Raw genomic sequence first — 288,358 nt, 5'->3', positions numbered from 1 at the left:
CGCTACACATAGCCGCCGATCAAGCCCTGACGCTCCGGTAGTAAACTTGGAAGGAGCCGCCCGGACCATTTATCAGTAATCCATGCTTCTACCAGCACTGCAACCTTATTAATATGTGAACATCTTGTGCGTCCTAGTCTTCCAGCCTGGGTCTATTGTTTTGCGCCGGTCTGCCTCCTCTAGGAGGTAGGGGTATAGAAGTTTCAATGTACTAAGCAGCCTCCGCTGGAGTCTTGAAGAAGTGCGCACTTCCCGCATGTTGTATCCTCATCTTGGCCGGGAACAACAAAGCATACGAAACTTGGCGGTCCATTAGGAGTCTTTTAACTGGTTCGTAGGATCTTCTACTGGCCTGAACCCCTGCAGAAAAATCAGGGTATATATGGATTCGGTTCCCGTCATGATGTAGTGTTCCAGCCTCTCTTGCCATCCTTAGGATTGTATCCCTATCCCTGTAGTTAAGTAGCCTCGCAATTACTGTACATGGTGGTGCACCAGGTTTAGGGGCCGGGGCCAGGGTGCGATGCGCCCTCTCCACTAGGAAATGATTAGAAAATGACTCCGGGCTGAACAAGGATTTGAGGAGCGCTTCCAGCTGTTTCTCCATCTGGCCTTTGCCGAATGATTCTGCCACTCCCACCACACGGATGTTATTACGCCTAGATCGCGATTCTAGGTCCTCGCACTTGTTTTGTATTCTTGACATGGCTTCCTTAAGTTGGTTAATATCTCGGCCGTGGTGTGCTAGGGTATCCTCGTTAGTGCTTATTCTGCTTTCCGCTTCCGTGACCCGTGCGCTCTCCTTTTCGAGGCTTGCTTTAAGAGAGCCTATAGTGGATAATATATCATCTAGCTTAATGTTCACATCACGGAACCCATTTTGAACTATAGTTGTTAGTCTGTCCTCTTGTTCCGCACCCTCGATGCATAGAGTTTCCTTAGTGTTGGGGCACACCTCAGCAGCTGCAGTCTGGGTCTGTCCACCCGCGTAGGCGTCCATCAGACCCTTCTTCTTGTGACCGGGGGTCTTGCTTCCTTTTAAGGATTTCTGTGGTTCGCTCATTTTGTATCTGGGTGTGTGCTGCGTAATGATTTTACCCTTCACCCCTTTCTTTTCCTACCCCTGGCTAATGCCGTGTGTGGAAGCAGACACAGTTAGAAGGAGCACAGCGAAAGAGGCAGGGAGGCTCCAGGGGGGAAGAGGGTGTTGACTGCCAATGGACTGTGTCCTCCCACGTAGGTCCGCCAAAAAGCACAAGTATGCAGCACCCACACGTTGTCTTCGTGTAGAGGTCACTGGGGCGTCTCTTGTGTCCTGCCCCACAAAGGAGGGCCAACCCAGCCTCCCGTTGGCTGAGTCCAAGGTGTGTGCGCTTTCAGCTGCCCTTCAGGCATGTATGCACCTCAAACAACTCTGGACGGGAGTCCCAACACGGCAACCACCGGGGCAGCAGGCAGAGCGAGGCCCCTTCCGCAGTTGCCAGTAAACCCAAATGGGCTTGTACCCCTTCAGTCCTCCCGAAACAGAGCTCGATGGATTAGAGGACCCAGTGTATAGAATGTTCGAGTGCGTGGGTTAAAAGGGGCACAATACGCTGCCCAGAGCCCTTCAGTATATGGAGACGTACCGCTAAAAGTGCCACAGCAAGACCGCTCAGCCACGACACGTCGTCCGGCCTCCGAGGGGGCGGGTGGATCAAAGTAGCACCCAACGTGTGAGATTGGGTGGATGTACTCCTTCCCCCCCAACCGCCCTCTCACTTGTGCTCCTCCGAGCCGTCGTGGCTCCAAACGTCTGCAGTGGCGGGACACCCGCACAGCCAGGTCCAGGCGTCGATGGCCGCGGGCGGGTGCCCAGTGCAGCACCGATGCTCCACTCTCCTACAGCCCGCAGTGCAGTCTTCAATCGCACTTGTAGGATCAATGCGCTCACAAGCGCAAGCCACGCCCACCACGGCCTCGCATCTCCTCACATCCGTGGCCACAAGTTGTCTCATCGCGGACCCCTCCGTTGGATCGCATCAAAGGCAGGGTCAGGCATAGGATCAAGCAGGCACAGCTCTGGCCAGTTCCAACGCCGTTGCCTGAAATTTCCACACGCTGTGCACAGATGTCTTGGGAGCTCGTGCCTAAATTTGCAGCTCTCCGGGCGGCCTCCAACAGGATAATTATAGCCAGGATCTTTCAACAGGAGCGGGAGCTCGGGATCAAGCGGCCATCTTCGCAGTGCGCAACAGCGCCCCCTGTCGCAGATACCCCATTGTGGGTGTAAATCCCGAATGTGGCATGCCAGGGGTTCCAAAACTAGGGCAAATAGGATAGGGAAGAAGGGGCAGCCCTGCCTGGTTCCCCGTGTGGGGTAGATGTATTCTGAGACTATTACGTTGGTGTATATTGCAGCCCTAGGGGCCGTATATAGCAGTCTAATCCAGCTGATGTATGTGAGGCCGAAACCAGATCACCTAAGCATCTCAAAGAGGAAGGGCCACTTGACATAGTCAAAGGCCTTCTCAGCATCAAGGGCCACTATTGCTATTGGGATCTCGGGATTCACATTAGGCATTAGGGTGAATAAATGTCTCAGGTTATCCTGGGTAGATCGGCTCGGGATGAATCCTGCCTGGCCAGGGAGGACCAATGCCGGCATATGCCGTATTAGTCGTTCAGTTAGTATTTTTGCCAGGATTTTATTATCTGTGTTGATTAACGATATTGGTCTGTACAATGCTAGTTGTCGGGGATCTTTACCTGGTTTAGGAAGCACTGTCACCAGGGCTGACCTGGTAGTTTCCGGGAAAGTGCCTCCCACCAAGGCTTGCTCGTACATATGTAAAAGATGGGGGAGTAGTAAGTATGCATATGCTTTGTAAAAATCTGCGGTTATCCCATCTAGTGTGTGTGCCTTCCCGTTGGGGAGTGATTTAATCGCTTTGTGGATCTCTTCCTCGGAGATTGGGGCATTTAAGGCATCTCCCTGTTCCCGGTCCACCCAGCCCAGAGCTATTTCATCTAGGTATTGTGTTAGGACGTCATGCCCAGAGGTATGGCATGACGCATATAGGTGGGTGTAATACTCACAGAATTCTTTATTTATCCCCTGTAGGTCCTCGGTGATACTTCCATTCTGACCTATGATCTCCATTATTGGGGTGTTTTGTTGTTCCCATCTTATGGCCCAGGCCAGGGTTTTGTCGGGATGATCTCCCTCCTATATCTCACTGCTACTATTGGGTCCCCAGGAATTTTTCCTCGCTTGCCGCTAGCTGTTTGTGCTCATCCCTGCGGTCTTTCAACTCTTGTTGGGCCTCTGGAGTGGCTGAGTTACTCTGTTTGTTCTCCAGCTCTCAAATGGTGTCTTCTAGTCTATACATGTATCTGCAAATTGCTTTCAGAACCCCACCTTCTTTGGAAATGCAGCACCCCCGAATGTACAATTCAAAAGCCTACCATATTGTATCGTGTTTGGGTACCGAGCCGTCATTAGTTTGGAAGTAGGTTTTTATGTCTTGACCTATTTCAGCTTGGAACGCAAAGTCCTCTAGGGACGTGGCTCTGAACCACCATCTTAGTTGCCTGGGGGGGGCTTGTGAAGTCCGAGATACGGGCCAGTATCGTTGACTGATTGGAGAGGGTACGGGGAAGTATACTAGTTCCTGTGACCTCCCTAGCAATGGAACTGGTCGCCATGATGTAATCAATCCTAGATGAACTGAGGTGTACTCTGGAGAAAAAGGTGTACTCTCTAGTAGTAGGGTGATTTCCTCACCATAGGTCGTACAGGTTTTAGTATGCAGAGATTGAGGACCATGCTTTAGCTGCCTGGCAACCTGCTCACCCCCCCAAACCATTTCCCTTCTTTAACCATAACACAACAGCGCTGCATTGGCTACGGCAGTTGGGGCCCTGAGGGCAGCCATAGCGCTCCATGTGGCAATGTGGGAACTTTGTTGTTGCCAGTGCTGCAGTCAGTCAGTTTCCCTATGGGCTCTTCTTCGCTCGGATCAGGTTTACTCAATGTCTCTGGATATGCAACAGAAAACAGGACTGCAGATTGTGGATGCCAATTTACATGACAGAACCCAGTGGGGAAGGCAAAGCACACTACAGTAATGAATCAATACTTGGCTTGCACATCAGCAGAACCTGTCGGAGGGGCCATCACACGGCTCAGCTGTGCCCATGTAAGTGTAGGGACCAAAACAGTCTCTGTTGTTTCTTGGCTTTTGTGTATGATTTCAAGGGAAACCTCTCATTGTCTTGTATGAAACAATTGACAGCCATTAAAATAAGCCAGCCAGGATTTAAGGAAAATAGTGTCAAAACCCCAGTGACCAAGTTAAAAAACAGCAGAGTAGACACAACATCATTTCAGATGATAATGAATTTATGTACACTGCAAGACAGCAAACAAGTGAGATATGGGTGCATGTTTAGGTGCCAGTTACACTGAGAGCAATAGATGGGGTGGATTGAAATCTATGATGCAATTGACTATTTGTTAATGGGGACCTTAAGTTTGATAGTTTGAAGCCCTCACATAATATGGCTTTCCCAAACATAAGGGCCACTCCTAGTAACATGTTAACGCCTCTCCAATAAATGAGGGTCACACCCTCACACATCTTTCCATCTCTACTTCATAAGTATGCCTTCAAAGTTCTTCAGTCTTCTTCTGGGATGAAGAGTTACTCCAATGCATTGGATGGTTCCCCCACAGAGCAGACACCACCCTCATAAATGTTTTCGGCTCCCACACAGAGGAGAGCCACATCCACAACATGTTTTATTTCTTCGACACAAGGCATTCTCTCACTAGCAACTTATAACATATTGAGCTGATGGCCAACTAGATGTTCCTTAAAGCACCTTGCCTCCCTCCTTCCTTCAGTATCCCCTGGCTGATCATTTCTGCACACTCTACTAAGAACAGGTTTACCAGATAAAAGCTATTATCAGATGTGCCCATATGGATAAGCCACTGAAAAAGATGTATTGGGAATCAACACGGGCTAGAGTGATATTCCTCCAACTAGCTCTTTTTAAGGAGAGGGTTTGAGTTGTGCTGTTTTGTGCCAGCAGAGCAGCTCCTTCAGAATTTTCCCGGTCATTCCTTGGAATTGATGCCGGATGCATCTTTCACATAGCTGGAAGCTGTACCACAATAGGCAGGTAGTTTCGGAGCATGTTGCAACATGTTGGAATGAACATAGACAGCAAGCCAAGGCCCTCCTGTCTGAAAACAAGTAATACAAGTGTGAGGATATATTAGGCAACTCTCCATATTCCTTGGGCATACCTGGGATGAGACACATCGGTAACACTGGACATGCCAGACGTGGAGGAATGCAGCAATAGTGCATCAGGGACAAGGGCTTCAAACTCAGATTGCAAGCAAATACAGTGAATGTAAAAGGTGGACACTGTGATGTGCACGGTAGGATGTCCACCAAGTTAAATTAAGAGGGCCACCAACTATGCTGTTCTGCTCTTACGTCACACAAATCAATGCAACGTGGTAGCAGCAATCCCAATGATGGCCTCACCAATAAATGCCCAGAAATGTCCTCAAAGCAATACATTAATTACAAGGAGAGGTAAAGAGATTGCACACTGATGAGGGCCGTTCAGAGGGAGAGGAACCAAATGCACATCTCACACCTCACAATTAGCTCCCTGCTTTTGGCAGCTGGCAACAATCGTGCAAGCCCAGTCATACCCTTGCTGAAACTTTAGAATGGCAGGAAGAAACGAGCGCATAGGTTGTCCTGTAGTATGCTGTTGAGGAGGTCAACACATCTGTTTTCCAATCCTCTTCCTGACCTACCTATTGTCAGGCAATGAATTCCAGGAGTGGGGAGTAGGTGTGCAAGGAGCTGGCATGTTCATGTCCCCAGTAAAGACCATGCGGTGAGAAAGAAAATATCCCACTTCGACCTGTGTTTCTCTGAGCCCATGACACAAAATGACATACTCCTTTTTCTGTCATTCATCCCATCCAAACCGAGGAAAAAACAAATCTGGTATATGTTTATATAACAAGAGGGATGCACTGGACCCATAACATGGTATTCCATCTGTTTGCCCTACAGGATAAGCAGGCAGGACCTTCTTATACTAATTTAATCAATCTGCTCTGACAATCAGGAGAAGAAATGAAAGGTACTTAAGCTTTTAAAATGCTGAATAATTGTATCAGTAAATTCCATCTTTATATTGAATGGACAATTAAATAACTTGATCATTTCTATTTATATGTGCATGGACCATAATGTTTTGCATTAACATGACACTTGTAGGAAGGCTTTCACCATTGAGTTATAACCATCATGTTTGCATTTTGTGCTCGTATGAATTAAAGTAATTGTTATCCCACATCCTAGGAGCATCACAAACGAAATGTTAAGGTTATGGAGGAGATGGAAAACACAAGTTCCATAAGGTTCCTGGTACTGCTGTGCATATTGTTGTGCTTCTGTTCCTGCTTTATTAACTGTCTGTGTAAAGCAGGAACCTGAGTCATTAGTAAGAGGTGAGAAGTGTAAGATGCAACAGAAATGGCCATGTTGGATATTTAAAAAAAAACAGCATCATGTGGTCAGAACATTATTAGTCCTATTTCAGAAGTGCATGGGCCATCCATTGCTGCTTTTTGTCTGTTTTCTGTTAGTCATTGTTATTCTTTTTTTATATGTGAAGCTGGGATTGGAAAGTCAGAACTAGGTAGTATGGGACAGGCATTGTATCAAGAGAGACACAGACTTAAAGATGTTAGGTTCAAAACCTTTATTTACTAGAGTTCCTGGGTTGGGGTAATGCTTAACTGGCCTTAACACTAAAGGGACGGTTCCCTTAACTGATGTTGTTGAAGTCTTAAGGTCCAAAGTAAAAAAAAAACAGTCTATGTCTAAACCTATGCTTGCCCTCACTCTTTGACAACATGTGTTAGGAAGTCTCTTTAAAGAAAAAGATTGTGATTCAACAGAAAATCGGAAACCAAGTTTGGTTATAGGTGGTCTTGTCACCAGGTGTAGTTTGGTCAGTTTCTCAAACATTAGTTCAATAAAAACAGGGTTGTTCATAAAACCTTCTCCACAAAGCCCTTGCAATACTCTCCAATACCTTCAATGTCTTTGGGTTCCCTGAGGGTCCTTTACCCAAGTTTCAACATGTTCAAGTTCCAAACACCACAAAAGAAATATAGCACTGTTCCTTTTGAAGCTCCCAAGGCTTCCCTTCACCAAGATTCAATCTTTTCAATGCTACAAAACAATACATCTCCAAATAGGTTAAGCCTCTCAGGGTTCCCTTCTCCAAGTTCAGGACCCTTTCAGTTTCCAACACAAATTCGGTTTTGTCAGGATGTACTTTGCTTTCTTTGTTAGGCCTCTCGGGGTTCCCTTGCCCATGCGTAGGCCCCTTTTCAGTTTCAAATACAAGTTCAACTTGTAGGGACATACTTTGCTTTCTTCATTAGGCATCTCAGGGTTCACTTCCCCAAGCTTGTTCAACTTATCAGGATGTACTGTTCCTTTTAAACACAGTTCTTTCATACACACTTCACTTGTGGGGCACAATTAGAGACTTTCAGAACTGCTGGTTATTTACTCCTCCTAGGGCTGACCAAACCGATCAGTAACCCCAATCTTTATTCTTTGCTCCTCCTTGTTAAGCCTTTCACCTACAGGTGCTTCCTGCACACCTTCACACTTTCTTATTCTCCTTTGTGTCTTTTGCTTTCTTTCTTGTGCACACTTGACCTTCCTTACTTTCTTGTACACAGCTATACCCTTCTTGCTTTCTCGTGCACACTTACACTGCCTCTCACTTGCTTTCACCTTTTCCTTGCCCCTGGCACTTTTCTTCACCATCCTGTGCCTCTTGCACAATTCTCTTTTCTTTTCGGTGCTCACTTGAACCCTCCTTTTCATTGCGGGTTACTTGCACCCTTTCTGCACACCTTTCTGTCCTCCTGGTGCTCATTTGCACCTTTCCTTTTCTTTCTGCTATCTCAGAGCTTCTGTATACACTTTCCGCTTTTCACTTTATTATCTTTCACCCTCTTTTCCAATCGCTTTCAGGTTAAAAACTTTTTGACCCTCTGTTGCTTGTTTTTTGCTCTATGCCGCTTTATATTTTGTGCCTTTCTTCTGCTCCGATACAGTCACATGCACACTCCCGAGTTTCTTTCTCACTGCTTTCACGAAACTCACCGGGCAGCGTCATTTTGTCCGGCAGTCCCTTCAGGATAGATAGGCTTCAAGTCAAGGTCTCACCACCTGCTCCTCAGGCATATTTGGTGCTAGGAAATGTCCTAAGAGAACACCACTTTACTGGATGCCACCAGCAGGATGCAGGAAGCCTCACTCCATCCTCTTGGAGACACGGCTCCCTGGCAGGCAGCGCCTGACAGACACTGGGACAGCATATCGACATGCTGTATCCTCCAGCCATGAGCTCCTGTCAGTCTCTGCTCCTTGGCTCCTCTGATTCAGACAGGATCCCCAGCTCACTCACTCTCTTGAAAAATACCACACCTCTTATAATTGTGAAAACAAAGTGGAGTCAGGTGTGAGTTATAAGTAGTAAATGCCTGACTCTGTCTGACTCTATCAGTGGGACAGTTTAAGTTCTTTCTATAGTCGGTTTCCCTTACTTTCCCCATGTTTCTATGGGTAATTTTAGCTGCTCTTTGTTGCCTCCTCCTTGTCTCAGTATTTGTTGGAAATGGGCAGGGGGAGATGGGGTGGGATTGGAAATACCACATGAAAGCTGATGGAGAGGGTAGTAAAGTGAAATGGGATTGGAGATTAGATTGAGCTCCTTTTATTTCTTTAGGGAGTGGACATTGAATGTGGGAACATCTTTTAACTGTATCCTTACTTAAGGGAATGGTTAATCCCTTCTTTATGTCTGCAGATTGAGCATACAAACAGTGGTCTTGATGGTATCCCCTGAAACCTGGACAGGTAGAGAATGAAGAGGCCTCCAAACAAGAATTGTGTCTGTGTTTCATTAGAGTCTCCTTTCTTCTCTCTCTTGGATAACTGACTGCGCTCTTTCTCCCTCTTGGGTTATAATTGATGGAACGGGAATCAAAGGCCCTGACTTCTGGATACGAGTGGCAGGAGCCAACATATACAAGGACTTTATTTTCCTCACTCACTCACTCCCAATCTCCAATGACTCTCCACCCAGGTTATCCTCCCTTAATTGTCCACCCCCAGGTGTTGTATCCAACAGCGATGGCCATCCATTGGCCACCTGAGAAGATGATACAGGGGGAATAGGAGTGAGAATACCCTTGTGGCAACACTTGTTTGACACAGGACATGGTAAAAACAATGCTGCACCACAAATGGTGGACATGGATAGGTATCTATGTACATCTCTATGGGACTATGCTTTTTACCTGACAGTCATTCATTCCATATCACAGGCGGACATGCAGAGGCAGCAAAGGTTGTGCTAAAGTGAGTGGGGACTCTGGGTAAGGGCTGATGACTGTGGGTAAGGGCCAAGGGTGGATAACGTCATAGGGAGAATGCAAGTGAGCATCATGAGTTAATGGCTTCGCAAAGGTGCAATGATTAGTATCATCTGCTCTGTATTATGGCTTAGTCTACAGCCAAGGATATTCACTGTGTTGTGCCTCCTAAATATTTGCCTTGTTGTGCTGTATCATTATCATGTTTCAATGTTTGAGCAATTTTTCCACTTTTGAAGTACTTTCTCCCTTGAATGTATGACCTCAAAATAATGTGGGTACAATCTACGGCACCCACAAGTGTGATCTACAAGTCTGCGTTGGTTGCATTGATGGTTTTCTGTCAACAAGTGAGAATATGGGTTAGTAATGTGTCTCTCAAGTGGAGCGCAGAGAAGAGGTTGACAATAGGGTTTCTTTTCTTCCATATTGACACTACTGTGCCTCTAGCACAGTGTTACAGGGCCGTGAGTCCCACATGAGTGCAATATGGGAATGTTTCACCTTACAAACTCAGGACCTTCCCCCTCCTGTTACTATGTATCATCTTCTTCCCTTCTGTCTTCATCTACAGGTTCCTGGCCTGTCAAGTATTAATCATAGATTGGCTTCCTCTTAGGATAGCAATAGGACTGCTGCTACAGACACTGCAAACTATGGTTTTCTTTTTTTTTTATCATGATTCTTTCTTTTGTATTCTCTCCTGATAACCTTTCCTGTGTGTTTGTATTTTCTGCATCATTCCCTCCATTATCCTTCTGATCTGATTGTGGTATATATTTTGTCAATGCTTTTACCATTATATTATGCGGATTTGCAACAATCTGTCACACGGTAAATGATGGTCTTGTTCTCTGATTTGGAGACATATTTGCTCAAGTGTTAGCTTATCTCAGAGTCATATTAACCATCAAATATTAAGATCAACAAAACAAACTTCAAACACTCTGCATTCCAGCATGACATTATTATTGGATGGACATTTTCCAGTATCATGTCAGCCCTCAGTTAAGTAGGTGGGGTGGCCACTGCCATTAACTGCCTTTTCCCCACAAAAGCAACAATTGAAACACATACCAATCCACAGCCAATGTAAACAGTGCATTGTATTTTTCAACAGGAATCATTGGTTTGTTCCCTTACTGATATATGTTCAGAAAGATATTAATGACAATGCATGTATGTAAAATTATATGATGATAATACAATGATTTGCATGTGCAATATTTTAAAATGGGGAATATTACTTTGGAAACGTATGAGACGTTGTTGTTTTTCTAACATGACTTTGGCCATGTGTGTTTCATGTCTTCTTGATGAACTAATCAAAAGTAAAAACTTCATGTCTGCCGTGCCTATAGATTTCAATGGTATGGCTTATGTTGACAGGAGATTCAGCCTGGGCCTCTAGGAGCGGAAAGAAGTATGGGATGTTGTCAAGAGAACCCATTAAGCCCACAAGGAACAAAGGGACCATCTGACCAAGTCATTCTCACTGCAGTCTAGTTTATTAAATATTCAGAAATACATCCGTTAACATCCCCTAAAATTACAATTCGTGATGTGTTTAGTGATAGCCACCAGGCCTTTGTTTCTGAGCCTTGCATCAAGAAGACTTAATTGCTATTCTTTATTGAAGGCAATGATGCAGACCTGATACAGCCAAATAGAAACACTAAAGAAAGGAGGCCCGTCATTTCATACAAAGCAATTGTCTGACTCAATTACAAAGACATGCCTCCATCATTTAATACAAACCAATTATTGTCAAGCGAAAACATTATGACTAGAATGCTTATTGCTATTCAGAATTAAACATACATAAAGTTGAGAATATAAATTAATCCAGGTGTGTGAGAAATAGTTAGATTTATGCATGCAGGTTAGTTTAGTTTTGTAGGTAAATAAACACAAGACAAAGGTACTGCTACCAGGAGTTGACAGCAAAAGGGTTATCTTATTCAAAGCCTAATTGGATCAACCAGTTATTTCAAAAACAGCTTTTAGTCAGAAGTACCTGTATTAGGTGCCAGAGATGAGCACACAGACCAGAGAGTGATGCTTTTTTTGTATTACATTAGTACGATGGCAAACATAGAATAACAGGATTGGGTGCAAATCACAAGATACTAGCACCTCTCAAGTTTCAAATGTCTGGCAAATCATATACACCCAAATATTTTTTGGTAAAAGATATGTATTTCAATCATAAACTGTAGAGAGGAAACAGACAGAAGCTTAATAAGGAGAATGCAGTAAAATGTTTGTTATAAACGTATAGAAACCCCAGTGACTAGAATGACTGTGAAGACCCAACAGTGATCACAAAAGGCAGTAAAGACAGAAGAAAACACATGGTATTCAATTGGAAAAAAAATATTTCACATACACAATAGATTAGTTTTGTAGACAAGCTGTCTGTGATTGTGTAATCGTTTAGTGGCTTCTCCTGCAAAAAGCTTGGGGACCACCATTGCATTGATTTAATTTTAATAAAATAAAATATTGATTCTGAACTTAGTCTGTTTCTTGTCCCAGTATTATAGGTTGTGATTGTATGCCATGGGGAAATAAATCAGGGGTGACCATTTAGTGAACAGAATAACTTAAATGAATATATCCTGCAAGATCAGACCACAATCTGTCTTCGTGGGGGGTTTCAAAGCATCCTCTGATCTAGCAATATCTTGCTGTGTAAATACTGATATCTGCTGCAATTTCCACTGTCATCAAATCATATTGCAGGATCATTTGACAACCAAAATCACTACCAATTGCACTGGAGCAACCCTTGCCACTGGCACAATCATGATGATTTGTGCTGCTGCAGTTTTACCCCCGATGCAAATCCCCTTTTGGACCTCACTGTGCTCTCAGGCCAAGTCGGTGTGCTAGTCTGCACTTGTGCTCACCACAAAAGAATAGCTGCATTTCAGCCAGGTTTTCCTTCGGGCTCTAAACTAGCATACATTTTGCTCTGGTAACCTGTACTTAATTTCTCAATCAGCAAAGGGAGTGTGATAGGTGATAAGAAGGAGGGAGACCAGATTCTGGCATTCTTAAAAGAAAATGTAGTTAGAGATAACTGAGTTTTAAAATTCATCAATCAGTTTTAGTTCCATTAAAAATGTTCCCACTCCAATTAGCAGTGAGGTTGGCTGACCTCTTAAAAATTGATACCAAAATGACATTCAAACAAATACATTACATCATGAACATATTTCCCAACAAATTGCACACACTTGTCCGCTAACACAGGACAGAGAATAAATATGTGCACAAGTGATTCTGTCTCCCCCGAAGTATCTCCTTAGTATGAATAACATCAAATCTTATCCAAGGAAAGACCTCAATATTTTCCTATCTGGACAGCATATCAGGTAACCATGCATAGTACCTCTTTTTGTATTCTTCATACATAAATCCAATTTATAGGTACTTCTCTTCTCACAAGTTTCAATCCAATCTGAATTAAAAAATATCTCTTGGTTGTATCCTAATTAGCAAAAAGATTGTCTACCATTACATCATTTTTCTTAAAAACTCCAAGAAATTTTCTTTTAAAATTAGATAGACAACCCACATCCAAATTCATCAACTGTTTATACATTACATGATACAGTGACTGGGGAGCAGCTTCCACAAGTTTCTTATATAGGCAAAGTGTTTTCTATTGCACCATGCTCGTCAAAAAGACAAGGCCCATCTCATATCGCACAATGGCTATCGGGACACAGTTTGGGAGATTTGGTACTTTCCACCAGAGAGTACCCTCCAATGTTCCAAAATCTAATTTTTCTGAAAAAGATGAAACTTCCAGTCCATATAACATGGCTGGGATTACCTTTTGATTATAAAATGCTATCAAGAGACTTTTGGTAAAATGACAATATTTTTTATAAATGAATCTCATCTGCACTCCCAATTGTATTCCTTTTTCATATTTCGGATCTCCCCATCCATACTGGTTTAGTATTCTCTTATGTGAGTATCCCAAATGTTGCACAGAGTGTTCTACCAATTTGTTTTTCCACTCCTATTGTCCAGGAACAATTGGGAGTTTTCTTTTTCAAGCCCCTGAAACACATGACATTGGTCTTTGCCGGGTTGGTCCTGAGGCTTTTTGGTGGAGTGTATTCTAAGAACCTTTTAATCAGCTGCTGTAAATCCATTGTAGTTTTAACCAACAATAAAATATTGTCGGCATAGCTTAGCCAGAAACATTTTTTTGAGTACATTAGTGGTGGCACAAAAGAGGCAGATGCTTCAATTCAGCTAACCCTGAGATATAAAGGTTAAAAAGACAAGGGGCAAGTATGCACCCTTGTCTAAGTCCTGTAGGGAAAATGTACTCTGAATATCAGCAGGGGCAGACTATGACAGTAAGAGGTGTGAAACTCTGATGTGAATCTGGTGTGAGTCAGCTCTGTTTACAAAGCAAAAAGAAAAATATGAACCTAGCTGTGCATGGTGGTCATACCATAACATAGTGCCACACCTTGGAATAGCATGGGCGGAGGTGTAAGGAAGCATAAGACTAATTAATGGGTATTACCCAAATTGACCTTTTACAATTGACCTTTTACACAATTGACCTAATTATAGTGGTTATAATTCACCTTCTGCACAATTGACCTTTATATTATTTTAGTTATTTTATATATGTATTGGGTTGGTTTTGGATTATAAATAATATAAGGGGATTGGGTGGGGGTTGCAGGGTTTTTTGGATTGGGTGAAGGGGTTGTGGAGGGTTTCCCCCCGCATATATGTCCTAATTGACCTTCTAAATTAGGTCAATTCTCCCAAGGTCAATTCTCTCGAGGTCAATTGTGAAAAGGTCAATTAGTAAACAATCTAATAATGTACTGATGTAGGAGTGTTTAGCGTGTTTTGGGAGCACAGAGTACAGCACCACTCCACAGGATCAATGTATAGCATGTTTTATTTTTGAAGTGCAGCGCCACTGCATGGGTTTGGTGCATTGGTATGATGCAGTTGTTTCAAGCTATGTGTTGCCAGTGTAACATGGATATATAAGTAAGGGCAGGTTATTCAGTCAAAAACGATTTTTACATATAAAATGCAAATACATTTTTCACAGTGAAAAGCACACATCTGTACCTTCAAAATGCACACCATTTCTCACCTGAAATGCCTATGTTGCAAGAGACACATTTGGTAATTAACAAACTAATATCACTAACAAGACTAATAATTATAACTCATTAATAAAAGAATGTGTCTTCACTGCAAAAAGAGGCAGACTCTGAAAATCAGTTTTAAACACACATTCAAGTTTTTTTTTTTCCTTCTTTTTCTTTGCGTTCCTGTGCTCTGTCCACAGTAACTGCAGGAAGCAAAGACTTCGAATAAGCAGGAAATCAGCTTGTTACAGTTGCAACTGTACAAGAAGAACCATTGTTAAAAGTAGGAGGATAGAACATGATTGATTCTGATTGGAGCACGTCACATCAAGCATCATGTTGGAGGCTGTGACTAGTGCTTTGCTGCAGAATCTGGGGGAAGAAAGGCAGAGACATCTTTACAGAGCTCGAAGAAGGACGGGGTTGACAGCTGGGGAGGCCTGATTCCTAAAGCAGATTCAAATTGGTTGCAGAGACTGGCTTTTCCAGTCAACAAGTCCCAGTTCGAGTGACGGCAGATGCTTATCCTTGCTGGGTGAACCCCTCTAGAAGGCGAACAGCCAAAGAAGTTACATGCTGAATAAGCCTGGTAATTATCTCGCTGAGGTGTGGGGGCTGAGTGTGTATGAGAATATTCAGTCAGTGTAGGAAAGGAGATTCCTGTGCTTTACTCACGTGTTTAATGTTGCAACTTGAGCTCTTGTCGCCGCCACTCCCTTTTCAGTGTATCACAGATAATGCTTTTACTGTGCTATTTTATTTATTTCTGTAAAGAGTGAGATCGTGTTTAAATGCAACTTTTATAATACACAAAAATATCTGAAAGCAGACGGGTGGTGTGTTTTATATTTACCAATACAGTGCTGATGATGTGGGGAGAAGTTTAGACAGTGCAATTGTCATTTTCAAGGTAGCTAAAAATAAGATTTGGCTGCAGCCGTGTGCACAATGTAATTCAGTATGAGCAATTATAAATAACTGTGTGTGTTGTAGTCTGCCGGAGGTCTATGAGTCGGCAAAAAGGGAGGCCCGGGACATAGTTCACTACCGTATATGATAGCTCGCTGCCGTAGATAAGACAGAGAGAGATTGCCCATGGTGGCACACTAAAAATGAAAATGTGGTGTTCCTGAAATGCAAGCCTGAGGTCTCTCTAGTGATTACACGAAAAAACTAAACAAAAATAAGGGGTTCTGGATATTGGGGCCACAAATAAAACAAGGGAATTATGCTCACCAAAATACCACCAACCACGCATACCAACCACGCATGTCTGTGTGCTGAAATAATGCATGTCCACTGTATTATTGTTGTACATGGCCCAATCTGAATACAAGGAGTGATTGTTGCTAAATTATTTTTCGGCGGTAAGAAAATACCGTCAGGCCCCAAATCTCCACAAAAATACCCAACATATTTATGGTGCGTTGCAGGCCGGGAAAGTGATCATAGAGTACCTACTGGGCGTGGCAAGCGTGTCTCACACTGCCATTTGCACATTAAAGGTAACCCATTTTATAATAGGAGTGTGCCACTAAAAACGAATTTCAGAATGCCACAAAGGGAAACCACATTTTCAGACCTAGTGCAATATTTAGAAGCAAAGTTGTTTGCACATGGGACGTGGTCGTCGAACAGTACCTTAGAATGGCGTGACCGCATTCAGGGTGAGGTGCAGAAACAAAAACTAGACAATATTTTTGCAGAAGGCAGCATAATTCAGGTCTGCCTTACAAGATTATTGTATGCAGCCGATAAAAGTGCAGAGAAATACTGTTTAATACGGCTATGCGGCAAAATATGGTTTATTTTGAATAGGTCCCTGCGAATGCAGGAAAATGATACCCAGCCAAATTACAGGTTAAAGAATGAATTAGATGGGCTACAGAAAGACATCATATCCCAATTGGTCCGTGAATTTGACCGTGAAAAGTCCCTTGAATGGATTGTACATCAAAGCACAAAACTATATGAGGTACTCTATTGTCAGGGTAGAGAAAGTGATAAAATGAAAGATACTAGACCTAAATCTAAAGAACCCTCAGCCACAGTAATGGAAATCAGGTTACCCAAAATGTCCCTTGAGTCTGCTCAAAGCCAAGGTAAAAATAATGTGACACCTGAACAAACAGGTAATCAACAAAGATCGCCCTTTCCTGTACCAATGTTCCAATCACATGATCCTAGTAATAGGGAGAGCTACATCAGCCCTAGGTATTTAGGGGACAGACCCCGGGTAGGATATCGGCATGATATGGCAGGTGTAAACAATAACCAGAGACAAAATCAAGATCAAAGAAATGATGGTCCCTACCAATCATTGGGGACACAGAGCAGATTTGATCCCAACACCATGATATATGGTAATCAGGATAGACCCCGATATGTGGATCGATTTACTGATAATGGAAATCAACATAGGGGCCAGTACCCACAATCTGAGAGACAGGACATGAGGCAAAACATGAACTACAATCCACGTCAGTACAATGATTCCCCACCGGGGACTATAATCAAAGGATGGGTGCACCCCGCTCCCCTCCACAAATGAATCAAGAGTTCAGAAACCATCCCAACAGACATCAATCACCTGAGAGGTATCAGAATAGATCCAATCAGGGGGAAAACAACCAATATCGACCTAGGTCACAGAAAGAGGATTCTAGAGAGATGGAAAGGTTCCAGTGCCTTGAGGCCCAAGTGAAAATGTTAGCTGAGCAAATAGGAAAGCTCTATACAGCACAAACACAACCATCTAAAGAGGGGGCTGATGGCCCTAGGAATGACCGGGGGCTTCTGAGAAGTGACTAAGTACTTATGACACCTGCAGTGCCAAAAAGACAGATTGCCCTGATGTAATTTTGCATAATGACTCTGTGATGCCTAATGATTTAAAAGTGGAAGCACCAATAAGTGAACATGTAACAGAAAATGCAAATACTTCTAAAAAAGAGGTACGGTTTAACTTAGAACTAAATCAAACATTGAAGATTTGTGCAAATAAAAAAGAAACACCTGGAATTCCAAAAGAACAAAGAGACAGATTTAAGAAAAATGACTCATGCATGAGGAATACCAGTGAACAGGGAGTAAGTGGGGATGCTATAGCTCCTTCCCTGGGCAAGCAAAACAATGACCAAACACAGGTAGAAAAAGGAAATACTCAAAAGGAGGGTACGGGTCAATCACCTGAAGAAGTCATTGAGCCACATATTTTTGAAGAGGCTGAAAGAGCTGGTATCACACTAAATGATCACAAATGCACAGAATTAAACAATGACAAATTGCTGAATGATGTTGTTACACATGTTCAGTTGGAAGGTTGCAATGTGGTCTCTGATGTTACCCAGATGGATGGGCAAACAGTGTCTACACTCCAAAAAACCTCTGATCATGGAGAAATGAATAAATTCTCTCGCGCAAAAATGGGTAAAAAGGAGGGAAAAATGTCTTTCCACTTACCAATGTGCTTAGCCAAAAGTGAAAAAGGCCTGAGAAAGGTGAGCCCTGAAATCAGTAAGAATTCACACTTCTTATGTGTATTAGAGGATGTTGAGGACAGATATTATGCACCCATCACTGTAGAAGAAAAATGCCACACCTTTGCTATGATTGACACTGGCGCACAGGCCACAATTATGTGCAAGGAGCTGGTAAAGAGTATCAATGAAGGGAGACCCCCACAGAGTCAGATCACAGTGAAGGAAAATCAAGGTCCAGTGCATAACTTTAATGGGGAGGAGGTGCCCATCATAGGTGTAACTGAGGTTGACATAAAAATAGGAAAGCACAGAATGAAACAAGAGGTATTGATCACATCTATTTGTGAAATTCCATTTCTGATGGGGACAGATTGCCTGAAAAGATTGTCTCCTCTCATAGATGGGGTGAATGGAGTGCTGTGGTCCTTATCCAAAAAACAATTGAGACCTAAGAAACTAAAATCACAAAACAGCAACATAAATGAATGTCACACCGTTGCCAAAACAAATGATGCTGTGGAGGTATATCTCCAGAATAGTTGCATACCTAGTGTCACTGTTATATTAATGTGTCAAGACAAAATGCAGAGCGACAATGAAGGACTACCTGTACAAATCTACTTGGACCCAAGGAAAAATTGGCAGACTGCCATAGATGAGCACACATTACGTTTTTATTTAAAAGAGAAAACAATCAAACAGAATATTGCTTCTAAAACAGATTCAGAAAAACACATTACCACTCTTGCTGAAATACACACAGAAGATGAGCAACCATGGGTTCATGTTGGTATAAATGACTGTTTTAAAACAATAAAAGCCACTTTAGCGCTTAAACAGGAGAGGAGCTTCATTAATGAGAAATTGTTGCAAAAAATAATGGAGAGGGAGGAAATCCCGAAATTTAGTTTTAAAAACCAATATGTTTCTGGGTTGGATAGTCCAGACTTTGAAAACTGAATTGCAGGCAGATGCATGCTTAAAATTTGCATTGGGCAGAAAACAATGTACCATAATGTATGGATAGTGAGTGGAGCACAACATTAATTTTACATGGACAATGACATCATGCACAGAATGTGCATGGTGTTAGATTTCCTTAATCAAAAAATATGGTCACGCCTAGGTGGCCCGGCACCTGAATTTGAAGACAAAAGAAGGGCTTATCATTGTGCACAACTGGTTCCTTATGCAATCGAATTACAAATGAGGAAAGATACTATTATTCCTGCATTTACAAAACAGTTTGCAATAACACTGAAATGCAAAAATGGACAGCAAATGAAAGACTCTGATGCATTTGTATGCCTGAATCAATCCATAAAACAGCAAGGACTGGATTATCAATACATTCCATTGGTAAATATTAGTGTAGGATCTGTAAAAATGATGGTAAATAATAAAGGTTGTCAGGATATTCATTTAGAGGAAAACTTCCCATTAGGAATGGCCATACAAAAATCACATTATACGGCAGATTTAAATAACATGGTGATTGGAAATATCCCTGAAAAGTATGTAGATGCCAAGGGTGAGTTGCCAGAACACCTGGTCTCTCAGCCCAAACGAATATTTAAAATTAATTCTGTGTATCGTTATGATTCAAATGAGACAGTGTGCTGCCATCACGAGGATTGCATAATATTTAATTTAAATAAAAATGAAACAGAAAATCAGCCCATTGAAGTGGAAGCTGATATGCCAAAATATTTTAAAGTGGCAGCTTTACAAAAAGACACAGCCACACAGTTAGAGGAAAGCGCCGAGATTACCTTACCAAAAGATTTTCCAGAATTTTCCAAAATGGTAGAAGAGCAGATCTCCTTAGCAGATCCGTGTGACAGCAATGAGGATAGAAACAATCTAAGGGAGATATTTATGGAGTTTAAGGATGTATTTGCAAAATATGCTTATGATTGTGGTTTAACTGATTTAAATGTGGCCACACTACCAGAAGGGTGTAGCAGAAGTCCAGTGTTTGTACGCAAGTATAGACTACCGCTGGCATGTTTAGAATCATTGGCAGAGATTATAAAAAATTTGGAATCGCGGGGAATCATCAGGCCCATTCATAGCACATCCAATACACCTATTTTAGGTGTGTTAAAGCCAAATGGTCAATGGCGGCTATGTGCAGACTTGAGAGAGTTAAATAAAAGAGTACCAGTGTCCAGATGGCCATTGCCATTCATTGATCAGGGCTTAGCTCAGATACATGGTTCAAAAGTGTTTACCACCTTAGATCTCACCTCTGGATATTGGTGTGTGCCATTGGCAGAGGAGATACAGAATTTATTTTCCTTTACATTTGACAGGACTCAATACGCCTGGCTTAGAACGCCGTTCGGGTACATCAATAGTGGGAGTGAATTTGGCATATTTTTGAGAAAGGCCATGCCTGATGCAGCGGAAAGAGGGACCATAGTTTACGTGGATGATGTCTTGATAAAAAATGAAGGCCTGAAAAGCCATTTTGATGAAATAAGACATGTGCTTGGCCAATTGCAGAAAGCAGGCGCCAAAGTATCTTTGCAAAAAGCACAATGGTGCAAGAAAAAAGTGAACTTTCTAGGCCATGAAGTGACTGAACATGGGCTAAATCCATAAAAGAAGAAGATAGAGGCCATACAAAGATTAAAGGATACTAAGAATGTGAAGGGAGTAAAAAGTGTGTTAGGAATGACAGGGTATAACAGAAAATTCATTGAAAATTATGCTGAAATCACTCAACCATTGACTAAACTGCTTAAACTGAATACTCCCTGGAAATGGGAAAAAGAGCAGTCTGAGGCAGTGGCTAAACTGAAGGAATGTCTGGTAAAGGCACCATGTTTAGCATATCACATAAAAGGTAGGGATGGCTTTATAGAAATAGGTTTTTCTGAACATTGTATGTTAGCAGTGTTATCACAAAAACATGATTTGAATCACAAAACAATTGCCTATGCAAGTAAGGCATTTTCCCAAGTTGAAATGCAATTTAATGAATGTGAAAAGGACCTATTAACCACTGGGTGGGCGCTACAACTTTTCCGCCCCATTGTTCAGGGAGAAAAGGTGATTATTGAAACAAATGATCAACCTTTGCAGTTTTTAGAGAGTAAAAGAATTAGGCCAGGTAATCTAGCGCAGTCCAGAATCACTTCATGGACGCTGGCATTACATGGTTTTCCTGTAGAACTGAAATATGGACAAAATAAAAAGAGCCCAATTGCTCAAGGGTTAGCTGACTTACATGACTGTGCAGCTGAACAAATATCAAATGAAATGGAAGTGGAACCTAATTGGCAGGAATTTGAACAATCACCACACAAAGCTTTTGATGAAAAAACATGCAAAGATTTGCCAACTGTATATGTGGATGATTGTGCTTTTCACATTGAAAATGACAGTAATAAACAATTAGTGTCAGGAATAGGAAATGTCTGGTTGAAATGTGAAGGAGTCCCCAGTATAGGGATGATGATTGGAGCTAGGAGCAGTCAAGTGGCGGAATTGGCCATTTATAAAGCAATTACTACTGCAGTTGATAGAAAGTTCAGTGTAATTGTCCTGGTGACTGATTCTGACTATGTATGGAATAATTTTGTGGAATATGTACCTGGCTGGAAAGCAAGAGGAATGATTACATACAACAAAAAGCCACTTAAACATGGAAAAATGATACAAGCCATAGAAAAATTGGTGTCAGAGAATGATCTAACAATATACTGGAGAGAAATTTGTGGGCATTGAAAAACACCAGGAGAGGATAAGGAGGGAAATGATAAGGCAGACCACCTGTCTAAAATTGGGGCTGTGATGGGAGTATTGCTACCTATTGATGATTTACTGGGTGAAATAAAGATTGATGCAGTAACACGTTCTAAAGCACCAAAGGAGGTAGATCAGCCAGTGGTGCAATGGGGACATGACACGCCAGACCAAGATTTGATTGAGGCACAAAAGAATGATCGAATTTTGGGAATCTATTATAATCATTTGATAGATCCTGAACAAAACCCTTTAACAGAAAATGATTGTATGGGAAAAGAAGAGTTGAGGGTACTATTGAAGAATAAAAAACGAATTAGATTACAAGATGGACTCATGATTAGAGAGTCCATAACAGGACAGATACAGTGGGTCGTACCCCTTTCATTCAGAGGACTAATGCTACAACATGTACATGATGCAATAACTGCAGGCCACAGAGGTTCACAAACAACATTGGAAATACTGAAAGATTATGCTTACTGGCCAAATATGTCCCAAGATGTGGAATTATATACTAGAGGATGTCTAGTATGCGCCCAATTTGAACCTGCTTCACCAATGCATAGAGCACCGTTGATGAAAAGAGGTCAGATTTGCAAATAGACTATGTAGGCCCTTTAAAAAGGTAGAGCAGAGGGCACTGTTACATTTTAAGTGTGATATGTTTGATGTCGAAGTGGATTGAATGTATTCCTGCACCAGATTGTAGTGCGCAAACAGCAGCCACATTGCTGGTGAACCATGTGTTCTCAAGGTTTGGGTTGCCACAAAGAATTGAGTCAGACAGAGGAAGTCATTTCACAAGTACCCTAATGATTAAGGTATGGCAAATAATGGGTGTGAAAAGGAAACTACATATCGCATATCGGGCAGCCTCTTCAGGTGAAGTTGAACGGAGCAATAGGTCTGTTGTGGATATTTTAAAGAAATTTGTGGCAGAAGCAGGTTCCAGCTGAGATTTACGTTTACCGTTGGTTTTGATGGCAATCAGATCAACTCCTGCCAAAGCAACAGGTATTAGCCCCTATGAGGTCTTGACGGGTAGGAAAATGGTGTTACCATAACACCTACTATACAGAACACATGAGCAGACACTTGTGAGTGCATCCACAGTTCATGAGTACATTGATGAACTGAGGAAGCATTTGCAACATGCATTTGCTTTTGTGCAGAGAAATCTGGAAAGGGCTGCTGACAGTGCTAAAACATACTATGATAAAAGAACATCAGTGAGAGAATACAGTGTTGGGGGTCAGGTGTACAAGTTTCATTTTGGAAAAAGTAAACAGAAAAATTGTAAATTTCTAGCAGCCTGGCCGGGGCCATTTCGAATTATAGATAAGGTCTCTCCTGTGGTTTATAAAATTTTGAAAAATGAAGGTTAAAACGGCGATAGAGCAGTTTGTCCACGTAAATCAGATCAAGCCATGCCATCCCAGACACGAGATCAGGCGGCTTGAGCATGTAGATACAGAAAGCCCTGGGGCTGCTGCCCACTGATACAACAGAAAGTCCCTTGAACACAAAAAGATAAGATAAATGGGTACAATCAGGAGGCAGTGACAGAGAAGTTAAAAAGTTGATTATTATAATGGGACATAAACACTGTAATATATGTAAATAAATAAATAAATAATATAAAAAATATATAATGGAAGCTCATGGTCGGTGTGCAGAATGAAAATGCATTGATTTTAAAATATTGTTTCATGTATGCTTATTTTCTTTTTAACCTGTATTTAATTTCAGAAAAAAAATGTTTTATTTTTGGCAAAAGGGAGGTTAGTATTGTGCTATATACTTAATCTGTTTCTTTTCTATTTTGAATTAGAAAATTAACATTATTTGATCGGACGTTCCGGGATCAGAGGCCACGGGAGATGATGGAGTCCTGGAGCCCACGTGGACGGATTCCGGGAAAGCCACGAAGGGGGGTGAAGACCAAGGCTGCAAAGCGATCATCATTAAAGATAACACCAACAATATGTTTAATGGTGATGATATTGGGAGGGATCTTCAAGAATTCAGTAGTACAAGTGGTCATTGAACCTGGACCAGCATCTGGTATCGCGGTGGAAGAGGCACCAGGATTCATCATGAGTGATAGAAGGATGATTTTCCAAAATATCTACATACCATTGAATCCTGAGATTTTTATTGAAAAACATTTGAACAATACTGGAATTAAATTTGAACAGACTAAAGAGTGGCTGGAAATAAGAAAAGAGGACGCTAAGCAGTCGATAAGAGATATATTGATGCAATTGGAGAAAACATTTGTGAATTCAGCAGACATTAAGAAGAGGAGAGGAAAGAGAGGGGCGGTGATGCTCGCGATATCATTGGTAATGTCTATAGTTGGAGCCATAATAGGTCCCACAATATCAATATCCAATGCTATTTCGGTAGGAACACTGAGTACTAAAGCGCATCAACTGAGTATTGACCTAGAAATAATACAAAAAACATTAGATGGGATTAGAGGGGGACTGGATGAACAAGTAAGATTCATAAATGAAACTGCAATCATTCTAAATGAACAAGCAGATGTGATCAACGGTCAACGAAGCTAATTATTAAGCATGACAGAACTTTAAATGAAATATTGAACATAATGAGTCCTATTGATAGACTATTAACGAATTATATGAGAGAAGTTCAAACTGCAGTTTCACAATTGATTCAAGGACATATCCCCTTGTGTTTTGTTTCGCAAGATATTATTCGTCAAATGATAGAAAGATTGACCAGGAGGGAAATTGATGTGGTACAGATAAAAATTGCATTTGAAATGGGTAATGCAATGCCATTATATGTGGACTTGGAAAGACTAGAAATTGGATTTTTGCTATGCATCCCATATGTAGCTCCTGAACTTATTTATCAAACAAAGTGGGTACACAACGTGGGATTTTGGCAAGAGGACACATTTATTAAGATTAAGACTCCAGAAGTGGTGGCATTTCAGTGATGGGAACATGAAGTTTACTTAATACCAAACCTGGAAACATGTGTCAAATTTAAAGAACAAAATTTTATGTGTACATGTTAACAGTTTGATCCTGATGCCACAGATGCTATTTGTGGTTTGAAATCTGACCCACGTATATCAGAAGGATGTGAAGTGATTATTAGCAATATGGGGAGTGAAGAACTGGCACAGGCTAAGATGGTCAGAGGTAAATGGTTGGTCAGCACCTGCTTAAAGAACATGACAGTAGTACATTTGAACCATGGAACATACGTGGCTAAACAGGTGAAATATAATGTTTTTTATTTACAGGTTCCAAAGGATACAATTGTGTCAATTGAAGGGTTAACATTGTTTCATGTAACAAACGATATTTGGGAAAGCCAAGTGGAAAATATCGATTTTTTTCAAAGGGACACTTTTCCAATAGATCCGGATGTGGAATATTTATTGAATCACAAAGAAAGACATGTTATAAAAATTAATTTGAGAAAAAACAATATTACAGTTAGGAATTTGGGGATAATAGAAGTGGAAAGATTTAATTGAGGAACCTGGGGGGAATGCTCAATAGTGGGTTTGGCTGTCCTGGTGCTAATAATGGGTGGATGGTTGATTGTGCTATCAGTAAAAATAAAAATGTTGCTGATTGTGGTAGCTACGCAGGAAGAGAAAGATATCCCAATACACATGCATTTTAAAAGAAGGATGGGGGGCAAACTTCTTTTTAGAAATTGGCTTGGATCGTAGCCAAGTTCTGAAAAAAAAGGAGGGTATATGCAGGAGTGTTAAGCGTGTTTTGGGAGCACAGAGTACAGCACCACTCCACAGGATCAATGTATAGCATGTTTTTTTTTTAAGTGCAGCGCCACTGCATGGGTTTGGTGCATTGGTATGATGCAGTTGTTTCAAGCTATGTGTTGCCAGTGTAACATGGACATATAAGTAGGGGCAGGTTATTCAGTCAAAAACGATTTTTACATATAAAATGCAAATACATTTTTCACAGTGAAAAGCACACATCTGTACCTTCAAAATGCACACCATTTCTCACCTGAAATGCCTATGTTGCAAGAGACACATTTGGTAATTAACAAACTAATATCACTAACAAGACTAATAATTATAACTCATTAATAAAAGAATGTGTCTTCACTGCAAAAAGAGGCAGACTCTGAAAATCAGTTTTAAACACACATTCAAGTTTTTTTTTCTTCTTTTTCTTTGCCTTCCTGTGCTCTGTCCACAGTAACTGCAGGAAGCAAAGACTTTGAATAAGCAGGAAATCAGCTTGTTACAGTTGCAACTGTACAAGAAGAACCATTGTTAAAAGTAGGAGGATAGAACATGATTGATTCTGATTGGAGCACGTCACATCAAGCATCATGTTGGAGGCTGTGACTAGTGCTTTGCTGCAGAATCTGGGGGAAGAAAGGCAGATTCAAGTTGGTTGCAGAGACTGGCTTTTCCAGTCAACAAGCCCCAGTTCGAGTGACGGCAGATGCTTGTCCTTGCTGGGTGAACCCCTCCAGAAGGCGAACAGCCAAAGAAGTTACATGCTGAATAAGCCTGGTAATTATCTCGCTGAGGTGTGGGGCCTGAGTGTGTACGAGAATATTCAGTCAGTGTAGGAAAGGAGATTCCTGTGCTTTACTCATGTGTTTAATGTTGCAAATTGAGTTCTTGTCTCCGCCACTCTCTTTTCAGTGTATCACAGATAATGCTGTTACTGTGCTATTTTATTTATTTCTGTAAAGAGTGAGATCGTGTTTAAATGCAACTTTTATAATACACAAAAATATCTGAAAGCAGACGGGTGGTGTGTTTTATATTTACCAATACAGTGCTGATGATGTGGGGAGATGTTTAGACAGTGCAATTGTCATTTTCAAGGTAGCTAAACATAAGATTTGGCTGCAGCCGTGTGCACAATGTAATTCAGTATGAGCAATTATAACTAACTGTGTGTGTTGTAGTCTGCCGGAGGTCTATGAGTCGACAAAAAGGGAGGCCCGGGACATAGTTCACTACCGTATATGATAGCTCGCTGCCGTAGATAAGACAGAGAGAGATTGCCCATGGTGGCACACTAAAAATGAAAATGTGGTGTTCCTGAAATGCAAGCCTGAGGTCTCTCTAGTGATTACACGAAAAAACTAAACAAAAATAAGGGGTTCTGGATATTGGGGCCACAAATAAAACAAGGGAATTATGCTCACCAAAATACCACCAACCGCGCATACCAACCACCATGTCTGTGTGCTGAAATAATGCATGTCCACTGTATTATTGTTGTACATGGCCCAATCTGAATACAAGGAGTGATTGTTGCTAAATTATTTTTCGGCGGTAAGAAAATACTGTCAGGCCCCAAATCTCCACAAAAATACCCAACATATTTATGGTGCGTTGCAGGCCGGGAAAGTGATCATAGAGTACCTACTGGGCGTGGCAAGCGTGTCTCACACTGCCATTTGCACATTAAAGGTAACCCATTTTATAATAGCAGTGTGCCACTAAAAACGAATTTCAGAATGTCACAAAGGGAAACCACATTTTCAGACCTAGTGCAATATTTAGAAGCAAAGTTGTTTGCACATGGGACGTGGTCGTCGAACAGTACCTTAGAATGGCGTGACCGCATTCAGGGTGAGGTGCAGAAACAAAAACTAGACAATATTTTTGCAGAAGGCAGCATAATTCAGGTCTGCCTTACAAGATTATTGTATGCAGCCGATAAAAGTGCAGAGAAAGACTGTTTAATACGGCTATGCAGCAAAATATGGTTTATTTTGAATAGGTCCCTGCGAATGCAGGAAAATGATACCCAGCTAGTTAACAGGTTAAAGAATGAATTAGATGGGGCAAGTAAAAATCAGGAAATGTTAAGTGCAGAATTGGATGTATGCCAAAAAGACATGCAATTAAAATGCAGAGACTTCGATGCTCAGTTATCCAAAAGCAAGAAACAATTTGAGGATAGTGAGCAAGAATTGGTACTCTTAAAAGCCTTAGTGGACCACATTAGACAGGATAAAGATGAGGTTGTTTCAGAAATGCAGATTTTACAAAAAGAACATTGTGAAAAAGAATGTGATCTCCAGAGTGCAGAACAAGAAATGATTAAAATGACTCAAGAAAGAGACAAGAGAAATAAAGAGTTCAATGAATGCCAAATGCAAATGTGCGACATGCAGGAGGTGATTAATAAGATGAGTGATGAAAACAACTATTTGCAAAATGAAACAAACAGACTCCTTAAAAAGTGTAAGGACTTAGAACAGCAAATGTGCATTCCCAGGTCCCAGTAGAGGCGGCAGGGTACCACATTCAATGGAGTGGAGGTGAATTCTAGTTCTGCCCAAAGAGCTAGTGCTCCAGTGACTGGGCCGGTGCCACCAATCTCATACACCTGAAAACAGGATTGAATCACAAAGTAGTGCAATTCCATGCATTGCAACAAGTAGCCCCATAAAAATAATGAAATCCATTAAAGCCCTGATCAAACCACTTAAAAAGGGAGGTGAATGCTGCATTGAGGATCACTTAGAAGTGGTGCATGACATTTTTAAAGCACTCCAGAGACCTAAGGAACAGTACAGACAATATTTTCATTTAACTTTAGATGCCCCGACGGCCAGCATCATAAGGGGATTCAATGAACAGCAGAATATGACCTGGGTGGAGTTTGAAAAATAAATTAGGTGTCATTTTTCTCCTTTTCAGTCATTGCAGGAGGAAAAGAAAGTCGCTTACACAATCACTGCTGGGCCTAATACATCCCCTTGCCAATTTTTACAAGACTTAAAAAGAACATTTTCTCTCTTTGATGTATCTTTTGACCCAAATTCCAATGAGTTTAAAACTGCATACTTCTATGGGCTACAGAAAGACATCATATCCCAATTGGTCCGTGAATTTGACCGTGACAAGTCCCTTGAATGGATTGTACATCAAAGCACAAAACTATATGAGGTACTCTATTGTCAGGGTAGAGAAAGTGATAAAATGAAAGATACTAGACCTAAATCTAAAGAACCCTCAGCCACAGTAATGGAAATCAGGTTAGCCAAAATGTCCCTTGAGTCTGCTCAAAGCCAAGGTAAAAATAATGTGACACCTGAACAAACGGGTAATCAACAAAGATCGCCCTTTCCTGTACCAATGTTCCAATCACATGATCCTAGTAATAGGGAGAGCTACATCAGCCCTAGGTATTTAGGGGACAGACCCCGGGTAGGATATCGGCATGATATGGCAGGTATAAACAATAACCAGAGACAAAATCAAGATCAAAGAAATGATGGTCCCTACAAATCATTGGGGACACAGAGCAGATTTGATCCCAACACCATGATATATGGTAATCAGGATAGACCCCGATATGTGGATTGATTTACTGATAATGGAAATCAACTTAGGGGCCAGTACCCACAATCTGAGACACAGGACATGAGGCAAAACATGAACTACAATCCACGTCAATACAATGATTCCCCACCGGGGACTATAATCAAAGGATGGGTGCACCCCGCTCCCCTCCACAAATGAATCAAGAGTTCAGAAACCATCCCAACAGACATCAATCACCTGAGAGGTATCAGAATAGATCCAATCAGGGGGAAAACAACCAATATCGACCTAGGTCACAGAAAGAGGATTCTAGAGAGATGGAAAGGTTCCAGTGCCTTGAGGTCCAAGTGAAAATGTTAGCTGAGCAAATAGGAAAGCTCTATACAGCACAAAAACAACCATCTAAAGAGGGGGCTGATGGCCCTAGCAATGACCGGGGGCGTCTGAGAAGTGACTAAGTACTTATGACACCTGCAGTGCCAAAAAGACAGATTGCCCTGATGTAATTTTGCATAATGACTCTGTGATGCCTAATGATTTAAAAGTGAAAGCACCAATAAGTGAACATGTAACAGCAAATGCAAATACTTCTAAAAAAGAGGTACGGTTTAACTTAGAACTAAATCAAACATTGAAGATTTGTGCAAATAAAAAAGAAACACCTGGAATTCCAAAAGAACAAAGAGACAGATTTAAGAAAAATGACTCATGCATGAGGAATACCAGTGAACAGGGAGTAAGTGGGGATGCTATAGCTCCTTCCCTGGGCAAGCAAAACAATGACCAAACACAGGTAGAAAAAGGAAATACTCAAAAGGAGGGTACGGGTCAATCACCTGAAGAATTCTTTGAGCCACATATTTTTGAAGAGGCTGAAAGAGCTGGTATCACACTAAATGATCACAAATGCACAGAATTAAACAATGACAAATTGCTGAATGATGTTGTTACACATGTTCAGTTGGAAGGTTGTAATGTGGTCTCTGATGTTACCCAGATGGATGGGCAAACAGTGTCTACACTCCAAAAAACCTCTGATCATGGAGAAATGAATAAATTCTCTCGCGCAAAAATGGGTAAAAAGGAGGGAAAAATGTCTTTCCATTTACCAATGTGCTTAGCCAAAAGTGAAAAAGGCCTGAGAAAGGTGAGCCCTGAAATCAGTAAGAATTCACACTTCTTATGTGTATTAGAGGAAGTTGAGGACATATATTATGCACCCATCACTGTAGAAGAAAAATGCCACACCTTTGCTATGATTGACACTGGCGCACAGGCCACAATTATGTGCAAGGAGCTGGTAAAGAGTATCAATGAAGGGAGACCCCCACAGAGTCAGATCACAGTGAAGGAAAATCAAGGTCCAGTGCATAACTTTAATGGGGAGGAGGTGCCCATCATAGGTGTAACTGAGGTTGACATAAAAATAGGAAAGCACAGAATGAAACAAGAGGTATTGATCACATCTATTTGTGAAATTCCATTTCTGATGGGGACAGATTGCCTGAAAAGATTGTCTCCTCTCATAGATGGGGTGAATGGAGTGCTGTGGTCCTTATCCAAAAAACAATTGAGACCTAAGAAACTAAAATCACAAAACAGCAACATAAATGAATGTCACACCGTTGCCAAAACAAATGATGCTGTGGAGGTATATCTCCAAAATAGTTGCATACCTAGTGTCACTGTTATATTATTGTGTCAAGACAAAATGCAGAGCGACAATGAAGGACTACCTGTACAAATCTACTTGGACCCAAGGAAAAATTGGCAGACTGCCATAGATGAGCACACATTATGTTTTTATTTAAAAGAGAAAACAATCAAACAGAATATTGCTTCTAAAACAGATCAGGAAAACACATTACCACTCTTGCTGAAATACACACGGAAGATGAGCAACCATGGGTTCATGTTGGTATAAATGACTGTTTTAAAACAATAAAAGCCACTTTAGCGCTTAAACAGGAGAGGAGCTTCATTAATGAGAAATTGTTGCAAAAAATAATGGAGAGGGAGGAAATCCCAAAATTTAGGATTAAAAACCAATATGTTTCTGGGTTGGATAGTCCAGACTTTGAAAACTGAATTGCAGGCAGATGCATGCTTAAAATTAGCATTGGGCAGAAAACAATGTACCATAATGTATGGATAGTGAGTGGAGCACAACATTAATTTTACATGGGCAATGACATCATGCACAGAATGTGCATGGTGTTAGATTTCCTTAATCAAAAAATATGGTCACGCCTAGGTGGCCCGGCACCTGAATTTGAAGACAAAAGAAGGGCTTATAATTGTGCACAACTGGTTCCTTATGCAATCGAATTACAAATGAGGAAAGATACTATTATTCCTGCATTTACAAAACAGTTTGCAATAACACTGAAATGCAAAAAGGGACAGCAAATGAAAGACTCTGATGCATTTGTATGCCTGAATCAATCCATAAAACAGCAAGGACTGGATTATCAATACATTCCATTGGTAAATATTGGTGTAGGATCTGTGATGGTAAATAATAAAGGTTGTCAGGATATTCATTTAGAGGAAAACTCCCCATTAGGAATGGCCATACAAAAATCACATTATACGGCAGATTTAAATAACATGGTGATTGGAAATATCCCTGAAAAGTATGTAGATGCCAAGGGTGAGTTGCCAGAACACCTGGTCTCTCAGCCCAAAGGAATATTTAAAATTAATTCTGTGTATCGTTATGATTCAAATGAGACAGTGTGCTGCCATCACGAGGATTGCATAATATTTAATTTAAATAAAAATGAAACAGAAAATCAGCCCATTGGAGTGGAAGCTGATATGCCAAAATATTTTAAAGTGGCAGCTTTACAAAAAGACACAGCCACACAGCCACACAGTTAGAGGAAAGCGCTGAGATTACCTTACCAAAGATTTTCCAGAATTTTCCAAAATGGTAGAAGAGCAGATCTCCTTAGCAGATGCGTGTGACAGCAATGAGGATAGAAACAATCTAAGGGAGATATTTATGGAGTTTAAGGATGTATTTGCAAAATATGCTTATGATTGTGGTTTAACTGATTTAAATGTGGCCACACTACCAGAAGGGTGTAGCAGAAGTCCAGTGTTTGTACGCCAGTATAGACTACGCTGGCATGTTTAGAATCATTGGCAGAGATTATAAAAAATTTGGAATCGCGGGGAATCATCAGGCCCATTCATAGCACATCCAATACACCTATTTTAGGTGTGTTAAAGCCAAATGGTCAATGGCGGCTATGTGCAGACTTGAGAGAGTTAAATAAAAGAGTACCAGTGTCCAGATGGCCATTGCCATTCATTGATCAGGGCTTAGCTCAGATACATGGTTCAAAAGTGTTTACCATCTTAGATCTCACCTCTGGATATTGGTGTGTGCCATTGGCAGAGTAGATACAGAATTTATTTTCCTTTACATTTGACAGGACTCAATACGCCTGGCTTAGAATGCCGTTCGGTTACATCAATATTAGGAGTGAATTTGGCATATTTTTGAGAAAGGCCATGCCTGATGCAGCGGAAAGAGGAACCATAGTTTACGTGAATGATGTATTGATAAAAAATGAAGGCCTGAAAAGCCATTTTGATGAAATAAGACATGTGCTTGGCCAATTGCAGAAAGCAGGCGCCAAAGTATCTTTGCAAAAAGCACAATGGTGCAAGAAAAAAGTGAACTTTCTAGGCCATGAAGTGACTGAACATGGGCTAAATCCATAAAAGAAGAAGATAGAGGCCATACAAAGATTAAAGGATCCTAAGAATGTGAATTGAGTAAAAAGTGTGTTAGGAATGACAGGGTATAACAGAAAATTCATTGAAAATTATGCTGAAATCACTCAACCATTGACTAAACTGCTTAAACTGAATACTCCCTGGAAATGGGAAAAAGAGCAGTCTGAGGCAGTGGCTAAACTGAAGGAATGTCTGGTAAAGGCACCATGTTTAGCATATCCCATAAAAGGTAGGGATTTCTCTATAGAAATAGGTTTTTCTGAACATTGTATGTCAGCAGTGTTATCACAAAAACATGATTTGAATCACAAAACAATTGCCTATGCAAGTAAGGCATTTTCCCAAGTTGAAATGCAATTTAATGAATGTGAAAAGGACCTATTAACCACTGTGTGGGCGCTACAACATTTCCGCCCCAATGTTCAGGGAGAAAAGGTGATTATTGAAACAAATGATCAACCTTTGCAGTTTTTAGAGAGTAAAAGAATTAGGCCAGGTAATCTAGCGCAGTCCAGAATCACTTCATGGACGCTGGCATTACATGGTTTTCCTGTAGAACTGAAATATGGACAAAATAAAAAGAGCCCAATTGCTCAAGGGTTAGCTGACTTACTTGACTGTGCAGCTGAACAAATATCAAATGAAATGGAAGTGGAACCTAATTGGCAGGAATTTGAACAATCACCACACAAAGCTTTTGATGAAAAAACATGCAAAGATTTGCCAACTGTATATGTGGATGTAGTTTGCAAAGGTAGCGGGCGCCCCTCTCTCGACAGAACAAGGCCTGATAACCTGTTCAGTGGTTATTAACCACTTGAGAGTTCGCAGCCACTGCTTTTACTCACTGTGCCTTTCACAGATGGGAAATATCCATTTGCATATCGATCTTTGTCCTGCCCAGGGGCAGTCCAGCACCGAAATGCAATGGCAATTCCAACCTGAACGAGAGTACCACCAGCAACCCCATACACGTGTTTCACCCTTGTTGGGGATCATCAGTGAGGTGAAGCTGATGCCTCTCTAAGCACAGTGAGAGGGAGACCACGTCTGGTTGCCCCCAGGAAACCTAGGGTTACCAATCCCAGGTTCCTTGAAATTTAGTTTGCAAAGGTAGCGGGCGCCCCTCTCTCGACAGAACAAGGCCTGATAACCTGTTCAGTGGTTATTAACCACTTGAGAGTTCGCAGCCACTGCTTTTACTCACTGTGCCTTTCACAGATGGGAAATATCCATTTGCATATCAATCTTTGTCCTGCCCAGGGGCAGTCCAGCACCGAAATGCAATGGCAATTCCAACCTGAACGAGAGTACCACCAGCAACCCCATACACGTGTTTCACCCTTGTTGGGGATCATCAGTGAGGTGAAGCTGATGCCTCTCTAAGCACAGTGAGAGGGAGACCAAGTCTGGTTGCCCCCAGGACCTAGGGTTACCAATCCCAGGTTCCTTGAAATTTAGTTTGCAAAGGTAGCGGGCGCCCCTCTCTCGACAGAAAAAGGCCTGATAACCTGTTCAGTGGTTATTAACCACTTCAGAGTTCGCAGCCACTGCTTTTACTCACTGTGCCTTTCACAGATGGGAAATATCCATTTGCATATCAATCTTTGTCCTGCCCAGGGGCAGTCCAGCACCGAAATGCAATGGCAATTCCAACCTGAACGAGAGTACCACCAGCAACCCCATACACGTGTTTCACCCTTGTTGGGGATCATCAGTGAGGTGAAGCTGATGCCTCTCTAAGCACAGTGAGAGGGAGACCACGTCTGGTTGCCCCCAGGAAACCTAGGGTTACCAATCCCAGGTTCCTTGAAATTTAGTTTGCAAAGGTAGCGGGTGCCCCTCTCTCGACAGAACAAGGCCTGATAACCTGTTCAGTGGTTATTAACCACTTGAGAGTTCGCAGCCACTGCTTTTACTCACTGTGCCTTTCACAGATGGGAAATAGCCATTTGCATATCAATCTTTGTCCTGCCCAGGGGCAGTCCAGCACCGAAATGCAATGGCAATTCCAACCTGAACGAGAGTACCACCAGCAACCCCATACACGTGTTTCACCCTTGTTGGGGATCATCAGTGAGGTGAAGCTGATGCCTCTCTAAGCACAGTGAGAGGGAGACCACGTCTGGTTGCCCCCAGGAAACCTAGGGTTACCAATCCCAGGTTCCTTGAAATTTAGTTTGCAAAGGTAGCGGGCGCCCCTCTCTCGACAGAACAAAGCCTGATAACCTGTTCAGTGGTTATTAACCACTTGAGAGTTCGCAGCCACTGCTTTTACTCACTGTGCCTTTCACAGATGGGAAATATCCATTTGCATATCAATCTTTGTCCTGCCCAGGGGCAGTCCAGCACCGAAATGCAATGGCAATTCCAACCTGAACGAGAGTACCACCAGCAACCCCATACACGTGTTTCACCCTTGTTGGAGATCATCAGTGAGGTGTAGCTGATGCCTCTCTAAGCACAGTGAGAGGGAGACCACGTCTGGTTGCCCCCAGGAAACCTAGGGTTACCAATCCCAGGTTCCTTGAAATTTAGTTTGCAAAGGTAGCGGGCGCCCCTCTCTCGACAGAACAAGGCCTGATAACCTGTTCAGTGGTTATTAACCACTTGAGAGTTTGCAGCCACTGCTTTTACTCACTGTGCCTTTCACAGATGGGAAATATCCATTTGCATATCAATCTTTGTCCTGCCCAGGGGCAGTCCAGCACCGAAATGCAATGGCAATTCCAACCTGAATGAGAGTACCACCAGCAACCCCATACACGTGTTTCACCCTTGTTGGGGATCATCAGTGAGGTGAAGCTGATGCCTCTCTAAGCACAGTGAGAGGGAGACCACGTCTGGTTGCCCCCAGGAAACCTAGGGTTACCAATCCCAGGTTCCTTGAAATTTAGTTTGCAAAGGTAGCGGGCGCCCCTCTCTCGACAGAACAAGGCCTGATAACCTGTTCAGTGGTTATTAACCACTTGAGAGTTCGCAGCCACTGCTTTTACTCACTGTGCCTTTCACAGATGGGAAATATCCATTTGCATATCAATCTTTGTCCTGCCCAGGGGCAGTCCAGCACTGAAATGCAATGGCAATTCCAACCTGAACGAGAGTACCACCAGCAACCCCATACACGTGTTTCACCCTTGTTGGGGATCATCAGTGAGGTGAAGCTGATGCCTCTCTAAGCACAGTGAGAGGGAGACCAAGTCTGGTTGCCCCCAGGAAACCTAGGGTTACCAATCCCAGGTTCCTTGAAATTTAGTTTGCAAAGGTAGCGGGTGCCCCTCTCTCGACAGAACAAGGCCTGATAACCTGTTCAGTGGTTATTAACCACTTGAGAGTTCGCAGCCACCGCTTTTACTCACTGTGCCTTTCACAGATGGGAAATATCCATTTGCATATCAATCTTTGTCCTGCCCAGGGGCAGTCCAGCACCGAAATGCAATGGCAATTCCAACCTGAACGAGAGTACCACCAGCAACCCCATACACGTGTTTCACCCTTGTTGGGGATCATCAGTGAGGTGAAGCTGATGCCTCTCTAAGCACAGTGAGAGGGAGACCACGTCTGGTTGCCCCCAGGAAACCTAGGGTTACCAATCCCAGGTTCCTTGAAATTTAGTTTGCAAAGGTAGCGGGCGCCCCTCTCTCGACAGAACAAGGCCTGATAACCTGTTCAGTGGTTATTAACCACTTGAGAGTTCGCAGCCACTGCTTTTACTCACTGTGCCTTTCACAGATGGGAAATATCCATTTGCATATCAATCTTTGTCCTGCCCAGGGGCAGTCCAGCACCGAAATGCAATGGCAATTCCAACCTGAACGAGAGTACCACCAGCAACCCCATACACGTGTTTCACCCTTGTTGGGGATCATCAGTGAGGTGAAGCTGATGCCTCTCTAAGCACAGTGAGAGGGAGACCAAGTCTGGTTGCCCCCAGGAAACCTAGGGTTACCAATCCCAGGTTCCTTGAAATTTAGTTTGCAAAGGTAGCGGGTGCCCCTCTCTCGACAGAACAAGGCCTGATAACCTGTTCAGTGGTTATTAACCACTTGAGAGTTCGCAGCCACCGCTTTTACTCACTGTGCCTTTCACAGATGGGAAATATCCATTTGCATATCAATCTTTGTCCTGCCCAGGGGCAGTCCAGCACCGAAATGCAATGGCAATTCCAACCTGAACGAGAGTACCACCAGCAACCCCATACACGTGTTTCACCCTTGTTGGGGATCATCAGTGAGGTGAAGCTGATGCCTCTCTAAGCACAGTGAGAGGGAGACCACGTCTGGTTGCCCCCAGGAAACCTAGGGTTACCAATCCCAGGTTCCTTGAAATTTAGTTTGCAAAGGTAGCGGGCGCCCCTCTCTCGACAGAACAAGGCCTGATAACCTGTTCAGTGGTTATTAACCACTTGAGAGTTCGCAGCCACTGCTTTTACTCACTGTGCCTTTCACAGATGGGAAATAACCATTTGCATATCAATCTTTGTCCTGCCCAGGGGCAGTCCAGCACCGAAATGCAATGGCAATTCCAACCTGAACGAGAGTACCACCAGCAACCCCATACACGTGTTTCACCCTTGTTGGGGATCATCAGTGAGGTGTAGCTGATGCCTCTCTAAGCACAGTGAGAGGGAGACCACGTCTGGTTGCCCCCAGGAAACCTAGGGTTACCAATCCCAGGTTCCTTGAAATTTAGTTTGCAAAGGTAGCGGGCGCCCCTCTCTCGACAGAACAAGGCCTGATAACCTGTTCAGTGGTTATTAACCACTTGAGAGTTTGCAGCCACTGCTTTTACTCACTGTGCCTTTCACAGATGGGAAATATCCATTTGCATATCAATCTTTGTCCTTCCCAGGGGCAGTCCAGCACCGAAATGCAATGGCAATTCCAACCTGAATGAGAGTACCACCAGCAACCCCATACACGTGTTTCACCCTTGTTGGGGATCATCAGTGAGGTGAAGCTGATGCCTCTCTAAGCACAGTGAGAGGGAGACCACGTCTGGTTGCCCCCAGGAAACCTAGGGTTACCAATCCCAGGTTCCTTGCAATTTAGTTTGCAAAGGTAGCGGGCGCCCCTCTCTCGACAGAACAAGGCCTGATAACCTGTTCAGTGGTTATTAACCACTTGAGAGTTCGCAGCCACTGCTTTTACTCACTGTGCCTTTCACAGATGGGAAATATCCATTTGCATATCAATCTTTGTCCTGCCCAGGGGCAGTCCAGCACCGAAATGCAATGGCAATTCCAACCTGAACGAGAGTACCACCAGCAACCCCATTCACGTGTTTCACCTCACTGATGATCCCCAACAAGGGTGAAACACGTGTATGGGGTTGCTGGTGGTACTCTCGTTCAGATTGGAATTGCCATTGTATTTCGGTGCTGGACTGCCCCTGGGCAGGACAAAGACTGATATGCAAATGAATATTACCCATCTGTGAAAGGCACAGTGAGTAAAAGCAGTGGCTGCGAACTCTCAAGTGGTTAATAACCACTGAACAGGTTATCATGTCTGTTCTTGCGAGAGAGGGGCGCCCGCTACCTTTGTAAAACTATTTTTTAAGGAACCTGGGATTGGTAACCCTAGGTCTCCTGGGGGCAACCAGATGTGGTCTCCCTCTCACTGTGCTTAGAGAGGCATCAGCTTCACCTCACTGATGATCCCCAACAAGGGTGAAACACGTGTATGGGGTTGCTGTTGGTACTCTCGTTCAGATTGGAATTGCCATTGTATTTCGGTGCTGGACTGCCCCTGGGCAGGACAAAGACTGATATGCAAATGGATAATTCCCATCTGTGAAAGGCACAGTGAGTAAAAGCAGTGGCTGCGAACTCTCAAGTGGTTAATAACCACTGAACAGGTTATCATGTCTGTTCTTGCGAGAGAGGGGCGCCCGCTACCTTTGTAAAACTGTATATGTGGATGGTTGTGCTTTTCACATTGAAAATGACAGTAATAAACGATTAGTGTCAGGAATAGGAAATGTCTGGTTGAAATGTGAAGGAGTTCCCAGTATAGGGATGAGGATTGGAGCTAGGAGCAGTCAAGTGGCGGAATTGGCAGCCATTTATAAAGCAATTACTACTGCAGTTGATAGAAAGTTCAGTGTAATTGTCCTGGTGACTGATTCTGACAATGCATGGAATAATTTTGTGGAATATTTACCTGGCTGGAAAGCAATAGGAATGATTACATACAACAAAAAGCCACTTAAACATGGAAAAATGATACAAGCCATAGAAAAATTGGTGTCAGAGAATGATCTAACAGTATACTGGAGAAAAATTCGTGGGCATTGAAAAACACCAGGAGAGGATAAGGAGGGAAATGATAAGGCAGACCACCTGTCTAAAATTGGGGCTGTGATGGGAGTATTGCTACCTATTGATGATTTACTGGGTGAAATAAAGATTGATGCAGTAACACGTTCTAAAGCACCAAAGGAGGTAGATCAGCCAGTGGTGCAATGGGGCCATGACACGCCAGACCAAGATTTGATTGAGGCACAAAAGAATGATCGAATTTTGGGAATCTATTATAATCATTTGATAGATCCTGAACAAAACCCTTTAACAGAAAATGATTGTATGGGAAAAGAAGAGTTGAGGGTACTATTAAAGAATAAAAAACGAATTAGATTACAAGATGGACTCATGATTAGAGAGTCCATAACAGGACAGATACAGTGGGTGGTACCCCTTTCATTCAGATGGCTAGTGCTACAACATGTACATGATGCAATAACTGCAGGCCACAGAGGTTCACAAAAAACATTGGAAATACTGAAAGATTATGCTTACTGGCCAAATATGTCCCAAGATGTGGAATTATATACTAGAGGATGTCTAGTATGCGCCCAATTTAAACCTGCTTCACCAATGCATAGAGCACCGTTGATGAAAAGAGGCCTAACTCTCCCATGGTCAGATTTGCAAATAGACTATGTAGGCCCTTTAAAAAGGTAGAGCAGAGGGCACTGTTACATTTTAAGTGTGATATGTTTGATGTCGAAGTGGATTGAATGTATTCCTGCACCAGATTGTAGTGCGCAAACAGCAGCCACATTGCTGGTGAACCATGTGTTCTCAAGGTTTGGGTTGCCACAAAGAATTGAGTCAGACAGAGGAAGTCATTTCACAAGTACCCTAATGATTAAGGTATGGCAAATACTGGGTGTGAAAAGGAAACTACATATCGCATATCGGGCAGCCTCTTCAGGTGGAGTTGAACGGAGCAATAGGTCTGTTGTGGATATTTTAAAGAAATTTGTGGCAGAAGCAGGTTCCAGCTGTGATTTACGTTTACTGTTGGTTTTGATGGCAATCAGATCACCTCCTGCCAAAGCAACAGGTATTAGCCCCTTTGAGGTCTTGACGGGTAGGAAAATGGTGTTACCACAACACCTGCTATACAGAACACATGAGCAGACACTTGTGAGTGCATCCACAGTTCATGAGTGCATTGATGAACTGAGGAAGCATTTGCAACATGCATTTGCTTTTGTGCAGAGAAATCTGGAAAGGGCTGCTGACAGTGCTAAAACATACTATGATAAAAGAACATCAGTGAGAGAATACAGTGTTGGGGATCAGGTGTACAAGTTTCATTTTGGAAAAAGTAAACAGAAAAATTGTAAATTTCTAGCAGCCTGGCAGGGGCCATTTCGAATTATAGATAAGGTCTCTCCTGTGGTTTATAAAATTTTGAAAAATGAAGGTTAAAAAGGCGATAGAGCAGTTTGTCCACGTAAATCAGATCAAGCCATGCCATCCCAGACACGAGATCAGGCGGCTTGAGCATGTAGATACAGAAAGCCCTGGGGCTGCTGCCCACTGATACAACAGAAAGTCCCTTGAACACAAAAAGATAAGATAAATGGGTACAATCAGGAGGCAGTGACAGAGAAGTTAAAAAGTTGATTATTATAATGGGACATAAACACTGTAATATATGTAAATAAATAAATAATATAAAAAATATATAATGGAAGCTCATGGTCGGTGTGCAGAATGAAAATGCATTGATTTTAAAATATTGTTTCATGTATGCTTATTTTCTTTTTAACCTGTATTTAATTTCAGAAAAAAAAATGTTTTATTTTTGGCAAAAGGGAGGTTAGTATTGTGCTATATACTTAATCTGTTTCTTTTCTATTTTGAATTAGAAAATTAACATTATTTGATCGGAGGTTCCGGGATCAGAGACCACGGGAGGTGATGGAGTCCTGGAGCCCACGTGGACGGATTCCTGGAAAGCCACGAAGGGGGGTGAAGACCAAGGCTGCAAAGCGATCAGCATTAAAGATGACACCAACAATATGTTTAATGGTGATGATATTGGGAGGGATCTTCAAGAATTCAGTAGTACAAGTGGTCATTGAACCTGGACCAGCATCTGGTATCGCGGTGGAAGAGGCACCAGGATTCATCATGAGTGATAGAAGGATGATTTTCCAAAATATCTACATACCATTGAATCCTGAGATTTTGATTGAAAAACATTTGAACAATACTGGAATGAAATTTGAACAGACTAAAGAGTGGCTGGAAATAAGAAAAGAGGACGCTAAGCAGTCGATAAGAGATATATTGATGCAATTGGAGAAAACATTTGTGAATTCAGCAGACATTAAGAAGAGGAGAGGAAAGAGAGGGGCGGTGATGCTCGCGATATCATTGGTAATGTCTATAGCTGGAGCCATAATAGGTACCACAATATCAATATCCAATGCTATTTCGGTAGGAACACTGAGTACTAAAGCGCATCAACTGAGTATTGACCTAGAAATAATACAAAAAACATTAGATGGGATTAGAGGGGGACTGGATGAACAAGTAAGATTCATAAATGAAACTGCAATCATTCTAAATGAACAAGCAGATGTGATGCAACGGGCAACGAAGCTAATTATTAAGCATGACAGAACTTTAAATGAAATATTGAACATAATGAGTCCTGTTGATAGACTATTAACGAATTATATGAGAGAAGTTCAAACTGCAGTTTCACAATTGATTCAAGGACATATCCCCTTGTATTTTGTTTTCCAAGATATTATTCGTCAAATGATAGAAAGATTGACCAAGAGGGAAATTGATGTGGTACAGATAAAAATTGCATTTGAAATGGGTAATGCAATGCCATTATATGTGGACTTGGAAAGACTATAAATTGGATTTTTGCTATGCATCCCATATGTAGCTCCTGAACCTATTTATCAAACAAAGTGGGTACACAACGTGGGATTTTGGCAAGAGGACAAATTTATTAAGATTAAGACTCCAGAAGTGGTGACATTTCAGTGATGGGAACATGAAGTTTACTTAATACCAAACCTGGAAACATGTGTCAAATTTAAAGAACAAAATTTTATGTGTCCAGGTTAACAGTTTGATCCTGATGCCACAGATGCTATTTGTGGTTTGAAATCTGACCCACGTATATCAGAAGGATGTGAAGTGATTATTAGCAATATGGGGAGTGAAGAACTGGCACAGGTTAAGATGGTCAGAGGTAAATGGTTGGTCAGCACCTGCTTAAAGAACATGACAATAGTACATTTGAACCATGGAACATACGTGGTTAAACAGGTGAAATATAATGTTTTTTATTTACAGGTTCCAAAGGATACAATTGTGTCAATTGAAGGGTTAACATTGTTTCATGTAACAAACGATATTTGGGAAAGCTAAGTGGAAAATATCGATTTTTTTCAAAGGGACACTTTTCCAATAGATCCGGATGTGGAATATTTATTGAATCACAAAGGAAGACATGTTATAAAAATTAATTTGAGAAAAAACAATATTACAGTTAGGAATTTGGGGATAATAGAAGTGGAAAGATTTAATTGGGGAACCTGGGGGGAATGCTCAATAGTGGGTTTGGCTGTCCTGGTGCTAATAATGGGTGGATGGTTGATTGTGCTATCAGTAAAAATAAAAATGTTGCTGATTGTGGTAGCTACGCAGGAAGAGAAACATATCCCAATACACATGCATTTTAAAAGAAGGATGGGGGGCAAACTTCTTTTTAGAAATTGGCTTGGATCGTAGCCAAGTTCTAAAAAAAAAGGAGGGTATATGTAGGAGTGTTTAGCGTGTTTTGGGAGCACAGAGTACAGCACCACTCCACAGGATCAATGTATAGCATGTTTTTTTTTTTGAAGTGCAGCGCCACTGCATGGGTTTGGTGCATTGGTATGATGCAGTTATTTCAAGCTATGTGTTGCCAGTGTAACATGGACATATAAGTAAGGGCAGGTTATTCAGTCAAAAACGATTTTTACATATAAAATGCAAATACATTTTTCACAGTGAAAAGCACACATCTGTACCTTCAAAATGCACACCATTTCTCACCTGAAATGCCTATGTTGCAAGAGACACATTTGGTAATTAACAAACTAATATCACTAACAAGACTAATAATTATAACTCATTAATAAAAGAATGTGTCTTCACTGCAAAAAGAGGCAGACTCTGAAAATCAGTTTTAAACACACATTCAAGTTTTTTTTTTCCTTCTTTTTCTTTGCCTTCCTGTGCTCTGTCCACAGTAACTGCAGGAAGCAAAGACTTTGAATAAGCAGGAAATCAGCTTGTTACAGTTGCAACTGTACAAGAAGAACCATTGTTAAAAGTAGGAGGATAGAACATGATTGATTCTGATTGGAGCACGTCACATCAAGCATCATGTTGGAGGCTGTGACTAGTGCTTTGCTGCAGAATCTGGGGGAAGAAAGGGAGAGACATCTTGACACAGCTCGAAGAAGGACGGGGTTGACAGCTGGGGAGGCCTGATTCCTAAAGCAGATTCAAGTTGGTTGCAGAGACTGGCTTTTCCAGTCAACAAGGCCCAGTTCGAGTGACGGAAGATGATTGTCCTTGCTGGGTGAACCCCTCCAGAAGGTGAACAGCCAAAGAAGTTACATGCTGAATAAGCCTGGTAATTATCTCGCTGAGGTGTGGGGCCTGAGTGTGTACGAGAATATTCAGTCAGTGTAGGAAAGGAGATTCCTGTGCTTTACTCATGTGTTTAATTTTGCAAATTGAGTTCTTGTCTCGGCCACTCTCTTTTCAGTGTATCACAGATAATGCTGTTACTGTGCTATTTTATTTATTTCTGTAAAGAGTGAGATTGTGTTTAAATGCAACTTTTATAATACACAAAAATATCTGAAAGCAGACGGGTGGTGTGTTTTATATTTACCAATACAGTGCTGATGATGTGGGGAGATGTTTAGACAGTGCAATTGTCATTTTCAAGGTAGCTAAACATAAGATTTGGCTGCAGCCGTGTGCACAATGTAATTCAGTATGAGCAATTATAACTAACTGTGTGTGTTGTAGTCTGCCGGAGGTCTATGAGTCGGCAAAAAGGGAGGCCCGGGACATAGTTCACTACCGTATATGATAGCTCGCTGCCGTAGATAAGACAGAGAGAGATTGCCCATGGTGGCACACTAAAAATGAAAATGTGGTGTTCCTGAAATGCAACCCTGAGGTCTCTCTAGTGATTACACGAAAAATCTAAACAAAAATAAGGGGTTCTGGATATTGGGGCCACAAATAAAACAAGGGAATTATGCTCACCAAAATACCACCAACCACGCATACCAACCACGCATGTCTGTGTGCTGAAATAATGCATGTCCACTGTATTATTGTTGTACATGGCCCAATCTGAATACAAGGAGTGATTGTTGCTAAATTATTTTTCGGCGGTAAGAAAATACCATCAGGCCCCAAATCTCCACAAAAATAACCAATACTGACCATTAATACCTTTACCTACTAATCCCTTATTTATATTGAAGAGCGCTCAGCCCATAGCTTTTTGGAGCAAAACATTGGTGCAGAGTATGTATACAAATTGGCCAAATTCATCAGTTCTCGAAGACAGGCTGTGCGCTGATGCCTGAAAAATGCAAGAAGCAAAACGGCTTCTGCAATGAAGATGTGGAATGTGAAAAGCCACATTGCTCAATGCACCAAAATGTTTCATGTTCTGCTGCAGAAATCCAGCATTGAGAAATGGACATTTTTGGCATCCGTTTGCTGTCCCGATTCTCTGTGGAAAGGTGACAGGCAAAACACATGTTCTCTGGAAGATTCTAGCGGTTTGGTCAGAGGAGGTGGTGTCTGATTAGCATGTGACATCACAGTCAGGGGCAAGCAATTCTTACACTTTCTGTAGGTTAGGAACACACCAAGGGGCATATCACAGAGAGAGGCCTTAAAAAGGGAAGTTCACAGAGAGACGGCGGAATGTCTCTTGGAGGACCATGCTGCCTTGACTGACTGAGGATCTGGCAAGTGTTTTGCTGGGTTTGTCCTGCTGCAAAGAAAAGGAGGGCACGCCAGATTGAGGACAAATTGAAATTTGTCATCGCTGAGTGTGCTGGTGTGAATATTTCAAGCATTCTGCGGGTGAGCATAAAAAGAACAAGTGAGGTGTGTTTAGCTTTTTACAATTACAGACGTAAATAGCTATTTTCATGGGTTTTTCTTCACCGTCCAAGAAACAGATTTGAAACATAACCGAAGGCTTTAAGATGCAAAGACAAATGCTAAGTTTCAAGGCCAAAGACAGCTGAGTTTGAGCCAACTATCGCTAAAAGCGTATTGACGTTCACTGTGTGGAAAAGCTCTTTATCGCGGTGCAGGCAGTTACCGGGAAGTGTGCCCACAGCTCTGTTTGGCCTGAATTGTGGAATCTTTTATTACTGAATAAGGGAAAATTTGATATTATGATGTGCGCGTAATTTCTGTATTGCAGAACATGTCATAATGAACTCATGTTGTTATCATTGCACATACACTCATAATGCCTAATTGCTTATAATGTACCTGGAAATTATTGGATCAGCTTTGGTCTATTTATTGCATTTTCTAGTTAATCAGGATGGTATGTAGACAGGTACAAAGAAAATTAGGTATTTTTACTACTGCCATTGCTAATAAAGCAAGGTGACCCAAACAATATGAACTGGGGGAGTCATAAAGAACTGATTCCCCATGCTACAGTTTCCAGGTGACCTGGTAGGTCTATTCTGAGGCCCTACTACCAATGAAATACCACCAATAAAATACAACCAATGCAGTACAACTAAGGTCAATAGATTGTGCCCTAGTCCGCACCAGGTCCAGTTATTCGCTGGCTGCTCATTATCCCAATATAAAAATAACAGCAGGTAGCCCTGTGCCTCTGGTCATCATAAAATACCCCAACATATATATGGTGCATTTGCCGGGAAGCAGCAAAGCTATTACTTGGAGGGGCTTTGCATAGTATCGCATAGTAATATTGTATTCTCTTTACCTGGCCTGTGGCAGTGATTGTGCCGTGTGAGCACTGAGTTTCTTTTTATTGTGTTGTTGGCATTGGATTCTGGTATTTTGAGAAATAGAAGCTGAGTTTTCTATCTGTTTCATTACCTTCAGATAAAACATTTTGCTTCATCTGAAAATGTGTTATCTTGGAGAGACAGGATTAGCACAAAGCGTAGAAAGAAACCCCCAAAGAGATTTTTGAAAGTGAAGTATTGTACAAACGTGCCTTCTTTGATTATTTCAAGCAAAGGAAAGCAAACAAGAGGTTGGGTGTATTATGAGCATATGTGCTAAATTGTTGTTTTCGCTGCATAAGCTTATTGTGCTGCGAGGAAAAGATTCTGATATCATTGCTAAATTACAGTGTAGTTTGGATGCAGAACGTGAACGATTGATACATATGGAATCAGGTTTGAAACATAGAGAGTTGGAAATGCAGCTTCAAACTAAATGTAACAATCTCATGCACAGCTGAATCAGAAGGACAAACAGGTTTCAGAAAGTGAGGAAGAAGTAATTGATTTCAAAACCATGTCAGACAGTATTCTAAAATATAGAGTTGTGGCAATATCAGAAATTCAAACATGTAGAGAGGATGGTATTGAAAAAGTCAAGGAATTGTGAGCAATGGAAAATTAAACATTTAAGCTGTTGGACTATAATGATGGAAAAATTAAAACAGTGGGTCATTACCAGACACACATTGATGAATTGCAAGGGGTAATTACTAAAGTGAGGGGTGAGAATTCTACCCCTTGTCATCAAACACAGCAGCTTCATGCTCAGTGCAGAGAAATGAAGTGACACATCGCAGATTTTGAATCCCAAGAATAACGACAGTGCGCCACTTTCACTGAAGCTGAATTAAATAACAACTCTAGTCAGGAAAACTTGCCAGCATCTGTCCACTCGACAAGACCTATGATCCAGTGTTCGCGGCTGAATCACCCACATGCTCTCCCACAAGAGAACAGGTGCAAATAACACATCCCACAATGCACTGTGTTTTCCATTAAAGATGATGCGGTCTATCAAGGCTTTGATCAAACCATTCAAAAATGGATCAGATCGCTGTATCAGAGATCATCTCGAAGTTGTGACTGAGATGCTCCAAATTACCAGGGCCCAATATGGCTGCTATTTTCACCTTACATTAGACTCTGTCTTTGCCAGTGTTAAATTGAGGACTAAATGAGCAACAGAACTTGTCGTGGGAGGATTTTAAGAAAGAAATTAGATGCCAATGTTCTCTGTATGCCAAGAAGACTACTTATAGCATGACCACATAGCCAAATGATTTTCCTCCAATTTATTCATTTTTTAAAACATTTTTATTTGCATATAAATTGAAACAATTTTTTTATCAAAAAGGAAAATACACAAGAAAACATCATATAACATGTAAACAACTACAAACACTATAGACAAACATGAAGACAAACAAGATAAATGCAAACAATCCAATATGATAGACAGAGAAAAAAAAACACTCTCCACACAAGGATCCAGGCAGTGGAGGACCACTGCTTTCATTGTCCACTGTTCTATTAAGTGCTCTAAGCATTTTTCACGATACAATCCCTAAAAAGGATGACTTGTGCTCCTTTACGCATCAGCAAACAAGGGCTCTAGAAATGTTATCATTGCAATCATGTGACTTGTTTTGTTCCCAGCGATCAATGTTGACTAGCATGCATCCATGTCCTGTTTTTTAAAGTCTGTGAATAGATGATAGAAAAAGGTGGTTGCCTCTCAGTGAGGGCTGGACAAGATATAACCCAATTCTTCAGGCTTTCTGTCTCAGATGAATTTTTGCTAAAGCGACAACTATTGCTCATGCAAAGGCCACATACGTATGTTACTTTGTTCATCAGTTAGAGATTGAGACGGATTCGCAAAAATTGTTCTCTTAGTGTCTTATCAGGAAATTGCTTCAGATATTCACAGGTGGTGTCCAGTCTACGGAACCCCTGTTTTTGAGGTAAAAACCACTTTTTTTACCTATACGAAAACCTCAAAAAAAATATATAATTTTTTTTAAAAAATGGATCCTTTTGTTTTCGGCCCTATTGCGTCGACCCTATTACATTCGATCCTTTTGTAGTCGACCCTTTGACCGGACACCGCACAAGAGTTGTTTAATTGAGTAATTTGGTATTGATATTGATGATATTGATATTTTATTTCTATTGCGCTTGTGCACAAGTGTTCATAGTGCGAAAAGGCAAGGAAGGGGAACAGGGGAGAACAAAACAGCGATCTTACTAGGCCCAGTAATATTGAGAATGCGCAAGAGTATGGGAGAGGGGGAAGGGAAAAGTGCATGGAAGGGGGGAGAATTGGAAAGTGCGAAGCAGAGGAGAAACAGATAAATAACAATAAATAAATAAAAAAGGCAACAAACAGTGGTAGTGCAGCCAGCAATTTTCAAGTGCTAGGTTTAAGGCAGCAGACAGGGTAGGTCTGATAAGTGCAGGAAGAAAAAGGGGGGGCTGTATGGGTACAGATACAATACCCCAGTGCAAGGGGTTGCCCGGAGGCAGTGCGGGAGGGTGACAGGGTGAGTAGGTACCCGGGCCCGGAGGACAGAGGGTGGCCAGGTGCATGGTACCAAGAGAGAACAGATCAGCAGGGGAGAGGGGGAGCGAAGGCAGAAGAAAAGAGGAAGGTCTTCAGGTGCTTCCGGAACCAGAGATGGTTCTCCTCAAGTTTTAGAGTGGCAGGGTGGCTGTTCCAGAGAGAGGCCCCAGCTGAAGACGGAGATCTACCCCCAGCTCATTTCTTTGAAAAACGACTGGCCCTGAGGGAGTTGGAGGTAGAGGAGCGAAGAGCTCGAGAGGGGAGGTATTTGCAGAAGGATAGCTGAAGGTATTTTGGACCCAGGCCCCAGGATGCCTTGTGGACAATGCAGAGGGTTTTGAATTTAATCCTTGCATCCACTGGGAGCCAATGGAGAGATTTCAGAGTTGGAGAGATACGATCCCAGGGCCTGAAGCCAAGGACAAATCTTGCAGTTCTGTTCTGGATTAGTTGCAGAGGGCGGAGAGTAGAAGCAGGTAGATTTAGAAAGAGGCTGATACAATAGTCCAAGCTAGAGAGAACCAGAGATTGGGATACCATGAGCTTCTGGCAGAAGGAGAGGAAAGGCAGAGTACCCCCGAGGAGAAGTAGGAAATTTGACTTTTTAGAGACCTCAGAGATGTGGGCGGAGAAAGAGGTGGGGGTAGGAGGAGGGCCAAGTGAGGCTGACCAGAGAGTGAGGGGAAAGAATGTTGAAGGTGTGCCGATGAGGTGGATCTCCATCTTGCTGGCATTCAGACAAAGATCTTTGGCGGCACACCAATCTTGAATGGCAGTTAGGCAATCAGAGATAAGAGAGGGAGAGCAAGTGGCAGAGGGCAGCCTTAAAATGAGTTGAGTGTCATCAGCATAGCACTGGAAATTGGAACAGAAAGTGGCAATGCAGTTGGCGAGAGTTGCCAGGTATTGATTGAAAAGCCAGGGATAGAGGTTTGGCCCCTGTGGAACATCACAGGCAGAGAGGAAATAGATGAAATGTAGGACCCAAGTTGGCCCTGGGAGGGTCGATCTGAGAGGAAAGAGGTCAGCCAGGCCAGAGCCTGATCAGTTTTCACAGATACGGTTGAGCAAGATGGTATGGTTGACTGTGTGGAAGGCAGAGAGAGATACGATCCCAGGGCCTGAAGCCAAGGACAAATCTTGCAGTTCTGTTCTGGATTAGTTGCAGAGGGCGGAGAGTAGAAGCAGGTAGATTTAGAAAGAGGCTGTTACAATAGTCCAAGCTAGAGAGAACCAGAGATTGGGATACCATGAGCTTCTGGCAGAAGGAGAGGAAAGGCAGAGTACCCCCGAGGAGAAGTAGGAAATTTGACTTCTTAGAGACCTCAGAGATGTGGGCGGAGAAAGAGGTGGGGGTAGGAGGAGGGCCAAGTGAGGCTGACCAGAGAGTGAGGGGAAAGAATGGTGAAGGTGTGCCGATGAGGTGGATCTCCATCTTGCTGGCATTCAGACAAAGATCTTTGGCGGCACACCAATCTTGAATGGCAGTTAGGCAATCAGAGATAAGAGAGGGAGAGCAAGTGGCAGAGGGCAGCCTTAAAATGAGTTGAGTGTCATCAGCATAGCACTGGAAATTGGAACAGAAAGTGGCAATGCAGTTGGCGAGAGTTGCCAGGTATTGATTGAAAAGCCAGGGATAGAGGTTTGGCCCCTGTGGAACATCACAGGCAGAGAGGAAATAGATGAAATGTAGGACCCAAGTTTGCCCTGGGAGGGTCGATCTGAGAGGAAAGAGGTCAGCCAGGCCAGAGCCTGATCAGTTTTCACAGATACGGTTGAGCAAGATGGTATGGTTGACTGTGTGGAAGGCAGAGAGAGATCGAGGAGGATGAGGCCAGAGGGAATGTTAGAGTCAAGGTTGGAGAGCAGATCTTCACGGATGTTCAGGAGAGCAGTTTCCATGCTTCTGCCAGCTCTGAAGCCAGACTGGTGGTTGGTCATGGGGACAGCCAACAGAATTGGAATGAAGGTTAAGCTGAGAGTTGGCCAACTTTTCCAGGAGTTTGCCCAGAAAGCGAGTAATGGAAATTGGGAGATAGTTAGCTGGACAGGAAGGATCAGCTGTGGGTTTCTTGAGAAGAGCATGCACAAAGGAGTGCTTCAGAGTGGTGGGGAAGGATCCCGAGGCAAAGGAGTGGTTGAAAAAATCAGCAAGGGCTGGAGCGAGGTTGTCAATGTGGTCCTTGATGGTTTTAGAGGAACAGGGATTAACCTGTTTTGAAGAGCCTTTCATAGATCAGACTTGTCTAGCGACCTCGTCAGGGGAGAAAAGAGGAAAGGATGAGAAGGTTGGTGGGGAGGTGGCTAAAGGCCGGTCAACAAGCACAGATGGGGAGGAGGGGTGTGGGTGGAGAGGGTGGATGGGATGTCTTGGGTTTTTGAAATGAAGTGAGAGGCAAGGGCATTGCACAGAGCCTGGGAGGCAACAGGAGGGGTAGAGACTGCAGCAGGGTTGGCCAGCTCCTTGAAGATTTTAAAGAGCTTGGCCGATTTGTTAGATTCCGCAGAGACACAAGCTTGAATGTGGACTCTCTTCTTGGTGAGGACAGAGAGTCGGTATTGCCTTTGTAGAAGGAGACAGGCCAGTTTGTCAGAGGACGGATAGAAAGTCCTCAATTTCCTCTCCGCGGCCCTACACACACTTACGTTTAAGTGTAGCTAGGGTAGAGTCATACCAGGAATTGCACTTGGCTTTGAACTTCAAACAGATCCTCATGACAGGGGCAAGAGCATCAAGCATATCAGAAATTGAAGAGTAGAGAAGAGACAGGGCTGTATCAGGATGTGAGACAGCCAAAGGTGGAGGGGGGGAGAGAAAGTGGAGGCAAAAGTCTCAACTGACACACACTTCATGGGCCGGATGTCCGAGAAGGTAGGTGGCAGTGTTGGGGTAGGCTTGGCTTGGAGGGAAGAGAGAGAAGATGAGAGGAGAGGAGGAAGTGATCACTCCAGGAGAGAGGAGTGGTCAGAGGGATGGAGACGGGGAGGTCAGAGGAGATGAAGACATCGAGTGTGTGCCCTGCAGAATGAATCGGGCCAGAGGGGAGGATGGACAGGGAGAGGGAGTCACAGAGGTCACAGAAGAGTACAGAGGTGGAGCAAGGAGAGTCTAAATGTATATTGATTTCAGCGAGGAGGAGGAGTTGAGTGGTCGAGGCCTCGAGGGAGGAAGAGAGGTCTGCCCACTCAGAGAGAAATGAGGTGATTTGACCAGGAGGCTGGTAGATGGTAACCACAGTAAGAGAATGGGTAGGGGAGAGAGAAAGCCTACAGACAAGGCATTCAAAAGATGAGTAGGTCTGAGTGGGAATGATAGAGGCAGGAATCCACTCAGGAAAGATCAGGGCTACCCCCTCCACCAAACCGGGAGGATCTGGGTGCTGAGAGGATCTTGTAGCCATCAGGGAGGAGAGTGTCAAAGCTTGTGACAGAGCTGGCCGTGAAGCATGTCTCAGTAGGACCAAGGACATCAAGGTCAAGTTCTTCAAGGAGGTGGCAGATGTCAGAAGAGTGTTTGACAGCAGAGCGAGAGTTGAGAGTGGCAATATGAAGAAGTTTGCCAGCCTTAAAGACCTTCCGGAGAGGGGTACAGATCAGAGGTACGCCCTGCGGAGGAGAAAGAGCCTTAAGAGGGGCAGAGGAGGAGGAGGAGAGAAAGAGCAAGGGAGCCAAGGGGGGAGAGGAGGGGACAGCAGGAGATGAGAGGAAATTGATGAGGCGAGGGAAGCACCTATCAAAGAGGAGGAGATTGGCCTGAGGGCATTGGACCATGACAATGCCATTTATGTCATCACAACTTGGCGGAGAAACCCATAGCTCCAGACCTTCTGTCTTTTCAGCTGTTGTGCTGGTTGGGTGAGATGCTGTATATAATGTTTCAAAGTGCTGCATCGAACTAGCTTGCCCAATCGGGTTTGATTGTTCATCCGTTGGTTGTACTCTGACAGTTTTTATTGAAGCCCAAAAATTCTTCGTATTCTTACTTACCAAGTTCTTGAGCATGGCTTCTGCATCAGATTGGTATAGCAAACATTTCATGGAATATAGCCAATTCCTGAAGTTCCTCTTTGCCGGTTGGAAGTTTTCGTGCTCAACTGGAAGCTTAGTTTTCTTGGCCACTCTTCCTAGTTTTCGCACCTTTTTCCTTCGATTTACTAGCTCCTGGTTGTAAACGTGGAGATGATGCTTAGGCGACCGTCGTCTATTGGATGGATTACAGCAATGTGGTTCTAAGAATGGAATATAGTCAATCATCAAGCTCTCATCCTCTATGACTCTAGCCAGTCTTACGATTTTCCAGTCGGTCAACTTCAGTCTGAGTCCGTCGTTGCTCACAAGTATGTCAGCTGGCATATTATTTTTGTGTGCTTTGTTCATGGTTTCCAACCATTCCATGCATAGCAAGTGGTGGTAGCTTTCTATTGTTTTTATTACCTTAAATGATGTTACAAGCGGTAAAAGGAGTTTTGAAACAAAAACATAGTTTATGATGTAAGAGGAACCCATGCCTTCCCATGTTGTTTGTGGTGGTTTGTCTTGCTTTGTATTCCGTTTAAAATATGCATGTCTTTACTAGCCATCAAGTTGTTCCACATGGTGGCTCGGGATTCCATAGGGAGATTGTGGACTGTGCTTTGCAATTCTGTGAGATTGGATATACATGAAGTGTTCAGATCTCCACAGACAATCACATAGCCTGTTTCATTAATTATATATGCCTCTTCAATTAGATCTGCTATGTGGTCAATGAACTCTTCATTTGATGTCTACATTGGGTTCCAATATTTGTTGATCACTACGACTTTTAATGGAGCTTCAGGAGTTTGTAGGTTTGTGTTCACTTCCCATTTTTTGACCGTTTCCTGGGACAAAGCACTCTTCGACGCACATTGCAATAAGGTTAACAGACTTCCAGGGTTTATTGCCGTCAACAGATCTGATGACGTTGTCCTTTGTGGTCCTTGGTCACAGCACTCAATGAAATCTCAAAGGCATCCAACAACGGTTTAGTACAGAGCCATGTCTCCTTTAAGCAAAGGACGTCAAAGGCACCCAAGTTGATGTCACTTTCTTTAGTGAGATGGGCATGGCCACAAGTATTCCATGAGGCTAATTTTATTAGGTATGGTTCTTCATTTGGTATACAAGTAAATCAGGTTTTGGCCGCTGGTGAGTTGTTGAATTGCTAAAGTATGTTCTGAGGTGTTAATGCTCTTGATAGCCAAGACCAATCATGCTGTTTTTCGGTGAGAGTGTTCTTGCAGATGGTTGTTTATTAGCAATAATAATGTCACGAGTGGATGGTGCCAAGTTGTTATCTTTAACCCATTTTCATTTCCAGCCAATTAGCAAAGAACATGTAATAATGGTATGGTTTCCATGCTTAACCCATGTGTTTATCCTCAGCTAGCTATGAAATAAAACATACTGCTACCTTTTTTGTATTTATGTAAATCTATGTTTAATGCACATGTTATTTTCAGGTTGTTGTAAACGGATCAGAATTGTAAATGTTACGCTGCTTAATCCATAGTTTTGTTTCAGGTAAAGGAAAGGGAAAATTAATGGGTTTGGCATCCTTGATTCTTAATCTGTCTTTTTCTCTTTTGATTTAGAGACTAACTTATTGCCCCTCTGATGCTTCTAGAGCTGGCCGCTAGGACCTTGGAGTCCGCCGGATGAAAGGGAGTCCCCTAGATGGATGGAAAACACCTTGACCGAAGAAGGGGGAAAAGATGTATGACTAGCGGGGCTGAAGGAAGCCCCACTTGCAGAGGATGGAAACTTGCTTCACATTAAGGAAAGTTGTGGCAGGGATATAGGCCTGTTTGAAAACTCAGCATTTGGCTTTGTGATGGCCACCAGCAATTTAAGAGAACTGTTATCTCGCACTTGGTATTATGCATTCTATCTTATTCTTTGTTTGATGCATCCACATTTCACAAATAATTAAATGTGGAAAACTGATTTTGGGAGTAAGTTGTTTTCAACAGAAACATTGATTTCAATGGCTGCATTTCCAGGGTTGGACTGATGCAGTTATCCAGTCATAGAATAGGCACTATGGACAATATGGACAACATCATCATTACAAAAATATATATTTTTCATTTTCTTTGTAGAAAAAGGTCTTGTTATTTCTAGTGTGTTGATAATTAATTGGTAAAAAAAAATCCAAAAAAGGTTTACAAAAAGACATTTAAAAAAACACACAGATCACTAATAAAAAAATCTAGAAGAAAGTAATCAAAAGAAAAAAAAACAGAAGACATAGAATCTAAAAAAAGTCTAAAAAATCACCCCCAAAAAAATCCAAAAGCATATGCTATTTGGAGATTTTGGGTACAAATCGCATCGTATTTGATAACATGAAAACTTGTGAATCATTTTGCGTAAAATATTCTGAAGTCACAATATTAGAATGCCTTATTTTCTTACAATATGCACACGTTTTCACATGTTGATGTGCCACACTATGGTATAGCATGTGCTTAGTTGCAATGAAGCTTAAGACTAATAATGTGCTGACCATTAATACCCTAACCTACCAATCCCTTACTAATATTGTAGGCAGCTCAGTCCATAGCTTATTGGTGCTAAACGTTGGTGCAGAGTATGGGTACAAATAGACCCAATTCATGACTTTGCATACACCGGTTGTGCAGCGATGCTTGAAAAATGCAAGAAGTAAAGCTTCTTCTGCAATGAAGATGTGGAATGTGAAAAGCCACAGTGCTCAAAGTAGCTCCATTGTTCATGTTCTACTGCAGGAAGCCAGCATAGAGAAATTTAACTTTTTGGCATCCATTTGCTGCCCTGAATCTCTGTGAAAAGATGGCAAAACTCGTGCTCTCTGGAAGATTTTAGAGGTTTGGTCAGAAGAGGTGGTGTCTGATTGTGTAGCTTTTAACAATTACACATGTAGATAGCTATTTTCATGTGTTTTTTTCACTGTCGAAGAAGCAGATTTCAAAAATAACTGAAGGCTTTGAGCTGCCAAGACAAATGTTAAGTTTCAAGGCCAAAGATGGCTGAGTTTGGGCCAACTATCGCTAAAAGGGTGATTGAAGTTCATTGTGGGTAAAAACTCTTTATCGCCAGGGAGGTCGTTACCATGAAGTGTCCCCACAGCTTTCTTTGGCCTGAAGTGTGGAGTCTGCTATCACTGAAAAAGGGAAAATTTGAAATAACCATGTGTGTTTTCATTTCTGTATTCCAGAAAATGTCATAATGAACTAATTACATTGTATTGTACATGTGCTCATAATCCCTAATTGCTTTTAAATTACCTGAAAAGAATTGGATCAGCTTTTTAATGTTTTGCATTTGTAAAGCACACTCAACCCTCAGGTATCTAGGTGCTGTTGCATACATGTTACATACATTGCTTGAGGTTACGGTTATGGTTGCAGTATATCAAATATCTTATTTATTGTGTGTTCCAGTAGCTGGTGATGGCATATAGACAGGTACAAAGCTAAGGCAGTATGTTTACTACCATCAATGGTAAAAAAGCAAGGTACACCAAAACACTGTGAACTGGGGCAACTCATAAAAGCTGATTCCCCATATTACAGATTCCAGGTAAGTCTATGCTGATCCCCTACAACCAATGAAATACCACCAATGAAATACCACCAATGCAATGTCGAGAAATTGTGCCCTAGTGCGAACCAAATCCGTTTTTTGGCTCGGTACTCATGATCCCTATATAAGAATAATACCAAGTAGTCTTGTGTCTCTGGGGCTCATAAAATACCCCAACAGTCTTCTGGCACTAGGAATCGATTCTTTTATCAAGCCCTGTATATTTAGTCAATCTCAAATCTCTGCATTAGCATCGATTTGAACCAGATATCTAAAAGGGAGTCCAGGAAGTTCCATATACAGAGCTCTGTCCACAAGAGAGTTCTATCTATTGTATCAAAAGCAAGGCTTAAATCCACTGAGGCAACATAAAGTGGGTCCCTATTACCCACATTTTCTATCAGGGTCTTAATAAGAAAGCCCTTTGCATCCATTCCAACACCCCTTCTAAACCCTGTTTGGAATTTTGGGTGCCTATTAGTTGGGAGAATCACCTTCTTAATTTCCCCCAAAATACAGACAGAAACTTTACTTTCAACATCCAGGAGAGCTATCGGTTGGTAGCTAAGAGGGTTCAAGCTCTCCCCTTTTTTATGCATGGGGACTATAAGAAAAGTACTTCATGTGGAGGGTAATATATTACTGTTCAGTATATCTTTGAAGAGAAGCACTGAAGTGGGAGAATCTCCCTTGAGTGCCCTGTTAGAAAGACCTGAAAAGTGCATTTGAAAAGGTGCAGAGGCTTTTGGGCCAGAAAGTTAATTGGGTTAAACCAGGGTTTTTCCTCTCTGAGCAACTTGTAGAAGAGAAGACTTTGCAGAATTAAACTGTAAATGGTCGGAATCTCATGTAAAATATTTAGGGATTTTTTGATCAGGGATTTGAAGAAAATTGTAAAATTGAATTTGAATAGTTTGGCAGAGACGTTAAAAAGAGATGTACGGAAATGGGAAGGTTTAGCCTTGGGTATCTGGGCAACGATCAACGATATTAAGATGACTCTATTACCAAAAGTACTTTATATTATGCAGTCAATATGTCTGAGAGTCTCAAAAAAATTACAAAATGTAATTGATCTTGGTTATCAGGTTTTCTGTGGGGTGAGAAGAAGAAACCAAAAATTCCTACATGTATTTTATTATGTATTATTCAGGAGGGGGGTTTTGGTTACGCAGATCTTGACAAGTTTTATAGAGAATTTCTATTGAAGAAAGCAGCTCATTATGTAGTATCTGAGAATCTGTATGAGCTGATTTGGTTGTCAATTGAAAGAGATATATTTTGTCCATTTAAATTGAATAACATCTACTCAATGGGGAAAATGCTGGATGTAATAGAAAAGTTGCCCAACACTAATGCGACTGCAGAAGTACTTACCTGGTGGTTGTCTAACTTTGATAGGAACTTGTATTTTCATTACAAAGCTTCTCTCTGGCACAATCCTGGACTTCAGATTGCAAATAAGACATTAAATTGGCTAAGTTGGATTTTGAAAAGAGTTCTGGAAATAGGTGATGTACTGCGGGATGGGCAAATGATACCTTCTGAGGAATTACAAAGTTTATATAGTTTTAGTAACAGAGAGAGAAAGGTAGATGTAGGGAACTTAAAACCCTTTTATCACATGGATTGGGCATGTTATGTATAGCAAAATAGAATGAGCTGGCAGGATGTGTTATATTTGCTTCATTGCCATGCGTGGTATCCACATAACGTAACTTAATGCCTATGTACCCTTTTGTTATACAATCTTGTGGAAAATTGAGGGGGGCATGGAAAAAAGATTTGAGATGTGAAATTAAATATTGGGAGTGGGAGCAGATAAGGTGGGTAGGTTTTATAAATAAATTGGATCTGAAGTTGAGACTCACACATCAGAGAGTTTTGGGGCGCTTCTACTGGACTCTGATGCGTATGCATGGTTTGGGTTTGATTGACAGTGACATTTGTTGGGGATGTGGAAAGGAGAGGGGCACCCTTATAAATATGTTGTGGGATTGTTCTAGGTCAAAGGAATGTTGGGTGAATGTATTGGACAGAATGGACACAATACAATCAGTGAACTTTCTGAATTCCTTTGCAAAACCTTTTATTGTCTATTAGAGGAAGGTGTAGAATTGCTAAACTGTATAGTCAATGGATTGACAAAGTGCTGGTAGTTGTGGCCAAACAAATTCTGAAGTTGTTGGAAATAAAGGAAAAAAACGGAAATGGAGAGCTTGGTGAGTGATGTGCAGATATTGTCAGACTTTGAGAAGGTTTTATTTTCGATAACGAAATCAAGAAGATGATTATTTAGAACTCTGGACAAACTTTAATATTTTATGTGGTGGATGAGAGTTTGATTACATTACTTGTGACTTAAGTTGGTGAAAGGAATGATGGGTAATGAGAAAGACTGTTTATTCATTGTATAAGTGTAAAGTGTTTGTGTGGGTGATGTACGTTTTTTGAAAATGTTTTACTATTTTAATGTTGTGTTACCGTTTTGTGTATCCTGTTGAATTTATATCTAGGACAAACATGTTTTGATGATGATTTTATTATGTTATGTTTATTGTGCTATATATTTAATTATTTAGGACTTATTAGATGCATTTGTGTATTCATTAATTAGTCCTGGGAGGAATTGTAATCACAGTAATGCATTATTGAATGTATTCATTGTTTGAATTGGTTGTATTGTAAAACTTATATAGTGTTTAAAAAAAGAGAAAGACCATTACCTCTTGGAACAGAGGAGCTGGAAACAGACACAAAAACCTTATGAATTGATTCTACTGTAAGATCAACCATCCATGCACCCTCATTCGTATAATCAAACATAGTATTAGTTGGACAACTGTACAGTTCTTGAAAATGGACTGCTCATAATTGCTCCGAAATTTAATTTACGAGAAGTTCTCGAATAGAAACTCCTTGGTTTCATACCAAGGACCACAATTGTTTTCCATAATTCTCTGACACAGACTTCAACATTTCTTCCCCCTCTTTCTGTGCAATCAAAAATCTATGCACTTTCAGCCAGTTTTTATATTTTTGCATTTCATGTTTTTAATCTTGATCATTTTGAATTCCTGATCAGATGGCTTTACCTGAATCATTCTTATGGCTGATCAGATAGATTTTTTATTTTTTTCTAAGTTGTACCTGTGCATTATAAATGGGTGCATGCATGGTATAAGGGTGTGATCGAGCTTTTCCACATGAATCAACAACTCTTTGAAGAATACATTGGGGGAAAACCTTTGCGGAACCTTGAAATTTAAGGTAGTTGAATGCCAAAAGGTATGAATTGCTGCACTAATTGAATCAATCACTCTCTGATTCCAGACAATTTGATTCCCCTGTGCATTAAAAGAGATATCCCTACAGGTAGACTTATACTGTAGCTTTAAGTATATAGTCACCTGCGGACTTGAGTATTGCATTGTCACTGATATCGTTGAGGTGCACCGCAAACATGGTAAACCAATAAAACAGGTTACTAGAGAGTGCCATGTAATCAGTTCAATACTCCATGTCTCTCTGTGCCATGTGGGATTACACAGAATATCTCCCACAACCTGTCCATTTAATAGATGTATTCCCCAATCATCTCATAAGTCCCTCCATCACATAAGTCCCTCCACAGCCTACCCTACTCTTTTTGATTTGCAAGGTAGCTAGATTCTTGCACAGTATCCACCACTAATGACAGGCAATTAGAATTCCAATCTCTGTCCATAATAATTTCCCCAGTCCGAGCCCTGATCTGGAAAGCTATCAAAAATCAGCTTACAGTCTCAAAAAAATCCTTTAAAGGTGAGAAGGCAGGATGCCAATAGATATTAATAATCAAGACAGCTTTCAAGGTTGCACACATTATTAAGTTAAGTACTACCACCAAGATTCCCCTGATCTCATTTGATACATAAGTCCCCTTCAAACCAGAACTATTCCCAATAGTCAACAAACGACCGCCAGAAGGTATTCCACTCATCAAGCCCACAGCAGGTTGAGAAAACATTTGGTACCCATCCCAGAGTAAGGTGTCCATAGCACAGGTTTCTTGAAGCATAACAATGGAATATATGCTGTGGTCCCATGCAATCCCCACATCCTTCAGACGTTTCCCAACACCTTGAATGTTCCAAGCGAGTATTGATAAAGTTGGGCCTTGAGGAGCTGTAGTGTCAAAAATGTTAAAGGCCTTTCCTACTCGTACCTGTTGGACGTCTGCTAAAGTACCGGCTAACACATTTGCAACTTGATTTAAGTACAGCTGTTTGAGTATTTACGAGGGCTATTATCCTCTCAGCACAATCACAGGGCTGGGAACTTCCTGAATTCCCATGCGTGGCCTTACTATCCATCTTATTAGGAAAGTTCTTTCCCCAGATTTGATCGTGCTTAAAGAGGAGTCATATCCTAATGATATTAATGACTCAACTTCCTGCAACAGCAGAGAATATACAGCACAAGAAGGAATAGTAATTGCCATGATGTTGTTTCTATTTGCATCTAAGAATTCAATAGAGGCTATGGGCCTCATTACGACCCAGGCGGTAAGTTACCGCCTGGGCCGTGACTTTACCACCATGGCGTAAACTACGTTCATGCCATGGTGGTTGGCGGACTTACCGCCCCATTCCGACCTTGGCGGGGCGGTAAGTCCCCAATCCCCATTTACCCTTCCCCATTCCCATTTTTGCCCCATAGGGCATAATGGGAGTGGGGAAGGAGTTAATTACGCCACCGTAAATTACGGTGGCGTAATTAACTCCATGGTCCCTTAGCGCCATGGATTTTAACACCTGCTAAAAGCAGGTGTTAAAAGCTCCATGGCGCTAAGGGACCTCGTACTCAGGCGGTAAGGGTCGGCGCTGTTTACGCTGCCGTAAACCCCTTACCGCCTGGGTCGTAATGAGGCCCCATGTTTTTAGTTGAAATTAGATGTAGCCTCAGGATTCATTAAATACGGCAAGGATTTTTGACTGATTCATTGTAATACCCATATTGTAATTAGGGTTCAAAACATGTTCCAAATCCACAGACAAGGTAAACAATTATTTTCATTAAAATATTATGAAAAAGGCCTATCTGTCCCTCTCACAAAGGGTGTTCCTACCTAACGTACAACTAACTATCAGCCACATCGTCAGTATGGCAGTCTAAAGTAATCAGACATTCTCCATCTAAAGCAATCCTATTCTACCATATCACTAATTAAATACCAAAGGAAAAGATAAGGGTGCAGAAGAATTGCTCGCTTCTCCTTGGTAACCATGTGACTCAAATCCTCTTATTCTTCTCTGGGATTCTTCCACCTTTTCTGCTTCATCCTTAATTCATTCAATAGAGTTCATTGGTCTCTCACAATAGGGTTTTGACCCTTATCCTGTTTGTATTCTTGTAGTTTTTTGGATTCTTGTAGTGTCTCTAGATGGCTTTCTATCTTTGGATTATACTTCAATCACTGCATGGATTTAATGAATTGTCCTTCACCCTCTTTAAAGTATTTACTACTGGGATGAATATGATGAGTCCCTTTGTACTCTGCACTTTCTTTTAGATATTCACAAACGCTGGGATGAGTATGATGAGTCCTTGTGTTTCTTTACTTTCTTTGAGGTATTCAGAACCACTGGGATTAGAAGGATGCGTCCATGTATATTCTTGACATTCATTAAGGTATGCACAACCACTGGGACGAGACTGATGCGTCCCATTATATTCTTCACTTTACTTAAGGTATTCAAAACCACTGGTATGAATATGATGAGTCCCTCTGCATTCTTCAATTTCTTTAAAGTCATTACAACCACTGGGATGAGTATGATTAGGTCCCTGAGGCTCCTACTGCCGTGTTCCCCTCCCGGGTGTCCTACCTCCCCTGTTACCTCAATTCTGCTGGATTGGCATCTGCGGTTCTTTCCAGTGGGGTCAGGTTGCCTCTTTTTCTCTTCTGGGCATCCAGCAGGCCTTCTGTCTCCCAGTATCAATGCGCAGCTCTATTGAGCCTTTCCATTTGCGTTCTCCCCGTTGTTTCAGGACCAGCCAGTCTACCTCTCCATGGTCACGCCAACCCTGGCTGCCAACCACTGGGTGATCTGTATTTCTGTTATTCTCTTATTCTCAGTATGGTTGCTTGTCTGCTGGTGAGTTGGTGTGACATTAGAATAACAACCATTTACTTGTGGGGGATGTTTCTCCTGAAGGCTTGACAGTTTTATTAGTTCTTCATAGAGGGAGTTAGGGAGTTCCTTGACAGAATGGGAGTCCTTGTCCCCAAGAGGAGATCTCTCCCTGGGCGGTCCCACTTACTGCCACCCTTAGGGGGAATGTTGTGTAGTGAGCACACCTCCCTACCCTCAGGGAAAAGAGCTCCCCTCTGGGGAGAAGTGACGAGATCCTTTGAATGTTAACAGTAACTGTGGATAATTAATCATTCTCTGCTGTAGACATGTCTAAACACCGCAAAGCATGCAGCAGGCATTTCGCCCTTGTCTGATGATATTTTCTGTTTTTGTGCTTCACATTATTGCCAAAGCTCTTTGGTATGTGTTTCAGCAGGCAAGCACATATATAGAAATTATCTGGTGCATGCATCTGTTGTTACTTAATGTTAATCATTGGAAAAAGAACCAAGACTGATCAGTTGCCAAATGAGAACCGAATATACATCTTCTGGTATGCAAACAAAACAGTGCATATCCTGATGCTGCTACTAGTACAGCGGTGGTACAGCAAAATATACTGCCAGTAGTAAATACTAGTATGAACTAATATGATATTGCACACATTGTAGTTGCAGCATGAATATATGAAATTCTACACAGCAAACTCAAACAGCTCTGATGCACATGTGAAGCTTAATGTGTCTCAGGTCCACGCCTGATTGAAAACGCGAGCAAACAGCATAAACAATGTATATGTCGGTGCCTTTTAAGCAGTAGCAAATTTCAAAGATTTGCCAGCAGTGAAGGCATCATGAAGTAAGACACAGACAACAGATTCAAAATTCACAATAAAATTGTTTATTAAATCAAATGTGAGGATGCTAGAAAGCCTAACTTGCCCTGTGCTTAGGTGGAATATCCCTATCTGAAGAAAACTAAGGAAAGTCAGAGTCAAAGAGTTCAATTTAAAAGTCTGTCTATGTCCAAAACCTATACGTGCTCTCACAACTATAGCTAAACTATGTGTAGGGTTGTCCATTGTAAAAGAATGATGATCAATACGAAGTTCTGAGCTTCTTCATCTCCCCTTACCCAAAAAGTTCCACAAAAAAACTCATGATTTACCTTGTTCAAGTTCATACAGTTCCACAAACTCGTCACGGTTCCCTTCCCCAAGTTCAAAATAACACAGTTCAAACAAAAAAGGACCTTTTGGCCCTGTCCCCAAGAAGGTATTTGTAGTTCATCAGGTTTCAGGGTTCCCTTTGTAAGGATATTTGGCGTGTTACAGCACAGAGTACAGCACTACTGCACAGGTAGCAATTTATTTTTTGCAGCACCACCACAAGGGTGCGGTGCATTGCTATATGTGTTACCAGATTAACAAGGAAAGACAGGCTATTCAGTCAAAAACGATTTTAACATATAAGATGTAAATCTATTTTTACAGTTAAAAGCACACGTGCACATTCAAAAATGCACACTATTTTTCACCTGAAATGCCTATGGTGCGAGAGACACATTTGAAAATAATAACTAACATTACTTATAACTAACCTGACTAATGAAACATAATCCACTAATAAAAATGTGTCTCCACTGCAGAATTAGGCCTATTCTGAAAGTGAACTTTTAAACGCACATCCATTTTTTTTTCTCCTCTCTGCTGCCCTGTCCACATAATTACAGGAAGCAAAAGAGCTCGAAAGAACAGGAAATCAGTTGGTTACAAAGTATTACTATAAAAATGAGCAATTGTGTAGAGAAGGAGGAGATGGCATGATTGATTCTGATTGGAGCAGCGTCATAGCAAGTATCATGCTAGAGGGAATGATCAGAGTTTTGCTGGGGGGAGTTTGAGGAGAGAGAAGGGGAGTCAAGATTTGGCAGAGCTGGGGGAAGGACCTATTTTTTCCTGGTTGGAGCATTCCTATCTGCAAAAGCTGAGAATTCCAGGCAATGACCCCGGTTTGAGAAGGAAAGGCGATCCTTTTTACTGGGGTTAATCTTCAAGGGAGCCACACTCAGAAAGAGAACAGCTAAAGAAAACTTCACTGAACAGATAAGGTAATTACATAAGTGTGGGAGCTAAGTGTGTACGAGACGAGAATGTTCAGTCAGAGTAGGAAAAGAGATTCCGGTGCCTTATTCACACGTTAATGTTGCAAATTATGTTCTGTTCTCTGCCAGTTTTTTTTTTCAGTGTATTTCAGACAATGCTGTTAATGTGCTGTTTTAGTTATTTCTGTAAAGAGTGAGATTGTGTTTAAATGCAACTTTTATAATACAGAAAAATATTTGAAAGCAGACGGGTGGTGTGTCTTCTATTTACCAATACAGTGCTGATGAGGGGAGATTTTTAAACAGTGCAATTGTCATTTTGCATGATCAGATTCAGTATGAACAGTTGTGAGTGATTGTAGCATAGCTCGTTGGAGGTACATGAGCCAACGGGAAGAGAGACTCTCTGGACATAGTTCCCTACCGTATATAAGGTAGTGGAAATTACCACATATAGCTCTCTGTCGTAAATAAGTCAGTGAGATTGCCCATGGTGGCACACTAACACTAACACTGAAAACGTGGTATTCCTGAAATGTAGGCCTGAGGTCTCTCTAGTGATTACACGAAAAATCTAAGCAAAGATAAGGGATTCTGGACATTGGGGCCACCAATAAAACAAGGGAATAATGCTCACCAAAATACCACCAAATACGCATACCAACCACGCACACCAAATATGCATGTCTGGGTGCTGAAATAATGCATGTCCACTGTATTATTGTTGTACAGGGCCCAATCTGAATACGAGGAGTGATTATTGCTAAGTTATTTTTCGGCGGTAATAAAATACCGTCAGGCCCCAAATCTCCACAAAATACCCTACATATTTATGGTGCGTTGCAGGCCGGGAAAGTGATCATAGAGTACCTACTGGGCGTGGCAAGCGTGTATCACACTGCCATTTGCACATTAAAGGGAACCCATTTTATAATAGCAGTGTGCCACTAAAAACGAATTTCAGAATGTCACAAAGGGAAACCACATTCTCAGATCTAGTGCAATATTTAGAGGCAAAGTTGTTTGCACATGGGAATTGGTCATCGAATAGCACGTTAGAATGGAGTAACCGCATTCAGGGTGAGGTGCAGAAAGAAAAACTAGACAATATTTTTGCAGAAGGCAGCATAATTCAGGTCTGCCTTACAAGATTATTGAATGCAGCCGATAAAAGTGCAGAGAAAGACTGTTTAATACGACTATGCGGCAAAATATGGTTTATTTTAAACAAGTCCCTGCGAATGCAAGAGAATGATACTCAGCTAATTAACAGGTTAAAGACTGAATTAGATGGGGCAAGTAAAAATCAGGAAATGTTGAGAGCAGAATTGGATGTATGCCAAAAAGACATGCAATTAAAATGCAGAGACTTTGATACTCAGTTATCCAAAAGCAAGAAACAATTTGAAGATAGTGAGCAAGAATTGGCACACTTAAAAGCCTTAGTGGATCACATTAGACGGGATAAAGATGAGGTTGTTTCAGAGATGCAGATTTTACAAAAAGAACATTGTGAAAAAGAAGGTGATCTCCAGAGTGCAGAACAAGAAATGATTAAAATGATTCAAGAAAGAGACAAGAGAAATAAAGAGTTCAATGAATGCCAAATGCAAATGTGCGACATGCAGGAGGTGATTAATAAGATGAGTGATGAAAATAATTATTTGCAAAATGAAGCAACCAGACTCCTTAAAAAGTGTAAGGACTTAGAACAGCAAATGTGCATTCCCAGGTCCCAGGAGAGGCGGCAGGGTACAACATTCAATGGAGTGGAGGTGAATTCTAGCTCTGCCCAAAGAGCTAGTGCTCCAGTGACTGGGCCGGTGACTGAACTTGGTTGCAGCGCCCTTGGGGGATTTGATTCTCCCATTGGGGGCAGCCACCAGTCTCATACACCTGAAAACAGGATTGAATCACAAAATAGTGCAATTCCATGCATTGCAACAAGTAGCCCCATAAAAATAATGAAATCCATTAAAGCCCTGATCAAACCATTTAAAAAGGGAGGTGAATGCTGCATTGAGGATCACTTAGAAGGGGTGCATGACATTTTTAAAGCACTCCAGATACCTAAGGAACAGTACAGACAATATTTTCATTTAACTTTAGATGCCCCGACGGCCAGCATCATAAGGGGATTAAATGAACAGCAGAATATGACATGGCTGGAGTTTGAAAAAGAAATTAGGCGTCATTTTTCTCCTTTTCAGTCATTGCAGGAGGCAAAGAAAGTCGCGTACACAATTACTGCTGGGCCTAATATATCCCCTCGCCAATTTTTACAAGACTTAAAAAGAGCATTTTCTCGCTTTGATGTATCTTTTGACTCAAATTCCAATGAGTTTAAAACTGCATACTTCTATGGGCTACAGAAAGACATCATATCCCAATTGGTCCGTGAATTTGACCGTGACAAGTCCCTTGAATGGATTGTACATCAAAGCACAAAACTATATGAGGTACTCTATTGTCAGGGTAGAGAAAGTGATAAAATGAAAGATACTAGACTTAAATCTAAAGAACCCTCAGCCACAGTAATGGAAATCAGGTCAGCCAAAATGTCCCTTGAGTCTGCTCAAAGCCAAGGTAAAAATAATGTGACACCTGAACAAAGGGGTAATCAACAAAGATCGCCATTTCCTGTACCAATGTTCCAATCACATGATCCTAGTAATAGAGAGAGCTACATCAGCCCTAGGTATTTAGGGGACAGACCCCGGGTAGGATATCGGCCTGATATGGCAGGTATGAACAATAACCAGAGACAAAATCAAGATCAAAGAAATGATGGTCCCTACCAGTCATTGGGGACACAGAGCAGATTTGATCCCAGCACCATGATATATGGTAATCAGGATAGGCCCCGATATGTGGATCGATTTACTGATAATGGAAATCAACATAGGGGCCAGTACCCACAATCTGAGAGACAGGACATGAGGCAAAACGTGAACTACAGTCCACGCCAGTACAATGATTCCCCACCAGGGGACTATAATCAAAGGATGGGTGCAACCCGCTCCCCTCCACAAATGAATCAAGAGTTCAGAAACCATCCCAACCGACATCAATCACCTGAGAGGTATCAGAATAGATCCAATCAGGGGGAAAACAAGCAATATCGACCTAGGCCACAGAAAGAGGATCCTAGAGAGATGGAAAGGTTCCAGTGCCTTGAGGCCCAAGTGAAAATGTTAGCTGAGCAAATAGGAAAGCTCTATACAGCGCAAAAACAACCTTCCAAAGAGGGGGCTGATGGCCATAGCAATGACCGGGGGGCTTCCGAAAAGTGACTAAGTACTCATGATAACTGCAGTGCCAAAATGACAGATTGCTCTAATATAATTTTGCATAACGACTCTGAGATGCCTAATGGATTAAAAATGAAAGTACCAGTAAATGAAATTGTGACAGAAAGTGCAAATACTTCTAAAAAAGAGGTACGGTTTAACTTAGAGCTAAATGAAACAGTAAATATTGGCACAAATGAAAAAGAAACATTAGGAATTCCAAAAGAACAAAGGAACAGATTTAAGAAAAATGTCTCATGCATGGGGAATACCAGTGAACAGGGAGTAAGTGGGGATGCTATAGCTCCTTCCCTGGGCAAGCTAAACAATGACCAAACACAGACAGAAAAAGGAAATACTCACAAGGAGGGTACAAGTCAATCACCTGAAGAATTCTTTGAGCCACATATTTTTGAAGAGGCTGAAAGGGCTGGTATCACACTAAATGATCGCAAATGCACAGAATTAAAAATGACAAATTGCTGAATGATGTTGTTACACATGTTCAGTTGGAGGATTGTTATGTGGTCTCTGATGTTACCCAGATGGATGGGCGAACAGTGGCCACACTCCAAAAAACCTCTGAACATGGAGAAATGAATAAAACCTCTCGCGCAGAAATGGGTAAAAAGGAGGGAAAAATGTCTTTCCATTTACCAATGTGCTTAGCCAAAAGTGAAAAAGACCTGAGAAAGGTGAGCCCTGAAATCAGTAAGAATTCACATTTCTTATGTGTATTAGAGGAAGTTAAGGACAGATATTATGCACCCATCACTGTAGAAGAAAAATGCCACATCTTTGCTATGATTGACACTGGCGCACAGGCCACAATTATGTCCAAGGAACTGGTAAAGAGTATCAATGAAGAGAGACCTCCACAGAGTCAGATCACAGTGAAGGAAAATCAAGGCCCAGTGCATAACTTTAATGGGGAGGAGGTGCCCATCATAGGTGTAACTGAGGTTGACATAAAAATAGGAAAGCACAGAATGAAACAAGAGGTATTGATCACATCTATTTGTGAAATTCCATTTCTGATGGGGACAGATTGCCTGAAAAGATTGTCTCCTCTCATAGATGGGGTGAATGGAGTGCTGTGGTCCTTAACCAAAAAACCATTGAGGTCTAAGAAACTAAAATCACAAAACAGCAATATAAATGAATGTCACACCGTTGCCAAAACAAATGATGCTGTGGAGGTATATCTCCAGAATAGCTGCATACCTAGTGTCACTGTCATATTAATGTGTCAAGACAAAATGCAGAGCGACAATGAAAAACTACTTGTACAAATATACTTGGACCCAAGGAAAGATTGGCAGACTGCCATAGATGAGCACACATTATGTTTTTATCTAAAAGAGAAAACGTGCAAACAGAATATTGCTCCTAAAACAGATTCAGAAAAACACATTACCACTCTGGCAGAAATACACATGGAAGATGAGCAACCATGGGTTCATGTTGGTATAAATGATTATTTTAAAACAATAAAAGCCACTTTAGCGCTTGAACATGAAAGGAGTTTCATTAATGAGAAATTGTTGCAAAAATAATGGAAAGGGAAGAAATCCCGAGATTTAGGATTAAAAACCAATATGTTTCTGGCTTGGACAGTCCAGACTTTGAAAACCGAATTGCAGGCAGATGCATGCTTAAAATTAGCATTGGGCAGAAAACAATTTACCATAATGTATGGATAGTGAGTGGAGCACAAAATGATTTTTACATGGGAAATGACATCATGCACAGAATGTGTATGGTGTTAGATTTCCTTAATCAAAAAATATGGTCACGCCTAGGTGGTCCGGCACCTGAATTTGAAGACAAAAGAAGGGCTTATCATTGTGCACAACTGGTTCCTTATGCAATCGAATTACAAATGAGGAAAAATACTATTATTCCTGCATTTACAAAACAGTTTGCAATAACACTGAAATGCGAAAATGGACAGCAGATGAAAGGCTCTGATGCATTTGTATGCCTGAATGAATCCATAAAACAGCAAGGCCTGGATTATGAATACATTCCATTGGTAGACATTGGTGAGGGATCTGTAAAAATCATGGTAAATAATAAAGGTTGTCAGGATATTCATTTAGAGGAAAACTCCCCATTAGGAATGGCCATACAAAAATCACATTATACGGCAGATTTAAATAACATGGTGATTGGGAATATTCCTGAAAAATATGTAGATGCCAAGGGCGAGTTGCCAGAACACCTGGACTAACAGCCCAAAGGAATATTTAAAATTCATTCTGTGTATCCTTATGATTCAAATGAGACAGTGTGCTGCCATCAGGAGGATTGCATAATATTTAATTTAAATGAAAATGAAACACAAAATCAGCCCATTGAAGTGGAAGCTGATATGCCAAAATATTTAAAAGTGGCAGCTTTACAAAAAGACACAGCCACACAGTTAGAAGAAAGCGCCGAGATTCCCTTACCAGAAGATTTTCCAGAATTTTCCAAAATGGTAGAAGAGCAGATCTCCTTAGCGGATGCATGTGAAAGCAATGAAGAGGGGGACAATCTGAGGGAGATATTTATGGAGTTTAAGGATGTATTTGCAAAAGATGCTTATGATTGTGGTTTAACTGATTTACATGTGGCCACACTACCAGAAGGGTGTAGCAGAAATCCAGTGTTTGTGCGCCAGTATAGACTACCGCTGGCATGTTTAGAATCATTGGCAGAGATTATTAAAAATTTGGAATCGCGGGGAATCATCAGGCCCATTCATAGCACATCCAATACACCTATTTTAGGTGTGTTAAAGCCAAATGGTCAATGGCGGCTGTGTGCAGACTTGAGAGAGTTAAATAAAAGAGTACCAATATCTAGATGGCCACTGCCATTCATTGATCAGGGCCTAGCTCAGATACATGGTTCAAATGTATTTACCACATTAGATCTCACCTCTGGATATTGGTGCGTGCCATTGGCAGAGGAGATACAGAATTTATTTTCCTTTACATTTGACAGGACTCAATATGCCTGGCTTAGAGCTCCGTTCGGGTACATCAATAGTGGGAGTGAATTTGGCATATTTTTGAGAAAGGCCATGCCGGATGCAGCGGAAAGAGGAACAATAGTTTATGTGGATGATGTCCTGATAAAAAATGAAAGTTTGAAAAGCCATCCTAAAAATGTGAAAGGAGTAAAAAGTTTATTAGGGATGACAGGCTATAACAGAAAGTTCATTGAAAATTATGCAGAAATCACTCAACCATTGACTAAACTGCTTAAACTGAATACTCCCTGGAAATGGGAAAAAGGGCAGTCTGATGCAGTGGCTAAATTAAAGGAATGTCTTGTAAAGGCGCCATGTTTAGCATACCCCATAAAGGACAGGGATTTCTTTATAGAAATAGGTTTTTCTGAACATTGTATGTCAGCAGTGTTATCACAAAAACACGATTTGAATCTCAAAACCATTGCATATGCAAGTAAGGCATTTTCCCAAGTTGAAATGAAATTTAATGAATGTGAAAAGGCCCTATTAACCACTGTGTGGGCGCTACAACATTTCCGCCCCATTGTTCAGGGAGAAAAGGTGATTATTGAAACAAATCATCAACCTTTGCAATTTTTAGAGAGTAAAAGAATTAGATCAGGCAATCTAGCGCAATCCAGAATCACTTCACGGACGCTGGCATTACAAGGTTTTCCCGTAGAAGTGAGATATGGACAAAATAAAAAGAGCCCAATTGCTCAAGGGTTAGCTGACTTACATGACTGTCCAGCTGAACAAATACCAAATGAAATGGAAGTGGAAACTAGTTTGCAGGAATTTGAACAATCACCACACAAAGCTTTTGATGAAAAAACATGCAAGGATTTGCCAACTGTATATGTGGATGGTTGTGCTTTTCACATTGAAAATGACAATAATAAACAATTAGTGGCAGGAATAGGAAATGTCTGGTTGAAATGTGAAGGCGTTCCCAGTATAGGGATGAGGATTGGAGATAGGAGCAGTCAGGTGGCGGAATTGGCAGCCATTTATAAAGCAATTGCTACTGCAGTTGATAAAAAGTTCAGTGAAATTGTCCTGGTGACTGATTCTGACTATGCACGGAAAAGCTTTGTGGAGTATTTGCCTGGTTGGAAAGCAAGAGGCATGGTTACATACAACAAAAAGCCACTTAAACATGGAAAAATGATACAAGCCATAGACAAATTGGTGTCAGAAAATAATTTAACAATATACTGGAGAAGAATTCGTGGGCATTTAAAAACACCAGGAGAGGATAAGGAGGGAAATGATAAGGCAGACCACCTGGCTAAGATTGGGGCTGTGATGGGAGAATTGCTACCTATTGATTATTTAATGGGTGAAATACAAATTGATGCAGTCACACGTTCTAAAGCACCAAAGGAGGTAGATCAACCGGTGGTGCAGTGGAGTCATGACACGCCAGACCAAGATTTGATTGAGGCACAAAAGAATGATCAAATTTTGGGAATCTATTATAATCATTTGATAGATCCTGAACAAAATCCTTTAACAGAAAATGATTGTATGGGAAAAGAAGAGTTGAGGGTGCTATTAAAGAACAAAACACGAATTAGATTACAGGATGGACTCATGATTAGAGAGTCCATAACAGGGCAAATACAGTGGGTAGTACCCCTTTCATTCAGAGGACTAATGCTACACCATGCACATGATGCCACAACTGCAGGTCATAGAGGTTCACAAAAAACATTAGAAATACTAAAAGATTATGCTTACTGGCCACATATGTCCCAAGATGTGGAATTATATACTAGAGGATGTCTAGTATGCGCCCAATTTAAACCTGCTTCACCAATGCATAGAGCACCATTGATGAAAAGAGGCCTAACTCTCCCATGGTCAGATTTGAAAATAGACTATGTAGGTCCTTTAAAAAGGTCGAGCAGGGGACACCGTTATATTTTGAGTGTGGTATGTTTGATGTCGAAGTGGATTGAATGCATTCCTGCACCAGATTGTAGTGCGCAAACAGCAGCCACATTGCTGGTGAACCATGTGTTCTCAATGTTTGGGTTGCCACAAAGAATTGAGTCAGACAGAGGAAGTCATTTCACAAGTACTCTAATGAGTAAGGTATGGCAAATACTAGGTGTGAAAAGGAAACTACATATCGCTTATCGGGCGGCGTCTTCAGGTACAGTTGAAAGAAGCAATAGGTCTGTTGTGGATATTTTAAAGAAATTTGTGGCAGAAGCAGGTTCGAGCTGGGATTTACGTTTACCATTGGTTTTGATGGCAATCAGGTCGACTCCTGCCAAAGCAACAGGTGTTAGCCCCCATGAGGTCTTAACAGGTAGGAAAATGGTGTTACCACAACACCTACTATACAGAACACATGAGCAAACCCTTGTGAGTGCATCCACAGTTCATGAATATATTGATGAACTGAGGAGGCATTTGCAACATGCATTTGCTTTTGTGCAGAGAAATCTGGAAAGAGCTGCTGACAGTGCAAAATCGTATTATGATAAAAAGACACCAGTAAAGGAATACAGTGTAGGGGATCAGGTATACAAGTTTCATTTTGGAAAAAGTAAACAGAAAAATTCTAAATTTGTAGCAGCCTGGCAGGGGCCATTTCGAATTATAGATAAGGTCTCTCCTGTAGTGTATAAAATTTGAAAAATGAAGGTGAAACAGCAATAGAGCAGTTTGTCCATGTAAATCAAATCAAACCATGCCATCCCAGACATGAGATCAGGCAGCTTGAGCATGTAGAAACAGATAAAGTCCCTTGAACACAAAAAGAGAAAATAAATGGGTGTAATCAGGAGGCAGTGACAAAGAAGTTAAAAAGTTGATTGTTATGATGGCACATAAACACTGTAGTATATGGTGGACTTGGAAAGACTAGAGATCGGATTTTTGCTATGCATCCCATATGTGGCCCCTGAACTTATTTATCAAACGGAGTGGGTACACAATGTGGGATTTTGGCAAGAGGACAAATTCATTAAGATTAAGACTCCAGAAGTGGTGGCATTTCAGTCATGGGAACCTGAAGTTTATTTAATACCAAACCTGGAAACATGTGTAACATTTAAAGAACAAAATTATATGTGTCCAGGTAAACCGTTTGTTCCTGACGCCACAGATGCTATTTGTGGTTTGAAATCTGACCCAAGTATATCAGAGGGATGTGAAGTGATTATTAGTAATATGGGGAGTGAAGAAATGGCACAGGCTAAGATGGTCAGAGGTAAATGGTTGGTCAGCACCTGCTTAAAGAACATGACGGTAGTACATTTAAACCATGGAACATACGTGGTTAAACAGGTAAAATATAATGTTTTTTATTTACAGGTTCCAAAGGATGCAATTGTGTCAATTGGGGGATTAACATTGTTTCATGTAACAAATGATGTTTGGGAAAGCCAAGTGGAAAATATCGATTTTTTTCAAAGGGATACTTTTCCAATAGATCCGGATGTGGAATATTTATTGAATCGCAAAGAAAGACATGTTATAAAAATGAATTTGAGAAAAAACAATATTACAATTAGTAATCTGGGCATAATAGAAGTGGAAAGATTTAATTGGGGAACCTGGGGGGAACGCTCAATAGTAGGTTTGGCTATCCTGGTGCTAATCATGGGTGGATGGTTGATTGTGCTATCAGTAAAAATGAAAATGTTACTGATTTTACTAGCTACGTCAGGAAGAGAAAGATATCCCAATGCACATGCATTTTAAAAGAAAAAGAAAGAACAAGTTGTTTTTAGGAATTGGCTTGGATCGTAGCCAGATTCTAAAAACAAAAGGAGGGTATGTAAGGATATTTGGCGTGTTACAGCACAGAGTACAGCACTACTGCACAGGTAGCAATTTTTTTTTTGCAGCACCACCACAAGGGTGCGGTGCATTGCTATATGTGTTACCAGATTAACAAGGAAAGACAGGCTATTCAGTCAAAAACGATTTTAACATATAAGATGCAAATCTATTTTTACAGTTAAAAGCACACGTGCACATTCAAAAATGCACACTATTTTTCACCTGAAATGCCTATGGTGCGAGAGACACATTTGAAAATAATAACTAACATTACTTATAACTAACCTGACTAATGAAACATAATCCACTAATAAAAATGTGTCTCCACTGCAGAATTAGGCCTATTCTGAAAGTGAACTTTTAAACGCACATCCATTTTTTTTTCTCCTCTCTGCTGCCCTGTCCACATAATTACAGGAAGCAAAAGAGCTCGAAAGAACAGGAAATCAGTTGGTTACAAAATATTACTATAAAAATGAGCCATTGTGTAGAGAAGGAGGAGATGGCATGATTGATTCTGATTGGAGCAGCGTCATAGCAAGTATCATGCTAGAGGGAGTGATCAGAGTTTTGCTGGGGGGAGTTTGAGGAGAGAGAAGGGGAGTCAAGATTTGGCAGAGCTGGGGGAAGGACCTATTTTTTCCTGGTTGGAGCATTCCTATCTGCAAAAGCTGAGAATTCCAGGCAATGACCCCGGTTTGAGAAGGAAAGGCGATCCTTTTTACTGGGGTTAATCTTCAAGGGAGCCACACTCAGAAAGAGAACAGCTTTTATGTTCTGTTCTCTGCCAGTTTTATTTTCAGTGTATTTCAGACAATGCTGTTAATGTGCTGTTTCAGTTATTTCTGTAAAGAGTGAGATCGTGTTTAAATGCAACTTTTATAATACAGAAAAATATTTGAAAGCAGACGGGTGGTGTGTCTTCTATTTACCAATACAGTGCTGATGAGGGGAGATTTTTAAACAGTGCAATTGTCATTTTGCATGATCAGATTCAGTATGAACAGTTGTGAGTGATTGTAGCATAGCTCGTTGGAGGTACATGAGCCAACGGGAAGAGAGACTCTCTGGACATAGTTCCCTACCGTATATAAGGTAGTGGAAATTACCACATATAGCTCTCTGTCGTAAATAAGTCAGTGAGATTGCCCATGGTGGCACACTAACACTAACACTGAAAATGTGGTATTCCTGAAATGTAGGCCTGAGGTCTCTCTAGTGATTACACGAAAAATCTAAGCAAAGATAAGGGATTCTGGACATTGGGGCCACCAATAAAACAAGGGAATAATGCTCACCAAAATACCACCAAATACGCATACCAACCACGCACACCAAATATGCATGTCTGGGTGCTGAAATAATGCATGTCCACTGTATAATTGTTGTACAGGGCCCAATCTGAATACGAGGAGTGATTATTGCTAAGTTATTTTTCGGCGGTAATAAAATACCGTCAGGCCCCAAATCTCCACAAAATACCCTACACCTTCCCCAAGACTTCAACCTAGCAACCCATGTGGGTTTCAGTCTTTTAAAATTCAGCTTAACTCTTGGTCAACCTGACCCTCCTTCTGGTTTGCACCACGAGCTCACTTGCAGTGCGTCTCCTTGTTGTTTTCACAATGTCTTTGGCTTTTATAGTCAGGGCTCACTAGTCTACGTGCAGTTTTCAGACCACACAGTCCATCCATCACAGGTCGTGCAACCAGACCCAGAGGATCTTTATATCACCCATGTTCCTCTGCATTTGCCCCTGTGTACACATTTCTGTTCATTTAGTTCCTCTTTATCGGCCTCTTGACTTTATACTCTTCTTGCTTTTCCTAGTTAGCCTCCTGACTTCGCCATAACGTATTACACATCTCTTCTCAGTCACTGGCCTTGATACATTGCATATGTTCATAAGATTCACTTTGTGGTGGTTTTGTTCATGCTGCACCTTTGGTTGCACTCCTTCACACTAACTTGTTTCCCCATAGGTTGATTTTATATGTGCACTTTCCTTTTGAGCTTTTATTAGTTGCTTCCATTGCCTGTAAAGTTGTATTTCAGCTCAGTATTCAACATGTTTTAATCTTAGGTTTTCAGTCAATTTGGTATTCAAAAAGCATAGTTAAGCACTGTTTTAAACTTCAATTCAGTTCGGTATTCAACATGCATAGTTTAATGCTGCTTTAAACTTCCATTCAGTTTGGTATCCATATATATATATATATATATATATATATATATATATATATATATATATATATATATATATATATATAAAACAATGTTGTGTTGTTTGAGGGTTTGTATATGGCATTGATTTGGGGACATAGCTCCTCATGAAAGGTGAGGTCTGGCATCATGAATTTTGCTTGGCATATTCTTTATTTTATTGCTTAATTAATGCAACTATGTCTAGCTCAGTAGGTCAGCCTGTTCCCGAGATAATTCTTTTTTGTTTTTTCTGCATTATGTTTTGTTGTGTACCACGCGCCATCTACAGGTCATTTGTAGAAAGTGCTCATCATCTCGCTGTCTGTGCTAAACTGGTCTTGCTGGTCTAACTGGAGAATTAGTGTGTCTTTATTTTCATTGATTTGTTTTGCAATTAACTCGATACATGTTAATTTCACTAATTAATTGAACACCAATGTTTTATTTACCTTCAATTTAAATTCTCACATCAATATCATATGTGTATGCTTACTCTGATTATTTTCAGTGTGTGTCTAGCACCGAAAATGGCCACCACTGCTAACAACACTGCAAATAATCAGAGTAAGCAAACAAATATGATGTTTATGTGAGAATTTAAATTGGACATAAATGAACATTTGGTGTGCAATTAATTAGTGAAATGAACATGTATTGCGTTTTTCCATTTTGTCAAACAACAATATTTGTGCATCTTTTTCGGCGGAATATGAAAATAAACCTGAGAATGAACATCCCAGGCAAAGACGGGTACTTAAACTAGTTCAATATGTATATAACTCATCTTGGTTTGAAGCTTTAATTCATATGGCGCTTCATTATTCATGCGCAGCCTGTCCGTTACGCCCCGGCTTCTGAGTGGACTTCTTCATATGCCACAACTTTTTGCTTCTGGGTAGACACGGATGGCATACTTTCCCTCTCTTGCTTGTTCGCAGTCCCAGCTGCTCAATCTCTGTCACAGAGGCTCCCACACCTCAGGGATGTTGGCCAGTGTCCTGGCTCCTCTTCAGGTCCCACCACAGCTGCCTCCTCACAGAGAGTGTCCCCTGGTCTCTCCTACACAGGCCTCCCTGTTGCTCTCCTCTCTGCTCCACTTGTCTCCCTATGTACACCTGCAGCCCCTTGACAGGTTGCAGGTGTGAAAGGCCAAATTATAATTGCCTGACCACAGTTAAAGGGACATTCCTGACCCTCAAAGTACTCTGCAGGCATCTTCCTCGTCCCAATACTAAAGTGGTGAAATGTAGTGTATTGTTCATTACTCCTAGTCACCTCTTCTTCGTCCCTGTACTCTTGATTTCAAATATGGGAAAATGAGGGGAACAGGTGAATTGGCTTTCCATTCGCAATAGTGACATGGTTTCAATAAGACGCACAGGATATGTCACTTGATTATTTACTCACCTAAGACCCAATGAACAGATGGATGTTTATCAAACAAGAGGTATTTTTTCAGCTTTATTTCAGATGACATTCTGGCTGCTTGTTTCCAGATAATTTCAAGTTGCTGCCTAGTTCACCTGTGTAAACAATGTTATAGTAATCCAGCGTAGGCCACACAATTTCATCTCTGTTTCGATGCCTTCATTAGAAATGCTTGCTGAGAATCATGTCATGAATGAGTATGCTTTTGGCAATGGCAATCACCTGTAGGATGAAGAGGAGATTCCGGTTAACACACTAAAAAGGTCTTCACTTTCTGTAAAGATGGTGAGCTTTACACCCCAAACAGCGCAACCATTGAAGGCGTCATTGTGATATTTTTAGATTTTTACTTCGTGGGGGGGTGGGGGGGGCAGCACATCTGCTATTGAAGTCGCCTCTCAGGATGATCTCTTTGTTTGACATATGTTTGCCTTGGTGGACTCTCGGCTGCATGAAGTGGCTACTCCAGGAGTCCAAACAATGTGGAATGGCCAGTGTGAGCGGGCCATGAAATAAGCAATGTCCTGCATGTTGGGCAAGGTGAGACTGGGATGGTGCAGAGCTGTTACAGTCTAAGTGATTGAGTCATAATCAAGCTGACTACCTCTGGGAAACCTGCGCCAGGCCGGGCTAATCAGCAATGTGCAGAATATGAGGTTGGGCTCAGCTTTACCTTTCTTGATGGTAAATTCATGTTTCTGCCTGTGGTGCCTTACGTAGCACCTACATAAATAAATAAAATAATAAGTGCACGAATAAAGAGTTCATAACGGATATTTTTGGTTTACCAGAAAGGGCATTCTTAAAACGTTATTCTTATATTTCATAGAGGTTATTCGTTATGGCATTGTTCAATTTTTGTAAAACAGAAAGAACTGGCAGTCTATTAATTCGACTTGTATTTTTACAGGCGAAAATAGGCAAAATATACGGGTTACACACACTACCAGTATACCAACACTTACAGCTTTTCATTTGACTGGTAAAACATGAGCAGCGGAATGATATCGCTCGGCTGGCACTTTTTGTTTTTCACTTTCATTGCAGTGAGTTTCTCTTACTATCGTCAGCCAATATGCTTTTGTTTATAATACAATAGCAAACAGCTTGGGCAGCGATATCATCATAAGACAGTGGTGTACACAGAATGATTAGCAAAACAAACGATGACACATGAAAAGAGATCGATATCACACAAATAATGTTAGCATCTCCTTTACAAAAGTACAATGCACAGAGAATAATGAAAACTGTATAGAGGCAGGAAAAGCAAGACAAAGAAAGATGGCACGTTAGATACTCCCAAACAAACGAATTATCATTTCAGTGTTCATTTTCAATTGAGGAAATGAGTTGGAAACAGAGTTACTTGTCAGCTCTCCATTATTATATTTTCCAAATGTTTCCGTAGCCAGAGAGAAGAGTGCGATGGGAAATTAACTAAGCACAAATGACAAGTTAAGCATAATCAAGACTATTTAAAATGAAATCATGTATTAGACAAATGTTCCTCTTTATAATCAACTGTTCCATTATTATGCCTAAAGCTAGTCTGGTTTTAGCTCATCAAAGATAGAATCTAATTGTAGAGCTGAAGCAATGAAGAGTGTATTTAATATAATGATTACATTTTTCACTCTGATGAATTGGATATTAAAGAGTCCAACTAATGTACTGTTCTTGTTTGAGAAAAATTTTAAATAGTACCAACCCACCCAACATACTAACAGGGTAATTCATAGAATTCAGCGCACAAGTGGCGCATGCGGCTGGCGCACAGTCTGCGCGTGCGACTTTCTGCGCCAGCCGCATGCACTAAAATCCATTTCCGCGCACAGTGTATTCATGGATCTTAACATCCAAAGCCAGCCGTGGCGCAGAGTGGCGCATCGACCCTGCAGCAGCGGCAGTTACGCCCCCAACCCCCTCTGTGCATCATGTTACAGCGCACAAATCCTGCACATGGGGCACAGGCTCACAACCTCGAAAACGCCTGTAAAACTCCCCGCGCACCCCTCCGAATACACGTACCGCGCTGCACGGGTAGTCTCACATGCGATTGGCCCTGTGCGAGCCGGGTACGTGTATTACTGGGGTTCGTGGGAAGTTTCACACGCAATTGGCCCTGTGCGAGTGGGGTACGTGTATTACTGGGGTTCGCGGGAAGTTTCACACGTGATTGGACCTGTGCGAGCGGGGTACGTGTATTACTGGGGTTCGTGGGAAGTTTCACACGCAATTGGCCCTGTGCGAGTGGGGTACGTGTATTACTGGGGTTCGCGGGAAGTTTCACACGTGATTGGACCTGTGCGAGCAGGGTACATGTATTACTGGGGTTTGCGGAAAGTTTCACACGTGATTGGCCCTGTGCGAGTGGGGTACGTGTATTACTGGGGTTCGCAGGAATTTTCACATGCGATTGGCCCTGTGCGAGCGGGGTATGTGTATTTCGGGGGTGCGCGTGGAGTTTCACACACGATTTTGCTGTCAGAGCAGGGTACGTGTATTTCGGGGGTGCGCGTGAAGTTTCACATGCGATTTTGCTGTCAGAGCGGGATACGTGTATCCAGTGTGGTGCGCGGGGAGTCCTACACGTGAATTGGCAGTGTGGATCCTTCCAGGTGTCCCCTCTACACCCTCCACGGCCCCTGCAGGCAGCCCACACCACAGGGGACTACCCTGCACCTCTGGTCATGTCCCCCAGCCAAGCCACATGTCACCTTGCAATATGATCACCAACTCATGTCCCCCTGCACCCCCACCCCCCAGCAGTGAGGGGCACCTGCCAGCAGGCCCCCACTCATGTCCCCCTGCACCCCCAACCTCCAGCAGTGAGGGGCACCTGCCAGCAGGCCCCCACTCATGTCTCACTCATGTCCCCCTGCACCCCCACCCCCCAGCAGTGAGGGGCACCTGCCAGCAGGCCCCCACTCATGTCCCCCTGTACCCCCACCCCCAGGAGTGAGGGGCACCTGCAAGCAGGCCCCCACTCATGTCCCACTCATGTCCCCCTGCACCCCCACCCCCCAGCAGTGAGGGGCACCTGCCAGCAGGCCCCCACTCATGTCCCCCTGTACCCCCACCCCCAGGAGTGAGGGGCACCTGCCAGCAGGCCCCCACTCATGTCCCACTCATGTCCCCCTGCACCCCCACCCCCCAGCAGTGAGGGGTACCTGCCATCAGGCCCTCACTCATGTCCCCCTGCACCCCCACCCCCCAGCAGTGAGGGGCACCTGCCAGCAGGCCCCACTCATGTCCCCCTGCAACCCCACCCCCCAGCAGTGAGGGGCACCTGCCAGCAGGCCCCCACTCATGTCCCCCTGTACCCCCACCCCCAGGAGTGAGGGGCACCTGCCAGCAGGCCCCCACTCATGTCCCACTCATGTCCCCCTGCACCCCCACCCCCCAGCAGTGAGGGGTACCTGCCATCAGGCCCTCACTCATGTCCCCCTGCACCCCCACCCCCCAGCAGTGAGGGGCACCTGCCAGCAGGCCCCCATTAATGTCCCCCTGCTCCTCCACCCCCCAGCAGTGAGGGGCACCTGCCAGCAAGCCCCCACTCATGTCCCACTCATGTCCCCTGCACCCCCACCCCCCAGCAGTGAGGGGCACCTGCCAGCAGGCCCCCACTCATGTCCCCCTGCACCCCAACCCCCAGAAGTGAGGGGCACCTGCCAGCAGGCCCCCACCCATGTTCCACTCATGTCCCCCTGCACCCCCACCCCCCAGCAGTGAGGGGCACCTGCCAGCAGGCCCCCACTCATGTCCCCCTGCACCCCCACCCCCCAGCAGTGAGGGGCACCTGCCAGCAGGCCCCCACCCATGTCCCACTCATGTCCCCCTGCACCCCCACCCCCCAGCAGTGAGGGGCACCTGCCAGCAGGCCCACACTCATGTCCCCCTGCACCCCCACCCCCCAGCAGTGAGGGGCACCTGCCAGCAGGCCCCCACTCATGTCCCACTCATGTCCCTTTGCACCCCCACCCCCCAGCAGTGAGGGGCACCTGCCAGCAGGCCCCCACTCATGTCCCCCTGCACCCCCACCCCCCAGCAGTGAGGGGCACCTGCCAGCAGGCCCCAACTCATGTCCCACTCATGACCCCCTGCACCCCCACCCCCCAGCAGTGAGGGGCACCTGCCAGCAGGCCCCCACTCATGTCCCCCTGCACCCCCGCACCCCAGCAGTGGGGGGCACCTGCCAGCAGGCCCCCACCCATGTCCCCCTGAACGCCATCCTCCCAGCAGTGAAGGACACCTGCCAGCAGGCCCCCACTCATGTCCCCCTGCACCCCCACCCCCCAGCAGTGACTTGCCCATCTCATGACACAAACCAAAAGTCAACTATGTACATCAACACATGTCCGTCACACACACACACAGGTTGCCATTGATTGAGTAAACCCACATGTCAACATGCATGAACCCAATGAGTGAATCCCACACATTGAAGTAAAAGATCAAAATGTATTAACATGAAAACCAATTGAAAGTACTTAAAGCATAAAATAATGGCAAACATGAAATGAAATGCATGTCCAAATAAAAAAATAAAAAATCCTCAAAAAAACCCAAGTAATCCAATAGAAAAATGGCCAAAACTCTCTGTCCACCAAACCAAATCCAAATGAAACGCAAAAAGGTAAATACATTGATCGCTGCTGAAATGAAATTAAAATGTCCAAATAAATCCAACGTCCAACTATGTACAATACAATTTTCAAGGGTCCATGAGCCCAACAAAACAAATGAAACCTATCTAATAACCTTCCTAACAAAAAAAAACTATTTACAAAAGTGTGGGGCATAGTCCAAAAGCCCCAAAATAAAAAAAAATAAAAGGAAACCTAACACTATGAACTATTTACAATGGCGACGGGCAAGTCCTGCGGATCACGCAGTGATTTTTTTCGGCCAGGGCATCATCGAACTCCATGTCTATTTACTGGAGGCGGGCCTCTGTCCTGGCCCCTAGGTCTCGCAGGGAGGCACTCATGGCCTGTTCCAACTCCCTGCGAATCGCCTCGAGGCACTCTCCTCGCCTCAGCGCCCGATGCATGGAGAACTCCACCCTGACCATGGTGAGCCGCGCCTCTTCCGCCCGCCGCCGCTCCGCACTTATACGCTGGCCCAACCACAGCCACACGGAAGACACATCCATTCCAGGGTTCTCCTGCCCTCTGGCCGATGCCTGCCCCCCTGATGTCGATGGCCCCGAGCCATCATTGCTCCCACCTAGAGCCTGCTCCTGCTGCTGCTGTCCATGTGCCCTGTCCGATGATGCCTGCATATCCTCCATCAGCTGGTCTCCAGTTGTGGTGTCCACCCCGGCTGGACCGCCGACTCCTGACTGTGGCAGGGATGGGATCTCCACCAAGCTGGCTGTGTTGGGCAGGCCAGGTCCACAGGGGGCCCTAGTGGAATCTGGGCCGGAAGACGGCAGGGAGAACGACTGGCGCATAATCTCCACAGAGGAGCAGAGATCCGCCAGAGTGCGCGTCACATGTAGGAACCCACGAACCAGGGCCCCTTCCAACAGTGCCACGTTGCGACGCTGCTGTTCGTGATGGCATGCGTTCTCCTCCCAGGAAGAACGCACGTCATCATGAATGTCATGTGTGCGCAACGCGACACCAATCAGGACGGAGCCCATACATTCATTGGACCCCTCGTCCGCAGGTAGTGGAGAGGCAGATGACATGGCACTCTCCCCTACCTGCGGACGGGCCTGGGACGGGGCATCCCTGCTGGTTCATGTTGGTGCAGTCACAGGGTCAAGGACATGGACATGCACAGGCCCCTACGTGGTGACCTGTGCTGCCTCCTGAACTTGGCCCTGGACTGCACCACTTGCACCAGTGCTACTACCCCCACCAGGCCCCATGTGCAGCTCAGTAGCGGGCTCCTCCTCCTCTGTGGAGACCACCAACCTGGATGTCTCTATACCGTCTTCCGCCATTGCAAGCCCCTGTAGGGGCTCACACGGCCCTTCCGCCACAGCCGTAGTGGCAGACGCGGCACCAGCCCCCTCGCTCCCGGATGATGTCAAGTCCTGGGAGGGTGGCTGGGCCTTGCGTCGCCGCCCAGTGGAGGCATCCCCACCACTTGGCTCCACAGCGCCGTCTCCGCCCTCTTCTTCACTTGACGCTACGTAGAGGGAGACATAGAACACAAGCATCAGGGTACAGTACAATATTCCCCTAGACAGGAAGCAATAACACATGAGTGGCAGTGTCTAACATCACTTCCATCCTGTCCCTCCACAACACATGGGTGAATGCACGCATCAGCACCCATGTACAAGGGCCTCTATTAATCAAAATGATGCCTTCAAACTCACATGCATCATGGCTCACACTGATTCCATGCACACACATCACCAGAGGGTCATGTATCATGCCTTGTACACCACAGACACAGTGGATAGACACAGTGCATACAACGGTGACCGCATTGCATGAGTGAATGTACACATCATCACAGACATGTGTCATGAATCCATGGCGTATCGAAGTCACAGACACACTTCTCAGACACACACACATGTGCACCATACATGTACATGACAGCAGCACCCATCCCTCACACCCCCACCATGTGCAAGAACAGACACTGGCATGCTTTCATGTGTGCATTTGCCATACAGCTACCCATGTTGCATTGGAACTCATGCACCAACCATGTGGTTCGCACATTACTGGTCTCACATGCATGACCATGATGTCGCTGCACACATACATCCGTACATGGCCCATGTCACACATACAGGCAAGTATCAGACTACAAGCACACTGCAAAATGCCCTGTCTCACACACCAATGCTTGGCCACTTACCGCTCAACTCCAGACGGGTCTTCCTCCTAAGGATCTGGGCGTGGAGCGATGGGCACACATGTTCCAGGACCCTCATCTAGATGTCACTCATGCTGACCCGGCCCCCCTCCGCGAGGCGCCGGGCCTTGTGGAGGGTCCTGGACCTGAAGTCCTCCGAGTGCTTCTTGACGTGCTTGATGTCGCGGGTTGCCACCCCCTCGACATTGATGGCAACCACTACGTCCTCCTAGATCCTCTCCCGTCCTTCCTTGTTGGCGCGTGATGTTCCGAAGAGGGCATCATAATGCCCCAGGACATGCTCCACAAGGACACCAACTTCCTTCACACTGAAGCTGGTGGCCCTCTGTCTCTCTGGCTGGGGGTCGCCAGTGGTCTCAGATGGTGTTTGGCCCGACATGGCAACCCCCGAGGCAGGCGTGGGTGGGCAACTGGGTCCTGGGCCTGGGCTGTGGAGCGATGGTATCCCAGTCGGGAGTCTTCCGTTCTAGCAGGGGGGGACACAGCAACTGGAACCCTGGCTGACGTGCAGGCACCAAATAGCAGGGCATGTGGGCAGCAGGCAGGCAGGCAGCAGCAGATGGCAGGTGGGAGCGTGCTCGGGGATCTGGGGGGCAGTAATTCGGCCTTCTGGGCAGGAGCGTGGTCTTCCGTGTGTTGTTGCGTGGCCAGCTTGATACGGAGTGATTTGGCACGTGAAAATCTTGCACGTCTGCGTGTAATTCGAGGAAAGGCCCTTAGCACATAAGAGCGTCTGTGACGTTACGCGCGCGGTTGTTTCCATCGTGACGTGGGCATAGTGGCTCATGGCACGTGAAAAAACTGCACGTCTGCATGTGAATGCATGTAATCCGAGGAAAAGGCCTACGCGTATGTGACGTGACATCCGCGGGCGTTTCCCTCAACACGGGTGCATGTTCATCGTACACGTCCAAAAACTGCACGTCTGAATGTCAGCTCATGTAACTGAAGGAAAGGGCCTTAGCGCGTACACGCGTAAGTGACGTTGTACGTGTGGGCCGCTTTAAAAGGTACATGTAGGACCCCATTTCCTTGTACATGCTTTTCATGGAGAGTAAGTGGGTGAATTCTGTACTTCTTGTTGGTTCACATGCGATTACTTCACAGCGTTTCAAGTTCATACTGCCTGTTACCTCTGACAGTGTTCATTTTTTTTGTTGGGCCTGTTTCCTCAAACAGCGTTCACTTCTTCTTTTGTCCTGTCTCCACAGACAGCGTACAATTCTTTTGGCAGGGGTGTTGCCAACGTGCACACGCGCGTCTTTTTCACATTCTTTTTCCAGGCAGACGGTGAGTCGCGCACGTATTTACCAACTGTGCTTTCCCTGTGTGTCACGTACCCCTTCAGAGGTCATTGTAGGCTGCGTGTAACACGTGTACGCTTATTTTTGTCTTCCTGGGTGCCACAGCGTAGTGCGGGTTCATTTTTCCACGCACGTGGTCTACGAGGGGTTGTATGCATGTTATTTTTTGTTTTCGGGGTGCCTGTGCGGTGCATGACCCGTCATCTTCCCCCAGAGGTCACAGACAGCCTTGCTAGAGCAGTAGGGTACGAATTCCATCTAGTACCCTACCCCTTTAACTCCCAATTGCCCAGGACAATCGTTTACTACTACTCCCATACGCACAACAACATCAGTGCCATGGTTGGGAGGCAACCAAGCGGTAACTGCGGTATCTGCTCACCTGAAAGGGTGAGAGGGCTGGAGCCCTCCCCTGTCCCCTCGAGCATACCGAAGCACCAAGCCACGGACTCCACTCGGGCTGCCTGACCCCCTGATGCAGCAACTACGGAATCCCCAACACTGGTGAGCTGTTTGTTTGCTTAAACAGCCCACTCCCACTACTATTTGGGCCACCATCCGAGCCTTGCTGGCCTCCAGAGCCCCACCGGGGCACCTGCGCTCATCTGCGGTGGAGATCCACCATCTTGTCCTGACCACGCGGCCTGACCCTAAAATGGCGGGCGCAGCACGGCCCGAAAACGAGGCTGCATATTGTTCCTAAGCAACCTCGTCTCTCTTTGGCCAATCCCCGGCACCGATAGGCGGGAGCCGGCATTTCGGGAGAAGGCCTGAGGGAAAAGGCCCTGTTCCTCCCCTGTTCGCCCCGGGTCGCAGCGGTTAGGCGTCGCCATTATACTCGACTTCTGCGCCCTCACGCACCAACATTAATACAACTGGCCCGGCCTTGCCCCAGCCAGCTTGCACCTCCCTGCGGCACACCTCAGGTACTATTCTATGAGTTATATGCCACCCTGGCTACTGACACTCCGTACATATCGTCATGAACAGCATTACTTATCTTGGCGCCCGGAGACTTGCCTGGTCAATTCACTCGTAATGTCTGTCACTCACGCTTGTCTTAAATGGTGTTGTGCCCTATGATCGCCCTCAGACCACATTTGAATTGTGTTGTGCCCTATGGTCCCCCTCAGACCACATTTGAATTGTGTTGTGCCCTATGGTCACCCTCAGACCACATCTCAATTGTGTTGTGCCCTATGGTCGCTCACAGACCACATTTGAATCGTGTTGTGCCCTATGGTCGCTCACAGACCACATATGAATTGTGTTGTGCCCTATGGTCGCCCTCAGACCACATCTCAATTGTGTTGTGCCCTATGGTCGCTCACAGACCACATTTGAATCGTGTTGTGCCCTATGGTCGCTCACAGACCACATATGAATTGTGTTGTGCCCTATGGTCGCCCTCAGACCACATTTGAATTGTGTTGTGCCCTATGGTCGCTCACAGACCACATTTGAATTGTGTTGTGCCCTATGGTCGCCCTCAGACCACATTTGAATTGTGTTGTGCCCTATGGTCGCTCACAGACCACATTGGAATTGTGTTGTGCCCTATGGTTGCCCTCAGACCACATCTCAAATGTGTTGTGCCCTATGGTCGCCCTCAGACCACATTTGAATTGTGTTGTGCCCTATGGTCGCCCTCAGACCACATTTGAATTGTGTTGTGCCCTATGGTCGCCCTCAGACCACATCTCAATTGTGTTGTGCCCTATGGTCGCTCACAGACCACATTTGAATTGTGTTGTGCCCTATGGTCGCTCACAGACCACATATGAATTGTGTTGTGCCCTATGGTCGCCCTCAGACCACATTTGAATTGTGTTGTGCCCTATAGTCGCTCACAGACCACATTTGAATTGTGTTGTGCCCTATGGTCGCCCTCAGACCACATCTCAATTGTGTTGTGCCCTATGGTCGCCCTCAGACCACTTTTGAATTGTGTTGTGCCCTATGGTCGCCCTCAGACCGCATTTGAATTGTGTTGTGCCCTATGGTCACTCACAGACCACACTCAAATTGTGTTGTGCCCTATGGTCGCCTTCAAACCACATTTGAATTGTGTTGTGCTCTATGGTCGCCTTCGGACCACATCTCAATTGTGTTGTGCCCTATGGTCGCCTTCAGACCACATCTGAACTGTGTTGTACCCTATGGTCGCCTTCAAACCACACCTCAATTGTGTTGTGCCCTATGGTCGCTCTCAGACCACATCTGAATTGTGTTGTGCCGTATAGTCGCTCATCTACGATCCAGCCAGTGCCTCTTGCTGCGCCTAGCCACACTGATACCTCCTAGTACCTAGGATGCTTTTCAACCCACTCTGAACCTATCCACTCCTGCCTACCTCAGGCTAGGTCCACCCTATCTGACTGTGCCCTCCTCCACACACAGCCCCGCCCAGCGCACTATCATGCCCATAGCGTCCTGCAAGCTCAACGTGGCCACCACCACGCTGTTCACTCTCCTCGCAACATTCACTGCTCTCAAACTCTATACTCCCATCCATCCCCTCATACCCACACCACCAAGCCCACTCCCCTACCACAAGCATCTCGCTACCCCGGATACCACACCAACCATGCCACATCGCACACCATGTGTCGTAATTATGCATAGACTAGAAAGACTTAGAGCTCGCACACAGACCACAGAACTTAGCACACTACCCCTTCCCACAGAATACAGAAACTATAGACTGAGTTCGCGCACCACTTCCAAATGCTGCCCCCGCACGGGATACCCACTCTCCCACAGTCCACCACCCACTAACCCCGCCACACCCCACAATACCACCTCACATAACATATCAGATACGACCACCACTCGCACTTCCACAATCAAACCTCTTACACATCACATCAAGTGTGCCCTCCTCAATGTCAGATCTCTCCCAGCTCATGCACCTGATATTCATGACCTCATAACCAACAATAACATTGACCTATTAGCCATCACTGAAACATGGTTACATGAAGCATCAGGCCCCGCCGTTGCACTTGCACTACCACCTGGCTTCACCATACTCAGACAAGACAGGCCAGATCGAATAGGAGGCGGAGTAGCCCTCATCTACAAGGAGAACCTCCAGCTCCGACATGTCAGTCACGCCTCGACGAATAACTCTGACCTCCTTTCGGCCAAACTCACACTGTCACCCAACAGCACCATCAACATTCACCTACTATACCGTCCCCCAGGCATCACCACAGACTCCCAGGAAAACATCATTCACATCCTCAGCAATAATATCAAAAGCTCCACCAAAACCCTTCTACTAGGAGACCTCAATCTTGGATTCAACGACTCAAAGGACAAATTTGCAGCCACTCTCACCAAGGAACTCAATGACCTGGGCTTCACCCAAAAAGTAGAAAGTCCTACTCACATCAAAGGCCGCATTCTTGACTGAATTGCAGACCATAACTGCCTCACCACTATCACCTCTAACTCCTCACTGCCCTGGACTGACCACAACTGCATCGAGTTCTCTATTCCCATCACCAAAAACCACAAAACTCTGACCCCCGCCAGCGCTGCACAAGTCAGAAGCTCTAAAAAACTCATAGAGGAGAACCTGCGCCCATACCTCAATACCCCTGCGTTAGCTCCCCCATTCGCTAATGACCCCAATATCCTAGCAGACATCTACAAAGATGTCATCACCAAAGCTATCAATGAAATAGCACCACTCGATTTGAAAAAAGAGAAGAAATCCTTACACACCAACTCATGGTTTACTGAAGAACTGCACTCAATGCGATCCCACAAAAGAGCAGCACTAAAAAACTGGCAATCTGACCCCTGCACCAATACCAAAAACAAATTCAATTTAATCTCCCACCAATACAAGATAGCTATCACTGATGCCAAAGCCAACACTTTCAACACACGTATCTCCAATGCCAAATCACACTCCAAAGAGATCTTCGCCATTTTTAATGAGCTCATCTCCCCCCCTAATACACCGGACGAAATAATCAAAGATGAAGCCTGGTGTACCAGCATTCAAGCTGCCATGCTACACAAAATTGACCTTCTCCAAAAGAAAATCAAAGACCACTGCAAAGCACTTCCGCAACAGACAGAAACTAAACCTACCAGCACCCCACCCACCTTGCCCAAGCCCACCATACCTGACTTCTCCTTCAGAGACGTCACTGAATCAGAAGTTATCAACCTACTAAAAAATCTCAAACCCTCCCGCTGTAAAGGCGACATCTGCCCACCAAAACTCGTCAAAGACTGCGCAGACTGCTTTGCGCCGCTCTTCACGGCATTCATCAACACGTCTTTTAAAACAGGCATCATCCCAGCTAACCTCAAAGAGGCCTGGGTCCGGCCTCTCTTAAAAAAACCTACTCTCGACCCCCTACAACCAAACAACTACAGACCAATAACCACGGTGCCATTTCTGCTGAAATTACTGGACAAAGCTGCTCACTGCCAAATCCAACACTTTCTGGAAACCCACTCCATCCTCGGGACCAGGCAATCAGGCTTCCGGAAAGGACATGGCACAGAAACAGCCTTGGTAGATCTGAAGAATCAGATCACCCAAATCATGGACAAAGGCAAGCCTGCTCTTCTGCTCCTTTTAGATCTCTCAGCCGCTTTTGATCTGGTTGATCACAAGACTCTCACTTCACACCTCACACACTCAGCCAACTTATCCAAAGAAGCAGCCCTCTGGATCACTTCCTTCCTAGAGGGAAGAGCCATGAAAGTCTTCTCGGACATTGCCAACGCCACTCCCACGACAATCCACTGCGGGGTCCCTCAAGGATCTTGCACTGCACCCACACTCTATAACTTGTTCACCAAGCCCCTCTTTGACAAACTTGACTCATACGGCATCACATACACAAATTACGCGGACGACACACAAGTACTTCTACCCCTCTCAGGATCATACAACGAAGACGCCAGGGCACTCCACACAATCTACTCCGTCATCAAGGCATGGATGGCAGTTAATGGCCTCTGCCTCAATGGTGACAAGACGGAAATCATGATATTAGGTCAACAGAACACCCTAGACAAACTTGACAAACTGTACGCCAACTTCTCCATTGACAACTCCATCATCCCCGTATCCACAGCCGTAAAGACACTGGGAGTATACCTTGACTCTTCACTATCTATGACTAGACAAGTCAGCGCAATCACTTCCGCATCCGCACACACCACCAAACTCATAAACGCCATTAAGCCCTACCTCTCTAAACCCAACTGCCTCTCTATAGCAAGGGCAACCATTGGAGCCAAATTGGACTACTGCAATGCTCTCCTAGCAGGCACATCAGCCAAAAACATAAACAGACTACAAGTCACGCAGAACAATGCTCTCCGGGCCGCTCTTAGTATGTATCCCAAGAAGAGAGCATATCACCCAGGCCAGGCACTCAGCCCAATGGCTCCCGGTCAAAGAACGGATCAATCTCAAAATCCTCACCCTCACTCACAAATGCCTCTCTCTCTCCGCCCCATCCTATCTATCAGAAACCATCCTCAAACCTTCCTCCTCCCGTCCCACCAGGACGCAATACTCCAACCTAATCTGCATCCCACGCATCAAAAAAGCCAAAGCCGGAGGTGTAAGTTTCCCCTACATTGCAGCCAAGACCTGGAACGCTCTCCCTGCAGATATTAGAGCTGAAAACGCACTCCCCATTTTTCGCAGGAAACTGAAAACCTCATTCCTTGCAAAATAATTGGGAAACTCTCAGGAATCCATGTAAATATACTGCATTGCGAATGTATGCATGTCCACTGTAAATTCTGTATTGTATGTAATTACTGTATCCTATGTAACTAAGATATTGTCTGTAACAAGCGCCACGATGCCCACGGGCTGATGTGCGCGCTACAAATCTGAATAAATAAATAAATAAATAAATAAGGGAGGCAAAGGTGGCCGACCTCCAAAAGGTGGGCGTGGTGGGCACGATAGGGGACATGGCCAGGATTTGCAGGGTACCCCTAGACCCCCATGTGTGGAGGACCAATCAGGGACACCCATGTTCCCCCCCATGGTTGTGGGAAACGTAGCTGACACTATCCCTGCTCAGCCCTTGTTGGACCAGCCCATTGTGGCACCTGACCCGGCACAGGATGACTCCCAGGCTGACTTCCAGGTCAGCAAGTCTAAGCCACTTGTGGTGGTGCAAGTTGGTGTCACCAGGCCACGTGGATCTGGGGCATCAATGTCATCTGCTGCCCCAAGTAGGCAGGGTGGGGAGGCTGCAGGGGCAGCTGCAGCTCTATCCACTCCAGCTCTGAGTCTCCCAGCCGAGACAGTGTCGGTCCAGGTCCGTCAAACCGACATTGCCGCTACCAACATCACACCTCAGCCAATGCCTGCACCAAGACCTATGGTCATTGTGCCTTCGCACACTCCTAGTACCCAGTCCACCAGCGCCTCTGCCCCTACTGACCAGAGCGGCGTAAGCCACTCAGGCTCCGCTCCACCTTTGAAAAAGAGGAAGAAGGGTGCTCTGGCACTACAGGCTGAGATCCCAGACACAGCTACACACTCCTGCACATCAAGGAAGCCTAGCTTTAATGACGCCGAACTTGATGCACTTGTGACCTATGTGTCGGCGCATAGCCGCAAAATGGTGGTGACTGCAGGGTGCAAGACCACACCTCTTCAACGTAAGGCACACTGGCAGACCATCGTGGACCGCATAAGTGCCCTTGTATTTGAGAGGCGCACAGCTGATGATTGCTACAAGCGGTGGAATGACCTGAAACGCAGAGCAAAGAACAAGCTGGCATCAAATCATGCCGCTACTCTGGTGACTGGTGGTGGGTCTCCACCAGAGGACAACAAACTCACTGAACATGAGTTTGTTGCTGGGACCTTCGTCACAGAGGAACAGATCCAAGGCGTGGGAGACCTACCTGATTACGACGCATTGTCCGGTGAGTGCCCATGCATGTGTGTGTAATCCATGTGTATGTTGTTTGGGTGACGGGTTCTGATTGAGTGCCAGGTGAGGGTGTGTACTCCTGAGTGTTATGGGCCACCCATGTGCTTCCTCCAATACATTCACGTGCCTTTGATTTGGGCATGACAGTATCCCTTCTGCCCACAAAAACCAATTAGCCCCACATTACTGCTGTTGCCCTTGAACTATCATCTTGCAACAACATTGTTCTGATTTTTTCTGTATTCATTCAGGCTGATTGTTTAGATCATCCCATTTTTCATATGCTTTTTTCATCCCTAATGCCACGTATGTGACATGCTTCTGTGTCATGTCACGCGGGAGACTGGGGTCTGCCGCTCCCATTTCCTCCTGGCGAGTCTACCCGCGCGTTCGCCTCTGGGGACTCGCCGGGAGGGGAGCGACGGGTTACGGGGCCGGCGGCCTTCGGCGCATGCGCGGAGGCCCTCACTCTCGGTTCCGCGCATGCGCCGTAGGGGCTTGCCTCCCAAGCCTCGCTCTGGGTTCGCCGGCACCCGGAAACGGAACGGTTTGCGTTCCAGGCCTCTCGGGCGCCGGCGGCCCATAAAAGAGGCCGCGAGTCAAAGCGGGCCGCGTCTCAACGCGGTTCGCTTTGCTCACCTCGTTGTTCCTGCCCAGCCTTACCTGTGGCCTGTCCTGGGCCTGCCTGCCTCCAGCCTTACCTGTGGCCTGTCCTGGGCCTGCCTGCCTTCAGCCTTACCTGTGGCCTGTCCTAGGCCTGCCTGCCTTCAGCCTTACCTGTGGCCTGTCCTGGGCCTGCCTGCCTCCAGCCTTACCTGTGGCCTGTCCTGGGCCTACCTACCTCCAGCCTTACCTGTGGCCTGTCCTGGGCCTGCCTACCTCCAGCCTTACCTGTGGCCTGTCCTGGGCCTACCTACCTCCAGCCTTACCTGTGGCCTGTCCTGGGCCTGCCTACCTCCAGCCTTACCTGTGGCCTGTCCTGGGCCTGCCTACCTCCAGCCTTACCTGTGGCCTGTCCTGGGCCTGCCTGCCTCCAGTCCTTACCTGTGGCCTGTCCTGGGCCTGCCTGCCTCCAGTCCTACCTGTGGCCTGCCCTGGGCCAGCCTGACTCCAGTCCTTACCCGGGTCCTGTCCTGGACCTGCCTGCCTCCAATCATCACCTGGGTCCGGCCCTGGGCCAGCCAGCCTCCAGCTACTACCTGGGTTCTGCCCTGGGTCAATCTTCCCTCAGCCCATTCCGGAGTTCTGTCCTCACTCTTTCCTGTCTTGCCTGTCTCCGAATCTCATCCTGTGTACCATTGGAACCATCTGCACCAGCCAAGCTCCTTTTGCCTACTGCGAATACCTTTCTGCTACACTGGTCTATCTATCAACTGTCGCTGCACTGAGGTTCTCGGAAGATTCATGGTCTTGACTACAAGCTCTACCTGGACTATGGTTCCATCCATCTGAGCCTACATCCTCTTGTCACGCTTACCTGGGAGAGTGCCTTCGTGACATTGGGGGTTGGTCCATCCTTCACCCAGTTCCTCTTTTGGGTGGTGGAGGGGCTGATTCCTCGTGCCGCTATCTCATCGGTTCCTGGACTCCAGACTGGCGACCTCTGCGAGACCAACCACCAAGACTACAGGTACGCGGTCCTCTCGGGCCAATCAGCTTGACATTCTGTCATTGTTTACACCCCACATTGTGCCACTTTAGTTACCTATGTGAATGATTAGACCATTCAGGGCGAGGGAGTATTGGCCTGTTGAAATTTATTTTTAGGGCCTGTGTGCATGTGGAACATGATAGTTGTCTCCTGTCATGTTGAAGTGACCAACCATTGATGTGTACATCTGCCTACAATCACTGTCTTATTGTGCACTGGATGTGTTGCAGTGTGTGGCACATGTATATTTTGCAACACTATTCTGCATTAATCTTCTCATCATGTCCATGTGACATGGATGTGTGACAGTACTCATTCACTGACATATCGCTGTAGTAGTTGTCTAATTTACCATGGCTATGCTACATGACATCTGTGTGCTGGCATGTGTCATGTATGTGTATTGGACATTCCACTCACAGGCTAATGTGTGATGCCAGTGATACACAACATGCTGTGAATGTGTTGCTTTTTCATCTTGGTGTCCTCATTGTCTGCCTTTTTGACTCCCCTTCAAATTCATTTACAGTGCATGCATGCCAGGGTTATAGTCATGTGGGACATGTGTAAACCATGTACAGGATCTCTGTCTTGTGAGGCCTATGTGTGTGCTATGGTGCTCATGCCTGTTTCCATTTCTTGTATTTCATGTTTTTGCAGGTGACGACGCACTTGATGCTGGTGAGGTTCAGTGCAGACCCAGGAGGATTCTCAGCCACGACCAAGGACCAGTGGGGGACGTGGTGTGGTGGTGGGACTGCAGACCATACTGTCGAGGGTTGTCTCTGGGTGCAGCTCCCCAGACCTCTATTCAGGTGCTGAGTCGGATGATGAGACTTATGTGCTGTCGCAGGTCAGTGCTTCTGGCAGGGATTCTGTTCTGTCCAACCCACCTGCACCTGGGGTAGAACCATCTATGGGGATGTCAGTGTTGGTAGGTCCGCCTTTGGCGGTTACGGATGCAGGTTCACACTCCACAGCATCTGATCCTGTTCCTGGGCCAGCAGATCAGAGGAGGAATGCAGTCCTGCAGCCTCAGGCAGTGCCAGCAAAGCAAGGTGCAGATCGCCTTGCCCCGAACAGGTGTGGTGCCCGCCGATGCGGTGTCCGTGCGCCACCAGGCAATACTGTATGGGAAAACTCCATGTACGGTATGGCAACCAAACAGGCAGCATCAGTAGAAATGATGGCTCAGGCAATGGAGAAGGTGGCAACTTCCATTATCCCCCCTGAAAGGCAGATGGAGCAACAACAGCAGGCAACAGACTCCATTTGCCAATCACACAGGAAGACATGTTGGCGTCCAACAGGGACTGACGGGTGGCACTGGAGACTCTGCGCAAATCCATATCAATAGAGTCACAGGCCCACAGGGAAGCCCTGAGGGTAGAACTCCATAACCTCAGGCAGAGTCTGCTTCAACTTGAGGCTTCCCAAAATGTTAGGGCAGCACAGTAGCTGGAGCAGCTCACACGTTCGCTCTCAGCTGAGCTGCAGGCAACACGTGAGGAGATCCGGGCATCACGCGAGTCCATGCGTGCAGAAGTACAGGCAACCAGTGAGGTGCTGCATGGGGATCTCTGCACTTTAATCCTCCAGAATCAGACCTTCCAGACCCGCATGCTTGCTGCAATGGAGGACCATACCAGGGCTTTGCGTGGGCTGCCTCCCATAGTGCCACCACCTCCTGATGCAGCGGCAGAGGGTGGATAGAGCGACAGCAGTTCTCCCACAATGGCATAGCTGTGCAGGCCATGAGCCCATGGAGGTATTTCTTTTTTTGCAACATCCACACAGGTGGGTGTTGGTGTGCACCCTGTCCTCAAACCTCCTGGGTGGCCTCCCCCTGACCCCCACATGGCCATTTTTGATTTTTTTTTATTACAGTCTGTTGCCTTCTGTGGCTCCCGTGGGCATCCACTGTATTCCGGCTGGGCACATGCAGGCTTGTCCTGAGTTTGGGTTAGATGTTTGGGTTCGTGACACACCCACCCCTCCTGCTTCCTGTTTCCATGGGCTTGCAAAGGGTGTGACCAAGTGACAGTGATTTACACAGTGACATTGGGCTCCCATGAGATGTGTGGGCAGTCTGTAGTCAATACTGTGTGGACATCCCTAGTGGATATTGTTGTTGTATTGTACACTGCATGGTGTATTGATATGTGCTTGTACATCCATGTCTTCCTCCTAATTTGCAGGTTCCTTCCTCACGTCTTCACAAGGCCGTCTCCTTAGCAGATGGAGTTCATGTTGTATGCAGTACACTGACACATTTGCGTGGCAGCAACACTCTACAGTTGGAAGGGGTCGATGTGCTGGCTTATTCAGGTTGTAAGACTACCACTACTTTGACTTAGTACTGTCATGTTTTTGCAATGTTTCATGGTGTGTTGCTGTATTGTGTTGGTGGTAAGTATTTGTTCATGTGTGCTGTTTGTTATTGATTAATGGGAGCATATTGTCTGTGGGCAGTTCCCATTTGGGACAGTGCACTTTGTGACACTTGTGTCAGGTCTTGTGCATTGCTTTGTTTGCTTTCACATTGCATGACATGCCATTGTGTGTTGAGTGGCGGAGCTGAGGAGGGGTTGGGTGACAAGGCACTGTTTTCATGTAGTATTTTGCAAGGAGGTAAACAATTTAGCAGCATAGATGTATGTCTTATAATAACACAGCATTGGTGGTGTTTCGATAGGTAGGGATGCACACAATGCAACACTTCCAGGTGACCAATCTCAGGCTGGTATGGTTGTGACAGTTGACTGTCCCTTATGTCATCATCATTGATTATCAGCTGGTATGTGCCAGGGCTGTGTGCACTCCGCAGGGGTGTGATTTTAGGTGAAGGAATTAGCCACCAGCTGTGTACGGGCTGCCTCACCATGTGCCCTTTCCCCTCCCATGTGCAGCGGCCGTGCATGTGGTTGGGGATGTGGGGGCACCACCATGTCCACCGGCAGGCCCCGGCGTGTTGCAACGTTGTGCAGGACACATGCTTCCACTATGATCCTGCACACTACTGGGGGAGCGTATAGCAGCTGCCCACCTGAGCGGTCAAGGGAGCGAAAGCGTGACTTGAGCACTCCGAATGTGCGGTCCACTTTGCCCCGGGTTGCATTATGTGCTGTGTTGTATCTTACCTCGGGTGGTGTGGTGGGGTTCCGAATTGGCGTCATCATGTGGGTGCCCAGAGGGTAGGCACTGTCCCCTGGGGAGGTGGTGATGGGTATCATTAGTGGGTTTGTGACATTACTCAGTATCTGACATGCATGCATGTGCAATGGCATTTATACTCACCAAGCAGCCATGTATCGCCATGCCGCCCAGCTTCTAGGTCCCGGTTTAGGGTTGACATGCTGTAAATGAAACTGTCATGGGTGGACCCTAGATAGTTGGCATATACTGAGGTGATGTTTCCCTTGGCATCACATACTACCTGCATGTTGATGGAATGCCAGTGCTTATGGTTTCTATAGATGTGCTCCGTTGCCGTGGGGGGATGTAGAGCCACATGGGTGCAATCAATGGCACCTAGCACTTTAGGGAATTGTGCCACCCCGAAGAAATCCTAGATGACAACCTGCCTTTCTGCAGGTGTTCTGGGCAGGTATATGTGCCTGCAGACTGATGGGCGTGCAGTCATGATGGCCAACACCTGGTGTAGGCAGAGTGACTGCGTGTTCCTGTGACACCTCCCGCCCCCACTATAGCACTTATTCACTGAAATGATCCAGTGGCCAAGAAGTGCAGTACATTAAGCACCTTTTCAAGGGGGCTCAGTGCTTGGGAGCACAGGGTGGGTGATGTGAGGTCATCCTCCCACACACTCACCAGGTCGAGTATTATGTGAGGTGGAAACCTGTACCTCCCATACACCTGGTCATCAGGCATCCCAAAAAGGCTGGTTCTGGGTGTAGAAATTCTGGGCCTGACTATCCTCCTCCTCCTCCTGTGGTATCCCACGACCACTGCTGCAAGGAACGGTATAGTCATTTTAGCGTCTGAGCTTGTTTGTTGTTTGCGTGCACTTTTATGCTGCGCGGGTCCACGTTTGCCTACTTACTGCTGGCGTACGTGTTTCCGGAATAGCGCGTCTTTTTTGGCGCACGCATTAGCCCCTTTCGATTCCACAAATATGTGTTGTAGGCGCGCGTGTGGGCGTTCCGCGCATTTGCCTCCTGTACATTCCACGTGACGCCCACATTTTGACGCGTTGTTCCCCATTCCGCGTGTTACGCCCCGTGTTACCCCTACTTTAGTTGTTTGCACTGCGCTATGTGCGCTTTCGCTGTGCGCGTAGCGCACGCTGTTTAAAGACGTGTGCGCCACGCAGGATTTTGGCACACATCCATGGATTTACACGCGCACGGACTTCCATGAATCGCTGTGCGCGGGTTTCACTGCAATTTTCGCACTTGCGCTGTGATTCGCACGCTTGCGCTGAAATTTTCAGCGCACATTAATTCCATGAATCAGCCTGTAAATCACCAACAAAAACAATAGCAGTGTTGGGAGGTTTATAGAATACGTGTCTCTTTGGTGTAAATGTACCTCTGTAAACTTGATAAACTGATTAGCATTTGTAATTCCTCAAATCCACGCTATAAAATAATTTTGCGGGTATGAAGTGGGAGGTTAGATGGAGTTTACAAGTAAGTAGTGATTGGTGAATTTTTAAAAAGTGTCGAATATATGGTTTCTCCAAATGAGTCCAAGTAAGCAATTGCAACAACAAATGCCAGAGCCTCATCCAGCTCCGAGGGACTTGACGGGAGGGGGTGGATGGGGAGGGGGGTTCTCCAAATGAGACTTTATTAGGAAACAATGTGTGGTAATAATGCATGATAGAGCACAAATGTTATGTTATTGGGATTTGTAATGAGGACTGATGCCATTAGCAGACTTGGAAGAGAGTGGGAATTGCTTTGTGTAGATCATACAGAGTGTAAGTACCCTGAGCTCTGTGTGTGTGAACGTTTTCTAGGTGTGATGTGTTACGGGCATCCAGGGCTTTATGCCCAGGAGGAGAATCTTGTGTGCGCATTGCAGGCATTAATTCATCAGAGGCTTTGTGTGTCAGTTGGTGTTAGTGGTATAGAGCTGTGTTGTTTATATTCCGGGGAGATGGTATTTACAGTAGCTTGTGCAGGTGGGTAGTATGTGTTTGTATGTACTAAATAGGGTGAGGACGATTAGTGTTAGTCAATAAAGAAAACCAAACCTGCATTATCAACCTTTGGCCTAGTTGGGTGCAAGAGGATTATGCCATGGTTTATCATGGTGTGGCGAGGTGTTGCGCTTCTTCCTGGTTGTTGTAGGTTGATGTCCTGTGTTGTGTTTTTAATATTAATTAATAAGGGAATGTATCCTCTTTGAGTTGTATTTATGCCCAGCAGTGTTGTCATATCCTAGTCATGAGTTGTTCTGAAACTGGGCCGTCAGGAGCATGCAAAGGGTGGTCCCATAGGGTAGGCTGTGTATAGGAATTGGTTGAGAGGTGTCTTTTGGTTTGTTGAGTGTAGTTAATTTCTGTATATCATGTGCTGAATATTCATATGTGTAGACATATCCTGAATTTCAAGTGGTGCTATATTGGGCAGATGTCACTTGGTACACTGTTCCATGTTTTGGCCACCATAGTGATGCGGGCAGAATCTCTTTGTCAATTTCTGCAGAATCTCCTGGTGTTTATTGGTATGTGATTTATGGATTTTAGATCTCTAGTTGGTTGTTAATGTGAAGTTTTCCTGTGGATGAATTGTGCTCCTTGACCTTGGAGAGCTTTGTGCGCTATGCAGAGGCTGTAAAGCATTTTTATCTCTAGGCCCCTTTTACCATGGACAAGAGCATACAACAATGTGTCTCTCTGGTTTTCGTTTTCATTTACTATAGCATGAGATATAACTCACTGTTATATGCTTGGCTAGGACAATGCCAGACTTAGTGCTAAACCAGGAACACTAATTTTGACACTGACAGTACCAGATGCACCAGATTCCATTCTCTATGTATCACGAGATAAACAGGCCACAAAAAAACAGACCACACACGGCTCTCTAATGTTTCATCTTCATTTAGCAAAACAGAATAAAATGTATGCAGAGAAAAACAATCAGCGTTGCAGCTCATAACACATGCCAGAATAAGGCAGAATACAGTTTAGCAACAATGCAGTTTTAATAATCTGTCAGCCCGTTTGTATTTGTAATGCAACACTTTCTTAACTCCCCCCCCCCAAGACAATGAATTTTCCTTCAGTCACTCTGCACCCAAACTCGTCACATTTTCTTTTTCTCCTCTCTTCCTTCTTCCTTTGACCAATTGTTCTCATGCCACCCCCTTTCTTTCTTCCTTCTCTGGGTTCTCTTCCGTCCCCCTGCCTATATTTTCCTACTCAATCTATATCATTTTACCACCTACTTACTTGCCTCCTGTTGTGAGGTCATGAATCAATCATCACCTCTGTTAGGCAAAGTTTGTATGCAGTAACCTCTGAGACCACTACCCACAACTAGGACTACAGGTGTAAGCAAAACCAACCTTTGGTATTAGTCTGAACCACACAGTTTTTGTGAGTGAGCTGAGCAGCCAGGCCCAACTAAAGAGGGGATGTGAGCTTGTAAGGATGTTACAGAGAGGTCTATAATTACAAGTATTCAGATAGGCACTTATACTCAAGGTTTCTTTGTTAAACACTTCTTAATTTATTTACACAATCAGTTAGACAACATTCACTAAAAGGAGGCAATCAATATCACACAAAAAAATACTACAATACTTCACACTAACCAGTTCTGAAACATTTACACTACTTTGAAGGAGGAGCAAAATGGCATTCAGAGCAGTTGAAGTAGGAGCAAATAGGCATACGTTAATAAAAAAAGAATATTAGAATTACTCTTAAACAGTACAAATAGTTTGAGTTCACCAGAGGAGTTGATTCAATGCAATAGGTAGGCCAAAGTCAATGGACTAGTGTCTTGTATAGGCAAAACGGTTCTGGCATTTAAACAGAAAAATCTTTGCCCAGGTTCTCGGAAGTAGTTCACGGAAGAAATGTTCATATGTCGGGTCACAAACTGACTAGGCCTGCAAGTTGCCGAAGTTCCACAAACCTTTTGCGGTGAGAGGTAAGTTCTCTTGGTCGTGTTTTCACAGTACCTTATATTGAAGAAAAAGATGCAGCTGAAGACTTCTGTTCCTGGCAGTTCTTGCAGATCGCACTGTTCCTGAGCCTCAGTCATGGGGACAAGAGGGAGGATGTCGGGGGACTCCTGCACTGCACAGGGACTGGTCACAAAGCTGGCAAACCGGCAAATCTTCGATTTCCAGTAGCTGTCTTAAAGCACACAAGCTGCTGTCCTTCTCCCTGGTTATTCGGTTTCCTGCAGCACTCTGGGGAAAATACAACCAGCTCCGAGAATGGTGTCCAGGTGGCTTACGAGTTGATTGGTCCTACCAACTCAAAGGAAGAAGTCGTCCTTGAAGGGCTTCTCTGTCGAGGTGAACTTGGCGATTCAGACCTGCAGCAGGGCTCCACCGGGCAAACCAATGGTCAAGTAATTGCAGTAGCCGTCGTCTTACACCTCGCCTTTGGTTCTTTCGATCCAGTGGTTGACTCTGCCTTTCAGTCCAAGAGACTCGCCCTTTAAACAGTTTTCTCACATTCATTCCAGCCTAGCTGCAACTCAACCAGCAGGGTGGCTGTCCTTGCCGGACAGTCAGCCAGCCAATCATGCCAGAGTGCATATGGGTCTCCTAGGAGACTAAGCACAGGGACTTTCAGGCCACTTCCTGCCCACCCCAGACACTCAAGCGTCAGAGGCAGTCTTCAGTCCTGAAGCCCTTAAATCTCATAGAAACAAAGGGACCAAACCTAGTTTGGCATGCAGAGACAAACTCTAGAAGGACCTTTCCAAAAAGAAATGGCGATAAAAGAAGACCGGGACCTGTTTAAACAAAGGGGGCTCAGAAGCCATCTCGAAAAACATGGCCCCGGCGATTTTTAGCTATCAATGTTCGCGGTTGGGAAAAATCATGGTAGTTCATTGTAAAACCACTGCCATCAGCCATTTCGATAGGCAAGGGTAGCATTTGACTGCTACATGAGTTTCTAGACATAGGGGATAGTAGGCAACCCCTCCAGTAGTCTATTGTAAAATAGTGTGTAAGATATTGTGTGCTGGGTCTAGGAATTTAAAAAGACTAGTAAAGTCAATTTAACTTTACATTCTCTGGGAAATAGTAGTTTATCCCAGAGAAGGTATTTAAACCTTGGGACAGCCTAAAAAGCTTCCCTGTGTCACTGCACTGACGGTGCTGTGTGACACACGTGAAAAGATGATGCCTATGAAGTTATCTAAAACCCCATAAACAAAGAACACAAGAGTAAAACACACATCAAAATACATGAAGAATGGGAAAAAGGCTCACACTCTTTCCAGGTAATAAAATCAAGTCCTCAAAATCCAGCAAAGTTTCTGGGGATCTCTAAGGTGAAGGGAATTAGCACATTTATGACAATACTCCCTAACAACCTCCCCTTCTGATTCAAGTTTCAAGTGAGCAACTCCTCAATTTGTGAACATAGATAGCCAGTGCTTCCATGGTGAGGATTTCTTTGTAGATATCCAAGAAAAAGTATCCATCAGAGAGCTTTGTTGCTCAATTCCACCATTGTATTGAAATCTGGTTCAGATAGGGGTTAAATCTATTCATTGTAGGGGTTTTGGGGTGGTTGTTGTTACTGCTGGGTATTACATGTTTGCTTTTGTTTCTTACTGCTGTGTTGCTGGACTGTTTTATGTTTGAAACTATTATTGAAGTGGTTGGTGATCTTTGCATAGTTTTTGTGTTGGAGTCTGAGTTGTGTTGCGAGGTTCAGAGTTTCTCATCTCATTAATGATTCAGTAATTTTACTTCTCGGGGGATGGGCCCTAATGGTGCATTTGTAGTTGTAAAGTTTCTTTGCTTTCAGTATTTCCACTTTGTATTTATAGATCTGCCTTTGGTATGCTGTGTTGTCCCGTTGGTTATAATGTTTCATGTATGTGTTTTCCATTATTCAATTTATTTGATCTGGTTTTTAAACTAGGGTGGGAACCATCTTTCTGCTGTATTTCTTTCCAAAAAGGTGATATTATTTTATAGTGGCAGGATATCTGGTGACTCAGTTATTCAGCTCTATTGTAATATTCTAAACATTCTTCTGGTAATAAAATATTCTATTCATGCAGGTTTGGTTTTATCTCTTCCATTAGATTTATGAGTGGTTCAAGTTTTAGTGATTCCAGCTTCTTCTGGTTCTGGTTACATGACTTGCGTGTCTCAGTCATGTACATGCTGGTGAATTGATAGTAAAAGCATTAATGGTAAATGGTGGCTCCATTGTACCAGAGTGGGGGGGTGTTTAGCAGGCATTCTTGACAGATAATTGCATCAAGAGTGTGGCCTGCATTATGACCACATTTTTGCAGTGGAAGACGGGATGCTGGAGCTCAGACTTCTCAGTGCTCATTCCATTTTCCCTCAAACCAGATGGTGAAATATCCAAAGCTAGTCAGGTGTTTGTGCTCCATCACAAGGTTAGCAATTACGTCTTAGAAATGTTCTGCTAAGACTGGGTTGTATGAGGGTGATTTGCAAATAAGAAAGAAAGAAAGGTTGATTTGGTGATTGAATGTGGACGGATCAGGAGTCCTTCACAGTCTGGACAGTCTGTGTAATCTCAAGTTGAGATTTTGCAGTATTGTGTGTGTGTCACAGCAATACCTCCTCCTCTTTTGCCAGTCCAGTTGGCTTGAATGAGTTATTGGTAATGTGTTTGCCGGATACTACCTTATAGTTGTCTGATAAATATATCCTTCAAGAAGAATTTCATGAGTCTTATTTCAGTGCTTAGAGATGGAGCAAGCGTTCACCTGGCTGCAGTGTATTTTGTCCTTGCCTCTGGGTCCCATGTTTGTGTAATTGGTTGCTCTGTATTGATCCTGTCCATGACGTGGTTGTGAGTCTGAGCAGCAGCACTGAGGCTGTTGCTTCTTAAAGAAATAGGTCCAGTATGTTGCAACTTTGGTCATATATTTTGCCATTGTTCTCACAGATTCTGCCCCAAAAACATCCTTTGGTGATAAAGGGTGTGTTTAGGTCGAGGGTTATCCTTACTCTCAGTAGTCTTGCATTGTAAGACACTTGTACCTTAGGACATGTAAGAAAAAGTAGTTTATCTCTTCCTCTTTTCTAATCCTATCTAATATAATTTTACTGCTGTATTCTGGGCCTTCAGCTATGCACCAGCAGATTTAGTACTGTAATGTATGATTGCAGTTTATTCACTTGCAGAGGCAAATAAAGACTGCCAAACACTTTCGCAATTATGCATTTTATATAATCAGTCTTAGCAGATTTCATCAGTCAATTGTGTTACAAAACTTGTGCACAGGCACCAACACACAGGAAACAGCTATTTTAAAGTACACATGCAGCATTTATTTTGGCATGGCATAACATATGCGATTTGTTAGATTTATGCATTCATTGTTTACTGTAACCATATATTTAACAATATTTGGCTTTCAATCTTCTGTGACATTCTCTTGAGCATTTATCATCTGAAACCTCTCCAAATGCTTACATGCAGAGAAGGCCCGGTATGTGAGCAGGGCTGGCAACAGATGGCCCGCCAGCCTTGCAAGCAGAGAAGAAGCTGTGGGGCCATCGGAAGGAGACGCAAAGAGCCAGTGAGTGTCAAGGAGAGCACTTGGGCAGCGGGATGCTCCTAGCAGACTTAAATAAGTAACGGTCCTTGAAAGCAAGTTCATCAAATGCATATTGAATACCAAATTAAACAGAAACTTAAAATTAAGCATAACGAATACATCTTAAATCCAGATTTGAACGGATACTTGAAATTAAGCGTAACAAATGCATTGTAAATCCAAACTGATTGGAAACTTAACATTAAGCATGACAAATGCATCTTAAATACCAAACTGAAAGGAAATGTGAAATTAAGCTTAACAGAGGCATATTGAATAATGAACTGAATGAAACCTTGAAGTTAGACATATTGAATGCTGCAAGAGACTGGCCAATCCTGCTGTAGTCTCCACCTCTCTCCCAGGCCCCCTGTACAGCTCTGGCCTCTCATTTCACCACTAAAACTCAGGGCATCCTGACCTCTATCTCCTCTTCCTCTCCCTCTTCCTCTCTTGACCCCCTTTGGCAAACTCTCCCCCTATTCTTCCTTTCTCCTCTTTCTCTCTGACAACAACTGACAAGGTTTCTAGACAGGTCCGATCTATCAAAGTGTTGTCCAAACAGGTGCTCCCCTGCTCCTCCAGAACTATCAAGGACGATGTTGACACCCTCGCTCCAACCTTGGCTGATTTCTGTAGTCACTCTTTTGCCACTGGAACGTTCCCCTCTCTCCTCAAGCACACCCTTGTGCACCCCCTCCTTAAGAAGCTGCCTGTCGATCCTACATTCCGGCAAACTATCGTCTGATCTCTACCACATCTTTCCTGGGCAAACTCCTGGAAAATCTGGCCATCTCCCAGCTTACTCTCTACACTGGATATGTTGGTTGTCTCCATGACCATCAGTCTGGCGTTAGAGCTGCCCGAGGCAATGAAACTGCTCTCCTGCACACCTGTGAAGATCTGATCTCTAACCTTGATTCCAGCATTTCTTTTGTCCTCATCCTTCTTGACCTTTCCTCTGCTTTTGACACAGTCAACCACACCATCCTGATTAGTGGACTTCATGAGTACCTGGACATCATGAATCAGGCACTAGAGTGGTTGACCTCCTTCTTCCTGGAATGTCCCTCCCAGGTCCATCTGGGTGTCTTTCTCTCTGCCACCTCTTTCTCCACCTGTGGTGTTCCCCAGGACTATATCCTCTCACCCTGGTTCTTTAATCACTACTTGGCCCCTTTGGCCCACCTGATCTCAACCATCTCCTCTAATTTTCAGTGTTATGTGGATGACACTCAGCTCTCCTTCAGGCTTCCCTCAGCCTCCTCTGCTCTCTCACTCATCCCTGAATGTCTATCTGCATTTCAGGATTGGTGTGCCTCCAATGATATCTGCCTTTATGGAGTAAGCAGAGATCCTTCTCATTAGGACTGATGCTCCAGCTTTGCTTCTCTCACTCTAATCACCATCCTTGGGCCCTCTTTCTTTGCCTTTCCTATGGGGTTTAAAACCTTTTTGTCATCTTTGACTCCACTCTCTCCTTCTCTCCTCACATCTCCGACCTCGCTAAGAAGTTCCACTGCCAGCTGCAACTCCTCAAAGGTACTCTTCCCTTTCTCGCCTTACCCCAGAAGCTCACTGTCTCCAGATCCCTGGTTCTCTCTAGGCTAGACTACTGCAAAAGCCTTTTTTCTAAATCTTCTATCCATTACCCTGCACCCTTTGCAACTGATCCAGAACAGAACTGCAAGACTTATCCTTGGCATCAAGCCCAGGGACTGTATTTCTCCAGCCCTGAAATCTCTCAACTGGCTCCCGGTGGGTACAAGGATCAAGTTCAAGACCCTTTTCATTGTCCACAAGGCTTTCTGTGGCCCGGTCCTGCACTACATCCAAGTCTCTTCCAAAATGCCTTCTTTCTCGAGCCCTTCACTCAGCTACCTCCAACTCTCAAAGGGTCAGACACTTTTCCAGGCAGAAAGTAAGGGGTCGATCTAACTCCTCTGCAGGTGCCTCACTCTGGAATGGCCTCTCCGACCTTCTCAAACTTGAGCCGGACCACCTGAAGTTCTGGAAGTAGCTCAAAGCATTCCTCTTCTCCTCTGCTTTCTCTCTCTCCCTCCCCTGCTGACCTACCTGAGCTAACTGTCTGCTGTACCAACTGGTTGCTTGGCTACACTCAGAGTCTCATTGGGTACCAGGCTCTTTCTTGATCAGTCACCCCTGCACTGCTTCCGGGCCTACCACCCACTTAGGAGCTATAACTGTAACTGCTACAGTGCTGTGCCTCCTTGCACTAATCCAAAGTCATGTGCCCTGGCTGCACCTATTAAGAGCAATGCTGCCTAGTTCCCCTTTCTGTTTCCCTGGCACTTCCCCCACACTCCCCTTCCCCTTGCACTTCTCGTTGTTGCACTTGCACGATCTGAATGACAACAGGCCTAGTAAGATCATTTGTTTTTGTCCTAACTCTGTCTTCCCTCCCTTGTCTTGTCGTGCCTAGAAACCCTTGTGCATAGGCGCCTTATCAATGACTTATCATATCATTTAATATACTGAATGTTATGGACAAAGCAAATATCGAAGGACAGCCGAAGTGCCCATTCAAAAACAAACTACGGAAAAAGGCTCAAGTGTGAAAGAGTGCTATAGAATGTGGGCTATGAATACAATCTCATCAAAAGTGATATTTTATGAGTAAATGCAATAGGGCAAGGCAAAATACTGTCAAGAGGTGCATGACACGGGATGGAAAAACCAAGAGATTGACAAGGAGAAGCCATAGAAGTGTAAACTTGCACATAAAGCCAAGAGGCCAACAAAGAGGAATTAAGTAAAGGTGACTTGGTACACAGGGACAGTAGTTGAGGAAACTGTGTGGCCTCAGAACCTAGGGATCCTGTTTGGGTACCTGTGATGGGTGGACCGTGTGGTCTGACAACTCCACCAAGACCAGTCACCCTGAAAGAGGAGAAATCAAATACATTGTGAAACAAACTTAGGAGAAGCAATTGTTAGTGAACTAATGAGGCAAATCAAAAGGAGGGTCAGGATGACCTCAAGTTATGCTATACTTTTAAAAAAGACTGAAATAAACTTGACAGAGTTACAGTCTTGGGGAAGGGAACCCTAAGACTTGAGGAATTATACGTGTTGTCTTCAGGATGAAGCCTCAAGACCCTTTCTGCTTTTGAGCTTTGTTGCCTGGAACTTGGGGAAGACAACCCTAAGGATTGTTTGGAACTATATTACCGCAAATGTGAGAAAGGTAATCTTGAGACTTTTGTGGAACTTCTGTGCTTTTGAGGAAGAGGAGCTGAAATAATGCTGGGAGCTAGAAGAAGCTCAGAACTTTGAGTTTAGCACTGTTTATTTTGTTAGCAACATCCCTACATATTGGTTAGCTTTAGTTGTGAGGGCAAGAATAGTATTTGGACAAGACAGACTTTTAAGTTGAACTCTTTGCCTCTACTTAGTTTTGTACAGGGCAAGTTAGGCCTTCTACGATCCTAACATTTAAGTTAATACATATTTTTTGTTTTACTTTAAGCGTGTTGCCTTTCTCTTACTTCATGATGCCTTCACACTTCATTGGATGAAACACATTATTCCCCCCTCTCCGATGATGACGACCCTTTGAAACCCAAGACCTTAATAGCATATTGTCAGCTAACAGTTCCTCCCTGTAGAAGAGGTAAAGAATGCAAATAACAAGGGGAGTCCTGGGAGTCTCTCTGCCAGAAATTAGTCCTGGTTATGAGAGCCTTACCCAGAGTCTTTAGCTCACTATCTTTCACAGAGGAGAAATATCCAAACCATATCAGTCTTTGCCCTGCCCTGGGGCAGTCCAGCACCAAATTGCTAGGCAATTCTCCTCTGAACAAGAGTACCAACAGCAACCCCAGACACATGTTTCGGTCTGGTAGTACCTCATAAGTAGGGTGGAGCTGTCCCTCTCTAAGAATAGTGAGCAAGGTGTCGACGTCTGGATTCCCCTATTAACTTAGGGTGAGACCTAAAGTTACTTAAAATATGCAAATAACAAGGCGATCCAGGGAGTCTCTCTGCCAGACATCAGTCCTGGTTATGAGAGCCTTACCCAGAGTCTTTAGCTCACTTTCTTTCACAGAGGAGAAATATCCAAAACATATCAGTCTTTGTCCTGCCCAGGGAAAAGTCCAGCACTGAAATGTAAACGGATATTACCCATCTGTGAAAGGTACAGTGAGCAAAAAGTGATGGCAGCAAACTCTCATCTCAAAGTGGGAAAAAACCACAGATGTGATATGATATGATAGTTTATTTATATAGCGCCTATACACAATGTGTTTCAAAAAGCTTCAAGGCAAGGGAGGGAACAAGGGAAAATACAATGACTTTTTTACAGGCCATGAACAGTAAGGATGTGAAATTAACTATCATACTCAGCCTGACAACATTTCAGATAGTGCAAGAGCTAAGACATAAATAAGGAAGGGAGGGGGAGAGTGGGAAGGAAATGGAAACAGACAGGCGACTACCGTACTAGGCCCGACGACATTTCTGGTAGAGCTGGAGAAAAACAAAAAGGTGAGGGAGAAGGGTGCAAAAAGGGAGGGAAGGAACAAAACAAGTGACTACCGTACTAGTCCTGACAACGTTTCAGATACTGATGGAGGGAGGGGGGGACAGTTAGGGAACGAGGGAGCGACAGACGAGGTTGCCATCATACTAGGTCCAGGGACAATTCTGCTAGAGTAAGAACAGGTTATCATGCCATGTTCTTTCTGGAGAGGAGCGCCTGCTACCTTTTTTTGAATTATTTGCAAGGAACTTGTGGTGGTCACCCAGAGTTACCTGGGGGAAACCAGACATGGACTCCCTGCTCACTGTGCTCAGAGAGGTACAGCTCCACCTCACTGATGAGGCACAACAAGGCTGAAACACGTGTATGGGGTTGCTGTTGGTACTCTTGTTCAGACGGGAATTGCCATAGCATTTTGGTGCTGGACTGCCCATGTGGGCAGGACAAAGACTGATATGCAAAGGGATATTACACACTGGTGAAAGGTTCAGTGAGCAAAAAGCGATGGCAGCAAACTCTCATCTCAAAGTGGGAAAAAACCACAGACAATGTTATCATGCCATGTTCTTTCTGGAGAGGAGTGCCTGCTACATTTTATTGGAAGAAGTAAAGAAACCTTTTCTCTACATTACTTGGTGGAGCGGCAAAACCTTGTCAGCGCCAGCAACTAACAAGGTTTTGCCGCTCCACCAAGTACTTTCAAACCTCCCGGGGACCTTGGAGTTTGGCTCCCTGACAAAACCATGTGCAAAGCTGCAGGTCAAACATTCACCAAAGACAACTGGGTTGCGCAGGGGACCTGCTCGTCCTGACACCAAACTCCCTTTTCACTACATTACCCTGGTCAAGCCCCCACCTTTGACCCAAAAATCCAAAACTCACACATAACACATTTTGTTTCTGATGTGCCTTTATGTGAAGACTCTGAGAAAAAACATCTAAGACTTAAACGTCCAATGACATCCATGGACTCTGACTCCTATAACCACCGAGGTACTGAGATGAGGAGAAGGATGAGGGAGATGGTGTAAAGTGACAGGAGCCCAAAGTACAACATGAAGGCTAGTTGTTTTTCCAAGTCTTCAGTCTGCGTAACATTTATAGATGGCAACCGCACTATTGGATGAAGCAGTGCAGGAGAAGACATTGAATCCCTGGCTCAGGCTCATGAATCTGAGGCACAGAGACAGCTGTGGTGGAACAGAGAAGGCTGCCGACACAGTAGCAGAAATGAAGTGTGTGAGCAAGAAGGGCTGTGGAGACACTAGGAGCTGAACAGAAGCTCCTGGAGGTTGGGCGGCTCGATAAGACAGCATTCTCCGGTACAGGCTGAAAAGTAAAGCCGGCCGAGCACAGAGCCATGCTAGATGCTATAACGACGTCTGCACAATACAAAGCAGAAAGCGAGTGAAGGAAATACACTGCAAAGGCACAAGCATAATCTGAGATGCCGGAAAGAACCAGTAAGTGTGCCCAAAGCAGCTGCGGACCCCGGGTTGTTACTGACTGGTAAAGCCAAAAAACTGTGAAATGCATAAGAAGTCCTGGCAAGCAAGTACACCAGGCAGCTGAAATTGTATAAAGATTGGCAGGGGAGTACACAGAGTAATCTGAAAGACTCTAACAGAATTCCTGGCAGGCGACTACACCACACAGCTGAAATTGGATAAAGATTCCTGCCAGGGAAGTAAATCAGGTAATGTGAAAGTCTATAAGAGAAATCCTGGCAGGTGAATACACCAGGAAGCGGAAATTGTGTAAGGATTCCTTGTTACAGAAATTAATTGCTTAAACAAGAACTTTGTGAGTCCAATGAAGACACAAAGGAACTGTTAGCTAAAGATACACAATTGCCATCCTATTTAAGAATCCAGGGGAAGGGAAACTACCTCTGGGTCCAAGGGTCTTTACATTGGAGAGCCTTTTTTGTTGGAGTCATACTCATATTTTTGGTTTTGCACACTTTTTGCAAACATCAAGTTAAAGACATTTCCTTGCACCCTTTGTTGTTTTGTTTATAGTGAGAGGGTTGGGATAGGATGTTTTGGACTCAAGGACAGCTTTTCAGTTACTGACATCCTGACACCGACAGATCCTTAGTTTTTGATTTGTAGGTAGGGAAGTTCCTCTTTAGAATAGGGCTAGCGAGGCATTTTTCCAACCCATTTTTATTTAATAAATGTCTTTTATTGAAAACATAACAACTTTGTGTCTGGCTTTCATTTCTGACACCTCAAACCAGACAGTTTTTTTAATTTAAAATCCTGTAACCAGACAGGGTGACCCCTATTCAAGCTAACCCTTGAACTTAATTGGTAAGCTTGCTACTGTGCTTACCAACAATGTGTCAGCACCTATATCTTTTATTATGTTTGAAACACGTTGTGACAGATGAATTTGGAATATTGGGTGAAATATGGCATATTCAATTAAATGATATTTGTAACAGTATTCTCCAAAAAACAATTGCCTGGCAGCACAATTTTGGGTGACTCACAATCGAAATGTATATATATGTATGTATTCAGTGGAAACAACTTAGTTAAAGGGACGTTATGGTTAAGTTGCATTAATAAAAACCTATCAAATTCAGTGAAAAAGTTTCAGGCCACTTCCTGCCCACCCCAGACACTCAAGCGTCAGAGGCGGTCTTCAGTCCTGAAGCCCTCAAAAGTCGTAGAAACAAAGGGACCAAACCTAGTTTGGCATGCATAGACAAACTCTAGAAGGACCTTTCCATAAAGAAATGGCGATAAAAGAAGACCAGGACCTGTTTAAACAAAGGGGGCTCAGATGCCATCTTGAAAAACATGGCCCTGGCGATTTTTAGCTATCAATGTTCGCGGTTGGGAAAAATCATGGTAGTTCATTGTAAAACCACTGCCATCAGTCATTTCGATAGGCAAGGGTAGCATTTGACTGCTACATGAGTTTCTAGACATAGGGGATACTAGGCAATCCCTCCAGTACTCTATTGTAAGATAGTGTGTAAGATAGTGTGTGCTGGGTCTAGGAATTTAAAAAGACTAGTAAAGTCAATTTAACTTTACATTCTCTGGGAAATAGTAGTTTATCCCAGAGAAGGTATTTAAACCTTGGGACAGCCTAAAAAGCTTCCCTGTGTCACTGCACTGACGGTGCTGTGTGACACACGTGAAAAGATGATGCCTATGAAGTTATCTAAAACCCCATAAACAAAGAACACAAGAGTAAAACACACATCAAAATACATGTAGAATGGGAAAAAAGGCTCACACTCTTTCCAGGTAATAAAATCAAGTCCTCAAAATCCAGCAAAGTTGCTGGGGATCTCTAAGGTGAAGGGAATTAGCACATTTATGACAATACTCCCTAACAACCTCCCTTTCTGTTTATGTTTCAAGTGAGCAACTCCTCAATTTGTGAAAATAGATAGCCAGTGCTTCCATGGCGAGGATTTCTTTGTAGATATCCAAGAAAAAGTATCCATCAGAGAGCTTTGTTGCTCAATTCCACCATTGTATTGAAATCTGGTTCAGATAGGGGTTAGATCTATTCATTGTAGGGGTTTTGGGGTGGTTGTTGTTACTGCTGGGTATTAAATGGTTGCCTTTGTTTCTTACTGCTGTGTTGCTTGCCTGTTTTATGTTTGAAACTATTTTTGAAGTGGTTGGTGATCTTTGCATAGTTTTTGTGTTGGAGTCTGAGTTGTGTTGCGAGGTTCAGAGTTTCTCATCTCATGAATGATTCAGTAATTTTACTTCTCTGGGGGATGGGCCCTAATGGTGCATTTGTAGTTGTAAAGTTTCTTTGCTTTCAGTATTTCCACTTTGTATTTATAGATCTGTCTTTGGTATGCCGTGTTGTCCCGTTGGTTATAATGTTTCATGTATGTGTTTTCCATTATTCAATTTATTTGATCTGGTTTTTAAACTGTGGTGGGAACCATCTTTCTGCTGTATTTCTTTCCAAAAAGGTGATATTATTTTATAGTGGCAGGATGTCCGGTGACTCAGTTATTCAGCACTATTGTAATATTCTAAACATTCTTCTGGTAATAAAATATTCTATTCATGCAGGTTTGGTTTTATCTCTTCCATTAGATTTCTGAGTGGTTCAAGTTTTAGTGATTCTAGCTTCTTCTGGTTCTGGTTACATGACTTGTGTGTCTCAGTCATGTACATGCTGGTGAATTGATAGTAAAAGCATTAATGGTAAATGGTGGCTCCATTGTACCAGAGTGGGGGGGTGTTTAGCAGGCATTCTTGACAGATAATTGCATCAAGAGTGCGGCCTGCATTATGACCACATTTTTCAGTGGAAGACGGGATGCTGGAGCTCAGACTTCTCAGTGTTCATTCCATGTTCCCTCAAACCAGATGGTGAAATATCCAAGGCTAGTCAGGTGTTTGTGCTCCATCACAACGTTAGCAATTACGTCTTAGAAATGTTCTGCTAAGACTGGGTTGTATGAGGGTGATTTGCAAATAAGAAAGAAAGAAAGAAAGAAAGGTTGATTTGGTGATTGAATGTGGACGGATCAGGAGTCCTTCACAGTCTGGACAGTCTGTGTAATCTCAAGTTGAGATTTTGTAGTATTGTGTGTGTGTCACAGCAATACCTCCTCCTCTTTTGCCAGTCCAGTTGGCTTGAATGAGTTATTGGTAATGCGTTTGCCGGATACTACCTTATAGTTGTCTGATAAATATATCCTTCAAGAAGGATTTCATGAGTCTTATTTTAGTGCTTAGAGATGGAGCAAGCGTTCACCTGGCTGCAGTGTATTTTGTCCTTGCCTCTGGGTCCCATGTTTGTGTAATTGGTTGCTCTGTATTGATCCTGTCCATGACGTGGTTGTGAGTGTGAGCAGCAGCACTGAGGCTGTTGCTTCTTAAATAAATAGGTCCAGTATGTTGCAACTTTGGTCATATATTTTGCCATTGTTCTCACAGATTCTGCCCCAAAAACATCCTTTGGTGATAAAGGGTGTGTTTAAGTCGAGGGTTATCCTTACTCTCAGTAGTCTTGCATTGCAAGACACTTGTACCTTACGACATGTAAGAAAAAGTAGCTTATCTCTTCCTCTTTTCTAATCCTATCTAATCTAATCTTACTGCTGTATTCTGGGCCTTCAGCTATGCACCAGCAGATTTAGTACTGTAATGTATGACCGCAGTTTATTCACTTGCAGAGGCAAATAAAGACTGCCAAACACTTTCGCAATTATGCATTTTATATAATCAGTCTTAGCAGCTTTCATCAGTCAATTGTGTTACAAAACTTGTGCACAGGCACCAACACACAGGAAACAGCTATTTTAAAGTACACATGCAGCATTTATTTTGGCATGGCATAACATATGCAATTTGTTGGATTTATGCATTCATTGGTTACTGTAACCATATATTTAACAATATTTGGCTTTCAATCTTCTGTGACATTCTCTTGAGCATTTATCATCTGAAACCTCTCCAAATGCTTACATGCAGAGAAGGCCCGGCAGGTGAGCAGGGATGGCAACAGATGGCCCGCCAGCATTGCAAGCAGAGAAGAAGCTGCGGGGCCATCGGAAGGAGACGCAAAGAGCCAGTGAGTGTCAAGGAGAGCACTTGGGCAGCGGGATGCTCCTAGCAGACTTAAATAAGTAACGGTCCTTGAAAGCAAGTTCATCAAATGCATATTGAATACCAAATTAAACAGAAACTTGAAATTAAGCATAACGAATACATCTTAAATCCTGATTTGAACGGATACTTGAAATTAAGCGTAACAAATGCATTGTAAATCCAAACTGATTGGAAACTTAACATTAAGCATGACAAATGCATCTTAAATACCGAACTGAAAGGAAATGTGAAATTAAGCTTAACAGAGGCATATTGAATAATGGACTGAATGAAACCTTGAAGTTAGACATATTGAATGCTGCAATATACTGGCCAATCCTCCTGTAGTCTCCACCTCTCTCCCAGGCCCCCTGTACAGCTTTGGCCTCTCATTTCACCACTAAAACTCAGGGCATCCTGTCCTCTATCTCCTCTTCCTCTCCCTCTTCCTCTCTCGACCCCCTTTGGCAAACTCACCCCCTATTCTTCCTTTCTCCTCTTTCTCTCTGACAACAACTGACAAGGTTTCTAGACAGGTCCGATCTATGAAAGTGTTGTCCAAACAGGTGCTCCCCTGCACCTCCAGAACTATCAAGGACGATGTTGACACCCTCGCTCCAGCCCTGGCTGATTTCTCTAGTCACTCTTTTGCCACTGGAACGTTCCCCTCTCTCCTCAAGCACACCCTTGTGCACCCCCTCCTTAAGAATCTGCCTGTCGATCCTACATTCCGACAAACTATCGTCTGATCTCTACCACCTCTTTCCTGGGCAAACTCCTGGAAAAGCTGGCCATCTCCCAGTTTACTCTCTACACTGAATATGTTGGTTGTCTCCATGACCATCAGTCTGGCGTTAGAGCTGCCCGAGGCAATGAAACTGCTCTCCTGCACACCTGTGAAGATCTGCTCTCTAACCTGATTCCAGCATTTCTTTTGTCCTCATCCTTCTTGACCTTTCCTCTGCTTTTGACGCAGTCAACCACACCATCCTGATTAGTTGACTTCATGAGTACCTGGACATCATGAATCAGGCCCTAGAGTGGTTGACCTCCTTCCTCCTTGAATGTCCCTCCCAGGTCCATCTGGGTGTCTTTCTCTCTGCCACCTCTCTCTCCACCTGTTGTGTTCCCCAGGACTATACCCTCTCACCCTGGTTCTTTAATCACTACTTGGCCCCTTTGGCCCACCTGATCTCAACCATCTCCTCTAATTTTCAGTGTTATGTGGATGACACTCAGCTCTCCTTCAGGCTTCCCTCAGCCTCCTCTGCTCTCTCACTCATCCCTGAATGTCTATCTGCATTTCAGGATTGGTGTGCCTCCAATGATCTCTGCCTTTACGGAGTAAGCAGAGATCCTTCTCATTAGGACTGATGCTCCAGCGTTGCTTCTCTCACTCTGGTCACCATCCTTGAGCCCTCTTTCTTTGCCTTTCCTATGAGGTTTGAAACCTTTTTGTCATCTTTGACTCCACTCTCTCCTTCTCTCCTCACATCTCAGACCTCGCTAAGAAGTTCCACTGCCAGCTGCAACTCCTCAACGGTACTCTTCTCTTTCTCACCTTACCCCAGAAGCTCACTGTCTCCAGATCCCTGGTTCTCTCTAGGCTAGACTACTGCAAAAGCCTTTTTTTCTAAATCTTCTATCCATTACCCTGCACCCTTTGCAACTGATCCAGAACAGGACTGCAAGACTTATGCTTGGCATCAAGCCCAGGGACTGTATTTCCCCAGCCCTGAAATCTCTCCACTGGCTCCTGGTGGCTACAAGAATCAAGTTCAAGACCCTTTTCATTGTCCACAAGGCTTTCTGTGGCCCGGTCCCGCACTACATCCAAGTCTCTTCCAAAATGCCTTCTTTCTCGAGCCCTTCACTCAGCTACCTCCAACTCTCAAAGGGTCAGACGCTTCTCCAGGCAGAAAGTGAGTGGTAGATCTCACTCCTCTGCAGGTGCCTCACTCTGGAATGGCCTCCCTGACCTTCTCAAACTTCAGCCGGACCACCTGAAGTTCTGGAAGTAGCTCAAAGCATTCCTCTTCTCCTCTGCTTTCTCTCTCTCCCTCCCCTGCTGACCTACCTGAGCTAACTGTCTGCTGTACCAACTGGTTGCTTGGCTACACTCAGAGTCTCATTGGGTACCAGGCTCTTTCTTGATCAGTCACCCCTGCACTGCTTCCGGGCCTACCACCCACTTAGGAGCTATAACTGTAACTGCTACAGTGCTGTGCCTCCTTGCACTAATCCAAAGTCATGTGCCCTGGCTGCACCTATTCAGAGCAATGCTGCCTAGTTCCCCTTTCTGTTTCCCTGGCACTTCCCCCACACTCCCCTTCCCCTTGCATTTCTCGTTGTTGCACTTGCACGATCTGAATGACACCAGGCCTAGTAAGATCATTCGTTTCTGTCCTAACTCTGTCTTCCCTCCCTTGTCTTGTCGTGCCTAGAAACACTTGTGCATAAGCGCCTTATCAATGACTCATCATATCATATAATATACTGAATGTTATGGACAAAGCAAATATCGAAGGACAGCCGAAGAACCCATTTAAAAACAAACTACGGAAAAAGGCTCAAGTGTGAAAGAGTGCTATAGAAGGTGGGCTATGAATACAATCTCAACAAAATTGATATTTTATGAGTAAATGCAATAGGGCAAGGCCAAATACTGTCAAGAGGTGCATGACACGGGATGGCAAAACCAAGAGATTGACCAGGAGAAGCCATAGAAGTGTAAACTTGCACATAAAGCCAAGAGGCCAACAAAGAGGAATTAAGTAAAGGTGACTTGGTACACAGGGACAGTAGTTGAGGAACCTGTGTGGCCTCAGAAACTAGGGATCCTGTTTGGGTACCTGTGATGAGTGGACCGTGTGGTCTGACAACTCCACCAAGACCAGTCACCCTGAAAGAGGAGAAATCAAATACATTGTGAAACAAACTTAGGAGAAGCAATTGTTAGTGAACTAATGAGGCAAATCAGAAGGAGGGTCAGGATGACATCAAGTTATGCTACACTTTTAAAAAGACTGAAATAAACTTGACAGAGTTACAGTCTTGGGGAAGGGAACCCTAAGACTTGAGGAATTGTACGTGTTGTCTTCAGGATGAAGCCTCAAGACCCTTTCTGCTTTTGAGCTTTGTTGCCTGGAACTTGGGGAAGACAACCCTAAGGATTGTTTGGAACTATATTACCGCAAACATGAGAAAGGTAATCTTGAGACTTTTATGGAACTTCTGTGCTTTTGAGGAAGAGGAGTTGAAATATTGCTGGGAGCTAGAAGAAGCTCAGAACTTTGAGTTTAGCACTGTTTATTTTGTTAGCAACATCCTTACATATTGGTTAGTTTTAGTCGTGAGGGCAAGAATAGCATTTGGACAAGACAGACTTTTAAGTTGAACTCTTTGCCTCTACTTAGTTTTGTACAGGGCAAGTTAGGCCTTCTACGATCCTAACATTTAAGTTAATACATATTTTTTGTTTTACTTTAAGCGTGTTGCCTTTCTCTTACTTCATGATGCCTTCACATTTCATTGGATGAAACACATTATCCCCCCTCTCCGATGAGGACGACCCTTTGAAACCCAAGACCTTAATAGCATATTGTCAGCTAACAGTTCCTCCCTGTAGAAGAAGTAAAGAATGCAAATAACAAGGGGAGTCCTGGGAGTCTCTCTGCCAGACATTAGTCCTGGTTATGAGAGCCTTACCTAGAATCCTTAGCTCACTATCTTTCACAGAGGAGAAATATCCAAACCATATCAGTCTTTGCCCTGCCCTGGGGCAGTCCAGCACCAAAATGCTAGGTAATTCTCCTCTGAACAAGAGTACCAACAGCAACCACAGACACATGTTTCGGTCTGGTAGTACCTCATCAGTAGGGTGGAGCTGTCCCTCTCTAAGAATAGTGAGCAAGGTGACCATGTCTGGATTCCCCTATTAACTTGGGGTGAGACCTATAAAGTTACTTAAAATATGCAAATAACAAGGCGATCCCGGGAGTCTCTCTGCCAGACATCAGTCCTGGTTATGAGAGCCTTACCCAGAGTCTTTAGCTCACTTTCTTTCACAGAGGAAAAATATCCAAAACATATCAGTCTTTGTCCTGCCCTGGGAAAAGTCCAGCACTGAAATGCAAATGGATATTGCCCATCTGTGAAAGGTACAGTGAGCAAAAAGTGATGATAGCAAACTCTCATATCAAAGTGTGAAAAAACCACAGATATGATATGATATGATATGATAGTTTATTTATATAGCACCTATACACAATGTGTTTCAAAGCGCTTTGAGGCAACGGAGGGAACAAGGGAAAATACAATGACTTTTTTACAGGCCATAAACAGTAAGGATGTGAAATTAACTATCATACTCAGCCTGACAACATTTCAGATAGTGCAAGAGCTAAGACATAGATAAGGAAGGGAGGGGGAGAGTGGGAAGGAAATGGAAACAGACAGGCGACTACCGTACTAGGCCTGACGACATTTCTGGTAGAGCTGGAGAAAAACAAAAGGTGAGGGAGAAGGGTGCAAAAAAGGAGGGGAGGAACAAAACAAGCGACTATCGTACTAGTCCTGACAACGATTCAGATAGTGCTGGAGGGAGGGGGGGGACAGTTAGGGAACGAGGGAGCGACAGACGAGGTTGCCATCATACTAGGTCCAGGGACAATTCTACTAGAGTAAGAACAGGTTATCATGCCATGTTCTTTCTGGAGAGGAGCACCTGCTACCTTTTTTTGAATTATTTGCAAGGAACTTGTGGTTGGTCACCCAGAGTTACCTGGGGGAAACCAGACATGGACTCCCTGCTCACTGTGCTCAGAGAGGTACAGCTCCACCTCACTGATGAGGCCCAACAAGGCTGTATGGGGTTGCTGTTGGTACTCTTGTTCAGACGGGAATTGCCATAGCATTTTGGTGCTGGACTGCCCATGTGGGCAGGACAAAGACTGATATGCAAAGGGATATTACCCACTGGTGAAAGGTTCAGTGAGCAAAAAGCGATGGCAGCAAACTCTCATCTCAAAGTGGGAAAAAACCACAGAAAAGGTTATCATGCCATGTTCTTTCTGGAGAGGAGTGCCTGCTACATTTTATTGGAAGAAGTAAAGAAACCTTTTCTCTACATTACTTGGTGGAGCGGCAAAACCTTGTCAGCGCCAGCAACTAACAAGGTTTTCCCGCTCCTCCAAGTACTTTCAAACCTCCCGGTAACCTTGGAGTTTGGCTCCCTGACAAAACCATGTGCTAAGCTGCAGGTCAAACATTCACCAAAGACAACTGGGTTGCGCAGGGGACCTGTTCATCCTGACACCAAACTCCCTTTTCTCTACATTACCCCGGTCTAGCCCCCACCTTTGACCCAAAAATCCAAAACTCACACATAACACATTTTGTTTCTGATGTGCCTTTATGTGAAGACTCTGAGAAAAAACATCTAAGACTTAAAACGTCCAATGACATCCATGGACTCTGACTCCCATAACCACCGAGGTACTGAGATGAGGAGAAGGATGAGGGAGATGGTGTAAAGTGACAGGAGCCCAAAGTACAGCATGCAGACTAGTTGTTTTTCCAAGTCTTCAGTCTGCGTAACATTTATAGATGGCAACCGCACTATTGGATGAAGCAGTGCAGGAGAAGACATTGAATCCCTGGCTCAGGCTCATGAATCTGAGGCACGGAGACAGCTGTGGTGGAACAGAGAAGGCTGCCGACACAGTAGCAGAAATGGTGTGTGTGAGCAAGAAGGGCTGTGGAGACGCTGGGAGCTGAACAGAAGCTCCTGGAGGTTGGGCGGCTCGATGAGACAGCATTCTGCGGTACGGGCTGAAAAGTAAATCCGGCCGAGCACAGAACCATGCTAGATGCTAGAAGGATATCTGCACAATACAAAGCAGAAAGCGAGTGAAGGAAATATACTGCAAAGGCACAAGCATAATCTGAGATGCTGGAAAGAACCAGTAAGTGTGCCCAAAGCAGCTGCGGACCCCGGGTTGTTACTGACTGGTAAAGCAAAAACTGTGAATTGCATAAGAAGTCCTAGCAAGCGAGTACACCAGGCAGCTGAAATTGTATAAAGATTGGCAGGGGAGTACACAGAGTAATCTGAATGACTATAACAGAATTCCTGGCAGGCGAGTACACCACACAGCTGAAATTGGATACAGATTCCTGCCAGGGAAGTACACCAGGTAATGTGAAAGTCTATAAGAGAAATCCTGGCAGGTGAATACACCAGGAAGCGGAAATTGTGTAAGGATTCCTTGTAACAGAATTACAGGCCGATTCATGGAATAATTAGCGCGGCGCAAGTGGGCAAAAACGTGCGAATCGCAGTGGAATAGCGAAAATCGCAGTGCAAGTGCGAAAATCGCACGAAAAGCAGCGCACGTCGATTCATGGAAGTCCGTGCGCGAGAAAACCAGCGGATGTGCGATAAAAAAGTGCGCGGCGCACGTTGGCGCACAGGCCATCTAACAGCGTGCGCCAGGTCACAGCGAAAATCGCACAGGCCACAGCGAAATTCGCACATAGCGCGGCGCACGCAACAAAAGTAGGTGGAACACGGGCGTAACACTCGGAATGGGGAACAACTTGCCAAAACGTGGGCGTCACGGGGGAAGTACAGGGCACAAGTGCGCGGAACGCCCACACGCTCGCCTACAACACGTATTCATGGAATAGAATAGGGCAAAAAAGCGCACGCTCAAACCAGCGCACAGGCACAAACACGACCGCCACAAGAAAGCAGGCGGTAGCGTCTCTGCGGCTGTAAGAAATGTGCGCCAAAAGGTGCGCCAACAAATAGCACCTATATACTGCCATGATGAATGTCCTATACTGTGGCCCTCCAGGACAAATGACCTGCAAAGGGGTACCCACAAACACGGACACCCGCTGACAAAAAATACATGTGCGTGTATACCGGGGTGCGCGGGAAGTTTCACACGTGATTTGGCCGGGTACGTGGATTTCAGGGGTGCGCGGGAAGTTCCACACGCGATTTCAGCAGGGTACGTGTATTTCAGGGGTGCGCGGGAAGTTCCACACGCGATTGGCCCAGTGCGAGCAGGGTACGTGTATTTCAGGGGTGCGCTGGAATTTCCACACATGATTTCAGCAGGGTACGTGTATTTCAGGGGTGCGCGGGAAGTTCCACACGCGATTTCAGCAGGGTACGTGTATTTCCGGGGTGCGCGGGAAGTTCCACACGCGATTTCAGCAGGGTACGTGTATTTCAGGGGTGCGCGGGAAGTTCCACACGCGATTGGCCCAGTGCGAGCAGTGTACGTGTATTTCAGGGGTGCGCGGGAATTTCCACACGCGATTTCAGCAGGGTACGTGTATTTCAGGGGTGCGCGGGAAGTTCCACACGCGATTGGCCCAGTGCGAGCAGGGTACGTGTATTTCAGGGGTGCGCGGGAATTTCCACACGCGATTTCAGCAGGGTACGTGTATTTCAGGGGTGCGCGGGAAGTTCCACACGCGATTTCATCAGGGTACGTGTATTTCAGGGGTGCGCGGGAAGTTCCACACGCGATTGGCCCAGTGCGAGCAGGGTACGTGTATTTCAGGGGTGCGCGGGAATTTCCACACGCGATTTCAGCAGGTTACGTGTATTTCAGGGGTGCGTGGGAAGTTCCACACGCGATTTCATCAGGGTACGTGTATTTCAGGGGTTCTGGGGAGTACCACACGTGAATTGGCCGTGTGGGCCCTCCCAGGTGTACGCTCCACAACCTCCACGGACCCTGCAGGCAGCCCACACCACGGGGGACTACCCTGCACCCATGCTCATGTCCCGCAGGCAGCCCATCCACCATGGGCATGCCCCCCAGCCAACCCACATGTCACCTTGCACTACTGATCAACAATGCATGTCTCCCACCACCCGCACCCCCCTGCCACCATGGGCAGCCTCCACCAGGCCCCGACTCATGTCTACCATCACCCCCACCCCCCAGCATCCAGGGTCACCCTCCACCAGGCCCCCACTCATGTCTCCCACCACCCCCACCCCCCAGCATCCAGGGTCACCCTCCACCAGGCCCCCACTCATGTCTCCCACCACCCCCACCACCTGCCACCATGGGCAGCCTCCACCAGGCCCCCACTCATGTCTCCCACCACCCCCACCCCCCAGCAGTGCAGGGGCAGCCTCCACCAGGCCCCCACTCATGTCTCCCACCACCCCCACCCCCCAGCAGTGCAGGGGCAGCCCCCACCAGGCCCCCACTCATGTCCCCCACCACCCCACCCCCCCAGCCACCAGGGGCACCCTCCACCAGGCCCCCACTCATGTCTCCCACCACCCGCACCCCCCTGCCACCATGGGCAGCCTCCACCAGGCCCCCACTCATGTCTACCACCACCCCCACCCCCCAGCATCCAGGGTCACCCTCCCCCAGGCCCCCACTCATGTCTCCCACCACCCCCACCCCCCAGCATCCAGGGTCACCCTCCACCAGGCCCCCACTCATGTCTCCCACCACCCCCACCCCCCTGCCACCATGGGCAGCCTCCACCAGGCCCCCACTCATGTCTCCCACCACCCCCACCCCCCAGCCACCAGGGGCAGCCTCCACCAGGCCCCCACTCATGTCTCCCACCACCCCCACCCCCCAGCAGTGCAGGGGCAACCTCCACCAGGCCCCCACTCATGTCTACCACCACCCCCACCCCCCAGCAGTGCAGGGGCACCCTCCACCAGGCCCCCACTCATGTCTCCCACCACCCCCACCCCCAGCCACCAGGGGCACCCTCCACCAGGCCCCCACCCATGTCTCCCACCAACCCCACCCCCCAGCAGTGCAGGGGCAGCCTCCACCAGGCCCCCACTCATGTCCCCTATCACCCCCACCCCCCCACCACCAGGGGCACCCTCCACCAGGCCCCCACCCATGTCTCCCACCACCCCCACCCCCCAGCCACCAGGGGCACCCTCCACCAGGCCCCCACCCATGTCTCCCACCACCCCCACCCCCCAGCAGTGCAGGGGCAGCCTCCACCAGGCCCCCACTCATGTCCCCTATCACCCCCACCCCCCCGCCACCAGGGGCACCCTCCACCAGGCCCCCACCCATGTCTCCCACCACCCCCACCCCCCAGCCACCATGGGCACCCTCCACCAGGCCCCCACCCATGTCTCCCACCACCCCCACCCCCCAGCAGTGCAGGGGCAGCCTCCACCAGGCCCCCACTCATGTCCCCTATCACCCCCACCCCCCCGCCACCAGGGGCACCCTCCACCAAGCCCCCACCCATGTCTCCCACCACCCCCACCCCCCAGCCACCATGGGCACCCTCCACCAGGCCCCCACCCATGTCTCCCACCACCCCCACCCCCCAGCAGTGCAGGGGCAGCCTCCACCAGGCCCACACTCATGTCCCCTATCACCCCCACCCCCCCGCCACCAGGGGCAGCCTCCACCAGGCCCCCACCCATGTCTCCCACCACCCCCAGCCACCAGGGGCACCCTCCACCAGGCCCCCACCCATGTCTCCCACCACCCCCACCCCCCAGCCACCAGGGGCACCCTCCACCAGGCCCCCACCCATGTCTCCCACCACCCCCACCCCCCAGCCACCAGGGGCACCCTCCACCAGGCCCCCACTCATGTCTCCCACCACCCCCACCCCCCAGCCACCAGGGGCAGCCTCCAACAGGCCCCCACTCATGTCTCCCACCACCCCCACCCCCCAGCAGTGCAGGGGCAGCCTCCACCAGGCCCCCACTCATGTCTACCACCACCCCCCAGAAGTGCAGGGGCACCCTCCACCAGGCCCCCACTCATGTCTCCCACCACCCCCACCCCCCAGCCACCAGGGGCACCCTCCACCAGGCCCCCACCCATGTCTCCCACAACCCCTACCCCCCAGCAGTGCAGGGGAAGCCTCCACCAGGCCCCAACTCATGTCCCCTATCACCCCCACCCCTCCGCCACCAGGGGCACCCTCCACCAGGCCCCCACCCATGTCTCCCACCACCCCCACCCCCCAGCCACCATGGGCACCCTCCACCAGGCCCCCACCCATGTCTCCCACCACCCCCACCCCCCAGCAGTGCAGGGGCACCCTCCACCAGGCCCACACTCATGTCCCCTATCACCCCCACCCCCCGCCACCATGGGCAGCCTCCACCAGGCCCCCACCCATGTCTGCCACCACCCCCAGCCACCAGGGGCAGCCTCCACCAGGCCCCCACTCATGTCTCCCACCACCCCCACCCCCCAGCCACCAGGGGCAGCCTCCACCAGGCCCCCACTCATGTCTCCCACCACCCCCACCCCCCAGCCACCAGGGGCAGCCTCCACCAGGCCCCCACTCATGCCTACCACCACCCCCACCCCCCAGCAGTGCAGGGGCACCCTCCACCAGGCCCCCACTCATGTCTCCCACCACCCCCACCCCCCAGCCACCAGGGGCACCCTCCACCAGGCCCCCACCCATGTCTCCCACCACCCCCACCCCCCAGCAGTGCAGGGGCAGCCTCCACCAGGCCCCCACTCATGTCCCCTATCACCCCCACCCCCCCGCCACCAGGGGCACCCTCCACCAGGCCCCCACCCATGTCTCCCACCACCCCACCCCCCAGCCACCATGGGCACCCCCCACCAGGCCCCCACCCATGTCTCCCACCACCCCCACCCCCCAGCAGTGCAGGGGCAGCCTCCACCAGGCCCACACTCATGTCCCCTATCACCCCCACCCCCCCGCCACCACGGGCAGCCTCCACCAGGGCCCCACCCATGTCTCCCACCACCCCCAGCCACCAGGGGCACCCTCCACCAGGCCCCCACCCATGTCTCCCACCACCCCCACCCCCCAGCCACCAGGGGCACCCTCCACCAGGCCCCCACCCATGTCTCCCACCACCCCCACCCCCCAGCCACCAGGGGCACCCTCCACCAGGCCCCCACTCATGTCTCCCACCACCCCCACCTCCCAGCCACCAGGGGCAGCCTCCACCAGGCCCCCACTCATGTCTCCCACCACCCCCACCCCCCAGCAGTGCAGGGGCAGCCTCCACCAGGCCCCCACTCATGTCTCCCACCACCCCCACCCCCCAGCAGAGCAGGGGCAGCCCCCACCAGGCCCCCACTCATGTCTCCCACCACCCCCACCCCCCAGCCACCATGGGCACCCTCCACCAGGCCCCCACTCATGTCTCCCACCACCCCCACCCCCCAGCAGTGCAGGGGCAGCCTCCACCAGGCCCCCACTCATGTCTACCACCGCCCCCACCCCCCAGCAGTGCAGTGGCACCCTCCACCAGGCCCCCACTCATGTCTCCCACCACCCCCACCCCCCAGCCACCAGGGGCACCCTCCACCAGGCCCCCACCCATGTCTCCCACCACCCCCACCCCCCAGCAGTGCAGGGGCAGCCTCCACCAGGCCCCCACTCATGCCCCCTATCACCCCCACCCCCCCGCCACCAGGGGCACCCTCCACCTGGCCCCCACCCATGTCTCCCACCACCCCCACCCCCCAGCCACCATGGGCACCCTCCACCAGGCCCCCACCCATGTCTCACACCACCCCCACCCCCCAGCAGTGCAGGGGCACCCTCCACCAGTCCCACACTCATGTCCCCTATCACCCCCACCCCCCGCCACCATGGGCAGCCTCCACCAGGCCCCCACCCATGTCTCCCACCACCCCCACCCCCCAGCAGTGCAGGGGCAGCCTCCACCAGGCCCACACTCATGTCCCCTATCACCCCCACCCCCCCCGCCACCATGGGCAGCCTCCACCAGGGCCCCACCCATGTCTCCCACCACCCCCAGCCACCAGGGGCACCCTCCACCAGGCCCCCACCCATGTCTCCCACCACCCCCACCCCCCAGCCACCAGGGGCACCCTCCACCAGGCCCCCACACATGTCTCCCACCACCCCCACCCCCCAGCCACCAGGGGCACCCTCCACCAGGCCCCCACTCATGTCTCCCACCACCCCCACCCCCCAGCCACCAGGGGCAGCCTCCACCAGGCCCCCACTCATGTCTCCCACCACCCCCACCCCCCAGCAGTGCAGGGGCAGCCTCCACCAGGCCCCCACTCATGTCTCCCACCACCCCCACCCCCCAGCAGTGCAGGGGCAGCCCCCACCAGGCCCCCACTCATGTCTCCCACCACCCCCACCCCCCAGCCACCATGGGCACCCTCCACCAGGCCCCCACTCATGTCTCCCACCACCCCCACCCCCCAGCAGTGCAGGGGCAGCCTCCACCAGGCCCCCACTCATGTCTACCACCACCCCCACCCCCCAGCAGTGCAGTGGCATCCTCCACCAGGCCCCCACTCATGTCTCCCACCACCCCCACCCCCCAGCCACCAGGGGCACCCTCCACCAGGCCCCCACCCATGTCTCCCACCACCCCCACCCCCCAGCATTGCAGGGGCAGCCTCCACCAGGCCCCCACTCATGCCCCCTATCACCCCCACCCCCCCGCCACCAGGGGCACCCTCCACCTGGCCCCCACCCATGTCTCCCACCACCCCCACCCCCCAGCCACCATGGGCACCCTCCACCAGGCCCCCACCCATGTCTCCCACCACCCCCACCCCCCAGCAGTGCAGGGGCACCCTCCACCAGGCCCACACTCATGTCCCCTATCACCCCCACCCCCCGCCACCATGGGCAGCCTCCACCAGGCCCCCACCCATGTCTCCCACCACCCCCAGCCACCAGGGGCACCCTCCACCAGGCCCCCACTCATGTCTCCCACCACCCCCACCCCCCAGCCACCAGGGGCAGCCTCCACCAGGCCCCCACTCATGTCTCCCACCACCCCCACCCCCCAGCCACCAGGGGCAGCCTCCACCAGGCCCCCACTCATGTCTACCACCACCCCCACCCCCCAGCAGTGCAGGGGCACCCTCCACCAGGCCCCCACTCATGTCTCCCACCACCCCCACCCCCCAGCCACCAGGGGCACCCTCCACCAGGCCCCCACACATGTCTCCCACCACCCCCACCCCCCAGCAGTGCAGGGGCAGCCTCCACCAGGCCCCCACTTATGTCTCCCACCACCCCCACCCCCCTGCCGCCATGGGCAGCCTCCACCAGGCCCCCACTCATGTCTCCCACCACCCCCACCCCCCTGCCACCATGGGCAGCCTCCACCAGGCCCCCACTCATGTCTCCCACCACCCCCACCCCCCAGCCACCAGGGGCAGCCTCCACCAGGCCCCCACTCATGTCTACCACCACCCCCACCCCCCAGCCACCATGGGCAGCCCCCACCAGGTCCTCACAATCCCCAATCATGTGCGTAAAGGACAGCCTCCACAGCCAAAAAGCCCTACCAAGTAACCCATTCACCCACATGGAAATGGAAATCACATGTTACACCCCCAATGTTCATTAAGCTAATGAACCCATGTCCGTCACACACAATGGTTGCAATTGAATGGGAAAACACACAACATGACATGCATGAAACCCATGAGATGATACCACACAGTGAAGTATGGAAACAAAATTGTATTGAAAAAAATAAAGAATGCTAAAGAAAGAAAACAAACTACAATGTGAATGAGAAAAAAAAAGCTGCATGTCCGTATAAAAACACAAAACTGCAAATCAGAATCCAAAAAATATTTGCCCAAAGTCAAAAGTTAAAAAATCTCCATGCAATAAAGAACTATGTAAAAAACTACCAAGGGTCCATGAGCCCAACTGAACAAAGGAAACCTACTAAAAAACCTACCTAAAAATAAACTATATACAAAAAGTGGAGCAGTGTCCGTCGACTCCAAATCATAATAAGAAAGAAAGAAAACCTAAAACTAAAGAACTATATACAAAGGCGGCGGGCAAGTCCAGCGGCTCACTCCGTGGTGTCCCGGGCCAGGGCATCATCGAACTCCTGTTCGATGTCCCGGAGGCGGTCCAGTTCCATGGCCCCGAGGGTCTGCAGGGACGACGCAGTGTCCTCCTCAAACCCCCTGCGGATTGCCTCGAGGCACTCGGCCCGCCTCAGGGCCCTCCGCATGGAGTTCTCCGCCCTGACCATTGTGAGCCGCGCCTCTTCCGCCCGCCACCGCTCCGCACCTAAGGCGTGGCCCAACCGCTGCCACACGGAAGACACTCTCTGTCCTGGGTCCCCCTGCCCTCCGGCCGATGCCTGCCTCTCCAATGTCGAAAGCCCCGAGCCTTCATGTCTCCCACCATGTTGCTGCTGCTGCTGCTCTGCCTCTGCCCGTGCACTGCCTCCTGCTGCCTGCACATTCTCCGCCGGCTGGGGTGCAGTTGTTGATGTGGCCACCCCTGCTGGACCTCCGACTCCCGACTGTGGCAGGGATGCCTCCTCCACCAGCCTGGCCGCACCGTCAGAGGCAGCTCCACAGGGCACCCAGGTGACTGATGGGTGGGAAGATGGCACAGAGGACGACTGGCGCGTAGGGGGTCCAGTTGAGGAGGGGGTCGGAGAAAGCCCCATCAGATGGAGGAATCCGGCCTGGGTGACCTGTCCCAGCAGGCTGACGTGGTCAACGAGCCATTCGAGATGACGTGCAGTCTCTCCATGAAAAGACTGCAGGTCACCTCGCATGGCCCGTTGACGCAACGCCACACCAGCCAGGACAGGCTCAACCCGGACCTGGATGGCCACGTCCGCAGGCAGAGGAAGGCCAGTTGACGTCAGCTCATCCCCTGCCTGAAAACGGGTCTGGACGTAGGCATCCCTGCTGGTGCAAGATGATGCAGGGACAGGATCGGGGACAGGATTGCACACAGGCACCTCCGCGGCCGCCTGTGCTGCCTCCTGTCCCTGGTCCTGCACTGCACCACTAGCACCAGTGGGATCCCCACCTCCAGACCCCGTCTCTGGTGCTTGCACGGCCCCCTCCTCCACCAAACCCCCCACCAACCTGGATGACTCCGTGCCATCTTCCCCTGTTGGGCCCTGTGGGGTCCCAGCTGCCCCTTCTGCTGCCGAGGAGTCCAACTGCAACCTCCGCCTCTTGGACCTCCTCCCGGCAGCTGCGGCCTGGGACACGGCACCGGACTCCTCACTCCCCGACGAGATGACAACACGGGAAGGGAGCCGGGCCTTGCGTCTCCGGCTGGCGGTCGGATCCCCGGCGCTGTGCTCCACAGCACCTTCTCCGCCCTCTTCGTCAGTTGACGCTGCAGACAGGGAGAAACAAAACACAGGCATCAGGGCACTGTACAATGGACACATACACGCATGACAGTTGCACATGATTGGCATTGGCAAACCTCAGACATGTCATCACAATCCCCAACACACATGTCATTGCAACTCACACACATGAGCCATACCACAGCCATATCGCAACTGCCACCACCATCCCTACACATACAACAGCATCAGCAGCCAAAGGGGAGCCAGACATCACATGCAACACAGGAAGTGCACCACACATGTACACACAGCACCACACTTGCATGCATGTCTACACCTCTGCCAAGTGTTGCACTGTTCAGACGGGCATCCATGTCACATCTGCCAATCAGGCTTCCACATACCGCTGTCACATGCATCCATGTTGCATCACTGTTGCACCCTTGACAAATACACACACATGCACATGTACACAGTGCTCATACATGCAGCCGAAAACAACATACATGCCTGACATCACGGACATGTCTACTTACATACACATTCATCCAAACATGTGTGCACGCACAACTGCATTTGCCATGCAAGCCCACACACACAAGCACCATCCATGTCTCACACATTACAGTCCTCGCATGTGTCAGACCCACGGCCCTGTACACCCCCACCCATACTCGACCCCATACAAACAGATGTGCAACCGGCACAATGCCGAATAATCACCACACGCACTGCTCACAATCAGGATGCATGTACACTCACCGCTCGACTCCAGACGGGTCTGCTTCTCTAGGACCTGGACGTGGAGCGCTGGGGATATGCGTTCCAGGACCCCCATCTGTTCTTCCGACAAGTGGCCCCGATGCCCCTTGGCATCCGCTGCCTTCAAGAGGCGCCGGGCCTTGTTCAGGGTCCTGGACCTGAAGTCCTCCCAGCGCTTCCTGACATGTTGTAAGTCCCGGACTGCCACCCCCTCCACGTTGATGGCAGTCACGATGTCAGTCCAGATCCGAGTCCGTCCTTCCTTGTCGCCGCGGGAACTTCCAAAGAGGGCATCATACTGCCCCAGGACTTGCTCCACCAGGACACCAACTTCGGTGGCACTGAAGCTGGTGCCCCTCTGCCTCTCTGGCCGGGGGTTGTCAGTGGTCACAGATTGTGTTTGCCCTGACATGACAACCCCAGAGGCAGGAGTGGGTGGGCAACTGGGTCCTGGGGCTGGGCTGTGGAGCGATGGAATTCCAGTCGGGAGTCTACGGTTCCAGCAGGGGTGGTCACAGCAACAGCACCCCTGGCTGATGTGCAGGCAGCAAATGGCAGTGCACGTGGGCAGAAGGCAGTCAGGCAGCAGCAGATGGCAGGTGGGAGCGTGCTCGGGGCTCTGGGGGGCAGTAGTCCGGCCTTCTGGGCAGGAGCGTGGTCTTCCGTGTGCTTACGCGTGGCCAGCTTGGTACGGAGTGATTTGGCACGTGAAAATCCTGCACGTCAGCGTGAAAACCGAGGAAAGGCCCTTAGTGCGTAAGTGCGTCAGCACGCATACGCGAATCTATTGGACCAAAGGCCCTCAGCGCGTAAGCGCGTCTGTGACGTGACCCGCACAGGTGTTTCCCACACAGCACGTGATGACAGAGCACACGTGGAGAGACTGCACGTCAGAGTGTCATCGCGTGTATTTGGACAGCACGGCAGAGTCTCATTGCGTGTAATTGGACAGCACGTCAGGGTGTCATCGCGTGTAATTGGACAAAAGTGCGCGTACACGCGATTGGCCTATGTACGTGTATATCAGGTGTGCGCGGACACTTACACACGCAAGTACGTCAGCGCACCTGTATCCCGGTGTGCGCGGGAATTTCCACACGCTATTGGACTGGGTACTGGATTTCAGGGGTGCGCGGGTCACACGCTCGCCTACAACACGCGCAACGCATTAATTTGCGCGCTAAAAAAATAACAAGCTCAGACCCAGGATGAACATACCGTTCCTAGCAGCAGTGGGCGTGGCCTACCAAAGGAGGAGGAGGAGGAGGATAGTCAGGGCCAGAATATTCACACCCAGAACCAGCCTTTTCGGGATGCCTGATGACCAGGTGCATGGGAGGTACAGGTTTCCACCACACATCATACTGGACCTGGTGAGTGAGTGGGAGGATGACCTCACATCACCCACCCTGTGCTCCCAAGCACTCAGCCCCCTGGAGAAGGTCCTCAATGTACTGCACTTCTTAGCCACTGGATCATTTCAGCGGACAAGTGCCATTGTGGGTGGTGTATCACAGGCCACCCAGTCACGCTGCCCACACCAGGTCTTGAACATCATCACTGCACGCCCATCAGTCCGCAGGCACATATACCTGCCCAGAACCCCTGCAGAAAGGCATGCTGCCGCCCTGGATTTCTACGCTGTGGCACGATTCCCCAAAGTGCTAGGTGCCATCGACAGCACCCATGTGGCTCTACGTCCCGCCAGGGCATCTGAGCACATCTATAGGAACCGCAAGCACTGGCATTCCATCAACGTGCAGGTAGTATGTAATGCCAAGGGAATCATCACCTCAGTATATGCCAACTATCCCGGGTCTACCCACGACAGCTTCATTAACCGAATGTCCACCCTAAGCCGGGACCTAGAAGCTGGGCGGCATGGCGATACATGGCTGCTTGGTGAGTATGAATGCCACTGCACATGCATGCATGTCAGATACTGAGCAAGGTCACAACCCCACCAATGATACCAATCACCACCTCCACAGGGGACAGTGCCTACCCTCTCAGCCCCCACATGATGACGCCAATTCGGAACCCCACCACGCCACCCCAGGTAAAATATAACGCAGGCCACATTACAACCCGGGGCATAGTGGAGCGCACATTCGGAGTGCTGAAGTCACGCTTTTGCTCCCTTGACCGTTCTGGCGGGCAGCTGTTGTACGCTCCCCCAGTAGTGTGCAGGATCATAGTGGCAGCATGTGTCCTGCACAACGTTGCAACACGCCGCGGCCTGGCCGTGGACATGGTGGTGCCCCCCCATCCCCAACCACATGCAAAGCCGCTGCGCATGGGAGGGGAAAGGGCATGGGGGGAGGCAGCCCGTACACAGCTAGTGGCTAATTACTTCACATAGAAATCACACCCCTGTGGAGTGCACACTGCCCTGCCACATTCCATCTGACAATCAATGATGACTCAACCTGACACTGACCCTGAATGTCTGGAGAAAGAACCGTGAAAACCATATCAGCCTGAGATTGTTCACCTGGAAGTGTCACAATGTGTGCATCCCTACCCACACAGACACCACCAATGCAGTTTTGTGAAGTTGCACATTCAAGCAGCTAAAATGAATGCCCACTTGCAAAATGCAACAAGAGGACAGTGCCATGTCAGCCACCCCAACCCCAGCACCGCCACACCACACACCGTGCCATGTCATGCTATTTGCAGGTAAACAAAGTAATCCACACAACATGACACTAGTGTCACAATGTACAGTGTCCCTATAAGATACTTGCAACACCTGAAATGCTCACAGTAATGCCGGACCAACAACAAACTTGAGCACGTACTACCATTAACATGACATCACTAATGTTAAATATTAGTAGTCTCACCACCTGGAAATGCCTGCACTCCCACCACTACCAACTGTGCAGTGTTGGCGCCATGTAGAGTTGTAGGTGCACTGCTGCCAACATGGACCACATCTCCAGACTAGAGGTCCTTGTGTAGACATGAGGAAGGGACCTGCAAATTGGGAGGTAGACACAGAAGATGAGTTACACATCAATGCAACATGCAGTGTACAACACAACAGCAATATGCACTAGGAATGTATACACAGTATTGACTACAGACTGCCCACACAGCTCATGGGAGTCCAACGTCACTGTGTAATTCACTGTCACTTGGGCACACCCTTTGCAAGCCCATGGAAACGGGAAGCAGGAGGGGTGTGTGTGACTCAAACCCAAGCATTTGGACCAAATACATTACAAGCCTGCATGTGCCCAGCCACAATGCAGCGTATGCCCACAGGAACCACGGAAGCCAACAAATCGTCCCAAAAAAATAGGGAATAAAATAAATAAAAATAAAAATAAAAAAAAATAAAAAATGGCCATTGAAGGGCTTGGGGAGGCCACCCAGGAGGTCCGAGGACAGGATGCACACCAGAACCCACCTGCGTGGATCCTGGGAAAAAAAAACACCTCCATGGGCTCATGGCCCACACGGCTACCCTATTGTGGGAGTATCACTGCTGTCGCTATTATCACCCTGTGCAGCTGCATCCGGAGGTGGTTGCACTATGGGAGGCAGCCCACGCAAGGCCCTATTCTGCTCCTCCATGGCTGCAAGCATGCGGGTGTGGTAGGTCTGGTTCTGGAGGATGAGTGTGCGGAGGTCCCCATGCAACAACTCACGGGATGCCCGGACCTCCGCCCTCGTTGCCTGCATCTCAGCTGAGAGCGTACGGGTGAGACGCTCCAGCTGCTGTTCTGTCCTTTGGTGTGTTGAAGCCTCAAGCTCAACAAGAGTCGTCCTGAGGTGAAGGAGCTCCTGCCTCAGGGCTTCCCTGTGGCCCTGGGACTCAATGGAGATGGCCTCCTGCAGAGTCGCCAGTGCCGCCCGCCTGTCCCTGTTGGACCCCAACATGTCCTCCCTGTGTGACTGGCAGATGGAGTCGGTTGCCTGCTCTAGTCGCTCCATCAGCCTTCCAGGGGGGACAATGGAAGTGGCCACCCTATCCATGGCCTGAGCCATCATCTCGGATGATGCTGCCTGTTGGGTTGCCATACCGTAAATGGATTGCTCCCATGCGGTATTGCCAGGTGGCGTACGGCCACCACGTCGGCGGGCACCACACCTGTCTGGGGCAAGGCGAACTGCGTCTTGCTGTGCCGGCACTGCCTGAGGCTGCAGGACTGCATTCCCCCTCTGATCTGCTGGCCCAGGAACAGGATCAGATGTCGCGGAGTGTGACCCTGCATCCGTAACCACCAAAGGCGTAGCTGCCAACACTGACATCCCCATTGAGGGTTCTGACCCTGGTGCAGGTGGGTGAGACAGAACAGAATCCCTCCCTGGAACACTCACCTGCGACGGCACGTAGGTCTCATCCGAATCAACACCTGAGTACAGCTCGGGGGAGGTGCAGCCAGAGACACCCCTTGAGAGCAGGACCTGCAGCACTTGTGGGTTCTCACCCACCACCACACCACGTCCCTCACTGGTGGTTGGTCGGCCCTCGGACCCCTCCTGGGTCTGCACCATCTCCACAACCCCAGCAGTATCAGGTGCGTCTTCCCCTGCAAAGACATTAAAACAATGAAATGGAAACAGGCATTAGCACCATGGCACACAATGAGGGCTGAGAAGCAAGAGAACCAGTACTTGTTTGACACATGTCCCACATGACTAAAACCCTCCCATGCATGCACCCTCACTGCGTATGAAGGGCAGGCAAATTGCACACACTGATGACACCAAGATGGAAGATGAACACATTTTCTGCATGCTGCCTGGCAGTGGCATCAGACATTGGCCTGTGATTGGCAGGTGAAACACACATGCCATCACACAGATGGCATGTACCATTGCTATTGAGTGAAGATGGAGAGGCGGGCAGCACCTATTCATTCAGTCCAGTTCCCGCATGTAATAGCTTTTCTAATTCAAACAGGTCAGATTCTTCACCTGGAGCTGCCAGTCCGAAATGGTGCAATTGCACAGGGACATGTTTGTACAAATGATATCCAGGTAACAAAGTCACTCCACTTTACCATAGCCATGTCAGACATGTGACTAGAGGACTGCGACATGCCTAGTAATAGTGGTGGAATTCAAACAATCTGACTAAATGAACAGTGAAAAATCAAGCAACAATGTTGTGGCAAGGTGACACTTCAAGGGCAACTGGCGTGCAGTTGGGCTAGATGTCTACTGTTGGCAGAAGGGATACTGCTATGGCCAAATGCAGCTGCGCAGGATGTATTGCATGAAGCACATGGCTGACCCATACGACTCAGGCGCACACACTCTCACCTGTCACACAAACAGAAGCCCTCACACACACCATGCACATGGATGACACACACATGCATGTGCACTCACCGGACAATGCCTCGTAATCAGCCAGATCTCCCACGCCTTGGATCTGTTACTCCGTGACGTAGGTCCCAGCGACTGACTCATGTGGAGTGAGTTCCATGTCTACTACTGGAGACCCACCTCCAGTCACTAGAGTTGCGGCATGACTTGAGGCCAGCTTACTCTTTGCCCTGCGCTTTAGGTAATTCCAGCGCTTATAGCAATCATTGGCTGTGCGCCTCACGATTCCAAGGGCACTTACGATGTCCGCAACGGTCTGCCAGTGTGCCTGGCGTTGTGCAGGTGTGGTCTTGGATCCTGCAACAATGACCATCTCGTTGTCATGTGCGGACACATACTCGACAAGTGCATTCAGTTCGTCATCCGTGAAGCTGGGCTTCCTGGATGGGCCGGACTGTGTAGCCGTGTCTGGGGCATCAGCCTGTGCCGGACGAGCACTCTTCCTCTTCCGCTTGGAAGGTGGTGGTGATCCTGAGTGTCCTGCGCCGCTCTGGACAGTAGGGGCAGGAGACCTGGTGGACTCTGTATCAGGAGTGTGGGATTGCACACTCAGCATGGGAGTTGGTGCAGGCATTGGCTCTAGTGTGATGGTGTCAGGGGGAATGTCAGCAGCATGGACTAGGACCGACACTGGGTGTGTGAGGGCTGGGGTGGATGGAGCCGCAGCTGCCCCTGCAGCCTCTCCGCCCGGCCTACTTGGTGCAGCAGATGACCTTGCTGCCCCAGATGCACGTGACATGGTGACATCAACGTGCACCAGCGCACGTGTCATAGGCCTGCTGACCTGGAAGTCAGCCATGGAGTCAGCCAGGTCTGGTGCCACAATGGGCTGGTCCAACAAGGGCTGAGCATGGATGGTGTCAGCCACATCAGCCTCAACAGGAGGGGGGGGGGATTATGGGTGCCCTTGACTGGTCCTCCACACATGGGGGGACAGGCTCACCCTGCAAGTAACGACCACGTCCCCTACCGGATCCACCACGGCCACCACTTGTGGCTCTTCCACCTTTGCCACCCTTACGGAATCCTCGCCTCCCAGCCATGGCACTGATGTTAATGTGCGTATGGGAGTGGCTGTAAAATATTGTCCTGGGCAATTGGGGGTCAAAGGGGTTGGGTACCAGATGGTAATTGTACTCTAGTGCTCTTGCAAGGCTGATTGTAACCCCTGGGGAAAGATGACGGGTCACGCTACGCACAGGAGCCCAAAAAAAGGGAGATGACGTGCACGCAACCCCTCCTAGACCACGTGTGCAGAAAGAAAAACCTGCACTACGCTGTGGCACCCAGTAACACAAGAATGAACGTATGCGTGTCACACGCAGCCTAGAATGACCTCTGAAGGGGTAGGCTACACACGGGGCAAGCACAGATGTTAGATACGTGCGTGACTCACCGTCTGCCAGGTAAAAGAGCGTGAAAAAGGAGCGCGTTTGGTTGGCAACACCCCCGCCAAAAGAAGATTTGTACGCTGTCTGAGGAGACAGGACAACAGTAGAAGGGAACACTGTTTGAGGGAACAGGCCCAGGTAAACCAGTAAAAGAGAAAAAGCTGTCAGAGGTAACAGGGAATACGAACTTGAAACGCCGTGAAGTAAATCGCGTGTGAAACGACAAGAAGTACAGAATTCACCCACTCGCTCTCCACGAAAAGCACGTACAAGGAAATGGTGTTCTACACGTACCTTTTATACAGGCCCACACGTCCAGCGTCACTTACGCGGCGTGTATGCGCTAGGGCCATTTCCACCAATTACACGCTTTGTCACTTCTGCGTGTAGGGCCATTTCCACCAATCACACGCGATTACACTCTGACGTGCAGTCTTTCCACGTGTGCTCTGTCATCACGTGCTGTGTGGGAAACACCCGTGCGGGTCACGTCACAGACGCGCTTACGCGCTGAGGGCCTTTGGTCCAATAGAATCGCGTATGCGTGCTGACGCGCTTACGCGCTAAGGGCCTTTCCTCGGTTTTCACGCTGACGTGCAGGATTTTCACGTGCCAAATCACTCCGTACCAAGCTGGCCACGCGTAAGCACACGGAATACCATGCTCCTGCCCGGAAGGCCGAACTACTGCCCCCCAGAGCCCCGAGCACGCTCCCACCTGCCATCTGCTGCTGCCTGACTGCCTGCTGCCCCTGCACTGCTAGGGGGTGGGGGTGGTGGTAGACATGAGTGGGGGCCTGGTGGAGGGTGCCCCTGCACTGCTGGGGGGTGGGGGTGGTGGTAGACATGAGTGGGGGCCTGGTGGAGGCTGCCCCTGCACTGCTAGGGGGTGGGGGTGGTGGGAGACATGAGTGGGGGCCTGGTGGAGGGTGCCCCTGGTGGCTGGGGGGTGGGGGTGGTGGGAGACATGGGTGGGGGCCTGGTGGAGGCTGCCCCTGCACTGCTGGGGGGTGGGGTGCAGGGGGACATGAGCAGGTGTGCAGGGTAGTCCCCTGTTTTGTGGGCTGCCTGCAGGGGCCGTCGAGGGTGTACAGGGAACACCTGTGAGGACCCACCCAGCCTAATCGCGTGTGGAACTTCCCGCGCACCCCTGTAATACACGTACCAAGCCAAATCGCGTGTGATAATTCCCGCGTACCCCTGAAATACACGCGCCCAGGCTATTCGCGTGTGGAACTTCCCGCGCACCCCTGAAATACACGCGCCCAGGCTATTCGCGTGTGGAACTTCCCGCGCACCCCTGAAATACACGCGCCCAGGCTATTCGCGTGTGGAACTTCCCGCGCACCCCTGAAATACACGCGCCCAGGCTATTCGCGTGTGGAACTTCCCGTGCACCCCTGAAATACACGCGCCCAGGCTATTCGCGTGTGGAACTTCCCGCGCACCCCTGAAATACACGCGCCCAGGCTATTCGCGTGTGGAACTTCCCGCGCACCCCTGAAATACACGTGCCCAGGCTATTCGCGTGTGGAACTTCCCGCGCACCCCTGAAATACACGCGCCCAGGCTATTCGCGTGTGGAACTTCCCGCGCACCCCTGAAATACACGCGCCCAGGCTATTCGCGTGTGGAACTTCCCGCGCACCCCTGAAATACACGCGCCCAGGCTATTCGCGTGTGGAACTTCCCGCGCACCCCTGAAATACACGCGCCCAGGCTATTCGCGTGTGGAACTTCCCGCGCACCCCTGAAAAACACGCGCCCAGGCTATTCGCGTGTGGAACTTCCCGCGCACCCCTGAAATACACGCGCCCAGGCTATTCGCGTGTGGAACTTCCCGCGCACCCCTGAAATACACGTAGCACGCTGGGAGACATGAGTGGGGGCCTGGTGGAGGGTGCCCCTGGTGACTGGGGGGTGGGGGTGATGGGAGACATGGGTGGGGGCCTGGTGGAGGGTGCCCCTGGTGGCTGGGGGGGTGGGGGTGGTGGGAGACATGAGTGGGGGCCTGGTGGGGGCTGCCCCTGCACTGCTGGGGGGTGGGGGTGGTGGGAGACATGAGTGGGGGCCTGGTGGAGGGTGCCCCTGGATGGTGGGGGGTGGGGGTGGTGGGAGACATGAGTGGGGGCCTGGTGGAGGGTGCCCTTGGTGACTGGGGGGGTGGGGGTGGTGGGAGACATGAGTGGGGGCCTGGTGGAGGGTGCCCCTGGTGGCTGGGGGGGTGGGGTGGTGGGAGACATGAGTGGGGGCCTGGTGGGGGCTGCCCCTGCACTGCTGGGGGGTGGGGGTGGTGGGAGACATGAGTGGGGGCCTTTTGGAGGGTGCCCCTGGATGGTGGGGGGTGGGGGTGGTGGGAGACATGAGTGGGGGCCTCTGTGGAGGGTGCCCCTGGTGACTGGGGGGTGGGGGTGGTGGGAGACATGGGTGAGGGCCTGGTGGAGGCTGCCCCTGGTGGCGGGGGGGTGGGGGTGATAGGGGACATGAGTGGGGGCCTGGTGGAGGCTGCCCCTGCACTGCTGGGGGGTGGGGGTGGTGGGAGACATGGGTGGGGGCCTGCTGGAGGGTGCCCATGGTGGCTGGGGGGTGGGGGTGGTGGGAGACATGAGTGGGGGCCTGGTGGGGGCTGCCCCTGCACTGCTGGGGGGTGGGGGTGGTGGGAGACATGAGTGGGGGCCTGGTGGAGGGTGCCCCTGGTGGCTAGGGGGTGGGGGTGGTGGGAGACATGGGTGGGGGCCTGGTGGAGGCTGCCCCTGCACTGCTGGGGGGTGGTGGGAGACATGGGTGGGGGCCTGGTGGAGGCTGCCCCTGCACTGCTGGGGGGTGGGGGTGGTGGGAGACATGGGTGGGGGCCTGGTGGAGGGTGCCCATGGTGGCTGGGGGGTGCGGGTGGTGGGAGACATGGGTGGGGGCCTGGTGGAGGGTGCCCATGGTGGCTGGGGGGTGGGGGTGGTGGGAGACATGAGTGGGGGCCTGGTGGAGGTTGCTCCTGGTGGCGGGGGGGTGGGGGTGATAGGGGACATGAGTGGGGGCCTGGTGGAGGCTGCCCCTGCACTGCTGGGGGGTGGGGGTGGTGGGAGACATGGGTGGGGGCCTGGTGGAGGGTGCCCATGGTGGCTGGGGGGTGGGGGTGGTGGGAGACATGAGTGGGGGCCTGGTGGGGGCTGCCCCTGCACTGCTGGGGGGTGGGGGGGGTGGGAGACATGAGTGGGGGCCTGGTGGAGGGTGCCCCTGGTGGCTGGGGGGTGGGGGTGGTGGGAGACATGGGTGGGAGCCTGGTGGAGGCTGCCCCTGCACTGCTGGGGGGTGGGGGTGGTGGGACACATGGATGGGGGCCTGGTGGAGGGTGCCCCTGGTGGCGGGGGGGGTGGGGGTGATAGGGGACATAAGTGGGGGCCTGGTGGAGGCTGCCCCTGCACTGCTGGGGGGTGGGGGTGGTGGGAGACATGGGTGGGGGCCTGGTGGAGGGTGCCCATGGTGGCTGGGGGGTGGGGGTGGTGGGAGACATGAGTGGGGGCCTGGTGGGGGCTGCCCCTGCACTGCTGGGGGGTGGGGGTGGTGGGAGACATGAGTGGGGGCCTGGTGGAGGGTGCCCCTGGTGGCTGGGCGGTGGGGTGGTGGGAGACATGGGTGGGGGCCTGGTGGAGGCTGCCCCTGCACTGCTGGGGGGTGGGGGTGGTGGGACACATGGATGGGGGCCTGGTGGAGGGTGCCCCTGGTGGCGGGGGGTGGGGGTGATAGGGGACATGAGTGGGGGCCTGGTGGAGGGTGCCCCTGCACTGCTGGGGGGTGGGGGTGGTGGTAGACATGAGTGGGGGCCTGGTGGAGGCTGCCCCTGCACTGCTGGGGGGTGGGGGTGTTGGGAGACATGAGTGGGGGCCTGGTGGAGGGTGCCCCTGGTGGCTGGGGGGTGGGGGTGGTGGGAGACATGGGTGGGGGCCTGGTGGAGGTTGCCCCTGGTGGCTGGGGGGTGGGGGTGGTGGGAGACATGGTTGGGGGCCTGGTGGAGGGTGCCCATGGTGGCTGGCGGGTGGGGGTGGTGGGAGACATGAGTGGGGGCCTGGTGGAGGGTGCCCCTGGTGGCTGGGGGGTGGGGGTGGTGGGAGACATGGGTGGGGGCCTGGTGGAGGCTGCCCCTGCACTGCTGGGGGGTGGGGGTGGTGGGACACATGGATGGGGGCCTGGTGGAGGGTGCCCCTGGTGGCGGGGGGGTGGGGGTGATAGGGGACATGAGTGGGGGCCTGGTGGAGGGTGCCCCTGCACTGCTGGGGGGTGGGGGTGGTGGTAGACATGAGTGGGGGCCTGGTGGAGGCTGCCCCTGCACTGCTGGGGGGTGGGGGTGGTGGGAGACATGAGTGGGGGCCTGGTGGAGGGTGCCCCTGGTGGCTGGGGGGTGGGGGTGGTGGGAGACATGGGTGGGGGCCTGGTGGAGGGTGCCCCTGGTGGCTGGGGGGTGGGGGTGGTGGGAGACATGGGTGGGGGCCTGGTGGAGGGTGCCCCTTGGTGGCTGGGGGGTGGGGGTGGTGGGAGACATGGGTGGGGGCCTGGTGGAAGCTGCCCCTGGTGGCGGGGGGTGGGGGTGATAGGGGACATGAGTGGGGGCCTGGTGGAGGCTGCCCCTGCACTGCTGGGGGGTGGGGATGGTGGGAGACATGGGTGGGGGCCTGGTGGAGGGTGCCCATGGTGGCTGGGGGGTTGGGGTGGTGGGAGACATGGGTGGGGGCCTGGTGGAGGGTGCCCATGGTGGCTGGGGGGTGGGGGTGGTGGGAGACATGGGTGGGGGCCTGGTGGAGGGTGCCCCTGGTGGCTGGGGGGTGGGGGTGGTGGGAGACATGGGTGGGGGCCTGGTGGAGGGTGCCCCTGGTGGCTGGGGGGTGGGGGTGGTGGGAGACATGGGTGGGGGCCTGGTGGAGGCTGCCCCTGGTGGCGGAGGGGTGGGGGTGATAGGGGACATGAGTGGGGGCCTGGTGGAGGCTGCCCCTGCACTGCTGGGGGGTGGGGGTGGTGGGAGACATGGGTGGGGGCCTGGTGGAGGGTGCCCATGGTGGCTGGGGGGTGGGGGTGGTGGGAGACATGGGTGGGGGCCTGGTGGAGGGTGCCCATGGTGGCTGGGGGGTGGGGGTGGTGGGAGACATGGGTGGGGGCCTGGTGGAGGGTGCCCCTGGTGGCTGGGGGGTGGGGGTGGTGGTAGACATGAGTGGGGGCCTGGTGGAGGCTGCCCCTGCACTGCTGGGGGGTGGGGGTGGTGGGAGACATGAGTGGGGGCCTGGTGGAGGGTGCCCCTGCACTGCTGGGGGGTGGGGGTGGTGGGAGACATGAGTGGGGGCCTGGTGGAGAGTGCCCCTGGATGCTGGGGGGTGGGGGTGGTGGGAGACATGAGTGGGGTCCTGGTGGAGGGTGCCCCTGCACTGCTGGGGGGTGGGGGTGGTGGGAGACATGGGTGGGGGCCTGGTGGAGGCTGCCCCTGCACTGCTGGGGGGTGGGGGTGCAGGGGGACATGAGCAGGTGTCCAGGGTAGTCCCCTGTTTTGTGGGCTTACACGCACCCCTGTAATACACGTACCAAGCCAAATCGCGTGTGATAATTCCCGCGCACCCCTGTAATACACGTACCTGGCCAAATCGCATGTGAGAATTCCCGCGCACCCCTGTAATACACGTACCCAGCCGAATCGTGTGTAAAACTTCCCGTGTACCCCTGTAATACACGTACCCAGCCAAATCGCGTGTGATAATTCCCGCGTACCCCTGAAATACACGCGCCCAGGCTATTCGCGTGTGGAACTTCCCGCGCACCCCTGAAATACACGCGCCCAGGCTATTCGCGTGTGGAACTTCCCGCGCACCCCTGAAATACACGCGCCCAGGCTATTCGCGTGTGGAACTTCCCGCGCACCCCTGTAATACACGTACCCTGGCTAATTGCGTGTATAACTTCACGCGTACCCCTGATATGCACGTTACCCGCTTTGCGTTCCTTGTTTGGCAGCCCTGTAAACTGGTCCAGGGTTAGCGCAGCCCTTTGCGATGATTTAGCGATTTTGATGGCTTTTCCTTGCGCGAGGGCGTTCTTGGGGGCTTTACTGGCGCTGCTGCAGGGTCGCTGCGATACTCTACGCCACGGCTGGTTTGGGAGCCTGAAATCCATGAATACGCTGTGCGCGGAAATCGGTTTTAGCGCACGTGCCTGGCGCAGACAATCGCACGCGGACACTCTGCGCCAGCCGCTTGCGACACTTTTCTGCAAAATTCTATGAATTACCCTGTTAATTGCTTAAACAAGAACTTTGTGAGTCCAATGAAGACACAAAGGAACTGTTAGCTAAAGATACACAATTGCCATCCTATTTAAGAATCCAGGGGAAGGGAAACTACCTCTGTGTCCAAGGGTCTTTACATTGGAGAGCCTTTTTTGTTGGAGTCATACTCATACTTTTGGTTTTGCACACTTTTTGCAAACATCAAGTTAAAGACATTTCCTTGCACCCTTTGTTGTTTTGTTTATAGTGAGAGGGTTGGGATAGAATGTTTTGGACTCAAGGACAGCTTTTCAGTTACTGACATCCTGACACCGACAGATCCTTAGTTTTTGATTTCTAGGTAGGGAAGTTCCTCTTTAGAATAGGGCTAGCGAGGCATTTTACAACCCATTTTTATTTAATAAATGTCTTTTATTGAAAACATAACAACTTTGTGTCTTGCTTTCATTTCTGACACCTCAAACCAGACAGTTTTTTTTTATTTAAAATCCTGTAACCAGACAGGGTGACCCCTAACCCTTGAACTTAATTGGTAAGCTTGCTACTGTGCTTACCAACAATGTGTCAGCACATATATCTTTTATTATGTTTGAAACACGTTGTGACAGATGAATTTGGAATATTGGGTGAAATATGGCATATTCAATTAAATGATATTTGTAACAGTATTCTCCAAAAAACAATTGCCAGGCAGCACAATTTTGGGTGACTCACAATCGAAATGTATATATATGTATATATTCAGTGGAAAAAACTTAGTTAAAGGGACGTTATGGTTAAGTTGCACTAATAAAAACCTATCAAATTCAGTGAAAAAACTTTGTTAAAGGGATGTTATAGTTACATTGCATTAATGAAAATCAAAACCAGTGGATAATGTGTGTTAAAAGGATATTATGGTTACAAGTAAAATCAAAACCCCCCCAGAAATTCACCAGTATGGTAAGCTAAGCAACCATAACTCGCACCACTACTGTGCACTGCTAAGACTTACACCCATGACATCAAAGATGACATCACAAATGGCATTGATGACATCACTGATGACATCACATGTCTGGCCCTTGTTTTTTGTTCACTGACATGTCTAGGCCAGGTGGTTTCTTTTACTGACAGAAACTGAAAATTCAAAAGGTACTGTATTTTCAGATGTTACCCTTCTTGTATGTTCTTACAGTTCTTTCCTTAGGGTTCAGTCACATCTTGTGATGCATATACATAGGGGAGGAAGCAGGCCTGAAAGACAGCTAACATTTCTGTACACCAAGATAACCATTTAAGTTATGAACAGTTTCTGATGACACCCCTGAGAGCAGTCAACCTTCTCTTACAGGAAGCCACGAACCACTTGGAGAGCCACTCATTGCAAATGACTGAAGTAGAAAACACCATGGGCCTCATTACACGGACGGCAGTAAGGGTTAACGGTGACCGTTAATGGTAACGGTGACCGTTAACCCTTACCGCCATACTACGAGGTCCCTTTGCAGGTTGGGGAATTTAACGCCTGCTTTTTGCAGGCGTTAAAACCCAACCCGCAAAGGGACCTTGGTGCTAATTACGGCACCGCAAATTTTCGGTACCGTAATTAGCACCTTCCCCATTCCCATTATGCCCTATGGGGCAAAAATGGGAATGGGGAAGGGCAATGGTGGAAGGGGGAAATACCGCCCCACCAACCTTGGAGTAGGGCGGTAATTCCCCTTTCCGTCAAGATGGTGCCGGTAATTTACCGGCATGGACCAAGGTGCTAATAGCACTTTGGTCCACCGCCTACCGTGTAATGAGGCCCCATGTGTCATTATGAGGAATCTGAAGAAAACTCTCCTCTACTGAAATCACAACTGAATGATGAACAGCGCAGCATTTTCCTGGAAGTAACTAAAGAAATTGAACATTGTGTGCAGCATGAAACTAAAACTTGTACCTGTCAAAACTATAAACCTGTACTGTGGTATGTGAGTAGTGAAGCTGGCTCAGACAAACCATTCTTAATAAAAATCATCAGCAAGTTCCTCCAAAAATTGACAAACAACAATATTTTAGCTGTTGTAACTGTTCCCAAAGGTTTAGCTGCCTACAATTTATGTGGTGTTATTTTATACTGATTGCTTCTCCTGCCAGTAGAACACCAAAACAAATTAGAGTACTACAAACTTTCAACAGAAGTTGCTATGGCGCTATGCAGAATTATGAAACAAATGAAAACACTGCTAATATATGAGGTGAGCATGGTTTCCAACCAGATTGCAAGAGGCCCTGAATAACATGTTATTGTTTTCGGAGATCTTCTTCAATTAAAACCAGTCAAAGGTGAACCTATTTTTAAAACCTTAGGACACAAACTGTGCCGTAACACACTTGGCAGCATAGGAAATATAAATCTCTGGCAATATTTCCAATTCAGAGCACTAACTCAAACCATGTGTCAGTCTGCAGACCTCTCGTATACTAACATTTTGAAAAGCATTCGGATTGGTGTGCTTTGTAAGGAAGCACAGTCTATCTTAAATAGCAGACTCATCCATGAGCTATACGGGCATAACACATCTGCTACTGATGTCATGGATCAATTAGTACAGAAAAATATATGTCCTTAATGCCAACCCTAGCAAGCTGTGCACAGTTCAAAGAAACAATGTTGAAAAAAGTAATGCAACCAATAATGCAAATTAACTCCACAGACAAATTGGATGTGCGCGGTATGACAGTGCCTATGTGTCAACAAGCCACAGCACGACTAAATAGTTCAGAAAAGATAGTTGGTTTGGAGAAAATGTTAACATGTTTTTAAACTGTAGAGTAATGCTAAAGTGTAACCTTGACATGGAGCAAAGTTTAGTTAATGGAGCACTTGGTACAGTTGTTGGCTTCCAGACATACCCACTTGACAACAACATTCAGTTTGTCAACATACACTTTGAAAAGCTTTCAGAAGCTAAAAGGATAGGATGCTCAAAAGCCTGATTCCTTATTTTCAAAGACATGTATGTACGTAGAGAACAGTTGTCTCTGTCTCTTGCATATGCAGTCACTATTCATAAATCACGAGGTTTAAACCTAAATCAGGCATTGATTGACAATGGCAGCACAGTCTTTAAAGAAGGCAGGAGTTACATAGCAGTGCCATGCCTACATACACTTAAAGGAGTATTTCTAGTCAATTTTGATACAAACTAAGTCAAGGCTGACATTACTTGCATAGTAAGGTACAACAGACTTCATGCACTCTACGCACCACATCTCAAAATGTACCTTGTTCCTCAAAAAGAAACATTTGGTAAAAGAAAATGAGTGCAAACACAACTTATAAGAGATCTACTAACAGTACCACTAAGGAAAATGAAAACAGCTGCTACTCCATCAATTAACACAACCACAGAAGGATTTAGTGAAAAAGCAAATAGATATCCAACTACACAAACCAAGAGATGTATCTCTTCAAAAAAGCAAGTGGAATTCCATCAAATGACTCAGACACAGAACTGCCTTGTCCATTTACATTTTCCAACACAATTGCTTTAAATTGCTCGGCAAATGTAGCAATCAATGTTCTATTCCAATTGCCACCACGTGTTCAAAACATTTACTTGAACGGTGCAGGCCAGTTGTGTTTGCAAATGCCACTCCTTGATAGAAATGCATCAAACAATCCTGTGCAACACTTGTCTCAGGAATAAGGCTGGAATTGGACTACTGTGTGGGAATGGTAAGATTCACCATAAACACACAAGAAGAGCCACAATAATGCATAATGGATTTACTGCAAGTGCTGGAAAGCAAAAAACATACCTATAAATCTTCCAGATTTCATACATGTGAAATGATATGATATGACATGATATGATAGTTTATTTATATAGTGCCTATACACAACGTGCTTCAAAGCACTTCAAGGAAAGGGAGGGAACAAGGGAAAATACAATGACATCTTACAGGCCATGACCAGTAAGGATGTGAAATGAACTCAATTGTACTCAGCCTGATGACATTTCAGATAGTTCAAGAGCTAAGACTTAGATACGGAAGGGAGGGGGAGAGTGGGAAGGAAATGGAAACAGGCGACTAGCGTACTAGGCCTGATGACATTTCTGGTAGAGCCGGAAAAAACAAAAGGTGAGGGAGAGGGGTGCAGAAAGGGAGAGGAGGAACAAAACAAGCGACTATCGTGCTAGGCCTGACAACATTTCAAACAGTGCTGGGGGGCAAGTAAGGGGAGGGGGGAGGAGACAGATGAGGTTGCTATCATACTAGGTCCTGCAACAATTCTGATTCAGTAAATGCATAGAGGAAAGAAAGGGGGATACGAAAATTGAAAATGTGGAAACATACATGCACTCTCTGCAGATATGTGGCGCAGGAACAAGTCCCTAATGAGCGCTTTGTGTATGTATCTATACCTAACTGTGAATCCATTCCATTTCAGCAGCTGGTGCAAAATGCAATTCATGGCATATTATGTACTATTGCAATTCAGGCAATCATTCCACCTTACAGATAAACTCACACAGCCAATACATAATAGTAATGCTTTTACGATACAACGCAGATGGTACCAAAAACAACTGCAAGCTTACTAGCTTCACACGCAGGCAAGTATCACGTAGCAATAAAACCTTCATAACAGTAGGCATAATCTACCACACGGGTGCCACAACCAGTGTGGGTTCCTTTACTGCATACATTAAAAAGAAGTGTGGGTGGTTTGAATGCAATACTTTCATTACTCCGAAGCAGAGATTACCAGCAAATCATGCAAATGCCTACTTAATATTCATGAAACCAAAATGTGCTCACTGACCTACAAATGTAGCATAGCCTAATCCCAAGAGCTACCAACAGGTATGTAACTGCAAAGAAAAAATAGCCTTTTGCCGTGTAAAACTGTCACAACATAGAATACACCAACTGGCCCATGAGTACATCAGTTGTGCTGCAATACAGTTTTTTTCCCCAATGACCCAATGATTTTAGGCACAAAAACAACAACTGTGGAAAACACACACTAACATTGCATCACCTATAGAAGTTAAAAGTAATCGTACTGAGTATGAGGGTCTACAAACTGTCCTCAGTGACCTGTGAAACTACCAACTGTTTGAATAAGCCAATAGCTGTCTAACTATGCCCATACCAATGCAATAGATACGCAACTGCATCTAACTGCACCCACAATACTGCAATGGTGCTTTGCAATAGTGGAAAATGAAAATCCGCCAACAAGAATGAAGGTGCTTGAAAACATACCCTGCAAAACTGTGAAACTGTAAACAGTTAGAATATGCCAACTGGTATCTGACTGCAAACATAATACTGCAATATTACTTCCCATTATTACACAATTTAAAATCCACCAGAAAAAATGAAAGTTCTTCTGAGGAATCCCTTTGAGACTTATTAAGTATCAACAGCCAGAATACACCAACTGGTATTTTTGTACACCCACAGTACTACTGTGAAAACAAAATCAAAATATCGAGGCTGAGTACCCCAAAAGGAAATACACCGAACACGGGTTACAAAGGAACATACAAAGATCTTTTTATTTTATACTGAACAGTTTTCCAAGAAAAGTAACAGATAGCTATCGGCCCTCAGTACAACACAACAAACTCCATCATGGTTCAGTGTGTTCAGTGAGAGACGCTGTACATTAGAATTCATTGCTTTTTTATACCATTTGCGAACATGATGTCCAACCCTACTTCGGGTTAATATTCCTCTAATACATTACTGATCTAGGGTTCATGCCGAGTTCGCATATCCACATGCAACTAGTTTGCCTTTAATACATTCGTCAACAAGCCTACACGGCAACTGTGTATTTTAGGATTTTTTTATACAGGTCTTCTCAAACATTAATACAATGTAGATAAACAAGTGTTCTAAGTTCAGTATTTGAATACATTGTTCTTAACATATGCTCGCAGTTTAGTTTCATTGGCGCAAGTAATCTTTTACACACAGGTCAACGAAGGACAAGCTCTCAGTTCACAACCCCAACAAGTGGCCTGCAGGCAAGTTACATATTAATTACACACAGAGGTCAAGATGGCCATGTTGTATTTCGGAATGACATCGTCCACCATTTTAACTCACAGGGTGGCTTTACAGAGAGAACCTAAAATGGCGGATTGACCTAAAATGGCGGCTTACATTGATTCTAAGGTCAGGACCTTGCAACACGGATTTCTTCGCAAGTGGTTTATAAGCAGCTTGGCGTAGGCCAATATACATATATTTGTTGCAATAGGAGGTACAATATAATTTCCCGTTTTACACTACAATGTTACTTCCAGCGGTCAAACTGCTAAAATCGACCTTTAACAATCAAACTGCTACAAAACATACACTCAAGAACTGTCAAACTCCCAACAGTTAGAATATGCCAACAGGTATCTAACTGCCCCCACAATACTGCAAATTTTTTTGTCAATAGTACAATACATAGAAAACACAAACAGCAATCAAACAGCATAAAGGGATACTGTTAAAAAGAGGAAACAAATAAACAGTTAGAATACGCCAACTGGTATCTAACTGCAACCATAGCACCACCACTTCTGAAAAGCAAAACACATACACCATTTCAATTCCTCCTACTGCAACAGTGCTTATAAGAGCAATACCACATACATGTGCACCTTAAAGATTCATGTAAGTACTGCACACTTCAATGAAACATAGTCTGCCATGTAACATCAAATGAATGTAGTAGGATTTTTTTTAAGCCCGCATGGATTTCTTTTCCAACAGACCCAATGATTATGCAACCAAACCCAGGAACTGAGCACATTGCACAGTACACTTGTTTGAAGCGTAGCACTTGTAATTTCTTGTAATGTACTAATTATGAGGTTCACAAAGTACATGAATGTCTGAAATTGTGTACAATACGATATTATGAAGTACCTTCCCTAACATGATATTTTATTTTATCACAGACAATGAAAAAAAGATTTCTCACCTATTTCCACGTGCAACAAAGAAAATTGGTGCCTGCAATGCCACAATATTCTAATGTGCAATTTCCACTTCAATGGTATTCTATCATTGTGTTCCAAAAAGGTATACAGTGCCTCAACAATATGTACAGTGAGTATACGCTTATTGGTGTCATGCTTCTTTGTAATGGGCAAATTGCATTTCTATACACATGTTTGTACAATGCTTATGCCATTGTGCACATTCTTCAGTGCATGGCCGTATTATGCTGGGGTGGCTATGGACAACCCCTAGACTCTTGGGTGCATGGCTTACGGCCTATGGCCATGCACCCAAGAGTCTACGGTCTGGCTACTGCCACCGCAGCATAATACGGCCATGCAACCAAGAATCTGGCCAGAGGCCACAACCCACACACATAATCCAGAAACCCACATCCCTTACCACTTCTGTACACATACAATTACTCTTCTTGCAACCAGTGGGCAGACTGTCATGCACTCAAAATATAGGATTAGCCCACAAGCATCACAGAATAATACAGCTATGCACCCAAGACTCTAGGGGCAGGCCACAACCATTGCAGCATAATGTACCCATGCGAGCAAGAATCTGGCCAGGGCCCACAACCCACACACAAAACCCAGGTTCCAGAGGCCCTGTCCACTTCTGTACTCATACTATTACAGTGCTTGCACCCAATGGGCATACTCTACTGTACCCAACAGTCTATGGGCAGGCCACAACCGCCACTGCATCATACAGCCATAAACCCAAGAATCTGGCCAGTGGCCACAACTCATGCACATAAGGCAGGCGCCCGAGGGCCTGTCCACTTCTGTAAACATACTATTACAATTCTTGCACCCAGTGGGCAGACTCTCATACACCCAAGAATCTCAGGGCAGTCCAATAAGGCAGCTGCCACATGCCCTGTCCACTTCTGTACACATACTATTACAGTACTTGCAACCAGTAGGCAGACTCTTGGATGCATGCCCTCCAGCCATGCACCCATGAGTCTAGTGGCTGGCCACAATCACCACAGCATAATACAGCCATGCAGCCAAGGCTTTGGTCAGTGGCCACACCCCACACTCACAAACCAGCCGCCCAAGGCCCTCTGCACTTCTCTACAGATACTATTACAGTACTTACAGCCAATGGGCAGACTCTTGGGTACACAAGTCTAGTGGTTGGCCACAGCCACCACAGCATAATACAGTCATGCACCCAAAAATGTGCCCTTTGGCCACAACCCACACACATAAGGCAGCCATCTGAGGCACTGTCCATTTCGGAACACATACTACCACAGTACTTGCAACTAGTGGGCAGACTCTTGGGTGCATGGCCTCTATCCATGCAGCCAAGATTGTAGGGGCTTGCCACACCCACCACAGCATAATACAGCCTATACAAACATACTCATAGCATCTACATTCCACTCCCCTGCCCTAATGAAGCCTGCCTCATACAGAAGATAATCGAGGTCGCCCCTTAAAGCATGAAGTGGATTGGGACTAATATGAGAAATATCTATATGCCAAAAAAAATCCACTCTGCTGAAATGAAGAAAGTTTTTTTCTAAAAGTTTGTTCAGCCAACGTTAATATTATAGTGTAACCTAAAGCAAGGAAATCACAAATGTTATTTTGCCACAGTATTTATGCTCTGAAAACATTCCTTGTTTTAACAAGATAATTTATTTTGCATTATCAAAAAAATGGGTTAATAAATATAAAGGATTGGAAGTGCAGTTTGAAATAGTCAATTAAAGGTAAAACTACAAATTAAAAGGAGGTTTAGCAGAGAAACAAATTGGTACAATTTTTGCAAGTGGGTGAATGCAAACAGTGAGTGAGCCAGTACGTGTTATAAATACAAAAACATATATAATGACAAAGCAAACAAAGAGAGGCCAAATACCCTCACCTAGAGGGAATCTTTAAGCGGCCCACATTTCAATATACAGGTGCCGCTGCTTTAATAAATAAATGGATGCAGGTCTGCCACATATATAATGACAAACCAAACAAAAAGAGGCCAAATCCCCTCAACTAGAGGGAAACTTTAAGCGGCCCACATTTCAATATACAAGTGCCGCTGCTTTAATAAATAAATGGATGCAGGTCTGCCAGGTGATAGTCCCTCAGCAACCTATGGTTGCTAATAAGCCTCATACAGAAGATAATCAAGGTCGTCCCTTAAAGCATGAAGTTGATTGGGACTAATATGAGAAATATCTATATGCCAAAAAATATCCACTCTGCTGAAATGAAGAAAGTTTTTTTCTAAAAGTTTGTTCAGTCAACGTTAATATTATAGTGTAACCTAAAGAAAGGAAATCACAAATGTTATTTTGCCACAGTATTTATGCTCTGAAAACATTCCTTGTTTTAACAAGATCATTTATTTTGCATTATCAAAAAAATGGGTTAATAAATACAAAGGATTGGAAGTGCAGTTTGAAATAGTCAATTAAAGGTAAAACTACAAATTAAAAGGAGGTTTAGCAGAGAAACGGATTGGTACAATTTTTGCAAGTGGGTGAATGCAAACAGTGAGTGAGCCAGTACGTGTTATAAATACAAAAACATATATAATGACAAAGCAAACAAAGAGAGGCCAAATACCCTCACCTAGAGGGAATCTTTAAGCGGCCCACATTTCAATATACAGGTGCCGCTGCTTTAATAAATAAATGGATGCAGGACTGCCACATATATAATGACAAAGCAAACAAAAAAAGGCCAAAACCCCTCAATTAGAGGGAAACTTTAAGCGGCCCACATATCAATATACAGGTGCCACTGCTTTAATAAATAAATGGATGCAGGTCTGCCAGGTGATAGTCCCTGAGAAAACCTATGGTTGCTAATAAGCCTCATACAGAAGATAATCAAGGTCGTCCCTTAAAGCATGAAGTGGATTGGGACTAATATGAGAAATATCTATATGCCAAAAAATATCCACTCTGCTGAAATGAAGAAAGTTTTTTTCTAAAAGTTTGTTCAGCCAACGTTAATATTATAGTGTAACCTAAAGCAAGGAAATCACAAATGTTATTTTGCAACAGTATTTATGCTCTGAAAACATTCCTTGTTTTAACAAGATAATTTATTTTGCATTATCAAAAAATGGGTTAATAAATACAAAGGATTGGAAGTGCAGTTTGAAATAGTCAATTAAAGGTAAAACTACAAATTAGAAGGAGGTTTAACAGAGAAACGAATTGGTACAATTTTTGCAAGTGGGTGAATGTAAACAGTAAGTGAGCCAGTACGTGTTGTAAATACAAAAACATATATAATGACAAAGCAAACAAAGAGAGGCCAAATACCCTCTGAAGCAGTTACCAGATAAGGTGCTCGCCCGAGGACCAAACCACGAACTGCCGTGGTGCCGATGCCCTGTCCACTTTTGTACACATACAAGTACAATTCTTGCTCCCATTGCGCAGACTCTCATACACCCGAGAATCTCGGGGAAGTCCAATAAGGCAGCTGCCACAGGCCCTGTCCACTTCTGTATACATACTATTACATTACTTGCAGCCAGTGGGCAGACTCTTGGGTGCATGGCCGGTGGCCTGTGGCCATGCACCCAAGTGTCTAGTAGCTGCCTACAACTAATCTGTACATTAGGTGTCATCCTGTCTTCCTTGACTCTCTTGTTTTCCACAGCTAATTTTGAATGTGCATCCAGACAATTAAAGCAAAGCTCACGTCACAGCATATGTTGTTCTGAAGGATCGAGCTACTGAGTAGAAATACAGACTGACCTTTTAGTCTAGCAATATCACAGACAAAGTAGCGTTCGGAATGTTACCTTGTGCTTGGGAACACAATATACTCCTACACTCCCCTTCGCTTTGCTTCCCAGACAGTAAATTGTCGAGTATTCCAGCACATGGTGCCATGGTAAAATGCCCACATTTGTAGGCCTATAGGTCACGAGCCATCGTCACATGATGAGCTAGCCCAAATTCATCATGGTATTCTAATGTGTAAAAATGCATCTACTCCCCCATGTCTTAGCTCACTTTTTCTATGCCTGCATACATGCATTGCCAAATTCAAGACCACTCAAGGGCGAATAAACTGTTGTTTATTTTATTTGTTCCTCGTGACTGGTGTGGCTTCATTTCTTTGCAGTAGTCTTATATTTTTGGACTAACAGAAAGGCATCCGGAATGTGGGCCATTCTGATCAGGACCCATCGCTTGGCGAGGACAGATCAGATGGATTGAGATCGGTGAGTATCGGGGGCCCCTGCACATCTTGAGATGCAATTCCTCAGCAGACTGCTGCTTACGATCTCTGAACGCCACGCTTCACCCAGAGGTCATGACAGCAAGATACCCAGACTAGAGGCTTTTGGGAAGATGGCCAGCCATGACGATTAGTATACTTTGATGAGGGATCCCTCTTACTTTGAAATCAGGTGAGTCTGTTTCAAACCGATAGTGCCTGATGTTGATTTGATTGGGAAATAAATGTATAGGTTTACAGATATTGGCCTGGTAGAACGCTTGTCTAGACATACCAGGCTTTATTAAGTTGTCATCCTGTTGGGCAACCCTTTGTTGTAGGGGAAGACAAATGAATGATTTGGAGCATAGTCAACAAGCACCACCGCCATGGTCGCCACATATGATATGTTCATAAAATATGGTATAAGAATTATAGTATTCAATAGTATTTGGCATCGTCAAACCAGACATGAACCAGAACTTCACTGGCCGAAATTGGGGAGTTTTGAGATAGCGAGAATGGGGCTTTTGGAAACTGTATTATTGCAAAAGAAAGCGAGACTGGCTGCATTTGACATCATTAGGGATTGCAGAAGGAAGCCACCCAACGTCTCAGAAGCAGAGAGAAACATGCACGTAAACACATTACACAGGCTGGTAAAGCCTTAGCAGATGACCAGCAAAAAGAAGAAGAGGCTATAGGGAAAATGGATAGGGGGTTTCAATTAGAAGTACAGAAAATATACCCATCAAAGGACTTGCATGCATCTGATGAATTGATAAATAAATTGTTTCCATTTGCCTTCTAGTGCACACGACTTGCGATTACTTTCATTACCGACTACAGCCGGTAATATAGCTCAGTGGGTTGAGCGCTCACTGCTGTGATCTGAGCATGATCTGTAGGTCGCAGGTTCGAATCCCGGCAAGGCCAATTCAGCCTTTCATCCTCCTGAGGTCGATAAATGAGAACCAATTTCTATTGGGTGATATTGCATGTAAATATGTGCTCTGTAGAGCGCTTTGGATTATGGCGCTATATAAATAACACATCATTATCATTACTTTTAACACTCTACTGTTGACAGATGACGATGCTGCTAAGGTTCAAAGAATTGTAACACGTAGTACAATACCACCTGCACGGAAAAGGGAATTACGAGATTGATCAGAAAAATATATAGAAGGGGTTGACCAAGCAGCAACTTCGCATTCTCTATCAGACCATGGGGGGATTCCTGAACAAAAGATACTAATAGAACAAATGGGTTTTACTTAGCAGATTTGGGGTGACCTAACTGATTCAACTGTACCACAGGGATTGCGGGATTTAAATTTCTTTTCTCATACTAGAGATACTGCACCGAGAGTGCGACTTTATGTGTTGAAGTTGATTTCTATAAACATTAATTAGATCGTTTGCACCAAATAGCATTAGACTAAGGTACATGATTACTATTGTATTTATTTGCATTTTTAAAGTGCTCACACAGCCCAGCGGCATTGAGGCGCTGTTACAGGAACATGTATCCTATTTGCGTATTAATACCCGGGGATCGAACCGGTCTTGCTTCGTGTCATCTTGTTTCCAAGGTGAGCACATTGCCGCTGAGCTATCCTCCTGGGACATTGTATGTGCATAAAATATTTTTGCTTCCACCGAAAACAGTTAGGCTAGAAATGCGCATATGTACAAGAGACACTCTTGATGGTCTCAGATGCCTCCATTTCACCTATCAAAGTCCATGATACGTTTAGCCAATATTCACCACCTATGCAGAGAAAGGCATTACAAGTTATGGTAGAAAATCTGCAAGATGAATGTTTGAAAAAGAATTTGTGTTGTCCTGTCACTCGATTTGTCTTTCCTCCTTAATAAACTTTCAGAATTACCCACTGTACAATTGCCTATGAGAGAGGTTCCTCCAACTCTCGTGTCGCAGGTAGAGATACCGGCTGCAGGGGGAGCCCCTGCCACGACTATTCCAGCCCATTAAATTTCACTGTTTGTCCATGTTCCTTTTTCTCGACAGGATGTGAACACTCTTAAACAGTCAATTCCAGATATTAGAAAGAATCCTACAGGATTCTACAAAGAAATAGAATCAGTTCTGACTTTGTCGGTTTTCACTTTAGGTGACATCGACTTACTGTTCCCTGTAATTTTACCGACAGATTTACGGAAGCAAATTAGGACCACCGATGATCAAGCTCCAATGGGTGATACGTGGGTTGCATTGGAATTAGCTGAGAAATCTAGGAAAGCTAGAGAAAACCTGCCACAAAGCATATTAATGTTACCAAACCACATAGTAACTAAACTTAAAACTTTAGTGCCTGAAAAGAGAATTATTTGGGATAAATTAACCGCATGTATACAAGGAAAGACAGCGGGAGCAACCACATTTTTCAATAGGTTTGAACAGGTATTTTCAGATTTAAGTGGCCATAACTTAAGTACGGAGCCTGGGAAGAGATTATTTGTTGACAAGTTTGTGCAAGGATTATTGACAGACATGCAGTCGCAGATCACTGTTTCTGAAAGTGCATGGCAGGCTAAGTCGCAATCAAAGGTTTTACATATGGCCCAGTACTACGAAAATAGAGTTAATAATGAGAAGTGAAGATAGAGAAGAAGAAAGGAGATTTAAAGACTAGGGTACTTTTGCAACAGATCGCGAGAGGAGCACGAGGTGGGAATAATGGTAATACACAACCGAGAAGCCAGTTTGTACCGCAAATGGGGCTTGTGCATATGAACCAATGAGCCTATGGTAGGCAAGAAGGTCATTGGAGGGCACAGTGCCTGACTCTCCAGCAGAGAGCAGCAAATGGAACAGGAGCAGAAGATCGAGAGCACGCAATGGCATGCCCGGTCTAAATAGGAATCAGTTTGCGCAGAATCAACAGAACCAGCCACAGGATAATAATGCAGGTAATCAGGGAGGTCAGCAACAGAATACTGGTAATACAAACTCTTTTGACACCAATTCACACTCCTATGTTACTGAAGATTTCACATCTGATGACGTTTTGTTTCACTAGGAAAGCCCAAAGCAGAATCTGGAACCTATTCCTATTCCCGTAGATCAGAAAGGACCCTGCATAGAATTGATATTGAGGAATAGAGCGCATGTTTTCCTAGCAGATACAGGAGCGCAGAAGTGCTCCATTGACCATCTGCAGGTTTCAGATATCCCACTGTCAGGGCAAAATAATGTTTCCGTAGGGTTCTCTGGCACTCCATTAGTGAGTCCGGTTTCTCGATCAGTGCCGATAGCTTTTGGACCATTTACTGACTCACGTCCATTTTTATTGACTACAAATTGTGGTGAAGAAATTGCATGCAGTGAATTACTGCTCATCAGATGGAGTGTATTTGACCATTTCACCCCAGCTGAATTCCACTTAACAATTTGTGACTTTGACTTTACCGAGTGAATTACAACAAGTGACTAGGATGTAGGGATACTGAATGTTGAACCTGTACGCATAGTATTGAAATCCGGTATTACATTGCCACACATTCCACAGTATAAGGTATCTGTTGAAGGTCAACAAGCACTTAAGAGTGTTGTTTCTGATCTAATGCATCAAGGTGTTATTGATCTTCGCGCAATAAACAAGGTAGTAGCACCACAGTTTCCCATTGTCCCTGACATCACTACCATCCTGACTGTGATTCCTGCTATGGCTACACATTTTTCCGTAATCGATTAGAAGAACGCATTCTTTAGCAGACCTATACGTCTGGAGATTAGATACTTATTTGCATTTTCCCTGGGAGGATGCTCTTTTACTTTCACACACATACCACAAGGCATTAAGATACTGGCGCTAAACCATGGCGCTATTAGCACCATGGTTGGTGCCGGTATCGTAACGTGTCCACCATGGTGAATTGGGGAAATACCGCCCCATTCCAAGGTTGGCGGGGCAGTATTTCCCCATTTCCCCATGGCCCTTCCCCATTCCCATTTTTGCCCCATAGGGCATAATGGGAATGGCGAAGGCGCTAAGTACGGTACTGCAAATTGCGGTACCATACTTACCGCGAAGGTCCCTTTGCGGGTCCCTACTTCAAAGGCTGGTCTAGACCAGCCATTGAGGTTGGGTCCCGCAAAGGGACCTCGTAATTAGGTGCTAATGGGTTAACGGCGCTGCAGCCTTTTACGGCACCGTTAACCCATTAGCGTAAGGGTCGTAATCAGGCCCATAGCATTTGTAGCAGAGCACTTAAAGAACAACTCGATATCCTTGAATTACCTTCCACTTGCACATTGATACAGTACATTGATGACCTACTGATTGCTGCAGATTCAGAGAACGCTTGCAACAACAGCACTGTTTTATTGTTGAAGCATCTGGCTGAGCATGACCATAAAGCATCCCTGAAAAAGTTCCAATATTGTCAACATGAGGTCGCCTAATAAGGCTATCTCCTGTCGAAGAAGGGTAGACGGCTTGCACCTTAATGTATGCAAAGCATCTCTGGTATGACTGTTCCAAATACTGAAAAAGAAGTTAGGGCCTTTATCGGCATGGCTTCATATTTTAGACAATGGATTCTGAATTTTTCACTTTTGATTAAGTCAATGTTGGCATTAACAAGGAAGGACGGAGCGTTACCTATACCTTGGGATACGGATTGTCAGGAAGCTTTTGATCTGCTCAAAACTGCGTTATTTTCGGCACCGGTTCAGGGCACACCAAATTACAGAAAGGAGTTCATTTTAATTTGTGCATGAGAGGGATGGATGTGCCTTGGCTGTTTTGACACAGGAACATGGGGAAGAAGCAGACCATGAGTCTATTTTTCCTCCACGTTAGACCCTGTTGCATGCGCCTTGCCGAAATGTCTTAGGGCTGCAACTGCAGCTGCTGCTGCCGCCTCAGTGAAACAGAGTGAGGGTAAGCTTCTGGGTCACTCTTTAACCCTAATGGTACCTCACTCAGTGTATGCTCTGTTAAATAGAACACAGAATCAGCATCTCACATCTGCTAGACTCACAAGGTAGGAATTGATTCTATTTGCACTACACATCAAAATGAACAGATGCTGTTCTTTGAATCCGGCTGAACTTTTGCATCATTTGAATGAGGATTGCACCAATAATGCATCCCATGACTGCCTGTACGTTACTGAAAACAGCCCTATGGGTGCTCAAATGGGAATGGAGAATGGTTTTCTGAATGGGGACTTATCGGGTCCTCCAAGGTTGGAATGACCCGGTAAGTTCCCATTCAGAGACACCGGACCCGGACCCGGGTTTGGAGGCAGCCATGGTGCTAATAGATATTAGCACCATGGCTGCCTTCAAACCCGAAATGACCCCCCAAGTGTCACTGATCGCAAGGCTCCCGCTTTAAAAACCATGCTATCATCTAGTATGGTGGTTACTGATAATGACACATCACATAACTTCATTATCACTAAACATCATGTTGGTTATAGAAAATGTGAAAATTGTAAAATGTGTAACATTGTCTCTAAGGAACCATTCAAGAGCTCCAATGGGTTGAAATGGACCTATAAACATAAAATCAGATGTCTTACCAAATAAATAGTCTATGTAATTACCTGTACATGTGGTCTACATTACATTGGTTCAACTATAGGGTCATTAGAACTGCGTATATTACAGCATTACAAGGCTATCAAAAATGGGGATTTAACTTATCCCTTAAGGGCCCACTTCTTACACATACATTAAGGAAACATCAAAGAAATGTCATTTTTTGGTTTAGCCCATATACCGCAACATAAAAGGATGGGTAATAGAGAACTTAAACAGCGGCAGTTTAAAGCCACTTTGATATGTAAATTTGAAACCTTAAGACCGCAGGGTCTTAATATAGATTTCAGAGATGTTTGTGTTTCTACAATGATTACCTGTTGTCGAAATTTCATTAACATTGATAAGGTATATTTCATACAGTATGGTGTTTCCAGCTGACACCATTGTACTTTGGATGTTTTACTGGAGCACATACCCTTATGATAACATATCTATGCATCAGAGAAATGCTGGTGAGTTGGGCACTCCTTAGATATCAAAGGATAGTTTAATTCAATTGTGTCGATACAACTCATCAAACTTGGGGTGCAAACCCACCGAAAAGTTTGCCTCCGTGATGTGGCACAACGTGATCAATGAAACAAAAAGAGACGTTGGCCGTGAGGCCAGCGGTGAGGGATGCACACCCTTAAACCACTGCAATGTGGTATGATTCAAATGAATGGCATTCTTCAAACTTAGTTACTTTTTCTAAGTTTTAATTGGTTCGGTATTGTTTGCAAATAATACCAATCTTTCAAAATAGCTTTATGTGGCAGCCGAATCACATATATGGCCTATGCATTTCGGTCTAAAACCTTTCCTCAGGGCCTGTGATTGAACCTATTCATATATCATTTTTCACATCATCATCACATCACCAAAGCAAAACAAAAATGAATATCATAAAGCAAAGGTGAATTATCCAAGTATCCATGCCCATATGTCACATGAATGTTGTAATCATATTCAAAGTGTATGCCAAACACCCCAAATGTGGACGTTTCAGTGAGTATATAAAATAAAATAAAGATGATGTTATACATTACCCCAGTACAGTGATCAACGAAGTGAAGAAGAAAGAAAAATAAAAAAATAAAAAAATAAAATAAAATAAAAAAGTAACAGAGAAAAATCAATACATTGCAACGTTGCATAACGTAAGACACATACATAATGATCCATAATCTGTTTGCGTGGTAAACTTCAGCCGTTTCACTAACCTGTGTGTAATGCAGATGCAAAGATTAGCATAAACTTTCTCTGGCGGACAAGCCGCGGGATTAATGCACAATCGGCTCGAATCTCTGTAAAGAGATCAACCGCGTTGATTAGATATCTACCGTAATCTCAAAATGCTACCGTTGGTATTATAATAGATATGCACTTACTTTAGTTCACTGTGTCTGGACCCTGCTGGTGCCAAACGTGATCACACGCGTGCACCACCAAGTCCTTGCTACATCGTTACTAGGTTGCCTAGGCAACCGTTGTATGATGCGCGGCGGCCATATTGCAAAATAATCACTCAGTGTTTCACGTAGTTATGATACGGCGGCCATGTTTAACTAGCCCAAAGGTAACCGCAATGTAATGTTGTGTCTGTGAACAAGTTAATGCTAAGTTCTGTACCGTGCAGCAGTTTCTAATGTACGGCTTGCTAACTAAGCAAATCGATGCAATCAAACAAATCATTGAAAACGAATCATTGAAAACAAAATATCTCTTGATACGCCTCAATTACAAAACAGTTATTATAAAGACAAGCGTATATATAAAAAAAAGATCAATTCCAGTTGACAGGAGAAAACATAGATGATAACGAATGTCACCCTGTCAAACGACTACTGAAAAGATAGTCTAAAGTGTAGTATTACTCGAATAAGAAGAATGAAAAACTACAAATTGAAATTCAAAAGTAAAAAGATAAATATAATATGAGAGTAAAATAAAGAAGAAATAATAGAAATAAACAACATCCTGCAGGTCATAATAATAGCATTGGTGTACATCAAAACTAGATAATGTCACATGAACACATAGTCTGAGAACAAATTGAAGGATTCATAAGAAGCAACTCAGATCAATCTCCTCATTCATCCCCTCTGAAGCAAGGGATCCCATTCGCTCTATCCACTGTTCTTTTTTCTGTGCTCTCAGTTTCCTCATATTGCAGGTTTGGCCTTTAGTGGGTATCACTTCTAACACTGCAAACTTTAGCTGGGCAACTGTATGTCCATTATCGTGGAAATGTCTAGCTACTGATGATGTTCTATTGTTTAGTCTGATGCAAGATTTGTGCTCATTCATACGAATGCGTACTTTGCGCGCGGTTTCTCTGATGTAGTCCTGGGCACAAGGACACTTGATGGCGTAAATGACGTTCTCTGATAAGCATGTTGCATGGTATTTCAATTTGATCTGCTCTCCTGTTCTTTGATGGGATAAATAAGGTCCTTTCATTATATTGTTGCAGTTTCCACAGCTCATGAACGGATACGTGCCTGGATGTTTATCTGTTGTTTTCTGCTTGCCACTCCTTTTGTTGTGCGTATCAACTAGTACATTCTGCAAATTTTAGCTTTTTTGATAAGTGAACACTGGAGGGTTTTTGAATAGTTCCATGGTTCTATTGTCATTCTGTAGTGTTCTCCATCTCTTTAGAATGCTGTCTTTTATTTGTCGACTCTGTGTGGAGTACTTGGTTACAAGACCAGATCTCTCGTTTCGGTTTTGTAGTAAGTGATTGTGTGCGGTCACGTGTATCTGTCTTGACCCTTGCTATCTGTAGATCTTCTTCTGGGTAACCTCATTCCTGCAATTTCTTATGAAGTTTGTTTAACTCAATGTCGCATTCCACTGGGTCACTCACAATTCTTTTAATTCACAACATTTGTCTGAGTGGTAAGTTGCTCAGAATGCTGGGTGGCTGAAAGCTTATTCTATGAAGCAAATTGTTTCTATCAGTTGGTTTGGTGTATACTGTTGTGAACATTTTGAAATCTGTGATAATAGCCTGTACATCCAGATAATGAACATTAAGATCACCTACTTCCATGGTAAATTGCAATTGGCTGTCAATGTTGTTCAAAAAGACCAAGAAATCGTTAAGTTCATTGCGACTACCTGACCATATTCCGAAAACATCATCAATATGACGTATCCATTTTTTTAGATGGTCCTTCCATTGTAAATTACTGATGATGTAGGTAGTTCAAAGTCAAACATGAATGCATCTATGCATCAACCATCTGTACTGTAATTTACAACCTATCTGCTTCAACAAATGTTTACAACACTTTGCACATGCACTTTATCAGAGTGGTATGGCTGTCATTTAATGCAAAGTTACAATATCACTAGGTTTAATACACTTATACACTTTACATCTAGTAGAGGTTTGATCTACTCATGGTAGCATATATATATATATATATACATTTACCATCTACTCTCAGGTTAGAGATTTATTAAACAGATATCATTGTTTGCACAAATATGCAAATGCACTTTATGAGAATATATGCAGTTTAAATCTGGTATAGACGTTGGCTCCTTATCATGTACAAGTATGACAAATGTACATCACAATATCATAATGAAGAGGAATTATACATAAGAGGATTTCATCTAACTGTGTTTGTGACCACTAAATGACAGAGAATATGCACTTGCAATTTATGTACAATAGACTGAAAGTCTTATGATAAGATGACCGATTGTTACTGTCAAAATTCTAATGTTGTCCAGTTTGCCATGGTTGATTTATAGACAAGTTGCCATTTTTGATTAGAGTGTTCCATGACACACTGGTTTTAGATATAACTGTTTTTGTAAAATGAAATAGCCATCTAGTGGTAATAGCCGCAATTGCATCTGAACAGGATACTGCACATTTTAATTACATGCGATTTGCTGGAGGGGCAGGCATGCTCAGCCCTCATTATTACATACATAACATTAACGTGCACCATTGGCACTGATCTAATCATTCACTCTCATGTCCACAAGGACGTAGCTATTCCAACATGGTGGTACTATTTCTCTGAAATAGTCAATCACTTTGAGATCATGTAATCTCGGCCTATACCGGCTTCAGAGGGAGCAGCATGCCGCTCACGCCAGCCTTTAATCTCTATGGTGGTATCCGCAGAAATGGATTCAAACAGCCTGAGGAAGCTTGTGAGAACGAGCAGAACGCGTGGGGTCTTCCATCCGGATGGGTGAGTGTTTTTAATGATTTGGTCTGTCATGCTGGTGAACGTGTACTTTACATTCACCTCTTTTGTTTATGTGATGTACTTACACTTTTCACTATGTGTTTGTTGTATATATGTATATATATATATATAGCAGCCATGTAGTTATGGTTAAGTTATTAAACCCATAGGAAGAGCATTTTTTGGGCAGCTTACAACTTTGCTCCCCCTGGACGAAACCTCACCAAACTTTGTGAAAAAAAAGTATATGCGCCCACTCTGAATTCTTTTGCAAAGTTTGGTGAGGTTTGGCCATGGGTGGGCAAGGTTATAGGGGGGTCCCAAAATGTCTTTTTTTCCCATGGACTGAATGGAGAACATGTTTTGCTCAAACCACTGGACAGATTTTCACCAAATTTGCGGCAGGAGCGGCGGCTTGGTCCCGAAAGCGTGCTTTTGTAAATTTGGTGAAACTCCGTCCAGTAGTTTCTTTTTGAAATGACCAAAAAGTGGGTCTCAAAAAATGTGTGATATCTATGTCTGCTCCGTGGACACACTTCCCTGTTCGCTCCGTAGACAGGACACCGATTGGATTATCGGCTTGCGTTGTGTCCACGAAAATGTGACGTTTTCAGTGATTGGTTGGGGTGAAGTGTGAGGTGCATCACATTCTTTTGATGCGCCCACCATATTGGATCCGCAGACATCCGCAGACAGCGCAGAGTGGAAGTGAGTATCAATCCAATTTTGGGGAGTGTGTTGGTGTGTAGGAGTGCTTGGAGAGGGTGGGGGAGTAAGAGATGAGTCAAATGATGTATTTGTTTAGGTGGGAGAAGGCTGTGATGTGTTTGCGGTGTCCGCAGTCACCGCGGTTGTCTGCAGACATACTGAACACTGGGCGCACTACTGGCTATTTTACTTTACTATAATGTTGGTTTTGGGTCATTAGTAGAGCATTGGGTGAAGAGGGTATGTATTGAAGAGTTTTTGCTTTGGTTGTAATTATTATTTTAGAATGTTAATGGAAGTGGATAGGTTTTGAGGTGGATGTGTTATGTTTTTGGGTTGTGGTCATTCGGTAGGCCTATGCCTGTGGCCATGCACCCAAGATTCTAGGCCCTGGCCAAAACCACTGCAGCATAACATACCAATGCTACCAAACATTTTGACTGTGGTATGTGGGCTGCTTAGGGGATATGCTTTCAAAAATGTGAGCACTGATTGGCAGTAGTGTAATAGTGTTTATATGGTAGTGAGATGATGTGTTTTAGTTTTTTTGTTGGATTGTGTTCAGAATGTTGGTATTGAAGACTGTAGGCATTTTGGGTTGTATTTATTGGTGAGGTGTTCCTTTGCATGGCGGTGTTAGGTTGCAGTGTTTGTGGGTCCAATCATTATATACTTACTATTTCCTTTTCTGAGGTGTATATACAGTTTTGGCCATGCCATGCAGTCAAGATTGTAGTGTTTGGCCGCAAACGCTGCAGCATAAGATACCCATGGAAGCAAACATTTTGGATTGTGGTCTGTGGTCAGGAGTTTGCGTGAATGGGTGTGTTATGCTGTGGTGTTTGTGAGTCCAATCATTATATACTTACTGTTTGACTTTGTGTGGTTGTATGCAGTTTTTTCATGACATGGGTAGTTGGAGCAGACATTTTTTTTGGAACACTGTGATAAAAGAAAAAATCACATGTTAGTGTAGGTAGCTTATAATGAGTATTGCATTGCATAGCAGAGATTTCTGTATTTTGTCGACCCTCATAGTTAGTACTTTAGAAGTACTATAGTTCAAACCAGTGCACTGTGCAATTTGCTCAGTTCCTGTGTTTGTTTATTAAATCATTGGGTCTGTGGGGAAAAAAAAACAGGTTGGATTAAAAAAAAAAACTTTCTACGTTGTGGTACAATATATTTCTTGCATTGATTTCAGTAGGATGAATTGAATAGGTGTATGTTTTTTGATTTGGAAGTGGTGGTAGTATTGTTGCAATTAGATAGCAGTTGGTGTATTCTATTTGTCTATTTCTTTTTCCATTTTAGTGGTATTCATCTATCTGTTGGCTTGTTGCAGATTTTTAGGGCAGTTATATACCTGTTGGCATATTCTAACTGTTAATTCCTTGTTTCATTTTAGTGGTATTCATTTATCTGTTTAATTGTTGCAGACTCTTGGGTAGTTAGATACCTGTTGGCGTATTCTAACTGTAATTGAAGTTGAAGTTTTGTTTATGTTCATACACATATTAGTTATTAAATTTTGGTTTTAAGAATATTAAGTAAGCATTTACAAGATTTGCTGATAATCTCTGTTTTAGAGTAATGGTAGCATTGCTACATTCAAATCATCCACAATTCTTTTTTATATATGCAGTGTAATTACCTGCATTGGTTGTGGCTCCTGCTTAGTAGATTATACCTATTGTTGTGAAGGTTTTCTTACCAAGTGATACTTGACCATGTGTGAATCCAGTCAGCTTGCAGTTTTTTTTTACACCATCTGCATTGTAACATAAAAGCATTACTATTATGTATTTTCTATGAGCCTCATTACGAGTATGGCGGGTGCCGTGCCTGTATGGCAGGCACGGCTACTGCCATGCTCGCTACCGGCACCGCATCCCGCAAATGGGTACTTACCGGCCCATTACAAGTTGTATGGGCCGGTAATTGCCCATTCGCAGGAGGTGGTAATGCCAGGCTCCCGATCCCCATTCTGCCCTTTAGGGCACAATGGGGGTCGGGAGCATGGTTGCCCTAGCACTGTTGATAATGGCTTGGACACAGAACTGTCAGGTCCATTAAAATGTTCAAATACTAACTGGTGTAATTGCTACGCAAATGTAGAAATCAATATTCTATTCCAATTACCACCAATTATTGACAATATTTACTTACACGGGACAGACCAATTGTGTTTGCAAATGTTAGTCCTTCATAAAAATGCAACCAACAATCCTGAAAACACATACAGTGTTTCTGGAATAAGGCAGGAATTGGACTACTGTGGTGGAATGGTCAAATCCACTATAAACACATAAGAAGATCCACAAGAATGTCTAATGTACTTACTAGAAGTACTAGAAAACAAAAACATACCTATAAATGAAATCTTCCAGATTTCATATATGTGGAAACATATATACACTCTTTGCCACCATGTAGCACAAGAAGAGGTTCCTAATGAACTCTTTGTATATGTATGCATACCTAACTGTAAATCCATTCCATTTCAGCAACTTGTACAAAATGCAAACCCTAGCAGATTATGTACTACCTGCAATTCAGATAATCTCTGCACCTTACAAATACAGACACATAGGGCCTCATTACGACCCTGGCGGCACGGTATGGACGTGCCGGTATGTGTTGAGACTTGAATGTCGTGTAGGCAGAAGAGTCCTCTGTCCCCAAATGCCACACAGAGAGAACTCAAAGTCACTCCCTGTGCGACCGTTGAGGCCACAGGTGGAGATGGTCAACTCCAGAACCGCGAACCTCTGGGACCCCAATCCGCTGCAAGAAAATACTGATTAAGTACCAAGCAAATGACAGCAAATGACAGTGCCAAAATAACGTGAAAAAGGTCTTACCAGAGGGGTCAGGAGAACGGCAATGAACCTATGAGGTAGGGGTCCGGAACTCATGTGGGCAGGTAGACTGTAGTCCCAATTAATGGCGTGAGAACCACCTGATGACAAGAACGTGGTTTGGTAGCTGTGGAGCTTGAAAGCAAGAAGTTCCAAAGAAAACCAGATGCAAAAGGGAAATCCGTGTTGCAGTCCAAAGAGCAGTCCGAATTCAAAGCACAGGTAAATCCAATGTAACAAAGCCAGTAAGGTAATCCAAGCGAAGTCCAAGTAAGCAAACCGAGGTCAAAAATCCAAAAGAGTCAAGAAATCCAAAGGAACACGTGGCGCCAAACAGGTTGCAAAGAACAGCTGTGAAGCAGCGAGTACAGGGAGAGCCGTGTTTAAATACTCGCGCTTCTGGCATTACTTCCCATCACATGACGTGCTGCTGCATCACGTGAGTGGATTCCTGGGTCACGTGAGCAAACAGCGCTGGTCACACGACGCGGAAGCATAGTAGCGTTCCGCCGATAACCTAGGCGCCAAGGAAGCTGCTAATGCAAAAAAGGACGCAACCTGCAGAGCGTTATGTTGCGGGTGAAGCGTGCATGTGCACGCGAGTCATCAGGAGGCCCACGTGAGTGTGAAGGGGGAAAAAGATGGAACAGAGGGAGAGGGGCGAGCTATTGTGATTCTAGAGTGTTGGGCAAGGGCAGGAGTGGCAGTATAATCAGATGTGTGTACAAGGGAGGGTGTGACAGTATGGCACCGGCACCATACATACCGTAATGCATTATTCCAAGTTTCCCTCGCGGGTCCCTGACAGCCTGCCAGGTCTTCCCTGTTGGGATGTGCAGCTACCGAGAGGGAAACTCGTGATTGCATCGGCTAATTGTTCCATGACATCAGTGGCACATGAGTTATGGCCGTAGAGTGCATGGATGTGCCTAGTTTTTAATATAGATTATGCTTCTTCAGATAGTTCACAAATTCTAATACTTTTTAATATGTTGGCGTATTTGCAGTCTAACGCATGATTTCATTTAATTCTCTGTATTGGAAATGTTGCAAAAGGTGGACAATTCCTATGCTTCCAAGAGTTTTACGGCAGCGTTTGTGCCCTAAGGTTTTAAAAATAGGTTCACCTTTAACTGGTGTTAATTGAAGAAGATCTCCCAAAACTATAATGTGTTTTCCTCCAAAGAGTTCTTCATAGTCTGTTTTCATGACCTCCTGTAATCTGAGGTGAATGAAGGCTAACATTAGATTGGAAACCATGCTTACCTCATCTATTAGCAGCATTTTCATTTTTTTTGAAAACTCTGAGTAGTTCCATTGCAGCTTCTGCAGAATGTTTGTAATAGTCTAATTTGATTTGGTGTTCTACTGAAAGGAGTAGTAATCGGTGTAAAGTGACACCGCCTATGTTGTAGGCAGCTAAACCTGTGGGGGCAGTTACAACAGCTGACAGTTTGTTGTTTGTCAATTGTTGGAGGAACTTGCTGATGATTTTGATTAAGAATGTTTTGCCTGAACCAGCTTGACCACTCACGTATATAAGTATGGGTTTGTAATCTTGGCAGGTACAATTTTTAGTTTCATACTGCACACCATGTTCAATTTGTTTTGTTACTTCTTGGAAAATGCTACGCTGCTCATTGTTTAGTTGTGATTTTAGTAGAGCAAAGTCTTCTGTAGATTGCTCATACTAACATATGGGGTTTTCTACTTCTGTCATGGATAATTCTGCCTCATTTGCTATTAGTGGCTGTCCAAGTGGTTCTTGGCTTCCTGTTACAGAAGGTTGACTACTGTCAGGAGTGTCCAAATCTAGTTGCGCCTGGAGTTCTTCTTCTTGTTGCTGTTCATTGTGCAACATTGTTTTGTACTTTATAAAGTGTACGTCTGTTATAGTGCTTTCATTTGATTTGAAAGCATCTTCATAGGAGTCATAGGTATCTAGTAAATCTTCTTCTTTTCTCCTGGGTTTAAAAAGTTGTAGCAGGGACATGTAATTCAGTTCTTTATGTTGAGGAGTTTTTAATGACAATTTGATATGATTAATTAAGCTTTGTTTGGTAAGTTTCACTAAGCTGCCTTCACAATGTTCCACTCTGTATCTACCTTTCTTCTCATCTAGTTTAATATTATTTTTGTATGTGAAGTTGTGGGCTACGTGGTACAGACACATGGTTTGTGGGACTGCTGTTTGGGTAGTATGTGTCTAGTAAATTGTTTTTCAAAATGGCTTGGCTGTTGTGATCATTTTTGGCTATTGTTTCTATGTCTTTATATGATTTCAGAACTCGTTTTCTAGATTTAGCTGGGTCAAGGCTTAGCCATACTATATTTTCAGATTTTCCATACAAGGCAGTACCGGTTAAACAGCCTGCAGCTTCATAGAAGCCACATTCTCTATGGGAGAGCATGTTTATGCCTAAGCTGTACAATTTCTGTGATAGTGTTTTGGCAGATGATATGTCATCCCAGAGGTCTTGGAGCTCTGTTTTTTCACTTTGGTTAAGTAGGCTGTGACATATCGTGCAACTTCAGTGGAATTGTCTGCAATGTACTGCACATCTATAATAGCATTCCATAGGAGGGCAATGATTGCATTGTAAACATTGATGTATTTTGATCCTTGTGTTCTTTTTATGTAATATGTGTTCTTAGGTGATTTACCTTTGACACTATATCTAACTAAAGACAGGAAGTTGTTTACTTGACTTGTTGTTGAAACTGGTCTAGGGAAACCAAAGCAGCATTTGGTGTAGTATTGCCCTTTGTTTTTATATTTGCAACGACAATACTCTCAACATTTGTGTCTTTGAAATTGTAAAATGTGTGCATGAAGGTCACTATGTGTCATTTGTGAAGGGATTTCACAAGTGACATATTTTTGGATAAACTGCAAAACAGTGACATCACTGTCCTGACCAAATTTAGGAACATCTTTAATCCACAAAACATGTGGATGTGTGGTGCTCCTCTGGCTTGGTATTCTTTCTCCAAAAGAAGTGTTGCACTTCTCAGAGGGGAGGAACAGTTTTATTACAATGAAGTGTAGCAAAACAATGAAGCAATGATGGAAATATCTTGATACATTTACAGGATCTAGAGAGCAGTATTCTCCTGGTGTTTTTATAACTATATTTGTTTTGTTTGCTATGCGTAGGAAATCGTGTAAATCTTCCCATGCATATTCTGCACAACTTAATGTCACAAACTAAGTGACTGAGCCATGGTTTCTTATCATACAGCATACATCTCTGTGGCGTCGGAACCAGTATTCTTTTGTACCACGCATGTTCGTTAAAAGATTTGTAATGCTTGACTGTAAAACCTCATCTTTTTCTTGTCGTTTTTGTAGTAATTGCATAGCTGACATATTTTGAAAATGTTTACCAGATTTCAATGTGTGTGCAACTCCATAGCATAGAGTTGCTAGTTCACTTTTAAAGATAAGTTGGAATATGTATTCCACGTTTTGACTGAATCTGGGGTCTTCAGAATACATTCGTAAAGAGCAGTATTCTGATGCTGTTATTTGTGTGGGTCTATCATCGTACCTTCCTCCTTTTCAAGTAGGAAAGAGTAGAAGAAAGGCACGTGCTTCTATACTTTTTTCCCATATGCCGATTGGAGATCCTTTGGCTTATCGCATTTGGTATGTTTCCAGTGCATCATCTATAGTGTCTTCAGAGTGTAATGGGTGAATTGTATAATGGTCTAAAATTTTGGATTCTGTAGCAGGATCTAGATGTTGAAATTGACCAGTTTCTGATGAGTCTTGAATTATTTCAGTGGTTTCTTAAGGTTTTCTTCAATATTTATTTCTTTGTAGTATTAGTTGCTGTCTTTTAGACAAGCAGGGCTTGTCTAACTTTATGTATGTCGACCAGTTGTTGCCGAATTTGTTTGTCTTTTGTAGGTACGCCATTTACTAAGATAGTTAAAGATTGATCTATTGTACGTTGCACTCCCAGAGTGTTTACATTTTCTTTGATATCTAATGGCAAATAAACTACTTTGCCACAAATGCCTTTCAGTAATTCAGGCGGAGGTAGTTTTGCTGTTTTTGGTTGAAGGCGTATTATAGCTTGAAATGGATCCACTGTTTGAATTATGATGCTCTCATATAAGTTAAATTGTTGCAGGGGTTTTAGTAGTGGGAATAATTCCAAGTTATTTGTCATTGCACGTAAAGGTGTATGGTTGTTGTCAAGTTTTGCAGTGCAGTAACTGCAAAGTATTAAGGGGTCAGTAATTTTGTATTTGTTTTCTGCTATAAGATAGAGAGCTAATTGGAACCACTTGGAATCTTTATTGTCTTCTATTTTGTACGTTATGTCTACAGTTTTTGTGCTATTTTTATAAAAAGTCCTGCAGCAACATACACACACATGGTTTGGTACTTCAGCAGATGTACTTTTAAACTGTAGTATTTCTTTTTTTTACGTGTGTAGTAGAAGTTTGTCATCTGTACAGTTGTTGCTAGTCTGTTGTAAAGTTATTGCATTTTGTAAGTGGCTTTCATTTGCAAAATATTTTCTCTGGCTATGCTCTATGTGTTTGAGTAGTTCTTTTCTGTACCATGTAGAAGATTGTTGTTTAAATTGGCTAGTGTTAAAGCAGGACTTTTGGCATAGTACAGTTTATGAACCAGATTTCTTATAGTTGAATGGTGTGTTAATATCATTTTGATATGGTGGAAGGTGCTTTTGCAAATAGGTCCAGAAATGCATGCTAATGAATGTCTTTGTAGTCCTGTGTATTTGCGCACTGGACAGGAGTCCATACTTTGTAATAGTTTTATTTTGAATTTGTCTTTGCCTTTCACATACTGATTGAGGAACTGGCGTAAAGATCTGAAAGACTTTTTGGCTATGTTACACATTGATGTGCACAGCCATTTGTAGACTGGACGTATTGGTTCAGTGGACTGGAGAGTTGACACTAAGTTTTCAGGGGACATCTTTGTGAGCAGCGTTTCTTGTTCCATAATAGTATTCTTAAGTTTTTCATACCCACGTCCACTGCTATGTATGGCAATTGGGTTTATTTGCTTTTGTTTGTATGCTTCTTCATTGAAATATGGTTCTGTGCTAGTCCATTCACCTACAGAGATGTTTGCAAAGCTATCTTTGTTGATATTCCGTTTATTAAGAAGTCTTTTTTGTAGTTTAGTACTTCGTTTTGTTAGTGGTTTCATTCTGTTTAAAACTAAAATAAATAATTTTCTTTTGAGAAGGATTGCACTGTCTATGAGAGCTTCTACAAATAATTTTATACGGTAGGTTTTAAGGGTTATGCATGATTTCTCTCCTGTTTTTATAAGGTTCTGAAGGACTCTGTGGTGGAACATTATTTGTAAAATAATTTTTTGGTATGCTTACTTGTGGCTACATCTAGATTTATTGGTGCAGTGTTAGCACTAGTGGTAGCTGCAGTCTTGTTAATCACATTCTGGGCCTCATTACGAGTCTGGCGGCAACCCTTAAATGAGGCGGTAGCGCTATTACTGCCGCATTTAAGGGTCCGCCAGATCATGGCTTTGGCGGATTTCCCCCCAGCTCTGAGCTGAGAAATTCCCGAATGGGCCCAATGGGGAATGGGCAATAACCCTTCCGCCAAAACCGGGGGTTTGGCGGTAGGGCTATTAACACCAGCGCTAGCGCCGCCGTTACCGCCCAACTCGTGATGAGGCCCTCTGTTTCGTTTTACATTTTGAAAGATGAGGCAAAGTTTCTTTACTGGAAGCTGGCTTTGTTTCGCTTAGAGACTGTATTAGCTGTTTTGTACAAATTCTGCTACAGGTGGATGCTTATTTTGGACACTTTTATTTTGATTTTGTCTACTTCTGCGTTGCTTTCTACAGAGTTGCTTTTTGGTAGGCATTCTTTGGGGTCTTGTGAAGAAAAAAAGAAGTGTGGGTTGGGATGTTGTGCAGTGTATGTTTGCTTTGTGCATGAGTGTCTGAGTATGATGGTAAGCATGTTTGTAGAGGTATGTGATTGTACAATGGGCTGCTACTTCAGGTTGAGAAGGCTGTTCTCATATTTGTGTGTTAATATACTGGTGTTCAGATGACAATACAAAGTAAGCAGCTGCTGAGAGGTAAGCAGGAATACTGAATGTAATGCTGCAGGGTTAATACACATTGTTTGTTCTACTAGAATTCTACAGTGTTTGAGTAACAGTAAGAATATTATGGCAGTATTACAATTACTTTTTTGGATGGTAAATTCTGAGTTCTGGTTTGTACTTCAGATGCTGCTGCTTTTCAGGAGAGTGGCCTTCACTTCAATTGTGAAAGAAAGAGTTAGTAAATATGTGTGTTAATAGCACTGTTGTTAATGTAGACAATAACTTTGTTTGTTTTAGCAGTAGTAGTGCTTTCTGATAACTGCATAGCATGTAGATGCACTTTCCTTTGTCTATGTGCATTTTAGAATCTGTCAGTTGAACTTGCCTTAGAAATGATTACAATAGTAAGCACACAGAGCACACTTTGCCTTTTAAGGCAGTGTTATTGGATGTTAGGAGATAGAGGCAATAACCATATGCTTTTCTTGCTATTTATACAGGGTAAATGGCAGGAACTGTGGGGGGAAGCATGCAATGTATGCATTTGCGAAGGTGTGGGATATAAAGCAGAAGGATTTGATGGGTTCAGCAGCTTATTACTCTCCAGGATAGTTGTGGGTGAGAAGGTTCAAATAAGAAAACCTGGAGAAGTGGCAACAGGACAAAACAAGTTTACCAGACTGCAGGTGATTAGCAAACTACTGGGTGATCCTGTATTGCTTGGAGATGGGAGAGTCTGAAATAAAGTAAGGGTTGCAATGAAGGGTCAGGTGCATGCGTTGCAGACTGAAGGAAAGAGGGGAGATGTTGTATGTGTTGGTTTACTACACTGTTTGTATATAGTTGTACATGATGTGATGGACATGACTGCACCTGTGTATAGTTGAATGCTGTTGTAAATTCTAGAATGGAATGGGCAACCAGTTGGAATGAGAGAGCTGTGTAAATTGGAAGAACAGTTGTAGAGGCAGTGGTGTTATTTCAGCTGGGAGCCTTTCAAATGATATTGGATATCTGCGTGCATGAATAAAGATGCATGTACTCAACCTGGCTGCGTGTCACTTTCTAACACACTACAAAGCCTTCTCTCACAATTATACTCTTATTTCTTCCATCTTTTAACATGAAATGACACTTAGCCATCTGTGTGTGTTATGTCTGATTACAATTATAATCATTCCTAAAGGAAGTTCAAATGATAGACTGTATGTTAAATATCCAGAATGTATAGAAAGGAAATTGTATGTTCATTCTATGCACTATAACGCAGTAAATGCTATAATGGCTGACATGTGGATAAATAGGTGGCAGTGGTTACACAAATGACAGAATGAACGAAGAAAATAACAGTTTGCACATTACAGTTAGTAATATGGGTAAATACAAATTTGGAGAGCAGACAGCTTTGGAAGTGACACTTGATCATAGCATATGGGAGAAATGACAGTAAGCTTTTTTTACAGGTTATACCGGGTGAGTGTGAGTTACCCTGTTTATATGCATTTATACAAGAGCTGTACATGTACTGTGTAGAAAATATTCATGCCTGTAGTGTGTGTTCATGCATGTGGATGTGCATGAATTTCCAAGCAGAAATCCTGGAGAGTTTTATAGTAGTTGTTGCTGTAGGCGCTTTGCAATCACAGCACAATTGTACTTGGAGTGATCAACAGTAAATCTAAAGTGCTGAACTGTGATGATGCAGTTAGATGTAGAGTTCTTGGATGTGATTGGTGGAAGGTTGTGTGACTATTAACAGTAGCCAATGAGAGAATTGTGCAGAGGGTGAAGTGGAAAGGGTAGAAGGGCTGCCCCAGTGTTACGCGCTCCATGGACACTGCAGGTGTTCGTGGACAGGGTGTGCCCCATCTGGGGATTCTGAGCATGAAATGGGAGTGTATTTTGGGGATTAGCCAATCAGGTGTTGAGGTTCTGCTTTGTATTGAGAGACGTTGTGTGTAGTGAAGATGGCAGAGGTGGAGAAAGTCAGGGTGTTGGTGGTTAGAGATATGTTTGTGAATGGTTTGGAGCAGTATGCTAAATCTCAGAATGTGGCTAAAAATTATGATATAAAAGGAGTGGAGGTGGTGTGGTGCAACGTGCCTGGTTTTAATTTGCAGGCAATGCTAGAAGTTTGTCAGGATATGGCTAGGTTTAATAGTCCACATGTAGTTGTCCTGCACTGTGGTGCTTTGCATTTGGGCTATGCCAGTGCCCCTACTTTTTTGCAAGATCTGGAAAACCTGTTCAGACAGTCATGAAAGTGCTTCCAAATGCCAAGGTTATTTTTTCTGCTTTGGTACCTAGCGCAGTATGGGACAATAGTTCTGTTTTTTGTCTTCAGCAAAATGTTTCTAGGTGTTTAACCAAGACATGTTTGCTTTTATGATTAGAGCTGGCATGTTCTTTTGCAGAAATGATTCTGGTAATGTTGTTTACTTTAAAGAAGATGGCATGTCTTCATCTTTTATGGGAAATGCCATGCTGTTTTGGAACATAAGGATTGCTTTGGAAAAGCTAATGTGAAGATATTTGAAGGAAAATAAGGAAAGAAAACAAACAAATGTACAAAATAAAGGTGTTTCTGAAGCATCTTTTAAATAAACAAAAAAAGGCTCTTTTTGGAGCCAACCTCAATGGGGAAATGGGGCACATGATTTAAATTTTCATTTCCCACTCTCAGATTTTACGATTTGTCCGCGGACACTGCGGTTGTGCACAGACAGCGCATAGTGCATACAGGGATTTTGAGGCTGAGAGGCATGCAAATGGGACTTAGCAGGGCAAGGGATTGGTCAATAAGGTTTACTGGGTGTGATGTGTAAGGAGAGACTTTGTTAGAAAATCTTTTTCCTGAGAGTAGAGCAGATAGCTATGGTTGTGTCTTTCAGAAGGCAGATTGTCTGGATTTTGGGACACTCGTGGATAAATTGGTTGGAGGTGAATGCAGATCGCTGTGGGGTGGCTGCACATCTTGGATTCCCTCATGTGGAAGTGCACTGGCATGGAGTGCGTGGAATGAAGTGGCTGGATTTGGTACCTCTTTTTGCTACATTGGTGACCCAGCGTCATCCAGACATTATTATTATTCATTGTGGAGTGAACATTTTAGGACATGTGTCTGGAATCTCTTTGCAATTTGCAATGAAAGAAGGACTTGGGAAAGTCATGGACATCTTTCCAAAGTCCTGAGTAACTTTTTCTCATATTGTACAGAGACAAATGTGGCTGCGTTCTTCTTCATTTCGTCCACAAATGGAGAAAGTGAGGCGCAATGTCAACAAGGCTGTTTGTGCCTTTTTGAGAGCAGTTGGCATGTCCTCTTTTCACAATGAAAATATTATGTTTTGTGGTACACACATTTTACGCAGAGATGGAGTACATCTTTCTTATGCTGCCAATCAGATTTTTCTGCAAAATATACAAAATGCATTGCAAACCTTTTTGGAATTATAGCAATATTTTTTCCAGTAGGCGTTGACCATTTGAAGTTTTTGTAACACAAATAAACACCACCAAAAGGCTCTTTTCAGAGCCACCATGTCCTCCCGGAGAAGAGAGCAATGGTTTTGATAGAGCAGCTCCTCAAAAAAATTAAATGTCCGCAGTCTGTCTGAGGGCTTCTAAAATGCACAGGGCCCTGCCGCATTTCAATGGCACTTCTATTTTTGAACTGTGAAAGGCAGCTCTGAAAAGAGCCTTTTTTGGTGGGTTTTTGTTGTTTTGTATTTTTTTTTTCAGACATGACACATAAGGAAAGGAAGGGAAGGGAGGGTAAGGAAGTGGCACCACCCACGGGGATAAGAAAGGGCAGAGGGAGAGAGGAAGATGTAGGGTGGGACTTATTCAGGTAGTGGTTAGTCCTTCTCATGCTCCCAGACCGCAGCCTCAAAAGCACTTCGAAGGGTCTCCCCCCTGCAGAGTACTGCATCGCAGTACATACACAATACTGTGACCCTCGAAAGGTAAGGGTCAACAGCATCACGTATGGCCTGAAAGGCAGCTGGAGGGATGCACTGCCCCACAGCAGTGTCTCTTGTGGTGGCAGGAGTGGAAACGGAGGATGCTGCAGGGGAACTCAACCTACTATGTTTATCACAAGGTACAACCTTATGAATAGCCCCACCGTGGACTGACATTAGGTGTCGCTTCATTGAGGTAGTACTGTAGCTGTACAAACCCGGTTTGCCACAACTCAGCACCAAATGGCACTGAGTGCAGCGCACCTTGTATGCACAAGCTTCGATACTCCATCAAGAGTGGCAAACAACCTCCACTCCCAAGATTCACAGTGAGTGCTAGTAGTAGGGACTTCCACTACCGCATCCTCTTCATCCTCTTCATCCTCCTCCGCATCCTCATGCCTGTTCCCCTCTGCAGGCCCTCGCTCGGGGAGGTGGTGGTGGTGGAGGGGTTAGGGATGGTGCAGAGACAGAAATAGCAGCAGAAGCAGCCATGGATGCTATCAGGACAGCTGTCAGGAATTTTCCAAAAGTAGCAAAAGCAGGTCCACTAAGGATCAGTGTCAGCAATGCTCTGTCTTGCTTGGAAATCCAAAAGTAGAATGAGGATCTGTTCTAGGGTGTGGCCTTTTATAGGGGTGCTACTGCATGCTTCGTGGACACCCTCGCTGCCCGTGAACACTTAGAAACACCAAAAAAGGCCTCAAAAAGTTCCAAAAAGAATGTAGATCACTAGGGACATTGTCTAGGACATGTGAAAGGGTGAACTTTCACAGGGAAATACCTTGGATTCCTCAAAAAAGCACTGTTTTGGTGTCCGGGGGCCCGAACTGTGTTTGCAAACAAGGACCCACGCTTAACGTGGGTATGGTAACATGATGACGTCGCAGATGAGATGGGTGCCCGTAGGACACCAAATGCACGGAGTCAGGTGTACGCATGCGTGCGGGTGTTCTACGGACAGTGGTCATGTCCCCGAACTAATTAAAAGTGCGACACACATGCGGCGGACAGTTATGGACAGGCACAGTTTTCTTAGGACCCAAGGGTGTGATACGCATGCATGCAGGTGCTCTACGGACAGTGTTCAGGTCCCCGAAAAATGTAATGTGCGTTACAACTTTGCGGACAGGTGGACGGTTTATGTGTCTACGGACATATTCATTCTGGTTGCGGACAATGAGAAAAGGGGGTATGTTCTTAGGACACTTTATTTTGAATAGTTGCAGACATGCGGATGGATTTAGTGTCCTGCGGACCCCCCCATTTTGATTGTGAACAGTGCAAACAGGCATAGTGTCCTTAGGACACCCCCATTTTGGTTAATTGCGGACATGCGGACATCTTATGTGTCCTAAGGACACCTCCAATTTGATTGCGGACAGGGCGAACAGGTGTCCTTAGGACACCCCCATTTCAGTTCATTGTGGACATCCCAGACACATGCGCCTTCTGCGGACAACCTAACTGCCTTTTTTTAAAAAACAAAGCACGGAAGCATATAGTAACAGCACACATTATATTTTATTATTGTATAAAAATATAAAAATTATGACGGAGAGGGAGAAGCAGACATTGATGCAAATACAGGGGAATTAGGGGTTTTTACATGTTGGATGGTAGGGGAAGAAGGGATTGAATTCTCATCATAACGTTTTTCTTGCTGGGAGTTTTTGGGGATGGTTGGCTGGGGATCAATTTCATGTGTGATCTCATCTTTGATGCCCTGGGTGTTAGTCTTAGCAGTGCATGGTGGTGCCGCGTGTTATGGTTGCTTAGCCTACCATAACTGGTGAATTTCAGGGGGTTTTCAGTTTTACTTGTAACCATAACGTTCCTTTAACAAAGTTTATTCACTGAATTTCATAGGTTTTTAGTAGCACAACTTAACCATTACGTCCCATAAACAAAGTTTTTTCACTGAACATATATATATATATATATATTATGGTTAAGTTGCCCTAGCAAAAACCTATGGAATTATATATGGAAAAATGTTGTTTCAGGGATGTTATGGTTAAAGGTACAACTGAAAAAAAAACGAAATTTAACAGTTATGGTAAGCTAAGCAACCATAACTCACAACACCACCATGCACTGCTAAGACTAACACCCATAACATCAAAGATGACATCACAAATGTCATTGACGACATCACTGATGAAATCACATATGTGGCCCACTTATTTTTGGTCACTGAAATATCTAGGCCTGTTGTTTTGGTCACTGAGAGTTAGAATATTAAAATTCAAAAGTTGCTGTATATCCAGACATTAACGTTTTCAAGTGTTCTTAAAGTACTTACCTTACGGTTTGGTCTCTGCTCTTGGTGCACATACATGGGGCAATAGGCAGACCTGAAACACACAGTTCATTTGTACACATGAAAATAAACATTAATGCTATTAACGTTTTCTGATGATGCTGTTTCTTTCTTCCTTACTTTAGTTTCCCTGTATGTGCCTCTGATTTGTATGCATTGTGGGTCTTCATATGTATGCGTTGTACTAGCACAAGTGTTTAGTAAGTCTTGAATTGTTAGCTAGTTATTACTTCTTTAACATTATATACTACCCCTGACATCATATTACCAACTTTATAAACACAACCCCTTGTAGGGACTTCACATCAAAAATAATTTCAGATGTGATGTCATCAGTGATGTCATCAATGACATTTGTGATGACATCTTTGATGTTATGGGTGTTAGTCTTAGCAGTGCACGGTACTTGCGTGAGTTATGGTTGCTTAGCTTACCATAACTGTCGAATTTCGGGGGGTTTCCGGTTTTACCTGTAACTATAACATCCATGCAACGTTTTTCCATAGAATTTCATAGGTTTTTCTAGTGCAACTTAACCATAACATCCCTTTATCAATGTTTTTGTTAGTGAATTTCAATGTTTTTTAGTAGGCCACTGTAAGCAGAATGTTTCTTTAGCATAGCGTTTTCTGTAAAGAGGATTGGTATTTCATATGGCAACATAACCATAACGTCCCGTTAACAACCATTTGTTACTAATTCCATGGCTGCTCTCATGATAAACGTGTGGAAAGTGCAAATTGTCTGGTGTATGTATCCATTTGTGCTACCCATTACTTTTCTGAATAGTGTTGGCGTATCGTACCAATTATAGATTTAGATAGTAAATGTTGTGTAGTGTGGCAGTAGGCTCTCTTTTTCTGTTAACAGGGCATGATAAATATGTGTCCCACAGTACTGGCTGAGATGAGTACAAATGAGCAATATGGATGTTTCCTAGGGACACTGCACCTGGTTGGTGTATGTGCAATCACACTGCAAGTATCCGTAGGACTCCATTAGTGGCTGCATGGCTGCACCTTTGAATGCACTTTTAAGTAGTTGTGGAAGCGCACGTGTTTCCGTTCCACACCTAGATCCATGCATAGGTCATCCACTGTCTGCTGGTAACACCGCCCTGTTGTCAGCCCTACGGAATCATGTAGTAAGCTACCGCATTTAAAGTACTGCTCCCGACTTCGGTGGTGGCTCTGCAAATCTTCCAATGTGTGGCTACAGTACTCCTAACTGTATAATGGGCACTGTTAAACAAGGACCAGCAACCTGCATTGTCACGTGGCTGTGTTAAATGTTGCATTACTTTCATTTATCTGCAGCTTGCCATTCCATGATCCGTGAAACAAATACATTGTGTCTGCATTCAACGGTGTGATGGAAAGTATCAAGAGGTCATCTGCTGGTCGTACATTTGAAGAAAAGATAACTGCAGGTGGGACAGTTTGTACTTAGTCTGCAAAATGGCGAAGCTGCTGCACCTTCCTCATGCACATACTAGTGCATGTAAAGGCAAGTAAGGAAATTGCAAAATATGCAGAGCGCAAACAACCTTAGTGCCAGTTAGAAAAGCGCTGTAGCTGCATGGGTCGCACAGAATTAATGGCTTGCTGCTGCACTTAATGAAGCTGTGTTTCCCGTCATTGTAAACATTCTTGTATTCCACAGTGTATATATATCCGTGAATTTTACCCCTAACACTAATGACGTAGCATAAACTGTTTCTACTGCATATGATGACAACTGAAAACAAAGCACAAGGGACCAGTGGTCAGGCTACCACCCTTCCAGTAATTACATAGGGTACTTTCATGTACATCATTTTGCACAGCTACTTGGGGCAACAAGAGGGGCACACCTGTAGGGCAGCTCAGCTGTAAAACAATCTTTGCAAACCATATGCCGCGCTACAGACCCTTACCCGTCAAAGGGCATTGTATTGTGCATGTACTGCAACGTTCTACGGTACAGAGGGAAGGTACTTGGAAGGGCGTGGGAACGGTCCTTACAGGAGCATTACAATGACTGGCCCCTATGTAGGTGAGGACCACCCAATAAATCTGTCTCCTGGTACTTCCCCTATATAGTGTCCAGACAGGTGCTGCCCCTTCTGTACCGGACCTTTCCTGCTGTTCCTTCTGTGGCGTGTGTGAGAACACCATAATAAATAAATAAAAATGAACTGTGAAAGGGAAAAAGGGAAATAAAGAAAGCACCTTTCACAGATCAACAACAGAATTGCCAATGCACGCATGCAGGAAGGGAGGCGCGGCAGTGTGGTAAACACTGTAGTTCAATCGGTTACAAAGGGGGTCGCTGTAAACAGAGGTTTTTTTAGGTGTTCCAGATCATTTTCACAAGAGTCACAGCACAACACTAAGTACAACAAAAATGTCACTACTTTCAAGAAGGGCGCCAAGCCAATTTAGATGGGGTGTACATAAATCTGGATTGCTGGCATAGTAGAAAAAACATTATAGCTGGGGCAAAGTATTCATGCTGTGAAACGTCATAGTACCATGGGCAAAGGATGACATTGGCACATGTCAAACAAAGCCACAAATACTATTATTGCAATGTATCATGCTGTCTGCATTCACGGACCAAATAGGAAATGACACTGCTACATAAGTGGCTGCATAATGCGAAAGAAATGCCTGCAAGAGATCTGAAACAAAGGCATGAACTGGACAAGTGCCTCCTTCATCGCAAACAGCACTTTAGTTTGTGTAACATGCTGCGCCATTTCCCCTGCACAATGAACAGCAATAATATTGGCATGATTGTGTGTCACCAAAGTGTCACACAGCCATAACCGCACCCTCTGCATTTCTGTTGACAAATACACTGTGTACCACAGTCTGTCCTTACACACCACACCCACAAACTTTATTGCCCAATTATGTAGCCTCTGCAGGCCCATTTCTATGGATGCCAAAAGGGGCATATGTAACACTTGCCAACCTGCAACTATTGCAATATTTTTGAACTTTTTCTGCTGGGTGAGCGCAGGAGTGGGGGAATAACTTTCAACCAGGGGAGCGGACTTCGTTAGGTGTGATGGCCCTTAAAAGAACCTATTTTTTTTTTTTAAAGGTGCTCCCGTGGAAACACTTTTTTGCAGTCTTCATACGTAATGTGTGTTTTCAACTTCATCTCACGTTCTTATTATAGGATCTTCACAACAGTTCATTGCCGCTGTGCGACAAAGACATGCCATTTCCTTGAAAAGGTGTATGTATCGTGAATCAATGTTCCCAGCAGCACTCACAAAGTCACGCATGCTTCTGTTGATGAGACCCGTTTCGACCTCTGGCTGGCGACAGGAATCCTTGGAATACTTCCACACTATTCTCGAGGGTATACATGAGAAAAGCACATTATCAGTAGGAAAAATGTGCTGCACTGCTTTCATCATAATCTTTAGTTGACTAAACACACAGGAACAAGGCATGTAACCCAAAAAGTAGGCTCCAAAGTGCACAATTACAAAATGTACAGTTGCCGAAGAGGCCATGCGTCAACATTCTAAAAGCAGTCCACCAAAACAGCACGATTCAACACTATACCACAAAGAGTCCACTCCCTCCACACCGAAAGTCTTCTTGGAGGGCATAACTGCACAGATCTTCCACAAAGGCATCACCCACGACGAAAATTGTGCGTCTTGCCATTTTTGCCAGCCGCAGTACACAAAGTAACGGGGAAACTGAATGCCGCCCTTTCCTGTGACGCACACCCAGGGCACCTGATTGGCTGAAACCCATAGACTCATTACATTGGCCACCATGGTGAGAAGCGCAAAATGTGCCACGTACCTTTCCCCAATGAGCCCGAGGGCTGCGCCCCATTAAGGCAATAGGATTCCTTCTCTCTATTGGGATCTTTTCTGCACATACACCCTGAGCACCTCATTCGTCAAAGGCCATAGTTCCATTTCCATTGGCCAGCATACTACGAAGCACAGAATGTGTCACGTGCCGATATCCAAGGACTGCGCGTGCCGAGCCCCAGTGCAGCAGGAGGAGTCCTTCTTCGTATTGGTGTGCTTTCCTGTTACGAACACCAAGAGCACCACCTGATAGGACAATCACTGCAGCCCCATTACCATAGGCCAGCAAGTGCGGGTCCCCAGGTACGTTGCGGGCCGGGCACGAGTTAAGCAGGAGTCCCTCTTTCTATTGGCACACACACTAATCATGTGTTTGGACAATCCCTACAGTTCCATTTTCGTGGCCGCCACTCACAAATCTCCAGATGTAGCTTTCGTGGTGAGTGCAGGTGTGGGGGGAATAACTTACAACCAGGGTAGGGGTAGTTTGTGGTAAGGGGTTGAGTCTTCAAAGAGCTGTTTTTTTTTGTTTAGATGCTTCAACGGAAACACCTTTTTTTTCGGTTTTCATTAGCTTTTGTGAGTTCTTCTGCTCACAGTAGTACACTAAACTCTTCACCGCAGCCCGTAAATGAGCAAACAAAACTGCATTGCCAATGGATGACAACAAAATGCCATTTTCTTGGAAACACTCTGCATTTCCAAAACGAATGCGGTCATTGTTGCAGAAAAACATTCCACAAGATTACAAAAAAGTATACAGGCTTCTGTTGATGAGACACCTTCCTTCGTCTGGCTCAGAACAACAACCATTAGCAGTAGGCCATACTCTTTGTGTATTATGAATGAGAAAAGCACCTTGGCAGTGGGAAAAAGCGTCCTCACGACATTCAGCAATCTCCTCAGTCTATGGAACACATCTAAGCAATGCAGTTAACCCAGATGCATGCTGCCGTAATGGGTGATGATGACATCTACTACTGGAAAAGTGATGAGATCTTTGCAAAGTGCATGCATATCAGCGAAATTGCACTCATACACAGCATTCCACGATGCATCTGCTCCTTCCAAAGGACAATTGCCATCAAAGTGTCTTTGCAGGGCATAGTTCTGCAGATCTATGACAAATGGATCACCTACAGTCAACACATTGCATTTCGCTATGTCAGCCACCCTCAGTATGCAGAATATAATGTACAACAGTTACACCTCCCCTTTCTGTTAACCACACCCACACTACCTGATTGGCTAATCCCCACACTGCCATGGCAACTGGGCAAGGTGTTGTAAAGGGCACATTTTGGCACGTGCTCCTCGCAAAGTAGCGTGAGAGCCGCACCCTTGTAAAGCTGCAGCAGTCCTTCTTCCTTTTGAAATATGTTCTCTGCAGCTCTACTTAATAGGCACACATTCATCCACCGGTCACATCAAAGCCGCCATCATCCAACATTGTCACTCTTGGAATATACCGTTACACATTTACAGTACAAATCTTCTGCCATTCCAAAGCAGGCCCACTACAAAGTTCAATGAAAGTATGCACGATTTCTCCATCTGTGTACATCCACATAGCCACCCTGGATGTGGCAAGTGTAATCCTGAAAGTACTGCGTAATGCACTACCTTTTCGTGATAGTGTGGGAGGGTGAGGGTAAACAATATCAAACTGGGTAGGGGATTCAGTCTTCCATCGTAGATGTATGAAGGTGTTTTTTTTTTGTGACGTGTGTGCCAGTAACTTTTTTTTTACTTTCTCTTTATACGCGTTTCTGTTTGCCTCTCGTCACATGTTTACCACATTCTGGTCAATGCTTCTTGCACAGTGCAAAGGAAAACAGCATTGCCAATGGCGCCCAAAACAATGCCGTTTCTATGGAACCACTGCATATTTGCTGACCTCATGATCTCATAGTGGGTGGAGAACATGCCAGCAGTCTGCATAAACTCACGCATAATTCTGTTTATAGCACACCTTCCGACCTCTGGCTGTGGACAAATTACACCGTCATGGACCCAAACTCCTCTTGGTGTTATGCATGAGTAAACAACCTTTGCAGTAGGAAAAATATGCATCACTGCGATCAGCAAACTCTTCAGGTGATGGATTAATCGTCCACACAATATGTAACCGAAATGTAGACTTCCATAGTGCAGCACGACAATGTCAACGTTCATGACGGATGCCACATAACTACAAAGGCGACCCAGCCCACTGAAATTGCAGTCACCCTGACAGGCCCAGAGAGCGTCCACTCCTTCCAACCTGAAATTACCAGCAACACCTCTTTGCACACAACACCTGTGCAGATGGTGCACAAAGGTATCACCAACGATAAGCACTCTGCATCTCTCCATCTCAACTACCATCACAACACAGTATTGGGAGGAAACGGTACCACCCCTTTCTGTGAACCATGCCCTAAACTCCTACATACCTATTTTCCACAATTCCATTTCCCTTTCTACCCTGATCATAATGGGAGGATGTGCAGGTGCACTTTCCCACATACAGTGAGGGCCACGGCCCAGTAAAGCAGAGACAATACTTCTTCCCTATGCACAGTCACTTTTTGGAGCACTCCCCTATTGGGTGATGTCAAATTATCAACCAAGCATGCAGCAATGACATACAAAGACTCTACATTGCACACTGTCATTTCTATACAGCACTCCATATTAACTGTTAAACACTCTAAGTACACCTTCCATTTCATTGCAAAGCCCCTCCACCAGAAACTTCTCCTAAATAATGCACAATTGCACCATTCACAAAGATCCTCAGATGCACCCAGCACACCTTTGGCATTGCACACAACATTGCAGCCCTTTCCACACCCACTACCACACTATACTTCCAATCAAGCGACCATGTGGGCACCTACCATTATGCACAAATGTAAGATATGTAGCAGCACTTCCACCCAACTCCCCCACACCATAGAACATCCATTTCAAGAAAACATGACACACTTAGACGAATCCACAAACATACCACTGGGTGCATCACCCCTATGCACTGCCATTCACAACGTATTGTGTCACTGGCAACCTATGCACAACAGCTACACAATATTGGGCTTACTTCAATAATTCTGCACACAGCTCAGTAACCAACCACATATAAGCTGCTCTTCAACCATACCCACTACCCACTTCCATACTCACATTACGTACACACTGCAACCTGTGGCCACACTACCCAACTTCTCACTGAACCATCTCCTGCTGCAACCAAATACTATAGCACGTTGCAACTATCAGCACAACCATGGAATGCACAATACATGCTTCATAACTCACTTGTAGTGCTATAGCACGTCGACAATGTGCTCCATACACATTCCCCAAAGATCACCATCCTGTGCCTCATGCACTATCAAAACTGCATTGCTCCAGTGGGTGTGCTCCTTGCACACATTCCCTGCACTGTAATGCAATCATGCATGTCAGCATTTCAACAACTACCATTATGCACATACGCACAACTAGCACCAGCACTCCTAACCAACCTCCACACCACAATGGACATCCACAGCGTTACATGCAACAGTTACCACAATGTATGAACATTACACTGTTTCCAGCACCTCTATGCCCTTTCATTCACATACTATTGTCTTACTGAATTCCACTCAGAAGGTATTGTGTCACTGTCAACGTAACCACAAAATGTTTACAACATTGCCCATACTGCAGGCATTGTGCACACAGTACACTATCCAAGCACATATAAGCTGCCTTCACCCATACCCTCTAACATACTGACAGTATGCAAATACTGCACCAAGAGCCCACACTGCATGACCTTTCATTGCAGCATCTCGAAACTCAGCACACCACCATGGTGCTATGCAGCAACAAAATGCAACAGTTACCATAATGTACAAACAAAAGACTCTCTCCTTTATACCTGTGCACTTTCAATCACATACTATGGGCGTACCCACTTCCATTCACAAAGTATTGTGCCACTTCCAACCTACCCACAATCTGTTTGCAACCCTGGGCTATTTCGGCTGAAATGTGCTCCACAACATTCCGTTCATGTCACCACCCACTAACTGATGCAAATTCAAAAATGCATTACTGCCATGGGTGTCCTCAAGGCCTAGGCTCTTCAGTGCATGGCCTACGGCCTTTGGTCTAGGCCTTGGACACACCCACAGCTCTACCATACTGACAGTATGCAAATACTGCACCCAGAGCCCGCACTGCATGACTTTTCACTGCAGCATCTGCAAACACAGTGCACTACCATTGAGGTATGCAGCAACAAGTTGCAAAAGTTACAATCATGTACAAATAAAATATTCTCTCCTGCATCCCTGTGCACTTTCAATCACATACAATTGGCGTACCCACTTCCATTCACAAAGTGTTGTGCCACTTCCAACCTACCCACAGTCTGTTTGCAAAACTAGCCCTACTGCAACCAATCTGTACATACCACACTATACAAGCACCACCCTGTACCAAATGCAGAGTCAAACATGCTTTCCTGCGGTGGGTATGTTGTAGCCCTACGCTCTTGAGTGCATGCCCTACACCCTACGGCATATGGCCTTCGCCCATGCACCCATTAATCCAATCCTTCCACAGACCCACTGCACCTTCATTCACCCATGCGTGCCACCAAGTTGCCAACTACCACATTCCATCCAGAGCGCACAGCCACCCACGCTCCAACCACCCTATGTCATGTGCAAATCACTCCCCTTGTGCAATTCACCTGGCACCAATCACCACGATAAGAGGTTTCCACAAACAGGTTGTGGCGGAAGCTATGTGGCAGTTATGACAGCTGCCTCCAATCACAGTACTCGCCTACATATGCCACAATAAGCACTTCTCACTCTGCCACCCATTCTCTCCCTTATTGCCTCCAAAGCATTCTGTACGGTACATTTTCCAGACCCTTGCTCCGCCGCACTGTCCTCCGATATACCATGGCGGCTTTCCCAAAAAATGTTGACGTACACGCTGCTTCCCTCCAGCCAACCACCCGCTGCATCCAAACTTCCCCGATAGCATGCCATACTGCGAGCCAATGAAACTTCTGTCCACGATGTGAACAGGGAAATGGGTCCGCTAAGTGGCCCCAGATATCACTCATTTTTTTGGGACGTACATTTCAGTTCTTTGCAACAAAACTACTGGTCGGATTTCCACCAAACACACAAAAGCACGCTTTCTGACCCAAGCCCCCACTCCTGCCGCAAATTTGGTGAAAATCCATCCAGCCGTTCGGCCTGTAACCATGCGCAAAGTTTTTCTCCATTCAGTCTATGGAAAAAAAATGGTGGGACCCCCTATAACTTTGCCCCCCCACACAAAACCTCCCCCAACTTGGTGAAAACATTCAGACCCAGCAAATATACTTTTTTGCAAAGTATGGTGAGGATTCCTCCAAGGGGAGTGAAGTTATAAGCTGACAAAAAAGTGCTCTTCCTATGAGTTTAGCAACTTAACCATAACTACATGGCTGCTCCATATTACAAGGCTGTGTAGTTATGGTTAATTTGCTAAACTCATAGGAAGAGCACTTTTTCGGTGGCTTATAAGATCGCTCCCCCTGGAGGATTCCTCACCAAACTTTGCAAAAAAAGTATATGGCCTGGTCTGAATTTTTTCGCCAAGTTGTGGGAGGTTTTGTGTGGGAGGGGTAAAGTTATAGGGGGTCCCACATTTTGTTTGATGCAGAGCATGCTTGCCTCCAGCCAACCACCGTCCGCGTCCAATGCCGCACAACAAACCAATGACCATTCTGTCTGCAGAGCGAACAGGGAAATGAGTCCGCGGAGCGGACCCAGATATCACACATTTTTTGGGATGTACATTGCAGTCCTTTGCAACAAAAGTACTGTCTGATTTCCACCAAACACACAAATGCACGCTTACTGACCCAAGCCCCTGCTACTGCCGCAAATTTGGTGCAAATCCGTCCAGCCGTTCGGCCTGTAGCCATGCGCAAAGTTTTTCCCCATTCAGTCTATGAAAAAAAAATGTGGGACCCCCTATAACTTTGCCCCCCCCCCACACAAAACCTCCCCCAACTTGGCGAAAACAATCAGACCCTGCCATATACGTTTTTTGCAAAGTTTGGTGAGGATTCCTCCAGGAAGAGCGAAGTTATTAGCACTGAAAAAGTGCTCTCCCTATTTTTTTTATTTTTTTTATTTATATACTTGTCTTTTAACCACTAAGGGTTTTTACAAGTCACCTTGTGTGATTGCAGTTTATGTTTTCTTGTACTTTCCTCACCACTTATTTGAAGAAACGATGGAGACTAGGGGACCACAGTCTGTCTCGGTGCCCTTCTCCATTGTAATTTTTGTCCAACGTAGGCCTTGAATTCTCGGAGAGTCAGAGTATGATTTTGAAGAAGTCGAGTTCGGATTATATTCGGACCGGTAGTGCTATAGAGCTACTGATTTTTTTTAAAGCTGCATCCAAGAGTTTGGCTGACGCAATGGTCCATCTTGTGGATTCTCCGGCAATTAGCCGATTCCAACCATTTTCTTCGTCTATCGCAGATGGATAGGGTATAAGTGGTGATAAGTATGCCTCTCTCTCCTTGGTCATTTTGGAGCAGGTCGTAAGGAGGTGTCTTATTGTTTCCGGTTGTACTTGGTTTTCGCATAACCGACAGAGATTAGAAGTAGCCAGAGATCTGATGGCTAGGACTTCCCTTATGTGTAGCAAGTTCAGTCGGGCTCTCATGAAAATTTTTCTCAGAGTTTTGTCCGGGAATTTTTCGCAGTAATTCAGTGGTTTTTTTTGGCTTGTTGTACACAGGTGGCAGATGCGTTAGTAGCTTGTTTGCTAGGATCTTGTCATTTGTGGTGATCCAGTATTGATGCTCGATCTTGGTTGAGACTCTTACTCGGTTGCCAATAAGATGGTCTTCTGTGCAGACTAGTTTCTCAAATTTTTCTTGGAGGATTCTTACCCAGTTATTGAGTGGTTTGCAGGCCCCGCTTTTAATTTCTGCCGCAATCACCTGATACACTGGGAGGGTGTCAGTCTGGAGAATATTCCTCTACAGTTGCATGGCGCTCTTGTCCACCACTACCGCTAAAGAGAGAAGTCCCAGTTCACACCGAATTGCAGCCATGGAGGTTGATTTGGGGAGACCCAGGACCGATTTCCACAGGTAGCCTTCCAGTTGCACCCAAATTGATGCGGGCATAGTTAGAGAGGCGTTCATTCCATAATCATAGTCAGGCTGACTTTAGACTTATAGAATTGTATGGCTGGAGTAAATGAGAATTTTCTGAATTTTTTGTCCATTTCTCTAGCTTGGGTTGTAAGGTTTCCTATTTTGTCCCATAAGCAATTCTGCATAGTGTTTTCTTTTAGCGAGTTGTCGATCCATACTGTGGGATGTTTTTATCCACGCATCCAAGCCCTACCTCAAAAACTGTGCAGTACTGACATGGAAAACATCATGATGGCCAGAGCTTCCCAGAAAATGCACAGGGAAATGCATGAAGAATAGGCTGCCACTCATTTTTGCCGATGTTATGGGCACAGAAGGACACTGCCTAAAACCACCATTGGACTACCCACACAGTAGTCTGAAACCATTGGGAATGGCAATGCTGATTGCCAAAAGCAAACCCATAACTGTTGGGAATTCATTTTCTTAAATCCCAAAAAGGGGTGCAGTACCAGTACTCACCACTATCAAAAAGCCGGCGTTTTAAAACAACACCAGATTTTACTTTTTTGTAGAAAACTGAATAAATGAACCCAAAACATGCCAAAGAAAGACTTACTGAGAGGTGGATCCAATGTAAAGTTATATTCTGAAGTGACTTGAAGGTTTATAACAAGACTGGCTGAGCTGTGGATTTCAGCAGTTTAAGTGGATTTGGACTGAAAGACACTAAAAATCTAAATGTTTAAATTGACTGAGTGACCTACTTTTGAGTGTCACATAGGTTGCAATTGTTTAAATGTCATAGTTTTAAACTTAGAATCAGCATCCTAGCTGCATATGTAAAAAAATGTCTTGACTTAAACTGGGGAAAAGAAATGACATGTAGCTAAAAACTGGCTTAAAGAGATTCCAATTTTGCCTGGCAACTACCCCCCATCAGGAGTGAAACTTGAGTCACAGCTGTGTTCCCAGGCCTATCTGCCTTTTGCTGGCCACACTAAGGATATGCCATATCTCTGATAATTGAATTAAGGGGAGCCCCCACAGAATACAGGAGCTCTGAACAAAGCCCTGTCCTGACTCAGGCAAATGTTTTATTGGCGGGAGTCGTAAATGGAGCTTCCTCCTGGAAGGACAGGGGAGGAGCACTGCCTGTGAGAGCAAGCTGGCTTGGCAGAACTGGAAAAACCAGAAATTCAACCTTGTGCTGGGGGGAAACCACACCCCTTTGGGGCCAGAACATAACTCTAAAAAGATGAATAACTCATAGTACGGACTTGTGAAAATTATTTAAATGACACCATAATTCTTGTGATTTTTCTGCCCACATATTAAGACGTGTTAGGACCCGGTGGTATGTTCAGGGGGGTTTTAGCGGAAAAGAGGATATTACTCAAAATGTATGCATTTTAAAAATCTGACACTTCATCAACTAATGTCCATACTCCTTGCGCACATGTGTGTAAATTTGGGTTAATGTCCGACATTGCAAAATCAGTTAAAAAGTGAAATATGTGCCATTTCTGAATGCAAGCCCCCAGGAAGAGCAGAGTTTGAACAGGGGATACCTCCTGTGATATGTGAGGGGTGCATATGATTTTAAAACAATATGTACCTGTGCAAATATGTATTTGGTTCAAATCTAGATTTGTGTGCAAGTTGACAGGAGGAGTGGACTTTCTGCAGGCTGTAAAACAGCATCACTCTGACACAACTTAGCTCCCCCAATCAGGGGAGAAATGAAAGCTTGGCCAATGACAAGTGGAGAGGGGTAGAGCCTAGTGATGCTGCACACACACCCATTTTAAAAACAGATAAAAGCAGACAGACAGGACAGATAGGGACCTTCAAATCCATTTGCAGCTGGAAGCTCTGCCGGGAAAATCCATACTTTACCTCCCTCAACCTTCAGAGAGCAGACATAGAGACTTCAAATCTATCAAATTTCCAGAACCAGAGAGAGAGCAGAGCTGACCCAGATCACTGTGAAGTGCAGAGACCAGAGTCCAGTCTAAAACCTGACCAGATCCGTGGCGAGGCCCATTCTAATTCAAGAATATAGTGTGAGTACCTAGTAGAACGGTGCAGAACCAATCTCTTAGTTAAAATAATATAATTCAATCTATTTTAATCTAAGTAGAACTGCCTCCTAACTGTCACTTGTCCTTTTCTAGTTGCTAGCTGTCACTTGTCTTTTTGAACTTTAAAATTTCAAATCTGAAAAACGACCTTTATTTAATCGCTCATATCTCCGTAACCGTTTGTGCTAGAGACTTGCAGTAACTTTCCTCAGAAAGCTTAGAATCGTGGCTTTTCTACGAACCTAGAACCGCATTCCTACCCCCGATACTTTTGCCGCAATCGCGAAAAACGCACTCGCGAATTTACCGCGATTTGCAAATTTCTCCACGTGTAAAAATCTGCTGCTGCTTGCCTTCCGTTGAAAAAATTTGTTTGCAACCTGACAACCATTATAGAGCATTGCTAAAGTGATCCTGAACTTATTCAAAGCATATACCACTCACCCTAAACCTCTAGGGGGAATTAAAAGCATTTTAATATATTTTTCACTTCATTGCCAGCACATATAAAAGCATTTTGGGCCTGTGTTTAAAACTCCGATCTGTAATCTAAGCTTGCTGGGGTGAACTGAATTACATTTGATTGCATTTCTGAGAACTGTGTGCTTTCCTTCCATTTCCTTGCATTGCATAAAAGGGGGGAGGGAATTGCCAGAGAAAAGTGATTACATTGTTTTGTTGAAATCATATTGAGTATTTTCTGTACTGCATTTTCATTCCACCTTGCATCCATTTGAAACCATAAAGTATTGTTGCTATCTTATCCATCCTATAACCACTCATCATTGATCATAAAGAAGTGTGCTAGTGCCAGACTATCCATTCTTGATTACTGATCAGATTAAGTGTGATATTCAATTATTAATTTATTATAAAGCGTGATATATATATACATTGTTTAAATTCTCAAATAAACCTTTAACTTGCAAAACAGAACTACTTCTTGGCTCAGTGGGGTCAGGGGGATTCCAATAAAGGGGTGTTATATAGGGGTAGTCATCCAGAACGCATGAACTGGACATAAAGATATATCAATAAGGGTTTCCATTCAGTATCCCAGACTAGGCATTGACTTAGCTGTAGTGTTGAATTGAATCCTCTTACAATACGCCAAGGTATTTGTACTCTTGGACCAATTCGATCTTAATGTTGTCCAGGTACCAGGTTTGGGCTTCTTTGTTTTTTCGCTCCTTGTTGTGTGCAGATTTAAAGAGTAGCACAACCTTGGTTTTTGATTTATTAATTTCAAGATGATTTCTTTTCATGTATACTGCCAAGTTGGTTAATTGGCGTTGAAGCCCAATTTTGGTCTGGTCCAGTAGGATCAGGTCGTCGGCATACCACAATCTTGATACGCTGGCCTTGCCTATTTTTGGTGGGAAGGATCTGATGTTATAATCTGAGACTTGGAAATCTCCAGGAAATGCAATGAACAGCGCCAGGACGAGCGGACATCCTTGTTTAACCCCTCTTTCTGAGTAGATGTTGTCAGAAAGCAGTCCTTGTTGGTTGAGGCGGACACGTAGAGAAATTTTTGTGTGGAGTGCCATGATCAGATCGAGTATTGCTACGGGGCATTCCCACGTTTTTAATTTGAACCATAATTTGCCACGATCAACCTTGTCAAAGGCCTGGGAGAGGTCCACTAGAGCCAGGTATACCATGGGGGCGCCTGACTTGACTTTGGATTTTATAATATTCAGGAGCAGCAGGTTGACCGCTGTGCTTGCTTCATTTAGAAATCCTGTCTGGAATCAGTCAGCACTTGGAGAATTTCTTGCCCATTTTTGGAAGTGCGACAGCAGCAGGCTGGCGAAAATGTTGCCAATGATATCTAGAAGTACGATGGGCCTGTAGTTGGCTGGATTCTCTCTACAGCCTTTTTTATAGATCGGGACGAGGAAGGCTTCTGTCCATGATGTCGGAATTAGTTTTGATTTTTCGCATTGTTTGAAGATTTGACTAATCACAGCTGCCCACTCTTCTGGGTGTTTTTTCAAATCGATGTTCGTGAGGCCGTCTGGGCCAGGGGCTCTCGAGGACTTGAGTTTGGTTATCACTCTTGTGATATCACCTTCGTCTGTCAGGGATACCCAGGGTTCCTGACTAGGCTGTTTGGTGGTTTCTTCCAAGGGTGACGGCACTCTGAACAGGTCTGTGAAGAAAGAAATCTATTCTGATTCCGGAACAGAATTTGAAAGTGGGGCTACTGTTTGGCCCTTGGTGTTTTTGAGAAGGTTCCAGAAGTCGCTAGATTTTTTTGTGGACAGAGTTTTCAACATGGTTTCTGCATTGTTCTGGTACATAGTCAGTCTGTGATATTTAATCCAGGCCTTGTAGGTCGTAGCCCCCTTAGAGTATGCGGACCATGCCTCTTCAGTTTGTCGGGTCTGCGCCGTTCTCTTCAAGTTTCTCAATAAGCAGCGTTGGCATACGACCTGAATATCAAAGGTGTGTTTGTTTACTTGTGGCTTCAGCTTACTTCCGGCGAATCTGACTCTATGGGCCTCCTGTAGGGGTAGGTAATCCGGTGTTTGGATGATCGGGGACAGAGCCTTGGTTTCGGGTGCCGCAATTAGTTTTTTCTTTATTGTTTGTACATTTTCAGATGTTAGGCGCAGTCGAGTTTGCTGTTTGTTTGATTCAACTGCTGCAGGATAGGTTTTATTTTCCGGGACGGCCTCCCCCCAGGACATCATTAGCAGGTTGTGGTCACTTTCATTTGTTCTCTGGACGTTAAAGGAGGATATGTATGGGATCAGAGTCTGGGTTATGAATATGTAGTCCAGTGTTGCTGAGGCTCTCTGCCTTTCCCATGTGGGAATCTGCGGAATGTTTGCTTGGAGGGCGGCCACTTTGTGAAAGTTTCTCGATTTCATTTGTCTGGTCCATGCCTGACCTCTTTCGTTGGCAGAGGTGCACTGTGATGAAGTCATGTGGAGCATGTCTACGTTCTCGCATTTGGCATTCAGGTTGCCATAGATGATGATGTTGGCGACGTTGTGATCGACGTAGATGGTGTCGATGGCGTTTGCAACAGACTTACAGAATGCTTTGGTGGTTGTTTTTTGGGGGTTCCAGTAAAGGTTGATTATAGCGAGGTCAGAAGTCGTTCTAGTATTGTCCCCATAGTCGGTCTGATACCATTCTGTTAGGATTGCGAGCATTCCATATGCTTCCATTATTTTGCTTTTTATGGTCAACCCTGATCCTATGTCGATCGCTGCAAAAATCCCCGATGACGGTCTGCCCGTGAGTGCCCTAGATGCTGGTGATAGTTCAACGGAAAACCCGTCAAGCGATGGTTTGTTGGTTAACCAAGTTTCCTGGAGGCATATAATATTGTAACACTCAGGTTTAAGTCACTGGGGCGGGTTAGGTGTTTGTGCCCCCTGGTGTTCCAAGATTCCATCGTCATCGATTTCTTGATGGTCTTTGCCGTGAAAAGTTTCGGCTGTTCAGTGTGACTATGGGATCTAGAAGGTCGCTGCTATCTCTTCTGCGCTTGACCAAAAGAGTCTGTTAACCATTTCCACAGGCCATTTGCCGATTTTTCCGGAAGACTTGTTTTCAGATTTTCCCTCAATGGGGAATCTTTTGGTCGCTCTGTTTTGCTTACTTTCTGATTGGGGCTTCTTTCCGCTTGTGTTGAGTCGATCCGGGTCATTCATGTTCTTGTGTATGTTGGACTTTGGTCATGCCCCTTGCAGTTGTTCCTTCTTTGGTGTGCATTGGCGTTATTGTAGCATTCTCGTTGTTCATGTTGCGTATTCGTTTTGTGGTAACGGTTTTCTGGACGACTAGGACTGGGTTGCCATCGGTTCTGTTTGTACATTGCTTCCGTCCTCGATATATAGTGCCGCCTTGTTGACAATGTCCTTCTAGGATGTTCAGGTTCAGTTTGACGGGTGGCTGGCTTCCCAGGAGGTTGAAACCCAATCAGTGTAGGTCTTTGGTGATTTTTTTCTGGATTTCACAGATAGCTTTGTTTCTTATGTGCTGGTAGGCCTTGGCTTTGTGTTCCCTGTGGTATGGTTCAATCAACTGAAAGTCTTTGATGGTGAGGTGTTGAAGAGTACTGACTTTGCTCAAGATGTTTAGGACTGTTTTTCTGTTCAGTACTATGTATCCTTCCTTACTCGAAATGTGTTCGAGTTTGAAGGTGGAGGTTTCTTTCAGTTTTTCGTGTAGCATTTTCCTAGCCATCTTTTCTTTGTTGTTAAGGGTTGTTGTGGTAGGTGAATTTATTGATGAAGAGTGTTCTTTGCCGTAGTAAATTGCTTTGGCCCGGTCCCTCCTTTGGGTCAGTGTGGACGGTGAATTATTTACTTTTTTGTCCAGCTTGTCGCCTCTTGCCGAGGTCATTGGAGGCTTGTATTGGACAGGCGTTCCGGGTTCATTTGTTTGGTTTGAGTTTGGATCTTGTTGCGTCGGGGATTTTACAGTGGCGAGGGATTGATGACCCATCGCTGTAGACCCAGGTGTTTCCTTTAGTGCGTTCAGGTGCGTATCTACGGGTCCCAGTGTTGTGACATGTAGATCAATTCGCTGGTGGACTGGAATTCTTCTGTGGTGTGAGGCGGCCGCCCATGATTGGGTGGGCTTTTTGAGGTACTACGTGGCTTGTCTGGAGCTTCATTTCTCATTGCTGTTTTGTTTGAGGAAGTGTCATGACTGAGTTCAAGCAAAATGTGTGCCGGTTTTTCACCTATTTGAGTCCCTTCCTTATTTTCTTCCGATTGCTTCCTCTGATGTTGGTTTTTGTTTGTCTGTTGTTTGTGTTGTAGCTCAGTTAGTGGGAGCCTTTTTGGTGGTGCAGAGAGATTTGGGACAGGTGGCCTCACGTTTATTTTAGTAAAAATGGGTGCCAGATCTCGATTTGTGAGGTCTTGGGAGGTTTGTGTGGCCTTTACAGTTCAGAACATTGAGTTTTGTAATCAATGTTTTTTTTTTGTTGAGCCTTTCTTCCAGCATGGCAATTTTGGATCCAAGAAGGGTCTGGTACTCATTCGATTTAGTTTCAAAGGCAGTTAGATATCCTTCCATAAATGTTAGTTTGGAGGTCATAGTGGCAATCATCGAGGTGTTATCTTTTAATGAGTCATTGATTGCCTCATAAAGTTTTCCGAAGGGGGCTAGCGCAATGGTTACTGCTGACATTAGTGAGAGTAAGTCCGTTTTTTTACTGGGAGTCGCCTGGTTTTGGCCAGAGTCTGCGTGGTGGTTTGCCCCCAGTGCTGAGAATGCCAGTCTGGTAGTATTTTTTCAGGTGAAGTGATTGCCTCTCGGAGGTGCCCAGTCAGAGTCTCGACTGTCTTCAGGGGCCGGGGGTCAGCGGCTGATCTCGCTGGATGTCCCCGATCCACGCCCAGTAGATGTGGAATAGTCCACGCTAAGCATTCTTCATTTGGGTCGTGGTCTTTTGAAGTAGCTTTAGGAATTGATAATGCAGTGTTTCCTGGAATGGTGCTTTCAACCGGGCTCAGATGTGGCTGTGGTCTGTCTTTAGCCAGTTCAAAGTTCTAAGCAGCAGTTGGTTTCGCAGATGGTGACTTTCGCGTCGATGTCCCAGGCAATGTAGCAGATTGGTCACCCAAGGGCTCTACTTCTAGTGCCATGGATTGTGCTTGGGCTTTCGTAGGTGGCGTTGTGTGATTTCAGTGGTGTGGAGTTCCAGTTTGGTCAGTTTGGTCTGTTTTGCAAGATTTATTTGCCGGTGGGGTCTCCTGTATTGCCTCTAGGATCTCGGCGTCCGATAATTCTGTGTCACGGTCAAGTTTCCTTTTGTGTTGCTTGAGGAAGTATTCTTTTAAGGAAGATGAAATCAACGGTGTTGAAAGGTTTCTGGCCGCAGGTTTAATGCAACTCCTGTGGTGCTTTTTCGTGAGAAGTCTGCTCGTTATTGCTTTTGATGTTTTCAAGTTTCCTTTGGTGTTAATTCCCTTTGCAAAAAGGTGGCCATATTTTTGTTGTTGGGTGTTTTCGTTGTGCCACTGAGCGGCACATTGGAAGTCAGTTTAGGAGTCAGAGGGGTAGCCTTGGTCTTTGTAGGTGTCTTTGTAAGCTCACCGTTGCTTTCGCGACTCACTGGGGTGGAAGAGTGGTCTTCCTGGCCTTCAGCATATGCATGAGGGACAGCCTCTACTGAAATTGGTGGATCCTGCAGTATGGATTCTTCAACCCGGTCTTCCTCCCAGTCTGAGTCCGTGGAGTCTGTCGGGCTGATCCTGGGTTTGGCGGGTTGTGCACTTTGGCACTTCATTTTGAGTTCCATGCCTTGTTCCCATGTGTACCGTCAACTGAAGAAGATGATGAAAACAGGGCAGCACCTTTTTCCCACTGCCAAGGTGCTTTTCTCATGTATACCCCTGAGAATAGTGTGGAACTATTCTAATGATTCCTATCCCCAGCCAGAAGTCGGAGGGGCTCTCATCAACAGAAGCATGTGCGATTTCTTGAGTGCTGCTGGGATGTTCTCCTGTGAGAATGGCAACATTTGTTCTTGATATATACACCTTTTCAAAGGAAATGGCATGTCTTTGTCGACCAGTGGCAATGACATTTTCTTTCACAATGTACAGGTTGCAGTGAAAACCCTATGGTAGGAGTGTGAGCTAACGTTGAAAACACAAAAAGGTGTTTCCATGGAAGCACCTTAAAAAAAAAAACAAAGGCTCTTTTAAGAGGCGCCACAACTAACGACATCCCCTAACCTGGTTGAAAGTTATTCCCCCACTCCTGCACACGCACAGCACGAAATGTCTGTGAATATCACAATAGTTGCAGGGCGGCACGTGTTAGATATGCCCCTTTTGCAGATGACGCCCATACAAATGGGCCTGTGCAGGCTACGGGATTGGTCAATAAGGTTTGTAGGTGTGGTGTGTATGCAAAGACGGTGGTACACTGTGTATTTGTCAACAGAAATGCAGAGGGTGCGGTTATGGCTGTGTGTTTCATGAGCCAAAGAGTGCAGGTTTTAGTGGAGTTTGAACATTTTTGGTTGAAAGTGAATGGAAAACACTGTGCAGTGGCTGCTCGTTTTGGAATCTATCATGTAGATGTGTAGTGCTATGAGGTCCCTACAATGAAGTGACTGATTTTGGTTTGTCTGTGTGACACCTTGGTGACACGCAATCATGCCGATATTATAGTTGTTCATTGTGGAGGGAAAATTGCACAGCATGTTACTCAAATGTCAGTGCCGTTTGCGATGTAGGAGGCACTTGCCCAGGTCATGCGTTTGTTTCCGATCTCATGCATAACTTTTTATCGCATTATACAGACACCAATGTGGCTACGTCATTTTCTATTTGGCCCACAAATGGAGAAAGCACGGTAGATTGTGAAGAAATGTATTTGTGCCTTTGTACGACATGTACCAATGGCGTACTTCACACATGGGAATGTGACGTTTCACAGCACAAACAGTTTTCCCCAGCTATACCATTCATCTTACTATGTCTGCCATCCCGATTTCTGCACACCCCATCCAAATTGCCTTGGTGACCTTCTTGAAAGTAGTGAAACATTTTTGTAGTAAGACTTGCGCACTGACACTCTTGAAAACGCTCTCAGACACATAAAGAAACCTCTTTCTACAGCGACCCCCTTTCTAACTGATTAAAATACAGTGTTTTGCACAGTGCCACGCCTCCTGCCCTGCATGTCTGCAATTGGTTAAGTAAATGTCTAATTTCATCAAAATTACTTTTTAAGCTTTCATTTTTTATCAGGACATCATCTACATAAACTATGGTCCCTCTTCCCACTGCATCTGGCATAGCGTTTCTCAAAAATATGCCAAATTCGCTCCCACTAATGACATACCCAAATGGTGTTCTGGTCTGAGCGTATTGCGTTTTATCAAAAGAAAATGCAAATAAATTCTGAATGTCGTCTGCCAATGGCACACACCAGTACCTAGATGTAAGATCTAATGTGGTTAATACCTTTGACCCATGCACCAGAGCAAGACCTTGATCAATGAATGGCAGCAGCCATATAGACACTGGCACTCTTTTATTTAATTCCCTCAGGTCTGCACACAGACGCCATTGACCATTTTGCTTAAATACACCCAAAATGGTAGTGTTGGAGGTACCATGAATGGGTCTGATAATTCACCTAGACTCCAGGTTTTAAATTATCTCTGTCAATGACTCCAAGCATGCCAGTGGCAGTCGGTATTGGCGCACAAATACTCTATTTCTACCACACCCCTCTGGTAATGTGGCAACGTGTAAATCAGTTAGGCCGCAATCACATATGTCTTTGGCAAAAACTTCCTTAAATTCCATCAATATTTTTCTCAATTCATTCTTATCCTCTTCACTATTACAGGCATCTGCTAACAGAATCTGCTCCTCTACCATTTTGGAAAATTCAGGGAAATACTCCCACTGAATGTGGTGCCCTGTCGCTTGTCCTGGGACCTGAAATCGCATATCTGCTGATCCAAATCCTTACACTTTTTAAGTAGTCGGTCTGCCTCATTACGCAAGTAATTGTTTTCATATCCCATTTTATTAATCACATTTTGCATATCGCTCATCTGCATTTGACATTCATTAAACTCTTTGTCCCGCTTGTCCCTTTCCTGAAACATTTTAGCTATCTCTTGTTCAACAGTCTGTAACTCACCTTCTTTCTCTAGATTCTCTCGTTGTAAAACTTGTATCTCTAAAATAGCCTCCTCTTTATCTTGTCTAATGTGACCCACCAATCCTTTAAAGCGTTTTAATTCTTGCTCACTGTCCTCAAACTGTTTTCTCCTTTGAGACAATTGAGTGTCGAATTCTTTACACTTTGATTGCCTGTCTTTTTGACATACCTCCAGTTCTGCTCTTAACTTTTTCTCCTGTTCACTAGTTCCATCTAATTCAACTTTTAGTCTGCTAATTAGCTTGGCATCATTTTCTTGCATTCGCAGAGACCTATTTAAAATGAACCATGTTTTGGCACATAGCCATATCAAACTGTCTTTCTCTGCATGTTTGTCAGCAGCATGAAATAATCTCAGAAGACAGACCTGAATTATGCTACCCTCTTCAAAAATGTTTTCCAGTGGTTCTTTCTGAACTTCTGTGGCATTATTTGATGACCATGTTCCATGTGCATATAATTTTGTCTCTAAATGTAACGCTCACCTGATTCTCGCAGAGGCGCCGGTCTTGACTGGGCGACTACCGTATCTTCAAAGGTGATGTGTAGCACCCGGTTGGCTCTTTGGGCTGGACCTCTGTGCACTGTATGCCTGACGTGTAGAGTAAGATGTCTTAGGTAAGTGAATGCCGAGCTCTCCATCTGCCTCGGGGCAGGGTGCTGTAACCAGTTTCTTCACTGGATAGGTAGCGCAGGCCTCTTGACTTCAGAGGACTGCTGTCCGTCGTTTACTGCACGAACGGTAAGTTTCGAGTCATTCAAATGTCTTTAAAGTCTTTAGTAATGATGTCTCTTGTTTTGCAGGGTTCCGGCGATGGCGGATGACGGGCTGAAGTGAGTTGAAGATGGAGCCCGTGTGATGAATAGAAGCGCCTGGAAGCACGTAAGTAAGCGCTTGTTGCCTGCTTCACTATGCGCTCTAACTGTCTTTTTATTTTGCAGGTACGAGTTCGGAGCGGCTGCAGGGTGCCGGAATACCCACTGGATTAGGTGTGGAAAGGAGTAATGGCACGTGAGTATTAAAGTTCCCCAATGTCTTTAAACGCACCTTGTTTTGTCTTTCAGATGCGGGATGCAGCGCCGAAGGCCTCCGGAGCGTACGAAGAGTAGGTAAGCCTTTGCCTTTCAGATGCCGGAATGCTAACCTGTTCTTTCTTGTCTTTATAGGTGTTGCTGAAGACTGGATTCAGGATGGTAAGCCTTTGCCTTTCAGATGCCGGAATGCTAACCTGTTCTTTCTTGTCTTTATAGGTGTTGCTGAAGACTGGATTCAGGATGGTAAGCCTTTTTCCTTAGGCCCAGGACCGGATGCAGAAGACACGATGAGCGTTCTGCTGCAGAGGTTGCAGAATAACGCAAAGCAAGATTCATCCACCGGGTGTGGTTTAAATAGCCTCCTGTAGTGCTTAGGTGTCTCCTTCCACAGCCACGCCTAAGTAAGAAAAGAGTTCCTGGTAAGAAAAGAGTTCCTGCCTTCCAGAAGAGTTCCAGTGTTCTGAATCTAGGGAGTGGCTCCAGCCCCACCCAACAGGAAAAGTAGTTCCAAACAGAAGAGGATCAGAGGCTCAACTGGCAGGCAAGTAAGCAGCATGGTCTGCTGAAGGTAAGTCCACCCAAGCATTATGAGCCCGGCGCTTCCAGCGCTGGGACTGGGCATATTTATGAGCCTGGTGCCACTGGCGCCAGGACTGGGTCCAAAAGGTCCCAATTGGGACTGGTTGGCACTCGGAACCTGGGTTATGGATCTGCTTCCAAGGGAGTTGGGAAAACCCTGACCTTTTGGAAGCAGAGATCATGACAGTACCCCCCCTCAAGGCCCCTCCCAAACCGGGCTTCTCCGGGGGTTTTGGCTTGTCAGGAAATGTTCGGTGAAATCTTTTGATTAGGCGAGGAGCGTGGACATATTCAGCAGGTTCCCAGGATCTCTCTTGGGGGCCGTAGCCTTTCCAGTCAATTAGGTAGAATAGTTTAGATTTGGAGATCTTGGAGTCCAGAATGCTTTTGACTTCAAACTCGAGTTCTCCATCCACTAGGATAGGTTTTGGAGATTTGGTTAGTCGGGTTTGAGGTTGCACGGGTTTTAATAGAGAGACGTGGAAGACCGGATGTATCTTCATGTGCGGGGGCAAGTCCAACTTGACCGCTACTGGGTTTACTATGGTAGTGATGGAATAGGGACCAAGGTATCTTGGGTTGAATGTGCGTGGCCCTTTTAGAGATAGATATTTGGTGGATAACCAGACTTGATCCCCTACTTGATAGTGAGGGGCTTCCTTCCGATGTTGATCTGCTCCTTTCTTGTATTGTTCTTTAGCCCTTTGAAGGTGAGAAACAGCTTCCTTAAAGGCTTGGGTGATTGTAGAATGCAGGTAGTCTACTGCTGGTGTTTCAAGATCTTGGAGGGGATCCAACTCCGAGGTTCGAGGGTGACTGCCGTACAAAAGAAAAAACGGGGTTTTCCCAGTTCCCGAATGGACAGAGTTATTGTAGGCATACTCGGCTATCCAAAGGATATCTTTCCAAGTTTTTTCAGTTTGTTGCAGCATGCAGCGTAAATACTGTTCCAGAGTTTGATTGGTCCTCTCGGTTTGTCCGTCGGTCTGAGGGTGGTGACTGGTCGATAGTCTCACATCAATTTGAGCCGACCGACAGCAACTTCGCCAAAAATGAGAAATAAATTGACTACCTCGATCCGAAATTAGAACCGAAGGAAAACCGTGCAGTCGGACGATGTTTTCGAGAAATTCTCGGGCCAGAGTTGCTGCTGTTGGCAAGCCTTTGAGCGGAATGAAATGCGCCATCTTGGAGAATAAGTCCACGATTACTAGAATCGTATTGTATCCGGAGCATGGAGGTAGATCGGTGATGAAGTCCATAGAAAGCGTATGCCAAGGGCGAGGTGGGATGTCAATAGGGCGTAAGAGGCCTGCTGGTCTTTCCTTTTGACTCTTGTTTTGGGCGCATACTCCACAGGACATTATAAAGTCTCTGATATCTTTTTTCCAAGACGGCCACCAGAAGTAGCGCTTGATCTTTTCTGAGGTCTTGGCTATACCGGGATGACCTTCCATTAAAGAGTCGTGATAACAAGAGATTACTTTTTTCTGTAAATCTGTGCTGGGTAGGTATAATCGTTCTTGGAAATACAATAAGTTGTCCTTTACTGCAAAGTCCTTTCCCTGCAGATGCCAATTCTGTATGTCTGCTGGAGTTACAAGTTGCCTGGCTTTATCCTTAACTTCCTCTATGGATTCTGTGGCGATTACACCCAGAATTCTTTGTTCGGGAATGATTGGTACAGGTTTAGGGTTGACCAAGTGTTCTTCCACTCCCATCCGAGAAAGGGCATCGGCTTTACCGTTCTTTGTACCAGGTCGATAGGTAATTATGAAGTCAAACTCGGCAAAGAATAATGCCCAACGGAGTTGTCTAGAGGATTGGGCTTTTGCGGTCTTCAAATATTGCAGGTTTCGGTGAGCCGTAATCACAGTAACGGTGTGTCGGGCCCCCAGCAGATAATGCCGCCAAGCCTTAAAGGCAGACTTGATAGCCAGAAGTTCCTTGTCAGTAATCGTGTAATTGATTTCAGGAGGCGAGAATTTGCGGGACCAAAATGCCACGGGATGCAACTGATTGGTTACCGGTTCCTTTTGTGATAGAACTGCCCCCATGGCAAGGCTTGAAGCATCAGTTTCCACGATGTAGGGGAGTTCGGGGCGAGGGTGTTTTAGGATTGGTGCAGAGATAAATTTAGTCTTCAAATCCTGGAAAGCTTGTTCCGCCTCGGTAGACCATTCAAAACGTTTGTTTTTCTTTAACAAGGCAGTGATGGGCTGGACTATTCGAGAGAATTCGGGGATAAACCTGCGGTAAAAGTTAGCGAAGCCTAACATGCTTTGCACACCTTTTACGGAGGATGGTGATGGCCATTTGAGAACTGCATCGACCTTCTTTGAATCCATACGCACTCCGCCAGGTGATAATATGAATCCCAAGAATTCAACTTCAGTCACGTTGAAAACACATTTTTCCAACTTAGCGAAAAGTTTGTGTTGACGCAATCTTTCGAGGACCATTTTCACGTGTTTCCGATGTTCAGATTCCGATGAAGAATAAACGAGGATGTCGTCAATGTAAACAACAACACATACATCTATGAGCTCTCTGAGGACATCGTTCATAAAATATTGAAAGGCGGCCGGGGCATTGCAAAGTCCGAAGGGCATGACCTGATATTCAAATAGCCCATACTTGGTGCGGAAGGCCGTCTTCCATTCATCGCCCTCTTTTACTCGTACCAAGTGGTAAGCTCCTCTAAGATCCAGCTTTGTATATATGCATGCTTTTCTGACTTGGTCCAGGAGTTCAGGGATCAAAGGTAACGGATATCTATTCTTAACGGTGATCTGGTTCAGGGAGCGATAATCGATACAAGTTCTAAGGTCTCCTTCCTTTTTTGGAACGAAGAACAAAGCTGAAGAAGCAGGGGACTTGGAAGGACGAATAAACCCATTTGCCAGGTATTGATCCAGGTATTGTCGAAGGTGAAGGTTCTCAGGCTCGGTGAGGGCATAAATTCTACTACAAGGAGGAGTAGATCCAGGTATCAGGTCTATCTGGCAGTCATAAGACCTATGAGGAGGTAGAGAGTTAGCCTGATCCTTCCGGAAAACATCTTGGTATTCTAGGTATTCGGGAGGTAACTGGGGAGTCTCTGAAGAAATTGCGGCCAGTGCAACACCAGGTGGAGGGTGACAAGTAGAGACACATTCTGGAAACTGGACCGTTCTTGCTCGCCAATCGATCAGAGGATTGTGTTTCTCTAACCAAGGTATTCCTAGAATAATCTGAAACTGAGGGGCCTTGATCACATCGAACACGATCTTCTCATGGTGTCCATCTTGACTTACTAGCGTCACCTCTTGAGTGGTATGAGTTACTGGCCCGGAGGCTATCTCCGTACCATCCACCGTAGTAATGACGTCCTTTACAGCCTTGGGACAAAGAGTTAGATTCATCCTCAAAACCATTTCATGATCCACATAATTGCCGATGGCACCGCTGTCGACGTAAGCTTCAATTGCATGTAATCGATCCGGATTATCAGGGCTAATGAGGACCATAGGTATCACGAAATGCGAGGTCACGGAACTGGTTTTCACGCTCGGCAAGAGGACCTCTATTCTTGTCGGGCGAGGTCGTTTCCCTGCTCAGAGTTTGTAACTTTGGTAACTGCAGCTCCTACTGCCTTCTTGGCAGGTTTCACCGGACAGTCTCGAAGAAAGTGCCCTGAGTTTCCGCAATATAGGCATAATTGCAACTGTTTCCTCCTTTCCCGCTCCCTTTGTGTAAGAGGACCTTTCAGACCCCCTATTTGCATGGGTTCCCCGGAGTCTACTCCTTTGGAAGGAGTTGGCGGTTTGGAAAATACTCGAGCATCAAACTTGGAACGATCGGCCTTCCTGTTCTGCAGCCTGTGATCTATTTGAACGACCAAGTCTATATAATCCGAACAGTCTTGTGGGGGATTCACTACTTGGGCTAAAACGTCTTTGAGCTCTCCACGTAGACCTCTATAAAACAGCGTAATCCTTTTGTCCTCAGGCCATTGAGTTTCCACTATTAGTCTATTGAAAGATGCAATATAAGCCAAAAGGTCTTGATTACCCTGTCGCAACGAAAGAAGCTCATTGTCCAAGGCCTGCCCCTGTGAATGTCTTGCGAACAGTTTTTCCATACTAAGCTGAAAGGCTTGAAAATCATGGAGAACCGGATCATCTTGATTAACTAGAGGGATCGACCAGTCTGCCGCATTGCCACTAAGGTACGAAAGTACAAAAGCTACTTTTGCTTGATCAGTTGGAAAGGCTCCTGGCCGGCATAAGAAGTGCAACCGGCACTGATTGATAAATACTGCAAACCTCTTTGGGTCACCAGAAAATCGTTCGGGCGGAGCCAGAGGTACATTCCCAGGTAGGTTGATCTGCACTGGATTCATAGAGGATGTTGAAGGAAGATTTGCCCCTGATGCGGGTAACGGGGTCTGTCCGGCTTGTGACTGTAGCACTTGTCTAGCAAGATTGTCTGTTCTCTCCTTGGAAATAATTAGTTCCCTTCTTAGAGCATTCGTTTCCTGACGAGCTGCATGCACTTCTGCCCTTAGTTCCCCAAGTAACCGGGCTAGGGGTCAGTATCCGAGGTTTCCATAGCGCCTGGGCGAGAGTTTTGCGGTAGGCTTTGCGTTCTGTAACGCTCACCTGATTCTCGCAGAGGCGCCGGTCTTGACTGGGCGACTACCGTATCTTCAAAGGTGATGTGTAGCACCCGGTTGGCTCTTTGGGCTGGACCTCTGTGCACTGTATGCCTGACGTGTAGAGTAAGATGTCTTAGGTAAGTGAATGCCGAGCTCTCCATCTGCCTCGGGGCAGGGTGCTGTAACCAGTTTCTTCACTGGATAGGTAGCGCAGGCCTCTTGACTTCAGAGGACTGCTGTCCGTCGTTTACTGCACGAACGGTAAGTTTCGAGTCATTCAAATGTCTTTAAAGTCTTTAGTAATGATGTCTCTTGTTTTGCAGGGTTCCGGCGATGGCGGATGACGGGCTGAAGTGAGTTGAAGATGGAGCCCGTGTGATGAATAGAAGCGCCTGGAAGCACGTAAGTAAGCGCTTGTTGCCTGCTTCACTATGCGCTCTAACTGTCTTTTTATTTTGCAGGTACGAGTTCGGAGCGGCTGCAGGGTGCCGGAATACCCACTGGATTAGATGTGGAAAGGAATAATGGCACGTGAGTATTAAAGTTCCCCAATGTCTTTAAACGCACCTTGTTTTGTCTTTCAGATGCGGGATGCAGCGCCGAAGGCCTCCGGAGCGTACGAAGAGTAGGTAAGCCTTTGCCTTTCAGATGCCGGAATGCTAACCTGTTCTTTCTTGTCTTTATAGGTGTTGCTGAAGACTGGATTCAGGATGGTAAGCCTTTGCCTTTCAGATGCCGGAATGCTAACCTGTTCTTTCTTGTCTTTATAGGTGTTGCTGAAGACTGGATTCAGGATGGTAAGCCTTTTTCCTTAGGCCCAGGACCGGATGCAGAAGACACGATGAGCGTTCTGCTGCAGAGGTTGCAGAATAACGCAAAGCAAGATTCATCCACCGGGTGTGGTTTAAATAGCCTCCTGTAGTGCTTAGGTGTCTCCTTCCACAGCCACGCCTAAGTAAGAAAAGAGTTCCTGGTAAGAAAAGAGTTCCTGCCTTCCAGAAGAGTTCCAGTGTTCTGAATCTAGGGAGTGGCTCCAGCCCCGCCCAACAGGAAAAGTAGTTCCAAACAGAAGAGGATCAGAGGCTCAACTGGCAGGCAAGTAAGCAGCATGGTCTGCTGAAGGTAAGTCCACCCAAGCATTATGAGCCCGGCGCTTCCAGCGCTGGGACTGGGCATATTTATGAGCCTGGTGCCACTGGCGCCAGGACTGGGTCCAAAAGGTCCCAATTGGGACTGGTTGGCACTCGGAACCTGGGTTATGGATCTGCTTCCAAGGGAGTTGGGAAAACCCTGACCTTTTGGAAGCAGAGATCATGACACTAAATATTTCACCAATTCTGGGAATGTGGCATTGATTTGAGACATTCTGAGATTCACTTTCAGTGTCACACTGCTCTCACAGAATGAGTTCCCTTTAATGCATGTATGGCGGAGTGGAACACACTTTCCACGCCCAGTATTTGCTCTACAGTCTGTTCCCACAGGCCCAACGAACCATTGCATTGCCCTGTCCATTGGCAATTCCACTGTTCATCTCTAAAAGTTGCTTTCCTTATTTCCCTTTTTTTCATTTCCCAGTTCATTTCCATTTATTATGGTCTTCTGACACATGCCACAGAAGGAGTGGCAGGAAAGGCCCGGTACAGAAGGTGCAGCAATTGCATGAACATTATAGGGGACGTGCCGAGAGATGGAATTAATGGGTGGCCCTTTCATACATAGGCACACATCATTGTCATGCTATCGGAAGGACCCTTCCCACGCACTTCCAAGTACCTATCCTCTGCAGAGGAGCACGTTCTACTACATGCACAATACAATGCCCTTTGCCGTGTAAGGGTCTGTAGCATGGCATATGGTCTGCAGGGATATTTTAGAGCTCTGCTGCCCTACAGGAGTGCCGTTCTTGTTGCCCGCAGAAGATGTGTCAAATGCTGTACATGAAATTACCGTACGTAATTGTTGGAAGGGCAGTAAACTGCTCAATGGTCTTTTGTGCTTTCATTTCAGTTGTCGTCACATGCAGTACAAACACTTCATGCTACACCATGAGTCTTAGGGGTAGTATTCCCGGAGATACATTCATTGTGGAATACAAGAATGTTTATAACATCGGGAAACACAGCTTCATTACGTGGAGCAGGAAGCCATTTATTCTGTGTGGCCCATGCAGCTCCAGTACTTTTCTAACCACCACTAACATTGTTGCATATTGTACTGTTTACTTATTTGCCTTTACATGCACTGGTATGTGCATGACCAAGTCGCAGCAGGTTTGTCATTTTGCAGACTGACTACAAACTGTCCCACCTGCAGTTACATCTTTTCTTCAACTGTATGACCTGCAGGCAACCTCTTCACACTTTACGTCACACTGCTCAGGCACGATGTGTCTGATTCATGGGTCATGGAAAGGCAAGCAGCACATATATCAAATTAATGTGACATTTAACATGCCCACGTTACACAGCAGGTTGCTGTTCCTTATTTACCAGTGGGCGTCATACAGTCAGGCGTACTTTAGCCACAAATTGGTAGGTTTGCAGAGCCACCCATGTAGTCGGCAGGAGTACTTGAAATGCCATAGCCTACTGTATGAATCCGTAGGACTGGCGACAGGGGTGGTGTTACCAGCACACAGTGCATGACCTATGAATGGGTATAGGTGTTCCACAGATACACATGCGCTTCCACAACTGCTTAAAAGTGCATTAAAAGATGCAGACATGGAGCCACTAATAGAGTCCTACGGATACTTGCAGTGTGATTGCACATACGGCGACCAGGTGCAGTCTCCCTAGGAAAGGTCCATATTGCTCATCTGTACTCATCTCGGCCAGTACTGTGTGGCACAGATACACCACGCAATTTTAACACAAAAATGACAAAAAGAGAAACTACTCAAACACTCACCAACATTTATCATGTACATCTGTAATTGCTAGAATACACCAACACTATTCGGAAAATGAAGGGGTAGTGCAAATGGATACATACACCAGGCAATTTGGCCTTTTCACACATTAATCATGAGGGCAGCCAAGGAATCAGTAACACACCATTGTTAACAGGACGTTATGGTTCTGTTGCAGTTCCAATCAGCTATCATCTTTACAGAAAACACTATGCTAAAGCAATGTTGTGGTTAGAGTGCCCTATTAAAAACCTATGAAATTCACTAACAAATACATTGTTAAGGGACGTTATGGTTAAGTTGCACTAGCAAAAACCTATGAAATTCTATGGAACAACATTGTTACAGGGATGTTATGGTTACAGGTAAAACTGAAAAAACCCAGAAATTTGCCAGTTACAATCTACACCAACTTTTGCACAGTCACCTGTTAGGATCCTCCAGACATTACTGGCTACATGACATTTGGACACCCCACCCCTTTCCCTGGATTTCAGCAAAAGTCTTTGGGTTTGCGGGTTTGTGGTTTTAAGTATGGTACCTATACAATTCCACACTGTTTCACCAATCTGCAACAAATCACAAATCTATATATATATAAGTGAAAATGTGTGTGTGGGTTTGTGGCTTCATGTATGTTCCCTATACAATTCCACACTGTTTCACCAATCTACACCAACATTTCACAGTCAACGGTTAGGACCCTAAAATGTCTCTGGGTGTGCGTGTTTGTGGCTTTGCATATGGTACCTATAGAATTCCACAATGTTTCACCAATCTGCAACAAACTGCACATATTCACCTGTTAGGACCGTCCAGACATTACCGGCTATATGACATTTGGAAAGCCCATCCCTTTGCTTGGATTTCAGCAAAAGTGAAAATGTGTTTATGTGTTTGTGGCTTTGCATATATTCCCTATACAATTCTGCACCGTTTTACCAATATGCACCACATTGTGTGCAGTCGCCCGTAAGGTCCCTCTGGACAGTACTGGCTACATGACATTTGGACACCTCACACCTTTCCCCAGATTTCAGCAACAGTCTCTAGTTTTTGTGGGTTTTTGCCTTTGCGTATGTTCCCTATGCAATTAAACACCGTTTCACCAATATGCCCCAAATTATGCACAATCACCTGTTAGGACCCTCAGGAGAGTACTGGTTTCATGACATTTGGACGCTCCACCCCTTCTGCCGGATATCAGCAAAAGTCTCTGTGAGATTGTGACTTTGTGTATGTTCCCTTTACAATTCCACACCGCGTCACCAATCTACACTACATTTTTCACAGTCATCTGTTAGGACCATCCAGACATTTCTGGCTACATGACATTTGGGCACCCTGCTATTTTCCCTGGATTTCAACAAAAGTCAACATTTGTTTGTGGGTTTGTGGCTTGGTGAAGCATTCTTCCTTATACATTCCACACTGTTTCACCAATCTGAACCAAATTTTTCAGAATTACCTGTACCTGTGATGGAATGAAAGCCCAGGAAATACCCAGGTAGTTGCTGTATAAAGTTGCTAGTAACATACAACTAAACTATTAGGGACATGCACAAAGGTACCAGTGTGTTACTGTTTTTTCTAGTGTATGAACATGCCCATGCTTACCCAAAGAGCAACATGAGGTCTGACTCAACACTATATGCCAGCTATGCCCCTTTCATGCTGCTTGCGCACAAAGAAAACCAAAAAACATGTCTCAACAGTATATGCCAGTATTTCTTCAGTAAAAACAATTGTATGATTCATGTTGTCTAAATTCTTCCCCATGTGACTCCTCTGACCCCACATTTGTGTTACCCCACCGGGATGAATAATTCCCTGTTATTCCCGTCAGTGTCCAGCTATTCCACAATGCACCACATAGGGCTTCTTTCTTCTTCAATGTGCCTTCTAGTGCCTAGTGTGAGAACACTGAGGGTATTCCAACTCCTAATTGCCTGTATCCTCTTCTCAGGTGGCCAGGGAAAGGCCATCACACTAGGATCCCAACCAACCTAACCCTCTCCTGACCTTTATGGGCTATTGTAAGCGAGCTCCCCTCATTTCCCAATATGTGACACTTGACAGCACTGAGGCGAGGAAGCGACAACTAAGAGTGATGAACAGTATGCCATTTCACCACTTTAATACTGGGACATGGAAGATGCCTGTAAAGTGCTGTGAAGGTCAGGCATGTTCCCTTAATCATAGGCAGTTAAGCACAAGTGAAAAAGCACACCTGCAACCTGTTAAAGGGTTGCAGGTGTATAAAATGAGAGGTAGAGAACACCACTTAGGCCAACAGGGAGGCCTGACTGGGGGAAAGCAGGAGACCTTGTTTGAGAGGAGGTGAGCCGTTAGAGGGAACTGCTGAGTTGGGTGGCCGTTTACAGAATGCTGAGACGGTTGAAACTGCAGAGAGAGGTGTTCTCACAAAGTGTGGTGTGGGAGCTTGGGCTCCTTGGGGCAGACTGAAGGTGGAGAAGGGAGCTGTGTGGAGAAGCCATCCCTTTAGCTTTAAATGAAAGTGCTTGTTCTCCTGTGTTGGTGAGCAGACACAGGAGTGTCCGGGGTATGCAGAAGTCATACGTTTCCCTTTAAATGAAAGTGCTTGTTTTCCTGTGTTAGTGAGCAGTCACAGGAGTGTTCGGGGGCAGAAGGTGGACCCCTAACATCAGAAGCAGATATGTGTGTGCTTGGCATTGCTCTGAAAGCTATTGATGGGACCGGTGAGTTTCTGACAGATAAGCGACCCGGTATAACTTGGTATGCGCGTGCATTAGCAGGAACATTTATATTGTTAAAGTTTGAGAAGGAATACTTTGTATCAGAGTGGTCATGTATCTCAAAGGGAATTTTTTGAAAGTCTCTAGTTGTTGGATCCTTAAAATTAAGCAAAACAAATGCATATTGAATACCGGATTTAATGAAACCCTCAAGTTAAGCATATTAAATGCTGAATGGAATAAAACGCTATGAGGCAAGTAAATAAATAGTACTGCCAAGGTGCCCATGTCAAAACAATTAACTAGAAAAGGGCGCAAGTGTGACAGAGAGTTATAAGAAGGTGGAGTGAGAATAAAATACCCTCAAAGTTAACTTTTTATGAGTGAATGCACTGGAGCAAGGTAAAAGACGACTGCAAGATGTGTGGGACACATAATGGCAGAGCCACAAGACTGTCAAGGAAAAGCCAGAGGAGTGTAAATCTGCACATAAAAGCCAAGAGGCGGATAAAGACAAACTGAGGGAAGGTGACTTGGTGCACAGGAGCCAGTACCAAAGAACCTGTGTGGGCTAAAGAGCCTAGGGGACCTGGTTGAGTGGCCTGTGATGGGAGGGCCGTTCAGTCTGACAACTGCACCCAGACCGGTGAGCCCTGAATGCTGAAAGCCAAGGACATTGTGGTTGTGAAGTTAAAGCCTTGTGGAAGAGAACCCTGGGACTTGATGAACTACACTTGTTGTCTTGAGAGCAAAGCCCCAAGATATTTTATGTTTGAACTATGTTGCTTGGAACTTGGGGAAGAAATCCCTAAGGATTGTTTAGAACTGTATCACCTTGAACTCGAGAAAGATAATCTTGAGACTTGTGTGGAATTATCCTACACTTAGGGAAGGGTAGCTGAAAGAGATCTGATAGCTGAAAGAAAATCACAACTTTGAGTTAAAAACTATTTATTTTATTATTGACATCGCTACATATCGGTTAGCTTTAGTTGTGAGGGCAGGTGTAGCTTTTGGACACAGGAAGACTTTTAAGTTGAACTCTTTGACTTAGACTTTCCTGAGATGTATTCGGGCAGGGAAATCCCATTTTAGCATACGGCAAGTTAGGCCTTCTACCATCCTGGCATTTGATTTAATAAAGTATTTTATTTTGAACTTTAAGTCTGGTGTCTGTGTCTTGCTTCATGATGCCTTCACACTAGTTATGTACTAATGTTCTCCTCAGTTCTTCCCAAATTGTGCCCCTCCGTGATGAATTATAATCCACTTGACCCTCAGTGACACATTCCTCCTCTATGTGTCCCTCAATAACCATTTATGATCCAATTGTCCCCCTCAATGCCCACTTCTGTCATAAAAGGACCCTAGTTTAAGAGTTATACATCCATTTATTCCTAGTTCTCCATCCTTCAGCAGCCTGTTCCCAGTGCCTCCTTAAGGCATGGTTTGCCCATCAGTGCTTAGTTGTGTCCCAATGTTCAAATCAGTGGCCATCTCTGCCCTATTGATCCCTCCATTTCCTGGTTTAACCCAATTTGCCCCTTAGTGGACAATTTTGTAACTTTCCACACAATGCTGAATTTTGACTCAATTCCTCAAGTGCTAAGTTTTGCTTTGGTGTCCCTTTGACTGCCTAAAAACAACACTCCCATAGTACACACAAACAGTTGCGCAAACATACACTCACGTACACATACAAACACTGTATTTAATTGTTAAAACCTTGAACAAAAACACAACAGAGCCCTTGCAAATAGTTCACTAAATCTCACAAGCCCTTGATTTCACCATTGCTTTGCAGAAATATAAAACTGTTTTGCCAGTGGTGGAGTTGGTAATGAAATGCAATAAGTAGAGGTTGTTTGGATGGGTGATGCAACATGTGTGCTTGGAGCTTAACAGAACACACAACTACAAAATTCCTGACACTAGTGTACTCAATTTCACCAACACTTGATTTACCACTAGTTTCATGCACTACAACCTTTTTTGCATAGTCATGCAAAGTCTGTTCATTGCTGTCTGCAGCTGTTCGTAGTTGGCTGGTTTTTACCGTATCCTACCATGTCCTTCTTTTTCTCTTACCGTTGACTTTCATTTGCCCAGCAGTCCATACTTTCCACACTTCAACCATTCTCAGCGCTCCACTCACTGGATGTTTATTTGTTAACATACTGGCACTTTTACACGTCGTCCTCCCACAGTTACTTTGTTCTCGCATATTCCTATTAGCTTTGATGTCCTTTCCTTTCCCTTCCTTCTATTCCTTTAATCCCCCACTTCTCACTCAGCCTCTCCTAATCCCTCTAACCTCTGCTATCCTACTTGCTCTGACCTTCCCCCATCGATTAACCTTGCCCTTTGGAACACGAGTTCTATGAGGGGTCAGAAATGTGAGGAGGGCAACTTTGTGAAGGTTTTCCAAAAGATGCCATTTTATTAACTCAAAAGGTTGGACAAACACATCACTATCACTACACTGGCGAGGATGTCCCTGCCACAAATAAACTAAAGAAAATACTCTGCCAAAAGAGTTCTTCTGTCCCTCACACTTAAACATAAACCAATTTAACAAGGTAATATATAGCAGTTCAACATTAACCAACGCAATAGTTATTTTCAGATCACAATCAATGTTTTCTCCTTCCAGTCTGGGTGAATTCCCCATTCACAAATTTAAGCAGGATTCTTTTCAAAAGTTCCAAACAAAAGTTCAGGAAATCCTGTCTCTTGACCAAGTCCCAGCTCAAGTCTCTTTGTTCCATTTTTATAGTAAATGTTCCAAGATGGTATTCCACCAGCAGTTCACAAATGCTAAGAAAGTTCCTTCCTTCACTTTGTGACAAAGGCCTTTAAACAACATCTTCTCATCAGCCAAGAATAATTCGGAGTCAGTGCTGAGTCTTCACGAGTCAGTGTGAACAGAGACTCTATTGCTGTGCTTTTTGCTCTTTTCCTCTTGCTGAGTCTGCCTTCCTGCTCTACTGAAAGAGAAGGGTCTTATAACATAAGAAGCATGGCTTTCCACAGAGCAGAGCGGAGTTGGTGCTGAGTCTTCACAAGTCTTCCTGAGGCTGAGTGGAGGCATGGCACCCTTTGCGTTGCTGTGACCCACGGATTGTCAAATCCGTATCGTTCCACCTGAAGCTATTGAATTTCCTCCTGATCATGGTGGCCTCTACAGTACAGGTAATGCGTTGGTGCAACAAGACTGGTTCTGTAATGGACATGCCTCCCCACCCTCTCTGTTACGTTGTTGATAACGGACCCGCCGCAAATGATCACGACCTGTAATGCCCACTACAAAGCAGCGAGATTCCGACTCTATGATGAAGGTGAGTGAATCCCTCCCTGATTTGGGCAATGTTCCAGTTGAGGAGGTCATACACGGGCTGTGGGAAGGGACGCTGCTGCTCTCTTGGCAGAAACAGAACATTCATCCATCACAGCCTCACAGATCTCAATGATTACATCAGCCGTGCTAGATGAAACTCGTACAAATAACTTAAACGAGATGAGACAACAGACGTCCTGTGCCGGCGATCTCTTTAACACAGACAAACAAATAGTAAGAGGCCATAGCTAAATTAAACAAGAACAAACATTTAACCATTTTGAGCAGGACTAGGAAATGGCAAAGAAAACTATCACCAATACAAGAGAATGTACCTCTCACACTATGCTCTTGGAACTCAAGAGGATTTACCCACCTGTACTAATCAAATACTAATGAACTAGACAAATTTCAGATAATTTGCCTACAAGAAACTTGGATCTCTGAGCAACCGATATGTGACGGTTATCTCGCATATGAATCCAGCGCACGAAAGGGCGTTTATCGACAGGGCAATTAACTCTGATTAAAAATGAAACAAAGCTAAAAGTTCTGGGGTCTCTTAATCTAAATCCATGGGTTCAACTGACTATCCTCAAATATCCTCTGCACATCCATCTTTTACAGGCTGAAGTTCGCCCATTACAGATCAAGGAAATAATATGTATTATGAACTCATATTAGAACCCGTTTGCAATTAGTGATGACATTTTCATGGCTACTGTTTTCACAGCCATTGATTGTGCAATGGATATATTCCATTCTATTCAATTCATTATATGCAGAGATTTAAATATCCACTTGTTTGGGCCTAATGGTGATCTAATACCTCATGCAAATTACCACTGAGAGTCAAACGATGGAAGAAAGAACTGAATAACAGAAATCTTTCCCTTATCCATATACCCAAAACCGATCCCGCTCCATACAAACCAACCTGGTCCCATGTTTATTCAATCGTCACGCTTGATTACATTTATGCATCGCCTGAAATAAAAGAGAAAATCTCTGCAACTGATGACATTAAAACTTTAAATAGCGACCACCATATACTTACGGTAACCTGGAGGTCTACCTGCCAACACAAGGAAAACATAACTCTGCTCTCTATGGAGATAAATAGTGGCATAAATAGATTGCGGATAAATGAGAAACCATTTTGTTTTTTGCGTTGGTTGATAAAATCAACCTTTCAAATATAGATGCAATTCAAATACAATACAAATACAATACAAGGCAAAAATAAAAAAAATGAAACCATTATTAAACACATATTTACGCTATACATTTAAATCATCGGAAAATGTAATTTCTTACAGAAATTCATTTACAACTTACATCAACTTAGATTACTTCCCCGATAGTGCAATATTATAGTTGATTAGGCTACTTTAGTAACTTCGGAAACAGGGATTCTAGGTATTGAGCTATTGCAACTCGGACAGCTAATTTCGTGTTGGGGAAAATACAATACCAAATTTCATCTGGCTCCATATAACAGTGATTCACAATAAGATTCTTAAAATGCAATTCTCTTTTATCCTTTAGAGCCGGACATACTACAAAGCTGTGTTGGAGCGTTTCTTTCACAGTTAGGTTTTTGCAGAAACGACAATAATTTTGTTCTGGCGATATAAATTTTCTTCTCGCCAACACATCTTGCGTTGGCCAAAGGTTCAGCCTGAATCGGAGATATTGGGTTCGTATTTGAGGAGACGGACACTTTGCTAGGTAATCAGCCATAACTCTGAGTTTTTTGTGCCCAAACAAAAGTGAGTCCTTATATGTCAAACATCTAGTTCGATTCATAATCCAATCGTGATAATACATTTTCATCTTAGCACGATCAGGGTTTTGAAGTAGCAAATCTAGACCAACAGCTGCATCCGCCAATGCATTTGTAATACAGTTAAGCCATGTTTTCGGGAGCATGTGTTGTGAAGATAAAAAATATTGACGTACTACGCCCAGAACGTTTTGAACATTGAGGCTCAAAAGAGACTTCCTTAGGAAGGCTGCCATTTTCCATAGCATATGTGCATGTAATGATATCAGCCCAACTTCAAAACGTATCTATGGGAGAGGTGTGCAGTTGAGAAGACATAATATTTGTTTCCAGAACCGAGATTCACATTTATCCCACCAAAGTTGGCCGTTGGGGATATTAGCTGCAGACCCATACGTTAGGGTTGAGATCAGTTTTTGTTGGTAGAATAGCACTGTCAGTATTTTGGCTTGGGAAATACGAGTCTGCACTTTACTTTTTAATTCTATTTTGCTCATCTCACATTTCATTGAGTCCGTTATTAACACCTAGAGACTTATACTGGGAGATCTTTATCAGATTTACATGCTCCAGTTTCCACTTATAAAACCTCTCCTTAATTCTAGAGAATGGTCCACAGACCATCACTTGCGACTTGTCAGTATTTATCACAAGGTTATTCTTTTTTACATATATATCAAGGGGCTTTAGCATGTTTTGTAAGTCGACTGGGGTTTGAGATAATAACACAAGGTCATCAGCGTATAGTAAATAAAAGATTTTCTGTTTTCCTAGTCTTGGCTGATCGCTTAATGCATTTAAAAAAGATTCACCCATGTCCAATATAAACATATTAAAGATAGTTAATGCCAAAATACGGCCCTGTTTGAGGCCACGGTAGGTTGCAAATGGCGCCGACAATAGATCACCTGTGGTCATTCTGACTTGCATTTTGGCTTCAGTATGTAAAAGCATAATAAGTGTGCAAAGTAATTGAGGGCAATTATACGAAATCAATTTCTGGTACAACAGAGAATGATCAATTGAGTCAAGGGCGACTGGAAAATCAATAAACACTAAATAAAGCAATTGATTTCTGGACGCAAAATCAGACTTAGGGGGTCATTATGAGTTGGGCGGTAAGGGATACCGTGCACCGGTAAGGAGATCCCTTACCACCCAATTCCGAGGTCCCTTAGCGGGAACTGTAAAGGATGTGTAGTCTGACCATCCGTCCTATACAGGCCCCGCTAAGGGACCAGGGCGCTAATAATGGGCCTGCTATTCGCGTGCCCGTTATTAGCGCCTTCCCCATTCCCATTGAGCCCTATGGGGGCTCAAATGGGAATGGTTGGTTGAATGGGGACTTACCGGGTCCTCCAGGATCGGAATGACCCGGTAAGTCCCCATTTAACCAGACCGGAGCCGGACACAGTATTGGAGGCAGCCATGGCGCAAATAGCGCCATGGCTACTTCCAATCTCGGAATGAGGGCCTTAATCAGATTTAAGGCAAGAATGTTTGGGGTTGTCCCCAGACCAGTGACAAAACCAGAGTGAAATGGGTCTCTTGGCTGGGCTCTCCGCGCCCATTCATTAAAGTCCCTTAATAATAAATGAGAAAAGATTTTACCGGGTGCATCCAAAAGTGCTGTGGGCCTATAGCTCATTGGAAGTTGGCGATTGCACTTTTTATAAATGGGACAATAATGGAATGTCTCCATGAAGGTGGTAAAGATTGAGTTTTGTTTATCACAGTAAATATGTTAAACAAAATACTAGCCCAAATTTGATGCTTTTTAAAACTTGGTTTGAAATACCATCGGGGCTACTAGCTCTAGAGCTGCTTGCCTTTTTAATAAAAATTTGAATATCAACTAAATTGAATTCAACCTGAAATGTACTCAGTACCCACGAGACTAAGTCCACACAACCTTCTGGAAGAGAGTAGAGTCGGGAAAAATGTTGAACCCAGAGTTGAAGTTACACCATTGGCTTGTAATCCACATTGCGGGCTTTGTAAGGCCTGATTTATTAGGGAAACATAAAGGTGATGCCTGGAAGGTTTTGAATTAATCATAACCACGGGCAAAGCTCTGGGCAACCCTCCAGACAATCGTTTTTCTGCCTGCCAAGCCATTACAGAACAGGAAAAACCATATGCAAATCAGGCTTGGTCCTACCCCAAAAGAGGCAGTCCAGCCCGAACTGCTAAATCACATCCCTTCTGCACGAGACCACAAGCATCCCCAGACATGTTTCAGCCTTGTTGGGCATCATCAGTGAGGAGTAGCTTGGGTCTCTAGGCCCGGCAGACTCGGAACCCACGTCTGGGCATACTCGTCCCACACAGGGTGACTTTAGCAGACAGAAAGGTGATGCCTGGAAGGTTTTGAATTAATCATAACCACGGGCAAAGCTCTGGGCAACCCTCCAGACCATCTTTTTTCAGCCTGCCAAGCCATTACAGAAGGGGAAAAACCATATGCAAAACAGGCTTGGTCCTACCCCAAAAGGGGCAGTCCAGCCCGAACTGCTAGGTCACATCCCTTCTGCACGAGACCACAAGCATCCCCAGACATGTTTCTGCCTTGTTACACCTCACTGAGGAGGCCCAACAAGGCTGAAACATGTCTGGGGATGCTTGTGTTTCCGTGCAGAGGGGACCAGGCCCAGCAGTTTGGGCTGGGCTGCCACCATTGGTGGCAGTACCAGACTGATTTGCATATGGCTGGATCCCTTTTGCAATAGCGCAGACGGGCTAAAAACAGTGGTGTGGAAGGTTGCCAATAACAACGCCAGTGGTACAGATTAATTCAAAACCTTCCACCCATCACTTTTGTGGTCACAGTTTGTCTCACTATGTGAGAGAGGGTATGCCCAGAGGTAGATCCCTTGCTTGCTGCGCCATAGGGAACCAAGCTGCACCTCACTGAGGAGGCCCAACAAGGCTGAAACATGTCTGGGGATGCTTGTGTTTCCGTGCAGAGGGGACCTGGCCCAGCAGTTCGGGCTGGACTGCCACCATTGGTGGCAGCACCAGACTGATTTGCATATGGCTGGACCCCTTTTGCAATGGTGCAGATGGGCTAAAAAACGGTGGTGTGTAAGGTTGCCCAGAGCAACGCCAGTGGTACAGATTCCTTCAAAGCTTTCCACCCATCACTTTTGTGGTCACTGATTTATTAGAGACCAAGTTTTCACACTATTTTTCGTCAGTACCATTCTTAGCATTTTTGCTCCATCTTCTTGATATAGTTCAGCCTGTTTAGATCAGAGCCAGTTCTTCTGTCTGGTTCGGAGTTGAGTTAGGATGGCTGCTCTCACCTCTAGAGGTTGTCTTTGAACTTCTCGTTTATGAGCTCTAAACCTGTTTTTTGGATTTTCACTTCATGGTTGTATATATGTAGCTTTGGAGCTTGGTTTTTACAACTGGTGAATTTTAACTGAAGATGTTGAAATAGTTCCATCATGTCACAGTAGTCACAGTACATAACATTATACATGTTCCCTCTTTCATTCTTTCTATTCAGGTCCGATGATAATTGATTAAAGTCCTCTAGTGATTCATCTGACCATCATAGTCTGTTTTGAACAGAGCTTAACATAAGAAGGCCCTGTTGGTGATAGCTCTTACTAATTGGGTTGTTGTTTGGTATAATCCATTTGGTTGTTAGTTGGTCATGACCACTCATATTTTATTCCACATTGCAAAAATCCAAAATTAATGAAAAGAGAGTCACATTAACATAAATATAATCAATCGTGGAGTGACTCACTCCTTTTCGCCATCTAGGGAGTGGTGAGATATCTGACTCAAATGCTCCCTTAAGTCTGCATAGATTGTGAGATTTTATGAAATAACTCAATTTTCTTAATCTGTTTTTATTAGTTACTAATTGTTCAGTTATACAATTGAGATTCAAGTCTCCTGCCAGTAGTGTATAGGTGACTCTAGGATTAAGGGCAATTTGCACAAATAATTCATTCAGATCTTTAAAGAAACAATTGTCAGAGATTCCCACCGGATTCCAATACATATTGATCACAGCACACTTAAATGAGTTCATCCATACCTTTATCATTTGGATGTAAGTGTTTGGTGTTGCCCATTGTTCTGATTTTAGACCAGAATCTTTTTTAATTGCAGCGAGTAGACCGGATACTGGTCTTCCTCAGTTTGTTTTATTTGCGGCATTTAGATGGATATCATAGTTGTCCCATATTGGGGCCTCTGTCAGCCAAGTCTCTTTCAAGAGTAAAATGTTAAAATCCACCAGAGAATGATAATTGTTATTTAATAGATGTTTAAACCCTCTAGAATTCCAATTTCGCAAGAGAATTTCCAAATCAGAGATTATTACGTCTAGTTAATTGGAGGGTTCACGACATTTGCAAGCACGCCCATTTTGATTTTTTTTACTCAAATTTCTATTCGGCATAACAGGATGCTCTTGTCCTTTATTTATTAGATCTGTTTTTAAGCTGCTGGGGGCAGTCCTCAAAGAGGTTTCTACAGAAATTTCGAAACCCAATGCAAACAGTTGATTTTTGGCCAGCCAATTTGTGTTTTGAATGACCCGAGAGTTCATCCAAATCCTTACAGAATTCAACTTAGATACATTTGGAAATTCCACTAGGGCAATATCTGTTGAAATAATGTATTCTAGTTGTGGGATGTCTGAAAATATGGCTAAAACAGAGCACCAATTTAAATCAAACTGCATGCAAGGGCTCGGTCTGCATTCCAAATTTAAGTAATAGGCAGCAGGTTGTTTTGTTAATTGGATGTTCTTGTTATGAGATTTTATTTTCTGCTCCTCATGTATATTTCGAGACCCGCTCAGAGGATAGCTTAAACCCTTATTAGAGCCTAGCACCGTCTAAATGAGCTGGATTATGTTGGGAGATAAATCAGCTAGTATGGAGCATTTTTTTCCATTTGTTAGGAACCTGTCAGAGCTCAGGGGTGCTCCAACCAGCTCTAAGGTGTTCGCACTCACGCTTGGCTGGTCAACCTTTATGTTTCCCCTCCCAATGTCACTTGACCTAGCACCGAGACTTAGAGTTGGACATTCTGTACTTGGCATTACTTGTCTGTCAAGATGTATACCTACCTTCCCAGAATTTGTAGGCAAACTATCAGGTGTGAGAGGTCTCCCCACTTTTGGAAGTAGTAGGTGTTCAGCCATATAGGCATCTACCGCTCGTCTGATCTTGTGACGATGAAGGTTAGTAGAATCTGGGGTTGCTGATGGATTTAAGACAATTTTAGCTGGCCGGGCCTTGCTAAATACGGGCATTGAGTCAGACGTACTCTCAACCGGTTTACGGCCAGAAATAGCTTCCACTAAATCATCCAAAGGGGCATAAGGAGTTGCCTCCTTATTCTGAGCTGCCACTTGGAGATTCACTCTAGCTTGTGCTTGTAATTGATATTTTTTGGAAACAGCAGTAGAGGCTATCACAGAGCTTTTGTTTAGTAATTTTATGGCTTTAACCTTATTACTGCCAAGGACAAGGTATCTCGTCCTTGGGATTCCCTCCCTATTGCCTAGGACGAGATACCTCGTCCTTTCAGGCACTCTGTTTTGTGCGATCCCTGCAGGGATTGCACAAAACTGTAATCCAACCCCCGGGCTATGTGAGGGGGAGGTCCCTCTTCATGGCCTGGGGGTTGGATTACCTTCAATTTCACATGAGCGTGCGTGACGCACACCGACATGAAATTGAAAGTAAATTCACTGCGGCAGCCATTTCGGCTGCCACGTTGAAAACAGAAGTTGAGTGTACACGTTACTGTGCCTCGATCTCCGGCTGTATTTCAAGCCGGAGATCAAGGCAGGTATCGCTGGAAAGGGGAGATTCTTCCCTTTCCAGCGATACCTTGTGTGACAGCATTTCTGGTCACAGATCGGCCGCAGAGCTCGATCCGTGGCCAGCAATGGCCACTAGAGCACCAGGGATCTGTTTTGGGAGATGGAGGCGGGGGGCTCCTTACTAGGTAAGCGCCCCCTCTCCCCCAAGCACCCAAAGCATGGCGCCAAAGTGCAGCAGACCCCTGGGGGCAGTGAACATCTGCCCCCACGGGTGATGAGAAAAAAAAATCGAAGGAAGGGCGGAGGTGGGAGGGGGTTTGGGGTGCTTGGGGCCCACTAGACCACCATGGATTTTTGAAAAAATGGTGTCTTTGGAAAGGGGAGATTCTCCCCTTTGCAAAGACACCATTTTTGATGCATTGCTGGTCAAGGATCGGCACAGAGTGCTCGATCCGTGACCAGCAACCCACTGGATCACTAGGGATACGTCTGTGACGTGGGGGAGGGGGTGCTTACAGTAAGCAGCCCTCTCCCCCCTGGCCCCCAAAGCAAGGGGGCACATATGTGCACAACCCTGGGGGAAGATGGCAGATCATCTGCCCCCAGGGAAGGGGGCAAAAAATTAAATAAAAAAGAAATAGAACGGGGATGGGGGTGGGGGGGAGCCTGGGATTTTTTTGCGCCCCTGAAAGGGTGGTGGCCCTCCCCCTCCCACACCAAGTGGAAAGGGGAGCACCCCTTGTAGCCCTCCCTGGGGGCAGATTTATGCACCCAGGCAGGAGTACATGAGGTGGCCCCCATCCAATTGGGGGTTGGGGTGAGGGCCACCAGGAATACCAAAGGATGGAGCCTGCAGGTTAGGGCCACCTGGGGGCAGATGGCTGATCATCTGCCCCATGGGAAGGGGCAAAATGAAAAAAATAAATGAAATAAAAAAAAATACAAGAGGAAATTTGGGTGGGAGTGGGGGGGCAGTAGCCACAGGGTTTATTTTACAGAAAAGGGGGTGGCCCTCTCCCCCTAACCCGAAGGGTAAATGGGGGTACCCCTTGTAGCCCTCCCTGGGGGCAGATATCTGCTCCTAGGAATGGCCATCTGACCACAGGGAGTGCTGCATGAGATGCCCCCCTCTTATCTGCCCCAGGGAGGGCTGAATGAGATGCCCCCCTGCATTTGGTGTGGGGGGGTAGAGGGTCACCCCCCATTACATTAGAAAATTACCTGGCAGTTTAGGGTGTCCCTCAGCTCGCCCTAAAGTGTAGTGTACCATTTTACATTTTTTTCTTTGTTTACGAAACTTGCCTTGGCGCAGAGGGGCACATTGGTGTGTCAATCTAAACGAAGAAAAAAAAGGAAAATGGTGGAACGCATTTTAGGGGGGGCTGTGGGGCATCCCAAAGGGACGGGGAATTTTCTAATGGGATGGGGCGTTGACCCCCTCGCCCCCACCCGCAATGGAGTGCGTGCCATGTCATGCAGCCCTCCATGGGACCAGATACCTGCTCCTAGGAACAGACGCCTGAGCCCAGGGAGGAGTGCAGGACAGCCCCCCCTTATCTGCCCCCGACGAGGGCTACATGAGATGGGCCACCCCTCCAATTGGGGTGGGTGTGGAGAGGTGTGCCCCCCTTCACATTAGAAAATTCCACAGCTATATAGGGGGCCCCTCCACCCCTGCTAAAGGGCAGCCTGCCATTTTGAATTATTTTCTTTGTTTACTACACCTGCCTTGGCGCAGAGGGGCACATTGGTGTGCCAATCTGGTGCCGGGGTGCCCAAACCTTACTGCCCCACCCACTGGGGGGCCTGTCCCACCATTTTTGGGGGCTCTCACCCCCCCGCCCCAAATGGAGGGGGGTGTACCTCACACAGCCATTTGTAGGAGGCCCAGGGAGGCCTGCATGAGGTGCCCCCACCACCCATTTGGGGCGAGGTGGGAGAGGGCCCCCAAAAATGGTGGGACAGGCCCCCCAGTGGGTGGGGCAGTAAGGTTTGGGCACCCCAGGGCCAGATTGGCACATCAATGTGCCTCTCTGCACCAAGGGGAGTTGGGTTACCAAAGGAAAAGAGTAAACATGGTGGAATGCTTTTTAGGGGGGGCTGTGGGGCACCCCGAAGGGACAGGGAATTGTCTAATGGGATGGGGTGTTGACCTGCCCACCCCCCACCTGCAATGGAGTGGGTGCCATGTCATACAGCCTTCCCTGGGACCAGATATCTGTTCCTAGGAAGGGACGCCTGTGACCAGGGATGAGTGCAGGACAGCCTCCCTTTATCTTCCCCCAGGGAGGGCTACATTTTGCTGGTGTGACCGTTGGTAACACATGTTTTTTGTTTTGTTTACAGCTTTTTCTACGTGAGCAGCTGCAACGTTATGTGAGTACTGTTTTTTATTATTCTATGGTTAGGGCCCACTGTCAGTGGGGTGGGTGAGACTGGGGCTGGATTGTTGGCAGTGTGGGTGGGAATGGCCCGTCTGGGCAGATATGTTGGTGGGCTGGGACACAATTGCAGGGGCAGGCCACAAATTGTCCCCAGATCATTGCTGTTTCCCTGGGAGCGGATCCCTCCCATGTGGGTTGTCCATCTGCCAGCCCAGGCTCCACCTCTGGCTGTGCTACGTTACAGATGTCACCTTCTGGGAGGAATGGGGATCCTGCTGGGGCTCCCTGGAGCTGCTGCTGTGCTTAGGGGACGGTACACCCATATGGTACATGGATGTCCAAGGCCAGGGACATCACCTCCAAATGTCCTGGAGTTGCGGCTGGGCTGCATTACAGCTTTTCCCTTCGGGGAGGTATTGGCACACTGCCAGGACTCCGTGGTGGGGAGAAGCTGTAACGCAGGGTAGCCCGGGCTCCAGCAAAGTCAGCGGTAATATCCCTGGGCTTGGGCACCCTTCTCCCATGTGGGTCTTTGCCGGGGGTTCTGGGTAATAAATTCTGGGCCGATTTGCCTAAGTCAGACCTCTGTGGATTCCCACGGGTGTCCTCTTTTTGGAAATGCATGGGGTTCCCTGTTTTCCTTGGTGGCTTTGACACTCGAGGCCCATATCTGTATGATGTGCCCGTCTGCAGAGAGTGTGAAATTCAAGTGTGCAAACAGACTTTGGGTTACTTGTGTTTTAGGCTTTGCCCTTGGTGCCCAGGTAGGTGGACCCACACATGTGAGGTACTGTTTTCATCGGGACACCTGTGGGAACGCGGGACGGTAGGCCATTTGTTGTTGGTGTCGTGTTTCGATGGGTGAGCCAAGTGAAATGTGCGTAAAATGCATTTCTTTCCCAGATTTCGGACTTTACGGGGGTGTCTGGGTAATAAATTCGGAGCCGATTTGCGCAAATCATACCTCTACATATTCCCACGGGTGTCCTCTTTTCGGAAATGCATAGGGTTCCCTGTTTTCCTTGGTGGCTTGGACACCCGAGGCCCATATCTGTATGGTGTGCCCGTCTGCAGAGAGTGTGAAATTCAGGTGTGAAAACAGACTTGGGGTTACTTGTGTTTTAGGCTTTCCCCTTGGCACCCAAGTAGGTGCACCTACACATGTGAGGTACCATTTTCATCGGGACACCTGTGGGAACGCGGGACAGTAGGCCATGTGTTGTTGGCAGCGTGTTTCAATGGGTGAGCCGAGTGAAATGTGTGGAAAATGGATTCTTTCCCACATTTTGGACTTTGCGGGGGTGTCTGGGTAATACATTCTGGGCCGATTTGCACAAATCATACCTCTGCAGATTCCCACGGGTGTCCTCTTTGCGGAAATGCAGGGGGTTCCCTGTTTCCCTTGGTGGCTTGGACACCCGAAGCCCATATCTGTATGGTGGGCCCGACTGCAGAGAGTGTGAAATTCAGGTGTGAAAACAATATTGGGGTTACTTGTGTTTTAGGCTTTTCCATTGGCGCCCAGGTAGGTGCACCCACCCATGTGAGGTACCGTTTTCATCGAGACACATGTGGGAAAGCAGGCAGGTATAACATTTGTTGTGTTTGTGTGGTTTTCATAACATTTTGACCCATTTGCTGGTGCCCTTTGTCACACAACCCTTTCATTTCCCAAATGTGACCTACATTTAGTCGCTGCTTTAGGCACCATACAGTTTTGTAACCTGCACAAGTCACCTACCCTTGGAAGGGTCTGCATGTGCTCTTTCAAAAATTGTATGCTTGCCATTCCTCACCACATCGGTTTTCCCGATTTACACATGCTAAGTGTGCCTGTTCAGGCCGTGAGCATAAAACTCTTGTGTGCCATGGCTCAGTGTTTGGCTTGTGGTATTGCTTGTTTTGTAAAACACTACAAAAAATGTGTGCTTTCCTAACTGCAAGAGTCGGGGGAATGTATCGGAGCATTGCTTTTCTCAAAATTCATAGAAGCCATTGCTGTACCAAGCCAACCATGTCCACCCCATACCTTTTTTTTCGCTAATTTTCCCGCTTTTCCCCCAATCTATGGCATTTTCCCCTACCTAGTTGTTGCCCGACCTACGCAAATCACCCCTCCCTAAACTTGGAATTGTGTCTACTTTTCAGAAATATATGCCTTTCTGTCCTCCAATTTGGCTTTCCTACTCTTTTCTTCCATTCCGTCCATGCATGTCAAATTGGCAAAAATTGCCAAAATCGCCTACCTCTCACAAAACGGTTAATAACCACATCAATTTTTTTCTTTTTGTGTCCACTCAACCTGTTCTTGAAAGCCAGGACATTGGGGAATTCAGCACAGCAAACCATTTGTTCCTAGCTCTTACAAGGAAAAAAAACACAGGCTTCTTTGTACATCATTTTATTCAAATGTTTTGAAAAAACAGAACATTTTCGCCCTTTTTGGTTATTTTCTCTCACCCCCCTACAGTAACCTAGGATTCCTGGGTGGAATTACGACCGCCTACAGGTGGGAAAAAAAGGAGCCAAATTTGGCCGTGATATCTCATGTAGCAAAAAAGTTACAAGGCTTTTGAATGGCCACATACCGAAATCACCAAAAAAGGCCTTGGCACTGGGGGGAAATACCCATGGCAATTAAAGGGTTAAATAATTGTTTTGTGTTTGTAGAACAGTTTTTCTTCAGATCTTTTTGGTTTTTAGACAGCTTCAGCTGTGCATTCACACAGAGTTTATTTTTGGAGGGGTTAGCAAAGATTGTATATGTATTTTTAGATGCGGACATTGCCTCAGGTTGAGTAATAGGCCTCATACTTACATCATCCCGCGGAAGCACAGGCGTTTCATGAATGATTCCTTCATACAGATGTAAAGAAAAGCCTGGATTAGGAGAATGCAGTATTGGAATTACATCAGATACATTCAGTTGAGGATCTACACATGGTGATGTTTGACAAGCAACCGAGGCGCATATAATGCTCACTATCGAATAGTCCTGGGCATTTCTCGAGTTTTTGCTCAGCCAATTGCCTGTTTCTAGCTGCCAAGACAACATTTTGTCAATTAGAGCAGATTTTAATGTTAATTTTGTTTCAAAAGACTTGTATAATTTACTTAAGGAGAGCAAGGTCAAATTCATTGCATTTAGTGTTATTTCAACTAACTTAGACACAGAGGGCATCATTATAAGGCTGGTGCTCCCGTAATGAAGGGGGCCGGTACGGGACCGGCCTCCTTTATTCTAGGAGCGGCGATTACGAGCTTCCCATCGCGGGACCCAGATCGCATGCCTGGTAAAACCAGGCATGTTTTCTGGGTCCCGCGAGGGGAAGAGGGAGGCAATAACGGGCCAGATGTAATCTGCCCGTTATTACCTCCCTCCCCATTCCCATTGAGCCCCCATAGGGGATGGGTTCCTGCAAGGAGGAATAACCGGGTCCTCCTATGTCAGAGTAACCCAGTAAGTCCCCATTGCAGGAACCCGGTAATGGAGCCCAGAACGGAAGCAGCCCCATTCTTGAAATGAGTCTCTGATTCATTTTGTGGTGGAATCGAAAGGTCCAATAAGGGGGCAATTGCTCTCCGTGGCGTAGGAGCATAAAAGGAAGCCGCCAACTCAGAGTGCTAGTTTCCATTTTCATCGAACAAGATGGGAAAGCTCGCTAAATTTTGAGATCAACAGTGAGCCGAGAATCAACAGACACTGAAGTCTATGGAGCCGATTCATGGAATTAATGTGCGCTGAAATGTTCAGCGCAAGCATGCGAAAGCGTGCGAATCGCAGTGCCATTGCAAAAATCGCAGCGAAACCCGCACACAGCGATTCATGGAAGTCCGTGCGCAAGGAAATTCCAGGATGTGAGCCAAAATTCTGCGTGGTGCACGCTGGCGCACACGTCTCCAAACAGCGTGCGCTAAGCGCACAGCGAAATCGCACATAGCGCGGCACACACAACAAAAGTAGGAGGAACAGGGGGCGTGACACGCGGAATGGGGAACAACTCATGAAAATGTGGGCGTCACGGGGGAAGTACAGGAGGCAAGTGCGCGGAACGCCCACACGCATGTTCAAAACACGTATTCATGGAATCAAACGGGGCTAACGCGTGTGCCAAAAAAGACACGCTAATCCGGAAACACGTACGACAGCAGGAAGCAGGCATATGTGGACCCGCGCAGCATAAAAGTGCGTGCAAACAACAAACAAGCACAGACGCCAGGATGAATATACCGTTCCTAGCAGCAGTGGTTGTGGCATACCGCAGGAGGAGGAGGAGGATAGTCAGGCCCAGAATGTTTACACCCAGAACCAGCCTTTTTGGGATGCCTGATGACCAGGTGTATGTGAGGTACAGGTTTCCACCTCACATAATACTCGACCTGGTGAGTGAGTGGGAGGATGACCTCACATCACCCACCCTGTGCTCCCAAGCACTCAGCCCCCTGCAGAAGGTCCTCAATGTACTGCACTTCTTGGCCACTGGATCATTTCAACAGACAACTGCTATAGTGGGGGGGGGTGTCACAGGCCACGCAGTCACGCTGCCTACACCAGGTCTTGGCCATCATGACTGCACGCCCATCAGTCCGCAGGCACATATACCTGCCCAGAACACCTGCAGAAAGGCAGGCTGTCGTCCAGGATTTTTACGGGGTGGCACACTTCCCCAAAGTGCTAGGTGCCATTGACTGCACGCATGTGGCACTACGTCCCCCCAGGGCATCAGAGCACATCTACAGAAACCGCAAGCACTGGCATTCCATCAACGTCCAGGTAGTATATGATGCCAAGGGAATCATCACCTCAGTATATACCAACTATCCAGGGTCCACCCACGACAGTTTTATTTACAGAATGTCAACCCTAAACCGGGACCTAGAAGCTGGGCGGCATGGCGATACATGGCTGCTCAGTGAGTATAAATGCCACAGCACATGCATGCATGTCAGATACTGAGCAATGTCACAACCCCACTAATGATACCCATCCCCACCTCCCCAGGGGACAGTGCCTACCCTCTGAGCACCCACATGATGATGCCAATTCGGAACCCCACCACGCCACCCGAGGTAAGATACAACACAGCCCATATTGCAACCCGGGGCATAGTGGAGCGCACATTCAGAGTGCTCAAGTCACGCTTTCGCTCCCTTGACCATTCGGGCGGGCAGCTGTTATACGCTCCCCCAGTAGTGTGCAGGATCATAGTGGCAGCATGTGTCCTGCACAACGTTGCAACACGCCGGCGCCTGCCTGTTGACATGTGGTGCCCCCACATCCCCAACCACAAGCACGCCCGCTGCGAATGGGAGACGAAAGGGCACGGGGTGAGGCAGCCCGTACACAGCTGGTGGATGATTACTTCACCTAAAATCACACCCCTGTGGAGTGCACACAGCCCTGGCACATGCCAGCTGACAATCAATGATGATGACATAAGGGACAGTCAACTGTCACAACCATACCAGCCTGAGATTGGTCACCTGGAAGTGTTACATTGTGTGCCCTACCTACACAAACACCACCAATGGTGTGTCATCAAAAGACACACTTCTATGCTGCAAAAATCATTAACCCCTTGCAAAATACAACATGACAACAGTGCCATGTCACCCAACCCCTCCCCAGCACCGCCACCCAACACACCATGGCATGTCATGCTATGTGAGAGCAAACAAAGCAATCCCCAAAACATCACACTAGTGTCAAAGTACAGTGTCCTCAATGGAAACTGCCCACACACAATATGCTCCCAGTAATGTAGAACTAACAACACACATGACCAAATACTTACCAACAATTCAATACAGCTACACAACCTCAAACATAGCATAAACATGACAGTACTAAGTTAAAGTAGTGGTAGTCTTACAACCTGATCATGCCAGCACATTGGCCACTTCCAACTGTACAGTGCTGCTGTCACGCAAATGTCCAAGTGCACTGCTTACATCATGAACTCCATCTCCAAAGTAGAGGGCCTTGTGAAGACATGAGGAATTAACCGGCAAATTAGGTGAAAGACATGGATGCACAAGCACATAGCAATACACCATGCAGTGTACAATTCAACACCAATATCCACTAGGAAAGTATACACAGTATTGACTACAGACGGCCCACACAGCTCATGGGAGTCCTACGTCACAGTGTAAGTCAATGTCACTTGGGCACACCCTTTGCAAGCCCATGGAAACGGGAAGCAGGAGGGGTGTGTGTCTCACGAACCCAAGCATCTAACCCAAACTCAGGACAAGCCTGCATGTGCCCAGTCGGAATACAGTGGATGCCCACGGGAGCCACACAAGGCAACACACTGCAAAAAAAAAAATATCAAAAATGGCCATGTGGGGGTGGGGGGGGGCACCCAGGAGGTCCGAGGACAGGGTGCGCACCAACACCCACCTGTGTGGATGTTGGGAAAAAAAACACCTCCATGGTCTCATGGCCTGCACGGCTATGCCAATGTGGGAGAACTGCTGCTGTCGCTATCATCACCCTCTGTTACTGCCACAGGAGGTGGTGCTGCCACAGGAGGTGGTGGTGCAATGGGAGGCAGCCCACGCAAAGCCCTGGTATGGTCCTCCATGGCAGAAAGCATGCGGGTGTGGAAGGTCTCATTTTGGAGGATTATAGTGTGGAGATCCCCATGCAGCACCTGACGTGATGCACGGATCTCCTCCCGAGTTGCCTGCATTTCAGCTGAGAGCGAACGTGTGAGCCGCTCCAGCTGCTGTTCTGTCGTCAAGTTAGTGGAAGCCTCAAGGTCAACAAGAGTCTCCCTGAGGTGATGGAGTTCTACCCTCAGGGCTTCTCTGTGGCCCTGGGACTCTATTGATATCGATTGGCATAGAGTCTCCAGTGCCGCCCGTCTGTCCCTGTTGGACGCCAACATGTCCTCCCTGTGTGATTGGCAAATGGAGTCTGTTGCCTGCTGTAGTTGCTCCATCTGCCTGTCAGGGGGGACAATGGAAGTGGCCACCCTCTCCATTGCTTGAGCCATCATCTCAATTGATGCTGCCTGTTGGGTTGCCATACCGTAAATGGATTGTTCCCATGCAGTATTGCCTGGTGGCATACGGCCACAACGTCGGCGGGCACCACACCTGTTTGGGGCAAGGCGATCTGCACCTTGCTGTGCCGGCACTGCCTGAGGCTGCAGGACTGCATTCCCCCTCTGATCTGCTGGCCCAGGAACAGGATAAGATGTTGTGGAGTGTGACCCTGCATCCGTAACCGCCAAAGGCGGACTTACCAACACTGACATCCCCATAGAGGGTTCTACCCCTGGTACAGGTGGGTTGGACAGAACAGAAGCCCTGCCAAAAACACTTACCTGCGACGGCACATAGGTCTCATCATCCGAATCAGCACCTGAATAGAGGTCTGGGGAGGTGCACCCAGAGGCACCCTTCGATAGAATGTTCTGCAGCAAGATTGGGTTCTCACCCACCACCACACCACGTCCCCCACTGGTGCCCCGTCGTGTCTGAGATTCCTCCTGGGTCTGCACCATCTCCTCAACCTCAACAGCATCAAGTGCGTCATCCCCTGCAAAAACATGAAAAACAAAAAATGGAAACAGGCATTAGCACCATAGCACACAAATAGGCCTGACAAGCTACATAACCAGTACATGATTTACACGATTTACACATGTCCCACATGACTATAACCCTCCCATGCATGCACTGTCACTGAGTTTGAAGGGGACCCAAAAGGCAGACACTGATGACAACTACTTGGAAGAGCAACACATTTGCTGCATGCTGGGTAGCACTGCCATCACACATTGGCCTGTGAGTGGCATGTCCAATACACATACATGACACATGCCATCACACAGATGGCATGTACCATAGCCATGGTACATTCAACAAGTACATCCATATGTCAGTGAATGAATACTGTCAGCCATCCATGTGAGATGGACATGATGAGATGAAAAAAGCTACATAGTGTGACAAAATAGGCATGTGCCACACACTGCAACACATCCGGTGTACAAAAATACAGTGATTGCAGGCCGATGTATACATCAATGGTTTGTCACTTCAACATGACAGCAAACAACTATCATGTTCCACATTCAAACAGGCCCCAAAAATTCCTGTGATCAGGCCAATACTCAATTAGCCTGAATGGTCAAATCATTCATCTAACAAGGTAACACATGTGGTCCAATGTGGGGTTCATCAATGACAGAAGCATGTCACAAATGTGACAATAGGGCTGAGGAATGCGTAGCCAAAGTGGGAGAATTGAAACAATCAGCCTGAACGAACACTGAAAAATACAAACAATGTTGTTGCAAGATGCCACTTCAAGGGCAACTGCCGTAATGTTGAGCCAAATTACTAAAGTGGGCAGAAGGGATACTGTCACACCCAAATCCAAGGCCGCTGAATGTTTTGGATGAAGCACATGGGTGACCCATACCACTCAGGCACACACACCCTCACCTGGCACTCAATCAGAACCCATCACCCAAACAACATACACATGCATTACACACACATGCATGGGCACTCACCGGACATTGCTTCATAATCAGGTAGTCCTCCCACACCTTGGATCTGTTCCTCTGTGACGAAGGCCCCAGCAACAGATTCATGTTAAGTGAGTTCGTTGTCCTCTTGTGGAGACCCACCGCCAGTCACCAGAGTAGCGGCATGATTTGAGGCCAGCTTCATCCTTGCTCTGCGTTTCAGGTCATTCCACCGCTTGTAGCAATCATCAGCTGAGCGCCTCACAAATACAAGGGCACTTATACGGTCGGCGATGGTCTGCCAGTGTGCCTTACGTTGACCATGTGTGGTCTTGCACCCTGCAGTCACCAACATTTTGTGGCTATGTGCCGACACATAGTGCACAAGTGCATCAAGTTCTGGATCATTGAAGCAAGGCTTCCTTGAGGTACCAGAGTGTGTAGCCGTGTCTGGGGTCTCAGCCTGTCATGCCAGACCACCCTTCTTCCTCTTCTTTAAAGGTGGAGCAGAGCCAGAGTGGCTTACGCCGCTCTGGTCAGTAGGGGCAGAATCACCGGTGGACTGCGTAGTAGGAGTGTGGGAATGCACAATGACCATTGTTCTTGATGCAGGCATTGGTTGCTGGGTAATGTTGGCAGGGGGAACGTCAGTTTGATGGACTGGGACTGACACTGTCCTGGCTGGGAGAGTCAGAGCTGGGGCGGATGGAGCTGCAGCTGCCCCTGCAGCCTCTCCACCCTGCATACTTGGGGCAGCAGATGACATAGCTGCCCCAGATCCACGTGGATTGGTGACAACAACTTGCACTGCCACATGTGGCCTAGACTTGCTGACCTGGAAGTCAGCCAGGGAGTCATCCTGTGCAAGGTCAGGTGCCACAATGGGCTGGTCCAACAGGGGCTGAGCTTGGATGGTGTCAGCCATGTTTCCCTCAACCATGGGGGGGCATGGGTGTCCCTGATTGTTCCTCCACACATGGGGGCATAGGGGCACCCTGCAAATCCCAGCCACGTCCCCTACCGCGCCCACCACACCCACCTTTTGAGGGTCGGCCACCTTTGCCTCCCTTACCGCTTGGTCGCCTCCCAGCCATGGCACTGATGTTGTTGTGCATATGGGAGTTGCAGTAAACTATTGTCCTGGGCAATTGGGGGTCAAAGGGGTAGGATACCAGATGGAATTCGTACCCTAGTGCTCTAACAAGGCTGTCTGTGACCCCTGGGGGAAGATGACGGGTCATGCAACGCACAGGCAGCCCAAAATAAAAAGAAAACGTGCATGCAACCCCTCGTAGACCACGTGCGTGAAAAAATGAACTCGCACTACGCTGTGGCACCCAGAAACACAAAAATAAGCGTACGTGTAATACACGCAGCCTACAATGACCTCTGAAGGGGAACGCGACACACGGGGCATGCACAGTTGCTAAGTATGTGCAGAACTCACCGTCTGCCTGGAAAAAGAATGTGAAAAATATGCGCGTGTGCGCGTTGGCAACACCCCCGCCAAAAGAGGAATTGTACGCTGTCTGAGGAGACAGGACAAAAGGAGAAGTGAACTCTGTTTGAGGAAACAGGCCCAACAAAAAATCAGAAAAGAGCTGTCAGATGTAACAGGGAGTACGAACTAGAAACGCTGTGAAGTAATCGCGTGTGAACCCACAAGAAGTACAGATTTCACCCACTCGCTCTCCACGAAAAGCACGTACAAGGAAATGGTGTCCTACACGCAGCTTTTAAACCGGCCCACACGTACACGTCAGATACGCGTGTACGCGGACGCTTTCATCCAATTACACGCGATTACACTCGGACGTGCAGTTTTTCCACGTGTGCTCTGTCATCACGTGCTATGAGGGAAACGCCCACGCGCATAATGTAACTTACGCGCCTACGCGCTAAGGGCCTTTGGTCCAATGGAATCGCGTGCATGCGCTGACGCGCTTACGGGCTAAGGCCCTTTCCTCGAATTACACGCTGACGTGCAATTTTTTCACGTGCCAAATCACTCCGTATCAAGCTGGCCACGCGAAAACACACGGAAAACCACGCTCCTGCCTGAAGGCCATTTTCCTGCCCCCCAGAGCCCCAAGCACGCTCCCACCTGCCATCTGCTGCTGCCTTACTGCCTGCTGCCCACGTGCCCTGCTATTTGCTGCCTGCACATCAGCCATCTGCAGGGGTCCAGTTGCTGTGTCCACCCCTGCTGGAACTGAAGTCTCCCGACTGGGATACCATCACTCCACAGCCCAGCCCCAGGACCCAGTTGCCCACCCACGCCTACCTCGGGGGTCGCCATGTCGGGGCAAACACCATCTGAGACCACTGGCGACCCCCAGAGGGGCAGAGGACCAGCAGCTTCAGTCAGAAGGAAGTTGGTGTCCTGGTGGAGCAAGTCCTGGGGCAGTATGATGCCCTCTTCGGAACATCACGCGCCAACAAGGAAGGATGGGATAGGATCTGGGACGACTTTGTGGTTGCCATCAACGCGGAGGGGGTGGCAACCCGCAACATCAAGCAAGTCAAGAAGCGCTGGGAGGACTTGAGGTCCAGGACCCTCAATAAGGCCCGGCGCCTCGGGGAGGGGGCCCGGGGGAGCATGAGTACCATCCAGATGAGGGTCCTGGAACGCATAGGCCCAGCGCTCCACGCCCAGATCCTTTGGAGGCAGACCCATCCGGAGTTGAGCGGTAAGTGGCCAAGAATTGCTGTGTGAGACAGGGCATGTTGCAGGGTGCTGGTTGTCTGATACTTGCCTTTATGTGTGACATAGGCCATGTACGTATGTGTGTGTGCAGGGACATCATGGTCATGCATGTGAGACCAGTAATGTGTGAACCACATGGTTGGTGCATGTGTTACAATGCAACATGCGGAGCAGCATGGGGAATGCACACATTAATGCATGCCTGTCTCTGTTATTGGACATGAATGGGGTGTGAGAGATGGGTGCTGCTGTCATGGACATGTATGGTGTCCATGTCTGTGTGTCTGGCTTGCGTGTCTGTGAATTGTAAATGCCATGGATGCATGACACATGTCTGTGACAATGTTCAGATTCACTGATGCAGCCCACTCAACCTTGTATCCACTGTGTCTGGGGTGTACGAGGCCAGATGGATGAAACTACGGTGAAGTGTGTGCATGTGATAGGCATGACCCATGATGCATGTGAGTTTCAAACCAGCATTGTATGTTTCAAGAGTCCCTTGGACATGTATGCTCATGTTCATAGCATGCGCCATGCCTGTTAATGCATGTGTTTTGCCTTCACTGACCCATGTGTTGTGGAGGGACATGATGGAAGTGATGTTTTATAGTGCCACTCATCTGCTATTGCTTCCTGTCTAGGGGACCATTGTACAGTACCCTGATGCTTGTGTTCTATGTCTCCCTCTACACAGCGGCAAGTGATGAAGAGGGCGGGGGCGGCGCTGTGGAGCAAAGCGGCGGGGATGCCCCCACCGGCCGGCGACGCAAGGCACAGTCACCCTCCCAGAATTTACCATTGTCCGGGAGTGAGGGGATGGTGCTGCGTCTGCCACTACGGCTGCAGCGGAAGGGGTGGGTGAGCCCCCACAGGGACTTGCAACAGCGGAAGAGGGTGTGGAGCCATCCAGGTTTTTGGTTTCCACAGAGGAGGAGGAGGCAGCTACTGAGCCGCATATGGGGCCTGGTGGGGGTGGTACCACTGGTGCAAGTGGTGCAGTCCAGGGCCAGGGGTAGGAGGCAGCACAGGTCACCACAGAGGGGCCTGTGCATGTCGTTGTCCCTGACCCTGTGACTGCACCACCATCTACCAGCAGGGATGCCCCATCCCAGGCCCGTCCGCAGGTAGGGGGGATGTCCATGTCATCTGACACTCCTCTACCTGCGGACAAGGGGACCCCTGGCCCAGCAGTTCGGGCTGGGCTGCCACCATTGGTGGCAGTACCAGACTGATTTGCATATGGCTGGACCCCTTTTGCAATGGCGCAGATGGGCTAAAAAACGGTGGTGTGTAAGGTTGCCCAGAGCAACGCCAGTGGTACAGATTCATTCAAAGCCTTCCACCCATCACTTTTGTGGTCACTGATTTATTAGAGACCAAGTTTTCACGCTATTTTTCGTCAGTACCATTCTTAGCATTTTTGCTCCATCTTCTTGATATAGTTCAGCCTGTTTAGATCAGAGCCAGTTCTTCTGTCTGGTTCGGAGTTGAGTTAGGATGGCTGCTCTCACCTCTAGAGGTTGTCTTTGAACTTCTCGTTTATGAGCTCTAAACCTGTTTTATTGGATTTTCACTTCATGGTTGTATATATGTAGCTTTGGAGCTTGGTTTTTACAACTGGTGAATTTTAAAGGAAGATGTTGAAATAGTTCCATCATGTCACAGTAGTCACAGCACATAACATTATACATGTTCCCTCTTTCATTCTTTCTATTCAGGTCCGATGATAATTGATTAAAGTCCTCTAGTGATTCATCTGACCATCATAGTCTGTTTTGAACAGAGCTTAACGTAAGAAGGCCCTGTTGGTGATAGCTCTTACTAATTGGGTTGTTGTTTGGTATAATCCATTTGGTTGTTAGTTGGTCATGACCACTCATATTTTATTCCACATTGCAAAAATCCAAAATTAATGAAAAAAGAGTCACATTAACATAAATATAATCAATTGTGGAGTGACTCACTCCTTTTCGCCATGTAGGGAGTGGTGAGATATCTGACTCAAATGCTCCGTTAAGTCTGCATAGATTGTGAGATTTTATGAAATAACTCAATTTTCTTAATCTGTTTTTATTAGTTACTAATTGTTCAGTTTTACAATTGAGATTCAAGTCTCCTGCCAGTAGTGTATAGGTGACTCTAGGATTAAGGGCAATTTGCACAAATAATTCATTCAGATCTTTAAAGAAACAATTGTCAGAGATTCCCACCGGATTCCAATACATATTGGTCACAGCACACTTAAATGAGTTCATCTATACCTTTATCATTTGGATGTAAGTGTTTGGTGATGCCCATTGTTCTGATTTTAGACCAGAATCTTTTTTAATTGCAGCGAGTAGACCGGATACTGGTCTTCCTCAGTTTGTTTTAATTGCGGCATTTAGATGGATATCATAGTTGTCCCATATTGGGGCCTCCGTCAGCCAAGTCTCTTTCAAGAGTAAAATGTTAAAATCCACCAGAGAATGATAATTGTTATTTAATAGATGTTTAAACCCTCTAGAATTCCAATTTCGCAAGAGAATTTCCAAATCAGAGATTATTACGTCTAGTTAATTGGAGGGTTCACACCATTTGCAAGCACGCCCATTTTGATTTTTTTACTCAAATTTCTATTCGGCATAACAGGATGCCCTTGTCCTTTATTTATTAGATCTGTTTTTAAGCTGCTGGGGGCAGTCCTCAAAGAGGTTTCTACAGAAATTCCGAAACCCAATGCAAACAGTTGATTTTTGGCCAGCCAATTTGTGTTTTGAATGACCCGAGAGTTCATCCAAATCCTTACAGAATTCAACTGAGATACATTTGGAAATTCCACTAGGGCAATATCAGTTGAAATAATGTCTTCTAGTTGTGGGATGTCTGAAAATATGGCTAAAACAGAGCACCAATTTAAATCAAACTGCATGCAAGGGCTCGGTCTGCATTCCAAATTTAAGTAATAGGCAGCAGGTTGTTTTGTTAATTGATTGTTCTTGTTATCAGATTTTATTTTCTGCTCCTCATGTATATTTCGAGACCCGCTCAGAGGATAGCTTAAGCCCTTATTAGAGCCTAGCACCGTCTAAATGAGCTGGATTATGTCGGGATATAAATAAGCTAGTATGGAGCATTTTTTTCCATTTGTTAGGAACCTGTCAGAGCTCGGGGGTGCTCCAACCAGCTCTAAGGTGTTCGCACTCACGCTTGTCTGGTCAACCTTTATGTTTCCCCTCCCAATGTCACTTGACCTAGCACCGAGACTTAGAGTTGGACATTCTGTACTTGGCATTACTTGTCTGTCAAGATGTATACCTACCTTCCCAGAATTTGTAAGCAAACTATCAGGTGTGAGAGGTCTCCCCACTTTTGGAAGTAGTAGGTGTTCAGCCATATAGGCATCTACCGCTCTTCTGATCTTGTGACGATGAAGGTTAGTAGAATCTGGGGTTGCTGATGGATTTAAGACAATTTTAGCTGGCCGGGCCTTGCTAAATACGGGCATTGAGTCAGACGTACTCTCAACCGGTTTACGGCCAGAAATAGCTTCCACTAAATCATCCAAAGGGGCATAAGGAGTTGCCTCCTTATTCTGAGCTGCCACTTGGAGATTCACTCTAGCTTGTGCTTGTAATTGATATTTTTTGGAAACAGCAGTAGAGGCTATCACAGAGCTTTTGTTTAGTAATTGTATGGCTTTAACCTTATTAGTGCCAAGGACAAGGTATCTCGTCCTTGGGATTCCCTCCCTGTTGCCTAGGACGAGATACCTCGTCCTTTCAGGCACTCTGTTTTGTGCGATCCCTACAGGGATTGCAAAAAACTGTAATCCAACCCCCGGGCTATGTGAGGGGGAGGTCCCTCTTCATGGCCTGGGGGTTGGATTACCTTCAATTTCACATCAGCGTGCGTGACGCGCGCCGACATGAAATTGAAAGTAAATTCACCGCGGCAGCCATTTCGGCTGCCACGTTGAAAACAGAAGTTGAGTGTACACGTTACTGTGCCTCGATCTCCGGCTGTATTTCAAGCCGGAGATCAAGGCAGGTATCGCTGGAAAGGGGAGATTCTTCCCTTTCCAGCGATACCTTGTGTGACAGCATTTCTGGTCACGGATCGGCCGCAGAGCTCGATCCGTGGCCAGCAATGGCCACTAGAGCACCAGGGATCTGTTTTGGGAGATGGAGGCGGGGGGCTGCTTACTAGGTAAGCGGCCCCCTCTCCCCCAACCACCCAAAGCATGGCGCCAAAGCGCAGCAGACCCCTGGGGGAGGAAGGAAGGTGAGGTGTACCTCACACAGCCATTTGTAGGAGGCCCAGGGAGGCCTGCATGAGGTGCCCCCACCACCCATTTGGGGCGAGGGGGGAGAGGGCCCCCAAAAATGGTGGGACAGGCCCCCCAGTGGGTGGGGCAGTAAGGTTTGGGCACCCCAGGGCCAGATTGGCACATCAATGTGCCTCTCTGCACCAAGGGGTGTTGGGTTACCAAAGGAAAAGAGTAAACATGGTGGAATGCTTTTTAGGGGGGGCTGTGGGGCACCCCAAAGGGACAGGGAATTTTCTAATGGGATGGGGCGTTGACCTGCCCACCCCCCACCTGCAATGGAGTGGGTGCCATGTCATACAGCCTTCCCTGGGACCAGATATCTGCTCCTAGGAAGGGACGCCTGTGGCCAGGGAGGAGTGCAGGACAGCCTCCCTTTATCTTCCCCCAGGGAGGGCTACATTTTGCTGGTGTGACCGTAGGTAACACATGTTTTTTGTTTTGTTTATAGCTTTTTCTACGTGAGCAGCTGCAACGTTATGTGAGTACTGTTTTTTATTATTCTATGGTTAGGGCCCACTGTCAGTGGGGTGGGTGAGACTGGGGCTGGATTGTTGGCAGTGTGGGTGGGAATGGTCCGTCTGGGCAGATATGTTGGTGGGCTGGGACACAATTGCAGGGGCAGGCCACAAATTGTCCCCAGATCATTGCTGTTTCCCTGGGAGCGTATCCCTCCCATGTGGGTTGTCCGTCTGCAAGCCCAGGCTCCACCTCTGGCTGTGCTACGTTACAGATGTCACCTTCTGGGAGGAATGGGGATCCTGCTAGGGCTCCCTGGAGCTGCTGCTGTGCTTAGGGGACGGTACACCCATATGGTACATGGATGTCCAAGGCCAGGGACATCACCTCCAAATGTCCTGGAGTTGCAGCTGGGCTGCATTACAGCTTTTCCCTTCGGGGAGGTATTGGCACACTGCCAGGACTCCGTGGTGGGGAGAAGCTGTAACGCAGGGCAGCCCGGGCTCCAGCAAAGTCAGCGGTAATATCCCTGGGCTTGGGAACCCTTCTCCCATGTGGGTCTTTGCCGGGGGTTCTGGGTAATAAATTCTGGGCTGATTTGCCTAAGTCAGACCTCTGTGGATTCCCACGGGTGTCCTCTTTTTGGAAATGCATGGGGTTCCCTGTTTTCCTTGGTGGCTTGGACACTCGAGGCCCATATCTGTATGATGTGCCCGTCTGCAGAGAGTGTGAAATTCAAGTGTGCAAACAGACTTTGGGTTACTTGTGTTTTAGGCTTTGCCCTTGGTGCCCAGGTAGGTGGACCCACACATGTGAGGTACTGTTTTCATCGGGACACCTGTGGGAACGCGGGACGGTAGGCCATTTGTTGTTGGTGTCGTGTTTCGATGGGTGAGCCAAGTGAAATGTGCGTAAAATGCATTTCTTTCCCACATTTCGGACTTTACGGGGGTGTCTGGGTAATAAATTCTGAGCCGATTTGCGCAAATCATACCTCTACATATTCCCACGGGTGTCCTCTTTTTGGAAATGCATGGGGTTCCCTGTTTTCCTTGGTGGCTTGAACACCCGAGGCCCATATCTGTATGGTGTGCCCGTCTGCAGAGAGTGTGAAATTCAGGTGTGAAAACAGACTTGGGGTTACTTGTGTTTTAGGCTTTCCCCTTGGCACCCAGGTAGGTGCACCTACACATGTGAGGTACCATTTTCATCGGGACACCTGTGGGAACGCGGGACAGTAGGCCATGTGTTGTTGGCAGCGTGTTTCAATGGGTGAGCCGAGTGAAATGTGTGGAAAATTGATTTTTTTCCCACATTTTGGACTTTGCAGGGGTGTCTGGGTAATACATTCTGGGCCGATTTGCACAAATCATACCTCTGCAGATTCCCACGGGTGTCCTCTTTGCGGAAATGCAGGGGGTTCCCTGTTTCCCTTGGTGGCTTGGACACCCAAAGCCCATATCTGTATGGTGGGCCCGACTGCAGAGAGTGTGAAATTCAGGTGTGAAAACAATATTGGGGTTACTTGTGTTTTAGGCTTTTCCATTGGCACCCAGGTAGGTGCACCCACCCATGTGAGGTACCGTTTTCATCGAGACACATGTGGGAACGCAGGCAGGTATAACATTTGTTGTGTTTGTGTGGTTTTCATAACGTTTTGACCCATTTGCTGGTGCCCTTTGTCACACAACCCTTTCATTTCCCAAATGTGACCTACATTTAGTCGCTGCTTTAGGCACCATACAGTTTTGTAACCTGCACAAGTCACCTACCCTTGGAAGGGTCTGCATGTGCTCTTTCAAAAATTGTATGCTTGCCATTCCTCACCACATCGGTTTTCCCGATTTACACATGCTAAGTGTGCCTGTTCAGGCCGTGAGCATAAAACTCTTGTGTACCATGGCGCAGTGTTTGGCTTGTGGTATTGCTTGTTTTGTAAAACACTACAAAAAATGTGTGCTTTCCTAACTGCAAGAGTCGGGGGAATGTATCGGAGCATTGCTTTTCTCAAAATTCATAGAAGCCATTGCTGTACCAAGCCAACCATGTCCACCCCATACCTTTTTTTTCGCTAATTTTCCCGCTTTTCCCCCAATCTATGGCATTTTCCCCAACCTAGTTGTTGCCCGACCTACGCAAATCACCCCTCCATAAACTTGGAATTGTGTCTACTTTTCAGAAATATATGCCTTTCTGTCCTCCAATTTGGCTTTCCTACTCTTTTCTTCCATTCCGTCCATGCATGTCAAATTGGCAAAAATTGCCAAAATCGCCTACCTCTCACAAAACGGTTAATAACCACATCAATTTTTTTTTTTTTGTTTCCACTCAACCTGTTCTTGAAAGCCAGGAAATTGGGGAATTCAGCACAGCAAACCATTTGTTCCTAGCTCTTACAAGGAAAAAAAACACAGGCTTCTTTGTACATCATTTTATTCAAATGTTTTGAAAAAACGCAACATTTTCGCCCTTTTTGGTTATTTTCTCTCACCTCCCTACAGTAACCTAGGATTCCTGGGTGGAATTATGACCACCTACAGGTGGGAAAAAAAGGAGCCAAATTTGGCCGTGATATCTCATGTAGCAAAAAAGTTACAAGGCTTTTGAATGGCCACATACCGAAATCACCAAAAAAGGCCTTGGCACTGGGGGGAAATACCCATGGCAATTAAAGGGTTAAAGAATTGTTTTGTGTTTGTAGAACAGTTTTTCTTCAGATCTTTTTGGTTTTTAGACAGCTTCAGCTGTGCATTCACACAGAGTTTATTATTGGAGGGGTTAGCAAAGATTGTATATGTATTTTTAGATGCAGACATTGCCTCAGGTTGAGTAATAGGCCTCATACTTACATCATCCCGCGGAAGCACAGGCGTTTCATGAATGATTCCTTCATACAGAGGTAAAGAAAAGCCTGGATTAGGAGAATGCAGTATTGGAATTACATCAGATACATTCAGTTGAGGATCTACACATGGTGATGTTTGACAAGCAACCGAGGCGCATATAATGCTCACTATTGAATAGTCCTGGGCATTTCTCGAGTTTTTGCTCAGCCAATTGCCTGTTTCTAGCTGCCAAGACAAAATTTTGTCAATTAGAGCAGATTGTAATGTTAATTTTGTTTGAAAAGACTTGTATAATTTACTTAAGGAGAGCAAGGTCAAATTCATTGCATTTAGTGTTATTTCAACTAACTTAGAGACAGAGGGCATCATTATAAGGCTGGTACTCCCGTAATGAAGGGGGCCGGTACGGGACCGGCCCCCTTTATTCCAGGAGCGGCGATTACGAGCTTCCCATCGCGGGACCCAGATCGCACGCCTGGTAAAACCAGGCATGTTTTCTGGGTCCCGCGAGGGGAAGAGGGAGGCAATAACGGGCCAGATGTAATCTGCCCGTTATTACCTCCCTCCCCATTCCCATTGAGCCCCCATAGGGGATGGGTTCCTGCAAGGAGGAATAACCGGGTCCTCCTATGTCAGAGTAACCCAGTAAGTCCCCATTGCAGGAACCCGGTAATGGAGCCCAGAACGGAAGCAGCCCCATTCTTGAAATGAGTCTCTGATTCATTTTGTGGTGGAATCGAAAGGTCCAATAAGCCGCCAACTCAGAGTGCTAGTTTCCATTTTCATCGAACAAGATGGGAAAGCTCGCTAAATTTTGAGATCAACAGTGAGCCGAGAATCGACAGACACTGAAGTCTATGGAGCCGATTCATGGAATTAATGTGCGCTGAAATGTTCAGCGCAAGCATGCGAAAGCGTGCGAATCGCAGTGCCATTGCAAAAATCGCAGCGAAACCCGCACACAGTGATTCAAGGAAGTCCATGCGCAAGGAAATTCCAGGATGTGAGCCAAAATTCTGCATGGTGCACGCTGGCGCACACGTCTCCAAACAGCGTGCGCTAAGCGCACAGTGAAATCGCACATAGCGCGGCGCACACAACAAAAGTAGGAGGAACAGGGGGCGTGACACGTGGAATGGGCAACAACTCATGAAAATGTGGGCGTCACGGGGGAAGTACAGGAGGCAAGTGCACGGAACACCCACACGCACGTTCAAAACACGTATTCATGGAATCAAACGGGCCTAACGCGTGTGCCTAAAAAGACACGCTAATCCAGAAACACGTACGACAGCAGGAAGCAGGCGTATGTGGACCCGCGCAGCATAAAAGTGCGTGCAAACAACAAACAAGCACAGACGCCAGGATGAATATACCGTTCCTAGCAGCAGTGGTTGTGGCATACCGCAGGAGGAGGAGGAGGATAGTCAGGCCCAGAATTTTTACACCCAGAACCAGCCTTTTTGGGATGCCTGATGACCAGGTGTATGTGAGGTACAGGTTTCCACCTCACATAATACTCGACCTGGTGAGTGAGTGGGAGAATGACCTCACATCACCCACCCTGTGCTCCCAAGCACTCAGCCCCCTGCAGAAGGTCCTCAATGTACTGCACTTCTTGGCCACTGGATCATTTCAACAGACAATTGCTATAGTGGGGGGGGGGTGTCACAGGCCACGCAGTCACGCTGCCTACACCAGGTCTTGGCCATCATGACTGCACGCCCATCAGTCCGCAGGCACATATACCTGCCCAGAACACCTGCAGAAAGGCAGGCTGTCGTCCAGGATTTTTACGGGGTGGCACACTTCCCCAAAGTGCTAGGTGCCATTGACTGCACCCATGTGGCTCTACGTCCCCCCAGGGCATCAGAGCACATCTACAGAAACCGCAAGCACTGGCATTCCATCAATGTCCAGGTAGTATATGATGCCAAGGGAATCATCACCTCAGTATATGCCAACTATCCAGGGTCCACCCACAACAGTTTTATTTACAGAATGTCAACCCTAAACCGGGACCTAGAAGCTGGGCGGCATGGCGATACATGGCTGCTCGGTGAGTATAAATGCCACAGCACATGCATGCATGTCAGATACTGAGCAATGTCACAACCTCACTAATGATACCCATCCCCACCTCCCCAGGGGACAGTGCCTACCCTCTGAGCACCCACATGATGATGCCAATTCGGAAGCCCACCACGCCACCCGAGGTAAGATACAACACAGCCCATATTGCAACCCGGGGCATAGTGAAGCGCACATTCGGAGTGCTCAAGTCACGCTTTCGCTCCCTTGACCATTCGGGAGGCAGCTGTTATACGCTCCCCCAGTAGTGTGCAGGATCATAGTGGCAGCATGTGTCCTGCACAACGTTGCAACACGCCGGCGCCTGCCTGTTGACATGTGGTGCCCCCACATCCCCAACCACAAGCACACCCGCTGCGAATGGGAGACGAAAGGGCACGGGGTGAGCCAGCCCGTACACAGCTGGTGGATGATTACTTCACCTAAAATCACACCCCTGTGGAGTGCACACAGCCCTGGCACATGCCAGCTGACAAACAATGATGATGACATAAGGGACAGTCAACTGTCACAACCATACCAGCCTGAGATTGGTCACCTGGAAGTGTTACATTGTGTGCCCTACCTGCACAAATACCACCAATGGTGTGTCATCAAAAGACACACTTCTATGCTGCAAAAATCATTACCCCCTTGCAAAATACAACATGACAACAGTGCCATGTCACCCAACCCCTCCCCAGCACCGCCACCCAACACACCATGGCATGTCATGCTATGTGAGAGCAAACAAAGCAATCCCCAAAACATCACACTAGTGTCAAAGTACAGTGTCCTCAATGGAAACTGCCCACACACAATATGCTCCCAGTAATGTAGAACTAACAACACACATGACCAAATACTTACCAACAATTCAATACAGCTACACAACCTCAAACATAGCATAAACATGACAGTACTAAGTTAAAGTAGTGGTAGTCTTACAACCTGATCATGCCAGCACATTGGCCACTTCCAACTGTACAGTGCTGCTGTCACGCAAATGTCCAAGTGCACTGCTTACATCATGAACTCCATCTCCAAAGTAGAGGGCCTTGTGAAGACATGAGGAATTAACCGGCAAATTAGGCGAAAGACATAGATGCACAAGCACATAGCAATACACCATGCAGTGTACAATTCAATAACAATATCCACTAGGAAAGTATACACAGTATTGACTACAGACGGCCCACACAGCTCATGGGAGTCCTACGTCACCATGTAAGTCAATGTCACTTGGGCACACCCTTTGCAAGCCCATGGAAACGGGAAGCAGGAGGGGTGTGTGTCTCACGAACCCAAGCATCTAACCCAAACTCAGGACAAGCCTGCATGTGCCCAGTCGGAATACAGTGGATGCCCACGGGAGCCACACAAGGCAACACACTGCAAAAAAAAAAAATATCAAAAATGGCCATGTGGGGGTGGGGGGGGCACCCAGGAGGTCCGAGGACAGGGTGCGCACCAACACCCACCTGTGTGGATGTTGGGAAAAAAAACACCTCCATGGTCTCATGGCCTGCACGGCTATGCCAATGTGGGAGAACTGCTGCTGTCGCTATCATCACCCTCTGTTACTGCCACAGGAGGTGGTGCTGCCACAGGAGGTGGTGGTGCAATGGGAGGCAGCCCATGCAAAGCCCTGGTATGGTCCTCCATGGCAGCAAGCATGCGGGTGTGGAAGGTCTCATTTTGGAGGATTATAGTGTGGAGATCCTCATGCAGCACCTGACGTGATGCACGGATCTCCTCCCGAGTTGCCTGCATCTCAGCTGAGAGCGAACGTGTGAGCCGCTCCAGCTGCTGTTCTGTCGTCAAGTTAGTGGAAGCCTCAAGGTCAACAAGAGTCTCCCTGAGGTGATGGAGTTCTACCCTCAGGGCTTCTCTGTGGCCCTGGGACTCTATTGATATCGATTGGCATAGAGTCTCCAGTGCCGCCCGTCTGTCCCTGTTGGACGCCAACATGTCCTCCCTGTGTGATTGGCAAATGGAGTCTGTTGCCTGCTGTAGTTGCTGCATCTGCCTGTCAGGGGGGACAATGGAAGTGGCCACCCTCTCCATTGCTTGAGCCATCATCTCAATTGATGCTGCCTGTTAGGTTGCCGTACCGTAAATGGATTGTTCCCATGCAGTATTGCCTGGTGGCATACGGCCACCGCGTCGGCGGGCACCACACCTGTTTGGGGCAAGGCGATCTGCACCTTGCTGTGCCGGCACTGCCTGAGGCTGCAGGACTGCATTCCCCCTCTGATCTGCTGGCCCAGGAACAGGATCAGATGTTGTGGAGTGTGACCCTGCATCCGTAACCGCCAAAGGCGGACTTACCAACACTGACATCCCCATAGAGGGTTCTACCCCTGGTACAGGTGGGTTGGACAGAACAGAATCCCTGCCAAAAACACTTACCTGCGACGGCACATAGGTCTCATCATCCGAATCAGCACCTGAATAGAGGTCTGGGGAGGTGCACCCAGAGGCACCCTTCGATAGAATGTTCTGCAGCAAGATTGGGTTCTCACCCACCACCACACCACGTCCCCCACATGATTTACACGATTTACACATGTCCCACATGACTATAACCCTCCCATGCATGCACTGTCACTGAGTTTGGAGGGGACCCAAAAGGCAGACACTGATGACAACTACTTGGAAGAGCAACACATTTGCTGCATGCTGGGTAGCACTGCCATCACACATTGGCCTGTGAGTGGCATGTCCAATACACATATATGACACATGCCATCACACAGATGGCATGTACCATAGCCATGGTACATTCAACAAGTACATCCATATGTCAGTGAATGAATACTGTCAGCCATCCATGTGAGATGGACATGATGAGATGAAAAAAGCTACATAGTGTGACAAAATAGGCATGTGCCACACACTGCAACACATCCGGTGTACAAAAATACAGTGATTGCAGGCCGATGCATACATCAATGGTTTGTCACTTCAACATGACAGGAAACAACTATCATGTTCCACATTCAAACAGGCCCCAAAAATTCCTGTGATCAGGCCAATACTCAATTAGCCTGAATGGTAAAATCATTCATCTAACAAGGTAACACATGTGGTCCAATGTGGGGTTCATCAATGACAGAAGCATGTCACAAATGTGACAATAGGGCTGAGGAATGCGTAGCCAAAGTGGGAGAATTGAAACAATCAGCCTGAACGAACACTGAAAAATACAAACAATGTTGTTGCAAGATGCCACTTCAAGGGCAACTGCTGTAATGTTGAGCCAAATTACTAAAGTGGGCAGAAGGGATACTGTAACACCCAAATCCAAGGCCGCTGAATGTTTTGGATGAAGCACATGGGTGACCCATACCACTCAGGCACACACACCCTCACCTGGCACTCAATCAGAACCCGTCACCCAAACAACATACACATGCATTACACACACATGCATGGGCACTCACCGGACAATGCTTCATAATCAGGTAGTCCTCCCACACCTTGGATCTGTTCCTCTGTGACGAAGGCCCCAGCAACAGACTCATGTTCAGTGAGTTTGTTGTCCTCTTGTGGAGACCCACCGCCAGTCACCAGAGTAGCGGCATGATTTGAGGCCAGCTTCTTCCTTGCTCTGCGTTTCAGGTCATTCCACCGCTTGTAGCAATCATCAGCTGAGCGCCTCACAAATCCAAGGGCACTTATACGGTCGGCGATGGTCTGCCAGTGTGCCTTACGTTGACCATGTGTGGTCTTGCACCCTGCAGTCACCAACATTTCGTGGCTATGTGCCGACACATAGTGCACAAGTGCATCAAGTTCTGGATCATTGAAGCAAGGCTTCCTTGAGGTACCGGAGTGTGTAGCCGTGTCTGGGGTCTCAGCCTGTCGTGCCACAGCACCCTTCTTCCTCTTCTTTAAAGGTGGATCAGAGCCAGAGTGGCTTACGCTGCTCTGGTCAGTAGGGGCAGAATCACCGGTGGACTGGGTAGTAGGAGTGTGGGAATGCACAATAACCATAGTTCTTGATGCAGGCATTGGTTGCTGGGTAATGTTGGCAGGGGGAACGTCAGTTTGATGGACTGGGACTGACACTGTCCTGGCTGGGAGAGTCAGAGCTGGGGCGGATGGAGCTGCAGCTGCCCCTGCAGCCTCTCCACTCTGCATACTTGGGGCAGCAGATGACATAGCTGCCCCAGATCCACGTAGATTGGTGACAACAACTTGCACTGCCACATGTGGCCTAGACTTGCTGACCTGGAAGTCAGCCAGGGAGTCATCCTGTGCAAGGCCAGGTGCCACAATGGGCTGCTCCAACAGGGGCTGAGCTTGGATGGTGTCAGCCATGTTTCCCTCAACCATGGGGGGGCATGGGTGTCCCTGATTGTTCCTCCACACATGGGCGCATAGGGGCACCCTGCAAATCCCAGCCACGTCCCCTACCGCGCCCACCACACCCACCTTTTGAGGGTCGGCCACCTTTGCCTCCATTACCGCTTGGTCGCCTCCCAGCCATGGCACTGATGTTGTTGTGCGTATGGGAGTTGCAGTAAACTATTGTCCTGGGCAATTGGGGGTCAAAGGGGTAGGATACCAGATGGAATTCGTACCCTAGTGCTCTAACAAGGCTGTCTGTGACCCCTGGGGGAAGATGACGGGTCATGCAACGCACAGGCAGCCCAAAATAAAAAGAAAACGTGCATGCAACCCCTCGTAGACCACGTGCGTGAAAAAATGAACTCGCACTACGCTGTGGCACCCAGAAACACAAAAATAAGCGTACGTGTAATACACGCAGCCTACAATGACCTCTGAAGGGGAACGCGACACACGGGGCATGCACCGTCTGCCTGGAAAAAGAATGTGAAAAATACGCACGTGTGCGCGTTGGCAACACCCCCGCCAAAAGAAGAATTGTACGCTGTCTGAGGAGACAGGACAAAAGGAGAAGTGAACTCTGTTTGAGGAAACAGGCCCAACAAAAAAATCAGAAAAGAGCTGTCAGAGGTAACAGGGAGTACGAACTAGAAACGCTGTGAAGTAATCGCGTGTGAACCCACAAGAAGTACAGATTTCACCCACTCGCTCTCCACGAAAAGCACGTACAAGGAAATGGCGTCCTACACGCAGCTTTTAAACCGGCCCACACGTACACGTCAGATACGCGTGTACGCGGGCGCTTTCATCCAATTACACGCGATTACACTCGGACGTGCAGTTTTTCCACGTGTGCTCTATCATCACGTGCTATAAGGGAAACGCCCACGCGCGTAATGTAACTTACGCGCCTACACGCTAAGGGCCTTTGGTCCAATGGAATCGCGTGCATGCGCTGACGCGCTTACGGGCTAGGGCCCTTTCCTCGAATTACACGCTGACGTGCAATTTTTTCACGTGCCAAATCACTCCGTATCAAGCTGGCCACGCGAAAACACACGGAAAACCACGCTCCTCCCTGAAGGCCATTTTCCTGCCCCCCAGAGCCCCAAGCGCGCTCCCACCTGCCATCTGCTGCTGCCTGACTGCCTGCTGCCCACGTGCCCTGCTATTTGCTGCCTGCACATCAGCCATCTGCAGGGGTCCAGTTGCTGTGTCCACCCCTGCTGGAACTGAAGTCTCCCGACTGGGATACCATCACTCCACAGCCCAGCCCCAGGACCCAGTTGCCCACCCACGCCTACCTCGGGGGTCGCCATGTCGGGGCAAACACCATCTGAGACCACTGGCGACCCCCAGCCAGAGGGGCAGAGGACAAGCAGCTTCAGTCAGAAGGAAGTTGGTGTCCTGGTGGAGCAAGTCCTGGGGCAGTATGATGCTCTCTTCGGAACATCACACGCCAACAAGGAAGGATGGGATAGGATCTGGGACGACTTTGTGGTTGCCATCAACGCGGAGGGGGTGGCAACCCGCAACATCAAGCAAGTCAAGAAGCGCTGGGAGGACTTGAGGTCCAGGACCCTCAATAAGGCCTGGCGCCTCGGGGAGGGGGGCCGGGGCAGCATGAGTACCATCCAGATGAGGGTCCTGGAACGCATAGGCCCAGCGCTCCACGCCCAGATCCTTCGGAGGCAGACCCATCCGGAGTTGAGCGGTAAGTGGCCAAGAATTGCTGTGTGTGACAGGGCATGTTGCAGGGTGCTGGTTGTCTGATACTTGCCTTTATGTGTGACATAGGCCATGTACGTATGTGTGTGTGCAGGGACATCATGGTCATGCATGTGAGACCAGTAATGTGTGAACCACATGGTTGGTGCATGTGTTACAATGCAACATGCGGAGCAGCATGGGGAATGCACACATTAATGCATGCCTGTCTCTGTTATTGGACATGGATGGGGTGTGAGAGATGGGTGCTGCTGTCATGGACATGTATGGTGTCCATGTCTGTGTGTCTGGCTTGCGTGTCTGTGAATTGTAAATGCCATGGATGCATGACACATGTCTGTGACAATGTTCAGATTCACTGATGCAGCCCACTCAACCTTGTATCCACTGTGTCTGGGGTGTACGAGGCCAGATGGATGAAACTACGGTGAAGTGTGTGCATGTGATAGGCATGACCCATGATGCATGTGAGTTTCAAACCAGCATTGTATGTTGCAAGAGTCCCTTGGACATGTATGCTCAAGTTCATAGCATGCGCCATGCCTGTTAATGCATGTGTTTTGCCTTCACTGACCCATGTGTTGTGGAGGGACATGATGGAAGTGATGTTTTATAGTGCCACTCATCTGCTATTGCTTCCTGTCTAGGGGACCATTGTACAGTACCCTGATGCTTGTGTTCTATGTCTCCCTCTACACAGCGGCAAGTGATGAAGAGGGCGGGGGCGGCGCTGTGGAGCAAAGCGGTGGGGCGGCGACGCCAGGCACAGTCACCCTCCCAGAATTTACCATCGTCCGGGAGTGAGGGGATGGTGCTGCGTCTGCCACTACGGCTGCAGCGGAAGGGGTGGGTGAGCCCCCACAGGGACTTGCAACAGCGGAAGAGGGTGTGGAGCCATCCAGGTTGTTGGTTTCCACAGAGGAGGAGGAGGCAGCTACTGAGCCGCACATGGGGCCTGGTGGGGGTGGTACCACTGGTGCAAGTGGTGCATTCCAGGGCCAGGGGCAGGAGGCAGCACAGGTCACCAGAGAGGGGCCTGTGCATGTCGCTGTCCCTGACCCTGTGACTGCACCACCATGTACCAGCAGGGATGCCCCATCCCAGGCCCGTCCGAAGGTCCTGATTGGTGTCGCATTGCGCACGCGTGACATTCGTGATGACGTGCATGCTTCCTGGGGGGAGCACGCACGTCATCATGAAGAGCAGCGTGCCAACGTGGCCCAGTTGGGAGTGTCCATGGTCGGGGGTTTTGTACATGTGTCGGCCACTCTGGCGGCCCTCTCCTCCTCTGTGGAGACTATGCGCCAGTCGTTCTCCATGCCATCTTCCAGCCCAGATGCCACCAGGGCCCCCTGTGGACCTGCCCTGACCAACGCAGCCAGCTCGGTGGGGATCCCATCCATGCCACAGTCGGGAGTCGGAGGTCCAGCAGGGGTGGACACCACAGCAACTGCACCCCAGCAGATGGAGGATCTGCCGGCATCATCGAGCAGGGCACGTGCACAACGGCGTCAGTGGATTCCATCAGCCTGGATGCCGTCATGCTGGCAGAGGCAGTTGCGTCGGAGGCAGCGGCAGGCTCAACGTGGGAGGCATCATGGCTCGGGGCAATCTACACCAGAGGGGCAGGCATCGGCCGGAGGGCAGGAGGACCCTGGAATGGGAGTGTCTTCCGTGTGGCAGTGGTTGGGCCAGCAGATAGGTGCGGAGCGGCGGCGGGCGGAGGAGGCACAGCTCACAATGGTCAGGGCAGAGAACTCCATGCGCAGGGTGCTGAGGCGGGCTGAGTGCCTCGAGGGAATTCGCAGGGAGTTGGAGGTGGACATGGCGTTATCCCTGCGAGACCTCGGGGCCAGAGAACAGGCCCGCCTCCAAGACATTGAACAGGAGTTCAATGATGCCCTGGCCCATGACATCAACAAGTGAGCCGTTGGACTTGCCTGCCGCCATTGTATATAGTTCATTAGTGTTAAGTTTCATTTCTTTTTTCTTTCATTTGGGCCGCATGGACTATGCCCCACATTTTTGTATATAGTTAGTAATTAGGTAGGTTTCATTGTAGGTTTCATTTATGTCGTTGGGCTCATGGACCCTGGATTTGCTATTTGTACATATTTTTACAGTGGATTTTTCTCATTCATCTTTATTTTTCTTCACCATGGAGCAATGGATATTACGCTTTTCTTTCCCTTTGGATTTGCTTTGTTGGACGGTGACTTTGGACACATTTTCATTTGGATTCTTTTGGATTCTAATTTTTTTTATTTATCATTTTTTGGGACATGCTGCATTTTGATTATTATTGGCATTATTGTGTGTTTTTATTTCATTCCCTTCATTTTGACTTGAATACATTTTCGTTTCTTACTTCAATGTGTGGTCTTCTCTCATTGGTTTCATGCATGTCACAATGTGGGTTTTCTCAGTCATGTGTTGCCATTGTGTGGGTCTGACAGACTTGTACTCATGCGCATACTGCTTATTTGTGATCTATCATGTAATGATGATTTCAATTTGGAGTGGATGTAAAGCTTGGTTGGGTGTTTGGACTGGGGGCTGTGGGGTGGGATTTGTGTGGCCATAAGAGCCAGGGATCTGGATTGTGATGACATGTTGGCTGGGGGACATGTGTCGGGCCCTGCGGGCAGGTACCCTGCACTGCTGGGGGGTGGGGGTGCAGGGAGTCATGAGTGGGACATGAGTGGGGGCCTGCTGGCAGGTGCCCTGCACTGCTGGGGGGTGGGGGTGCAGGGGTCATGCGCTGTTGATCAGTAGTGCAAGGTGACATGTGGCTTGGCTGGGGGGCATGCCCATGGTGGATGGGCTGCCTGCGGGACATGACCAGGGGTGGGGGGGGGTAGTCTGCTGTGGTGTGGGCTGACTGCAGGGTCCGTGGAGGGTGTAGAGGGAACACCTGGGAGGACCCACACTACCAAATCACGTGTAGAACTCCCCTGCACCCCTGAAATACACGTATCCTGCTGAAATCACGTGTAAAACTTTCCGCGCACCCCTGAAATACACGTACCCTGCTGAAATTGCGTGTAAAACTTCCCGCGCACCCCTGAAATACACGTATCCTGCTGAAATCGCGTGTAAAACTTCCCACGCACCCCTGAAATACACGTATCCTGCTGAAATCGCATGTAAAACTTCCTGCGCACCCCTGAAATACAATGGAATGGCGTGCGTGTGCTGACGCGTTCACGCGCTAAGGGCCTTTCCTCGAATTACACGCTGACGTGCAATTTTTTCACGTGCCAAATCACTCCGTATCAAGCTGGCCACGAGAAAACACACGGAAGACCACGCTCCTGCCCTGAAGGCCATTTTCCTGCCCCCCAGAGCCCCGAGCATGCTCCCACCTGCCATCTGCTGCTGCCTGCCTGCCTGCTGCCCACGTGCCCTGCTATTTGCTGCCTGCACATCAGCCATCTGCAGGGGTACAGTTGCTGTGTCCACCCCTGCTGGAACTGAAGTCTCCCGACTGGGATACCATCGCTCCACAGCCCAGCCCCAGGACCCAGTTGCCCACCCACGCCTGCCTTTGGGGTTGCCATGTCGGGCACACCACCATCTGAGACCACTGGCAACCCCCAGCCAGAGAGGCAGAGGGCCACCAGCTTCACTGCCACTGAAGTTGGTGTCTTGGTGGAGCAAGTCCTGGGGCAGTATGATGCCCTCTTCAGAAGTTTGTGCACCGACAAGGAAGGACGGACCAGGATCTGGATGGACATGGTGACTGCCATCAACGCGGAGGGGGTGGCAGTCCAAAAATTCAAGAAGCGCTGGGAGGACTTCAGGTCCAGGTCCCTCAACAAGGCCCGGCACCTCTTGAAGGCAGCGGATGCTAAGGGGCGCCGGGGCCACCTGTCGGAACATCAAATGAGGGTCCTGGAACGCATATCCCCAGCGCTCCACGTCCAGGTCCTTGAGAGGCAGACCCGTCTGGAGTCGAGCGGTAAGTGTACATCCATACTGATTGTAAGCTGTGCGTGTGGTGGTGTGCCAGTAGTGTGCAGGTTGCACATGTGATTTTGTAGGGCCATGTATGGATGTGTATGTACAGGGCCGTGAGGCTAACACATGCGAGTCCTCTCATGTGTGAGACACATGGATGGTGCATGTGTGTGTAAGCTTGCATGCCAAATGCAGATGTGTGAGCACACATGCTTGAATGACTGTGTATGTAAGTTGGCATGGTTGTGGTGTCACACATGGATGTCGGTTCCAGCTGCATGTATCTGTACCGTGTACATGTGCATGTGTGTGTATTTCACAAGGGTGCAACAGTGATGCAACATGGATGCTTGGGACGCTGATATGTAGAAGACTGATTGTCAGATGTGACATGGATGCCGATCTCATCACTGCGGCAGTTGGTGGAGGTGTACACATGCATGTAAGTGTGGTGGCATGTGTGCATGTCTAGTGCACTCCCTGTGTTTCATGTGATGTCTGGCTCACCTTTGGCTGCTCATGCTGTTGTATGTGTATGGATGGTGCTGGCTGTTGCCATATGGCTGTGGAATTGCTCAGGTGTGTGAGTTGACATGTCATGTGTGTTGGGGATTGTGATGCCATGTCTGAAGTTTGACACTGCCACTCATGTGCAACTGGCATGTGTGTATCAGTCCATTGCACAGTGTCCTGATGCCCGTCTCCTATCTCTCCCTGTCTGCAGCGTCAACTGATGAAGAGGGCGGAGAGGGTGGTGTGGAGCACAGCGGCGGGGATCACACCACCAGCCGGAGACGCAAGGCCCGGCTCCCCTCCCAGGTTGTGATCTCGTCAGGGAGTGAGGAGTCCGGTGCCGTGTCCAAGGCCGCAGCTGCCGAGGGTAGGTCCAAGAGGCGGAGGTCGGAGTTGGACTCCTCGGCAGCAGAAGGGGCAGCTGAGACCCCACAGGGTCCGATGAAGGAAGATGGCACGGAGTCATCCAGGTTGGTGGGGGGTTTGGTGGAGGAGGAGGCCGCGCAAGGGACAGAGACGGGGTCTGGAGGTGGGGATTCCACTGGTGCCAGTGGTGCAGTGCAGGGGCAGGGACAGGAGGCAGCACAGGCCGCCACGGAGGTGCCTGTGTGTAATCCTGTCCCTGATCCTGTGAATGCATCATCCCGCACCAGCAGGGATGCCTATGTCCAGACCCGTTTTCAGCGAGGGGATGCGCTTACAACAACTGGCCTTCCTCTCCCTGCAGACGTGGCTATCTGGGACCGGCTTGAGCCTGTCCTGGGTGGGGTGGCGTTGTGTCAACGGGACATGCGAGGTGACCTGCAGTCTTTTCATGGGGAGACTGCACGTCATCTCGAATGGCTCGTTGACCACGTCAGCCTACTGGGACAGGTCACCCAGGCCGGATTCCTCCGTTTGCTGAACCTTGCTTCAACCCCCTCCTCACCTGAACCCCCTATGCGCCAGTCGTCCTCCGTGCCATCTTCCCACCCATGTATCACGTGGGGACCCTGTGGAGCTGCCTCTGACCGTGCGGCCAGGCTGGTGGAGGACACATCCCTGCCACAGTTGGGAGTCGGACGTCCAGCAGGGGAGGCCACCTCAACAACTGCAACCCAGCCGGAGGAGGATGTGCAGGCAGCAGGAGCCAGGACACGGGCACAGGCACAGCAGCAGCAGCAACAAGGTGGGAGCCATGATGGCTCGGGGCCTTCGACATCGGAGGGGCAGGCATCGGCCGCCGGAGGGAAGGAGGACCCAGGACGGGAAGTGTCTTCCGTGTGGCAGCGGTTAAGCCATGCTATAGATGCGGAGCGGCAGCGGGCGGAAGAGGCACAGCTCACGATGGTCAGGGCGGAGAACTCCATGCAAAGGGCTCTGAGGCGGGCCGAGTGCCTCGAGGCAATTCGCAGGGACCTGGAGTTCCAGATGTCATCGTCCCTGTGAACCATCTGAGCCTTAGAAGAGGACCGCCTCTGGGACATCGAGCAGGAGTTCGATGATGCCCTGGCCCGGGAAATCAGGAAGTGAGCCGTCGGACTAGCTCGCTGCCATTGTATATAGTTTATTAGTGTTAGGTTTCCTTTTGGTTTTCATTTAATTTGGGGCGCTTGGACAATGCCCCACCTTTTTGTATATAGTTCTTCACTAGGTAGGGTTTTTGTAGGTTTCCTTTCAATGGTTGGGCTCATGGACCCTGGATTTGTACTTTGTATATAGTTCTACACTGGATTTCACTTCATTTAAGTTTCTTTTTTACCATGGATCAATGGATGTGTCTTATTTTTACACTTTGGATTTGGTTGGACGGACAGACTCTTTGGACCCATTTGCTTTTGGATTGATTTGGATTCTGCTTTCACACATTTTTTTTGACTATTTTGGTCATGCAGCTTTTTCTCCATCATTTCCATTATTGTGTGTTTTTTTAAAATGTATTTGGTTAATTATTGAATACACATTTATTATATACTTTACTGATGTGGTCTTATCTCTTTTGTTTTGTGCATGTCACAATGTTGATCTTTTCACAGTCATGGTGACATTGCGTGGGTCTGAGGGACATTGATTCATGGCCATACTGGTTATGTATTTTCTATCATGACTTTGGGAATTTAATGTGGGGTGTTTGGACTGGGGTGGGATTTGGGTGGCCATGAGGGGCATGGGTCTGGAGTGTGATGACCTGTCGGGGGGGACATGTGTGGGGGCCTGCTGGCAGGTGCCCCTGACTGCTGGGGGTGGGGGTGCAGGGGGACATGTGTGGGACATGGGTGGGGGCCTGCTGACAGGTGCCCCTGACTGCTGGGGGGTGGGGGTGCAGGGGGACATGTGTGGGGGCCTGCTGGCAGGTGCTCCTGACTGCTGGGGAGTGGGGGTGCAGAGGGACATGTGTGGGACATGAGTGGGGCCTGCTGGCAGGTGCCCCTGACTGCTGGGGGAGTGGGGGTGCAGGGGGACATGTGTGGGGGCCTGCTGGCAGGTGCCCCTGACCTCTGGGGCGTGGGGGTGCAGGGGGACATGTGTGGGGGCCTGCTGGCAGGTGCCCCTGACTGCTGGGGTGTGGGGGTGCAGGGGGACATGTGTGGGGGCCTGCTGGCACTGGCCCCTGACTACTAGGGGGTAGGGGTGCTGGGGGACATGAGTGGGGGCCTGCTGGCAGGTGCCCTGCACTGCTGGGGGGTGGGGGTGCTGGGGGACATGTGTGGGGGCCTGCTGGCAGGTGCCCTGCACTGCTGGGGAGTGGGGGTGCTGGGGGACATGTGTGGGAGCCTGCTGGCAGGCGCCCCTGACTGCTGGGGGTGGGGGTTCTGGGGGACATTAGTGGGGGCCTGCTGGCAGGTTCCCCTCACTGCTCGGGGGTGGGGGTGCTTGGAGACACGAGTTGGTGATCATATTGCAACGTAACATGTGGCTTGGCTGGGGGGCATGCCTATGGTGGATGGGCTGCCTGCGGGACATGACCAGGGGTGCAGGGTAGTCCCCTGTGGTGTGGGCTGCCTGCAGGGGCCGTGGAGGGGATAGAGGGGACACCTAGGAGGACCCACACTGCCAATTCACGTGTAGGACTCCCCGCACACCCCCGAAATATGCGTTCCCCCCTCTGACAGCAAAATCGCGTGTGAAACTTCATGCGCAGGCCAGTAATACACGTACCCTACTCCAATCGTGTGTGAAACTTCCCACGCACCCCTGAAATACACGTACCCAGTCCAATCGCGTGTGAAACTTCCCGCACACCCCTGAAATACACTTACCCAGGACAATCGCGTGTGACACTTCCCACGCATCCCTGAAATACACCTACCCAGCCCAATCGCGTGTGAAACTTCACGCGCCCCCCGAAATACATGTACCTAGGCCAATCGCGTGTGAAACTTCCCGCGCACACCTGAAATACACGTACCTAGCCCAATCGCGTGTGAAACTTCCTGCGCACCCCTGAAATACACGTACCCAGGCCAATCGCGTGTGAAACTTCCCGTGCACCCCTGAAATACACGTACCCAGCCCAATCGCATGTGAAACTTCCTGCGCACCTCCGTAATACACGTACCCCACTCGCACAGGCCCTTTCGCGTGTGAAACTTCCTGCGCACCCCTGAAATACACGTACCCAGGCCAATCGCATGTGAAAGTTCCCACGCACCCCTGAAATACACGTACCCAGACCAATCGCGTGTGAAACTTCCCACGCACCCCCGTAATACATGTACCCTACTCGCACAGGCCCTTTCGCGTGTGAAAGTTCCCACAAACCCCGTAATACACGTACCCTGCTGAAATTGCGTGTGAAACTTCCCGCGAACCCCAGTAATACTCGTACCCAGCCCAATCGCGTGTGAAACTTCCCGCGCACCCCCGTAATACACGTACCCCACTCGCACAGGCCCTTTCGCATGTGAAACTTCCCGCGCACCCCTGAAATACACATACCCAGGCCAATCGCGTGTGAAACTTCTCGCGCACCCCCGTATAACACGTACCCCACTCGCACAGGCCCTTTCGCGTGTGAAAGTTCCTGCGAACCCCGTAATACACGTACCCTGCTGAAATCGCATGTGAAACTTCCCGCGAACCCCAGTAATACACGTACCCCACTCGCACAGGCCCTTTCGTGTGTGAAACTTCACGCACACCCCAGTAATACATGTTCCCCGCTTGGCGTTTGCTGTTTGGCAGCCCTGTAAACTGGTCCAGGGTTAGCGCAGCCCTTTGCGCTGAATTGGGAATTTTGATGGCTTTTCCTTGCGCGAGGGCGTTCTTGGGGGCGTAACTGGCGCTGCTGCAGAGTCGCTGCAAAAACAAAGGGGTGATGGCTGGAAGGTTTAGACTGAATCTTCACCACTGGCATTGCTCGGGGCAACCCTCCAGACCATCGTTCTTCGCCTGCCAAGCCATTACAGAAGGGGAAAGACCATATGCAAATCAGGCATGGCCCCACCCCAAAAGGGGCAGTCCAGCCCGAACTGCTAGGTCACATCCCTTCTGCACGAGACCACAAGCATCCCCAAACATGTTTCGCCCTTGTTGGGGCTCATCAGTGAGGAGTAGCTTGGGTCTCTAGGCCCAGCAGGCACGGGACCCACGTCTGGGCATACCCGTCCCACTCGGGGTGACAAAGCAAAAACAAAGGGGTGATGGCTGGAAGGTTTAGACTGAATCTTTACCACTGGCATTGCTCGGGGCAACCCTCCAGACCATCGTTCTTCGCCTGCCAAGCCATTACAGAAGGGGAAAGACCATATGCAAATCAGGCATGGCCCCACCCCAAAAGGGGCAGTCCAGCCCGAACTGCTAGGTCACATCCCTTCTGCACGAGACCACAAGCATCCCCAAACATGTTTCGCCCTTGTTGGGGCTCATCAGTGAGGAGTAGCTTGGGTCTCTAGGCCCAGCAGGCACGGGACCCACGTCTGGGCATACCCGTCCCACTCGGGGTGACAAAGCAAAAACAAAGGGGTGATGGCTGGAAGGTTTAGACTGAATCTTTACCACTGGCATTGCTCGGGGCAACCCTCCAGACCATCGTTCTTCGCCTGCCAAGCCATTACAGAAGGGGAAAGACCATATGCAAATCAGGCATGGCCCCACCCCAAAAGGGGCAGTTCAGCCCGAACTGCTAGGTCACATCCCTTCTGCACGAGACCACAAGCATCCCCAAACATGTTTCGCCCTTGTTGGGGCTCATCAGTGAGGAGTAGCTTGGGTCTCTAGGCCCAGCAGGCACGGGACCCACGTCTGGGCATACCCGTCCCACTCGGGGTGACAAAGCAAAAACAAAGGGGTGATGGCTGGAAGGTTTAGACTGAATCTTTACCACTGGCATTGCTCGGGGCAACCCTCCAGACCATCGTTCTTCGCCTGCCAAGCCATTACAGAAGGGGAAAGACCATATGCAAATCAGGCATGGCCCCACCCCAAAAGGGGCAGTCCAGCCCGAACTGCTAGGTCACATCCCTTCTGCACGAGACCACAAGCATCCCCAAACATGTTTCGCCCTTGTTGGGGCTCATCAGTGAGGAGTAGCTTGGGTCTCTAGGCCCAGCAGGCACGGGACCCACGTCTGGGCATACCCGTCCCACTCGGGGTGACAAAGCAAAAACAAAGGGGTGATGGCTGGAAGGTTTAGACTGAATCTTTACCACTGGCATTGCTCGGGGCAACCCTCCAGACCATCGTTCTTCGCCTGCCAAGCCATTACAGAAGGGGAAAGACCATATGCAAATCAGGCATGGCCCCACCCCAAAAGGGGCAGTCCAGCCCGAACTGCTAGGTCACATCCCTTCTGCACGAGACCACAAGCATCCCCAAACATGTTTCGCCCTTGTTGGGGCTCATCAGTGAGGAGTAGCTTGGGTCTCTAGGCCCAGCAGGCACGGGACCCACGTCTGGGCATACCCGTCCCACTCGGGGTGACAAAGCAAAAACAAAGGGGTGATGGCTGGAAGGTTTAGACTGAATCTTTACCACTGGCATTGCTCGGGGCAACCCTCCAGACCATCGTTCTTCGCCTGCCAAGCCATTACAGAAGGGGAAAGACCATATGCAAATCAGGCATGGCCCCACCCCAAAAGGGGCAGTCCAGCCCGAACTGCTAGGTCACATCCCTTCTGCACGAGACCACAAGCATCCCCAAACATGTTTCGCCCTTGTTGGGGCTCATCAGTGAGGAGTAGCTTGGGTCTCTAGGCCCAGCAGGCACGGGACCCACGTCTGGGCATACCCGTCCCACTCGGGGTGACAAAGCAAAAACAAAGGGGTGATGGCTGGAAGGTTTAGACTGAATCTTTACCACTGGCATTGCTCGGGGCAACCCTCCAGACCATCGTTCTTCGCCTGCCAAGCCATTACAGAAGGGGAAAGACCATATGCAAATCAGGCATGGCCCCACCCCAAAAGGGGCAGTCCAGCCCGAACTGCTAGGTCACATCCCTTCTGCACGAGACCACAAGCATCCCCAAACATGTTTCGCCCTTGTTGGGGCTCATCAGTGAGGAGTAGCTTGGGTCTCTAGGCCCAGCAGGCACGGGACCCACGTCTGGGCATACCCGTCCCACTCGGGGTGACAAAGCAAAAACAAAGGGGTGATGGCTGGAAGGTTTAGACTGAATCTTTACCACTGGCATTGCTCGGGGCAACCCTCCAGACCATCGTTCTTCGCCTGCCAAGCCATTACAGAAGGGGAAAGACCATATGCAAATCAGGCATGGCCCCACCCCAAAAGGGGCAGTCCAGCCCGAACTGCTAGGTCACATCCCTTCTGCACGAGACCACAAGCATCCCCAAACATGTTTCGCCCTTGTTGGGGCTCATCAGTGAGGAGTAGCTTGGGTCTCTAGGCCCAGCAGGCACGGGACCCACGTCTGGGCATACCCGTCCCACTCGGGGTGACAAAGCAAAAACAAAGGGGTGATGGCTGGAAGGTTTAGACTGAATCTTTACCACTGGCATTGCTCGGGGCAACCCTCCAGACCATCGTTCTTCGCCTGCCAAGCCATTACAGAAGGGGAAAGACCATATGCAAATCAGGCATGGCCCCACCCCAAAAGGGGCAGTCCAGCCCGAACTGCTAGGTCACATCCCTTCTGCACGAGACCACAAGCATCCCCAAACATGTTTCGCCCTTGTTGGGGCTCATCAGTGAGGAGTAGCTTGGGTCTCTAGGCCCAGCAGGCACGGGACCCACGTCTGGGCATACCCGTCCCACTCGGGGTGACAAAGCAAAAACAAAGGGGTGATGGCTGGAAGGTTTAGACTGAATCTTTACCACTGGCATTGCTCGGGGCAACCCTCCAGACCATCGTTCTTCGCCTGCCAAGCCATTACAGAAGGGGAAAGACCATATGCAAATCAGGCATGGCCCCACCCCAAAAGGGGCAGTCCAGCCCGAACTGCTAGGTCACATCCCTTCTGCACGAGACCACAAGCATCCCCAAACATGTTTCGCCCTTGTTGGGGCTCATCAGTGAGGAGTAGCTTGGGTCTCTAGGCCCAGCAGGCACGGGACCCACGTCTGGGCATACCCGTCCCACTCGGGGTGACAAAGCAAAAACAAAGGGGTGATGGCTGGAAGGTTTAGACTGAATCTTTACCACTGGCATTGCTCGGGGCAACCCTCCAGACCATCGTTCTTCGCCTGCCAAGCCATTACAGAAGGGGAAAGACCATATGCAAATCAGGCATGGCCCCACCCCAAAAGGGGCAGTCCAGCCCGAACTGCTAGGTCACATCCCTTCTGCACGAGACCACAAGCATCCCCAAACATGTTTCGCCCTTGTTGGGGCTCATCAGTGAGGAGTAGCTTGGGTCTCTAGGCCCAGCAGGCACGGGACCCACGTCTGGGCATACCCGTCCCACTCGGGGTGACAAAGCAAAAACAAAGGGGTGATGGCTGGAAGGTTTAGACTGAATCTTTACCACTGGCATTGCTCGGGGCAACCCTCCAGACCATCGTTCTTCGCCTGCCAAGCCATTACAGAAGGGGAAAGACCATATGCAAATCAGGCATGGCCCCAGCTGCGCCACTCTGCGCCACGGCTGGTTTTGGAGGCTAAAATCCATGAATACGCTGTGCGAGGAAATCGATTTTAGCGCATGCGGCTGGCGCAGACTTTCGCACGCGAACACTGTGCGCCAGCCGCGTGCGCCACTTTTGTGCGAAATTCTATGAATTACCCTGTAAATCTATTATAGCAACATCACGCGATGCATTTTTACACAGTGTTTCCTTTTGACCCAATTCCGGGGTTGGTGCATTCTCCAGAAGAGCACTATCAGTCAGAGAGGAGTTTGGGGCATTTCCGTCGCCCGCATGCCCCTCCTTTTGGGCTGAGGTAGGTAATGCAGGTAATTCTTCTGATAAAGTTTGTGGTCGGGCACTAGAACAATCGTCAAGTGTTTCCCTAGATGTTAGATTTTTATCTATGAATGGCGCCGTCAAAGGGTGAGACAACACACTACCTCGTAAAAAACTTGCAGCATTATTTGTCGGCGGCATCACAAGTGGACCATCTTTACAAAATTTGCGAATATCATGCGAAGGAGCTTGTTTTAATCCAGATGTTGTCACCTTGGCTGTGTGTTTATCCGTTGGCGTACATAGAATGATTCAAGGACCGTTTCTGTGAGGTGAGAGACTGAGACCTTGTCTAGGTGTTCTTTCCAGTGGATTTGTTATGACAGGCATTCCTGTTTTCAGAGTTGGCACTTTGAAGCGTAACATGCCAATACTACAAGAAGGGAAAAGGTGTCAACCCCACGAGGCAAAAACCTAGGACCGTATCTCTCGACTGCTTCACCGCGGTGAAGAGGCACAGAGGTACATCGCCTGGTGCACACGTAATCACGATTTTAACTCTTTGATGCCCTAAGGGGCGGGGCTTCAGTTGTTTGGCCGTACACAGGTAATTTCCACACTAAAGAAAAATTAGTTGCAAAGATAACCATCAATTCGTGAAAACAGCAAAACAACACTGCAGACACTGGGCAAAAACAACAAAGATGACATTGATGCAAAATGATGTGGAACATATATTAAAAGCACTTAAATCTTATAATTCACGAGATTTATGGAATCTCTTGAATCCACAATCTGCCAGGAACAAATGATTCCAGATGTTCCAGAATCAACATGGACTGCACACTTCGCTGACCTATATAAGAACAAAGTCAGAGCTGGAGTTGGAAATACTCCTCACAACCATCAAATAAAATGGATACTGAAATGGGAACAAGATGAAATCTTGTCACTGATTAGAAATTTAAACACATCACGGGCCACTGGTCCCGACAGATTATGTAATGCCATTTTAAAACGTAATCCCGAAATTTGGTCAGATATTTGTACTCAAATATTCACTATCCTTGCAGAGATAAACAGGATACCTATGACGTAGAAGGCGGCCATTCTCATACCTATTTATAAACATGGCGATAGGAAAGTCCCCAGTAACTATCGACCCATAGCGCTATTGGACCCGCTCGGTAAGATCTTTGCTACTCTTTTGCTCAAAATATTAACAGACTGGGTGAAGAATACACAAAGGTATGACAAAAGGAATGGCGTAGACATAGAATGATTCAAGGACCGTGTCTGTGAGGTGAGAGACTGAGACCTTGTCTAGGCGTTCTTTCCAGTGGATTTGTTATGACAGGCATTCCTGTTTTCAGAGTTGGCACTTTGAAGCGTAACATGCCAATACTACAAGAAGGGAAAAGGTGTCAACCCCACGAGGCAAAGACCTAGGACCGTATCTCTCGACTGCTTCACCGCGGTGAAGAGGCAAAGAGGTACATCGCCTGGTGCACGCGTAATCACGATTTTAATTCTTTGATGCCCTAAGGGGCGGGGCTTCAGTTGTTTGGCCGTACACAGGCAATTTCCACACTAAAGAAAGGAAATAAAGCTGTAATAATGTATATAACAGAGTTTAGGTAACTTGTATCAAGAAGTCAGTTGAAGTTGAAGATTACAGTAGAAATACTGTAACAGGAAGAAAGTTTAAAACTGTAATAGTTCCACAGGGAATCCACAAGAAACAGCGTGCGAGGCAAAGAGGTACTTCCAGGTACTTCGCCTGGTGCGCATGTGCTGGTTAGCGCGCTATTTTAACTCTTCAATGCCCTAAGGGGGCGGGGCTTCAGTTGTTTGGCTGTACACAGGCAATTTCCACACGTAACAGGAAGCAGGTTAAAGACTGTAATAGTTCCAGAGGCAATCCACAAGGAAATGCGTGCTAGGCAAAGTGGTACTTGCAATGAGAAACAATTAGAAACCCTAATTGAGACATTCTCGAACACGGCTCTTAAAGGAGTGAAGAAAATAAATTACGAATGGATGCTACATCCCTTTCAACAAAAACACTTAAAGGTCAAAATATAAGGAAAAAGCATGCACATTCATTTAATCTACTAATTGTTGAAAAAAAAGGTACTGTGGAAGGAACTGAAAATAAGTACAAAAATGAGATGCAAAGATAACCATCAATTCGTGAAAACAGCGAAACAACACTGCAGAAACTGGGCAAAAACAACAAAGATGACATTGATGCAAAATGATGTGGAAAATATATTAAAAGCGCTTAAATCTTATAATTCACGAGATTTATGGAATCTCTTGAATCCACAATCTGCCAGGAACAAATGATTCCAGATGTTCCAGAATCAACATGGACTGCGCACTTCGCTGACCTATATAAGAACAAAGTCAGAGCTGGAGTTGGAAATACTCCTCACAACCATCAAATAAAATGGATACTGAAATGGGAAAAAGATGAAATCTTGTCATTGATTAGAAATTTAAACACATCACGGGCCACTGGTCCCGACAGATTATGTAATGCCATTTTAAAACGTAATCCCGAAATTTGGTCAGATATTTGTACTCAAATATTCACTATCATTGCAGAGATAAACAGGGTACCTAGGACGTAGAAGGCGGCCATGCTCATACCTATTTATAAACATGGCGATAGGAAAGTCCCCAATAACTATCGACCCATAGCGCTGTTGGACCCGCTCGGTAAGATCTTTGCTACTCTTTTGCGCAAAATATTAACAGACTGGGTGAAGAATACACAAAGGTATGACAAAAGGAAAACAGCCTTCATGAAAAATACTGGTACCAATATTAATTTGATCATATTGAACATGGTGAAACAAGAATCGATAATGAAGGAAGTTCCTATACATGGAGCTTTCATCGACCTCAATCTGGCTTTCGACTTGGTGAAGCGATGCAAATTGTGGGAAAAACATACACATTGGAAGTGCCCTTCTGAAATATTGGAGCCGATAAAACAACTTTATACAAACACACCATCAAAATCAGAATGTCACAGGACGGAGTCGTATCAGCTCCATTTCAACCCATGAGTGGGCTGAAATAGGGATGCCCTCTTGCAGTGACCCTATTTAATATATATACGTCAGACATTGCAGAGGAGCAATGATTTGCAGCAGCAAATCCACCTAAACTCAACGCGACTCCGTTTCCTTACATTATGTACGCCAATGATATAGTGATTTTGGACAAAACTCAGATGGGCCTCCAAAAAAGTCTCACCAAGCTAAAGCATATATGGAAATAAATAATCTACACATTAACACCAAGAAAACAAAAAGTATGACCCTGTCCAATATTTTGAACACCAAAGAGAAATTGAAGGTGTTTTTTATTTATGGGAAAAAATTGGCACAAGAAAAGACTGTGACATTTCTGGGAATGTGGCTTAGCCATTCTGAAGTAGAAAAAGAATGGACAGATCATCTGAAATCTAAGGCCCGCTCTTTGGCACGACAAGGTCTATTTCTCCACAACAATTTCAGGAAATACTCTGTGAAACCTGTAATCAATTTCAATAGACAAAAGGTTGTTCCAATCTTGACTTACGGGAGTGAATCAATGATAAATCTAGATTGATCTTTATGGCAATCACTTGAAGGAATATTTTGGTGGAAAGTTTTGGCATTATCGACGGCATATCCTATGCCCCGTATTCTGTATGAGATTGCCACGCAATTGCTTGAGTCAATAGTCAACTGGAAACACCGAGATCTTTACAGGAAGTCCGTTAATGATGACTTCATACCGGCAATTGAAATGTTACATCATATAACTAATTCAACTGTCGATACTGTACTAAAAGAATGGAAACAGGCAGCAGAGATGAAGCTTCAGATAGCAGAGATTATCCCTGAAATGCTCATACATCGCCCGCAAGAAGCTAAAAAGTGGATTAGACAGATTATTTCTTCGGCTCTGCCTAAACCTGCTGCCAACTCGCAAAGTTTTGATTACGACAAGGCGAATTCCCGTTACATTGCTATATTGCAGTTTCTACCTTACTTGACCTCAAAAACCAGATGGACGATGCCAGAGACATGGGCAAACCAACACTTCTCCTACTTCTTGACTTATCTGCGGCTTTCGATCTTGTAGATCACGACGTCCTATGCCACCACCTCTCCTCCACTGCCAAGTTCTCCCCTGACGCCACTGCATGGATCACTTCCTTCCTACAAGACAGAACCATGCAAGTATTCTCTGACCTAGCCTCCTCTTCACCCTACTTCATACTCTGTGGTGTTCCCCAAGGCTCCTGCCTCTCTCCCACCCTGTACAACATCTTCGAACAGCCCCTCTTCCTCATCCTCGACGCTATGGGTATCTCGTACACTAACTATGCTGACGATACCCAGATCCTCCTTACCCTCACTGGCAACTACGACACTGACTCATTGACCCTTAACAACCTCTACAACACCATTCAAGCCTGGATGGCAGACAATGGACTATGCCTCAATTCCGATAAGACCGAACTCCTCCTGATAGGTTCCACCGACACAATAAGAAATCTAGACTCCCAATTCAGTCACTTCACCATCGACACCATCAAAACACCTGTCTCAGACTCAGTCAAAACCCTTGGAGTCTATTTGGATTCCAAACTATCCATGGAGAGACAAGTCAATGCAATAGCCTCCTCAGCTGCATATCACGCTAAACTAATCAACGCAGTCAGGCCCTTTCTCTCCAACGAGAACTGCACAAACATAGCCAGAGCCATCACTGGCTCCCGGCTAGACTACTGCAATGTACTCTTTCTAGGAACCTCCAACAAAAATCTGGAAAGGCTACAAGTCATACAGAATAGTGCTCTCCGTGCAGCCCAAGGCATTGCTAAAAGAGAACACATCTCGGAGGCTAGAAAACTAGCCCACTGTCTCCCAAGTAAGGAAAGAATCGTCTTCAAAGCTCTTACACTGACCCACAAGTGCATTCACCTCACTGCTCCCGTTTACCTCTTGGAAAGGATCCGCCCTGTCTCTTCCACAAGGCCAACCAGATCATCCTATACCAACATGCTCTATGTGCCACTAGTAAAAAGAGCCAGAGCGGGTGGTTCCAGCTTCCCATATCTTGCACCCACACACTGGAATGCACTACCTCCCACTATCCGAGGTGAGGCCTCACTCATCGCCTTCCGTAAAGCTATGAAAACCATCCTCTTCACATAAGGTCCCTCGCATTAGCATGAATACTATACATTTGACCCACTGAATAAGCTGGAATGTAATGACCAATCGCATAAGCTGTAAGTATTGTATTATGTCTGTAATACTTATAATGTACGAACAACTGCTACCATTCCTGTACCTCTGTAACTAAGCTCTCACAAGTAACAGCACCTCAATGCCCGTGGGCTGCTTGCGCGCTATATAAATGTAAATAAATAAATATATAAATAAATAAATACCTACAACCTGAAACTGTGGACCCATTACATCATATTATAATGGAGTTCACTGCCTTGACAGATAATCAATTGCTATTCAGGGATATGCTAGAAAGCACAAATATGAAGCTGGATCGTAAGGACAGATGGGCCCAGATCCTTCTAGGAATTAACAGAAATCTTGTCATAACAATCATCTATTTCTGGAACAATATTATGGAAACATATAAAGAAGCTTCCAATTGAAAGTCATAGCCCTTGATCAAAAGAACATGAAGATGGATGACAAATATTGAAACTTATTGCATATATGCTTTGCTCATTCTAACTATGAATGGAAAGTTTGTAATAAACTAGATCATTTTAAATAAAAATTTAAAAATTAAATAAGAATTCCTTGTTTCATTGGTTTCAACAAAAAAAGGTCTTTGTTATAACAATGCAGCCAAAGTACACAAAACCACTTGGTTGACAGTGTTAAACAATTCTGAAGCAGGTTACACAACTCTTGTTTCAATGTTAGTATTTCAATGTTAGTAACTTGTCAGGGTGCCTCTGCTTTAATTCACCAAAAAGCTTTAGTGATTATTCAACTTCTTCAATATTGCAGACCGCACCACAGTACTTCATTGACTTCTACCTGGTATACTCATCTGCCATGCTTATCACAACAAGGTTCTCTGTACTCTTGTACTCTCCTGCCAGCAGAAATCAAAGTCCTACGACACTCTCTGATCTGGTATACTCTCCTGCCCGGCCAGAACAAACTACTACTTATAAGTACTTCAGCGGTTAAGGCTAAACAGGTTATTAATGTCTTAAGCTTCAGAAGTTGAAATATATGATTTTCTTTTAAGGGAAACAGAACCACACTGGTGCTGTCTATTACACCTTTTGTGTCTGCCACACACTCTGAAGGTTATGTTCCTCTCCCTCTGAATATTCTCCTTCAGAAAGGCAGCTGGCCTGTCATTCTTGTTTCTCCCCTTTTCTGTCAACCAACTGCTGATAAGGATTCTGCTTGACTTTCACACTTCTTTGGCTTTGGCAATGTGGGCTTAAACCATTCTTGTTCGAGACAACTTTTCTAGAGGGGTACCAGTCTTTATCATCGCTCATTGGGCCTCATCATGACCTCGGCGGTAACCCTTAAATCCGGCGGTAGCGCTATTACCGCCGGATTTAAGGGTCCGTCCAATCAGGGCCTCAGCGGATTTCAACCCAGCTCTGAGCTGGTGTGAAATCCGCCGATAATTTGCGCTCATACTGCCGGCGGGAAATCTGCCGGCGGTATGAGCGTGAAATTTCCCCATTGAGCCCATTGGGGAATGGGGCATTCCCGAATGGGCTCAATGGGGAATGGGGACTTCCAAGTCCCCCCAACTCGTGATCCTGTGCTATTAGTGCCGGGGGCTATGGCGGTCGCGCTAATAGCCCCCGCGCTAATACCGCCGCTTTACCGCCGAGGTCGTGATGAGGCCCATTATCTTAACCACCTTCTTTTGGTTTGGGCAATTCTGGTTGTTTATAATTGCCTAGGTTTACTTCTCCTTTGGCTTCGGCAATGTTGGTTTATCTATTCTTCTAAGTTTATTGCCCTCTCTTGTTGGCTCACATTAGGCCTCACAATGTCACAACCACATTTCTCTGGTATTATTATCCAGTTCATAATGTGCCCTCTGTGCCTTCTTAAATCAGCTTGCTGCACATTCAAAGTATTAATCTGCTTTGTGTTAGTTCAATATTCAAAAGGTAACTTCTTCTGATTTAATGCTCCTTTGTTAATCTCAGTTGTGAGATTCAATTTCATGGACGTGGCAAGCGGGCGGTTACGGAGTGCCCAGGGGTCACTATGTATAACACACAGCTCGCGTCTGTCAGTTTCAGAGCTCTCCCAGCTCCCACATCAACGCGGAACTCCTTTTATTTCTGTGCTCGTCATACAGTGGTTAAAGCTGCAAAATGGTATGGCTTCTGTTCCGTGACCTCGGCAGCTACATACTAGAGCCTCTGAGACCGGCTTTGGACCGTCATCACAATTAAATAGTTCTGAGGTTCCGGTGTCTGCTCTCATGTCTGCTTTCTGCTTCTGCTGCCACATGGAGAATACAAAACTGCTGCACCTGCTACTACTGCTGTCTCCTTCTCCCTTTCTCCTGGTCTGCACCTGAGGGGGCATTGTATGCCTCCCAGTCCTCTTCAGGTGTGGGTCATTCCTCTTGATTGACTGCAACCTGCAATTGTGTGCCTCTGCAGTCCTCTTACTCATCCCAGTGCTCTAGGAATTTTGGGGCTTAAGGTTCCCAACGTCAAATTTGTTTATGGTTACAGTTTCTACCTTACAATAGGCCATCAAAAGACTGGGGTCTTGGGGAAAATTATCCAAGGGGGTTCCCACTCTTCCTGACCAGCCCCTCCCCCATGTGATCCTCCTGCAGAACACCACACCCTGGGTCAAGATCAGAAAGCATCTACCTTTCCCTGGCCACATGAGAAGGGTCCCAGGCAAGCATTCCTGGGTGAATAACCTCTGATTCATCACAGTTTCCTCTGTAGCAAGTCTCATTCAGCTCTTGACACTTTTCTTATATTCAATCTGCATATATTTGGGCTGAAGGGGGGCAGTGTTCTCTACTGATCACCTTTTACTTTTGGCCCTGCCCTTTGTTCTCTTTCTGTCTTCTCTTGTTTTGGGTATCTTTACACTTTCTTTCTGAAACCTTACCCTCTGGCCTTTCTTCTGACATACCACGTCCCTGGCCTTATTCGTTGCTTTTGTGATGACCTTGATGATCTTATTTCTGTCCTTCTTTCATCTTACATCCCTTTTTGATCCTTTTGGGAGATTTCAACATACATCTTTCTTCTACTTATTCCTCTTTTCCTTTATTTTCTTTCTTGATTCGTATTACCTCTCCTCTATTTCTGTCCCTTCCTCTCATGTCTTTGGCTTCCATTTTAACCTTATTTTCACTTTCTCCTTATTGATCTCTTCTGTTTCTGCCCTGCCTGCCTATTCCTCTTATCATAGTCTACTTCTTTTCTCTATAATTCTTCCCCTTTCCCCCCTTCTGAATTTCCCACTTATTCCCCTCACCACAATTACAACCTCAGAGATCCCTGGGCCTTTGACACTCCCTCATATCTCTATTTCTACACATCTCATCTTCTTCCTCACCCGCTTTTCCATCTATATCTGTCGACAACGCTGTTTCTTCACTCTCTTCTTCTCATTCTTCTGCTCTGGATACTCTTCATTCAGTCTCTCCTTTCTACTCGCAAACCTTCACAACCTTTGCTTACGCTGCAACTTTGCTTGATGCAACAAATCCTTTCCTGCTTAGAACTTTGTTGCCATAAATCACACTTCAACTCCAACTCTTTCTTATTGTCTTCTTTCTATTTCTTTTATGATTATGCCTCTTATTCCAACTTTCTTAACACTTACTCACCTTATCCTTGCAGTCGTCTCTTTCAAATCTTATCTCATATACTTTCCCTTTCTCCTCCTGACCTTATTCTTATCTTTTCCCTTTCAGCTTATAACCTCAACTCCTACTTTACCTCAAAAAGCACTCTTCTCTGCTCTGCCATTAATGACCCCATTTTTCTCAATCTACTCTTATGTCTTCTTTTCTTCCAGTCTCTATTTCTGATACTGGGTTTCTGTTGTCCAGGGCTCATCCCACTTCTGCTCCTTCCGACCCCATTGCTTCTTCCCTGATACCCAAGGTCTATCCCTTTTTATTGCCTTACCTTACTTCTCATTTTAGCATCTCACTTCTCTCTTCTACTTCTCTCACATCATTCAAACATGTCATTATTCTTCCTATCCTAAAATAGCCTTCTCTTGACCTTTCTCATCCCTCTAGCTTTCAGCCAATATCTCTTGTTCCCTATCTATCTAAGCTCCTGGAGAGTCTTGATTATTCTCAGGTTTCTACTTCAATTTCTTCTAACTCTATTCTCCTTTGTATTCAATCTGGTTTCTGCTCCCACCACTCTATGGAGACAACACTGCTCTCTGTTTGTGACTCTCTCCTTTCTGCACGTTATTCAAAGCACTCTTTTTTTTAATTTTCTTTGATTTATTCACCCCTTTTAACACTGTTGACCGCTCTTTGCTTCTTTCCTCTCTCTCTTCTTATAGGTGTTCTGGCTCTGTCCTTCTCTGGTTCACATCTTACCTGTCTAATAACACCTACTCTGTCTCTTGGGCTGGTAAATCCTCTTCTAATTTTCCCCTTCGCCATAGTGTGCCCCAAGGGTCAGTCTTCGGTCCCTTCTTTTTTGCACTTTAGAATTCTCTTCTTGCCTCAATCATGTCTTACTTTGGGTTGTCCTACCAACTGTATCCTGATGACACACAACTGTTTTGATCTTTTTCTTCCCTTTCTCCTGCTATTCACTCCACTGTAACTTCATGTCTCCTGGCAATCAAATCTTGGATGTCTCAGACCAAAGTCATTTTCTTTCCTGCCTCTTCCATTCTCCAGCACCTACCTCCTGCATCCATATCTTTTCCACCTTCTTTTCACCCTATCTCTTCTTCTGCTTGCAGTCTTAGCCTAAACTTAGATTTCTCTCTTTGTTTTTCTCTTCACATTTCTTTACTCTCTTGTTCTTGCCAGGCCCGGCTTTTTAAAATCAGCAAAGCAAGTTTCTTTCTTAACATTCAGGCCACTAAATTATTGATTTTCTCTCTTATCATCTCCTGTCTTTTCTATTGCTCCTGCCTCCTTCTTGGTCTCCCTGCTTCCCGTCTTAACCCTCTCAAGTCTATTTTCAATTCTTCTATTTGTCTTCTTTGTGCTATTTCACTTTGTTATTTGATTGCTCATGCTTTGTCCTCTCTTTCCTGGCTACCCATTTTCTTTGTATGGTCTTTAAATCCCTTTATAATCTTGCTCCCCCTTAGCTCTCTTCTTTGATGTCCCTTTTTTTCTCCCCCTGTACTCTTCATTGCCAGTCTTTTTTTCTCTTAACTGTTCTTCTGTTACCACTGGAACGTGCTTCCCTTTCTCTTCATTTTATTTCTTCTTTAACCTCTTTCTCGCTTCACTCTGCCCGTAAAACTCATTTGATCTAGTTTTATTTTGGTTACTTTTGTCAGTTTGTTCACTTTAATTGTACGATGTTGCGATTATATGTAGAGCGCTTTGGCATAATAGGCTCAATAAATACAAACTAAATACAAAAAAAAAATACAAAACACTAGCAGTGGACAGGGGAACATGGTGACTTTAATGGTTGGATTTTTGAGTGTGGTATGCTACACATGTTTGGAAGAAGAGGAATTTGCATTTCATTCAACACATGCCCACAATTTCACAAGGTTTAATTTCACCACTCCTTCAAACTACAGATATTTGTATGGTGTTTGTCATGGCAAATGTGATGGAGGAGTGGAAATAGTAGCAGGGTGTTTGAGTATGAGACAAAACACACCCCCTGCTTGAGTAGGAATTTTTTATACATGCTTCACTGTGCACGCAGCCACAAACTACCATATACTAGTGCATTTATTTTCACAAAGTGTCAATTCCACCACTACTTTGAGAGAATGTACACATTTTTGGATGATAGTGATCATGGTGACTCAACAAACCACCTGTTTGAGGAGCAATTGTTTAGAGATTTTGAACCTCGTTATTTATCACCAGCCATTTCTCACTCACAATGCCTTGTGCATCTTATTTTAATTCAGTCAATTTCATCACTTGTATAGCGCCTTTCACCATGGGTATGGTCCCAACGTGCTATAGGTTGAATGCCTTCAGACGGACCGAAGTGCAGAGTCTCGGAAAGTTAGGAGGAGCTAGTTTGCATGTGTGCATAATGGCCATTAAAGGTTATGCAGGTTTGGTGGAGTCCCTTCTAGCCACCCAAGTCTAAACGGTATCTAACTGGATAGAGAGAGGTGCACTAGGGAAATAAGCAGGTTCTGTGCAAGGAGATAGTTGATTATGTGTGCAGCTATGTTTCAAATGTTTTGTCGTGAAAGGTAGCTATGTTTTCATGGCAGCAGTGTTGTGCAGCGTGCCATTTGTGTGCTATATGAGAGCAGATGAGTGCAGAGTGAAGTTGCGGCTTTGGCTAATTCCAACAGTTAAGATTGAGAGTTGAAAAAAGCATTGGTTATAATCAGGTAAAATCCTAGAATTTCTAAATTCTGCCTAATTCTTATATATCAGGGTTGATAATTTATGGTGGGTGTATTCTGCATACCTCCAACTATCGATTGGTGGTTACTTTGAAGACCCCATTTAGCAGTACAGGCGGGACTATGCCAACACCTGTACTGGCCATAGTCCTCTACAATTTTCAATGATAAATAATGAGTCTGCTCTCAGAAGCCTGGAATCATGTCTGTTGTGATTGCACCAGCAAGGGCCAAAATTGTGTTGTGTATGGTGTTTCAGTTAATTGCCTGTTGTGATTTCACCAGTACATCTTGTACAAAAGGCATGTTTATTTGAATGAGATACACAAGTATGTTCAGAATAGTAAAAAAAAAAAAACTATTGATACCCACTGATAATCTGATAATCTCAAGAGTGTCGGAATGTCGTAGGCGGCTTCTGAATAGCGGAGGTACAGCTTGACACATTTGTGCACTGACACTGCCTGTTGCTAAGTACTTTCCTCTAGCACCATTTTATTTGGATGCAGTGTTGGACACTGTGTTGGAGCTCCGCAGCCCTGCACTAAGGAGGTGTCAGAGTCTCTTAGCCCAGCAGCACACAAAGACAGCGGACTGTGTTGCCCTGGATAGCAACCTGCAGCAGCCCGCAAAACCAAGTGGGCACAGCACAGGTACTGCATTCCCCTGAAGCCCCCGACTCAGCTGACAGCAGTGCCCTTCTGTCCCTCTAACCAGGCTTGTTTGATCCTGCTTTGACCTCCAGGTGCTGGCCTACTTTCCCTCCTGGACTGGAGCTATCTCCGTAGATGGCAGTACCAGCCCCTTCTTGATCCCAGCATAGAGTACAAACCACACCCTGCTGCAGATCTGGGAATAGCCGGGAAAACAGCAACTCCACAGTTGGAGGTTCTGACGAAGGCCCTCTCCATCTAGTGTGCAAGGAGTAAACTTTCCTGGAGCTCATCGTAATCAATTAATTAGGGTAGGGGGAGCTGGAAACCGTGGGGGGGCACTGGGCCTTATAAGAGATGGTGACTGCTGAAACATGTTCTCATTAAGCCTTACTGAGTTGTATTGAGCCCCTGGATCTCCTGGCCTATATACTTGATGGACGGTGATGGCTGGGTATTGTACATTCACTGGCTTTGGGTTTGCTCCCCATCCAAGCATTTGAGCCTTCACTTACAAAAACTCAGTTGTCTTTATTGCCTCTCTAATCTCTCAGAGCTGCAACTTGCTTTTCCTTCCGTCTTAATTCCTTTTGGGAATTGGTATCCAACTTGTAGTAGTTGCTCCCTGATATGATTGATCTTAGAAAAGCCTACACAGCTCCACGGCCCTGAGAGGGAAGCAGCAGTGTAGCCCACCCCCTCTAGCCCAGAAAAAGAACGTGTATATGAGCACAAAAAGAGGGAAAAGAGATTCTATCAGCTTAACTCGGCAGCCCAACATCATGGGCTTCTTTAACGAAGCACTGGCAATACTGCCCAATTGCAAACTAACCCTTGGTTGATTTGGTACTGCTGTGGCTGAAGAGCAGGAGCCCCATGATCTACCTATTCAGGCTCCCAATCCAGACAATTCCCTCACTATTGACAATAACAGATAAAAAATGTGTGAAAATATTAGACGGAAATCGCTGGCCCATCGCAACTTGATGGGGATGGAGCTTCCAGCAACCAACATTTCTGCCTCCCAGACTTGGATAATGACGAAACCGACTTGGACAAAGAGACAGAGGATAGCATATAAAATAATGCTACAAGCTCTGGGGAGGAAGCCTATGGCCCGTACAATCCATCCAGTCCATTGAGGCAAAACTGGACACCCTACTTATTCTGGTTACAAATCTAGCTGTAAACCAAGCTAACACAACCTCACTCTTAGGAGGACCAATCGTTGATAGCACTTTGTTCTGAACTATCAATGATGAACTGCCCTGCATCAACAAGTCTCAATCATGTGGATATCAGCCCCCAAACAAGGAATGCACACAAAAGCAGGAGGGCGCAGACATCTGGCCCCGGTCTATCCAAACCTAAACCTAATCCTAAGCACAACCAGAGATACTGAACTATTGCGCATGATTGGGGATGGCCTAGTAAGACAGGTCCACCTACATGTCACCATAGATGGCTGGGTCACTGCCACTGGGACATGAGGCTGGCGTGAAGTGTAAGGGTGGAGCCATCCCGAAAGGAGCAAGGACAGGGGACCAAGCCCAACATTGATCAAAATGGTTGTCCCCTATTATCCACCAGCTTCTCCCACCTCCCTCAAAGCTCCAGATCCCCCATGAGGGGCCACAGTATAGGAGCAATGGAAAATGGATCTGCTAAGAGTCAGTTATCTACCGGCGAGCTAAACCACCGGCATATTGGAGGATGCACACAAGTGGCAACGTCTTCACAGAGTTCTGACAGGATCGATTTGACCCGTATGGGGCCGGAATCAGCTAAGCTGAACAACATTCAGGAAGCCAATCACATGGGTGGAAATAGCCTACTGACTCCATGGCTAAGCTTGGTTTAATCACAACTACGTAGAGACAAGGTTCGGTCCAGACAGGCAGATGGGCCGCAGTCCTTGGAGTCTAAATACATTAAAATCATTCAAAGTTGCCCCACCGACATTAGCCCCTTTCTTAACTGCACTTGGCCATTCCAACTCTTCAGCCTAATTCCAGCGCTGAAGACCTTGACCAACTCTGACATCTCAACTCTGGAACTGCCCAGAGCCGGTAGCCCTACCAACTGGGTCCTGCCAACAATGGCTTCTTGTAAAGCATCAGAGATGATCTGCCAGCACAGTTAGGAGTTTAAGGAACTTGGCTTTGAGGTGGCAATTTTTTAGATCTTTTAAAGCATTGGACACTGAACTTGAGTTGAGGCCTAAGGGACTCCACAGCACCCACCACACAGCCACTGAAAAAAAGACACAGATACGGAATGATATTCGAGTAGCCGGCATGTGGCTAAACATTTCGACTAATACATATTGCTATAAGTCTTCTCCTTCTAAAATCAGTATCATCTCCTGGAAATCGAGAGTCCATTGTTCCATTTTATCGCACAGTGAAGGCCTAGCTCAATTGTTGAATGCAAATACATTTTTTCTGCAGGAGACCTGGCTGACAAGAACGTTTGATTTAGATGGCTTTACACTGCATTTCAGCTTGTCAAAGAGCCCTCTAGCTGGGAGCCCCAAAGGCAGCCTTTGTATGAGCACCAAGGCTTTAAATAATTTGAAACCCCTTAAGGGTAGGTGGTCACATTTCACACATACCCCACATTGTTGATGACTATCTTCGACCCACCGGGAGGAGATTGCACCACCTCCCTCCAGTCCACAGCTACAAACATCCTGCCTAAGTGGCTCTGCACCAGCCACAGGGGTCCTATTATTTTTGCTGGAGACTTCAACGTGAATTGCTTGTGGGACTCAGCAGCAGGGTGGGAGAAGGTCACCAAGCCCCTGCAGGGCGTCCGGGGAGGGGTGTTGTGCGACATGTCTCCCATGCTTACCAAGGTTGGGGATTATAGACCCACTGCTCAGCTGTTACAAATCAGGACCTTACAGCACAAATGACAACTTAATACTCCACCCTACGTAGGGCACTGATAAAAACAGACAGCATGATCACATGCATCCACACGTCAGATGGCCATCAGAGCAGACGAGCAGTCTGAGATCCGGGACTCTACGCCGCACAGGTAAGTTAGACCTGCTATCGGGATGCAAACATACTTTTGGGAGGCACACAACACCTAGATAAACAGTGCTCTTATATGTCCACTTTATTTGATAAAGCAAGCAGTGAATGTCTGCTACCAAGATGGTGATTGACAGGCACATACGTTATTCACTAACATTGGGCTGATGACGCAACCGGAGGAAACCTGATCTCCCGACCCACGTAGCGGTGTTCCACGACATACACTCAAACGCGACCACATGTTTAAGGTAATTTCTCTGCCAAACAGTATTCTTTTGTATCCCTCACAAAAACGAGTGGACTGCTTGGGATAAAATGCTGACGTGCTATTTAAATGCAAGGTTTTCTGCTTACACTCTAGTCAGGGATAAACGTGTGACATCTCCCACTGGAGTCCGGGACCAGCATCAGTGCAAACACACTGAATAACCTTGCAAAGCCTTCTCCACTTGGTGATTTGTTTTTCCTGATTTAATCAAGCATCTCAGGTAACCTTATAAGATATAACTGTGACGCTGACAGGAGCACTGGCGTATTTGAAATGCACAAATTAGAACCAGCCATCCTGACTACAACTAGTGCAAGGCGGTAACAGTACTGTTTTGGCTTTTTCAGATTATCTTACCAGATAGCCACATGTGATCTTAACTATGGTCATCAAGGATAATGACTTCGAAGCTCAGTGACCACATACACCAACAAATGGTAAGCCATGTGCAATATACATGCTCAAATCTTGAACTATAGAAGTATTGGATCACACAATACGTAGGTAGACAGAACAAGATAATTGATGCTACCAATTATGGTCGGCATCCAACTCTGTATTTTCCAAATTCCACCAGAGCATGGATAATGCTCACATGTCCATGTTTTTGCTTAATGACTGACAAGCCCATGAGTAGTTATAAGCACAGTAAAAATATGTGTTCCATCTAATTAGTAAAGATGGTTCCTTGACTTATTAAAAAAGTCATCATAAGACATATGTATAATTACACCAATGTTTTTCAGTCTCCAAATGCTGGTGTATAAGAAAATAATGACTTTCTTGAAAAATAGTATTTTAACAGAATAGTTGGTGACTATTTGCAACGGCAAATAGAATGTAAAACTCATTGATGGTCTTTTTCAAAGTGCAGATTTTAATTGGACATCAGTGCATTTGCTGTTCTCAGGCAGCCCCTGAAGAATGTTCTGTGTACATTCTTTACAATACTGTGGAAAGAAACATGTTGGGATGGTGTAGATGAAGTATGAACCAGTATGAATGAGAAATGAGTAGGTTGAATGAAGTGCTTGATGTGTTTTATTGCTGGAATTTTTTACAGCACAAAACACTTGTTTCTTTCAACTAAAAAGGTTGTAAATGGAATGCCTAAAAACTGTTTGTTACAGCATGTACTGTGTATATGACCAGTTATCAAATAGTGGATTCGCTAGTCCCTATATTACGCTTATGTTTTTAACATTGTGTTGATATTAATACAATTTTGTTTCAATTTGATACTTGCCTCTCAAGTTTTGGCAGAGGCATTTGGCTTTCTCAAACCAGCATTTGGTTGTGAACACCGCTTTAGCAACAGAATGACTCGCCCACTAGAGCTTTTTGTTTGTTGTTGAAGGTTGTACAACCTAATTGAGGGGTCGCTAGTTGTAGGCTTTAATTCCCTTGCGCCTTCCACTTAGTGTTGTTGGTTTCCAATGGACCCTACAACAGCAGAATCAATTTTGTTTTTAATAATGATGCCATGTGGAATTGAGGTACACCCAATCAAACCCAGCGTTCATGCGATAATTTCCTTAGAGAAAGTCTGTACCTTTAAATCGATGGCCAAATTAACCTCCAGCCAAGTGGTCAATCTCCAGGGCAATTGCTTGCGCTGGACGGAGGCCAACATCCGAAATGTCAATAGTATGGTGGGCACCAACGACAAACCATTAGAGCAGAAGCTGAAGGCACATGACTGGCAACTCAATCTGTTGGTCAGTAAACATAGCTATGCCCAGGGCAGACACCTCTTACGATGGAGACCTAAACCCACTTCGGGAGCAATGTACGAAGCAATGAAAGAATGAAAAGGGAGAAAAACAAAGCCCTGAGGGCCAGTTGCTGTAATACCAACCTAGAAGCGGAGGAAAGAAGGACGGAGTGCCGCCTTGTTAAATCCCGCCACAAGCAATGGTTGTGCAGCCATCGTCGGGGCACCTCCATTGCAAACTGGTCCTTCATTAACAGACTCATTCCTACCAATGGTACTAAGAAATGTTGGTACATGATCAATTTTGCCTTAGCGGGTGCAACCACAAGGGAACGACTACCCATCTATGAGGGGGTCTGGGCTTCACATATCAAAAAGATCTACTGGGACCCCTAGAAAAGACCAGTTACAGTTCGTAACAAATCAATGATGGGATCTCTGGTACGGCACCACTGTAACAAGACCTATTTTGAGGGACTTATTGGTAAAATGAAATCATTCTGCACCATAGGGACTGATGGCATGAACAACATGGTAATTAAGTCTGATCCAGCTCTTTGGGCCAATCTATTCCTCGCCCTGTTTGTACATATCTGTGACACAGCAATAATCTCCAAGTCTTGGCTTTATTCTATCTTGGTCCCGGTCCATAAATTGGGCCCCTGCAAGTCCCCTTCAAACTATTGTATGCTTGCAATGCTAGATTGTTCATCGAAAAGGTTTGCAATCATCTTGCTGGAATTCTTGTCTTCCTGGGTCAATGAAAAGGGACACCTCCCTCAAATGGGGTTTAGGAAGAATTATAGTACTTCCCACCCGATCTGGGTTATACAGGCGCCTATATCTGACTCTTGGCAATATCCTGACTCCCAACTGTATATATTTTTCATGAATTAGTCCAGGGCATTCGATTGTGTCATATGCAGCCGACTTTGAGAGAAATCAGTTCGATGGGGCATTGACCCCTCACTTCTTTATTTCATCAAATTGCTATATTCGTGTATGAAAATTTAAATACTGCTATCCCAAGAGGGGGAGCTTTTCGACCTGTACCCTACAAACAAGGGGCTGAAACAGGGTTGTGCCTTAGCACCCTTGATGTACAATCTGTATTTTGCAGATTTCCACAAGTATCTTGAACGGCTTGGAAATAACCATCCTCCCACCTATGTTAATATGAGACTGCATTGCTCACATACGCGGATGACACAGCAATACTGGGCAGAACACTGATTGGCCTACAATACACTCTTGATGCTCTTTCACTATAGGCCAAAAGGAATGGCCTTGTGATAAATGCTTATAAAACCAAGATAGATCTCTTTGGGTAAAAGGTTATACAAAATAAAAACTTGACCTGGCGGGTGGGCAAATGCCCGATTGAGTGTACCAGTCCGTGCAAATACTTCGGCATCTATTTAGAGAATAACTGTCTCACCACACATCTATCAAAAAATATCTAGACCAGGGCCTGGAAGAAGTGACTGGCAAAAAAAAAAAAAAAGATAGGTGGAGACTCTATTGAGGCTATGGTCTGAGCCTACAAGGTGGCGATTGTACCCACTATACTCTATGGCCTAGAAAACTATCCTAAACTGTCCATTAAGTGGTTGTTGTCATTAGAGGCCAAAATATTCAGTTCTCTCTTGGGCTTACCCAGTGCCACCCCAGTGGAGTTTATCAAACTCGAGTTGGGACTTCAATCACTATTGGCCGATTGGAAAATCTTGCTTGTAGACCGTGGGCAAATATTACCTACCCTGAGGGGAATGGCAATCCATTGCTATGGCTAGTTAAGGTACACCAGGAGAGGTGCTCTCACAGCTGTTGGTTCACTGAGTTGGATCGCATGGATAGAAGGCACCTCTCTGAAGTAGGGGTGAATAATCCCCTGATCACCTTTATTGATTTCCATCTATCTCATTACATGAAAAGAACTAAGGAATGTGGCAGAATTCAGACCCTTACCTACCTGTCAGGCAAAGCTAAGTATGTTAAACATACTCACCAAGGTCATTTTCTTAATGCACCCCGTAGTTACCTTATTAGGTGCTGTTAGCCGCTGCTTATATGATTTATTCCTTACCTGCATGGTGAACAGCTGCCAGTCTTTGTCAACACAGGTGCCTGGACCAGGGTGTCCAGGGAGGACCGACTATGCAGCATATGTAATCTAAACATTGAAACCAATCGGTATGTGCTCACCAACTGCAGCCTCTTAACAAATTTCTTTTCCAAAAGCTATGAGAAATTTGATGATTACAATTTGGATCAATTTTGGAGCGCCATTTATTGCGCCGAATGGTTGGTCATCACGGCGGCTGCATACCACATTTGGAACCGTATCCAGGATGCGCTTATCTGATTCTCCCACTTTTCCACCAATTTTGCACACAGCCTTCATCCATGATGAACCTACATTGATATTCCCCTATTGTTTTAGACCCTGCACCCCCTTTTTTTCATGGTTTTTAAACGTTGATATTCTTCTTTTAGCTTCATAGAGTCTTATAATTATGTGATGGTTATTTTTTACTCATTTTGTACTCAGTGAAGGTTTTTACTCAGTGAATGTTATGGTCTTATGTCTAGGGTGTTCTTCTTGATTTTATGAATTGTGTTATCCTTTGTTCTCTGTTTTTATATGTATTATGAATAAAAGGTTGAATTACCAAATGCACAATAAAGAATAAAACAA

The sequence above is a fragment of the Ambystoma mexicanum genome, chromosome 14 (assembly GCF_040938575.1).
Source record: "Ambystoma mexicanum isolate Mex_15411 chromosome 14, UKY_AmexF1_1, whole genome shotgun sequence".
NCBI lineage: Eukaryota > Metazoa > Chordata > Amphibia > Caudata > Ambystomatidae > Ambystoma > Ambystoma mexicanum.
The sequence above is the reverse complement of the archived record's forward strand: the minus strand, read 5'-3'. Positions refer to the sequence as shown.